Source organism: Oncorhynchus gorbuscha, linkage group LG04, assembly GCF_021184085.1.
Source record: "Oncorhynchus gorbuscha isolate QuinsamMale2020 ecotype Even-year linkage group LG04, OgorEven_v1.0, whole genome shotgun sequence".
In the NCBI taxonomy this organism is placed as follows: domain Eukaryota; kingdom Metazoa; phylum Chordata; class Actinopteri; order Salmoniformes; family Salmonidae; genus Oncorhynchus; species Oncorhynchus gorbuscha.
The window spans coordinates 58,932,643-59,180,547 of NC_060176.1; the positions used below are offsets into that span (position 1 = coordinate 58,932,643).

Consider the following 247,905-nt stretch of genomic DNA (forward strand, 5'->3'; position numbering starts at 1 on the left):
AGAATATATGGGTTAGATTGATTCATGTTGGCTACCTTGACTTTTTTTTTAAATTAAGGATATAATTAACTGTCCTGTAGTTAAGGTATTGCAGTTGACAATATGTTAGCACTGGTAATAACGGTCTATATCATGAAATGCACGAAGTTAATACATCTATGAACAGTTGTATTCTAAGGATGCACAGGCCGATCTCACGTTGGGTCTCCGACTATAGTGACTACAGTTGGCTAGATGGAGAGGCTCGGTCTGCGTCTTTCAATGTGTCTTCAGCTCCGTACATAAAAAAAAAACATTTATTGTAGTCCACATGGTGTCGCTGTTGCCTGTCAATCAGCATGATCTGGAGAAGTGGACAGGGTTTTAGATTGAGAAGAACAATTGAATATGCCCAACGCGAGAATCCTGAACCGTTTGGCAACATACATGGTAAATTTCCTTTTGAACATTAGTTTGTAAGAAAGGTGTTAGATATGGTAACAACCCGTTTCCTAAATATCTGCACTCTAGGCTAGAGCTTGGCTACTGCGTGAAGAAGAAACAAGACAAACCTGTAGCCTAGCCAGTTGTCAAGTTGTCATTTATAAATGTCAAAGTAATTCTCACATATTTTTCAAGGCTCTCGAGAGGTCAGATTGGAAGAGATACTTCTGCAGCCCAAAGTCGACATAAGACAGATAGAATACAAAACCACACGTAATTGTTGCGATTTGGGCGTTTTGCCCCATGTTAGATTCTTACCCAGGTAGCCTGGGCCTATAGGCTATCCAACTACAAAAATATATATTTCCTATAGCCTAAGCAGCAGTAGCAGAGTTATGTGTATCCAGATTGTTTGGAAATTTTAATAGCAGGACCATTTGTGAGTGCGCTAAAGTTTCTAAATGCTTTGCGTAAAGTGCACAATATGCTTTGCGTAAAATGCACATATATCTATGGGACGCCTGATCACTGCCGGTTGTGATACAGTCCGGGATTGAACAAGGGTCTGTAGTGACGCCTCTAGCAGTGAGATGCAGTGCCTTCGACCGCTGCCTCACTCCGGAGGCCAAATGTTCAACATTTTAAGTGCGTGCGTGGGGTGCTGAGCAGTCGGTCCGCCTTTACTCCACACTACACGCCCCCTAGACCAGCATTTTCCAATACAAGTTGTGATTTGTGTTCAATTCCCTCTTATTTTTATACAAAGGATGTTGACGATGTGCATTATGCCAGGAGGATGGATTTAAGAGGGCGGAGTGTCAGGTCTTTATAGCTTGGGTATATCTGCAGCGGGGCACATGGATACAAGCGGATACAAATGCAAATAAGTATTTCATACTGCATAGTCAGCGGCCACATGGAGTGCCGAAGTTTGATTAAAAAAACGGATATAAAACAACAACTAACTGACCGCTATGTTGTACTGTATCCGACATGGAATTAATCTTTGTTCCCGCTGTAAATAACATGTATTAGAGTTAACCGACGCGTGATTTGAAACATTTATTTTTCGACGGGTGACAGGACATCTGAAGAACTATATCAAAACACTTTCTTGTGCATTTCTATCACACCGTGAGTCTTCTGCAGCCAAAGTATCATTGATTCTCAGTGAAATTCTTGAGGTTCGACGATAAGAGCTATTAAGCATCGCCAAGAAACTTCACATCGGTCTGCAAACGATGCAGAGGAGACAGGGATTGACAACCTGGTGAAGACAGCGGATTTAAAATCCAGTCATATAATCCCTATGTAAAAATGGTATTTTTGTGACAACGGCTTCCATGGTTATTTTTCATGATCCCATGTAGCAGAAGAAAACCAATAGGCTACTAATACTATTTTTGTCGATAGGTAACGCTAAAGTCACCGTGCGTTATTCAGTTATCTGGAAAGCAATGTGCACGTAAACTGCAACTTTTAACAACTATTTCTACGACTTAATATTTACTACATATTGCCACGTTTTCATTTACATTCTATATTCCGAAATGGTCACCTTTTGCTGAAGGCTGTTCACATTGGATTATAGAAACGGGCATGACTTTTTGGAACTTAATAAACTATCCATTTGGATGGTCAGTGGACATTTGTAAAAATCCAGAGGTCAGTTTTGATGCAGCCAAGTCTATGATTTGAATCCCTTTTGACTTATCCATTATCACTAAATCTAAATGGATTTTTTTCAAGAGGCAAACAGAAACATGTTGCATCTCCATGCTCTACAATCAATCATGGTACTTTTAGGGGGTAAGTGTAACATTATTTTAAACCATGTGTTTTGTGACCAATGCACACATGCAACTCATCTTAGCTCTATGATTTTTATATTTGAAGAATTTAATATTTTATTCATTCTGGGATGCTTAAGCTTTACAATTGTGTTCTCTTATTATAAACATCATTTTATGGGGTGTTCATCTAGTGAATTGGGTCGTACCACCAATACTGTGCCTTTTGAGATGTGTAACTTGGTGGAAAAAAACCCCCATTAGATTTCACTTAATTTTAACATTCTATCATAAAGAGAACACGTTCAACTTAATAAAGAACATGCTTTCCAACCTCAAGAGGTTTAAAAAAAAAAAAAAAAAACGACAATAGTAAGTGCCTATTAAGTGCCAAATAAAATAACAGGGTTGACCTTAACAGGGTTGATCATTTCATCTTAAAGCAATTGTTAATTATTTTACAACATGTTAATATAAGGTTCCTCACCCTGAAAGTAGTCTGAGCCAGGATACATTTTAACCCATTGTTCGGTTTTATTTAAACAACCACTGCAAACTTTAGCTAAATATAGCCACCGCCAGCTAAACATCTATGGTAGTAATAGTGAACATTTGATTCAGCCATTTAAGAAAATAACATCAGTTGATTTGAGTTTATTATTTTGTGCGGTTACAGGGGACGTCATGCCCTGTCATTTCCATAGCTTTTTAGCGGCTAAAGTTAGCTAAAGATTGTAGTGGCTGTTTAAAGAAAACCGAACCATGGATTACTGGCCCACAGCCTACTGTCAGGGAAGGGAACCATCTAACATAATGTTGTAAAGTAGTGAACTACTCCTTTAAATCAGTCATAAATACCCTTCTGACAGGGGAACTGGAAGCTTGTTTATGTGCAACAGGGAGGGGCAATCAAATGCACGCTTTAAAAAAATATGAAATTGTTAAAACATTTCTAGCCTGTCTATGTGTGGGTAACAGGATTGATGTGTTATGCTTGACCAACTCAGTTTTCCACCCACAAAACAACAGAAAAAGGCCCAAAATAGTAGAACCAGCTCACCTGCTTTTACTCTATGATTGGATTATTAGCTTAGATGTTCAATGTTTCGTATGAGATAATTATTTAAAAAGGAATAGTTTCCCCATATTAAAATGAGTTCAGTTCAGAGTTGACCTTTAAAATGAGGGTACAGGTTTTTCTTTCTTTTTTCACTTTAAAATAAATCACTAATGACATTTAAATACATACTCTTCAGAAATGACTTTGACAAAGCAACATAATAACTAGGGCTTTCTAATGATGGTGAAAACAATGGTGATGATGGTGACATGTGGTGAAGTGTTTGGGATAAGTGGGTTAAAATCATTCTGGAAGTCAAGAGGGTGCATGTCAAAATTTGTGCATTTTTGCACTTTAGCAAGTCTTTATTCAGATTGATTGAATTCTACATGTGGTCTGTATTAAAGGGCATGTCAATACATTTAAAAGGCTTTTATTTCAATTATAAATTATCAAAGGAACACAAAAGGCACTCATTTCGTAGAAGGACCCATTTATAGATGACCAATGTTACCGCCTCACACGGATAGCTTCCTCATGGGAGTCTTTCAACATAATTCTTAAGGCTAAGTGCTTACAACAGAAACTCAAGAACCAACTGATTTTCTTTCAGCACCAACAGTTCTCTACACTCCATTCTCAAACTCAGCTACATGTGACAGACGTAGGGTTGGGCGGTATCTAGATGTTCATACCGTTATACCGTTTCTGTACCATACTGGGATGTACGGGATTACCGGAAGTGCAGACAAGGGGAGTTATAAAAAATGATAATAATATACAGTACCAGCCAAGTTTGGACACCTACTCATCCAAGGGTTTTTCCTTATTTTTCCTATTTTCTACATTGCCTTGATGACAGCTTTGCACACTCTTGGCATTCTCTCAAACAGCTTCATGAGGAAACTCTTGAAGGAGTTCCCACATTATGCTCAGCACTTGTTGTCTGCTTTTCCTCCACTCTGCGATCCAACTCATCTGAAACCATCTCAATTGGGTTGAGGTCAGATGATTGTGGAGGCCAGGTCATCTGATGCAGCACTCCATCACTCTTCTTCTTGGTCAAATAGCCCTTACACAGCCTGGAGGTGTGTTGGGTCATTGTCCTGTTGAAAAACACATGATTGTCCCACAAAGTGCAAACCAGATGGGATGGGATATCGCTGCAGAATGCTGTGGTAGCCATGCTGGTTAAGAGTGCCGTGAATTATAAATAAATCACGGACAATGTCACTAGCAAAGCACCCCCACACCATCACACCTCGCCCTCCATGCTTCACGGTGGGAACCACACATGCAGAAATAATACGTCTCACAATAACACAGCGGTTGGAACCAAAAATCGCAAATTTGGACTCATCAGACCAAAGGACAGATTTCTACCAGTCTAATGTATCTTCTTCTTATTGGTGTCCTTTAGTAGTGGTTTCTTTGCAGCAATTTGACCTTTTTTAATTATTTTTTTCACCTTTATTTAACCAGGTAAGCTAGTCGAGAACAAGTTCTCATTTGCAACTGCGACCTGGCCAAGATAAAATGTAGCAATTAGACACATACAACAACACAGAGTTACACATATACAGTGAGTGCAAATGAGGTAAGTTAAGGAAATAATTACAATATAGCAATAAAACACTGGAATGTTAGATCGGCAGAAGATGAATGTGCAGGTAGAGCTACTGGGGTGCAAAGGAGCAAAATAAATAAATAAATACCAGTATGGGGATGAGGTAGGTAGATAGATGGACTGTTTACAGATGGGCTATGTACAGGTGCAGTGATCTGTAAGCTGCTCTGACAGCTGGTGCTTAAAGCTAGTGAGGCAGATGTGAGTCTCCAGCTTCAGAGATTTTTGCAATCCGTTCTAGTCATGGGCAGCAGAGAACTGGAAGGAAAGACAACCAAAGAGGAATTGGCTTTGGGGGTGACCAGTGAGATCTACCTGCTGGAGCGCGTGCTATGAGTGGGTGCTGCTATGGTGACCAGTGAGCTGAGATAAGGTGGGGCTTTACCTAGCAGAGACTTGTAGATAACCTGTAGCCAGTGGATTTGGTGACGAGTATGAAGCGAGGGCCAACCAACGAGAGCGCACAGGTCGCAATGGTGGGTAGTGTATGGGGCTTTGGTGACAAAACGGATGGCACTGTGATAGAGTGCATCCAGTTTGTTGAGTAGAGTGTTGGAAGCTATTTTATAGATGACATCACCGAAGTCGTGGATCGGTAGGATGGTCAGTTTTACGAGGGTATGTTTGGCAGCATGAGTGAAGGATGCTTTGTTGCGATATAGGAAGCCGATTCTAGATTTAATTTTGGATTGGAGATGCTTAATGTGAGTCTGGAAGGAGAGTTTACAGTCTAACCAGACACCCAGGTATTTGTAGTTGTCCACATGTTCTAAGTCAGAGCCGTCCAGAGTAGTGATGCTGGACGGGCGAGCAGGTGCGGGCAGTGATCGATTGAATAGCATGCATTTAGTTTTACTTGCGTTTAAGAGCAGTTGGAGGCCACGGAAGGAGAGTTGTATGCCATTGAAGCTCGTCTGGAGGTTAGTTAGCACAGTGTCCAAGGAGGGGCCAGAACTATACAGAATGGTGTCGTCTGCGTAGCGGTGGATCAGACAATCACCAGCAGCAAGAGCAACATCATTGATGTATACAGAAAAGAGAGTCGGACCGAGACTTGAACCCTGTGGCACACCCATAGAGACTGTCAGAGGTCCGGACAACAGTCCCTCCGATTTGACACACTGAACTCTATCAGAGAAGTATTTGGTAAACCAGGCGATGCAATCATTTGAGAAACCAAGGCTGTCGAGTCTGCCAATAAGAATGTTGTGATTGACAGAGTCGAAAGCCTTGGCCAGGTCAATGAATACGTCTGCACAGTAATGTCTCTTATCGATGGCGGTTATGATGTCGTTTAGAACCTTGAGCGTGGCTGAGGTGCACCCATGACCAGCTCTGAAACCAGATTGCATAGCGGAGAAGGTATGGTGGGATTCGAAATGGTCAGTAATCTGTTTGTTTACTTGGCTTTCGAAGACCTTATGCAGGCCATGGAAGAACTGACTGATGTCGCGAGAGTGCTCGACTCCAAATAGATAAGCTTGGAGATGCATGCTATGGAGCAATCTAAATTAAACACAACCCACACACCACAGGATGTTGGTGGCACCTTAATTGGGGAGAATGGGCTCGTGGTAATGAATGGAGTGGAATCAGTGGAATGGTATAAATTACATTAAACCATGGTTTCCAGGTGTTTGATGGCATTCCATTTGCTGCGTTCCGGACATTATTATGAGCCATTCTCCCCTCAGCAGACTCCTCTGCTACACACAGAGGCCAGGCGAAAACAGACACACCATGCACAGCCGGGGCTGGGCAGACCAAACCAAGCACACCATGCACAGCCGGGGACGGGCAGACCAAACCAAGCACATCATGCACAGCCGGGGACGGGCATACCAAACCAAGCACACCATGCACAGCCGGGGACGGGCATACCAAACCAAGCACACCATGCACAGCCGGGGACGGGCATACCAAACCAAGCACACCATGCACAGCCGGGGCTGGGCAGACCAAACCAAGCACATCATGCACAGCCGTGGACGGGCATACCAAACCAAGCACATCATGCACAGCCGGGGACGGGCAGACCAAACCAAGCACACCATGCACAGCCGGGGACGGGCATACCAAACCAAGCACACCATGGGCAGACCAAACCAAGCACACCACAGCCGCACATCATGCACAGCCGGGCTGAGCAGACCAAACCAAGCACACCATGCACAGCCGGGGCTGGGCAGACCAAACCAAGCACACCATGCACAGCCGGGGACGGGCATACCAAACCAAGCACATCATGCACAGCCGGGGACGGGCAGACCAAACCAAGCACATCATGCACAGCCGGGGCTGAGCAGACCAAACCAAGCACACCATGCACAGCCGGGGCTGGGCAGACCAAACCAAGCACACCATACACAGCCGGTGCTGGGCAGACCAAACCAAGCACACCATGCAGAGCCGGTGCTGGGCAGACCAAACCAAGCACACCATGCACAGCCGGGGACGGGCAGACCAAACCAAGCACATCATGCACAGCCGGGGACGGGCAGACCAAACCAAGCACATCATGCACAGCCGGGGACGGGCATACCAAACCAAGCACACCATGCACAGCCGGGGACGGGCATACCAAATCAAGCACACCATGCACAGCCGGGGACGGGCATACCAAACCAAGCACACCATGCACAGCCGGGGCTGGGCAGACCAAACCAAGCACATCATGCACAGCCGTGGACGGGCATACCAAACCAAGCACATCATGCACAGCCATGGACGGGCAGACCAAACCAAGCACACCATGCACAGCCGGGGACGGGCATACCAAACCAAGCACACCATGCACAGCCGGGGCTGGGCAGACCAAACCAAGCACATCATGCACAGCCGGGGCTGGGCAGACCAAACCAAGCACATCATGCACAGCCGGGGCTGGGCAGACCAAACCAAGCACATCATGCACAGCTGGGGACGGGCAGACCAAACCAAGCACATCATGCACAGCCGGGGCTGGGCAGACCAAACCAAGCACATCATGCACAGCCGGGGCTGGGCAGACCAAACCAAGCACATCATGCACAGCCGGGGACGGGCAGACCAAACCAAGCACATCATGCACAGCTGGGGACGGGCAGACCAAACCAAGCACATCATGCACAGCCGGGGCTGGGCAGACCAAACCAAGCAAATCATGCACAGCCGGGGACGGGCAGACCAAACCAAGCACATCATGCACAGCCGGGGACGGGCAGACCAAACCAAGCACATCATGCACAGCTGGAGGAGGCTGTGTCTTTTACTTAAATTTTTCTGATCATTGCTAATAATTGGAGGCAGACACAGCTCTAACAGCATTCTGAATGTCAGTACATAATTAAATAGGCTAATTCACTTTCACCAAAATATATTTGCATTCACAAATCTAAATAGTGTTCATCAGGCTTCAATGAGTTGAGAACATTGTGTAGAGACATTTTGGGAGTCTGTGAATGCTTGTATGGTATATCTACATCCTAGTCTGGGTAACCAGATCAAGAAACATGCATGCTTTTAGATAAATAGCCTAGACCTTTTTCACTTCCCAATCTCTGGTGCTCTCGGATTTGGTGTACAAAAGGATACATAAGACATGGGAATGTATCATCATGGCAGAGCAGGGACGTTGCTGTTACTGTTTCAAGTGTTTGGTTACTTTTTCACTGACATTGTAACTGAAGGATTTGTAACCATAGCAGCACAGCACCACTCTAAGGCCTCTGTCTGTGGATCACTGCCAGTAGTGGGTGATGATTGTAGTAATGGCAAGAGGACTGTTGTTTTGTTTCTGAAGTATTTTGAGTGAGATTTTTGCTAGGGTTGTGAGGATTTGTATACAACTCAGAGGGCGAGAGAGAGAGACGGAATGGGTTCGAATTCAGGGTTGCCTTGGGTAGGTAGACATCATAGGGATTTTTATATTTGTTTTGTTTTTAGTACCATCCTTCAGCGCCACCCAACCCCTCCCATCTATCTCTGAACATCATCCAGTTTTGATTTCAATTTGCCATGTATTTTAAACTGTTGTGATGTTTCACAAATGTTCTGAACCTTTCGTTTCTCATAGATTCTACATATTGTGTCACAGATTATTCATTTTATATTCTAACAATGGCTAGGTAGTTGAGCATGAAAATGAAATTAACTGTCTGGTGCACTTAAAATTGTGATAGAGGCTTTCAAATTAGAGGCAGACAGATCGTAAAAGAAGCAGACAGTGATGCACTAAATTATTCAGCGATACATTAACATCTTCATACATTTTGCATCCAATTTGAATCACATTGTAATCATTTTCTCTGGCTAATCGTCTGTTATCCTTGGGTTCATTCATTCTCAGTGTTCTGTAGAGGCCCCATCACATTTGTGTTAGAGGGGGCCCTGGGGTGAGGAGGGGAGGAGAGAATGCAGGAGTAGATAGTGGTGTAGAGGGGAAGGTCGTGCTCCGTGCCAAATCAACCTCTTCTGCACGGAGCCCACAGAGCTCTGTGTTGCGCTGGACGCTGTGACTGCCAGGGCGCCCCTGACTCACTGATGCCACACGGCCATGACAGGACTGCCCAGGAGTCACAGGCCCCTGGCACACCAAGGACAGGGCAACTGCTGTGTAGGATCAAACAGCTAAGACAGGACGGGAGGGTAGCAGGATGAAATTTGTGTTTGAGAATGTTCTGGATGTAGAACAGCCACGTAGGCCACCATTTCGTTGGCCATGAAATGAACAGGACCAGTGCACCAACACGGTTTCTGACTGAGTGTGGCCTCAGTGGTTTTGGTGTTCTTTGTTTAAAATAAGTGTAGACAATATGAACATTTACTCAGTGGAGTTAATGAAGACGAACCAGTTCCTGTGTGAAAGGCAGATGTACTGATTGAGCTCCGAGTGGCCATTACCTCCACTCTGATTAGGAGCAGAGGATTATGGCACGTTGATTGGAGACACTGAAACACTCAGGCTTTCCATTTACACTCAGAACCTCACTCATAGTTACAGTTCTGTTCCTCAGGCCATTTACATGACTGATTAGAGTTGGACACAAACACAATCAATCAGTGAGTCTATTTCTTCTGTAGTTTCAACAGGTCACATAATGCAATTCTCAATAAAAGCTGGTGTACAGCACATAAAAAGCAGAGGATGTTTTAACATTGACCACACAGCCACCAGTGAACGGACAGAGAATGTATGGGGCAGATAGATGGTGTGAGTCATGGTTTCATATATCCCAGCCCAGTGAGTAAACCCCTCCACTGCACCACTCTGATCCAAATCAGAGGGAGATGGCAGAGGCTAGAGGGGGCCTGTTTTGGCAGGAGAGGAGAGCGATATGGTTTAAAGTCTTGTAAAATCGCCTACTAAAACAACCTTCAATGTAAAGGTTATCAGAGGGTCCGTGTTTGGTTTGACATCGAATCTTCAAGCACAAGAGTAGCAGATATATTAGTGTCCTGTCTATTATCTTTAATAATTTGTTATTCTTATCTCTTTTCTTCAGTTATTTTCTTAAAACTGCATTGTTGGTTAAGGGCTTGTAAGTAGGCACGTGACAAATAGAATGTGATTTGATTTGATCCAATAAAGCAGCCATGTCCATCCATTTCGCTGTTGTCTCCCTGTACAGGTCCTGCCCAAATACCCTTTCTGTCCATTACCACAGACTGACATTTTGATTCAAGTCCAACAATACATTTTTAAAAATGTGCATTCCATCACAGATAATGATACCATGTAGAAGGAGCTTTTGTATTTGCTGAACAAAGAATAATAACTGTGTATAAAATGTGATCCAAATATCTGGCATTATCGATATTCAACATGATAAGCAAATCTACAAATCTACTTGGAAGATCTCCAGCCTGAGAATGAGAAATGCACTAGGCTAACCTTTTTGTTTCCAAATGCTCTCTGACTCACTCATCCCCAGCTCTCAGTAACAGCCTCACTCTGAATCACAGAGAGGTGTCAAGACTCCACACTTAACATAATCCTGACAGTCTATACACCTCACCACAAAGAAGTAAATGGCCCTTGAGAATATACACCTGTCATTGCCTCTTCTAATGCATTTAGCTCTGATTCCTCCAATAGATGCTGACAGTTACTCACAGAGACTTCACTCTGATGGTCTGTAAACCTTCGTCCATCCACCTGTGCATAATTGTTTCATTCCGAAAAAGAGATGCAAAACAAATGTGCATGCCAAAGATGGATCTATCCAGCAGAGATGCATTTTTGGGGAGAACAATTCAGATATTTATATAGCTTGCCTTGAAAATTCAGCAGGGTTGATGGGTAGACACCATACGATTTATACCAAGATGTAAATCATCTTTCAGTGTCACAGATTGTGCATTTTTATATTCTAACAATGGATAGGTAGTTGATCATGAAAATGAAATGAACTGGATGGTTCACTTAAAATTGGGATAGAGGCAGTCAAATTACAGACCGACAGATTGTAAAAGAAGCCGACAGTGTATGCAATGAAGCGTACAGGTTAACTTAAATGCCTCCAAGCGCAACATGTTGCGTTAATATCTAATATCATGTTGTGCTGGTTTAGTATTTTCTCCAAGGCTGTCCGCAACTGTAATAACATCTCTAGTAATGCAGTAATGAAAACATAATACCTTTGCTGCGTCAGTCATTTTGAATACCTCATAATTAGACACGTTTCAAATTTAGCTGAATGTTTTTTTTCTTCTGTATGTTGGACCTAGACACCAACAGTCAGATCTGTTCTATGTACAGTAGGAAACCAGCCAAGCAAAACTTCAACTTGAGTACAGAACATCTTCTTTATAAAGAAACTGGGCAGTAAGTAGCCAGTGATAATGTGATTATCCCAATTCTGAGTGTATGCCTTCTACAGTCAGTAATGAGTTGGGTGGTCCCACCCCACACAGTAATGAGAGCCCAGTTGTGAATGTTGCATGGTAAACCATAGCTTTGAACCCAGACAGATTGACAAGCCGGAGGTCCTCTGTTTTGACCTCACAAGGCTGGAGAAGGGAGAAAGCACAAACACTGAATCAACAGGTTGTATTTGGCGCACGTGATTTGATTGTAATTCCTCATTCTATGGGTGAATCATATGAGAGTGGATATCACACTCATAGTATACTCAACAAAATTATCAACACAGCATGCAAGAATTTCAAAGATTTTTCTGAGTTACAGTTCATATAAGGAAATAAGTCAATTGAAATAAATTTGTTAGGCCCTAATCTATGGATTTCACATGACTGGGCAGGGGCGCAGCCATGGGTGGGCCTGGGAGGGCACCCCAGACCCCCCGGGCCTACGCACTGGAGAGCCAGGCCAACCCACAAAGGGCTTTATTACAGACAAAACTACTCCCCCGCACCCCCCTCTGACAACCCCGCAAGTGAAGAAGCCGGATGTGGCGGGTCCTGGGCTAGCATGGTTTGCGGTTGTGAGGCCAGTTGGATGTACTGACAAATTCTCTAAAATGACATTGGAGGCTGGCTTATGGTAGAGAAATGAACAGTCCATATCCTGGCAACAGATCTGGTGGACATCCTGCAGTCAGCATACCAATTGCATGTTCCCTCAAATCTTGAGACATCTGTGGCATTGTGTTGTGTGACAAAACTGCACATTTTAGAGTGGTCTTTTATTGTCCGCAGCACAAGGTGCACCTGTGTAATGATCATGCTGTTTAATCAGCTTCTTGATATATCACACCTGTCAGGTGAATGGATTATCTTAACAAAGGATCAAATGCTCACTAACAGGGATGCTTTTTGTGCGTATGGAACATTTCTGGGGGCTTTTATTTCAGCTCATGAAATATGGGACCAGCACTTTACGTTGCGTTTATATTTTTGTTCAATGTATACAGTGCATTCGGAAAGTATTCAGACCCTTCCCCCTTTACACATTTTGTTACGTTTCAGACTTATTCTAAAATTGATTACATTAGTCTTTTCCTCATCAATCTACACACAACACCTCATAATGACAAAGTGAAAATAGGTTTTTACCTTATTAACATAAGTATTCAGACCCTTTGCTATGAGACTTGAAATTGAGCTCAGATGCTTCCTGTTTCAATTGATCATCCAAAGAGATGTTTCTACAACTTGATTCTAGTCCACCTGGGGTAAATTCAATTGATTGGATATGATTTGGAAAGGAACAAACCTGTCTATATAAGGTCCCACAGTTGACAATGCATGTCAGAGCAAAAACCAAGCCATGAGGTTGAAGGAACTGTCCGTAGAGCTCCGAGACAGGATTGTGTCAAGGCACAGATGTGGAGAAGGTTACCAAGAAGGTCTCCAAGAACACAGTGGCCTTCATTGTTCTTAAATGGAAGATGTTTGGAACCACCAAGACTTTTCCTAGAGCTGGCCGTTCGGCCAAACTGAGCAATCGGGGGAGAAGGGCCTTGGTCAGAGAAGTGACCAAGAACCCTGATGGCCACTCTGACAGAGCTCCAGAGTTTGTCTGTTAAGCTGGGTCAACCATATCTACAGAACACTACCAATAATGCCTTTATTTTAGAGTGGCCAGACATAAGCCACTCCACAGTGAAAGGCCATGACAGCCTGCTTGGAGTCTGTCAAAAGGCACCTAAAGGACTCTCAGACCATGAAAACAAGATTCTCTGGTCTGATGAAACCAAGATTGAATTCTTTGGCCTGAATGCCAAGTGTCATGTCTGGAGGAAACCTGGCACCATCCCTACAGAGAAGCAGGGTGGTAGCAGCACCATGTTGTGGGGATGTTTTTCAGCAGCAGGGACTGGGAGACTAGTCAGGATTGAGGGAAAGATGAACAGAGCAAAGTACAGAGAGATCCTTGATGAAAACCTGCTCCACAGCGCTTAGGACCTCAGACTGGGGCGAAGGTTCACCTTCCAACAGGACAGCAACCCTAACCATACAGCCAAGACAACACAGGAGTGGCTTTGGGACAAGTCTCTGAATGTCCTTGAGTGGCCCAGCCAGATTCTGGACTTGAACACGATTGAACATCTCTGGAGAGACCTGATAATAGCTGTGTAGCGACGCTCCCCATCTAACCTGACAGAGCTTGAGAGGATCTGCAGAGAAGAATGGGGGAAACTCCTCAAATATAGCTGTGCCAAGCTTGTAGCGTCATACCCGATAAGACTCTAAGCTGTAATCGCTGCTAAAGGTGCTTCAACAAAGTACTGAGTAAAGGGTCTGAATACTTACAGTACCAGTCAAAAGTTAGGACACACATTCAAAGGTTTTTCTTTATTTTTACTATTTTCTACGTTTTTGAATAATAGTGAAGACATCAACACTTTGAAATAACACATAGAATCATGTAGTAACCATAAAAGTGTTAAACAAATCAAAATATATTTTAGATTGGAGATTCTTCAAAGTAGCCACCCTTTGCCTTGATGACAGCTTTGCACACTCTTGGCATTTGGCCAGAGCAAGGAGTCTGGGTAGCCAGGCAAGGTTATTCAGTCACAGTAGCTGAAGGAGGAGACCGCATGGTTTGTGTGCCTATGATGCCAAATGTAGACTATCCATGCTTGATCCCGAATTGCATCTGGATGAGAGGTAGGGATGGAAGATGGGTATTTCTCCTAGTCAGCAGTCCCATTGGGGCACCTTTCAGTAGTTTTCAATTAAAAGAGGGGTGAGGTTGAGAAAAACATATTACAGTTTGAACTTTGGGGAGATATGAGAAAATTAATTTCATTAAATTAAATAAAAGAATGGGTATGTTTAGCCCCTATAAATGACTGTTTTATGAGGTAGCAATTTGCCTATTCTGAATGTACTATCTTACAGTAGGATTCAATATATTGAGTCAGTGCTTTTCCCCCCATTCCATTTATGTTTTCTGTCTGTGCGCTGTAATTAATGTGCATAACCTCCACCAACAAATGTGCACACACACAAATTGTCTGCCTGCCAGCCTGCCTGTGCCTCCCTCTCTCCCTCACAGATCTATGAGCTGAGCCGGAAAGCTGTTTTTCTTCATTAATAGTGGAAATGCAATCTATGAAACATTTTCGTCAAATCAGTAAAAATGTATAGTTTCCAACTACAGTAATAACTTGCTTAAACATATACAATAAATACAGACCCATAGTTGACAAGCAAGGAGCTGAACATTTTCAGACAAAATATGATATAAAACCTACTCAGTCCTCTCCCTAAACGTCAACCAAATGAATGAGCTTATCGTGGACTACAGCAGGCTAAGAGGGAGCATGTCCCCATCCTCATAGACGGGACCACAGTGGATAGGGTCAAAAGCTTAAAGTTCCTTGGCGTGGACATCACTGAGGACCTAAAATGGTCTCGCCACACCCATACCGTGGTGAAAAAGGCGCAACAGCACCTCCACAACCTCAGGCGGATGAAGAAATTAAGAATGGCCCCTTAGACCTTCACGGATGGGCTGGCGAATAAACCGAACGTCTAGCAATTAAAATGATGCGAGTTTGAATCTCATCACGGATAACTTTTCAACTTCTTAAAAGTTTCTAGATTGTTTGCAACTACTTATCATGTTAGTTAACCCTAACCTTAATCATTTACCCAACTCCTAACCTAAACCTTAACCCTAACCCCTAGCCTTGCTAACATTAGCCAGCTAGCTGTTTACATTTACTTTGTTGACCACCATTGGAGTAAAACAAGTTTATATTTTGGGTTATGATGGTGTACAACAGTTGAACTAAGTTCGAGGCATTATAAGTTAAATTCTTCAAGAGTCAATGGGTACATTCAATTCTTCAAGAGTCAATGGGTACATTCATAGCAACTGCTGATTGCCCCTTTAAAACTACAAGGGAACATCCTGGTATTGCAGTGATTGGCAATGTCCTATTTTAAGCTCTATCTCAAGTGTTTGTGACTCAAAGAGGCTATAGGTCCTCATTATGAGCAATAGTATTGGAGCATCTCACATCATTGATGATAGTATTCACTGCTTTTTTACTTCTTGTTTTTAACTTTAGCTTTACCATGAAAAGCTCCATGGTTGTGGAATGGGAGAGATAACGGCATTGTCCCGGTAGCATTCCTCAAGACTAGATTGCTTGACTGTCCAGCTTGGCAGTCAGGCAAGAGGGCTTTGAAAATAAAATGTGCTCAGCATTGCCCTTCGCACAAATATTTATTTTTACTTAAGAGACATTGTCTGAAGCAAGACAGCACATTGCTTTTCCTTGTGATCTAGTCTGAAATAGAATACTCCCTCTCCCCTTGTTGTGTCCTTAATGGCTTTCTTCTCCTGGAAAAAAATAGAGCTACTTGGTTCCCACTGACAGCTTTTGGGTTTAACCACAGATTTAGAGCCAGTCCATCTGGAGCCGCAGCAAAGGTTATTTTAAAAAGGAAAGAGCCACAGTGAGGTGAATGCACACTTCCTCTTTAGATAGGTTATTCTACCGCATTTTCAATAATGGGTTACGAAAATAAATCATTTAAGGCTATTTGTATGTTTTGTAATGGCTTTCGCATTCAAGACCTACTGTATCTGTGGATTTTTTCTTCAAAGGATTGCAATATTTCCATAGATACATAACTAAGATAGTAAGGTTCTGTTTTCAGTAAAGGCCAAATTAGCAGAAACTATGAAAAGACGGATTAAGCCAGGAGTAAGGTCTAGTAGAAAAAGTGATTTTCTGGTCTGGTTCCCTTCATAGAAATGCAGTGTTGTCATGTTGTAGAATGTATTGTCCGGTAATATGAGTGACCCTGGGAAAGGTTTACCAATATATTTAGGAGGGTAGAAGGTCCTGTGTGAATGTAAAATAATACTGAGCTACCATGCTGCACTGGCTTTTAATGCACCAGCTCACTATTTTAAAAGCTTGTGTTCCTTCACCTGCCTTCCTTCATCAGCTACAGTACAGCCACAGTACCCGGTTAGTAAGAAACTCAAGTCATATGAAACAAATTATGAAAGGAATATCTGGTCAGCTTTGTAGTTCTAGACGGATGTTTGACTGTAGTTGTACTTTGGTGTGAGATACTAGCTTCTCTTCCCTGGCAGCCTAGGATGATCTGATCTCAGTGAGGTGTCTGAACTGTGGTGGTGTATTAAAGAACATCCTGAGGCTGAATCCAACTGACACGTCCTCCATCCTCTAACGTGAGCTGCCCTCCATTTCTCACAGCCATTAAAGAAGCCTGTAGCTCAGTCAGTCATTGGTTTTAAATCCGCACACTTCCTTCCACCACCATGCACAACAAATGGTTGCTACTGCTACACTGAGGTGTTGTGTTGTTATAGTCACATGTAGAGACCTGCACTGTAGAAATATGCTGTTGAATATTTCACATGTTTTATATCTATTTGACAGGTTTTAGAATTTTGAGGGGAAATGACTAACGAGAGGGTTTGAAAAGGTGTGTGTGGCAGTGTGCAGATTACTTTCTTGCCTGCCGTCACACAGCCACCTATTTGATATGCCATTTTTAGACTCTGGGTATGTGTCTGCTGTAGTACAAAGAGGAGAGGGTTACATGCCAAGCTAGATGCTTAGCCTCTGACTGGAGAAGTAGCTATTGTCCTCAGGTCTCTTAGGCAAGTGATTGTTCCACAGATCCTCTTACTCCTCTCTATGCACAATTATCATTAAGAGTAGTTTTGATTACTTGTCATCAATGACATTGTGTGAAGTCAGTGGTAATAGTTTTTCAATATTCTGTAGATGTCCTGATTTGTGATACGAGGACAGGAGGTCAACTGGTACTGTAGGTGTTATACTGTCCCAATGAAGAGAGAGTGAAGTGGTTTGTCATAGCCACTTGTAGCTGTTAAGGACCAGAGCAATAGACTCGACTCTGGTAAGGACTATCCTTGACTATCCCCCCCAGCTGTTATCTGTTTGGTTTCCTACATGTTAGGAGGCAGAGGTAATATTGAAAAGGCAGCTACATTCTCTCCACAGCTCCACCAATCTCTCTTCCATTACCTCAGTCCACACGGTGCGTATTGTTCTTACTCTACTCTTCGCCATCATTGTTTTCGTCTCACGTGCTGAGTGCTCTTTGACTATTGGAAGTAGTCCTTGCCCAATTGTGTCGTAGCACTGCTCATGCTACAAGATGCACAACCAACATTTCTGACAAGGCAGATAATTATCGGGAAATCTGTCACGGGTCTGGAGAACGGAACATCAGTGCGTCCTTTACCCGCTCAAACTACGCGAGTCCTGACCTAACTGATCCTAGCCCAAGTTTATATGATTTCACCCTAATCATGAAAATTAGTCTGGGAAAGCAAAAATGTGGTGAATTCATGGAAAAATGGGTTAGTGTATGCCCGGCATAATGTAACAGCCCGATGACGATAGTCACTACAATTCCTTATAGTACAGCAATGTATCTGATCTTTTTTGTCTTCATATTTTGTAAATCATCTGCAATGAATATCGCTGAGCTTCAAGTTGTGGTCTGAGAGCAATCCTTTTGGGTGATATGAAAGTGTAATCAGCATTTTATTGACCTGTGCATAGTCAGATGTGGCGAGAATGAAGATTTCAGTGTGTGTTTCCTGTAGTGAGACCGGCGGAGAAGTGAACTATATATTTTTTTACAATTAAAATGTTTGGCATTTTCTCATCCTCGTAATGTTTACTGGAACATTTTTATTTGGTTCTATACTTTTTTACACCCGTTGTGCCCTGCACCGGACAGTGTGTTGTCTGAGCAGTGTGTTGTCTGAGCAGTGTGTTGTCTGAGCAGTGTGTTGTCTGAGCAGTGTGTTGTCTGAGCAGTGTGTTGTCTGAGCAGTGTGTTGTCTGAGCAGCAGCGTATAGATCTTTGGTGGGTTTGTGTCCACTTATTCCCCTGGTCTGCTCTCATTATTAAATGTCCCTCAGTGCACACAAAGAGGCCGACTCACTCTGCCCTCCGAGAGGCCCTGTGTTTGCCCTGATTTACGATATCACTTTGCAATAAAGGGCAGTGTGAGGGCAAGAGATTCATTAGGCGGTCAGTTTATGTTTTCGAAAAGTCCGGAGTGGCCCTGGGAATACTGATTGGCACACAAATCTGTGCTTGTCTCATCCTCCTGTCCAGGCCAAAAGCTCTCTGGCCTGGCCTTGTATCCTCCCCTACAACCATGTGCGCTGCCTGCTCTGGCACAATGGAGCCCTTCTTCTCTGCATCCAGGAGACCAGTAATGTCTACAGCCCAGCCCAGGTCACTCACTGAATGATAACCTCTGTGATAACAGTGTTCCAGACACATCAGGCCTCATCCCAGCACCTGAACGTTCCTTTTTAGAAACTAATGGTGCCCCTGCTGTCTCTCACAGCGAGGCACATTGGGACGAGAATGTGGTGGCCGGGGTTCTTCTCTTCTCTGTCCCACAGCTTTACCAAACACATCCAGGGAGTACAGCTACTGCTGCTGCTGTTTACTTTTCCCTGGTCATTACTCTGTCATCTCCAAGATGATGCTTTCTCTCATAAACTCAAAAATAGCTATTCTCTTAGGGAAGCCACAGGCCCATTACTCTTTATTAGCTCTTACCGTGTAGAATGTGGCCATCTATTTAAGGTCAGGCAGCAAACAGCTACAGCAGGTTCACCACTATAGTCGAAGAGGAAACTGTTCTACACACAGCAATTTGCACATGAGTAGTTATTATAGATGTAATTTTGCTCATCTCAGGGATAGAGAGGGAGGGGTAATAGCACCTAGGGAAAATGTCAGTTTAAAGTGATCGTCGTAGTGCTCCAAAAGTGCTCTTATTGACTCTGTCTAAATTATCCTCTTTCTGTGGGAAGAGTACAAAATAATTTTGTTCTGCCCGATTCCATCAAACAAAAATCCCCAAATTCTGTTTTCTCTGTTTTGTTTTTCCAGGATTCTGTTGAATTTTCTTTTTTAAATCAGGTTTTCGGCCTCAAAATTGTTTGTTTTTTTAAATAGAAAAACAACCAAATTGGATGTTCTAAGTCCACAACAATGCTTAAACCACCTCAGGAGACCACCTTTGAGGTCTTGAAAAATATATAAAATTGAGATTTTCTGGTTGGTTGCACTTTAATTCAAGTGTGCACCAGCCAGAGCCCATTGTTTGGATGATTTTCTGTAGTGTGCATGTGACTGCAGAGTTTGGTAAACAAATAGCCAATGGATTGATGCAAATAATCGTGATATCATTCTGGCACGTAGGCATAGGCTACTTTATTGTTAACATTTAAATGAGAAGGTTTTTGGGAAAGCCTTTCCATCGCTATGGTTATCATTAGCATCATCGCTAATGGCTACATAAAGTGTAGTTGTACGTGTGCACCTCAGACACACACAGACAGGGGCATTGCTATGCTGTTTCAGGAAGTTGCAGGAAACTACAAATCACTGAAGCATTTTGTTCATGTCTTATGATTAACTAGGGCAAATGAAATAATAAAGTTCATTATATTTAGTGGATTTACTACTAAGTTCAATACATTTTTGAATATCGTTGAATTTCTTTTTTAGTGTCTGTCTTCTGTAATTCCGTCCAAACTTTCCATAGCATAGATTTTATACGGCCCTAGGAAAGTAAACAAGCGAAAATAATATCATATTGTATCGTGTATAGATTCGTCCCCTAGTGCCTTTGCCACTTTCTTACATTTCTTGGTGGCTCAACAACATAGATCATTCTCAAATGATGCTTGAAATAAAAATTATATTTATTATTGTTGACACTAGGGCACATATTTAATAGCCCTTATTAATGACATATTATGATACATACGCTGTTGGTAATACATAGGGATGAGAGAGCTTTAAGTCATTCTTCATATTTAATAAATGTCCCATTCAGATTAAAGTCAGGGCTGTGGACTGTGGGAGGCAAAGGTGTAAGAGAGATGTACACACCCAGGAAGAGGAAAAGAAGAGAGGAGGAGGAACTGTCAAAGTCAACTATTATAGCCTTATCCCAGGAAACATGACCCCATTAGCCCCATGTGGGTATTCAGTGAGCAAGGTGGACACAGGTTAGCCCACTCCGAACCCACACCAGCCCAGCACGGGCTAGTCCACAGCAATCCCACACCAGCACCACATGGGTTAACCTACACCAGTCCTACATGATCTAGCCCACACATGGATGTGGGAAGTAACAACTAACATTTTAACAAGGCACACTTGTTAATTTAAATGCATTCCAGGTGAATACCTCATGAAGCTGGTTGAGAGAATGCCAAGAATGTGCATCAAGGCAAAGGGTGGCTACTTTGAAGAATCAAATATATAATATATGATTCCATATGTGTTCATTCATAGTTTTGATGACTTCACTATTATTCTACAATGTAGAAAATAGTACAAATAAAGAAAAACCTGGTGTGTCCAAGCTTTTGACTGATACTGTATATAAATATTTTTTTCTTCCAAAAAAAAAAGTGCACTGGACCTTTAATGAATCCACCAGATCAGAAGCAGTAGGGATGACCAGAGATATTCTCTTGATATGTACGTGAATTGGACCATTTCCTGTCCTGCTAAAAACTTATCCAGAGCGACTCACAAACATTGAAGATGTAAGGCATAATTTTGGGTGTCAGGGAAAAGGTATGGAATAAAAAATGTTCTTTAGGAATGAAGTGAAGAAAAAGACAAAAAAGACCACAAAAAACTACTTAAGTAGTACTTTAAAGTATTTTTTACTTAAGTACTTTACACCACTGAGTGAAACCAATGGTCCTTTATTGATGTCACTTGTTAAATGCCCTTCAATCAGTGTAGATGAAGGGGAGGAGACCGGTGAAAGACAGATTTTTAAGCCTTGAGACAATTGAGACATGGTTTGTGTATATGTACCATTCAGAGTATGAATGAGCAAGACAAAAGATTTAAATGTCTTTAAACTGGGTATGGTGCCAGGTGCACTGTTTTGAGTGTGTCAAGAACTGCAACACTGCTGGGTTTTTTCACACTTAACTGTTTCCCGTGTGTTTCAAGAATGATCCACTACCCAAAGAACATCCAGCCAACTTGACACAACTGTGGCCAATATCCCTGTGTAATCATTTCGATCCTTTCGACAATCAAATCAAATTGTATTTGTCATATTTGCTGAATACAACAGTAAGAAAAATACCTAGAGAAAAATAAGAGTTAATTAAAGAGCAGCAGTAAAATAACAATAGCAAGGCTATAAACAGGGGTTACCAGTACAATGTGTGGTTAGTCAAGGTAATTGAGGTAATATATACATGTAGGTAGAGTTATTAAATTGACTTATGCATAGATAATAACCAGAGAGTGGTTTCTCAAATGACTGCCTCGCATGGTTCACTGACTACTTTTCAGACAGAGTTCAATGTGTCAAATCGGAGGCCCTGTTGTCCTGACCTCTGGCAGTCTCTATGGAGGTTCAATTCTCGGACTGACTCTTTTCTCTGTGTACATCAATGATGATGCTCTTGCTGCTGGTGATTCTCTGAATCATCTCTACGCAGACGACACCATTCTGTATATTTCTGGCCCTTCTTTGGACACTGTGTTAACTAACCTCCAGACGAGCTTCAATGTCATACAACTCTCCTTCCGTGGCCTCCAACTGCTCTTAAATGCAAGTAAAACTAAATGCATGCTCTTCAACTGATCGCTGCCTGCACCTGCACGCCTGTCCAGAATCACTACTCTGGACAATTCTGACTTAGAATATGTGGACAACTACAAATACCTAGGTGTCTGGTTAGACTGTAAACTCTCCTTCGATTCACATTAAGCATCTCCAATCCAAAATGTATCTATCTATAAAATCTATAATCTGCTTCCTATTTTGCAACAAAGCCTCCTTCACTCATGCTGCCAAACATACCCTCGTAAAACTGACTATCCTGCCGATCCTTGACTTCGGTGATGTTATTTACAAAATCGCCTCCAGCACTCTACTCAGCAAATTGGATGCAGTCCATCACAGTGCCATAAGTTTTGTCACCAACGCCCCATATACTACCCACACTGCGACCTGTATGTACTCGTTGGCTAGCCTTCGCTTCCTATTCGTCGCCAAACCCACTGGCTCCAGGTCATCTATTGCTAGGTAAAGCCCTGTCTTATCTCCGCTCACTGGTCACCATAGCAGCACCCACCCGTAGCACACGCTCCAGTAGATATATTTCACTGGTCACCCCCAAAGCCAATTCCTCCTTTGGCCGCCTATCCTTCCAGTTCTCTGCTGCAAAATGACTGGAATGAATTGCAAAAATCACTGAAGCTGTAGACCATATCTCCCTCACTAACTTTAAGCACCAGCTGTCAGAGCAGCTCACAGATTACTGTACCTGTACATAGCCCATCTGTAAATAGCCCGTCCAACTACCTCATCCCCATACTGTTTTTTTTCTCCTTTGCACCCCAGTATCTCTACTTGCACATTCATCTTCTGCACATCTATCACTCTAGTGTTTAATTGCTAAATTGTAATTATTTCACCAATATGGCCTATTTATTGCCCTACCTCCCTTATCTTACCTCATTTGCACACACTGTATATAGACATTTATTTCTCTATTGTGTTATTGACTATGTTTGTTAATTCCATGTGTAACTCTGCATTATTGTTTGTGTCGCACTGCTTTGCTTTATCTTGGTCAGGTCGCAGTTGTAAATGAGAACTTGTTCTCAACTAGCCTACCTGGTTAAATAAAGTTGGGGGAAAAAAACAGTAGCAGCAGCAGCGTAATAAAGGGGGGCAATGCAAATAGTCTGGGTAGCCATTTGATTATAATATCAATAGTCTTATGGCTTGGGGGTAGAAGCTGTTTAGAAGCCTCTTGGACGTAGACTTGGCGCTCTGGTACCGCTTGCCATGCAGTAGCAGAGAGAACAGTCTATGACTAGGGTGGCTGGAGTCTTTGACCATTTTTTAGGGCCTTCCTCTGACACCGCCTGGCATAGAGGTCCTGGATGGCAGGATGCTTGGCCCCCAGTGATGTACTGCGCCATGCGCACTACCCTACCCCACGTTGGGTTTGGCCGGAGTAGGCCGTCATTGTAAATAAGAATTTGTTCTTACCTGACTTGCCAAGTTAAATAAAAACGAAAAACTCTGTAGTGCCTTGCGGTCGGAGGCAGAGCAGTTGCCATACCAGGCAGTGATGCAACCAGTCAGGCAGGATGTTCTCGATGGTGCAGCTTTAGAACCTTTTGAGGATCTGAAGACCCATGCCAAATCTTTTCAGTCTCCTGAGGGGGAAAAGGTTTTGTTGTGCCCTCTTCACGACTGTCTTGGAGTGCTTGGACCATGTTAGTTTGTTGGTGATGTGTACACCAAGGAACTTGAAGCTCTCAACCTGATCAACTACAGCCCCGTCGATGAGAATGGGGGTGTCCTCGGCCCTCCTTTTCCTGTAGTCCACAATCGTCTCCTTTGTCTTGATCACGTTGAGGAAGAGTTTGTTGTCTTGGCACCACGCGGTCAGGTCTCTGACCTCCTCCCTATATGCTGTCTTGTCGTTGTTGGTGATCAGGTCTACCACTGTCATCAGCAAACTTAGTGTTGGTGTTGGAGTCGTGCCTGGCCGTGGAGTCATGAGTGAACAGGGAGTACAGGAGGGCAGTGTGGAGTGCAATAGAGATTGCATCATCTGTGGATCTGTTGGGGCGGTATGCAAATTGGAGTGGGTCTAGTGTTTCTGGGATCATGGTGTTGATGTGAGCCATGACCAGCCTTTCAAAGCACTTCATGGCTACAGATGTCAGTGCTACAGGTCGGTAGTCATTTAGGCAGGCTACCTTAGTGTTCTTGGGCACAGGGACTATGGTGGTCTGCTTGAAACATGTTGGTATTACAGACTCAGACAGGGAGAGGTTGAAAATGTCAGTGAAGACACTTGCCAGTTGGTCAGCGCATGCTCGGAGTCCACGTCTTGGTAATCCGTCTGGCTCTGCGGCCTTGTGAAAGTTGACCTGTTTAAAGGTCTTACTCACATAGGCTGAGGTGAACATGATCACACAGTCCTCTGGAACTGCTGATATTCTCATGCGTGTTTCAGTGTTACTTGCCTCGAAGCGAGCATGGAAGTAATTTAGCTTGTCTGTTAGGCTCGTGTCACTGGGCAGCTATCGGCTGTGCTTCCCTTTGTAGTCTGTAATAGTTTCCAAGCCCTGCCACCTCCCACGAGCGTCGGAGCCGGTGTCGTACTGTTCAATCTTAGTCCTGTATTGACGCTTTGCCTGTTTGATGGTTTGCCGGAGGGCATAGCGGGATTTCTTATAAGCTTCCGAGTTATTGTCCCGCTCCTTGAAAGCGGCAGCTCTACCCTTTAGCTCAGTGCAAATGTTGCCTGTAATCCATGGCTTCTGGTTGGGGTATGTAACTACAGTCACTGTGGGGATGACGTCATTGATGCACTTATAGATGAAGCGTGACTGATGTGGTGTACTCCTCAATGCCATCCCGGAACTTATTCCAGTCTGTCCTGGAAAACAGTTTTGTAGCTTAACATCCATTTCATCTGACCACTTTTTTATTGACTGAGTTACTGGTGCTTCCTGCTTTAGTTTTTGCTTGTAAGCAGGAATCAGGAGGACAGAATTATGGTCAGATTTGCCAAGTGAAGGGCGAGGGAGAGCTTTGTACCCATCTCTCTGTGTGGAGTAAAGGGGGTCACTACAAAGATACAGGCATCATTCCTAACTCAATTGCCAGAGAGGAAGGGAGGAAAAAAATCAATTTTAAAGGCATTGAGAGAACTTGATACTTTGTATCAGAAAGACAACAAAGGTTGGTTCTGTAGCTCAGTTGGTAGAGCATGGCGCTTGTAACGCCAGGGTAGTGGGTTCAATCCCCGGGACCACCCATACGTAGAATGTATGCACACATGACTGTAAGTCGCTTTGGATAAAAGCGTCTGCTAAATGGCATATATTATATTATTATTATATATTAAAGGTGTTAGTATCATACATACAGTAACTCATTAAACCAAAACAATGCCTGTGCTATCGACAGTTATATCGGTCCACTAATACAGGACTATTAAACACACATGCTTCATTTGTAAATTATGTTTGAGTGTTGGAATGTGTCCCTCTGGGATTCGATCTTGCAACGGTTACTAGTTGCACTAGGCTTATGTATATTTAAACCCAAATACATTTAGACTTTTACTCAAGTACTATTTTACTGGGTGACTTTTACTTGAGTCATGTTCTATTAAGGTATCTTTACTTTTACTCAAGTATGACAATTGGATACTTTTTCCACCACTGCTTTCAACTTTATTCACCCGGTCAGTCTATTTCATGGAAAGAGCAGGTGTTCCTAATGTTCTGTACACTCAATGTACATGATTTATTTCCATTCCAAGCACTGGCATGCTGACTCTTGGTTACTATGGATTTGGGTTCAAAGTTTTCCCATCCCTCTTTATTTCCTTTTTCACTCTTGATGTTTTCTGTTTTTTTGAGGTTGAGCCAATTCCAGAGACTGATTCCATCAGAGATTTGCATACAAATACCCAGCGCCTGGGAAATGGGATCTCACAGTTGTCTATGGGTGTAAGCATATTGTAGACTACAATATGCTGCAGTTACTCTACCACATAGTCACATAATGAACTACTCAAAGGTTGGTGGCTTCAAGCTGCTTTTATTAAGATACAAATGAAAACAAAACATTTGTGTAAAAGGTTTAAGAATTCTTTTCTGATGTAAAAACACATTCAGTGCTTTGTGTATTTGTTGTAAACATACAATTCCAACCTCCTTTATTACATAGATTAATTGATGTATCTCCAGCATGTTATTTTACAATGAGCATAGAATGGCTTTGTCTTTCTACAAAGCTGCCTCACAAAGATTGTGTAGCTATCTGCTTTTGAATACACATGTCAAATTCATAACTATTTTTTATTGGTAGATTTCATGTGGTCACACATGGCTTCCATTTGTTGCTGGTGCTTTGAATGGAATTCAATAATCTGACTTTTTACGTTCCAGGGAGTCTGAGTTTATAACATCCCTTTTTTCTTCCTTTAAACTTTCGTCCTCTCAGTTTAGAAATCTTACTGCTAAATTCGGTCACAAACAAATTAAAATTATGTTGATTAATAAGGTTAATTAACTTCTTCTTTATTTTGTATCAAATGTTCACAAATGGCTAGAATGGTCCTCAGACATTTAAACAAGGCATCATTTAACAATGACGCAGCATCCCCTTGGTCCATTCAGTATAATTTTGTAAATTACGGATCATTCAACCAAGTTTAATCAAAATCGGGCCAGTGGTTTCTGAGAAATCGTGTGTGACTGACATACATACAGTTGATAACTATAGCGCCCCCCTTGGGCCATTTTGTAAATGCCAGATCTCTATGGCAAGGCATATCATTCACCTAAGTTTAGTCAAAATTGGGTCAGTGGGGTCTGAGATATTGTGTGGGTCAGTTACTCATGTCCCTGAGCATGTGAGTCAAAAAGATCAATAGTTGTACAGTACCAGTCAAAAGTTTGGACACACTTACTCATTCAAAGGTTTTTCTTTATTTTTAATATATTCTACATTGTATAATAATAGTGAAGACATCAAAACTATGAAATAACGCATATGGAATCATGTAGTAACCAAAAAAAGTGTTAAACAAATCAGAATATATTTTATATTTGAGATTCTTCAAAGTAGCTACCCTTTGCCTTGATGACAGCTGTGCATACTCTTGGCATTCTCTCAAACAGCTTCACCTGGATTGCGTTTCCAACAATCTTGAAGGAGTTCACACATACATTACCTTTCAGAAGTTTGGGGTCACTTAGAAATGTCATTGTTTTCCATGAAAACATACATGAACTGAGTCGCAAAATTAATAGGAAAAATAGTCAAGATGTTGACAAGGTTATAAATAATGATTTTACATTTACATTTAAGTCATTTAGCAGACGCTCTTATCCAGAGCGACTTACAAATTGGTGCATTCACCTTATGACATCCAGTGGAACAGTCACTTTACAATAGTGCATCTAAATCTTAAAGGGGGGGGGTGAGAGGGATTACTTATCCTATCCTAGGTATTCCTTAAAGAGGTGGGGTTTCAGGTGTCTCCGGAAGGTGGTGATTGACTCCGCTGTCCTGGCGTCGTGAGGGAGTTTGTTCCACCATTGGGGGGCCAGAGCAGCGAACAGTTTTGACTGGGCTGAGCGGGAACTGTACTTCCTCAGTGGTAGGGAGGCGAGCAGGCCAGAGGTGGATGAACGCAGTGCCCTTGTTTGGGTGTAGGGCCTGATCAGAGCCTGGAGGTACTGAGGTGCCATTCCCCTCACAGCTCCGTAGGCAAGCACCATGGTCTTGTAGCGGATGCGAGCTTCAACTGGAAGCCAGTGGAGAGAGAGGAGGAGCGGGGTGACGTGAGAGAACTTGGGAAGGTTGAACACCAGACGGGCTGTGGCATTCTGGATGAGTTGTAGGGGTTTAATGGCACAGGCAGGGAGCTCAGCCAACAGCGAGTTGCAGTAATCCAGACGGGAGATGACAAGTGCCTGGATTAGGACCTGCGCCGCTTCCTGTGTGAGGCAGGGTCGTACTCTGCGGATGTTGTAGAGCATGAACCTACAGGAACGGGCCACCGCCTTGATGTTAGTTGAGAACGACAGGGTGTTGTCCAGGATCACGCCAAGATTCTTAGCGCTCTGGGAGGAGGACACAATGGAGTTGTCAACCGTGATGGCGAGATCATGGAACGGGCAGTCCTTCCCCGGGAGGAAGAGCAGCTCCGTCTTGCCGAGGTTCAGCTTGAGGTGGTGATCCGTCATCCACACTGATATGTCTGCCAGACATGCAGAGATGCGATTCGCCACCTGGTCATCAGAAGGGGGAAAGGAGAAGATTAATTGTGTGTCGTCTGCATAGCAATGATAGGAGAGACCATGTGAGGTTATGACAGAGCCAAGTGACTTGGTGTATAGCGAGAATAGGAGAGGGCCTAGAACAGAGCCCTGGGGGACACCAGTGGTGAGAGCGCGTGGTGAGGAGACAGATTCTCGCCACGCCACCTGGTAGGAGCGACCTGTCAGGTAGGACGCAATCCAAGCGTGGGCCGCGCCGGAGATGCCCAACTCGGAGAGGGTGGAGAGGAGGATCTGATGGTTCACAGTATCGAAGGCAGCCGATAGGTCTAGAAGGATGAGAGCAGAGGAGAGAGAGTTAGCTTTAGCAGTGCGGAGCGCCTCCGTGATACAGAGGAGAGCAGTCTCAGTTGAATGACTAGTCTTGAAACCTGACTGATTTGGATCAAGAAGGTCATTCAGAGAGAGATAGCGGGAGAGCTGGCCAAGGACGGCACATTCAAGAGTTTTGGAGAGAAAAGAAAGAAGGGATACTGGTCTGTAGTTGTTGACATCGGAGGGATCGAGTGTAGGTTTTTTCAGAAGGGGTGCAACTCTCGCTCTCTTGAAGACGGAAGGGACGTAGCCAGCGGTCAGGGATGAGTTGATGAGCGAGGTGAGGTAAGGGAGAAGGTCTCCGGAAATGGTCTGGAGAAGAGAGGAGGGGATAGGGTCAAGCGGGCAGGTTGTTGGGCGGCCGGCCGTCACAAGACGCGAGATTTCATCTGGAGAGAGAGGGGAGAAAGAGGTCAGAGCACAGGGTAGGGCAGTGTGAGCAGAACCAGTGGTGTCGTTTGACTTAGCAAACGAGGATCGGATGTCGTCGACCTTCTTTTCAAAATGGTTGACGAAGTCATCTGCAGAGAGGGAGGAGGGGGGTGGGATTCAGGAGGGAGGAGAAGGTGGCAAAGAGCTTCCTAGGGTTAGAGGCAGATGCTTGGAATTTAGAGTGGTAGAAAGTGGCTTTAGCGGCAGAGACAGAGGAGGAAAATGTAGAGAGGAGGGAGTGAAAGGATGCCAGGTCCGCAGGGAGGCGAGTTTTCCTCCATTTCCGCTCGGCTGCCCGGAGCCCTGTTCTGTGAGCTCGCAATGAGTCGTCGAGCCACGGAGCAGGAGGGGAGGACCGAGCCGGCCTGGAGGATAGGGGACATAGAGAGTCAACGGATGCAGAGAGGGAGGAGAGGAGGGTTGAGGAGGCAGAATCAGGAGATAGGTTGGAGAAGGTTTGAGCAGAGGGAAGAGATGATAGGATGGAAGAGGAGAGAGTAGCGGGGGAGAGAGGTTGGGACGGCGCGATACCATCCGAGTAGGGGCAGTGTGGGAGGTGTTGGATGAGAGCGAGAGGGAAAAGGATACAAGGTAGTGGTCGGAGACTTGGAGGGGAGTTGCAATGAGGTTAGTGGAAGAACAGCATCTAGTAAAGATGAGGTCGAGCATATTGCCTGCCTTGTGAGTAGGGGGGGAAGGTGAGAGGGTGAGGTCAAAAGAGGAGAGGAGTGGAAAGAAGGAGGCAGAGAGGAATGAGTCAAAGGTAGACGTGGGGAGGTTAAAGTCGCCCAGAACTGTGAGAGGTGAGCCGTCCTCAGGAAAGGAGCTTATCAAGGTATCAAGCTCATTGATGAACTCTCCGAGGGAACCTGGAGGGCGATAAATGATAAGGATGTTAAGCTTGAAAGGGCTGGTAACTGTGACAGCATGGAATTCAAAGGAGGCGATAGACAGATGGGAAAGGGGAGAAAGAGAGAATGACCACTTGGGAGAGATGAGGATCCCGGTGCCACCACCCCGCTGACCAGAAGCTCTCGGGGTGTGCGAGAACACGTGGGCGGACGAAGAGAGAGCAGTAGGAGTAGCAGTGTTGTCTGTGGTGATCCATGTTTCCGTCAGTGCCAAGAAGTCGAGGGACTGGAGGGAGGCATAGGCTGAGATGAACTCTGCCTTGTTGGCCGCAGATCGGCAGTTCCAGAGGCTACCGGAGACCTGGAACACCACGTGGGTCATGCGCGCTGGGACCACCAGATTAGGGTGGCCGCGGCCACGCGGTGTGGAGCGTTTGTATGGTCTGTGCAGAGAGGAGAGAACAGGGATAGACAGACACATAGTTGACAGGCTACAGAAGAGGCTACGCTAATGCAAAGGAGATTGGAACGACAAGTGGACTACACGTCTCGAATGTTCAGAAAGTTAAGCTTACGTAGCAAGAATCTTATTGACTAAAATGATTAAAATGATACAGTACTGCTGAAGTAGGCTAGCTGGCAGTGGCTGTGTTGTTGACTTTGTAGGCTAGCTGGCAGTGGCTGCGTTGTTGCCACTACACTAATCAAGTCGTTCCGTTGAGTGTAATAGTTTCGACAGTGCTGCTATTCGGGGGCTAGCTGGCTAGCTAGCAGTGTTGATTACGTTACGTTGCATTAAAAGAACGACAATAGCTGGCTAGCTAACCTAGAAAATCGCTCTAGACTACACAATTATCTTTGATACAAAGACGGCTATGTAGCTAGCTATGTAGCTAGCTACGATCAAACAAATCAAACCGTTTTATTGTAATGAAATGAAATGAAAATGTGATACTACCTGTGAATGCGACCGGGTTTTTAATTGAAATAATAATTGTGTCCTTCAAACTTTGCTTTCATCAAATAATCCTCAATTTGCAGCAATTACAGCCTTGCAGACCTTTGGCATTCTAGTTGTCAATTTGTTGAGGTAATCTGAAAATATTTCACCCCATGCTTCCTGAAGCACTTCCCACAAGTTGGATTGGCTTGATGGGCACTTCTTACATACCATACGATCAAGCTGCTCCCACAACAGCTCAATAGGGTTGAGATCCGGTGACTGTGCTGGACTCTCCATGATCCCTTTAACCCTGTACAGATCTCCCACTTTACCACCACCAAAGCACCCCCAGAACATCACATTGCCTCCACCATGCTTGACAGATGACATCAAGCACTCCTCCAGCATCTTTTAATTTTTTCTGCGTCTCTCCTCAAACTTAGATTCATCTGCCCATAACACTTTTTTCCAATCTTCCTCTGTCCAGTGTCTGTGTTATTTTGCCCATCTTAATCTTTTCTTTTCATTGGACAGTGTGAGATATGGCTTTTTCTTTGCAAATCTGCCTAGAAGGCCAGCATCCCGGAGTCGCCTCTTCACTGGTGATGTTGAGACTGGTGTTTTGCGGGTACTATTTAAAGAAGCTGCCAGTTGAAGACTTGTGAGGCGTCTGTTTCTCAAACTAGACACTCTAATGTACTTGTCCTCTTGCTCAGTTGTGCAACGGGGCCTCCCACTCCTCTTTCTATTCTGGTTAAAGACAGTTTGTGCTGTTCTGTGAAGGGAGTAGTACACAGCATTGTACGAGATCTTCAGTTTCATGGCAATTTCTCGCATGGAATAGCCTTCATTTCTCTGAAAAATAGACTGACGAGTTTCAGAGAAAAGGTCTTTGTTTCTGGCCATTATGAGCCTGTACTCAAACCCACAAATGCTGATGCTCCAGATACTCAACTAGTCTAAAGAAGGCCAGTTTTATTGCTTCTTTAATTAGCACAACAGTTTTCAGCTGTGCTAACATAATTACAAAAGGGTTTTCTAATGATCAATTTAACGTTTTTAAAATGACAAACTTGGATTAGCTAACACAATGTGCCATTGGAATACAGGAGGGATGGTTGCTGATAATGGGCCTCTGTATGCCTATGTAGATATTCCATTAAAAAAACAGCTGATTCAAGCTACAGTAGTCATTTACAACATTAACAATGTCTACACTGTATTTCTGATCAATTTGATGTAATTTTAATGGACAAAAAAATAGATTTTCTTTAAAAAAAACAAGGACATTTCTAAATGACCCCAATCTTTTTAAAGGTAATGTATGTTGAACACTTGTTGTCTGCTTTTCCTTCACTCTGAGGTCCAACTCATCCCAAACCATCTCAATTGGGTTGAGGTCGGGTTATTGTGGAGGCCAGATCTTCTAATGTAGCACTCCATCACTCTCCTTCTTGGTCAAATAGCCCTTGCACAGCCTGGAGGTGTGTTGGGTCATTGTCCTGTTGAAGAACAAATGATAGTCCCACTAAGCGCAAACCAGATGGGATGGCGTATCGCTGCAGAATGCTGTGGTAGCCATGCTGGTTAAGTGTGCCTTGAATTCTAAATAAATCACTGACAGTGGCACCAGCAAAGCACCTCCACACCATCTTCAATGCCTCATGTGGGAACCACACATGCAGAGATCATCCGTTACTCTGCATCTAACAAAGACACAGCGGTTGGATCCAAAAATCTCAAATTTGGACTCATTAGACCAAAGGACAGATTTCCACCAGTCTAATGTCCATTACTCATGTTTCTTCTCCAAAGTAGTCTCTTCTTCTTATTGGTTTCATTTAGTAGTGGTTTCTTTGCAGCAATTCAACCATGAAGGCCTGATTCATGCAGTCTCCTTTGAACAGTTGATGTTGAGATGTGTCTGTTACTTGAACTCTGTGAAGCATTTATTTGGGCAGCAATTTCTGAGGCTGGTAACTCTAAAGAACTTTATCCTCTGCAGCAGAGGTAACTCTGGATCTTCCTTTCCTGTGGCGGTCCTCATTCATCATTGTGCTTGATGGTTTTTGCAACGGCACTTGAAAAAACGTTCAAAGTTCTTGAAATGTTCCGTATTGATTGGACCTTCATGCCTTAAAGTAATGATGGACTGTCATTTCCCTTTGCTTATTTGAGCTGTTCTTGCCAAAACATGGACTTGCTTTTACCTATCTTCTGTATTCCACCCCTACCTTGTCACAACACAACTGATTGGCTCAAACGCATTAAGAAGGAAAGAAATTCCACAAATGAACTTTTAACAAGGCACACCTGTTTAATTTATATGCATTTCAGGTGACTACCTCATGAAGCTGGTCGAGAGAATGTCAATAGTGTGCAAAGCTGTCATTAAGGCAAAGTGTGGCTACTTTGAAGAATCTCAAATATAAAATAATATATTTTGATTTGTTACAAAAAACACAAAAAAAAGTAACACTTTTGTGGTTACTGCATGATTCCATATGTGTAATTTCATAGTTTTGTCTTCACTATTATTCTACAATGTAGAAAATAGTACATTTTTTAAACAATTATTGAATGAATTGGTGTGTCCAAACCTTTGACTGGTACTGTAAACATGTGCCGTTATATTGCCACCGTGTGGTCGATATGAATTTTCTTGCATATGTTGAGTCTTGACAGTGTTTGCAACATGTGTACCAAATGGTGTTACAATATGAATATCCTTGACAGATTTATATGCTTTTACGTGCCAGACCACACCCACATGAATGTTTATTGTCAATAGCGGCCATGCTGTTTTAGGTAGTAGTCTGTAAAATATTTTTGAGAGACCTTTGTCCATAGTTTCCAAATATCAAGTTTTGTGCAGATCGGTCATTCGGTGCTCGAAGAGTATAACAACAAATACATAATGGCGGACCTTGTGGGTCCCTGAGGCAAATGTGTTCCTTGTGAGGAGAGGAAACTATGTACTGAATTTCATGAATTTAGGCCAAAACGGGGTGAGGAGCGTGACCTTTTAAAGTTTGCATTTTCAATCTCTTGTTATAGTGCCACCACCTGGCCAATCGCCGATTACTATGGCAAGATGCATCATTCACCTAAGTGCTGCCTTAGATATCGCGTGTGACTAATGTATGAATGTACTAACAGACGGAGCCAGATCCACAGTCCCCTTCCCCGATTTCATTGTGGGGGACAACAAATTCAGTCAACTTCGCAATAATACATTAAGTCTATAAAGGTTTTCCTTTCTGCACACACTGCATAGCTCATCTCTGTGATAACGCTTAACATTGACAGGTAATTCTTCTCTTGAAAATATCTCAGTCTTTTGTTGACTCCATAGACACTAAAATGTTGCCCACGCAGTGTATGGTATTTGTCATTCACTGTCAATACAGCGTGACTAACGGTTAGAAAATGGTCAGTTGACAGCTGTTAAACAAGGGAATAAATCTGACTGACTTTAAAAACAGGCTGACTGACTAAGAAGACGAGTGATCCCATTCGTAGATGTGTATACGTGCACTTAACAGTGTTCTATGTGAAGCATTAGCCTATGTATGTGAGGCACCAAGGGACATTTCATTCCTTCTCAAGTGTGTTATGGCATCTGCAAAGCACAGACGATAAATATCATTATAGTAGAGACATGAGAGATAATGCTGAAGCCTTTGGAGTAAGTGCTTTTGTCTTATAAGGCTTGCTGGATTGAGACAGCAACCTGAGATGTGAATAGAAACATTGCCACCATGGGACCACAGAGGAGGAGACTTTGTTCCTGATTGGTCTATCTTGTATTGCTCTTGCTGGACTATCAAGCTTTTCATTTGTTAATGTCGTCGTACCATCTGCAACAATGTTTCTTGTGTACAAACAACACTTCTCGAGTATGTTCAGAAAATAACAAATTACACTGCGGTATAGTATTGTTCAATGGTCTCTGTCTTCTGTTATAACAGCTAAGTGATGTTTAAGTGGAGCTGTTATAGAGAGAGAGAGAGAGAGAGAGAGAGAGAGAGTCCCTAAAATAAAAAGTGCAAGCCCCTTAGCTAAACAGTGTTGTATTGCCCTTCAGATGCAGAGGTAGGTAGGCTGCATCCCTCGCGACCTCCAGGCTGCCTCCATGGGCCAGACAGGGCCGAGGTCAAGTAGGCGCCATGAATCACAAATCCCTGGCTGATTTGTAAATTGTCGGGATATTGATTTACAAGGCTGTGGCTAAGGAATGAAATCCTCTCCCAGCAAACGTTGAAGATGGAAGTGTGCTGTGCGGGTGGGGGGAGGGGTGTAGTAATCACAGCAGATTGCTCTTAAAAGGAAGGTCATAGCCCACTCTTTGGGTGATTAAAACCTTTTTACCAGTGTCGTGTTTTCTCCCTCATCACACAGGCCATCATGGAGTGGGACCTGTTAACAATGGCCCACCAGAAACAACTCATGATTACTCCACATTATATACATAAACTCCAATGATTACATTCATTCATACAGTATGTTCATGTACATCTTGCTTATTTAAAGGTGATATATTCAGAAATAGCTCCGCCATTTCCTGGTTGCTAAAATTCGAATAGTTTGCCTAATTTCAGTTTGTGACAAAACAAGCAGTGTATAGTGTAGAAAATCACTTTACCACCTAAAACATATTTTCAATAACCGAAAATATTGTTTTCAGCTGTTTGAAGCTGCTGTACAAAACTGAAGGTAAAAGATGCAAATAAACAAATTTAAGAACGGGATGCATAGAAATAGCGCACATTGAACAGATCTGCCGCTTGTTAGACTTGGTTCAATGAGAATGACAGATTTATAACTCACATTTCTATGTGAATTTGATCGGGTCACCCGAAAAAGTACAGAATTTCAGCTTTAACACATAGTGAATTGTAGGTACATACATACATCTACTTAAAATCATCTTTCATGAGAGTTGCAATGTGATAATTATACCTGAGCTTTTCATGAACATTATACATATTTAAATGTTTACTTGTTCTTGTTTTATCACAATCTGTGTTGATAATCTTGTCATCATACTGTTGGTGTCGTCTGTGTTGGTGCCTCTACTCTCCGTCGGCACCTCTCTGGCTTTGTGCAGTACTCTTTGTTCTCACACTAGAATATTGCATATTTCCCTTCCATCTGGAGCATGAGCTGAGCTCAGCTGAAAGATTGATTTACCAGAGGTTCAATATAATTGGATCTCACTCCGTTTTCAGAGCAGAATATTTTGAATGTTAGGTGCAGCCAACATGAAGGGAGCGGGGGAGGGGGCAGCAAAGCATGAAAAAGATACTAGTTCTAAGTAGAATATCATTGACCAAAACTTATGATGTGGTTATTCCAGATGTGCTTCCCAGAAATGTGACCATTTCGGTCTTTGTGAATTTCAAATCAATATGTATTATTATTATTGTTTTATTATAAAATGAGAAAATATATGGATGGTAATGTAATGTGCAATGGTCCTGACTCATGGAGTTAGTTTCCTTCATTTTAAGAATATCAAAACATTACAATAACCGTATACCATGAAATTACATCTACAACATAATTAAATGTATTGTAAAGTAGGCCTGACAGTAGCTTACATTAGTCAGTGTCATCTCTGCTGTCTGTGTGTAGTTCTATCAGGTCTGTCTGTTAAACTCCAGTCCAAATAGCCATTCTAGTTTTACCCGAGGGAAGCTTTAGAGGAAATTTACAGGATGTAGAACAAGCAAGCATTGTCTGAGCTTGTCCTGACTCAGCCCTTCTTTTCTGTCTTGTAGTAGCAGACTGTCGAGTCTTGGAGGGATTGCAGAGGTTTTCGTCCATCCCCACCTACTTGCCTGTCAACTACCAGGTGGTCAACGCAGAGTCTGCCTTCTTCCTGAAGGAGGCCAACCAGGAGTTTATGAGGAACTCCAGCCTGCTGTCGCGAACAGAGCCCTTCTTCATTTATCAGGCCCGCAGCATGCCCTCAGTAAACGCCAGCTATGGACCCCTCTCTGTGGAGCAGCCTGTCCCCCCGGAGCTCATCCAGCACCCTGGAGCCTTTGTGGCGTCCTCCATGTTCACCTTCAACTGGAAGGTTCAGACCTTCATCATTCAGGAAAGGATCTACCTGGCCAAGCCCAGGGTCCAAGTGCTGTTCTATGTGGCCGGCAGGGACTGGGACGACTACAGCGCCATCGACAAGCTGCCCTGCGTACGCATGTTTGCCTTCCATGAGACCCAGGAGGTGCGTGGCACCTGCCAGCTGAAGGGGGAACTGGGGCTGTGTGTAGCTGAGCTGGAGCCCCTGGCTGGCTGGTTCAGCCCCCCCAGCGTAGTGCCTGGGCGTCAAAGGACCATAGAGTTGGCCGAGGGAACCACCGTGGAGCTCTACTACATGTTACAGTCAACAGAGGAAGGGGAGTGCCACTTGGAGGAGGCCCGGAAAGGCAACTCCATCCGCTCGGATCAGGAGGGTCTGTTCGGCTCATCCACCTCCACCCCCATGAGGAGGATCGGCAGTGTGCGTCTGTACCAGATCCCTGCCACTCCTTTCCTGACTGAACACAGGCTGGATAGTAACTTCCTGGTCATGGTGCCAGCCATGCCCATGAGGCAGAGGGACACTGTCTCTGCCTTCATCACTGCCTCAGCCTTCTCTCCTGTGGAAATGTTCACTCTAAGGTAAGACAATACTGTACATGCTCTGATATGAAAAGTTAATCATTAGACCTGTGCATATCTTCATACAAAGTGTCTCTGCAATGCTGTATTAAAGAGTGAAGTCTTTGAGAAATGAACAACTCTTTGTAATACAAATCAAATTCAATTGTATTTGTCACGTGCGCTGAATACAACAGGTGTAGTAGACCTTACAGTGAAATGCTTACTTACAAGCTCTAACCAATAGTGCAAAAAAGGTGAACAATAGGTAGGTAAAGAAATAAAACAACAGTTGTAATTTAATACACCCTAGTTGTAATTCAATTAGCAAGGAGTATAGGGCAAGTGTTACGTTTGGTAGTTTGGCTGTTAGTTCTGATTTAATTATAAAGTTACCTCAGTGTTTTTGCGGTCTCCAAAATGAAAGTTACTTTACTCATTTTCGCCAAGCTTATATAACTCCGTGAAAACAGGGAGTGGAGCATCTCTATCTCAGATAAATTGTCAGATTCATTGAAGCTGTAAATTGTAATTAGAATGTGCAGATGAGATTAAGTGATTTAGATAATTAACACACAATGCAAATGAGGATGTCATTAATTAAAATGCATTGCCATTAGCGTAATGACTGAAAGCCTGATCTTAATCACACTGGTTGGGAACATTTATAAACCATAAGAGATGTCGTGACTTAGGGTCAAGCCAATTTGTCAACCTGTGTCAATGAAAACAAGTCAACTGGCTGATTGGATTGTTTTCTGAGTAGGTGAGTGGAAATGCTGAAACTAGTTTAAGTTAGTTACACAATACTTTTCTCATCCTGAACCATGGAAATAGAGGACAAGTTGTCATAAATGTTCAATATATTCCATTGTTCTCAGAGTCTAGATTTGATGTTGAATATCTCTCTCAGCGATCTCTGACTTTCACATGAAATCTAAATTATAATCTAAATGAAAACTAGAACATAACATTTAATCACCAGATATTTATTCTGGTGAGATGAGCTAATGGTAAGTTTGTAAATAATTCTTTTTTTTTATCCCATTAATAAAAAACTGGTCACACAGACTTAGCCTGTGGTGTTTATATTTGGCAGTAGTGTATTTTGTGATTACCAGTCTGTACTGGCCAGCTGAGAGATTCAGATATGGAGAGACCTTTGGTTTCAGGCCTCTGCATGTTACTAGTTGATAAGAGTGTCCTCGTGTGTACATGTGTCATGCCCAATCACCAGGACAAGAAAATACTTAGATCTCTTCATACACACCGTTATTATGGTTTCTGTTCTCAGTCCCTCAACTTCCACCACCACTGGCTGCATGGTGTCTTATTTGTACTATTTTCACAACCAGAATACGGGCATAGTAGCAAGTGGAGGCGCGAACAGGCTGGGTTTTGATTCAATAACAAGTTGAAGTTGTGTTGAGGCTTGACCACTCACTGGCCAATCAGAACGGCTAAATACAGTTGAAGTTGTGTTGAGGCTTGACCACTCACTGGCCAATCAGAACGGCTAAATACAGTTGAAGTCGGACATTTACATACACCTTAGCCAAATACATTTAAACTCTGTTTTTCCACAGTTCCTGACATTTAATCCAAGTTACAGTTCCCTGTTTTAGGTCAGTTAGGATCACCAGTTTATTTTAAGATTGTGAAATGTCAGAATAATAGTAGAGAGAATTATTTATTTCAGCTTTAATTTCTTTCGTCACATTCCCAGTGGGTCAGAAGTTTACATACACTCAATTAGTATTTGGTAGCACTGCCTTTAAATTGTTTAACTTGGTTCAAACGTTTCGGGTAGCCTTCCACAAGCTTCCCACAATATTTTGGGTGAATTTTGGCCCATTCCTCCTGACAGAGCTGGTGTAACTGAGTCAGGTTTGTAGGCCTCCTTGCTCACAGACTTTTTTTTAGTTCTACCCACAAATTTTCTATGGGATTGAGGTCAGGGCTTTGTGATACCACTCCAATACCTTGACTTTGTTGTCCTTAGGCCATTTTGCCACCATTTCGGGGTCATTGACCATTTGGAAACCGCATTTGCAACCAAGCTTTAACTTCCTGACTGATATCTTGAGATGTTGCTTCAATATATCCACATAATTTTCCTACCTCATGATGCCACCTATTTTGTGAAGTGCACCAGTCCCTCCTGCAGCAAAGCACCCCCACACGCAGCATCTGATGAAGGCACAAAACACGACAGGACAGGGTGATACACAATCACGGCAAAAACACGACAGGAGTCGGACTCTAATCAGGGAAAATCGGGAACAGGTGCGGGAATGATGCTGCCACCCCTGTGCTTGACGGTTGGGATGGTGTTCTTCGGCTTGCAAGCCTCCCCCTTTTTCCCCCGAACGATGGTCATTATGGCCAAACAGTTCTATTTTTGTTTCAACAGACCAGAGGACATTTCTCCAAAAAGTATGATCTTTCTCCTCATGTGCAGTTGCAAACCGTAGTCTGGATTTTTTATGGTGTTTTTGGAGCAGTGGCTTCTTCCTTGCTGAGCGGCCTTTCAGGTTATATCGATATAGGACTTGTTTTACTGTGGATATAGATAATTTTGTACCTGTTTCCTCCAGCATCTTTACAAGGTTCTTTGCTGTTGTTCTGGGATTGATTTGCACTTGACGCACCAAAGTACGTTCATCTCTAGGAGACAGAATGTGTCTCTTTCCTGAGCGGTATGACGGCTGCGTGATCCCATGGTGTTTATACTTGCGTAATATTGTTTGTACAGATGAACGTGGTACCTTCAGGTGTTTGGAAATTGCTCCCAAGGATGAACCAGACTTGTGGAGGTCTACAAACATTTTTTTTCTGATTTATTTTGATTTTCCCATGATGTCAAGCAAATAAGCACTGAGTTTGAATGTAGGCCTTGAAATACAAACACAGGTACACCTCCAATTGACTCAAATGATGTCAATTAGCCTATCAGAAGCTTCTGAAGCCATGACGTCATTTTCTGGAATTTTCCAAGCTGTTTAAAGGTACAGTCAACTTAGTGTATGTAAACTTCTGACCCACTGCATTTGTGATAGAGTGAATTATAAGTGAAATAATCTGTCTGTAAACAATGGTTGGAAAAAGTTATCGTGTCATGCACAAAGTAGACATGCTAACCGGAGTGGTTGACAAACAAGTTTTAATGACTCCAACTTAAATGTATGTAAACTTCTGACTTCAACTGCACGTGGTTGCTTTAAGTTGTGTATTTATGGTATTTTATGTATTGCGTTGTCATCAATGGCAATTTGAATGTTAGTCTGTTATAGACTAGTTTGTTAAATAGCCTACAAAATAAAATAACAAAATGTTTTTGAACAGTAATTGCATGGCTTCAATATGGAAGTATATTGTTAACATAGCATTCACACTGAAATAGCCCTACTGTAAAATGCATTATGTCTGAGCCATGGAAATGCCAAATGTTGTCAGTGATCAAGATTAAATTAACTATTGATAAGAACTAAAAAGACAGTGAATAATTCAAATCAGATTCTAATAAAATTAAACGACAACTTGTTTTAAATAGGCTCTGTCTAAATACAGTTACAAGCACCATTATTGCTCTCTGTGGGCGTATAACATTGGGCCTAAGACAACGTAGACTATGGAGAGTTTTACGCACTTCCAACATTTTCACAGGAGCTGGGAAATTATCCAATATAAAGAGAGAGAGGGAATGTTCACTCACAGTTTAATGACCCAAATATACATAGCTATAGCTTACCATCGCCTTTGAAATGGCCATTAGTGACTTTCCCATGTGAAAGGTAAACAAACAAAGAGGAAAATATAGTCTATAAGGTTATTCAGCACCATGGACAGCAATCGGAATTCCCGCGATTAACAGTTAGGTCCATAGCATTTTTACAAAATGATCAATGAAAAACCATAAGCAGCTTTTTTAAATATCTTGATGTTCCTAAACAGGCTTCTTTGACACTTTTCATGCAATGGCCATCACACATAATGAGTCCAAATGTTTCACAGGAGCTGGACAAAGATAATATACAATACAGTGCCTTGCGAAAGTATTCGACCCCCTTGAACTTTGCGACATTTTGCCACATTTCAGGCTTCAAACATAAAGATATAAAACTGTATTTTTTTGTGAAGAATCAACAACAAGTGGGACACAATCATGAAGTGGAACGACATTTATTGGATATTTCAAACTTTTTTAACAAATCAAAAACTGAAAAATAGGGCGTGCAAAATTATTCAGCCCCTTTACTTTCAGTGCAGCAAACTCTCTCCAGAAGTTCAGTGAAGATCTCTGAATGATCCAATGTTGACCTAAATGACTAATGATGATAAATACAATCCACCTGTGTGTAATCAAGTCTCCGTATAAATGCACCTGCACTCTGATAGTCTCAGAGGTCCGTTAAAAGCGCAGAGAGCATCATGAAGAACAAGGAACACACCAGGCAGGTCCGAGATACTGTTGTGAAGACGTTTAAAGCCGGATTTGGATACAAAAAGATTTCCCAAGCTTTAAACATCCCAAGGAGCACTGTGCAAGCGATAATATTGAAATGGAAGGAGTATCAGACCACTGCAAATCTACCAAGACCTGGCCGTCCCTCTAAACTTTCAGCTCATACAAGGAGAAGACTGATCAGAGATGCAGCCAAGAGGCCCATGATCACTCTGGATGAACTGCAGAGATCTACAGCTGAGGTGGGAGACTCTGTCCATAGGACAACAATCAGTCGTATATTGCACAAATCTGGCCTTTATGGAAGAGTGGCACGAAGAAAGCCATTTCTTAAAGATATCCATAAAAAGTGTCGTTTAAAGTTTGCCACAAGCCACCTGGGAGGCACATCAAACATGTGGAAGAAGGTGCTCTGGTCAAATGAAACCAAAATTGAACTTTTTGGCAACAATGCAAAATGTTATGTTTGGCATAAAAGCAACACAGCTCATCACCCTGACCACACCATCCCCACTGTCAAACATGGTGGTGGCAGCATCATGGTTTGGGCCTGCTTTTCTTCAGCAGGGACAGGGAAGATGGTTCAAATTGATGGGAAGATGGATGGATCCAGATACAGGACCATTCTGGAAGAAAACCTGATGGAGTCTGCAAAAGACCTGAGACTGGGATGGAGATTTGTCTTCCAACAAGACAATGATCCAAAACATAAAGCAAAATCTACAATGGAATGGTTCAATAATAAACATATCCAGGTGTTAGAATGGCCAAGGCAAAGTCCAGACCTGAATCCAATTGAGAATCTGTGGAAAGAACTGAAAACTGCTGTTCACAAATGCTCTCCATCCAACCTCACTGAGCTCGAGCTGTTTTGTAAGGAGGAATGGGAAAAAATGTAGGTCTCTCGATGTGCAAAACTGATAGAGACATACCCCAAGCGACTTACAGCTGTAATCGCAGCAAAAGGTGGCACTACAAAGTATTAACTAAAGGGGGCTGAATCATTTTGCACGCCCAATTTTTCAGTTTTTGATTTGTTAAAAAAGTTTGAAATATCCAATAAATGTTGTTCCACTTCATGACTGTGTCCCACTTGTTGTTGATTCTTCACAAAAAAATACAGTTTTATATCTTTATGTTTGAAGCCTGAAATGTGGCAAAAGGTCGCAAAGTTCAAGGGGGCCGAATACTTTCGCAAGGCACTGTAAATAAAAAAGGAATGTCTGTCGACTGTTTTGCTGCTTGTGATATTTTAATAAAACATTGTTGATGTACTGTGTGTGCACCTCCGCTGGCAAAATCAATGCCATAATCAAATGCGTTACTGCTAAGACCAGCTTTTAGTAGGTCTTAAATATCCCTAGTTGTGCACACGTTTTTAAGGACACACCTCAAATATTTCCTCCCCTCCAAACTCAGCGCAGGAGAGCTGAGACAGGTAAATTACCGAACCTGGTGTAAGTGGTGTAGTGAAGGGTATATGCAGTTATACACCATTTACCCACTTATTTTTCAGTGGGCATTGTGTATACTCACTTCTTAATCCCCACAATGCATATGAAAATAGTGTAGTGGAGGTATATGCCGTATCAATTAATAAGGCTGATGGAACAGATCAGAATGTTTAGCTTAAAATCTTCATAAATGATTATTTCTTCACATTTTAGGTGCAGCAACGTGCACACAGTGCTAGGTCTACACACGAATGACACCATTCTACAATGCGCACCGCACATGCGAGCGGTTTAATGGACAGCGATGGAAATATATGGCAGTGTGCCAGTTTTTACATTACGAAATTGCAAACTGACATGCGTTTGACACTTGTGCCTTCCTACCGCCAGCCAAAAATAGTGCCCGTAGTCTCTCTACATAGTAAACAGTAACCTACTATGAGCCACTTCATTCAGCAGTATACAGATCAAGCTCAATGTAATTACAGCCTGTCAGTGGTACTGTAAACAACTTTATCCTTATCCTCTGATTCCCACTCTCAATCTTCACCTCCCTCAACTCCATGTTTATTCAGAGACTCATGCTGTGACAGAAACCAGAGATGAGAACTCAAGTACAATCATAGCCAGCCAATGGGTTGTTTGATTGACACCTAATTTCTGGACCCTCTTGAATATTTTCGTCTTGTTACAACATGTCTAGTGTGATTGGAATAGAAGGAAGTTAGGATCTGGCCAAGATCCATGGGTGATTAAAAACTCAGAAGGAAAGATTCTATCTTTACTCTAATTTGTGTACTTTCAAGTTAATTCAGACTGACAACATAAACAAGCAGATTGAAAGAATCTAATATGGATTGTGAAGTGATTGTGCAGATTTTTTGAACTTCACCTTATTTAATAACAGGAGAGAAAAGTGATCAAACTTGACAATCTATCCTTTGGAAGAAACATATTTGTCCATACCTTTACCTTGGTTTCAGATGGAACAATCTCCTCCACCAGATCACAAAGGCCTGACTACTTGGAGCTGTTCAGAGTCCAAATGACCACTGAATGACAAATTACTCTCTATAGGCTGAGACATATACAGTCTCTCTTGCTTCCAGTCTCCCAAAGGAAGAATTCTTTTCACCATGGTATATTTTTGCATGATCGGAAATTGTCCCCGTATTTAATTACAAAAGTGTCCGTCATTTTGAATGCTACTCTCAATATGAGTATTGGTTGATTCAATACTGCTAACATGAGTCAGTGTTGAGATTTGCAATTACCAATGGCAATTACCGTAATGTATCTAAACAACTTGAACAAGTTTTGAAATCAGAGGAACATTGCTGTACACCATAACAAACATTCTGGACTGAATATGACTGAACTGGATTAGGCCTGATAATTGTTTATTCTTCATAGTTGATTCTCACTTGATATTTTCATGCTGTGTTAAATTGATGAGTGGGTAGTAACAGAATGTCTACACAACTGATTGCACTATCAAGTCCAATTATGCCATTTCATCTTGTTTATGTGTATTGGATTCCTGCAACTGGGCCAATTCATCTCCTTTCAAAAGAGAAAAATTAGAAAAAAAAGCATAGGAATAAGCCTAGCATCCACAAATTGAAGGACAATTAACATAATGCAAGTAATACATAACATGAAGTCATTAGCATAATATGTTTTCAGCAATCAGTGTAAGACTAGTATGGTTATAAGTCATTGATAATTTACTATCCCTCAGTATTAGATGGTTTATATGCAAATCAGATTTTCAACAATAGCTAGAATACAGACTTAAAATGATATTTTCCCCAGGACAAAAGCATACAGTACCATAAAGAAAGGCAAGTTCACTAAATAAAAGTGCCCTACTTACAAGCAATTCAATCACTCAGCATGCTAACCGCCGACCAGACTTTCTTTGTAGCCTATGTACTGTTGATCAACATCAATGGATTCTCCAGGTTGCTTGCATTTTGACGTAGATTGATGGGAGTCACACAATGACTTGCTATTAGAGGATGGTTACTATGTTCCTGTCTAATTATCTAAAGTAGCCTCCGCATCCAAACAAGTGCAGAGTTCATATCTAGAACAGGGAGATGTGCATTAGATCTAAGGTAGCTCAATAACACAATGCAGTGTTTCATGATGAAACTCACTAGGCTGAGACATTATAAAGTGAGGATCACGTCTTAGAAGTTCTTCTGAAACAACCTCTGTGTGATCAGAAAAGTGTCATTAGATGTCCTTAGCATGGCCTCTTTCATCAGGGACAGCAGTGACTTCAGGGTAGATTGAAAACAGAGCACTGATTCAATATTGGAATCAATATATTGGCATGGAATAACACCACTTGATTACATGTTTCTTTCAAGGTGGGTCTCAGGTTTTTATAGACTGAGACTGTGTTTGTGTATGTGTGCGTGTCTGTGCGCATTGTGCAGTGCATGGTTGTGTGTATGTGGGTGTTGTGCATTATGTTGATTTGTTTTGTGTGTGTCTGTGTTTACTTTTACCGCCAGATAAATACTGTTGCTTCTCCCCTCGTAATTTGTTTGAATAATTTGCCTTCCACCAAGAACAATTTACAAACATTTGTCTGAAAACAAATTTAAATACAACTTGGAGCTGTTGCCTGTGGGAGCAATAGGGAAGTGTGTGTGTAACGTTTGCGTCCAACTCACACTCTCAAACACTTAGATCCCCAGCTCACTCTCCAAATCCCAATCACCGGAATTCTAATCACCTGTTCACACACCTGCATGCCATCATCCCACACTATTTAGTTCAGTTCCTTGCACCCCATCACTGTGAGGTATTGCTTGTTTGTTGAGACACACTTTTTCAGAGCTCTGGTTTTTCCCGTCCTTCTCGCCTCCTGTGTATGATAGTTTTTGCCTGCTTCACTCACAACGCCTTTTGCATATTCCCTGCCAGTACTGTTGACATTTTTTTAACCTACCATGTATGACCTTTTGCCTGCCCCTGGACCCAGCTACCTACCTCCTCCTATGGTCCCCTTCATTAAACAGCTGCTGCGCTTTGCACTTGAAACCAGCTCTCTGTCTCCCTCGTGTTCATTTCAGAATACCTCCCCAAAAACGACAATTGGATTCAGTGGATTGCAGCTACGTCTAGCCCGACAGGAGGAACGGATTGATGAACTCTGCGACCTCCTTCGCTAGTCCATTCCTGCTTCAGCAATATCAGGTGCCACAGCCTCCTCTCGTTCATTCCCTACTAGATCCATGCCTAATCAATATGACGGCTCCCCAGTGAAATGTCAAGGATTTGTCATTCAGTGTAACCTGTACATAGGCAATCACCCTGGGCAGTCGCCCATTGCCTGCGATTCTTCCACGCCCTTCTCTCATCCACAACGGTCCAATAGCCCCAAACCCATGCAGCTCGGCCGCGCCCCTCTAACGCCGGCTGAGAGACAATGGAGGTTACGTGTGAACCTGTGCCTCTATTGTGGAGAGAGTAACCACCTACTCACTAGCTGTCCAATTCGCTCCCCACGAGGGGTTGACCATAACCCCTCCACTTCTGCCGAGGTAAGCACCTCTACGTTTTTGAATATTACCAAAAGGCAGTTTGGTATCCCGGCTCTTCTTTCTGCTAATGGGTTTACTCCGTTTGTGGAGGGACTATTGGACTCGGGGGGCTGCAGGGAATTTCATTGACGAATAATTGGCACAACAGTTAAAAGTCAAACTAATCCCTGTTAATTCTCCCTTTAGGATTAATGCGCTGGACAGACAACCTCTCGGAACTGGTCTTGTGATTCGCATGACCGACGGTATCACCCTTCAGATTGGCCTCCTTCACTCTGAGGTCATTCACGATCCTGCAATCTCCTGGCAACAAAGGAACTGCTGCCATGGTCTCCCGCCTGTTTTAAGAACTGCTTCAGTCTACCCTGTCGAGCCACCTCTATAGAAGTGTCATGATGTGGCCCTTTCTGGGTGTAGATCGTGGCTTCCCCTTCTCCCACTCTCTCCCACACCCTGGTTCTGTTATCTCCGGTCGTAAATTCCTGGCGGAGACACTCTTCCCCTTTTCATACAGAGAGAGGCCACAGAGTGAACAAAGGATTTCACGTGGCCAAACTCCTAAATCTCCAAAATGGGAAAATGAAACTATATGTCCACTTGTGAGAATGTGAGAAGGGTCCGTGGACACTCCTCAGTCTCAGTTGCTAATATATGCATATTATTATTAGTATTGGATAGAAAACACTCTAAAGTTTCCAAAACTGTCAAAATATTGTCTGTGAGTATATCAGAACTGATATTGCAGGTGAAACCCTGAGGAAAATCAAAACAGGAAGTGGCTTCTATTTTGAAAACTCCATGTTCCATAGCCTGCCTTTGCTGGATTTAAAGGGATATTAACCAGATTCCTTTTCCTATCGCTTCCTCAAGGTGTCAACAGTCTCCAGACATAGTTTCAGGCTTTTATTTTGAAAAATGAGCCAGAACGATAACATCGCGTCAAGTGGTCACATGAGTTTTGCTCGCGCAACAGAGTTTGGATAGGTATTGCTTTTCCCTTTCCTACTGTGAAAGACATTTGCGGTTGATATATTATTGATTATATATTTTAAAAACAACCTGAGGATTGAGGATTGTGGACATTATGGAAACTATTTTGAATTTTCGACTGCGTTGTCGTGACCGCTCTTTCCTGTGGATTTCTGAACATAACGTGCCAAACAAACGGAGGTATTTTGGATATAAAAATAATCTTTATGGAACAAAATGAACATTTGTTGTGTAACTGGGAGTCTCGTGAGTGAAAACATCCGAAGATCATCAAAGGTACACGATTAATTTGATTGCTTTTCTGATTTTCGTAACAAGGTGACCTGATGCTAAGTGTACTTAATGTTTTGTTGTGCGATCGATAAACTTACACAAACGCTTGGATTGCTTTCGCTGTAAAGCATATTTTCAAAATCTGACACGACAGGTGGATTAACAAAAGGCTAAGCTGTGATTTCATGAATATACATATTTTTTGTAATATTTGAATGTAGTGCTATGCTATTCAGCGGTTGTTGATGACACTTATCCCGTTAGTGGGATTGCAGCCATAACAGTTAAGGGACAGTTGTGTTGAGTGTGTTTCATTTGGTGACCTCACGAAGGACAGGAAATAGACAACCATATTTCTGAATATGCACATTTCTCAATTATGGTGTTTGCATCTAATTGTTGTATAAAATGAATGAGTAGAGATTAAACTATTTGTGAAATTATGTGATGTTAACTTTTAATTTTGAGAGAATTGTATTCCCTGTAAAGTTGAACAAGTCAGCGGCCACACCCCTGTGAGCACAGACATGATCTGGCATCATGAAACCACCTTCTTCTATTGTTACGAATACAACCCTATCCTGAGGAAATCCTCTTCAGACAACACATGCTGAGGTGGCAAAGGTTTGAGTACAAAGACTAAGTGAACCCACAGCTGGCGCTGTGATTGCGAATATTGAGTACCAAAACTATACCACGTGGAGCATAGGCTACACTGCTGGAAATGGTTAAACTCAGACTATCGATCCCTAAAGAATAAGAGCAAATCATAGATACCAATTACTAGTCTGCAGCTAGAAATTGTTAACCTGGAATGTGAATACCGACAACCGAGAAACATCTACTCTAAGAACAATATCAATTACAACAGACACTATCAGGAACCGCCGATCGAGAAACCACCATGAGTAACCAGAGACTCTGATGAACTGACTCTCCAACACAGAAGACAACGACATATGGGTGTAAATATATTATTTGCAATCATTCCCAAAGGAGCGAGTGTTCATGTGCAAAGGATTAGCATTTCAATGCTGCAGACATTTTTTGGTATCCTTCCCCAGATGTGTGACTTGACACGATCCTGTATCGGAGCTCTACGGACAATTCCTTCAACCTCATGGCTTGGTTTTTGCTCTGACATGCACTGTCAACTGTGGGACCTTATATAGATGGGTGTGTGCCTTTCCAAATCATGTCTAATCAATTGAATTTACCGCAGGTGGATTCCAATCAAGTTTTAGAAACATCTCAAGAATGATCAATGGAAACAGGATGCACCTGAGCTCAATTTCAAGTCTGGGCTGAATAATTGTGGGGACAACATCACCAATGCAATTCCTAATGAAACCAGTGGTTAGCTCATTGATGTTATTGGTGGAGTCTCAGAACATATTCCAATCAGCACTAGCAAGCACTAGCAAGCAAAACAAGCAAGGCTTGTTTATAGCCAAGGCTTGTTTATAGCCTTGCTTGTTATTCAGAATGTATACAACAGTCACAATAGCAGCTGAAAACTCTCTTGGGAAGTAAAAGGGTTGGCATTTGACCATCAGGTATTCCAAGATGGGTGAGCAATGGGCCGAGACTTCCACTGCGCTCGTGTCGGCACACCATTTGTTGTTGTTGAAGAGGCAAACACCTCCCCCAATCAATTTCCCTGATTGAGTACACTGCTGTACAGTCCTGTGTGTGTGCACGCAGGACCAGATGCACACTCTGAAAGCCAAAAGCATGAACTACTTAGGGAGAATAAATTTGCCTCATCTTTAAAAGGCAATGCATCAGTAAGCACATTATCATTATGTGTGCTGATGGACAGTGAACTAATGTATGCAGCGATGGCCTGAAAAAGAAATCAGCAGGTGCAGGATACTATGACTCAGAGAATGCTCAGAGGAGGGGAATGGAGGAAGGGACTCGCAGAGATGCCAGGTCTTTACTATAGCTTCAGGGCGAGTGTGTTTGAATGCTGGCAGGTGAGTGGGCTGGTGAGTGGGCTGGTGAGTGGGCTGTGGTAGTGCGTGGTGGACTGTGGCTGACTGTGAGTTAATTAGCTTTCTTAAGTTTTTCCTGGACAGATTTGACTTCTGATTATATAACAGCATGACCCATAATGCTTCAGTAACATTGCTCTACTGTTGAATTGGTTGTAGTCCCTCTCTTTCAATTCCTAACACAGAAAGGCATATACTCAGCTTTTGCTCTAAACCTCTATTCTACTCCAGGCCTTTAGATGGGGTTTCTTATTGGTCCCTTTTAATTTAAGACTCGAATCAGGCACAAAGTAACCTAGTCCTGCAGGCTCAAATCCTGCCCACTACATCCTGCACCCTGTGGTGATGGTGGTGCAGCTCACCTATCTTCCTCATCCATATCAGGGAATGCTGTCTCAATTCTCACCCCTCTTATGTATGACTGGTCGACAGCAGTGTACTGTATGAGTATCAGTATGGCCAACTAGGAAGTAGTGATGGGGGGGTAGATCAGAATTCTCTTCGATTATAATCTCAGTCGTGTACACCCCCCACCCCCCAAGCAGACACCTCGACGGCTCTGAAAGAACTTAATTGAACTCTATGTAAACTGGAAACCACATATCCTGAGTCTGCATTTATTTTAGCTGGGGATTTTAACATGGCAAATCTGAAAAGTCAAAGCTCCCTAAATTTTTTTCAGCATATTGAATGCACAACCCGGGCTGGGATAATTCTGGATCATTGTTACTCTAACTTCCACGCGCATACAAAGCCATCCCTCGACCTCCTTTTGGCAAATCTGACCACGACTCCCAGCCTATAGACAGAAACTAAAACGGTAAACGCACCTGCTCAGGTATGTTTAACGCTGGTCCGACCAATCTGATTCCACGCTTCAAGATTGCTTCGATCACGTGGACTGAGAAATGTTACGGATAGCGTCGAACAACAACGTTGATGTATATGCTGATTCGGTGAGTGAGTTTATTAGAAAGTGCATCGGTGATGTTGTACCAGCAGCGACTATTAAAACCTTCCCCAACCAGAATTGATGGCAGCATTCAAGCAAAACTGAAAGTGCAAACCACTACTTTTAATCAGGGCAAGGTGACCGAAAACATGACCGAATACAAACAGTGTAGCTATTCCCTCCGCAAGGCAATCAAACAAGCTAAGTGTCAGTATAGAGACAAAGTAGAGTCACAATTCAACGGCTCAGAGACAAGAGGTATGTGGCAGGGTCTACAGTCAATCACAGACTACAAAAAGAAAACCAGCCCAGTCGTGGACCATGATGTCTTGCTCCCAGACAAACTAAACAACTTCTTGCTCGCTTTGAGGACAATACAGTGCCACCACAACAACCAGCTACCTGCAGTCTCTTCTTCACCGCAGCCAACTTGAGTAAAACATTAAAACGTGTCAACCCTCGCAAGGCTGCCGGCCCAGACGGCATCCCTAGCTGCGTCCTCAGAGCATGCGCAGACCAGCTAGCTGGTGTGTTTAGGGACATATTCAATCAATCCCTATCCCAGTCTGCTGTTCCCACATGCTTCAAGAGGGCCACCATTGTTCCTGTTCCCAAGAAATCTAAGGTAACTGAGCTAAACGACTGTCATTTGGAGCAGTGGCTTCTTCCTTGCTGAGCGGCCATTCAGGTTATGTCGATATATGACTCGTTTTACTGTGGTTATAGATACTTTTGTACCTGTTTCCTCCAGCATCTTCACAAGGTCCTTTGCTGTTGTTCTGGGATTGCTTTGCACTTTTCGCACCAAAGTACGTTCATCTTTAGGAGACAGAACATGGTGTCACGTTCTGACCTTTATTTCCTGTGTTTTGTATTTAGTTAGTATGGTCAGGGCGTGAGTTGGGTGGGCAGTCTATGTTTGTTTTTCTAGGTTTTGGGAATTTCTATGTTTCGGCCTAGTATGGTTCTCAATCAGAGGCAGGTGTCATTGGTTGTCTCTGATTGAGAATCATACTTAGGTAGCCTGGGTTTCACTGTGTGTTTGTGGGTGATTGTTCCTATCTCTGTGATTGCACCAGATAGGACTGTTCTGAGTTTTCACATTTATTGTTTTTTGTAGTCAGTTGTTCATGTGTACCTTAACGTATTAAAAAGAACCATGGACACTTACCACGCCGCGTATTGGTCCTCTGATCCGTTTCGCCTCTCCTCTTCGGAAGAGGAGGAGGAAATTCATTACAGAATCACCCACCCAAATCGGACCAAGCGGCGTGGTAAAGGACAGAGACGACAGCAGCAGCAGCATCAACAACAGAGGCCAGCATCACAGGACTCCTGGACATGGGAGGAGATACTGAACGGAGAGGGACCCTGGGCACAGGCTGGGGAAAATCTCCGCCCCAAAGCAGAGCTGGAGGCAGCGAGAGCTGAGCGGCGGCAATATGAGGAGCCAGCACGGCAGTGCGACAGGTACGAGAGGCAGCCCCCAAATTTTTTTGGGGGGGGCACACGAGGTGTGGTACTAAGCCAGGCAGCAGACCTGAGCTCACGCCTCGTGCTTATTATAAGCAGCGCATTACTGAACAGGCACCGTGTTATGCGGTTAAGCGCACGGTGTCGCCAGTGCGTGTCCATAGCCCGGTGCGCTATAGGGCAGCCCCCCGAAAGTGCCTTGCGAGTGTGGGCATTGAGCCAGGGCGTATGGTGCCTGCTCAGCGGGTCTGGTCGCCGGTACGCAGTTTTGGTCCAGGTTATCCTGCGCCGGCTCTGCGTGCTGTGTCTCCGGTGCGCTGGGAGGGTGCAGTGTGTCCTCTGCCTGCGCTCCGCTCGTGCCGGGCAACTGTGGGAGAGTGGAGCCTAAGGGAGAGGTGCGTGTAGTAAGCACTAGATCTCCCGTGCTTACCCACAGCCCGGTTCAACCTGTGCCTGCACTCTGGAGGGTCCGGGCTAGAGTAGTTGTCCAGCCTGGGGAAGTGGTGCCAAGGTTGCGCACCAGAGCTCCAGTGCTCCCCCACAGCCCGGTCTTTCAGGCTCCTCCTAACACCACGCCTCCTGAAGGTCTCCCCAGCCTGGTGGTTCCTGTGGCAGCTCCACGCACCAGGCTGTCTCTCTGTCTCCTTCCTGCAGGTGCTCCCGCCTGTCCGGCGCCGCTGCCGGAGTGTCCCGCCTGTCCGGCGCCGCTGCCTCCTGTGGCAGCTCCACGCACCAGGCTGTCTCTCTGTCTCCTTCCTGCAGGTGGTCCCGCCTGTCCTGCGCCGCTGCCGGAGCGTCCCGCCTGCCCGGCGCCGCTGCCGGGGCGTTCTGCCTGTCCGGCGCCGCTGCCGGAGCGTCCCGCCTGTCCGCGCCGCTGCCTCCTGTGGCAGCTCCACGCACCAGGCTGTCTCTCTGTCTCCTCCCTGCAGGTGCTCCCGCCTGTCCGGCGCCGCTGCCGGAGCGTCCCGCCTGTCCGGCGCCGCTGCCGGAGCCTCCCGCCTGTCCGGCGCCGCTACCGGACAGGCGGGAGGCTCGGCAGCGGCGCCGGACAGGCGGGAGGCTCCGGTAGCGGCGCCGGACAGGCGGGACGCTGCCGGAGCCCCTCAGCCCAGAGGCGCCAGAGCCCCTCAGCCCAGAGGCGCCAGAGCCCCTGCCCCTCTGTCCCGAGCCCCTGCCCCTCTGTCCAGAGCTTCTGCCCCTCTGTCCCGAGCTGCCCCTCTGTCTAGTGGGGTCATTGAGAGGGGTTGCCATGGTGAGAAAGCCACGGAGGCGGACAATAAGGCGGACTAAGACAATGGTGAAGTGGGGTCCGCGTCCCGCGCCAGAACCGCCACCGCGGACAGACGCCCACCCAGACCCTCCCCTATAGGTCAAGGTTTTGCGGCCGGAGTCCGCACCTTTGGGAGGGTGGTACTGTCACGTTCTGACCTTTATTTCCTGTGTTTTGTATTTAGTTAGTATGGTCAGGGCGTGAGTTGGGTGGGCAGTCTATGTTTGTTTTTCTAGGTTTTCGGAATTTCTATGTTTCGGCCTAGTATGGTTCTCAATCAGAGGCAGGTGTCATTGGTTGTCTCTGATTGAGAATCATACTTAGGTAGCCTGGGTTTCACTGTGTGTTGGTGGGTGATTGTTCCTATCTCTGTGATTGCACCAGATAGGACTGTTTTGAGTTTTCACATTTATTGTTTTTTGTAGTCAGTTGTTCATGTGTACCTTAACGTATTAAAAAGAACCATGGACACTTACCACGCCGCGTATTGGTCCTCTGATCCGTTTCGCCTCTCCTCTTCGGAAGAGGAGGAGGAAATTCATTACACATGGTATAACGGCTGCGTGGTCCCATTGTGTTTATACTTGCGTACTATTGTTTGTACAGATGAACATGGTACCTTCAGGCATTTGGAAATTTCTCCCAAAGATGAACCAGACATGTTGAGGTCTACAAATAATTTTTCTGAGGTCTTGGCTGATTTCTTTTGATTTTTTCCATGATGTCAAGCAAAGAAGCACTGAGTTTGAAGGTAGGCCTTGAAATACATACATAAGTACACATCCAATTGACTCAAATGATGTCAATTAGCATATCAGAAGCTTCTAAAGCCATGACATCCTTTTCTGGAATTTTCCAAGCTGTTTAAAGGCACAGTCAACTTAATGTATGTAAACTTCTGACCCACTGAAATTGTGATACAGTGAATTATAAGTGAAATAATCTGTCTGTTAACAATTGTTGGAAAAATGACTTGTCATGCACAAAGTAGATGTCCTGACTGACTTGTCAAAACTGTAGTTTGTTAACAAGAAATTTGTGGAGTGGTTGAAAAACGAGTTTTAATGACTCCAACCCGAGTGTATGTAAACTTGCGACTTCAACTGTATATACATCAATATTATTTTTGAGGATATCATAACGATACTTTGACTCCAAGTATCAATTTGTGAAAAATGTAATACTGTAAAACTTCAATTAAATACTGAGTCTCATAGCCAACTGTCCCTTTTAATAGTCGGCAACAGCACCGATTTCCTCAAAGAAACGCCTCTTTCAAACAAACGGCATGTCTAAATATTTTTTTTTGAGGTGAACATTAATTGTTTACGAGGCTTAATGTTTGATTTTATACATTCAGAAATTCCATAATGACTTGAAAGAATGATGGCAATCATCTGTTTTTATCACCAGCAAGAAACTGCTATCCATTGGCTGCTAACAGCTGAGAACTGCTAGCTAACACCGGTTGAAAGTAAGATCTGCTGTAAATGCAAGGTCAAAGACAATAATATTTATTCTGTCAATGAAGCTCTAGGAATAGTCTTGGTGGTTCTAATGTTCCAATGTTTTGGTACCCTTCCCCAGATCTGTGCCTTGACACAATCCTGTCTCGGGGATTCTTCAAACTCATTGCTTGGTTCTTGCTGTGACATGCACTGTCAACTGTGGGACCTTATGTAGACAGGTGTGTGCCTTTCCAAATCATGTCCAATCAATTGAATTTACCACAGGTGGACTCCAATCAAGTTGTACATAGCTATGCCCTAGCAGAAAGGCGAGGGACTTCTACCGTGGCCTGGGCCTGACTTGCTGCACTGCTTTAAACTGGACCCAGATTTACTGTCTGCTCAGGGTTAATAGGGGAAGGTCTCTGTGTGTGCTTACTGCATAGGAGACCAGACTGTAACATGGCTGATTCTCTCTCTCTCTCTCTCTCTCTCTCTCTCTCTCTCTCTCTCTCTCTCTCTCTCTCTCTCTCTCTCTCTCTAACCTCTCTGTGGTGGAAATGATGTCTGTGTAATAGAAATGTCTTGCCATAATTGTATAAAGACTAATACAGAAATTGACGATTACTTACTCAACGCTTACTAGTCGACTATTTGTGCAGTGTCTAAATTAGGGCTCTCCAAGCCGGTTCCTGGAGAGCTACTGTCCTGTAGGTTTTCAATCCAACTCCAGTTGTAACTAAGCTGATTCAGCTCATCAACCAGCTAATTGTTAGAATCAGGTGCGCTAGGTTACGGTTTAAGTGTGAACCTACAGGACAGTAGCTCTCCAGGAACAGGGTTGGTCAAGATAATCAGACATTTTCTTCAGAAAAGAGGGTAGACAGATTGAGATTGGAGTACTGGGCTGCATAATGATGTGTAACATAAAAGTATGTTAAAGCTTGCTAAAGTTGATTTAAGTCATGTAGCCTTTGTACTGAAACAACTGAGCTGTTTATGTTTCTTCAAACAAAGCAGTTGTCAATACCTGTCCACAATGACTGACCGAGTCTGTCTTCTACAGTGAGACACATGCACTAAGGTCTCTCTCTCTCTCTCTCTCTCTCTCTCTCTCTCTCTCTCTCTCTCTCTCTCTCTCTCTCTCTCTCTCTCTCTCTCTCTCTCGTAAAATACTTGGGACAATAATTAGATGGTAATAAATGCTCGTGTGTACGATAATGGACAACATTAACCAATGCCTTTGTGGAAATATACTACCTGGCTTATTGTGTAAAAAGGCCAAGTGAGTGAGTTTCTATCCAACAGCTAATGTTAAACTATTCTGATCTGTCCCAGAGGCCTGACACTTACACCAGACCCATAATGGTGTAATCTCATTTGAGACATAATCATCTACTATAAACAGCTATGAAATCAGTCGCTATTTCAGTTGGAGTGCAAGATAGAGATGAAAGCCCAAGTGGATGCCACTTAATGTAATGGCCAGTATCATTGCCCTACGCATAGCCGACCACATTCTGATGAAGCTATTATTTTATATGAAATTGAGATGTAAGCACCCCAGAGATCAGATGGTTGAGATGAGATAAAATATCCAAATCTAAGGTGGATTGACATGAGTTTGAGTGATATGAAGGATTTGATGTGAGATCTGCCAATTGGCAGTTGTGTTTGTGAGTGGTTCCGCAACATTCAAAATTGATCACAAATTGCAGCTGGCATAAACGAAAAACTATTTTCTTACTACAATTCCAATGGCCAATAGAGCCATTACCAGAGGCATGGATCAGTTTGATTATCATTTGTCTGATTTTGCAGCTGCCCAATTGCTCAGTGCGCTGGATTTAATTTGTTCATCTGAGCTTGTGAGCACAATGATAAATGGGTTCAGTAGAGAGGGACAAAAACCCAGCCCATCTGAGCACGGAGCAGATAGTTTTACTGGTGGCAATTCTCCTCACGTATTTAATAAGGCAGCACGGAGGCGCCAATATGTGTCAAAACCTGACACCTTTTCTGCTGAGCTAGCCTATTGGAATTTAGCCCATTAATGTCTTACATTTTTATAAGCCGGCAGATTGGATCACATGTGCATCTGTGGCCCAGCCAGCAACCCACTGGGAAAAAACTGGTTGAATCAATGTTATTTCCACATCATTTCAACAAATAAATTCAATGTGATGATGTTGAATCAACTGATTAGATTTGCAAAGTGTCATCAATGTAAGGGAGTTTCGCATTTTTTTCACCCAACTATTAACCTAAATCTAATAACATGGCACATTTTTTTTGTTGATTTCATGTTTTATTCACCTTAGTTGACAACTCAACCAAATGTAAATCATAACTAGACGTGTAACTTGATAGAGATTCTGTTGACACACTCCTGCCAAAGTTCCACCTTCTGTCTGGAGAGAAATAATGTACCACACTGAGCTGAGCTGAGCAGGGCACTGTCCATCCAACCCCATTGGGCTGTCACCCACCCACCACACTGCATGCAGATCCAAAGGGATACTTATCATCTGCAAAAACCCTTGCACAATGCAATGTTGCTGGCCCTGTGCAGACTGTGCAGATGAAATCACTACTGGCATGGCCTGTGTTTTAATTATTCTTCTGATGTTGACTAAATATAACTCTTCTTCTCCTCATTGTGAATATGAATATACTAATCAAAAGCTGACAAGTGTGTGACACCTCCCAGGTATTAATGTTCTCTGTGGGAAGTTAATGGAGGTCAGACTCTTGATGCTGATGAAAACACTGATAAGAATAGAGTTCTAAGGAATGGATCTCTACACATGTTCTGATGTTCTATCTTAATACGTACATGCATTCAAGTGAATTGTTTATGTGCAGAACGACTGAATTATATCACGATCATGTAGTCGCTTTGGATAAAAGCGTCTGCTAAATGGCATATATTACTACATATTACTATGTATTCTATTCATTAGAGAGGACTAATTAATGGGTCAACTTATTAAATCATCATAGTGTTGTATTTCCTTGCTGGAGCCCCTTTTTACTCTTCTCTGATCAAAGCAGTGTTGTTATAATTAATTGCAATCTGTAATCCAGACTCATGTTATGTGGCCTTTGTTCAACTCTAATTTCATTATTTTGCTCATTGTATGGCTACAAATACGTCACAATGCTGCAGACACCTTGGGGAAACGGCAGAAAGTGTAGGCTCGTTCAGGGCGCATTCACAGCCATATAAGGAGACAATGGAAAACAACGCCTCAAAAATTTTGCTCACTTCCGGTTTCAAGTTTCATCTTGATTTCGCCTGTAGCATCAGTTCTGTGGCACTCACAGATAATATCTTTGCAGTTTTGGAAACGTCAGAGTGTTTTCTTTCCAAAGCTGTCAATTATATGCATAGTCGAGTATCTTTTCGTGACAAAATATCTTGTTTAAAACGGGAACGTTTTTTTCAGCCAAAAATGAAATACTGCCCCTAGAGTCTCAATGTCATGTTTGTCATTTATTATCATGTCTTGTCCCTGTGCTCCCCATTCTATTCGTTTCCCTCTACTGGTCTTATTAGGTTCTTTCCCTCTTTCTATCCCTCTCTCTCCCCCCTCCCTCTCTCACTCTCTCGCTCTCTCTTCTCTCTATCGTTCCGTTCCTGCTCCCAGCTGTTCCTATTCCCCTAATCATCATTTAGTCTTCCCACACCTGTTCCCGATCCTTTCCCCTGATTAGAGTCCCTATTTCTTCCTTTGTGTTCCGTTCCTGTCCTGTCGGTTCCTTGTTTAGAATTCACCGTGCTGTGATTGTGTATCGCCCTGTCGTGTCGTGTTTTTTGCCTTCATCAGATGCTGCGTGTGAGCAGGTGTCTCTGTCAACTACGGCCTGCGCCTACCCGAAGCGACCTGCAGTCTGTGGCCGCTTCTCCTGTTATTCCCCTCTACAGACTAGAGGATTTCTGTTATTCCCTGTTTGGACTTGAATAAACTCTGTTTCTGTTAAGTCGCTTTTGGGTCCTCTTTCACCTGCATGACAGAAGGAACCGACCAAGGAATGGACCCAGCGACTTCAGACGCTCGTTACACTGCCGTCGAGATCCAAGGAGCCATGCTCGGCAGACACGAGCAGGAATTGTCTGCTGCTCGCCATGCCGTGGAGAACCTGGCCGCTCAGGTTTCCGACCTCTCTGGACAGTTCCAGAGTCTACGTCTCGTGCCACCTGTTACTTCCTGGCCTGCCGAGCCTCCAGAGCCTAGGGTTAATAACCCACCTTGCTACTCCGGGCAGCCCACTGAGTGCCGCTCCTTTCTCACGCAGTGTGAGATTGTGTTCTCTCTCCAACCCAACACATACTCTAGAGAGAGAGCTCGGGTTGCTTACGTCATTTCACTCCTTACTGGCCGGGCTCGAGAATGGGGCACAGCTATCTGGGAGGCAAGGGCTGATTGCTCTAACAAGTTCCAGAACTTTAAAGAGGAGATGATTCGGGTTTTTGACCGTTCAGTTTTTGGTGGGGAGGCTTCTAGGGCCCTGGCTTCCTTATGCCAAGGTGAACGGTCCATAACGGATTATTCTATTGAGTTTCGCACTCTTGCTGCCTCTAGTGAGTGGAACGAGCCGGCGCTGCTCGCTCGTTTTCTGGAGGGACTCCACGCAGTGGTTAAGGATGAGATTCTCTCCCGGGAGGTTCCTTCAGATGTGGACTCTTTGATTGCTCTCGCCATCCGCATAGAACGACGGGTAGATCTTCGTCACCGGGCTCGTGGAAGAGAGCTCGCATCAACGGTGTTTCCCTGCTCCGCATCGCAACCATCTCCCTCCTCTGGCTTTGAGACTGAGCCCATGCAGCTGGGAGGGATTCGCATCTCGACTAAGGAGAGGGAACGGAGGATCACCGACCGCCTGTGCCTCTATTGCGGAGTTGCTGGACATTTTGTTAATTCATGTCCAGTAAAAGCCAGAGCTCATCTGTAAGCGGAGGGCTACAGGTGAGCGCAACTACTCAAGTCTCTCCATCAAAATCCTGTACTACTTTGTCGGTCCATCTACGCTGGACCGGTTCGGGTGCTACATGTAGTGCCTTGATAGACTCTGGGGCTGAGGGTTGTTTCATGGACGAAGCATGGGTTCGGAAACATGACATTCCTTTCAGAGAGTTAGAGAAGCCTACGCCCATGTTCGCCTTAGATGGTAGTCATCTTCCCAGTATCAGATTTGAGACACTACCTTTAACCCTCACAGTATCTGGTAACCACAGTGAGACTATTTCTTTTTGATTTTCCGTTCACCGTTTACACCTGTTGTTTTGGGTCATCCCTGGCTAGTATGTCATAATCCTTCTATTAATTGGTCTAGTAATTCTATCCTATCCTGGAACGTTTCTTGTCATGTGAAGTGTTTAATGTCTGCCATTCCTCCCGTTTCTTCTGTCCCTACTTCTCAGGAGGAACCTGGCGATTTGACAGGAGTGCCGGAGGAATATCATGATCTGCGCACGGTCTTCAGTCGGTCCCGAGCCAACTCCCTTCCTCCTCACCGGTCGTATGATTGTAGTATTGATCTCCTTCCGGGGACCACTCCTCCTCGAGGTAGACTATACTCTCTGTCGGCTCCCGAACGTAAGGCTCTCGAGGATTATTTGTCTGTGTCTCTTGACGCCGGTACCATAGTGCCTTCTTCCTCTCCGGCCGGGGCGGGGTTCTTTTTGTTAAGAAGAAGGACGGTACTCTGCGCCCTGCGTGGATTATCGAGGGCTGAATGACATAACGGTTAAGAATCGTTATCCGCTTCCCCTTATGTCATCAGCCTTCGAGATTCTGCAGGGAGCCAGGTGCTTTACTAAGTTGGACCTTCGTAACGCTTACCATCTCGTGCGCATCAGAGAGGGGGACGAGTGGAAAACGGCGTTTAACACTCCGTTAGGGCATTTTGAGTACCGGGTTCTGCCGTTCGGTCTCGCCAATGCGCCAGCTGTTTTTCAGGCATTAGTTAATGATGTTCTGAGAGACATGCTGAACATCTTTGTTTTTGTCTATCTTGACGATATCCTGATTTTTTCTCCGTCACTCGAGATTCATGTTCAGCACGTTCGACGTGTTCTACAGCGCCTTTTAGAGAATTGTCTCTACGTAAAGGCTGAGAAGTGCTCTTTTCATGTCTCCTCCGTTACTTTTCTCGGTTCCGTTATTTCCGCTGAAGGCATTCAGATGGATTCCGCTAAGGTCCAAGCTGTCAGTGATTGGCCCGTTCCAAGGTCACGTGTCGAGTTGCAGCGCTTTTTAGGTTTCGCTAATTTCTATCGGCGTTTCATTCGTAATTTCGGTCAAGTTGCTGCCCCTCTCACAGCTCTTACTTCTGTCAAGACGTGTTTTAAGTGGTCCGGTTCCGCCCAGGGAGCTTTTGATCTTCTAAAAGAACGTTTTACGTCCGCTCCTATCCTCGTTACTCCTGACGTCACTAGACAATTCATTGTCGAGGTTGACGCTTCAGAGGTAGGCGTGGGAGCCATTCTATCCCAGCGCTTCCAGTCTGACGATAAGGTTCATCCTTGCGCTTATTTTTCTCATCGCCTGTCGCCATCTGAGCGCAACTATGATGTGGGTAACCGTGAACTGCTCGCCATCCGCTTAGCCCTAGGCGAATGGCGACAGTGGTTGGAGGGGGCGACCGTTCCTTTTGTCGTTTGGACAGACCATAAGAACCTTGAGTACATCCGTTCTGCCAAACGACTTAATGCCCGTCAAGCTCGTTGGGCGTTGTTTTTCGCTCGTTTCGAGTTTGTGATTTCTTACCGTCCGGGTAGCAAGAACACCAAGCCTGATGCCTTATCCCGTCTGTTTAGTTCTTCTGTGGCTTCTACTGATCCCGAGGGATTCTTCCTTATGGGCGTGTTGTCGGGTTAACAGTCTGGGGAATTGAAAGACAGGTTAAGCAAGCACTCACGCACACTGCGTCGCCGCGTGCTTGTCCTAGTAACCTCCTTTTCGTTCCTGTTTCCACTCGTCTGGCTGTTCTTCAGTGGGCTCACTCTGCCAAGTTAGCTGGTCATCCCGGTGTTCGAGGCACTCTTGCGTCTATTCGCCAGCGCTTTTGGTGGCCGACTCAGGAGCGTGACACGCGCCGTTTCGTGGCTGCTTGTTCGGACTGCGCGCAGACTAAGTCGGGTAACTCTCCTCCTGCCGGTCGTCTCAGACCGCTCCCCATTCCTTCTCGACCATGGTCTCACATCGCCTTAGACTTCATTACCGGTCTGCCTTTGTCTGCGGGGAAGACTGTGATTCTTACGGTTGTCGATAGGTTCTCTAAGGCGGCACATTTCATTCCCTCGCTAAACTTCCTTCCGCTAAGGAGACGGCACAAATCATTATTGAGAATGTATTCAGAATTCATGGCCTCCCGTTAGACGCCGTTTCAGACAGAGGCCCGCAATTCACGTCACAGTTTTGGAGGGAGTTCTGTCGTTTGATTGGTGCGTCCGTCAGTCTCTCTTCCGGGTTTCATCCCCAGTCTAACGGTCAAGCAGAGAGGGCCAATCAGACGATTGGTCGCATACTACGCAGCCTTTCTTTCAGAAACCCTGCGTCTTGGGCAGAACAGCTTCCCTGGGCAGAATACGCCACAATTCGCTTCCTTCGTCTGCTACCGGGTTATCTCCGTTTCAGAGTAGTCTGGGTTACCAGCCTCCTCTGTTCTCATCCCAGCTTGCCGAGTCCAGCGTTCCCTCCGCTCAAGCGTTTGTCCAACGTTGTGAGCGCACCTGGAGGAGGGTGAGGTCTGCACTTTGCCGTTACAGGGCACAGACGGTGAGAGCCGCCAATAAACGCAGGATTAAGAGTCCAAGGTATTGTTGCGGCCAGAGAGTGTGGCTTTCCACTCGCAACCTTCCTCTTACGACAGCTTCTCGTAAGTTGACTCCGCGGTTCATTGGTCCGTTCCGTGTCTCCCAGGTCGTCAATCCTGTCGCTGTGCGACTGCTTCTTCCGCGACATCTTCGTCGCGTCCATCCTGTCTTCCATGTCTCCTGTGTTAAGCCCTTTCTTCGCACCCCCGTTCGTCTTCCCTCCCCCTCCCGTCCTTGTCGAGAGCGCACCTATTTACAAGGTACAGAAGATCATGGACATGCGTTCTCGGGGACGGGGTCACCAATACTTAGTGGATTGGGAGGGTTACGGTCCTGAGGAGAGGAGTTGGGTTCCGTCTCGGGACGTGCTGGACCGTTCACTCATCGATGATTTCCTCCATTGCCGCCAGGATTCCTCCTCGAGTGCGCCAGGAGGCGCTCGGTGAGTGGGGGGTACTGTCATGTTTGTCATTTATTATCATGTCTTGTCCCTGTGCTCCCCATTCTATTCGTTTCCCTCTACTGGTCTTATTAGGTTCTTTCCCTCTTTCTATCCCCTCTCTCCCCCTCCCTCTCTCACTCTCTCGCTCTCTCTTCTCTCTATCGTTCCGTTCCTGCTCCCAGCTGTTCCTATTCCCCTAATCATCATTTAGTCTTCCCACACCTGTTCCCGATCCTTTCCCCTGATTAGAGTCCCTATTTCTTCCTTTGTGTTCCGTTCCTGTCCTGTCGGTTCCTTGTTTAGAATTCACCGTGCTGTGATTGTGTATCGCCCTGTCCTGTCGTGTTTTTTGCCTTCATCAGATGCTGCGTGTGAGCAGGTGTCTCTGTCAACTACGGCCTGCGCCTACCCGAAGCGACCTGCAGTCTGTGGCCGCTTCTCCTGTTATTCCCCTCTACAGACTAGAGGATTTCTGTTATTCCCTGTTTGGACTTGAATAAACTCTGTTTCTGTTAAGTCGCTTTTGGGTCCTCTTTCACCTGCATGACACTCAAGAGGTTAATATGCAAATCAATTTCTGACATTTTTGACATGCGTTTTTCTGGATTTTTGTTATTCTATCTCTCACTGTTCAAATAAACGTACTATTAAAACTATAGACTGATAATTTCTTTGAGTGGGCAAATGTACAAAATCAGCAGGGGATCAAATACTTTTTTCCCTCACTGTATATCATTTTGCATATGGAGATAAAAGAAAATCAGAGTTTAGCTCCTTACAACAGCTGTATAAAAATCTGTCAATTAAGAAATAAACTGATCAAGGTTGCTCTCCCTTATATACTTTTATATTAACCATCTGTTAATTTTACGTGATATTTTCAAAAAGATCACCATGCAGTGTTGTAAATTGGGACACAGAAAGTAACAACATTTCCCATAATTGATGTTAGTACTAGATTGCCAGAATGTACAGTATATCTCCAGGCTCCACATACAGCGCCTAGTAAAAATCTGCACACCCCTTGAACAGTTTTGACATTTTGTGGTGGCAGCATCATGTTATGGGTATGCTTGTCACCGGCAGAGACTGGAAAGTTTGTCAGTATTAAAAGAAGTATGGAATGAGCAACGCCCAGGTTAGAGGAAACCCTGCCTCAGACTTCTGAATACCTAGCCTGAATACCTATCTACTGAGCTTGAACTACAGTATTTCTGCTGCACCTGAGCAAAAACAATGGATTTAATGTTGCTCTAAGTAAGAGTTGTGCAAAGTTCGTAGAATCTTATTCAAAATTGTTCACAGCTTTAATGGCTGCCAAAGGTACTTCCACCAGGTATGAACTACGTGTGAAGACAAACACAATTAATACTTTTAAAAAATGTATTGTTATTCATTTGGAAAATGTTCTATACTTTTTCTTACCACTTTGAAAATGTGAAGTAGGTTTTGAGATAAAAATTTTAAGGCAGCAAAATGTGTAAACTGTGTAACGGGTTGTGTATACTTTCACTAGGCACTCTACCTCAAGTAGGTTATCCTTGTAAATTTCCATTAAAGTGCATTTCATGAGTTCTCATTAATCAACCTCATTTGAAAAATGTGAGAATTCTTACTACGAAATTGATTTCCGTTTAATTTGAATGTCAAGTGCATTCTGTCACAACTTTGTATCATATCAGTGAATAGATTCAGAAATGCATATAGACATGAAATAATAGAGTTATATGCTATAATCCGAAGTCTGGGCTTTTAAAATAATTAGTCATGATGGTGTGCTATGTGATGTGTGAAAAGCCCAAGGACACAACCTCTTGTGGGAGCCCATATAATCACTGTCTGCTCGGTTTCTCTATTGATTCTAAAAGGGAGGGTTCTGTTACTTCAGCCACGGGCAGAGTGGGATTTTAACCCTTTTTATCTGAAGAATATCTTGTGATTTCAGTATCATTATCTGTTCACAGATACAACTGTGTTTAGCCTGATATGTAACTCTATCTTGCCTAAGCATGAGCATCTCCTCTGTGAGATGGGTGGTGTGGTGTACCTAACCCTGTGTATCCCTGGTATATTTACCTATAGCCTGAAGGTAGTGTGGTCAATCATGTACCCAACTGTGCTGGAGGTTATTTATTTCTAACCTTTTGCACATACAATATAAATTATCCATAATCTCTGGCATCTACTGATGACCTCCCCCCATAGTTGCTGTTGGAAACCCCTCCAAATACAGGATTGGCCCGCATCATCCCCCTAGACTGTGTTAGATCTATTTGGGATGTTTATCTGTCAGTCTGTCTGGCTGCATCCAGAGATCAGGCCAGATAGACTAACCGTGCCCTCTCCTCTCTGATCAGTGTAACACACTGAGCATCGCATGCCATCAGCACTGCCAGTTCCTTCTTGCTCCTCTCTAACCTACATCAAATAATATGGATTAGTGAATTAATGCCCTATAAGCATCTCCATTGCATTCACGGTAACTAATGCTATTTGGAAGAAAAATGGTGTGTCTAATTAAAATGTTGTGGTGGCATTCTAGCTCCCTAGAATAATAATCTGGTGACATGTTCATTTTTCACAAGCAGATGTTTTTTTTAACATCAATGTTTTTTTTCCATTGACACCACCTCACCTTACTCAGTCACTCATTGTTTTTTGGTTCTTTTTGGGTTCATACTGAGCATCAATCAGGGAGGCGGCAGGTGGCCGAGCAGTTAGAGCGTTGGGCCAGTAACCGAAAGGTCGTTGGTTTGAATAACCTACCTGACAAGGTGAAGAATCTGTTGATGCGCCCCAAACTACTATGGCTGACCCTTTACAACAGCACATTTCACTGCACCTATCAGGTGTGTGACATAAAAATCACAACCACGCAGCTCTTTAGTATCTCTAGCGGAGATGTCTCGCAGAATGGATGTGGTAGAATTTCAGTACATAAATGGTCCAATGACAGGTTGTTTCTTCGTCTCTTACCAACATGCTGTAGGTAACGTCACTGCACAACTCTGTGAAGTGAAGTTATCCATATTACATGTGAGGCTTTTAAATGCTGGTCATCCATATATTAATGTCTACCAGCTTTGAAAAAATTATTCTGAGGTCTATCGAAGCAGATCATGTTCTATTAGAATATAGGTGTAGGATTACTTATTTGCATATAAGAACTGGCCATGATAATAAGCTGCATGATGCCAGTTGTAGGATCTTAATCTGATAATTATTTTGTTGCTGAGAATTTTCAAACAAAGAACTTTCTTCTGAAACTCGTCAGTATATTCTTGTTCTGAGAAATGAAGGCTATTCCATGTGAGAAATTGGAAAGAAACTGAAGATATCGTACAACGCTGTGTACTACTCCCTTCACAGAACAGCGCAAACTGGCTCTAACCAGAATAGAAAGAGTGGGAGGCCCCGGTGCACAACTGAGCAAGAGGACAAGTACATTAGTGTCAGGTTTGAGAAACACATGCCTCACAAGTCCTCAACTGGCAGCTTCATTAAATAATACCCGCAAAACACCAGTCTCAACGTCAACAGTGGAGAGGCGACTCTGGGATGCTGGCCTTCAGAAGAAAGTTCTTTGTTTCTGGCCATTTTGAGCCTGTAATCGAACCCACAAATGCTGATGCTCCAGATACTCAAGTCGTCTAAAGAAGGTCAGTTGTATTGCTTCTTTAATCAGAACAACAGTTTTCAGCTGTGCTAACATAATTGCAAAATGATTTTCTAATGATCAATTAGCCTTTTAAGTTGATAAACTTGGATTAGCTAACCCAATGGTAGTGTGTCAAGGACCATATCACCTCCACCCTACCTGACACCCTAGACCCACTCCAATTTGCTTACCGCCCAAATAGGTCCACAGACGATGCAATCTCAACCACACTGCACACTGCCCTAACCCACCTGGACAAGAGGAATACCTATGTGAGAATGCTGTTCATCGACTACAGCTCGGCATTCAACACCATAGTACCCTCCAAGCTCGTCATCAAGCTCGAGACCCTGGGTCTCGACCCCGCCCTGTGCAACTGGGTACTGGACTTCCTGACGGGCCGCCCCCAGGTGGTGAGGGTAGGCAACAACATCTCCTCCCGCTGATCCTCAACACGGGGCCCCACAAGGGTGCGTTCTGAGCCCTCTCCTGTACTCCCTGTTCACCCACGACTGCGTGGCCACGCACGCCTCCAACTCAATCATCAAGTTTGCGGACGACACAACAGTGGTAGGCTTGATTACCAACAACGACGAGACGGCCTACAGGGAGGAGGTGAGGGCCCTCGGAGTGTGGTGTCAGGAAAATAACCTCACACTCAACGTCAACAAAACTAAGGAGATGATTGTGGACTTCAGGAAACAGCAGAGGGAACACCCCTATCCACATCGATGGAACAGTAGTGGAGAGGGTAGCTAGTTTTAAGTTCCTCGGCATACACATCACAGACAAACTGAATTGGTCCACTCACACTGACAGCGTCGTGAAGAAGGCGCAGCAGCGCCTATTCAACCTCAGGAGGCTGAAGAAATTCGGCTTGTCACCAAAAGCACTCACAAACTTCTACAGATGCACAATCGAGAGCATCCTGGCGGGCTGTATCACCGCCTGGTACGGCAACTGCTCCGCCCTCAACCGTAAGGCTCTTCAGAGGGTAGTGAGGACTGCACAACGCATCACCGGGGGCAAACTACCTGCCCTCCAGGACACCTACACCACCCGTTGTTACAGGAAGGCCATAAAGATCATCAAGGACATCAACCACCCGAACCACTGCCTGTTCACCCCGCTATCATCCAGAAGGCGAGGTCAGTACAGGTGCATCAAAGCTGGGACCGAGAGACTGAAAAACAGCTTCTATCTCAAGGCCATCAGACTGTTAAACAGCCACCACTAACACTGAGTGGCTGCTGCCAACACACTGTCATTGACACTGACCCAACTCCAGCCATTTTAATAATGGGAATTGATGGGAAATGATGTAAATATATCACTAGCCACTTTAAACAATGCTACCTTATATAATGTTACTTACCCTACATTATTCATCTCATATGCACATGTATATACTGTACTCTACATCATCGACTGCATCCTTATGTAACACATGTATCACTAGCCACTTTAACTATGCCACTTTGTTTACTTTGTCTACACACTCATCTCATATGTATATACTGTACTCGATACCATCTACTGTATGCTGCTCTGTACCATCACTCATTCATATATCCTTATGTACATGTTCCTTATCCCCTTACACTGTGTATAAGACAGTAGTTTTGGAATTGTTAGTTAGATTACTTGTTGGTTATCACTGCATTGTCGGAACTAGAAGCACAAGCATTTCGCTACACTCGCATTAACATCTGCTAACCATGTGTATGTGACAAATAAAATTTGATTTGATTTTGATTTGATTTGATTTTGAACGTGCCATTGGAACACAGGAGTGATGTTTGCTGATAATGGGCCTCAGCTACAATAGTCATTTTCAACATTAACAATGTCTACACTGTATTTCTGGTTAATTAAAGTATTAGTTATTAGGCTTTTCTTTGAAAAACAAGGACATTTCTAAGTGACCCCATGCTTTTGAATGGTAGTGTGTGTGTGTATATATATATATATATATATATATATATATGAATGGTTGTGTGTGTATATATATATATATATATATGTGTGTATATGTATATGTATATGTGTGTGTAGGATCTTTAAACCATTCATATGTAAATATATATATGAATCGTGTAAACATGTCTTTAATGTTTATTTGATTTAGCTGTTAGAGATTTGTCAATACATACTGTAGGTTATTAATGTTCTGTTGATTTATGAAGGTTCTCTCATGATTCACAGGTTACTGTAGGGTGTGAAATGTATTTAAATGTGTGACCTGCAAAGTCTGTGTGTATGTGTGTGTGTGTCACACCTTGGTCATTGTATTTTGTGTTTTTTGTTATATGTTTGGGTAGGCCAGGGTGTGACATGGGTTTATATGTTGTATTCGTATTGGGGTTTGTATTATTTGGGATTGCGGCTGATTAGGGGTGTGTCTAGTTAGGCTTGGCTGCCTGGGGCGATTCTCAATCAGAGTCAGGTGCTTGTCTTTAGCTCTGATTGAGAACCGTATTTAGACAGCCTGACTTTCGCGTTGTATTTTGTGGGTGTTTGTTCCTTTCTTAGTGTTGTAGTCACCAGATAGGCTGTAATAGGTTTCACGTTTCGTTTGTTGTTTTCATATACAGTTATTTCATGTACCGCGATTATTTTCATTAAAGTCATGAGTAACCTACACGCTGCATTTCGGTCTGACTCTCTTCATACAACAGACGAACGACGTTATAGAAACACCCACCACTCACAGACCGAGCAGCGTGTGAACTGGCAGGATCTGAAGGAGGACGTTATGGACAGCAGAAGCATGGAGTATACTACGTGGGAAGAAATCGACAGGTGGGCGGCCGACCCAGAGCGAGTGCAGGAGCCCGCCTGGGATTCCGTACAGCAATGCGAAGAGGGCTATAGACGTATGGAGTCGAAAAGGAAAGCACGGCTATACAGAGCGAAAACCGAAAGTAACGGGGAAAGCGCAGAGAGAGAGTGGCTGAGTCAGGAGTCAGACCTGAGCCTACTCTCCCTGTTAATCGTGAAGAGCAGTTGCAGTGGGAGAGACTGCACCATTTGGAGATTTGGACATGGGAGGAGGAATTAGACGGTAAAGGACCCTGGGCGCAGCCGGGAGAATATCGCCGTCCCAAGGAGGAAATAGAAGCAGCTAAAGCGGAGAGGCGCAGGTATGAGGAGGCAGCACAGCGACGCGGTTGGAAACCGGAAAGTCACCCCAAAAAATGTATTTGGGGGGGGGCTTAGGGAGAGTATGGCTGAGGCTGGAGATAGACCTGAGCCAACTCTCCTTGTTCATCGTGAGGAGCCAAGGAGGAGACCAGAACCAGAGCCAGTGTTAGAGGTGAGCGAAGCAGAGACTGTGAAGGAGTTAATGGGGAAAGTGGAGTGGAGAGTAATGAGGGAGTTGCTAGCTTGGTGCTATAGATATAATATTCGTCCGACGGATCGTGTCGGGGATTTGATAGCACCTGAGTTAGCGCTCTATACTCAACCTGAGGTGTGTGTTAGTCAGCTGGTGAAGTTGGTGCCAGCCTCACGCATCAGGCCTCCTGTGCACATCCCTAGCCTTGCACGTCCTGTGCCTACACTGCTCTCAATATCTCCAGTACGCCTTCACGGTCTAGCCCATCCTGTGTCACCTCCACACACCAGTCCTCCGGTAGCAGCTCTCCGCACCAGGCTTCCTGTGCGTGTCCTCGATCCAGTACCACCAGTTCCAGCACCACGCACCAGGCCTCCAGTGCGCCTCGCCTGTTCAGCGCAACCAGCGCTTTTCTCCTCTCCTGTGCTGTTGGAGTCTCCCGCCTGTTTAGCGCAGCCAGAGCTTTTCTCCTCTCCTGCGCTGCCGGAGTCTCCCGCCTGTTTAGCACAGCCAGAGCCTTTCTCCTCTCCTGCGCTGCCGGAGTCTCCAGTCTGCCCAGCGCGGCCAGTGCTCCCAGTCTGCCCAGCTCCGCCAGTGCTCCCAGTCTGCCCAGCTCCGCCAGTGCTCCCAGTCTGCCCAGCTCCGCCAGTGCTCCCAGTCTGCCCAGCGCGGCCAGTGCTCCCAGTCTGCCCAGCGCGGCCAGTGCTCCCAGTCTGCTCAGCGCGGCCAGTGCTCCCAGTCTGCCCAGCGCGGCCAGTGCTCCCAGTCTGCCCTGCTCCGCCAGTGCTCCCAGTCTGCCCAGCGCCGCCAGTTGGCCCAGCGTCGCCAGTCTGCCAGGATCTGCCAGAAGTGCCAGTCTGCCAAGATCCGCCAGATTGGTCAGACAACCTGAATCATCCAGTTCCACCAGCCAGCCAGGATTTACCGGAGCCTACTACCTGCCTGAGCTTCCTCTCAGTACTGGGCTGCCTCTCAGTACCGGGCTTCCCCTCAGTACCGGGCTGCTTCGGTCCCGGGCTGCCCCTCTGTCCCGGGCTGCCCCTCTGTCCCGAGCTGCCCCTCTGTCCCGAGCTTCCCCTCAGTCCCGGGCTGCCCCTCTGTCCTGAGATGCCCCTCTGTCCCGAGCTGCCCCGCTGTCCCGGGCTGCCCCTCTGTGTCGAGCTGCCCCTCTGTCCTGAGATGCCCCTCTGTCCTGAGCTGCCCCTCGGTCCCGAGCTGCCCCTCGGTCCCGAGCTGCCCCTCAGTTATGTGGGGATCAGGGTGAGGACTATTAGGCCATGGTCGGCGGAGAAGGTGGATTATCCCAGGACGCGAAGGGGAGGAACTAGGACATTTATGGAGTGGGGTCCACGTCCCGAGCCAGAACCGCCACCATGGACAGATGCCCACCCGGACCCTCCCTATGCTCTTGAGGTGCGTCCCGGAGTCCGCACCTTAGGGGAGGGGTTCTGTCACGCCTTGGTCATTGTATTTTGTGTTTTTGTTGTATGTTTGGGTAGGCCAGGGTGTGAAATGGGTTTATATGTTGTATTCGTATTGGGGTTTGTATTATTTGGGATTGCGGCTGATTAGGGGTGTGTCTAGTTAGGCTTGGCTGCCTGGGGCGATTCTCAATCAGAGTCAGGTGCTTGTCGTTAGCTCTGATTGAGAACCGTATTTAGACAGCCTGACTTTCGCGTTGTATTTTGTGGGTGTTTGTTCCTTTCTTAGTGTTGTAGTCATCAGATAGGCTGTAATAGGTTTCACGTTTCGTTTGTTGTTTTCATATACAGTTATTTCATGTACCGCGATTATTTTCATTAAAGTCATGAGTAACCTACACGCTGCATTTCGGTCTGACTCTCTTCATACAACAGACGAACGACGTTATAGTGTGTGTGTGTGTGTGTGTGTGTGTGTGTGTGTGTGTGTGTGTGTGTGTGTGTGTGTGTGTGTGTGTGTGTGTGTGTGTGTGTGTGTGTGTGTGTGTGTGTGTGTGTGTGTGTGTCAGAACCAAGATGATTTGGAGTAGTCCAACATAAAACTACCACACTAGGTATTCCTGTCATGCAGGTGAAAGAGGACCCAAAAGCGACTTAACAGAAACAGAGTTTATTTAAATCCAAACAGGGAATAACAAAAATCCTCTAGTCTGTAGAGGGGAATAACTAGAGAAGCGGCCACAGACTGCAGGTCGCTTCGGGTAGGCGCAGGCCGTAGTTGATAGAGCCACCTGCTCACACGCAGCATCTGATGAAGGCAAAAAACACGACAGGACAGGGCGATACACAATCACAGCAAAAACACGACAGGACAGGGCGAAACGCAATCACAGCATGATGAATACAATACAAGGAACCGACGGGACAGGAACGGATCACAAAGGAATAAATAGGGACTCTAATCAGGGGAAAGGATCGGGAACAGGTGTGGGAAGACTAAATGATGATTAGGGGAATAGGAACAGCTGGGAGCAGGAACGGAACGATAGAGAGAAGAGAGAGCGAGAGAGTGAGAGAGGGAGGGGAGAGAGAGGGATAGAAGGAGGGAAAGAACCAAATAAGACCAGCAGAGGGAAACGAATAGCATGGGGAGCACAGGGACAAGACATGATAATAAATGACAAACATGACAGTACCCCCCACTCACCGAGCGCCTCCTGGCGCACTCGAGGAGGAATCCTGGCGGCAACGGAGGAAATCATCGATGAGTGAACGGTCCAGCACGTCCCGAGACGGAACCCAACTCCTCTCCTCAGGACCGTAACCCTCCCAATCCACTAGGTATTGGTGACCCCGTCCCCGAGAACGCATGTCCATGATCTTATGTACCTTGTAAATAGGTGCGCTCTCGACAAGGACGGGAGGGGGGAGGGAAGTCGAACGGGGGTGCGAAGAAAGGGCTTAACACAGGAGACATGGAAGACAGGATGGACGCGACGAAGATGTCGCGGAAGAAGCAGTCGCACAGCGACAGGATTGACGACCTGGGAGACACGGAACGGACCAATGAACCGCGGAGTCAACTTACGAGAAGCTGTCGTAAGAGGAAGGTTGCGAGTGGAAAGCCACACTCTCTGGCCGCAACAATACCTTGGACTCTTAATCCTGCGTTTATTGGCGGCTCTCACCGTCTGTGCCCTGTAACGGCAAAGTGCAGACCTCACCCTCCTCCAGGTGCGCTCACAACGTTGGACAAACGCTTGAGCGGAGGGAACGCTGGACTCGGCAAGCTGGGATGAGAACAGAGGAGGCTGGTAACCCAGACTACTCTGAAACGGAGATAACCCGGTAGCAGACGAAGGAAGCGAATTGTGAGCGTATTCTGCCCAGGGGAGCTGTTCTGCCCAAGACGCAGGGTTTCTGAAAGAAAGGCTGCGTAGTATGCGACCAATCGTCTGATTGGCCCTCTCTGCTTGACCGTTAGACTGGGGATGAAACCCGGAAGAGAGACTGACGGACGCACCAATCAAACGACAGAACTCCTCCAAAACTGTGACGTGAATTGCGGGCCTCTGTCTGAAACGGCGTCTAACGGAGGCCATGAATTCTGAATACATTCTCAATAATGATTTGTGCCGTCTCCTTAGCGGAAGGAAGTTTAGCGAGGGAATGAAATGTGCCGCCTTAGAGAACCTATCGACAACCGTCAGAATCACAGTCTTCCCCGCAGACAAAGGCAGACCGGTAATGAAGTCTAAGGCAATGTGAGACCATGGTCGAGAAGGAATGGGAGCGGTCTGAGACGACCGGCAGGAGGAGAGTTACCCGACTTAGTCTGCGCGCAGTCCGAACAAGCAGCCACGAAACGGCGCGTGTCACGCTCCTGAGTCGGCCACCAAAAGCGCTGGCGAATAGACGCAAGAGTGCCTCGAACACCGGGATGACCAGCTAACTTGGCAGAGTGAGCCCACTGAAGAACAGCCAGACGAGTGGAAACAGGAACGAAAAGGAGGTTACTAGGACAAGCGCGCGGCGACGCAGTGTGCGTGAGTGCTTGCTTAACCTGTCTTTCAATTCCCCAGACTGTTAACCCGACAACACGCCCATAAGGAAGAATCCCCTCGGGATCAGTAGAAGCCACAGAAGAACTAAACAGACGGGATAAGGCATCAGGCTTGGTGTTCTTGCTACCCGGACGGTAAGAAATCACAAACTCGAAACGAGCGAAAAACAACGCCCAACGAGCTTGACGGGCATTAAGTCGTTTGGCAGAACGGATGTACTCAAGGTTCTTATGGTCTGTCCAAACGACAAAAGGAACGGTCGCCCTCCAACCACTGTCGCCATTCGCCTAGGGCTAAGCGGATGGCGAGCAGTTCACGGTTACCCACATCATAGTTGCGCTCAGATGGCGACAGGCGATGAGAAAAATAAGCGCAAGGATGAACCTTATCGTCAGACTGGAAGCGCTGGGATAGAATGGCTCCCACGCCTACCTCTGAAGCGTCAACCTCGACAATGAATTGTCTAGTGACGTCAGGAGTAACGAGGATAGGAGCGGACGTAAAACGTTCTTTTAGAAGATCAAAAGCTCCCTGGGCGGAACCGGACCACTTAAAACACGTCTTGACAGAAGTAAGAGCTGTGAGAGGGGCAGCAACTTGACCGAAATTACGAATGAAACGCCGATAGAAATTAGCGAAACCTAAAAAGCGCTGCAACTCGACACGTGACCTTGGAACGGGCCAATCACTGACAGCTTGGACCTTAGCGGAATCCATCTGAATGCCTTCAGCGGAAATAACGGAACCGAGAAAAGTAACGGAGGAGACATGAAAAGAGCACTTCTCAGCCTTTACGTAGAGACAATTCTCTAAAAGGCGCTGTAGAACACGTCGAACGTGCTGAACATGAATCTCGAGTGACGGAGAAAAAATCAGGATATCGTCAAGATAGACAAAAACAAAATGTTCAGCATGTCTCTCAGAACATCATTAACTAATGCCTGAAAAACAGCTGGCGCATTGGCGAGACCGAACGGCAGAACCCGGTACTCAAAATGCCCTAACGGAGTGTTAAACGCCGTTTTCCACCGTCCCCCTCTCTGATGCGCACGAGATGGTAAGCGTTACGAAGGTCCAACTTAGTAAAGCACCTGGCTCCCTGCAGAATCTCGAAGGCTGATGACATAAGGGGAAGCGGATAACGATTCTTAACCGTTATGTCATTCAGCCCTCGATAATCCACGCAGGGGCGCAGAGTACCGTCCTTCTTCTTAACAAAAAAGAACCCCGCCCGGCCGGAGAAGAAGAAGGCACTATGGTACCGGCGCCAAGAGACACAGACAAATAATCCTCGAGAGCCTTACGTTCGGGAGCCGACAGAGAGTATAGTCTACCTCGAGGAGGAGTGGTCCCCGGAAGGAGATCAATACTACAATCATACGACCGGTGAGGAGGAAGGGAGTTGGCTCGGGACCGACTGAAGACCGTGCGCAGATCATGATATTCCTCCGGCACTCCTGTCAAATCGCCAGGTTCCTCCTGAGAAGTAGGGACAGAAGAAACGGGAGGGATGGCAGACATTAAACACTTCACATGACAAGAAACGTTCCAGGATAGGATAGAATTACTAGACCAATTAATAGAAGGATTATGACATACTAGCCAGGGATGACCCAAAACAACAGGTGTAAACGGTGAACGGAAAATCAAAAAAGAAATAGTCTCACTGTGGTTACCAGATACTGTGAGGGTTAAAGGTAGTGTCTCAAATCTGATACTGGGAAGATGACTACCATCTAAGGCGAACATGGGCGTAGGCTTATCTAACTCTCTGAAAGGAATGTCATGTTTCCGAACCCATGCTTCGTCCATGAAACAACCCTCAGCCCCAGAGTCTATCAAGGCACTACATGTAGCACCCGAACCGGTCCAGCGTAGGTGGACCGACAAAGTAGTACAGGACCTTGATGGAGAGACTTGAGTAGTTGCGCTCACCTGTAGCCCTCCGCTTACAGATGAGCTCTGGCTTTTACTGGACATGAATTAACAAAATGTCCAGCAACTCCGCAATAGAGGCACAGGCGGTTGGTGATCCTCCGTTCCCTCTCCTTATTCGAGATGCGAATCCCTCCCAGCTGCATGGGCTCAGTCTCAAAGCCAGAGGAGGGAGATGGTTGCGATGCGGAGCAGGGAAACACCGTTGATGCGAGCTCTCTTCCACGAGCCCGGTGACGAAGATCTACCCGTCGTTCTATGCGGATGGCGAGAGCAATCAAAGAGTCCACATCTGAAGGAACCTCCCGGGAGAGAATCTCATCCTTAACCACTGCGTGGAGTCCCTCCAGAAAACGAGCGAGCAGCGCCGGCTCGTTCCACTCACTAGAGGCAGCAAGAGTGCGAAACTCAATGGAATAATCCGTTATGGACCGTTCACCTTGGCATAAGGAAGCCAGGGCCCTAGAAGCCTCCCCACCAAAAACTGAACGGTCAAAAACCCGAATCATCTCCTCTTTAAAGTTCTGGAATTTGTTAGAGCAATCAGCCCTTGCCTCCCAGATAGCTGTGCCCCATTCTCGAGCCCGGCCAGTAAGGAGTGAAATGACGTAAGCAACCCGAGCTCTCTCTCTAGAGTATGTGTTGGGTTGGAGAGAGAACACAATCTCACACTGCGTGAGAAAGGAGCGGCACTCAGTGGGCTGCCCGGAGTAGCAAGGTGGGTTATTAACCCTAGGTTCTGGAGGCTCGGCAGGCCAGGAAGTAACAGGTGGCACGAGACGTAGACTCTGGAACTGTCCAGAGAGGTCGGAAACCTGAGCGGCCAGGTTCTCCACGGCATGGCGAGCAGCGGACAATTCCTGCTCGTGTCTGCCGAGCATGGCTCCTTGGATCTCGACGGCAGTGTAACGAGCGTCTGAAGTCGCTGGGTCCATTCCTTGGTCGGTTCCTTCTGTCATGCAGGTGAAAGAGGACCCAAAAGCGACTTAACAGAAACAGAGTTTATTTAAATCCAAACAGGGAATAACAAAAATCCTCTAGTCTGTAGAGGGGAATAACTAGAGAAGCGGCCACAGACTGCAGGTCGCTTCGGGTAGGCGCAGGCCGTAGTTGATAGAGCCACCTGCTCACACGCAGCATCTGATGAAGGCAAAAAAACACGACAGGACAGGGCGATACACAATCACAGCAAAAACACGACAGGACAGGGCGAAACGCAATCACAGCATGATGAATACAATACAAGGAACCGACGGGACAGGAACGGATCACAAAGGAATAAATAGGGACTCTAATCAGGGGAAAGGATCGGGAACAGGTGTGGGAAGACTAAATGATGATTAGGGAATAGGAACAGCTGGGAGCAGGAACGGAACGATAGAGAGAAGAGAGAGCGAGAGAGTGAGAGAGGGAGGGGGAGAGAGAGGGATAGAAGGAGGGAAAGAACCAAATAAGACCAGCAGAGGGAAACGAATAGCATGGGGAGCACAGGGACAAGACATGATAATAAATGACAAACATGACAATTCCTCTTCTGTTCCCATGCCGGAGACCACGGTTTGATTACAACCTGTTACAATGGTGCCAACATTTTGTGGCTGATCTTTCAGCAGGGGCAGGGGAGTGGGTGAATGTGCCAAATACCTGACTGGGCCGAACACCACTTGGGATGGCTAGGTTTTGTTGTGTGCATGTGTGTGTACTGAGAAACATGTAAGTTGGTTCCAGAAGAAAGACACTCAATTTCTTTAGTTTGGGGGTTTTCATCACGGTGAGTGTTTCTTGGTGTAACATCATCCCCAGGCTATTGCACACAGCACATACAAGCCTGGGATATCAACCATTCAAATTTGGCCTTAGTGGGAGTGACCATGGAATTCTATAGGAGTGACCTTACTGAGTAAAGTATTTGTCATCGTCACTACTTAACACAGTCAAAAAGTAAGAATTATAGCTAAACCCTGCCCATTTCCACAATTTAGTTTCTTAATATTTGATTTTAAACCTAACCCTAACTAATGATGGCCAAGTTTGATGTGTTGGGCCATCAGACCTTCCCCACGGAAGTGGGCAGAATTGTCTGGGAATGAGATTAGTTGTAATGTGACTAACATTACATCAATTTAGAGCATATGCCATCCTTAAGCACAAGTCACCCTTTATAAAGCACATGCTTATATCATATTCAACATAGTGGGATATGTCATATTTGACATGGGTGATTATGTCACACAGTTATGCCACATTTATTAATTATTTATAAAGCATGACAAAGTTATAGATGCTTTGCAACACATTTATGTAGTGCTTATGAAGGCATTACGACGGCTTTATGAAGTCTTTATAAGCTGAATGTAATTTAAAGCTGGACCGAATAGGGTCAATAATGTCAGCATACAACAAGAAAAGAGAATGCATTTTTCTGTCCTCGATTTCTGTTATTCTGAAAGATGTGTTCAGCTAGTCTCAGCCTCAACTCCTACCACAGTACCATGGGATTTAACCAGAGAAGAAATGCTATACAACACTGTGGCATTTTACATGCGCTTCCAAAATGTGTTGGGTTATTTAACAGGGTGGCATTTCCAAAGGTCATGGCCTTTCTTTGTTCATATGGTGCTTTCGATGTCAATGTTTCAGTGTTCAACATCAGTTTTTTGAGTGCATTTGTCAGCGGCCTGATCCCTGTTAGGTCTGCAGAGATGGCTTATCAGCAGGAGGGATTGATTCTCAGCCAGCTCCCTGTGATCTTTTCCACCTGTCACTCTCCCCTTCATCTCCCAGGCCTAATCGATGGGCTGCACCCAGATACTAAACTCTGCTGAATTACAATTGCACCTGCCAGCCAGTTTGGGGAGGGAGGGAGTCTCGACAATGATTTACAAGGCCCCTGTGGTCTATAGGTCTAGCTAAACACACAACGTAATGACTAAAAGTTGACCCATACACTTTACCCTTGAGTCAGGAATAAGGAACTTCTCTGCAGTTCAACTTCTTCTAGTCCGCTGAATTGTTTCTTCTTTTTAATGTTTCATTCCTTCAGATGAAAATCCTGTCACTTTTCAACTAGTATCAAAGTCCAGACAGTGAGAACACGACATACTTTCCCCAGGCAGGCAATTAATCATTATATGAAAGAAAAGGAGGAGCAGAAAGAAGTGGTTTTTCAGAGTCCTCCTGGATTGGGAGAGATGAGCCTCGTGGCCTTTTCTTTCCCCTTAAAGGAATCTTGGGGCCCTTCATGGAGGAGTGAAGTTAAGGATTCATCACTGACAAGGAAATAAAAGTGTGTGTGATCAGGGTGGCTGGGTCAGCAGCACTGGGCTTAATGGAAGACTAATGGGCAAGGGGTGCAGGCCTGACGGGCTCTGAGGAGCCCTGTTCACACTCCCTACACCTGCCATCTATCACACTTCCAGCTGATACTGGGAGATAGCTGTACCACGCAAAGGGTTGGGGGACTTGGGACCAAACAGCCAGCCAGCTGCATGGAGACACAGACAGTGCGACATATCATTAGGAACAGCCTGTGTTGTAACCATCCTTTCTGCATCACATATTGAGGTGAAGAGTGTGTTGTCAGTTTGGGATTTGTGCTCAGTCTTAAGGCTCGTACACATCGTACACCGAATGTGGATCTAGCGTTCATCTGCCGATCGTTCAGCGGCCAGTGTTTTAGAGACTACCCACTGTAGACGTCTGACTGCTGACATTTTTCACAGATTATACAGTTGTCAAATCGGTGTGCACTCAGTCCTCAAATTACGTTCAGAGGTGCTAAGTACTCTCGGGCCAGCTAATTTATTGGTGTGTCTGAGCCCGTACAAGCAGGGCCTTCCAGCTAATCACAGTGTCATCATGTGGTGTATGATGTTATATGTTCTGGTATGAAATTCGTAGGATATTTAAGTTGAAAACAATTGATAGCATCTGTATGAGAGGAAGATGATTGAATCTCCATCTTTGTCAATTGAGATGTGTTGGTAATTAAAATGGTGATGTATTCAGCCCAAGTAGGAAATGTCTTGTATAAGCTGTTACACGCTCAGTGGTCAGTCTGGATGTTTCTGTTAAACAGTGAGGGTTCAGATGTTTTCCTACAGTGCGGGAGTTTAGGGAGGAATGTGAAAATGATTGTAAAGAAAACAGAAAACAGGTTATGGATCTATTTGATCACCTGCCTTCTATGAGTCTTTGCCATGACAAAACTTCAAAACTGAGTAAATGCTGCTCAGATTGAATAATAAGGAGTACAAAAGCCATTCTTCAGCGCAAGGTTGCTATTTACTGTGCCATTGTATAGAATAGACGGAAAAACATCAACAACATCCTTGCCAAAAAACTAAATATTTTAAGAGCTAAATGCAACTACAAACAAGAGAGAGGTAGGCAGGCTTATAATGCACAAAGACAAGAGGGCGGGGGGGGGGGGTGAGTGGGTTGTCAACACAGGCTTTGATTCAAGCAGATGTAGTTGTTGATGTATGTCCCAGATGGCTGTTGGTAGGTGTAAGGAGGTGTAAGGAGGACTTGATTAGAGCTGGATTACCATCCTCCCCAGCCTATATAAACCTGGGACATAAACGAATCAAAGTTGGCCATAGTGGGAGTAACCATAGAATTATATGGGAGTAACCTTACTGAGTAAAGTATTTGTCAGCATTTAATTTTAGCGAATCACAACACTTGAGAAGGTGTTGTGGGAGATGATTGGTTGGTCGATTTAAGCCGATTAAGCCAATGCCTATGTGCTGGGAGTTTCTCCCGGTCTTTCTGTATTGGCTAACAAAGGCCAAGCTTGACGCGTTGGTTCACCAGACTCTTCACTCGAAGTGTCTGGTAACGAGATTAGAGCTGGGTAGAAGAAGGGTGAAGTAAGAGATGCAGATGCACAGAGTATTGTATTGATTACTACTACCACTTACAGTAGCACTCCTGTATCCATCTTTAGTAGCTGTCTACGTGAACTAGTTCTCCTCTATCTGTAAATATCTGTATAGCTCCTGTTCTTACCTGTAGAAAATCATACCTATTACCTCCCGTGTCAATGTACCGGCTTTATCTCACCTCCATGTACAGATGTGGGATCTTAATTTGAGCCAGTTTGATACAGCAGGAAAATAATCCAGCAGCAACGGGAAATGTGAATTATGTGGATTATAATTATTGGAAATGTTTGTAGGGGTTGATACATTTTTTGTTAGTGCAAATCAGATCTGAAACTTTAGAAGCCTTTAAAACTCAAATACCCTACAAGATTGCATTTCCTGCCTGCTATGCAGGAACATTCTCAGCAACAAAAGAGTGATCAAATTAAGATCCTACATCTGTATCTACAATTGTTTACTGAGGCTCCTCTGCTTGTTGTCAGTTGCAACCCTGTGTAGCTCTTAAAAATGCAAATTGCATACAGGGTAGCTTTCGAGCTAGCTTTTGTGTGCAGTCTGCAATTTACTTTAATGTCACTCTCTCCTTGTCACTGAACAGTGGACTTGAGTGTCAGCAGTATATCCTTCCCACTGAGTCCTGGTGGAATTACATAGTATCTTTCAGAAAACGCTGCAGCATCTCCCTGTTCAGCATGGTGACAAATAGTGTTAAAAGCAGCCTGATGTTCTGTATACTGTCTAATGTATGCGGCCGTGACAGTATTTGTGTGCCTTTTATGTCTTTTAATTAGGGATCCTGAAAGGAGCAGCGGTCTAGAGCACTGCATCTCAGTGCCAGAGGCGTCACTACAGACCCTGTTTCGGTTCCAGGTTGTATCACAACCGGCCATGATTGGGAGTCCCATTGGGCGGCGCACAATTGGCCCAGCGTTGTCCGGGTTAGGGTTTGGCCGGGGTAGGCCGTCATTGTAAATAAGAATTAGTTGTTAACTGACTAGCCCAGTAAAGTTAAATAAATAACAATGATGGCAGTCCAGAGAACCTTAAGCGTTCCTCCTGTAGATATACAGTAGCTAAAGATGTTGAGTAAAAAGCTTTTACTGCATTGAACTTTCAAAAAATTCAAACAGACTTCACACTATGTCTCTGATAAATTCAGGGACAGCTACGTACATTCATTTACGATGTACTTTTTCAGTTCTTCTGGCTTGTGAATGATACCCCCTAAATTAATTAATTGTGTGCAATACTGCGCAAACATTTTAGGCAGGTGTGAAAAAATGCTGTAAAGTAAGAAGGCTTTCAAAAATAGACATGTTAATAGTTTATATTTATCAATTAACAAAAGGTAAAGTGAGTGAACAGAAGAAAAACCCTACATCAAATCAATATTTGGTGTGACCACGCTTTGCCTTCAAAATAGCATCAATTCTTGTTGGTACACTTGCACACCGTTTTTGAAGGAACTCGGCAGGTAGGTTGGCCCAAACATCTTGGAGAACTAACCACAGTTCTTCTGTGGATTTAGGCAGCCTCAGGTGCTTCTCTCTCTTCATGTAATCCCAGACAGACTCGATGTTGTTGAGATCAGGGCTCTGTGGGGGCCATACCATCACTTCCAGGACTCTTTGTTCTTCTTTACACTGAAGATAGTTCTAAATGACTTTCACTGTATGTTTGGGGTGATTGTCATGCTGCAGAATACATTTGGGGCCAATCAGATGCCTCCCTGATGGTATTGCATGATGGAAAAGTATCTGGCTGTACTTCTCAGCATTGAGGAGATCATTAATTCTGAAGAAATCCCCAAATCCATTTGCAGAAATGCAGCTCCAAACTTGCACGGAACCTCCACCATGCTACACTGTTGCCTGCAGACACTCATTCGTGTACAGCTCTCCAGCCTTTCGGTGAACAAACTGCCTTCTGCTACAGCCAAATATTAAAACATTTGACTCATCAGTCCAGAGCACCTGCTGCCATTTTTCTGCGCCCCATTTCCTGTGTTTTTGTGCATAGTTGAGTCACTTGGCCTTGTTTCCACATTGGAGGTATGGCTTTTTGGCCGCAAGTCTTCCACGAAGGCCACTTCTGACCAGATTTCTCAGGACAGTAGATGAGTGTACCAGGGTCCCACTGTTTTCTGCCAATTCTGAGCTGATGGCACTGCTGGACACCTTCCGATTGCGAAGGGAAGTAAACATGATGTGTTTTCATCTGCTGCAGTAAGTTTCCTTGGCTGGCCACTGTGTCTACGGTCCTCAATGTTGCCAGTTTTTTTGTGCTTCTTCAAAAGAGCTTGGACGGCACATCTGGAAACCCCTGTCTGCCTTGAAATCTCTGCCTGGGAGAGACCTTGCTGATGCAGTATAACTACCTTGTGTCTTGTTGCTGTTCTCAGTCTTGCCATGGTGTATGACTTTTGACTGTAAACTGTCTTCAGCAACCTCACCTTGTTAGCTGAGTTTGGCTGTTCCTCACCCAGTTGTATTCCTCCTGCACAGGTGTTTCTGTTTCAGTTGATGATTGTGTTTCAACCTACATATTGAATTGATGATCATTAGCACCTGTTTGGTATACGTGTTTAATCATACACCTGACTCTATGCCCACAAAATCCCTGACTTTGTGCAAGTGTACCTACAATAATGTATGCTGTTTTGAAGGCAAAGTGTGGTCACACCAAATATGGATATGAGTTTGATTTTTCTTCTGTTCACTCACTTTGCATTTAGTTAATTTTTATTTATTTTATTTCACCTTTATTTAACCAGGGAGGCTAGTTGAGAACAAGTTCTCATTTGCAACTGCGACCTGGCCAAAATAAAGCATAGCAGTGTGAACAGACAACACAGAGTTACACATGGAGTAAACAATTAACAAGTCAATAACACAGTAGAAAAAAAATAGATAAATATAATCTATTAACATTTTTGAAGCATTCTTAGTTTACAGCATTTACAGTGTTACTTTAAAGCATTCTTACTTTACAGCACCTGCCTAAAACTTTTTCACAGTACTGTATATTACAGAGATTTCCAACCAGTTTTAACCTGCCAGGCAGAGCCACAATCTAATTGCAGTGCCTTTTTATAGAACTTTATTCTCAGGGTGGCAGGGAGCCTAGCGGGTGGGAGCATTGGGCAAGTAACTGAAAGGTTGCTGGATTGAATTCCCAAGCTGACAAGGTAAAAAATCTGTCGTTCTGCCTCTGATCAAGGCAGTTAACCCACTGTTCCCTGGGTGCCGATGATACGGAGGTAGATTAGGGCAGCCTCCCGCACCTCTCTGTTTCAGAGGGGTTGGGTTAAATGCAGAAGATACATTTCAGTGAAATGCATTCAGTTGTACAACTGACTAGGTATCCCCTTTTATTAGTTTATTCTAAACCTATGGCATATGGTGACAATACCATATGGTACTGTAGTACCTGTAGTACTGTACCCTGATATAGTGTAATGCTGACCCCAGAGAGAGGTCTGCAGTGTGATCTGTGCTCCTTCCCTGATATAGTGTAATGCTGACCCCAGAGACAGGTCTGCAGTGTGATCTGTGCTCCTTCCCTGATATAGTGTAATGCTGACCCCAGAGAGAGAGAGAGATCTGCAGTGCTCTCTGAGCTCCAGCAGGTCTGCTGCTGTTTATGCACTGGGCTGTTGCCATCTCCTGAGAAGCTTCAGTCACCGCACACTCACCCAAATGCTGGGCCTGGCACAGCAGGGGACTGCTGCTGATTCCAGCAGCTGGATTCTCCATACTCCCTTTCTCCCAGACCCCCTCTCTCCCAGCCCCCCTCCCTCCCTCCCAGCCACCCTTTCTCCCTGCCTCCCAGCCCACCTCCCCTGCCTCCCGCCACCCTCCCTCCCAGCCACCTTCTCTCCCTGCCTCCCCCTGCCTCCCAGCTGAGAAGAAGACTCTGTAGGGAACATCACAGCCCGTTTGTAAACATGCAGCATTAATTGTCACAGTCTCATTAACTCTGAGACTGAGAGTAAACAGAGCGTTGGCTGAGATGAAAGTAGTGCTGAGTTGGAAGAGCATGGCGCTTGCAATGCCAGGGTTGTGGGTTTGATTCCCATGGGTGACCAGTATGAAAATGTATGCACTCACTACTGTAAGTCATTCTGTATAAGAGCATCTGCTAAATGACTAAAATGTAATGAAATGAAGCTTACTGAAAATAATGTGTGTTTGGCACAGGGAAGAATGCTAATGTTTGTGTGTGTATGTGAGACTAGTTTCCATCAGGATTATACAGCACTTCCCTCTCCCCCGTCATGACATTGAGTCATCACAGCTTCAGGGAAGTGCCCTTGTTGCCATAAATCACACTCTTTATTAACATGCTCCTGTTTATGGAGGAACTAGCCATGAAATAAAGATCATTTAACGAGCCTCTTTAATCCCTGTTTAACATGGCATCTACTTACTTCTACCAAATCCTGTCTGGCTGTCATCTTGGGCACTAACTGAACATTTTATATTCATATTTTTTAGTATAAACCGACCATGCTGGTTGAAATGGATGTGAGGAATATGAGAGTGCAATATGCAGTGGGGGTCTGTTATAAAGACACTAAACACACATAGTACTTTTGTAGCACATATTCTTTTCCAATGTGATGCCAGTCTGGTAGCATTGATCAAAACAAATCAAATCAGTTTTTATTTGTCATGTGCGCTGAATACAGATGTAGACTGGTGTGGACCTTGCAATGAAATGCTTATTTACAAGCCCTTAACCAACAATGTACTTTTAAGAAAAACAAGTGTTAGTAAATTTTTTGATATAAGTAATCAAAAAATAGAATATAAAACAAATAATTAAAGAGCAGCAGTAAACTAACGGTAGTAGGCTATATAGCAGTAGTAGGCTATATACAGGAGGTACCGGTCGGTACAGAGTAAATGGTTAGTCGAGGTAATTGAGGTAATATGTACATGTAGGTAGAGTTAAAGTGACTATGCATAGATAATAACCAGAGAATAGCAGGAGTGTAAAAGAGGGGGGGGGGGGGGGTAGCGATTTGTCTGGGTAGCGATTTGATCATCTGTTCAGGAGTCTTATGGCTTGGGGGTAGAAGCTGTTAAGAAGTCTTTTGGACCTAGACTTGGCGCTCCGGTACCGCTTGCCATGTGGTAGCAGAGGGCCAATGACTGTGACTAGGGTGGCTGGAGTCTTTGACCATTGTTAGGGCCTTCCTCTGACACTGCCTGGTATAGAGGTCCTGGATGGCAGAAAGCTTGGTCACAGTGATGTACTAGGATGCTCTCAATGGTACAGCTGTATAACGTTTTGAGGATCTGAGGACCCATGCCAAATCTTTTCAGTATCCTGAGGGTGAATAGGCTTTGTCGTGCCCTCTTCATGACTATCTTGGTGTGTTTGGACCATGATAGTTTGTTGGTGATGTGAACACCAAGGAACTTGAAGCTCTAAATCTGCTCCACTACAGCCCCATCAATGAGAATGGGGGTGTGCTCGGTCCTCCTTTTCCTGTAGTCCACAATCATCTCCTTTGTCTTGATCACGTTGGTCTGCTTGAAACATGTTGGTATTACAGACTCAGTCAGGGACAGGTTGAAAATGTCAGTGAAGACACAGTTTGTCAGCGCATGCTCGGAGTACACATCCTGGTAATCCATCTGGCCCTACGGCCTTGTGAATGTTGACCTGTTTAAAGGTCTGTTTAAAAGCGTGATCACACAGTCATCCGGAACAGCTAATGTTCTCATGCATGCTTCAGTGTTGCTTGCCTCAAAGCGAGCATAGATGTAATGTAGCTTATCTGGTAGGCTCATGTCACTGGGCAGCTCGTGGCTGTGCTTCCCTTTGTAGTCTGTAATAGTTTGCAAACCCTGCCACATCCAAAGAGCGTCGGAGCCAGTGTAGTACGATTCGATCTTCGTCCTGTATTGACACTTTGCCTGTTTGAGGGTTCGTCTGAGGGCATAGTGGGATTTCTTATTCGTGTCCGGGTTAGAGTCCTGCTCCTTAAAAGTGACAGCTCTAATCTTTAGCTCAGTGCGGATCTTGCCTGTAATCCATGGCTTCTGGTTGGGGTATGTACGTACAGTCACTGTGGGGACAACGTCATCGATGCACTTATTGATGAAGCCAGTCTACACGTGGTGTACTCCTCAATGCCATCGGAATAATCCCTGAACATATTCCAGTCTGTGGTAGCAAACCTGTAGCTCAGCATCTGCATCATCTGACCACTTTTTTCTTGACCATGTCACTGGTGCTTCCTGCTTTAGTTTTTGCTTGTACGTGGAAATCAGGATCAGATTTGACAAATGGAAGGCAAGAGAGAGCTTTTTATGCGTCTTTGTGTGTGGTGTAAAGGTAGTCTACATTTTATTTCCTCTGGTTGCACATTTCACATGCTTCTGGAAATGAGGTAAAACGGATTTAAGTTTCTCTGCATTAAAGTTCCCTGCCACTAGGAGCGCCACCTCTGGATGAACGTGTTCCTGTTTGCTTATGGCCTTATACAGCTCATTGAGTGAGGTCTTAGTACCAGGAAATAGACAGCTACAGAAAATATAGATGAAAACTCTCTTGCTTAACAGTGTGGTCTACAGATTATGATGAGATACTCTACCTCAGGTGAGAAAAACCTTGAGACTTCCTTAATATTAGATTTGACAAATATACACAGACCGCCACCCCTTGTCTTTACCAGAGGCAGCTGTTCTATCTTGCCGATGCAGCGTCAACCCCGCCAGCTGTATTTTATCCATGTCATCATTCAGCCACGACTCAGTGAAACATAAGATATTACCGTTTTTAAATGTCCCTTTGGTAGGATATTTGTGATCATAGCTCGATTATTTTGTTATCCAATGATAGTACGTTAGCTAATAGGATTAATGGTAGAGGCAGATTACCCACTCACCATCGGATTCTTACAAGGCACCCCAACCTATGTCCCCGATATCTCCATCTCTTTCTCATGCGAATGACAGAGATGTTGGTCTTGTCAGGTGTCTGAAGTAAATCCTTCGCGTCAGACTCGTTAAAAAAAATCTCTGTCCAGTACGAGTTGAGAAATCTGTCCTTATATCCAGAAGCTCTTTTCGGTCATAAGAGATGGTGTCAGAAACATTACCTACAAAATAAGTTACAAATAACATGAAAAAGCACACACAATAGCACAATTGGTTAAGATCCCATAAAATGGGAGCCATCTCCTCCGGCGCCATTCAGTCCATGTAACTACTGTTGATGCTTAATATCGTCATGCATTATACATTCAGCCTCCACCTGCCGGTCGCCACTCCTTATCTCTGTCTTCTGCCATCATATCTGTGTCATGTAGACCTTGCGTTTATGGTTGGCTCATTTTATCAATCAGATAATGTAGAGGTGTTGAATTATTCATAAAGCATTAACCTCTCTGTGGTGGAAATGATGTCTGTGTAATAGAAATGTCTTGCCATAATTGTATAAAGACTAATACAGAAATTGACGATTACTTACTCAACGCTCACTAGTCGACTATTTGTGCAGTGTCTAAATTAGGGCTCTCCAACCCGGTTCCTGGAGAGCTACTGTCCTGTAGGTTTTCAATCCAACTCCAGTTGTAACTAAGCTGATTCAGCTCATCAACCAGCTAATTGTTAGAATCAGGTGCGCTAGGTTACGGTTTAAGTGTGAACCTACAGGACAGTAGCTCTCCAGGAACAGGGTTGGTCAAGATAATCAGACATTTTCTTCAGAAAAGAGGGTAGACAGATTGAGATTGGAGTACTGGGCTGCATACTGATGTGTAACATAAAAGTATGTTAAAGCTTGCTAAAGTTGATTTAAGTCATGTAGCCTTTGTACTGAAACAACTGAGCTGTTTATGTTTCTTCAAACAAAGCAGTTGTCAATACCTGTCCACAATGACTGACCGAGTCTGTCTTCTACAGTGAGACACATGCACTAAGGTCTCTCTCTCTCTCTCTCTCTCTCTCTCTCTCTCTCTCTCTCTCTCTCTCTCTCTCTCTCTCTCTCTCTCTCTCTCTCTCTCTCTCTCGTAAAATACTTGGGACAATAATTACATAATTAGATGGTAATAAATGCTCGCGTGTACAATAATGGACAACATTAACCAATGCCTTTGTGGAAATATACTACCTGGCTTATTGTGTAAAAAGGCCAAGCGAGTGAATTTCTATCCAACAGCTAATGTTATTCTGATCTGTCCCAGAGGCCTGACACTTACACCAGACCCATAATGGTCTCTCTCTCTCTCTTTCTCTGTCCACATATTGAGTTCACCTCTCCTTTCACTGAAGTCCTTAGCTCATCAAACACCTATTGTTTCAGAGCAGTGATGTTTTGGGGGGCACGGTGGGGGAGAGGGGACAGGGGAAGAGGGGGATTGAAGGACACTTCCACTATGGGGAAATAAAAAGGCCCTTTGTGTGCACCTTAAGAGCTGAGCTGGTGGCACAGCCTGGGCTGTGTTCGGCCAGGTCTGTCTGTCAACAGGGCTGAGGATGAGGCCTGGGCTGTGTTCGGCCAGGTCTGTCTGTCAACAGGGCTGAGGATGAGGCCTGGGCTGTGTTCGGCCAGGTCTGTCTGTCAACGGGGCTGAGGATGAGGCCTGGGCTGTGTTCGGCCAGGTCTGTCTGTCAACGGGGCTGAGGATGAGGCCTGGGCTGTGTTCGGCCAGGTCTGTCTGTCAACAGGGCTGAGGATGAGGCCTGGGCACACAAACAGGACAAGGACACAAAAAGGCTATCCTGTCCTTCCCAGCCATCCTCACGTGCTCACCTCACTCCCATGTCAATGCCATATGCCTGTCATATGCTCTGTCACCTGTTACTCACTGGGCTTAATGTGTTGTAGAGTTCACATCCTAGGACAGGGGGACCAGTGATGTCCTAGGAATGATTTTCTCTGTGGAAGACCATTCTAGTATGAGTCAGAGGAAGGGAAGTGAGCCTGTGTCTATGCTGCAACCCTATGATCAGTGTTCGGTCAGTAGAGAGAGAAAGTGTGATTGTAAAATGATGGGATGAGGTCTCTCCCGTCTCCTTTTCTGTTCTCTTCCCCTCACCTCCATCTTTTTCTTCCTGTTCTGAGGCCACCGTAATGAAATGGGGTGGGTATTGGAGGCAAGTGTCTTTATCCAGGATTAAACACCAGCATCCAATACCAATTCATTAATTACATGAATTAGGATGCACTTTGTTATGGGGCCCGTCCTCTCTCTGCCCTGGCTCACCTTTCCCCATCCTCTGAAGAGTAGATGCCTCTGATTGACTCCAACATACTCTCCTCTCCTGTTTTGGGCTCTTAGTGGTACTCAGTCGTTTGACATGATTTGAATAGTTCTGGCATCACATTAGTGAACCCAGTTCCCTCTAATCCCATCTGGCCTGTGGTTAGAGACAGATAGACAGGGTGCCAGCAGAGCCACTCAGCTGAGAGAATGGGGAAGTAGGCTCTAATAGAAGCATCCCTAATTCAATTTCAATGAATGTGTGGCTTTAATGGATTTTACCTGGTGGGCCTGAAATTGGAAAGATTTCAGGGCACATTAACCTGTTTAAAGTAATTGGAAAAAGTGTCTGATTTTCATTTTGTGGGGAAGGAAATAGTTGGTGACATGCAGGAGATTATGATCTATTTCTTAGGCCACGTGAGTAGAGTTTTGATTCGGCGTAGCTAAAGTGTTCCTTCCCTTCCGCCTATGGGGTTGGTCTTTTATCTCCCCCATGACATTTGATGTACTCTTCCACAGATACGCTGCACAGTGCACACCCACCGTCACCAAGCCCTCTCCTCTCTCCTTCATTGTGTTTTTAGGGATGTTGAACTTCGTGCTTTGTCATCTCTTTGTGTTTCTCCTGGGTGAGGTCTTTTTTTAGTGCTCTGCTCTCTGCCAGTTGGGGATGGCCTCCTTTCATTCCTGCTTTTTTAAAGGTCAGCGTGTCTGGGATAAAGATGTGTCGATCACAGGATAACCCTGGCTGGACGGGTCATTTACATCAAAGCTGCTGTGAGATGGGTGTTGGGTTCTGGTGCACCCAGGGGCCTCTCTCTTTCTTTCTCGCTCTGAGGACTTCTCCTCAATGCTATTAGCCCCACTGAATTACGGTGGAGATATGGCCTTGAGTCTACTTCACCCTGTCTCTCTCTTCATCTCAGCCAAATGGTATGTATCTCTGCACACTATTTAGTATTCCATTTGTGATGCAGAGGAAATTAGTGAGCATCATAGGAACATTTTGAATTTTTTGTACAGTCACCTGACAGAATTTCCAGAGGAGCACGGTAGTTGATCCACCCACGCTAGACTTTGTTCCTCTCTTCCAATCTTTTATTCAGTCTCTTCGGCAAGTAGCCTAGCGTTTAGTGTTGGGACAGTAACCGAAAGGTTGCTTGTTTGAATGCCTGAGCTGGCAAGGTAGAAAAATCTGCTGTTCTGCCCTTTAGCAAGGCTGCTCCCTGGGTGCTGATGATGTGAATGTTGATTAAGGCAGCCCCCTGCAGCTCTCTGATTCAGAGGGGTTGCGTTAAATGTAGAAGACACATTTCAGTTGAATGAATTCAGTTGTCCAATTGACGAGGTATTCCCCTTCCCTTCTCTTCCTCCTCCTTCTCTCTGTTAGTTTCCAAACATGGTTTGCATTGATTTATTCTCATCCACCAATTAAAAGTAATTTTGTGAGCATTAGAGTAAGCCATGCTGGGAACCTTGTACCACAGCAGTCTGTTCATTAACTCACTGAGAGTTTATGCGTACAGTGTGTGTGTGTGTCCGTGCCTACGTTTTTGTCTGTGAGTGTGTTTATCTGAGATTCCCATCACGTGCAGGGCATTCATTCTCTGTTCTCAGGCTAAATCCTCATGTTGTTGGAACTGTGTCAGTAGCCTTTGCTGCCACACAATGCTTATATTTTTTTACAAACTCCTTGCCCCCATGGCTGTAGAGGGGTCATTGACCCTGGGAGTGTTGAGAGGAGGAGAGGAAGCCACTGGTGTAAACAACACTGGGCTGTGATGGCTGTGAAAAAGGCCTGGACGCTTCACAAAATACCAAGTGTCACTGCATGCCCAGCTCTTCCTCCCCACGTAGCCTACTGCCTGCTGTCTTAGTAGGCTTCCCACCAGATGTTGGAACATTGCTGTGGGGACATGCTTCCATTCAGCCACAAGAACATTAGTGAGGTCGGGCACTGATGTTGGGCGATTAGGCCTGGCTCGCAGTCGGCGTTCCAATTCATCCAAAAGGTGTTTGATTGGGTTGAGGTCAGGGCACTGTGCAGCCCAGTCAAGTTCTTCCACACCGATCTCGACAAACCATTTCTGTATGGACTTCGCTTTGTGTACTGGGGCATTGTCATGCTGAAACAGGAAAGGGCCTTCGGCAAACTTTACAGTTGTCACTATGCATTTGGGCAGGTATCGTTCTCCTGGCATCCACCACAACGATTCATTTGTCAGACTGCCTGATGGTGATGCGTGATTCATCATTCCAGAGAACCCGTTTCCACTGCTCCAGAGTCCAGCGAGCTTTACACCACTCCAGCCAACGCTTGGCATTGCCCATAGTGATGTTAGGCTTGTGTGCAGCTGCTTGGTCATGGCAACCGACGACAGACTATTTTTACCGGCTACGCGCTTCAGCACTAAGGGCTCCCGTTCTGTAAACTTGTGTGATCTACCACTTTGCGGCTGAGCCGTTGTTTCTCTTAGACGGTTCCACTTCACAATAACAGCACTTGACCGGGATAGCTCTAGCAGGGCAGAAATTTGACAAACTGACTTGTTGGAAAGGTGGCATACTATGATGGGGCCACATTGAAAGTCACTGAGCTCTTCAGTAAGGCCATTCTACTGCCAATGTTTGTCTATGGAGATTGCATGGTGGTGTGCTTTATTTTATACACCTGTCAGCAACTATTGTTGCTGGAATAGCCAATATGCACAAATTTGAAGCGATGTCCACATACATTTTGTATATGTAGAGTATACTGTAGGTATGAAAGTGGATATGGATGGACCTCACTCCATCCTTCATTGTCCATCACAGGGTTTGTGGAATGAGTCGACTCTCCTCTTCCCTCAACAGCTGATCATCTTGTGGAACATCATTATCTCCAGGGAGCACATCTGGAGCTTTCAATAGGCCTTCCATTTACAACCAATTTCCTCCACGTACAGAACTATTTATTCCACCTATTTTCAAAAGTAAGAACGGATGAAAAATTGAGTGAGGAAAGAAAAGGGGGGGAAAACAAGTGTGAGGGTAAATCAGTCTCCTGCCTCAGGCGACATCCCGGCATTATCGCGCCGTCACAGCTTAGTGGAGGCCTGGTTGTGTGTGTGTGTGTGTGTGTTGAGACTGAGAGGTGGTGTTGTGCTGTAAATGATAGGCATGTTTACCCGTACGCACACGTTTGCCTGCAGATTAGCCTGTGCCTGCTGTAGGAATCAGTGGAAACACACTCCTCTCCTGCAGGATGGGAGCCTCTATTTTCTTGAGCTGAGCTCCTCTGCCTGCTCTCTCTCTCTTTTTCTGTTTATTTTGATTTTTTTAATCAGTTCATCTCGAACAGGGTGACACTTTTAGGTGGGAAGATACTGCCATATACAGGATAGATGAGCAGTTGAACTAATACTCTATGTAAATTAGTAACTGTACAAAATACGGTCTAACTGCCATCCAAGTCAAAGATTTCCTCTTGGAATAGTTGAGGCAAGGAGTTAGAGTCTAAGTTCTTGGTTAAGGTAATCTTACGGAGATACAGGAAAGCAAGGGTGCCTCTGAGTTGAATTGAATGGAACACCTCTGATTGGATGGAGCAAAAGTGGAAATGTTTTGCAAGTGTCTTAGTTATGTATGAGTATTATTAACTTACCATTCATATTTATCTCTCTGCTTCTCTCTTTGTTGTGTGTTCCCCATCTTCATCTCTGTTTTGTCTACCCCCCCTTTCTCTGTCTCTCTCTGTCCCCGACTGTCATCAATGTACAATTAGGAGACATATTTGTGAGGAAACCACAGATCCACACAACATGATAGCAGGCATATGAAGTCTCAATATGGGTTTGTAATGCTTCCTTTTTGCACATAGCTCAGCATGTTGACACAACGGGTGGTGTAATTGTCACACATATATGCATACGAATCCATTTTCCTCTCTCCTGTATGGGCACTCAGGACAGCGATGGCACACCATACAATCTCTGCTGTGTGATTCTGAAATGCAAAGCCAATGAAACATGTTCCCTCTGTGAGGTGGAATGTTCGAGCACTGAGGGGATGTTGTAGACACTTGCGGTTCATGGTATAAAGGTACAGGAGGGCTACATGGGCCAGGGAGCCACAAGTTCACTGCTATGCACCATAGTCACATTGGTCGCAGCCCGTTCTTTTTTACTGAGCCACTTCAGGTCATCTGCCATCCCAGTCTGCCATGCCCCTGTCAGTATGGCTACAATTATAAAATACATGAGGTTATGTAATAGATGCAAATATGGCCATGGGCGCAGGTGGGGAATTCTAAATGCCTTCTTATCATTCATGTTGACATTGTGATGGTTAAAATGGATGCTAGATGAATAATTCATGAGGGATTAAAAGTGGGGGCTGATATGGCTGATAAAACGACTGTCCTGGGAGATAATGTGTTTACACTGATTTCCTAAGGTGTGCTGTTGTGTGTGCTGTTGACAGCCTCTCTGAGGCTCGGCTGTTTACAGTGAGACTTCATATTTATTCATATTTATAGAAGTATAAAATGTGTGACAAAATGTTGGATTTATTGTAATCCTATGAACATTTTATTATGACTAAAAACTGCTTACCAATAACATATACTGCAGTTTCCAGATGGTAGTTAGTGTTGTCTCTGATAGTGGTCCTATAGCAGCTGTTTCCCTTCCCTGTTGAATGCCAGAGATGAGCGGCACGACAGATCGATTTAACTAGCAGCAGAGTGCACAGTCACGCTTTGACTGCAAATGTAACAGGGTTGGTTATGTTTCCACTTGGTACTGCAGAAATATGTATTCCTATTGGTTGGTTGAGTTTTACATATTATACAATTGGTTATGCTTGCAGAAAGGGGACGCGAAGTCACTTTTTCCCAGTCTATTGACATGCAGGCGGTAGGTCACTTTCAGAAATAGCGGAATGTATTTGCGTATATTTACAGTGTGTACGAGTTAACTATGTACATTTCCTGATATATACTGTAGATATACAGTTGAAGTCGGAAGTTTACATACACTTAAGTTGGAGTCATTAAAACTCGTTTTTCAACCACTCCACAGATTTTGGGCAAGTCGGATAGGACATCTACCTTGTGTATGACACATGTAATCTTTCCAACAATTGTTTACAGACAGATGATTTCACTCCTAGAGATTAACATACTTTGATGCGAAAAGTGCAAATCAATCCCAGAACAACAGCAAAGGACCTTGTGAAGATTCTGGAGGAAACAAGTAAAACTAGTCCTATTTCGACATAACCTGAAAGGCCATTCAGCAAGGAAGAAGCCACTGCTCCAAAATCGCCATAAAAAAGCCAGACTATGGTTTGCAACTGCACATTGGGACAAAGATTGTACTTTTTGGAGAAATGTCCTCTGATATGATTAAATAAAAAAAGAACTTTTTGGCCATAATGACCATCATTATGTTTGGAGGAAAAAGGTGGAGGCTTGCAAGCCGAAGAACACCATCTCAACAGTGAAGCACGGAGTTGGCAGCATCATGTTGTGTTGGTGCTTTGCTGCAGGAGGGACTGGTGCACTTCACAAAATAGATGGCATCTTGAGAAAGGACAATTATGTGGATATATTGAAGCAACATCTCAAGACATCAGTCAGTAAGTTAAAGCTTGGTCGCAAATGGTTCTTCCAAATGGACAATGACCCCAAGCATACTTCCAAAGTTGTGGCAAAATGGCTTAAGGACAACAAAGTCAAGGTTTTGGAGTGGCCATCACAAAGCCATGACCTCAATCCTATAGAAAATGTGTTGGCCAAACTGAAAAAGCTTGTGCGAGCAAGGAGCCCTAAAAACCTGGCTCAGTTACACTAGCGCTGTCTGGAGGAATGGGCCAAAATTCACCCAACTTATTGTGAGAAGCTTGTGGAAGGCTAATTTTTACCAGGATTAAATGTCAGGAATTGTGAAAAACTGAGTTTAAATGTAGTTGGCTAAGGTGTATGTAAACTTCTGACTTTAACTGTATGTGTGTATGGTACATATTAGATATTGGGGGTACTTTTGCATGTTATTTCTGTAAGACCAAGTTAGAGAGCATGCTACAATTGTAATGGTCGCATTAGCTCCCTGCTAATTCACAGTTATTTCCATGCTAACAGACAAAGGACGAATCTACAGCCATCAATATACTGTCATGTATTGTCATATATTGTCATGTCCTGTCCCTGTGCTTTCTCTTCTATTCGTTTCCCCCTGCTGGTCTTATTAGGTTTCTTTCCCTCTCTCTTTCCCTCTCTCTCTCTATCATTCCGTTCCTGCTCGCAGCTGTTCCTCATTCTCCTAACGACCTCGTTTACTCTTTCACACCTGTCCCCTATTTTGCCCTCTGATTAAGTCTCTATTTCTCTCTTCGTTTCTGCTTCTGTCCTTGTCGGATCCTTGTTTGCTGTGCTGTGTTCTTGTTCCGTCCTGTCGTGTTTTTGCCTTCATCAGATGCTGCGTGTGAGCAGGTGTCTCTGTCAGCTACGGCCTGCGCCTAAACCCGAAGTCCTCACTCACCGACCTGCAGTCTGTGGCCGCTTATCCTGTTTTTCCCCTCTACAGACTAGAGGATTTCTGTTATTCCCCGTTTGGACATTTCCTGTTAAGGATTCAGGATTTGTTATTTTCTGTTTGGACTTGAATAAACTCTGTTTCTGTTAAGTCGCTTTTGGGTCCTCACTCACCTGCATAACATATACTTTGATAAAAGCGTCTGCTAAATGGCATATATTATTATTATTATTATTATTATATACTGTTGTCTCGCACATCTAATGTGCTTCCTTACTTATGTCTGTTATCAGAATAAACACCAATCAACTGGGACTGCTGGCTGGGTATTCCTTTCTTTAAAAAGACAGAGCAAAGGAGTTACGATCAAATTTGTTACAGTGGTGCCGAGATCAGGCTTTTTGTCTTTTCTGGACATCTGTTACACAAACGCACACACACTGTGAACTCTTTAGCCATCGGATGGGAGAGGGCAGACGATACTGTATCTGTCACACTACAGTGGCCCACAGTGAACTGAACAAGAGAACTGACTAGACATGCACGCCCATGTAATAGACATGTACATCCTCCTGTTCTCATCCTCATGTTCTTGTCCTCCTGTTCTCGTCCTCCTGTTCTCGTCCTCCTGTTCGCGTCCTCATAGATCTATCCTCTGCCTTCGACAGCGGGAACTATCAGATCCTCCTTTCCACCCTCTCAGGGCTGGGCTTCTCAGTTTCTGCACAATGCTGGATTGCATCCTACCTGGCAGGTTGCTCCTACCAGTTGACGTGGAGAGGATCTTTGTCTGCACCATGAGCTCTCACTACTGGTGTCCCGCAAGGCTCGGTTCTAGGCCCTCTCCTCTTTTCTCTATACACCGAGTCGCTCTGCTCTGTCATATCCTCACATGGTTTTATCCAATCATTGCTATGCAATTGACACTCAATCACTTTTCTTCTTCTCCCCTTTTGACACCCAGGTGGCGACACATCTCTGCATGCCTGGCAGACATCTCAGCTTGGATGTCGGCCCACCACCTCAAGCTCCACCTTGGCCTGCCTTCTCCAAGACTTCTCCATCACGGTTGACAACTCCACAGTGTCCCTCCCAGAGTGCTAAGAATCTTGGTGTGACCCTGGACAACACCCTGTCGTTCTCTCGCTACTGCAGGTTCATGCTGGGCAACATCCGTAGAGTACGACTGTTCCGCACAGAGGAAGAGGTGCAGGTCCTAATTCAGGCACTTGTCATCTCCCGTCTACTGCTGGGATTCCCTGCTTGTGCCATCAACCTCCTGCAACTTATCCAGAATGCCGTAGCCCACCTGGTGTTCAACCGTCCCAAGTTATCTCATGTCACCCCACTCCTCCGCACACTCCATTGGCTTCCAATCAAATCTTGCATCCACTACAAGACAATGGTAATGACCGTGGGAACTGCCTTAAGACTAGGATCAAACCCTACACCCAAACCTGAGCGCTCCGTTCTGCCACCTCTGGTCTATCACCTCTGACTCTTGGCCCTCCCACCCCTACTGGACTCAGCTCCCACCCAGCCCAGTCAAAGCCCACTCACCCCATGGTGGAACGAGCTCCCCCTAACGTCAGGACAGTGGAGTCCTTGCCCATCTTACGAAAATGTCTGAAACCCATCCTTTTCAAAGAGTATCTTAAATAAATCCCATGGCGCCCCCCCTAAAACCCTACTACCAATGACTTTGCTGATAACTACATTATTGAGGAAAAATGTACTTGGTACGACTGTGATATGTGGTTGTTTCACCTAGCTATCTTACGATGAATGCACTAATTGCAAGTCACTCTCGATAAGAATGTCTGCTAAATTAGTTAAAATGTCAAATGTAAACACTCATTAATGTAAAGTATGTGTGCTGAATGAGACATCTGTATTCCAGAAACCTGCAAGCTCTACGTACCAAATATATTATTTACCAACATCTCAGTTGGTCTCAGACAACCCTTTAACAACCTCCATGTAATGCTGAACAAAGCATCTGTCTTGGTGGGTCTCATAGTGCGTGATGTTTGTTCTGTTTACTGTCCAAAGAGAAGAATTGAGTGAACATCTGTTTTTTTCAGTGTTGCACATTTCTACAGTATAATGAGCTGTTTTTTTCAGTCTGGGCCAAGACAGTGTTGTTTTGTATTCCAGGTAAGAGTGTGTGAATGACCAGATGTTGTTGTGTAGTTCAGGGTAAGTGTGTGTGTTAATGGCTGGATGTTGTTGTGTATTCCAGGGCAGGTGGCGGCGGCAGGGTAGCCTAGTGGTTAGAGCGTTGGACTAGTAACCGAAAGGTTACACAATCGAATCCCCGAGCTGACAAGGTACAAATCTGTCGTTCTGCCCCTGAACAAGGCAGTTAACCCACTGTTCCTAGGCTGTCATTGAAAATAGGAATTTGTTCTTACTGACTTGCCTCGTTAAATAAATAAAGAGTGTGTTATGTGTACATGCGTGTTAATGGCCTGATGTTTTGGTGGTCTGGGTACATCCCAACAGTCTTTTTGATAGTGTCAGCTGCTTCTGAGGCGTTTCAGCTCAGCTTCCATTAGCCACGAGCCACAAACCATCGCAAACCACCATCCCCCCCTGTTGTCCCCCAGCAGTCCCCCTGATGACAAACTCACTTTGTCCCCTCCCTGCTGAGCTGTCTCATTCACCCACACTGTGTTGGAGGGGGTGGACCAGTGTAACAGTGAAACATGGCCTCCTGCATGCAGCGCCTAGCCTGGTGATGGAGGATGCAGATGGGCCTCAGCAGAGTAATGGAGGGAAACGATGAGCAACAGAGTGCCATCCCTCTCCAACGGCCTGTGCTGCATCATGGAGCCAGGCAGAGCGGAGCGAGGGAGAGGGGAGCGAGGGAGAGGGGAGCGAGAGGCCCAGGAGCATGCAGGGGACTGCCGGGTGGAGACCACTGTAGCGCAGCTTCCAACTTATTTGATTTCCTCTGAAGATGTTTGTTTCCTTCACTGCTCCACTGAGGGACAGTGCTTAATTCCTAGTTATCTCATCATTATTTATTGAGGGAACCCTCCAAGGAGACAGAGTGTGGCTTCTGCAGTCGATCAGGGTCTGAATGAGGAGGTAGAGTGTTAGGCAAAGGTGTAACCTGGTGGTGGGGGGCCAGATGTTATTCTGAAATGGTGTTAGAATTGAGAGTGGACTATAGTAACTTTCTGATGGCCTCAGGATTAGCAGTGTCCACTTTGTTATGTTCAGCTCCATTTTGATTTGCTATGCTGACAGATTTGTGAAGTAGCATATTGTGACTCTCATGCAGTATTTGAGAGTATTGTTAATGAAGTATTGGCAGTTGAAAACATTTAAAAACGCATGACATTTCCTCTTCAGTTGATGTGGGTATTATATTTTCTTTATTAATTTGTTACTGTGCATTATTTGGTATTCGGGACATTCAATTTGGCACATAGCTCAATACGTTCAAAGAAAATATATTCCCTGACGGGTTGGACCCAACAAGTATTGATATAGAATAAGCCCCCACCTTTAATTTCTGTGAAAATGTCTGCTCACAGCTTTCCTTTGTTCAGAGTAACACCTAATTTCTGCATTTGTGACCGATGTGAAATGGCTAGCTAGTTAGCGGTGGTGCGCGCTAATAGTGTTTCAGTCGGTAACGTCACTCGCTCTGAGACCTAGAAGTAGTTGTTCCCCTTGCTCTGCAAGGGCCGTGGCTTTTGTGGCGTGATGGGTAACGATGCTTCGTGATTGACTGTGGTTGATGTGTGCAGAGGGTCCCTGGTTCGAGCCCAGCTAGGGGCAAGGAGAGGGACGGAAGCTATACTGTTACACATTCATATTCTGTAAGTCTCAGACTGTCCAATGACTTCACTAGCTATTTGGGTGTTGATTCCCAATAGTACAGAGAGTGCTACTACATCCATTAGTGTTGCTTTGTGAGAGGGAGATGTACAAGGAGAGATAGAAAACGACGGATAAAAATGACTATTCACTTTTCAGTCTGTATGCTGTTAGTGAATTGGCTGAGCTTCTTTAAATTTTGCCACGTTTTCCAATTTTCTTGATTTCATGTTTCATAAGAACATCGCAGATAGATATTTCCTTTAGATTAGTTGTGCCAGCACTCCATTTCAGCACCATGACAATCCCACACTCACCCTCGCACTGCCACAGTACACCACTCATTGGCAATAAGACCAAGGTGTCACACCTAATGAGTCTCTCAGGAGTTGCTTTCATATTCATAGTCTATTTGTATGTTATGAGTATTCACTCCCTCCCCAGCTGTCAAAGACATGAAAAGCACATTTGCCATAATTCTGTTCTAAATGCTATATGTCAGTTTAAAAGTTTAGAAAAGTTGAAAAGCTCCAGTATTTGAAGTGGTGTACCCACATGGGGAGTGTTACATGACCAACATTAGAGGAACTCTGATGGGCCTACAGAGCTGCGGGAGGTTCCTCAACTGGATGCAAGGCCATATTGAACATTAAGTCAATAAAGGGACTTTTACTTCAGTCAATGTACTCAATGTACTACACACTACACTCCCAGCTTCGACATGGTTGGGGAGGTTAATGCCCTGTATTCCTAAGTGCTGGATTCAGTCGAGTACAGAACATTCTCAAATCCAATGTCTGGATGGGAAGCTACTGAGAGACATCATGTTTATTCAAGTGAGGAGAAACAAGAACCATGTCCGCTTTGCTCTCTGCCTCCTCCTGGAAAATAAAGAGAATGAGTGAGTGAGTGAGTGAGGCCTTAGAACATACCTCTACTGTATTTAATATCTGTGTGTGTGAGAAGCGAGAGCCATCTTAGATGAGTGTGTTTACCTGGAACATTAGCTTAAATACTTTATACCCGCATTCTGGGTATGGCATTCAGTGTGTTTGCTTCATTTGAAGCCCTGAAATTTAATCTGAAGCGCCCTTCTCTTTTTCGTATGATCCTGTCACATTAGGTCTATCTGTCTGGCTTTACTATTTTTCATCCAAAGGGAGCTTGCTCAAACACACATCCAAGACAAAGAACAAGCTGGTCAAGAGAGCTCAAATCTCTAGAAAGTAACACGCAGCCATGTATTCTGAGTGACCATTAGCCCTGGACTGTATCCCTAATCTTGTAGAGAGTGGAACCACACCATCTGTGCTGCTGTCTTATTATTGTTCCTGGAATACGCTAATAAGGTTTCACATCAAAGTATTTATTTTGACTGGCCAGTGAGGGTTTTGTCATTGCATATATGTCTAGTGATAGAAAACGTTTCTTATTGCTGTTGTGGCAGAGGGCAGCTGGCATGGATTTGAGCTATACAGAGTCTCAGGACACAGTGAGACGTCAGAACTCAAAATATATGTTTGTTTTACTCCAAAGTTTGTAAACAAAGTAAATATTAACCCTATATAGTCCCAAAACATGGTTAAAACTATAATCTTTACATTTTGGATGGTCATTCCTTCCGTCCATAGCTCTGTCTGTGTGGTGTTGAGAAGGTGTTTGGTGTTGGAAGATGTGTGGTGTTGGGCAGGTGTTTGGTGTTGGAAAGGTGTTTGGTGTTGGGAAGGTGTTTAGTGTTGTGAGGGTGTGTGGTATTGGGAAGGTGTTTAGTGTTGGGAGGGTGTGTGGTATTGGGAAGGTGTTTGGTGTTGGGAGGGTGTGTGGTATTGGGAAGGTGTTTGGTGTTGGGAGGGTGTAGCAGGACACAAATGGTTATTCCTGAGTGCACCATACTGGCCTCAGCCTGATTAATAATGTAAAGAAAGGCAATCTTTTCCGTTTCTTTCCATCATTTCCCCTCAGAAACCCGACTGCTCTACAGTATGTGCAGTGAATGGACTAATAACATTTCATTTGTAGATTTTCCCTGTGAACATTATCCCTTTTTGCAGTATTTTCTGCCAAGGACATAGGCCTACTTTAATTTGTTGCAGACACTGAACACATTTCATTATATCCTTTGTAGATTCAGAAAATGTTTGTTATTATAATCATTACTGGAGGATAATAGACATTGTATCTAGTATACACATGGAAACAACTTGCATAGTCCCTGTGCCAGGGACAAAGACTTTTGTTAATCTACTTCAATAATACATTTTGAAGCAAAACACATCATGGTTTTACTGTAAACAATGTTATTTCTACCATTATATGTACACACAGTGATACAGTTTTTTATTGAACTGAAGAACAGCAGTTACACCACAAAACAGAGATAAAAATGTACGCCTGTCCACAATTTTCCTCTTCTAGAAGGATACATCTGTTAGTCACATAATTGGCTGGAACGTGACAGAGTTTGAGTAATTATTTCATAGGAAGAAAATAACAGACAGCTGAGACACATATGAAGAAAAAGGGATTTGTTGAAACCATCTGATCCTTTAATGTGTATTTCTATGGCGAAGACGACATGGTCTGTTGGGCCTCATCTGTTTGGAGCAGGTTCAGCTGGATGCATACAATGATTCAGTGAATTAAAGATCTGTTTGATTTAACCACATGTTTAACCAACCCATGCTGCACTGTGTTCTCTCTCATCCTGATTTTCTGTGTGTTTTTTCCTCTTCCCCAGGGTCAAGTTGAAAGAAGGCATGGTGTTTCTGGGTGCCCGGCCCAGCAACCCCACCCTGTGGATGGTGAGCCAGGATGTGAGGAGCGAGGGGCACAGGGTGGTCACCCTCCATTGCCGCAGGAAAGAGTCCAGCTATGGACAAAGGTCAGTCAGGAGCACCTGGATCTCCCCACGGTGTCCTATTGGACATCACTGGTATACTGTACACACAACCATCTACAACCTGCACTCACCCATCTACAACCTTCCCCTATAGGACCGAAGTCTGCCTTATAACTCTTGACTCTAAATATCACAGTGTTGGCTTGAGTAAACCCAGCTAACACATAATGTTCTGAGAACCATATGTTTCTTAGTTCTTGGTGAGAGCATGGTTGTCCAAAACCTTCTGGGAATGGTGCAGGATAGTTGCTTGACTTTTAAATATATTCAGCACATTTAAGGAACTTGACAAAATACTTTTCTTGGTATTTCATTACTTTAACAGAATGATTCATAATAGTTTAAACATGGTTACATGAGCGTTCTCCAACTGCTTTGACATTGGGAATGTTCTCAAATAGTTCAGAGAATGTTAAGAAACCGCATTCTTCTGTGGGAATTTCAGTACTTCAGCATAACGTTTCTTACAGGTTTCTCATGGTTCTACTTAAAGTCACGTTCACAAATTGTTCCAAGAAAACCACAAGAAAACTTTAACAACGTTGAGAGCAGTTCTAAGATTGTTATTTAAAAACATATATTCCTTTCTCAGAATGTTCAGAAAACGTTTCATAAAAAACACAAGAAAACTTTAGTAATGTTCAGAGAACATTCTAAGAATGTTGATTAAATACATATACTTTCCGTTCTCAGTGTCAACAAAACTCTCTATCCTCTATCTTGTTAAGTGTGTTCAGGTGTTGGCCTCTCCCACTAATTGGCAACACCTGATCTTAATGAGTGCTTGTTTCCTTTGAGATGGGGTCTTTTTGAGTAGACTAAAATGAACAGCATTGCATGCGTATAAAAACAAGGCATACTAGCTCCATCCTGATGCCCGATTGGGTAGAGAACAGAAGATTATAGGTTCTAATCTTACTGATGTCATGTCAGAATACAATGTACATTTGTTTGCATGGTTAATGCTTAAGGAAATGAATTTCTGTGGGTCCTATCTGCCCTTTGAATTCCAAAATGTTAACCCAAAATAAGGTATCAGTGTTAGTAAAATTTGTATTGAAACATTCAGTGAAAGTTAAGGAAGTTATTCAAAAACCTCAAAATAACCTATCCTTTCCGTTCTCAGAGTGTTAATTAAACCTCCCAGGAAAGCGTTCAAGGAACCAAAGTAAAACATTCTCAGAACCTCCCTGCAACCTAAAAATAAACATTTCCAAAACAATTTTCACTTCTGTTCTCAGAACGTTTTAAAGACAATCAGTTTTACCGGTCAGGAAACTTATGGCTTCATTCACAGAACCAATGGGAGAACCATGGGAAACCAACAATGTACGTTCCCACAACTTCCAAGCAACCAAATGTGGTGATGCCTATGCCCGTTTTTTATTATATATTTTTATTTAACCTTAATCTAACTAGGCAAGTCAATTAAGAACAAATTCTTATTTACAATGACGGGCTGGCAAGAGTTAAACGGCCTCCTGTGGGGACGGGGGCTGAGATTAAAAATAAAAACAAACAATGTAAGACCAAACAGACAACACAGACAGAAGATACTTGCGACAGCACAAATACAACAGCAAACAAACAGTGGATGTGTGTGTGTGCAGGCATGTGTGTGGTGTGTGTAAAGTAAAACAACATGCTTCCTTACAAAAGGCAACGCAAACTAGAATCAACTACATGTCTCAACAACCTGTTCATCTATTTGTCCTTTGAACTCATATCGTAGAAATTCGAATGAATAATGAGGAGAGACAAGGTCAATCACCAATCAGGATATTAACTTTATTAAAAATCTATCGATAAGGGAGCAAGCAGGTCAATAAAACACACACATACAAGGTGAATCGATTGAGTGCTCCAATAATAAACACGTTTTAAAAAAATAGAAACCCAAGAACTGCTTAGTCATGGTTGGTTCCACCCCACCCCAGCAGATCAAGGCATCATAAGCTTCCTTGTTTTGTTCTTGTGGCCAGGTGTAACAGGTCATAGCGCACAAACAAGTGATAACTGCAGTTCCGTTTACTCCTTTCTCTACCAAGCTAGCCTCTGTTCTCTTCCACCCCCATAGCGGTGCCCTTGGAAGATAGTAAAATAACAGGATGGGCTGAATAACTGTGGTCACTTCTCAGAGACTCTTTGTCTTATGTCGTGTGACCAGGTTGCTCAGAAACAAAGAGAAATTGAAACTATACAGGTCTATCTGTTCCTCAAGCTTATCTCCATCCCATGTCCCTGACCACATGGCTAGACCAGCTGCAGGGAGTGAGTGGTGTAGAGATTAACCATCCTTTCTCAGAAGCACAGCATTGGCACTAAAGAAATGTCTCTACTATTGTTAAGCATATTCATTGTTAACTATTAACTATTATTAAACAAATCAGGTAAATACGTGATTATTTCTCTCATACTCCTCCAGGGACACCAGGTCGGGGAGTTTTAGGTCGGCTTGTAGGGAATTCCAATTTTCAGGACTGTTAGCATAAAACAAGATTGAGAGCAGAGTTTGTGTGTGTTTTTTATTTCGAGCTAGAAGAGAGGATACATAAAACGGCAGCTTTCCTAAAATGGCCTTGTAAATAAGAATGTAACCGTGTTTGAGCCTGCATTTTGCTAGTGATGTCCACCTGACCGCACCATGTCCAATATAGTATGCTCTCTTTTGATTAGCATACTTATTCCCCCAAACTGAAATAGCCTTAAAGTTGTTTGGTAATTTCCTATCTGTATTATGTACTTAAATGTATCTAGTAAAAAGGAAACAGATTCCCAGGATGTGAAAAAGGTTACTGCTATGTTAATTAAGCTGGAATGCGGTGTAACGTCTGTCGTCGGAATGAGACCAAAGTGCAGCGTGGCGACTGTTCATGAAATGTATCTACAAGAAACACTCAAACAAAAATAACAAATTCAGAAACGATAGTGAACATTTCCGTCAGGCACAGACACTAAACAGAAAATAAGATCCCACCAAAACCCAAACGGAAAATCACAACTTATATATGATTCCCAATCAGAGACAACGATAGACAAAACAACAAAGAAATAGAAAACAGATTTTCCCACCCGAGTCACACCCTGACCGAACCAAACATAGAGAATAAATAAACATCTCTATGATCAAGGCGTGACATGCGGGGCCCTTTGTGTGTTCTAATGGTTTTCTTCTATGGATCAGAAAGTTGGGTTAATAAATCTAACTTTTTAGTGACAGGTGTAAGTATACGGATTAGCGAATGATTGGGAGGTTGGAAAGCTCTGATTATTAAGTTCATCAGCATCATTCTACTCTACTTATTTTTAAAGAAAAGAGAAGACTTTAGAGTTTGACCCTGTCACCTTCAATTCAAAGTATGCCCTGTGGTTGTTTGAATTGAGCCTTTTAAACTAATTCTAATTATTTTTTGTCCAGTATTCTTGCTTAAATTCTTGTTAAACAATTCCTCCCACAAAAAGTATTAGGGCAGTAACCATCCATTGATTACTTTAGTTAGTTCAATGCAGATCTGTGTGTTCAAAAGAAGTAAAAGAGTGATTGCTATTCCAACCTCAGAGTCTGGAGACGTTGAATGTTTAGGTCTGTTGTATAATTCATCTTGATATCATAAACCAGGGAGGTTCCCCTACATGGTCCTTAGCAGTACTACAACACTGATTATCAAGCATCATGTACAACATAAAAGAAAACATCCAGGCAAACAAGTCTGGCACAGTCAACCTGGCACTCAGGTCTTCTACTTCTCTTGCCTCATCTCCCTGATATAATGCTCAGTGTACTCTCAGCGCTCTGTCTCAGCAGCACCAGGTTGTGCCGAGTCTCTCTCACATGAGTGTGTAGTGAAGTCAGTTTCATTGATTGAAGTGAGGGAGTCAGAGACAAGAGCGAGCATGTTCTGTCTAATCCCTGACTGTCCTGTTGGGCCATGTTGGATGGACCACTTCTCCCTAATCCCCCAGCTGTCCCAAGTCACTCCATAGGCACAAGAAGCCCAGCCGTGGCTATAATATACAATTATCCTTTATTTTTGCATTGCCTCTCCACCCCTTTCCCACTCCCAGTCTTTTCATTGGAGCCCTTTGGAGGGATTAGATACAGCCATCTCATCTGTTGAGCTGTCTTTCAATTTATCAGCCTCACACTGACTGCAATATTTCTCTATCCCGTTCTCTCTTTTCAAACTAGCACAATGAGTGGATGTGAGTACTGTCGGTCAATCTGCTGTAGCTGCAGCTTTTTTTTTACCAGGGGGATAATTTTATTATCCACTTTATTGCCTGTTTTTTCACTAGTACCTTTAACCTTGTGTATATGATGTATTTTATAACCAGTACATGGGCAGTGCAGCAGGCATATTGTTCCTGCTATGTATTAAAGGGAATACTATAGGTGACTTGGACGAGTCACACAATCTGGAGTGGTGGCAATTCCATTGAATTGGCTTAAAATCTGCACCAGATAGCCTATCCACACCCAGCTCTACTGTATAGGCCTACTGTAGCTGTTGTAGTGTACTATAGTCGTACAGTGCCTTCAGAAAGAATTTACACTCCTTGACTTTTTCCACATTTTGTTGTATTACTGCTTGAATTTAACATCTATTACATTTCAATTTTTCTGAAATGCTGAAATGTCTTGAATTAATAAGTATTCAACCCCTTTGTTATGGCATGCCTAAATAAGTTCAGGAGTAAACATTTGCTTATCAAGTCACATAATAAAGTTGCATGGACTCACTCTCTATGCAATAATGGTGTTTAACAAGATTTTTTGAATGACTACCTCATCTCTGTACCCCACACATACATTTATCTGTAAGGTCCCTCAGTCCAAACAGTGAATTTCAACCACAGATTCAACCACAAAGAACAGCGCGGTTTTCCATTACCTTGCACAGAAGGGCACCTATTTGTAGATGTGTACGAATAAAAAAGAAGATATTGAATATCCCTTTGAGCATGGTGAAGTTATTAATTACACTTTGGATGGGGTATCAATACACCCAGTCACTACAAAGATACCGACGTCCTTCCTAACTCAGTTGCAGAGAGGAAGGAAACCACTCAGGGATTTCTTGAGGCCAGTGGTGACTTTAAAACAGTTGCTGAGTTTAAGGGCTGTGATAGGAGAATGGAGGATGGATCAACAACATTGTAGTTACTCTACAATATTAAGCTAATTGAGAGAGGGAAAAGAAGGGAGCCTGTACAGAATAAAAAATATTCCCCCTTTTCAAAAAGGCACTATAGTAATACTGCAAAAAGTGGGGCAAAGCAATTAACTTTTGTCCTGAATACAAAGTCTTATGTTTGGGGCAAATCCAATATAACGCATTACTGAGTACCACTCTCCATATTTTCAAGAATAGTGTTGACAGCATCATATTATGGGTATGCTTGTTAATCATTAAGGACTGGGGTGTTTTGCAGGATAAAAAAATAAATGGAATGGAATGGAGCTAAGCACAGGCAAAACCCTAGAGGAAAACTGGGTTCAGTCTGCTTTCCACCAGACACTGGGAGATGAATTCACATTTCAACAGGACAATAACCTAAAACACAAGGCCAAATTTACACTGGGGTTGCTTACCAAGAAGACGGTGAATATTCCTGAATGGCAAGATCTGAATGGTTTGTCTAGCAATGATCAACCAATTTGACAAAGAATAATGGGGAAATGTTGCACAATCCATGTGTGGAAAGCTCTTAGAGACTTACCCAGAAAGACTCACAGCTGTAATCACTGCCAAAGGTGCTACTACAAAGTATCAACTCATGGGTGTGAATACTTATGTACATGAAATATTTCTGTATTTCATTTTCAATAAATGTGCAAAAATGTCAAAAAACATGTTTTCACTTTGTCATTTTGGGATATTGTTTAATGCATTTTGAATTCAGGCTGTAACACAACAACATGTGGAATAAGTCAATAGTTATGAATACTTTCTGAAGGCACTGTGCTGTCTGTCATACTAGCTTGCTTTCTATTTCCACAAGGCCACCACAGCTGTAAAATGCCCACTTCACACATCTCATTCAATGGAATATTTTCAAAACCAGAATGACTATAGTGATACATTGTTCATTGTTATTGGATTGCACTCCAGAACTCCAAGTCTGCCAGAAAAAAGTGACATTAATATTTGTTCTAATAGACAGAATCTGACTTTATTCGCCAGGACACAACTGCTTACTCAACACAATAAAGTGCCAACTTCTACCCGCCTTGCATGTTATGAGAAAACACACGCTTTGAAATAGTGTGCTTTTTCAGTTACAGATTTATTTTCTCCCTAATACAGTACTACTGTACAGGAGGATCAGAATAAGCTCCTATAGAAACGCACAGATATCAGCTAAAAGAGCACTCTGGGAGATTGGAAATTCACTTGCAGTGGCACTAAAGAAAAGCAGCACATTTAAAACAACAGCAGCCCTGCTTCCTCAGCATGTCATAATAACCCAGTCTAAGTGGGCCCTTATCTCCTCAGTAAAAGTGCCTTACTCTGGCCCAAGTTAATGAAGACTGTCTCAGTCCAGATGGATATCCCCTCGGTGGCCATTGGGAGAGACGTCATGTAGAGCAGAAGCGAGCTCTTTAGAGAACTAGTTCAGTCATTGTAGCCAATTCCCAGGCCTCAGTGAAGAGATACTGTCACACAGACTGAGATTGAAACACACTGTAAGTGTCAATTCATCCCAAAGGCATTCGATGGGGTTGAGGTCAGGGCTCTGTGCAGGCCAGTCAAGTTCTCCCACACCGATCTCGACAAACCATTTCTGTATGGACCTCGCTTTGTGCATGGGAGATTGTCATGCTCAAACAGGAAAGGGCCTTCGCCAAACTGTTGCCACAAAGTTGGAATCATCTAGAATCTTTGGGCTAGGCGTGCTGCTAGCAACCCACCTCGACAACATCCGGTGAAATTGCAGAGCGCGAAATTCTAAATACAAAATTCGTAATATTAAACATCCATGAAAATACAAGTGTCTTACATCGTTTAAAAGCTTAACTTCTTGTTAATCCAGCTGCTTTGTCAGATTTCAAAAGGCTTTACGGCAAAAGCACACCATGCAATTATCTGAGGACAGTGCCCCGCATACAAAAGCATTAAACATTTTCGAAACAAGCAGAGGCGTCACTCACGAAAATCAGAAATAGCGATAAAATAAATCACCTACCTTTGAAGATCTTCCTCTGTTTGCAATCCCAAGGGCCCCAGCTATATAACAAATGGTTGTTTTGTTCGATAAAGTCCTTCTTTATATCCCAAAAAGTCAGTTTGATTCAGTAATCCACCGGTTTCCCTTGTTCAAAATGCATACAAATGAATCCCAAAAGTTACCAATAAACTTCATCCAAACAAGTCAAACAACGTTTCTAATCAATCGTCAGGTACCCTAATATGTAAATAAACGCTAAAATTTAAGACGGATATCGTGGAAGGATCGGAATTGGTTGGTAACATTTGTAAGATGTTTAATATTCATAAAATGTGTGTAAGTTACTTCTCATAAGAATGTATTTTGTTGTACTATAGTGGTGGCCATTGGGAGTTATCTGTTCTATGTCAGGACTAAGTTGCATGGGCCACAGAGAGGGGAGAGGTCAAGGGGTCATCATGTGTAAACATATCTTTTCGGTGTGGCAGTGACTCCCTACTTTTCTCATGGGGGGGAAAGGAGGGTGGAATCATTCTATGGTCCCTCTTTGTTGACCTGTAGGGTCACTCTCCTCTCCGTGAGTTTGTCCAGGAGTTTGTGTTTTGAGTGGGTTGTATCTAAATGACAATTTGATATATGCCTGTTGATATGGAGGATTTGGTTTATGGTTCTGGGGTTTGGGAAAGGAGACAAAGCTGAACGATGAATTATGTCTATGCTGTCTGACTATGTGTGTCTTTGCTATTAAAGGAACTCAGTTGCATTGTAAAGGGGCTCTCAGAGAATCCACTGGGAGACACTGAATTTACCTGAGAGTCACAGGATTGTGATAAGAGCTCATATAATTAAAGATGGACTTTTATAACTAACTCTGACATGTGTGTGTGGTATGCTCCCATGATTAGGTAAATAGAGGAAATTTCCACGACACAGAGAATAGTATGTTCATTACCGGAGATAAATAACGAAGTGAGCACCCTCATCCACGCGCGCCACAATACTACAGTCAAAATGGGAGGCACTTAGAAAAACAAAAAATTCTAGCTCATTTTTCAAAAAACAAGCCTGAAACTCTTACTAAAGACTTAACATCTACTGGAAGCCCCAGGAACTGAAATCTGGGAGGTATTCTATTGATTTCTCATAGACAGCCATTACAATGAGTGGTGAGCTCAAAAATAAAAATGGATGGATGGATTCTCCTCGGGTTTTCGCCTGCCATATCAGTTCTGTTATACTCCCAGACATTATTTTAACAGTTTTGGAAACTTTAGAGTGTTTTCTATCCAATGCTACCATATGCATACTATTATATGCATATCCTAGCTTCTGGGCCTGAGTAACAGGCCGTTTACTTTGGGCACCTCAGTAATCCAAACCTCCGAATACTGCCCCCTTAGCCCTAAGATGTCATTGTATGCCCGAAAAATGAAAAACAGCCCCAGACCATTATTCCCCCTCTAGCAAACTTTAGAGTTGGCACTATGTATTTGGGCAGGTAGCGTTCTCCTGGCATCCGTCAAACCCAGATTTGTCTGTTGGACTGCCAGATGATGAACCATGATTCATCACTCCAGAGAACGCATTTCCACAGCTCCAGAGTCCAATGGCGGCGAGCTTTACACCACCCCAGACGATGCTTGGCATTGCGCATGGTGATGTTAGGCTTGAGTGCGGCTGCTTGGTCATGGAAACCCATTTCATGAAGTTCCCGATGAACAGTTATTGTGCTGACATGGCTTGCAGAGGCAGTTTGGAACTCGGTAGTGAGTGTTGCAACCGAGGAAAGATCATTTTTACTCGGTACCACTTTGCGGCTGAGCCGCTGTTGCTCCTAGACATTTCCACTTTACACTGACAGCACTTACAGTTGACCAGGGCAGCTCTAGCAGGGCAGAAATATGACAAACTGATTTGTTGGAAAGGTTGCATCCTATGACGGTGCCACGTTGAAAGTCACTGAGCTCCTCATTAAGGCCATTGTCATGTCTGGACTATCATTAAATGTGAAGACTTATTTATATCAAATCAGTTCTCCAGGTTTAATTATTACATGATTAAACTAATCATGTAAACATGAATTAACTAGGAAGTCGGGGCACCACGGAAAATGTTGAGATGTACAGAGTTATCATTTTCCGAATATAACTATTTAGATACTTTAATATCTGATCAATTAGTTTCATATTCATGAATTATTAATATTATTATCATTAGCCCATCAGTTCTCATTACTGAACGTCGCAAACCCTTGGATATCTGCACAAACCCTAGTTTCCGTAATGAATCAGCAATATACAAATTGGCTTAATTGTTTATTTACTAACTAAATAGTCACAGAAAAACATATCAATCGAACAGTAGATATTGGTTACTAACAATGATAGAAAAGTCCCTAGTGGGCAAAGCCTATATGACGGCTTGGTAGACAAAGGAAAGGTGTGGGGATTGAGAAAGAGAGGGAAAGACAAAATGGATTCATTACACACAGTGGATAATTATAACCATTGAAATGCTAATCCTTTGCACATGAATGGCCGCTCACTCAAGAATAATTGCAATCTATATATTTACGCCCGTATGTCGTTGTTGTCTTCTCGGTTGGATTCCGATCCGTCTGCTGGAGAGTTAGTTCATCACAGAGTCTCTGGTTAACTTCCCCAGAAGTCACAATGTACTTTGTGGTTGTAGGTGGTTAGAATGGATACTTCAGAGCACCATTTGGAAATGTTCTCATAGAATCGTTCTCACGTCGTGACCATTCTACTGTAAATGTTTGTCTATGGAGATTGCATGGCTGTGTGCTCTATTTTATACACCTGTCAGCAACAGGTGTGTCTGAAATAGCCAAATCCACGAATTTGAAGGGGTGTCCACATACTTTTGTATATATAGCGTATATTCCATCTCCATCTCCCCTTAAGCCAATATATCCTGTGTGTCTTCGACAACTCGACTCTGTATCCCAGCAGAAAGGTCCCTACAATACCACTTTAACAACAGTAGGGAATGAGTAGCATACAGTGGGCCTTAATGTAGCAGAAATCAAGGCAAAGGAAATGGGTCTATTAGATTAGTCCTGTAGTGGGCTGTTAACATGACTGTCCTAATGATAGCACCCTTAACAATGAAGCTTCCCCATGGCTTTCATTCACATAGAGGAGGCCCATTGGCATTTCCACCAATGCATAATTGTGTCGGCGCTGCTCAATTTATATATTCTCCTCTCACAATTGGAATGATGTGTGATCAATTCTGTTATTCTCTGCTGCAGCCCAGTCCCATCAGAACTCTTCACTGCTGGGTTTTTAAGATGTACAAATAATGGGAAAGGGACATTCAAATGGGTTGCTATGCAATGAATCAGCCCTCTTTGAGAAAGAGGGGAGATGAGATGGTGTCTTTGATGTCTTGAATAAGACATCCTTAGAAAGGCTCAGAGCCAAACCCAGATGCAGACACGGGAGGCAGATGGTTTGAGTGTTTGATATTTATTAGTAGTAGGCAAGAGAATGGTCACGGACAGGCAAAATGTCAAACCAGATCAGAGTCCAGGAGGTACAGAGTGGCAGGCAGGCTCGAGGTCAGGGCAGGCAGACTGGTCAGGCAGGCAGGTACAGAGTCCAGAAAACAGGCAAGGGTCAAAACCGGGAGGACTAGCAAAAGAGAGAATAGTAAAAGCAGGCAGGCACACAGGGGAAAGGCACACAGGGGAAAACCACACTGGTTGACTTGAAACAGACAAGACGAACTGGCACAGAGAGACAGGGAACACAGGGACAAATACACTGGGGAAAATAAGCAACACCTGGAAGGGGTGGAGACAATCACAAGGACAGGTGAAACAGATTAGGGCGTGACAATCCTGGTGATTACACTAATCGCTGTAGATTACACCTGAGTAGCACAGTGCTCTTTCTGCTTCTATTACGTGGCCAAGCCAAAGAAACAATCTGGAGATTGAACAAAATGTCCTAGTTTTAGTTGTATAAAGTACTTAAGGAAAAATACTTAAGTAGTATCTGTACTTTACTATTTCTTTTTTTGACAACTTTTACTTCACTACATTCCTAAAGAAAATGATGCACTTTTTACTCCATATATTTTCCCTGACTCCCAAAAGTACTCGTTACATTTTGAAAAGAAAATTGCCCAATTGACGCACTTATCAAGAGAACATCCCTGGTCATCACTACTGCCTCTGATCTGGCGGATTCACAAAATGTGTAAATTATGCCTGTGTTGGAGTGTGCACCTGGCTATCCATAAATAAAAAATATAAAAGAAAATTGTACCGTCTGGTTTGCTTAATAGTAAGTCATTTTGAATTATTTATACTTTTGACACTCAAGTATATTTTTGCAATTCCATTTACTTTGGATACTTTGTCCCCTTACGTATTTTTAAAGCCAAGTAATGTTAGAATCAAATCAAATCAAAGTTTATTTGTCACGTGCGCCGAATACAACCGGTGTAGACCTTACAGTGAAATGCTTACTTACAGGCTCTAACCAATAGTGCAAAAAAGGCATTAGGTTAACAATAGGTCAGTAAAGAAATAAAACGAGTAAAAAGACAGGCTATATACAGTAGCGAGGCTATAAAAGTAGTGAGGCTACATACAGACACGAGTTAGTTAGGCTGATTGAGGTAGTATGTACATGTAGATATGGTTAAAGTGACTATGCATATATGATGAACAGAGAATAGCAGTAGTGTAAAAGAGGGGTTGGTGGGTGGTTGTTGGCGGGACACAATGCAGATAGCCCGGTTAGCCAATGTGCGGGAGCACTGGTTGGTCGGCCCAATAGAGGTAGTATGTACATGGATTTATAGTTAAAGTGACTATGCATATATGATAAACAGAGAGAAGAGGCAGCACAAAGAGTGGTTGGGGGGGGGAGCACACAATCAAAATAGTCTGGGTAGCCATTTGACTACCTGTTCAGGAATCTTATGGCTTGGGGGTAAAGACTGTTGAGAAGCCTTTTTGTCCTAGACTGTCCTAGTCAGGATGCTCTTGATGTTGCAACTGTAGAACCTTTTGAGGATCTCAAGACCCATGCCAAATCGTTTTAGTTTCCTGAGGGGAATAGGCTTTGTCGTGCCCACTTCACAACTGTCTTGGTATGTTTGGACCAGTCTAGTTTGTTGTTGATGTGGACACCAAGGAACTTGAAGCTCTCAACCTGCTCCACTACAGCCCGTCGATGAGAATGGGGACGTGCTCGGTCCTCCTTTTCCTGTAGTCCACAATCATCTCCTTAGTCTTGGTTACGTTGAGGGATAGGTTGTTATTCTGGCACCACTCGGCCAGGTCTCTGACCTCCTCCCTATAAGCTGTCTCATCGTTGTCGGTAATCAGGCCTACCACTGTGTGTCGTCTACAACCTTAATAATGGTGTTGGAGTCGTGCCTGGCCATGCAGTCGTGAGTGAACAAGGAGTACAGAAGGGGACTGAGCACGCACCCCTGTGGGGCTCCAGTGTTGAGGATCAGTGTGGCAGGTGTCTTCACTTAGAGGTGTTAGGGAGGTGTTTAGTCCCAGGATCCTTAGCTTAGTGATGAGCTTTGAGGGTACTGGGGTGTCGAACACTGAGCTGTAGTCAATGAATAGCATTCTCACATAAGTGTAGTATTTTCCTGGATCACTTTTACTTAATTTGTCATTTTGTGTTAAAGTATTTTTACTTTTACTGAAGTATGACAATTGAGTACTTTTCCCACCACTCACAAGTGTCACAATGTGCAGGTGGGGCGACATAAATCAGTAGGTAATAACTTCCATTAGAAAAGCAAACCAATGAGGATGTGGGTCACCCATCATGGTTACACAAGTCCATATCAATGAGATTCTGATTTGTGCTCCCAGGCTCATTACTGACTTAATAGCTCTGTGTGGGACACTGTACATTGCTATTGGAATGAATGTGCCTAAAACAATATGTGGTAAATATGGGCCAGGCTGCTTTGTGAGCCAGAAGACTGATAGACAGATTGAAGTTTGCATGTGGTCTCCCTGGCCCACCGTGGGTTCATGTGTTTCAGATTTGTAAGGGTTTATGAGTTTATGTGAGTGAATATCCTGCTCTTAGAGGTTAATCCCAAAGGATTTGAATGTGGCTACGGCACATTAGTATACAGTGTTGTCTCTAACAACACACAGTAATATCCAAACTCCTCCCTGCCTGCCTCCCTCGCTGCCTGCCTCAGTACTGCAGCATAGACCTAGATTCAGCTCTCCGCTGAGGGGGAGCTTTGGTTTTGTTGTAAAAATGCTGCTGTTCCAAACAAAAGGACATAAATAAGCACAGCGTGGTCTTCATAAACCTGCGTGGATTTATTACTCATGCATTCCACCCATAAACAGATTTGTGACTACATACCCCTTCAGGCAGTATCTCATGTTGTCTAAAAAGCCAAACACAATTTTCTTTAAATTAGACCCGTGGTGAGAAGCAATCTTGCTGTTTTGGAATGAGTCTGCTAAAACGAGAACTCTGCTGTGTTAGCTACAGGTAGCACTAAGCTTGGAAGACAAAGTGGTCTTGTGCATAATTTTACAACGGGAGGTTCTAATCCTGAATGCTGATTGGTTAGAAGCGCATTCCAGCCAGTGTCTATCCCACAAGTTAACACCGGCTAAATCTATGACGTTAAAATGCCTGTTTACTCTGTTTCATCTGACCGCTCAAAACCACTGTCTCGTCAGCCCAGCCAGGCAATTTATAAACTTGATCTCCACTATAAAAAAAACTTTCCCCCCTTCTGATGACCAGGTGGCGAATCGCATCTCTGCATGTCTGGCAGACATATCAGTGTGGATGACGGATCACCACCTCAAGCTGAACTTCGGCAAGACGGAGCTGCTCTTCCTCCCGGGGAAGGACTGCCCGTTCCATGATCTCGCCATCACGGTTGACAACTCCATTGTGTCCTCCTCCCAGAGCGCTAAGAACCTTGGCGTGATCCTGGACAACACCCTGTCGTTCTCAACTAACATCAAGGCGGTGGCCCGTTCCTGTAGGTTCATGCTCTACAACATCCGCAGAGTACGACCCTGCCTCACACAGGAAGCGGCGCAGGTCCTAATCCAGGCACTTGTCATCTCCCGTCTGGATTACTGCAACTCGCTGTTGGCTGGGCTCCCTGCCTGTGCCATTAAACCCCTACAACTCATCCAGAACGCCGCAGCCCGTCTAGTGTTCAACCTTCCCAAGTTCTCTCACGTCACCTGATATTCGATAATATATCAACCGAGTGTGTAGGTTTTTCAATAACACCAGGTGGAACAATTGACGAATACGCTGATTCGGTGTGCGAGTTCATTAGAACGTGCGTCGAAGATGTCGTTCCCATAGCAACGATAAAAACATTCCCTAACCAGAAACCGTGGATTGATGGCAGCATTCGCGTGAAACTGAAAGCGCGAACCACTGCTTTTAATCAGGGCAAGGTGTCTGGCAACATGACTGAATACAAACAGTGCAGCTATTCCCTCCGTAAGGCTATTAAACAAGCGTCAGTACAGAGACAAAGTGGAATCTCAATTCAATGGCTCAGACACAAGAGGCATGTGGCAGGGTCTACAGTCAATCACGGACTACAAGATGAAATCCAGCCCAGTCACGGACCAGGATGTCTTGCTCCCAGGCAGACTAAATAACTTTTTTGCCCGCTTTGAGGACAATACAGTGCCACTGACACGGCCTGCAACGGAAACATGCGGTCTCTCCTTCACTGCAGCCGAGGTGAGTAAGACATTTAAACGTGTTAACCCTCGCAAGGCTGCAGGCCCAGACGGCATCCCCAGCCGCGCCCTCAGAGCATGCGCAGACCAGCTGGCCGGTGTGTTTACGGACATATTCAATCAATCCCTATACCAGTCTGCTGTTCCCACATGCTTCAAGAGGGCCACCATTGTTCCTGTTCCCAAGAAAGCTAAGGTAACTGAGCTAAACGACTACCGCCCCGTAGCACTCACTTCCGTCATCATGAAGTGCTTTGAGAGACTAGTCAAGGACCATATCACCTCCACCCTACCTGACACCCTAGACCCACTCCAATTTGCTTACCGCCCAAATAGGTCCACAGACGATGCAATCTCAACCACACTGCACACTGCCCTAACCCACCTGGACAAGAGGAATACCTATGTGAGAATGCTGTTCATCGACTACAGCTCGGCATTCAACACCATAGTACCCTCCAAGCTCGTCATCAAGCTCGAGACCCTGGGTCTCGACCCCGCCCTGTGCAACTGGGTACTGGACTTCCTGACGGGCCGCCCCCAGGTGGTGAGGGTAGGCAACAACATCTCCTCCCCGCTGATCCTCAACACGGGGCCCCACAAGGGTGCGTTCTGAGCCCTCTCCTGTACTCCCTGTTCACCCACGACTGCGTGGCCACGCACGCCTCCAACTCAATCATCAAGTTTGCGGACGACACAACAGTGGTAGGCTTGATTACCAACAACGACGAGACGGCCTACAGGGAGGAGGTGAGGGCCCTCGGAGTGTGGTGTCAGGAAAATAACCTCACACTCAACGTCAACAAAACTAAGGAGATGATTGTGGACTTCAGGAAACAGCAGAGGGAACACCCCCTATCCACATCGATGGAACAGTAGTGGAGAGGGTAGCTAGTTTTAAGTTCCTCGGCATACACATCACAGACAAACTGAATTGGTCCACTCACACTGACAGCGTCGTGAAGAAGGCGCAGCAGCGCCTATTCAACCTCAGGAGGCTGAAGAAATTCGGCTTGTCACCAAAAGCACTCACAAACTTCTACAGATGCACAATCGAGAGCATCCTGGCGGGCTGTATTACCGCCTGGTACGGCAACTGCTCCGCCCTCAACCGTAAGGCTCTCCAGAGGGTAGTGAGGACTGCACAACGCATCACCGGGGGCAAACTACCTGCCCTCCAGGACACCTACACCACCCGTTGTTACAGGAAGGCCATAAAGATCATCAAGGACATCAACCACCCGAACCACTGCCTGTTCACCCCGCTATCATCCAGAAGGCGAGGTCAGTACAGGTGCATCAAAGCTGGGACCGAGAGACTGAAAAGCAGCTTCTATCTCAAGGCCATCAGACTGTTAAACAGCCACCACTAACACTGAGTGGCTGCTGCCAACACACTGTCATTGACACTGACCCAACTCCAGCCATTTTATAATGGGAATTGATGGGAAATGATGTAAATATATCACTAGCCACTTTAAACAATGCTACCTTATATAATGTTACTTACCCTACATTATTAATCTCATATGCATATGTATATACTGTACTCTACATCATCGACTGCATCCTTATGTAACACATGTATCACTAGCCACTTTAACTATGCCACTTTGTTTACTTTGTCTACACACTCATCTCATATGTATATACTGTACTCGATACCATCTACTGTATGCTGCTCTGTACCATCACTCATTCATATATCCTTATGTACATGTTCCTTATCCCCTTACACTGTGTATAAGACAGTAGTTTTGGAATTGTTAGTTAGATTACTTGTTGGTTATCACTGCATTGTCGGAACTAGAAGCACAAGCATTTCGCTACACTCGCATTAACATCTGCTAACCATGTGTATGTGACAAATCAATTTGTTTTGGCCTCTTTACTCTGTAGCACAAAACTCACTCTGAGATCCCCCTCCGATCCACTTACGCAATGTGATCTTTCACGCTCATTTTTCAAATTATGAGCCTGAAACTATGTCTAAAGACTGACACCATAGAAAAGGAATCTGGTTGATATCCCTTTAAATGGAGGATAGGCATGCATAGGAACAGAAGGGTTTCAAAATAAGAGGCACTTGCTGATTGGATTTTCCTCAGGTTTTCGCCTGCAATAACAGTTCTGTTATACTCACAGACAATATTTTTACAGTTTTGGAAACTTTAGAGTGTTTTCTATCCTAATCTGACAATTATATGCATATTCTAGTTTCTGGGGCTGAGAAATAGGCAGTTTCAAATGGGTACGTTTTTTTAGCCAAAAACAAAAATACTGCCCCCTACACGCAAAAGGTTAAACAAATCAATATTCACAAGGCCGCTGTCACGCCTTGGTCATTGTATTTTGTGTTTTCGTTATATGTTTGGTCAGGCCAGGGTGTGACATGGGTTTATATGTTGTGGTTCGTATTGGGGTTTGTAGTTTTGGGATCGCGGCTGATTTGGGGTGTTGTATGGGCTTGGCTGCCTGAGGCGGTTCTCAATCAGAGTCAGGTGATTCTCGTTGTCTCTGATTGGGAACCGTATTTAGGTAGCCTGGTTTCGCTTTGTATTTTGTGGGTGATTGTTCCTGTCTCTGTGTAGTTTCACCAGATAGGCTGTAATTAGGTTTCACGTTCCGTTTGTTGTTTTGTATTTTGTATAGTATTTTCATGTGTCACTTTTTCTATTAAAGTCACGAGTACCCACTACGCTGCATTTCGGTCCGACTCTCTTTTGACAAACGAAGAACGCCGTTACAGCCGCGGGTCAGACGGATTACCAGGACGTGTATTGTACTGGCATGCACTGATCAACTGGGGCGGCAGGGTAGCCTAGTGTTTAGAGTGTTGGACTAGTAACTGAAAGGTTGCAAGTTCGAATCCCCGAGCTGACAAGGTACCAATCTGTCGTTCTGCCCCTGAACAGGCAGTTAACCCACTGTTCCTAGGCCGTCATTGAAAATAAGAATTTGTTCTTAACTGACTTGCCTAGTAAAATAAAGATTTAAAAAATTTCAACTGGCAAGTGTCTTCACTGACATTTTCAACCTCTCCCTGACTAAGTCTGTAATATCTCCATGTTTTAAGCAGACCAGCATAGTCCCTGTGCCAAAGAAGCAAAGGAAACCTGCCTAAATGACTACTGCCCTGTAGCACTCACATTGATAGCCATGAAGTGCTTTGAAAGGCTGGTCATGGCTCACATCAACACCATCATCCTGGAAACCCTAGACCCACTCCAATTCGCATACTGCCCCAACAGATCCCCAGATGAAGCAATTTTAATCGCACTCCACACAGCCCTTTCCCACCTGTACAAAAGGAGCACCTATGTGAGAATGCTGTTCATTGACTACAGCTCAGCATTCAACACCATAATGCCCACAAAGCTCATCACTCAGCTAAGGACCCTGGGACTAAACATCTCCCTCTACAACTGGATCCTGGTCCCTGCCCTTAAGGGACACAATGTCGGATTGGGTAACGCCCTTCTCTGACTGTTCCTCATACAGAGACGTAATAACCCCTAGAGTCCGGGGCTAACGATTCCTTAAGAGAGTCATAGTTACTCCCGTCATTTACCCACGCTTCATTGAATTTCTTCACTTTGACATTCAGAGCATTGGGCAGATATCACATCGTTTCAACACCCACTTCGGGCCTTCGCGGTGCTTTGTTTTAATTAAACAGTCGGATTCCCCTGGTCCGCATCAATTCTAAGTCAGCTGCTAGGCGCCGGCCAAGGCAACCCGCCGGAGACCCCGCGTAAACGGGGCCAACGAGCGCCGTAGCTGGGGAGATCCACCGAGAAGATCCCGACACGCGTCAAGTCTCCGCTGCCAACCGCCGGACCCAACCCCTCACCGGTCCGCCTTCGGCCGGCCGGCGGACACCACCCTGATGAACCCCCACAAGCAGCCCCTTGCAAGACCACGAATGAGAGCCCCCGAGATGGACCGCACGACGAACTTCCAACGGTGGTGAGAGGAGGGCGGCGGAGCAACTGCTCCCCCAGCCGCGGCTCGAGTACAGCCCTGCTTCTCAACCCAGCCCAACCGACCCAGCCCTTAGAGCCAATCCTTATCCCGAAGTTACGGATTAACATGCCAGAGGCTGTTCCCCTTGGAGACATGCTGCGGATATGGGTACGGCCCCAGGTAGTAAGGATAAGCAACAACATATTTTTTATTTTTATTTTTTATTTCACCTTTATTTAACCAGGTAGGCCAATTGAGAACACGTTCTCATTTACAACTGCAACCTGGCCAAGATAAAGCATATCTGCCACACTGATCCTCAACACGGGGGTTACTCAAAAGGTGCATGATTAGTCCTGTCCTGTACCCCCTGTTCACCCACTACTGCATGGCCACGCATGACTCCAATACCATCATTAAATTTGCTGACAACACAACAGTGGTAGGCCTGATTACTGACAACAATGAGACAACCTATAGGGAGGAGGTCAGAGACCTGGCCGTGTGGTGCCAGGACAACAACCTCTCCCTCAATGTGAGCAAAACAAAGGAGCTGATCATGGACAACAGGAAAAGGAGGGCCGAACACGCTCCCATTCACATCGACGGGGCTATAGTGGAGCGGGTCGAGAGATGGTCCAAACACACCAAGACAGTCGTGAAGAGGTGACGACAACACCTTTTCCCCCACAGGAGACTGAAAAGATTTTGCATGGGTTAAAACTGCACCATCAAGTGCATCCTGCCTGTAGTGTGGCAACTGCTCGGCATCCGACCATAAGGCGCTACATAGGGCAGTGCGTATGGCCAAGCTTCCTGCCATCAAGGACTTATATACTAGGTGTGGTCAGATGAAGGCCCAAAAATTGTCAAAGACTTTGTTTTTACACTGCTGCTACTCACTGTTTATTATCTATGCATAGTCACTTTACCCCTACCTACATGTACAAATTGCCTCGACTAGCAAATTGACTCGGTACCAGTACTCCCTGTATATAGTTTCATTATTGTTTTTTTATTGTGTTACTTTTTCATTACATTTTTGACTTTAGTTTATTTAACAAATATATTCTTAACTCTATTTCTTGTACTGCATTGTTGGTTAGGGGCTGGTAAGTAAGCATTTCATCGTAAACTTGTATTCTGCGCACGTGACAAATAAAATTTGATTTCATTTGATGGAAAATAACAGAAGTCAGTCAATTAAATTAACCCCAAATATTACTAGCTTATCTTTCCTTATTTGTGTCAAGGTGAAGATTAAATTGTGATGCAGTGCAGCAATATCACCACTTCTGCTTCAAGACTTCCACATAATTTTGTGCTATTGTAGCGGCCTTTATATGTACCACAAGAGAACCAAGAAATCAAGAGTGACACCACGGCTGTCTTTGAGTCTTTTATGTCGATCTGCAGTAGTATTGTGAAAAGACAGAACAGGAACACATCAGTCTCCAATGCACCATCTGACAAGTTGTTCTATACAGGAGCATGAAGTAAGGTAAAACACATATCCTGTCTCACATCCCCAATACATTGCTAGGTGCTTTCAGTGTTGACAGTATTAAAATACAACAACTCATGTACAAAAACACTGTAATACAAACAAGCTACAACATGAAATCGCTTTTATCCTATTCAGACCATAGAGGGCTAAAACTGCATCTCCCGTAATGCAACGCTAGCATCAGTCGGCAGCTCAGCTAACCGTTTGCATCACAGAAACAGTGTTGCCAACTTAGCGACTTTGTCGAGCATTCAGACCCCTCTAGCGACATATTTTTTTTAAAGTGACTAGCAACAAATCTAGCGACTTTTTCTGATGTTATTGGAGACTTTTTTAAGGACTGACGTGAAAGCACGTATCGTTCTTACTCTTCTCAATGAGCAGCGGGTGCTGCCGTGGGCCCCACCCCCGTCCCACCCCATCCCAAAGCACTCACAGGCGGCACAGTCCGCGTGCAGCAGTCCCTCCCAGCTGCAGTTAGAGCAGGAGATGTTCACCCCTCCGCGTTCAGACTGCAAATGAATCGGGCATGCGGGAGGCCGCCGCTGGCTGATCCCACCCTGGCTTACATTCAGGGCGGGATGTAAATGTAAAAAACTAAACTTAAAAAATAAAATAAAAAATTATAACTAAGGAACTCTGCCAGTGTCTCTTTTGTGTCACTTTTGCCGGTCCCAAGCCCGGTAAAAGGAGGAGGGTTGGAGTTGTGACAAAAAAACAAGAATCGACAGAAGAAAGTTAATTTGTAGTTCTAAACATATTTAGGGTGTTTTTTACTCACTTTTTTGCCTCTCTCACAACGTTATTCCTCTCTCCTACAGGGTCCATCACAATTACATGCACATGGCCAATTATGCAATTATCATTTAGCAACTTTTAGGACAGCCAATAGATTCTTGGTGTTGGAAACACTGCACAGAAAGTTATGCTAGCTAGCAACAGCAATACTTTTTAGTACTCTGTAAACTATATTAATAACAACAATAAAACTCTGAAAGTTACATGTGGTCCTTCTGTAGCTCAGTTGGTAGAGCATGGCGCTTGTAACGCCAGGGTAGTGGGTTTGATCCCCGGGACCACCCATACGTAGAATGTATGCACACATGACTGTAAGTCGCTTTGGATAAAAGCGTCTGCTAAATGGCATATATTATTATTATTATTATTATTATATTATGAATAGTCTCACACTCCCTTATAACAATATCTACAGCATTAACCTTGGGATGTTTTATTTATTTCACGTTATGGACTTATACAAAGGAGTAATCTGCAACAATACCTTACCAATACCGACAATACCTTTCTCTCAGTGTTTTCTCGGACTGAGGAGAATGGGAGCTACGGGTAGCACCAGGGTGTTAGTAGGTGCCGTAAGCACCCAGATTAAATAAAATACATTTAATGAAATAAAACCCGAAGATGTTAACATCATTCAGCTACTGTAACTGCCTACTTAACATCAACAGGCAGCACTAGTAGCGCAACAATTAAAAATAGACATCAAAAGTAATGTTCCTGTCGATCATAGCGATCTGACTCCCCCCTTCTGTCTGAACTTGGAATATTCCTGTTCGTGGGCTTGGGCCACTGACCCTTAACTTGGTTGTTCTGTTCTGCGTGGTGTACTATTCTAATCATTTGAAGTTTGATGTAATAACGTTTTTAACTCTTCTACACTATGAAAACTCCTTAAAGTTGTATAAGTAATAGTGATGGTCAATCCACTATCCCCTGTATTTATCGATGTTACAAAATAACCTTGGCTTCCAGTTGGTACCAATTAATTCCTCTCACCCTCTCTTTTGAGGTGATTGGCTTTTATAATGCATGGCACAGCATATTCCAAGAGTATATGACTTTAAGATTGCTTGTCTGGCACCAGGGCTGTCTCATTTCTGTAACCTGTGAAGGAGAGATATTCAAATGACCCTATTAAATCAAGGCCTCAGTTCTGCAGAATGGTGGAGGAGTAGAATTAACATTACATTTTACACATAGGATAGACATATTATGGGCTGAGAAAATACAAGATATGAGATTGTGAAGAAGAAAGGAAAGAGATGTTTTTTATCCTGCTGAGTGTTGGGCCACTGGAACCCTCATCACATTGAACACAGAGTGAGAGCTGCTCTTCTTACTCTTCTCAGTAAACAAGCTTACAGAATCAATCAGCCAGAGGGCAGCGGGAGAAGGAGAAAGGAGTCCAGGCTCTTTGTGAGAGCGTCTTGTCCATAGTGTGTGCTGAGAGCAGCAGGGCCATGGACTCCCCATGTCTGTGTCCTCCTCTGTCTCATCCCATTCCTGCACCAAGCCAAGGTTAACAGGTAGAACTGGCATCCACTTGATGAAATGCAATAAAAACTCAAATGCTAAATGCTCATTCTCTGTGCTGCTGCCTGACTCCCCTTTAGCAGGCATTTACCAGTACTGACATGTAATCAGACGCCCTCCACTCTGAGGGGTATCAGTACACCTACCCCAGGCCCCGGGCTCCATCATTAGCAGGGCCCTTCACTGCCGGCCCCCCAGCCACATTCCCCACCACTAGATGAGATGCCACACTCTGTTCATGTCACCTGCCCCAACAGGAGACGCCAGCGATACACAGAGAGAGACAGGTCTCCTGTAGCAGGGTATTTGTCTAAAGGAACACTGTGTGTTGTTCTAGGAGCACTACAGTACTTCTGTGACCTGAGGTGTTATTGGACAATCAAATAACGTATTGTTTCACTGGGGTCATCAATGGGAAATGAATATCTTTTAAAGCAACTCACAAGAATACAAGTGCTTGATAATAAAAATATACACATGCTTCTGTTCTATAGAATAGGTAATTGAAGTCTGGGACAATATGAGTTTATGTACAGTATATATTTAAGACATGTTTGGTTTATTACTATAGTGCAGCAAAAATGTATTAAGGGAGAAACATTCTGTACATTACCTTGGAAATAATGGATGATGTTGTGGGACGAGGCGGAGCCTCATTCATTTGTATAAGCAAATTCATACTTTCTTATCTTTTGAGATTGCCTACTCATCAACACTGGCTGTTAGTTACGAAGAGATTGTATTGCATATCAAACCCTCGGCTAGAAGCTATTTAAATAGTTTGTTGCTAACAAACCTGCGAATATGACAACCAAATGAACAAGTATCAGTTCTGAAACCAGCTGGTCAAACTAGAAACATGGGAGGATTTGACAGAATAGCGCCACTTGTGTCATGACTGCAACGGCCAGAGAAATGAATGTTTAGCACTCAACATGTCAGGCCATCAGATGCTCCAAAGAAATGTGCCAGCAAAAACAAACCAATGCTCGCTAGCTAACTATGTTTTTCCTCGTTACAGTGTATCCCATTTCGGCTTGTGTAGTTGTTGGTTTAGCTTTCTGTAAATTTGTAGGGCGTATGAACTACATGTGTTGGCACTTACTGGGTCATGATTGCAAGGTGTCCTGATATATTTTCCAACTGTCCTGTTATCTGGTTTTAATGTCCATTCTAGAATGCACTTCTAGACAATCAGAAACGAGTAATCAACAACGCTGTGGTATAATATAATTTAATAAATGAAAATATCAACGAAAAAAGTATTTCTACCAGTAAATGTGTGCTTTCATATTGTTTGTGGTATAAGCAGAATAAACGCCTTCATTTTGTACATTACCTTGGAAAGATTAACTCCGCTGTGTCATCCATTATTTCCAAATTAAAGTACAGAACATCAGTATTTATTCCTTACTTAAAATGTGCCTCAATCCCATTATATGATCTGTTTTACCTGTTTGCCCTGCTATCCAAGACTTATCCTTTCTCTCATAGTTCTGGCTTGTAACCAATGTTGAAGCAGTGTGTGAATATGTAAATATTTGCCATTAAGTTCACTTTCTCTAATTAGTCATCATATTTTATGACTGAGTGCTTCCAATTATGGATCAATGTCTCATTTCTGTAGATGGACCCCTGAGTGAGTGGAGGCAGTTTAGCGGTTATGATTCATAATTTCTACACTGCTGAGAAGAGTGCTCAGCTCACACCAGACTGATTACCTGATCGATGGAAAGCTGCACAGGCTATTGGAAAACTGCATGTTTGCAAATTAGGTTGTTTTTTTTGTGTGTATTAGTAGTTTTGTGTGTGTGTGTGTGTGTGTGTGTGTGTGTGTGTGTGTGTGTGTGTGTGTGTGTGTGTGTGTGTGTGTGTGTGTGTGTGTGTGTGTGTGTGACATTCATGTGTTTAATTGCTCTGGCTATAATGTAGCACTGAGCTCATTAACTGGTGTACCACAAAGGGGGCTAAATTCTGCTAAATACTTAAACACACTTCTGACACACTGTCGGAGAGAGATGCAGCTGTGATGTGGGTCATTGATGTTTAAGGATGTTGGTCTTACTAATGGCTGGGGTCTATAGCCTACGTTACTTATGTTAACATACTGTAGGTCATCTACATACTGTAGGTCATCGTAGTTGTCATAGTTATCACCTGTAACATGTTGATGACCTGTAACATTTATCGCTCCATTGTCTTTTCATTGTCTTGAGAAACTAGAACAGTCACAAGGTTGGCAACATTCCCACCCCCCAACCTCCCAAGAATTCAGCAACAAACAAAAAATAATTTAGGAAATCTATTCAAGTATTCCCACAAATAAAAAAGAGACTTACTGTATGTGATCGTGTCTAATCCAGGTATAAAATGATTGTTATTTTAAAATATAATCTATGTTTGGGCTTTGTTGTGGTCAGTTTGCAGTGTACAAATTATAATAATTATGTTCTGGTCCTCCGACCATACGCTCTGACAAAAATTGTCCTGTGACTGATTCTAGTTGCCTACCCCTCGACTAGAACATGGAGTAGATGGTATTCTTATTGAATCTGTCCATCCCCAAACCATGTTCACGCTCTCTGTCTGTGTTAACATCTCAGGGGGTCACACTGCAATCGATCGAGGATCTGTGTGTGTGTGTGTGTGTGTGTGTGTGTGTGTGTGTGTGTGTGTGTGTGTGTGTGTGTGTGTGTGTGTGTGTGTGTGTGTGTGTGTGTGTGTGTGTGTGTGTGTGTGTGTGTGTGTGTGTGTGTGTGTGTGTGTTCCTGTCTGAGATGGGGGATAAGAAATAAGGCTCTGCGGGTGGGCCTGGGCAGGGGGCGGTGCCTCTGTCCACTGAGCCCTGACTGATTGCAGTGAGCCTGTGGGGTGTGAGGCAGCAGAGCCAGCATGGGACTGGAGTCTGTCCTCTCTCAGCCCCAGCAGTACGACAGCCCCTCACTGCCACTGTCATAACAACACAAATGGTGTATTTAGGTGTATGTGTGTGCCTGCACATGTGTTTGTGTGTTAAAAAGTAGATCTATATTGTACAGATCTGTCTGAATAGGCTCAATTTAGTCCTTGATACCACTAAGACTAAACTTAAATAACATGGATGCATTTTCCTTGTTTACCACTGACCTAATTGAGGAGCACATCCTTGTTGAACTGAAACGGAGTCCCGCCGTATCCTCTTCCCCTCTCAGACTCAGAGAGCCTGAATTAACAGTGTTGTTAACCTTTTTCTTTTGCATTTTGCCACAGCTAAAGAGCGATTTTGATAGAGTACCATTGATTGGACACTCTAGGCACCCTTAGTCAATGAACCCTGTGTGTGCCCTGGGTTCAGTTGCTGTGCCAACAATGGTGGACTTCCAAAGTCCAGTCTCATTAGGCTGTAGAGAAGGACAGGCTCTCCCAGTCTCTCAGCTGCAGGTGGTCATCACGTCATGTCACTTACTAAAGACCCTCAAAGAGCCAGGAAGAGGATATCAGCTTATCTGCTGCCCCCTTGTGTGTGGATGAGTGCTGTACCCACTGCCCACCCACTGCCCAAGTGGTCATCTGTGGTCAACTCAAGCTCCAGTTTGTTGCAGAATGTGAAAGGGTGGGGTTGAGATTTCCTGATCCTCTCTCTTTGGGTGAAAGAGATTTGGGGGTATGAAGTGAGAGAGTTGGAATGGTGGAATGGAATATTTTGGAGAGGAGCAACAATACTGTTGAAACAGTAGCCTAAAATAAGTATACTAATAACAGGAAACCATAACTCTAAGCTGAGGCAGTTGATGATTTCCGTAGTCATTCTGGGGTATGGAGCTAACGATGTTCTTCTGTAGAAAGGCATTCATTTCTGATTGGACACCTGGTGGCACAGGGCATTTGCTTCACCTCTTCATGATGACTTATGGAGTCTGTGTGCTGCTGCTATGTATTGAATAATATTCAATACCTCTTCTCTGTCTGCTGCATTTCTCAGTTCAACTTTAAACTGCATGTCTGCTTTGTACAAAGTGTTAAAGTAGCGTACTTGCAAAATATTTTCTCCAGCACTTAGAATAATGAGTTGTTGGTATTCGTGCTTCCTCAATAGAGCACTGAATTGTACAGTTTATATAGCAACCTATGGCAACATAACTACTCATTTAATGCATGATCCTGTAAGACTCATGATCTGCTTGTGAGACTCATGAGAGACTCATGATCCTGTGAGTAAATACTTAGCAGGACCCTGTTAAGTAAAGAGAGTATATCTGCTTGTGTCCCTGTTCCTATGTAAGTGCATGACAACCTTCATGGGTATCATTCTTAAAGAACATTACTATAGAGGGCTACTCTCCTTTTGGTGTGTGTGTGTACGTGTGTGTGTGTGTGTGTGTGTGTGTGTGTGTGTGTGTGTGTGTGTGTGTGTGTGTGTGTGTGTGTGTGTGTGTGTGTGTGTGTGTGTGTGTGTGTGTGTGTGTGTGTGTGTGTGTGTGTGTGTGTGTGTGTGTGTGTGTGTGTGTGTGTGTGTGTGTGTGTGTTAGAGAGAGATTGGGCGAGACAGGGAGTATGAGAGGAGTGTGTGAGAGCTGGGGTTTGTTAGCTGATGAATGCTGCAGAATGCTGTTAGGCTAATAGGAAATGTGATCCCCTCTCTGGGTTTGATACACTCTAGCGAGAAGCCTTTGGTTTATGCCCACGGTTCATTATAATGGTATAATTAATACCACTCAGCCTTTTCTCTGGTGACACAATATAAAAGGTTGAAGAAATAAATGATTCATTTAAAAGAATCTGATGCATATTAAAACACTTATTTAATTCAGTAACAGTAAGTTATTCAAAATCTAATTGCCAAATCTTTTTTACATGTTTTCAAGAGAATACGATGAATGGAAATTAGAATGTTCACCTTCTTCCCTTGTTCATAGAAAATACCAACCTAAAATCTAATATAGCGCTGTGGAACACCTGTTCTTTTGGTAATATTTAATTTAAATAAAGTTGAAGGAGTAATAATGAGACAGTGTAAATCTATATATGCACATTGATAGAACATAAGTTGTACTGTTAATTAAGAGATAAGTATATTTAGACATGCTTCAGTTGGTTTTGGTCGTTCTAGTTCCACATTTAATATAGCAGACAGGTAATGTAGGAAAGCTGGATCTCTGTGTAAGGAAATCATATTCAGAGACAGGTGGCATATGTGTGGTCATCAAATTGTTATTTGTATCCACGTTTGTATGCTATGTGTAGCACTGTCGATAGTGTACATGTTCACTGAATAGTGTCTGGTGGGCTTCCCCTTCACAATCTCAGAAACAAAGTTCATCTCAGCTAGCAGCTTTGTATCAGTCCAATTACCAAGGCAACCTACATGCCACTGCTTCATCTTCCAACTTTGATTTTAGGAAATATGACTGGAAAACAAATTTAGATTCAACCTCTCTTCCTCTGTCTCTCTCACTCACTTTCTTACACACACGTGCGCACACGAGCCATGTTGCAATAGCAATTCTCATTCCTTCCCACTGCATAATCACATGGACAATTTGCCTTCTTTTCTTAGCTGGGTCTGTTGTAATGCTCTCGCTGGCAGTTGCACTTGTGAATGAAAAAGCTGGTTGACTGTCATGCCATTAGAGAATAGCACCAGCTTTATAGAGTGAATGTCAGGTCCTGCTGCTCATGGACTGCAGTTAAGAAGCACTTAGTGGGGAAGTGTGACACTGACCGCAGAGAGCCTCCCAGACCGGCTGCTCAACTTATCTCTATTCAGACAGACAGACAGACCTCACGGACAGACGGATACACTCTGAAAAGAAACCATGCTATCTAAACGTAAAATGGTTCTTTGTGTGTCCCCTTAGAAGAAACCCTTTGAATAACTTTTGGGTTCCATGTAGAACACTTTCCACAGAGGGTTCTACATGGGAACCCTTTTTTGGAACCCTTTTTTATAAGAATGTAGATGGCAGTCTGGCAACCTTCACTACTCAACAGTACACACTTCTCTGCTTTCACCATGGAACCTATTGTAAAACCCCACACATGGCCGGACTACCACATTTGGGGCCCTGGGGCACCAACCTCCAGGAGACTGATTTTTTTTGGGGGAAACAGTTAACTATGCTATTCTACAAATCTTGCCATGAGGCTAAGAAAATGTTGCAGTTTTAAAGCAGGAATCCACAGGTTGGGTGTGCCTCCATGCCACCCCACCTCTTGTGGTGTTTTTTCACTTACAACAAAAACAAGGGGGTTGAAACCTGAGTGCCTTGAGCTGGCCTTCTGGACAAGATGTGTCTTTGAGCGAAATCCCACCTACTCAAATGACCCTTGCTGTGCCATGGCCACGGAGCTGGAGAGGAAGTCACTTGCAAAAAACAAACACAGAGCAGACGAAGCCAACATGCTAGCTACCATGTTTGCAGATAAACTGTTTCGGTAGAAGGGACAACGTTTTCATAAAATGTTGACAGAAACAAGCATCATTCTTGGTTCTTGGATCTGAATCAACACAACCCCCAAAAAGAAAAAGAAATGAGAAAAAGACTCATGACCAATCCAAAAACATTGGAATTGATTTTGAAAAGTGAAAGACTGATGCCGAAATGGCCACTATTTGCATGGACTGGTAGGTAAGTGTAGCTGCTAGCCTTAGTGTGTGCACTGTTCAAGTTAGCTGACACGGCTACTTAGCTAGCTTGCTAACATCTTCTGTATTCTGACTGTTTTGAAATGTTACTCAAAGGAATTTAGCTACATCATGAAGCTACACTGCAAAAAAAACGTTAGCTAGCTAAAGCTAGATATGCAGATTGTTGACATGATAGTGTATTTGGTTTGTAGATGATAATAGATGTGGTAAACAGGTCAATTGAACGCAGACTGTGGAGGACAGATGAAGGACTCTGTATTGGAGCACATTCAACAAATCTGATCTAACAATGTGGCTATTTGTCAAATCTGTCATGTAAAAGGCCCACAATGTGGTTTTCATAGAGAAGTATCTACACAATTAACCTCTACGGGATCGGTGTCCCTATACCGGGATGGTTGCGCTAACGTGGGCTAATGTGATTAGCATGATGTTGTAAGTAACATAAAACTTTCCAGGACATAGACATGTCTTGTATGGGCATAAAGCGTACATTCTTGTTAATCTAACTGCACTGCGAAGCATCAATCCAGGACTAAGATCGAATTGTACTACACCTGCTCTGACGCTCATCGGATATGGCAGGGCTTGCAAACCATTACAGACTACAAAGGGAAGCACAGCCGAGAGCTGCCGAGTAACAAGAGCCTACCAGACGAGCTAAATTAATTCTATGCTCGCTTTGAGGCAAATAACACTGAAACATGCATGAGAGCACCAGCTGTTCCGGAAAACTGTATGATCACGCTCTCCGCAGCCGATGTGAGTAAGACCTTTAAACAGGTCAACATTCACAAGGCCGCAGGGCTAGACGGATTCCCAGGATGTGTACTCCGAGCATGCGCTGACCAACTGGCAAGTATCTTCACTAACATTTTCAACCTCTCCCTGTCCGAGTCTGTAATACCATCAAGTTTTAAGCAGACCACCATAGTGCCTGTGCTCAAGAACACTAAGGTAACCTGAATAAATGACTACTGACCCATATCACTCACATCTGTCGCCATCTCAATTGCACTCCACACTGCCCTTTCCCACCTGGTCAAAAGGAATACTTATGTGAGAATTCTAGTCATTGACTACAGCTCAGCGTTCAACACCATAGTGCCCTCAAAGCTCATCAATAATCTAAGGACCGTGGAACTAAACACCTCCCTCTGCAACTGGAATCTTAACGGGCCGCCCCCAGGTGGTAGGGGTAGGTAACAACACATCTGCCACGCTGATCCTCAGTGGTGCGTGCTCAGTCCCCTCCTATACTCCCTGTTCACTCATGACTGCACGGCCAGTCATGACTCCAACACCATCATTCAATTTGCTGATGACACAACAGTGGTAGGCATGATCACCGACAACGACGAGACAGCCTATAGGGAGGAGGTAGAGACCAGGCCGTGTGGTGCCAGGACAACAACCTCGCCCTCAATGTGATCAAGACAAAGGAGATGTTTGTGGACTACAGAAAGAGGACTGAGCACACCCCCATTCTCATCAACGGGGCTGCAGTGGAGATGTTTGAGAGCTTCAAGTTTCTTGGTATCCACATCACCAACAAACTAACATGGGGTCCAAGCACACGACTAAACCAATTCCCCCTCAGGAGACTGAAGAGATTTGGCATGGGTCCTTAGATCTTCAAAAGGTTCTACAGCTACACCATCTGTACCAGTACCCCCTGGTTGCATCACTGCCTGGTATGGCAACTGCTCAGCCTCCGACCGCAATGCACTACAGAGGGTAGTGCAAATGGCCCAGTACATCACTGTGGCCAAGCTTCCTGCCATCCAGGACCTCTTTACCAGGCGGTGTCAGAGGAAGGCCCCAAAAGTTGTCAAAGACTCCAGCCACCCTAGTCATAGACTGTTCTCTCTACTACCACACGGCAAGCGGTACTGGAGCACCAAGTCTAGGTCCAAGTGGCTTCTAAACAGCTTCTACCCCCAAGCCATAAGTCTCCTGAACATCTCATCAAATGGCTACCTAGACTATTACATTCCCCCCCCCCCTCTTTACACCGCTGCTACTCTCTGTTGTTGTCATCTATGCATAGTCACTTCAATAACTCTACCTACATGTACATACTACCTCAACTAACCAGTGCCCCTGCACATTGACTCTGTACCGGTATCCCCTGTAAATAGTTGGTTGGGGGCTCATAAGTAAGCATTTCACTGTAAGGTTGTATTCTGCACATTTGATGAATACAATTTGATTAGTCTAATTTACCGTAGCTTTTACAGTGAAAAAATACCATGCTATTGTTTGAGTGAGTGCACGTCAACAAAACACTTTTATCACGGCAACTGGTTTGATACATTCACCAATGAAGGTAAATAATGTTTTTACATTGTTATCTTGCTCTTATTTTTCATCCTGAGGGTTCCAGAGATAAAATGTAGCATAGTTTTGTTTGATAAAATAAATTGTTATATTCTAATGTAGAAACTGGGTTCTATGATGTAAACCCCTGCTGTCTCTGAAAAAAGGGTCAGATTCTTAAGAGGCTAGATATGGGCCTTCAAGTAAATAAGATGGTTACATTAGCATGACACATTACACAGGTTACAGCACAACACCACATCCTATGTTTTTTTTTTTACCTTGATTTAACTAGGCAAGTTAAGAACAAATTCTTATTTTCAATGACAGCCTAGGAACAGTGGGTTAACTGCCTGTTCAGGGGAAGAACGACAGATTTGTACATTGTCAGCTTGGGGATTTGAATTTGCAAACTTTCGGTTACTTATCCAACGCTCTAACCACTAGGCTACCTAGTGCAAAATACAGTGGAGTGTATTTTGCATTGTACCATATACTATTGAAGTAAAAAGTTGTTACATGTTTTCCCAATGTCACACTATGGACATTTTGGATGGAGAAAACAAAGTCAGCCATTGATGATGATGAACATTCTAACCTTTCAGCTACACGGCATGCATCACCCTAAGTATTATGTCAATGTGACATTCTACCACCTCCACCAGAAACCAACCGAATCAACTTTATTTCGCATTATTTCAATTCACAAGATCGAATGGCTTGAGGTCATAATCGAAGTAAGCACACGACGATTAGAAAACCTGATTTTCGGAGCCATCTTTCAAATTTTTAGGACATGTAAACAACATAATCTGTGTTCCAGCTGTGTATTTGATCTGCGCATGTGCCAGCACTGGGTAGCGCAAGCCTCCCTCTTATGAGCAAGTGAAGTGAGTTCGGAAAAACTGAAAGTATGCATCTTATAAAAACACTATATATACAAAAATATGTAGACACCCCTTCAAATGAGTGGATTCTGCTATTTCAGCCACACCCGTTGCTGATAGATGTATAAAATTGAGCACACAGCCATGCATTCTCCATAGTCTAACACTGGCAGTAGAATGACCTCACCGAAGAGCTTGACTTTCAACATGTCGGCATCACAGGATGCCACCTTTCAAACAAGTCAGTTCATCAAATTTCTGCCCAGCTCAACTGTAAGTGCTGTTATTGTGGAATGGAAATGTCTAGGAGCTACAACCGCTCAGCCGCAAAGGGACCACCGAGTGCTGAAGCGTGTAGCGTGTAAAAATTGTCTGTCCTCGGTTGCAGCACTCAGTACTGAGTTCCAAACTTCATCTGGAAGCAACTACAGCACAAGAACTGTTCGTCGGGAGCTTCATGAAATGGGTTTCAATGGCCGAGCACCCGCACACAAGCCTAAGATCACCGTGTGCTGGCTGGAGTGGTGTAGTGGAGTGGTGTAAAGCTCACTGGCTTTAGACTCTGGAGCTGTGGAAATGTGTTCTCTGTGGAGTGATGAATCATGCTTCACCATCGAGTCCGATGGACAAATCTGGGTTTGTCGGGTGCAAGGAGAATGCTACCTGCCCCAATGCATAGTACCAACTGTAAAGTTTGGTGGAAGAGAAATAATGGTCTGGGGCTGTTTTTCATGGCCCCTTAGTTCCAGTCAAGGGAAATATTAACGCTACAGCATACAATGCCATTTTAGACGATTCTGTGCTTCTAACTTTGTGGCAACAGTTTGGAGAAGGCCCTTTCCTGTTTCAGCATGACAATGCCCCTTGCACAAAGCGAAGCCCAAACAGAAATGGCCTGTCGAGATCGGTGTGGAATAACTTGACTGACCTGCACAGAGCCCTGACCTCAACCCCATTGAACACCTTTGAGATGAATTGTAAGTCGCTCTGGATAAGAGCGTCTGCTAAATGACTTAAATGTAATGTAAATGTAATTGGAACACCGACTGCGACCCAGGCCTAAATGCCCAGCATCAGTGCCCAACCTCACTAATTCTCTTGTGACTGAATGGAAGCACTCATCCCGCAGCAATGCCTTCCCAGAAGAATGGAGGCTATTATAGCAGAAAAGGGGGGACCAACTCCATATTAATGCCCAAGATTTATGAATAAGATGTTCGACTTGCAGGTGTCCACATACTTTTGGTCATGTAGTGGAGTTCTTTCATACAAACTGTATATTTCCGAACTCAGAATCAAACATTATTCGCAAAAATAACATGGTCACTGTGGTACAACGTTTCTTTTGATTGCCTAATCAGTAGCCTGATTTCAGATGTGTCCATGTAAACAGGCTTATTAGGGAAATCATTCTTCTTGCAAAGCAGGTAAACATTTTTAACTATTATATTAACCTGACTATCCACAATAATCACATTATTATGTGCATGTAACAGTGCAATAGTGTAATAGTCACATTTTGGGGGTGAAAACAGACCCTTTTACCTAGTAATTTATTTATTGTGAATTTAAATAAAAATGTGGATATTTACATAATAGAGATTCATGGTCAGTTTTTTTTATCATGCAGCAAGTCTCCCACGGTTATGTTACTCTGGCAATGTTGATGCTGATGGAAGAAAAAAAAGTGTCAACGGCCATAGAATCGATTTTCATAGAATCAATACTATCTCAATGTAATTTTATATTAATTTCTCAAATGTCATCAGTAAAAGGGAAAATACCAAGCCCTATGCTTAGATGTTCCTGAAGAAACTCTTGCTTGGTTGATAGTGGGACTAGCTACAGATTGTTACCCCAGATAAAATCATCTCAATCAGTGAGAGCAGACTTGAAATAGACAAGGCCGGCGGCGTGCACATTGTTAGATTACTTTATGGCACATTTATTTTTGATTTTTTTTAAATAATGGAGCATTTTCTAAATTCAAATTGACCCCCTGCAGCTGGACACAGACATTTTATGACATGAATTGAGGACGAAGACAGTATCGCTAAATTTGGTCGAACATTCTCTGTGCTACACCCAACAGTACCTATCCTGTAACTATCAGTAATGGATAATAAACATATTTGCTCAAATCACATTATCTGGTGTAACAATCTGTAGATATTAGTGGGACATCAGGGACAAGTCCAAGTCTGTGGGGGTTGTTGGCACTATGTGGGAAAACATGAAATAAATTGTTACTTCAGTAGGACAGTACTGTATAATGCAGTCATATTCCCGTATAGACCCCACTGTATCCTGTGCATATGCCAAATAAACGTTGATTTTGATTTGATAACATAATATTGATGTAATATGAGTACATTACAGTGTGAAAGTACACACCATTAATGAATTCAACCACATTTTCTCCTATGCTTTCCAGGGTTGTGAATCGCAATCAGTGCTCTGTTGACTACACCTAAATGGGGGGTGGGGGTGGAAAGACATTACTACCAAACAAGTCAATACTGCCCTTTACATACATAGGATGTGGTGTTGTGCCGTAACCAGTGTAACATGTGTCGTGCTAATGTAACCATCCTATTACTTAATGGCCCATAGCTAGTCTACCAATATGTCATGCAGATGAGCCATTGTTAATTTGACTGACCACATTGGATATTCATTCAGTCCTTCAGGTTGGGTTGTTCACAGTAGGATTCAAAGCTATGCAATGTAGGCAATGTGCTCAACAGGCAAACGGCCTCATAACTACAACTATATAGCTAACAATTTTGGTCGATTACAAACCAAATTATTATTGAATCACAAAGCATCGGCAGACTCAACTGCCTTGGTTTCTCAAATGATTGCCTCGCCTGGTTCACCAACTACTTCTCTGATGGAGTTCAGTGTGTCAAATCGGAGGGCCTGTTGTCCGTCTCTCTTACTGCTGGTGATTCTCTGATCCACCTCTACGCAGACGACACCATTCTGTATACCTCTGGCCCTTCTTTGGACACTGTGCTAACTAACCTACAGACGAGCTTCAATGCCATACAACTCTCCTTCTGTGGCCTCCAACTGCTCTTAAATGCAAGTAAAACTAAATGCATGCTCTTCAACCAATCGCTGCCCACACCTGCCCGCACCACTTTTTCTACTGTATTATTGATTGTATGTTTGTTTATTCTATGTGTAACTCTGTATTGTTGTATGTGTCGAACTGCTTTGATTTATCTTGGCCAGGTCGCAGTTGTAAATGATACATTGTTCTCAACTAGCCTACCTGGTTAAATAAAGGTGATATATATATATATATATATATATATATATATATATATATATATATATTTTTTTTTTTAAATAAGAAACAATTCAAGAGTATTTCTTACCTCTCTTTTGGTATTATGTTTTACCACAACCACAACTTCTACAACCTCAGGTTCCCTCGAAATGAGAATGTGTCCACCAGTATCTCCCTGAGAAATACATGTTTGTGTGATGTTAGCATAGATTCAATGGAATTTGACCAATATGAACATTAAGGACACTTTCTCTTTCCATGACATAGACTGACCAGGTGAATCCAGGTGAAAGCTATGATCCCTTATTGGTCACTTGTTAAATCCACTTCATTCAGAGGAGATGAAGTTGAGGAGCCGGGTTATTATTAACGAAGGATTTTTAAGCCTTGAGACATGGATTGTGTATGTGTATGTGTGCCATTCAGAGGGTGAAGGGGTAAGACAAACGCTTTAACTGCCTTTGAACGGGGTATGGTAGAAGAAAGAAAAACTAAACCACTTCTTCAACCTTTAAAAATTAATTCCAATCTTTATCAGGTTTCTGGATTGGTCTTTTTCTCACTTCTTTTTCTTTTTGGGGGTTGAGTTGATTCAGATCCAAGAATGATGCTTGTTTCTGTCGACATTTTCTGAAAATGTTGTCCCTTCTACCAAAACAGTTTATCTGCAAACAAACTAGCTAGCGGGTTGGCTTTGTCTGCTTTGTGTTTGTTCCTGTCACGATCATCGTAGTGAGGATACCAAAGCGCAGCGTGATGTGAATACATCTTTTTAATGAAAGACGAAAAAACAGGAAGTACACTAAACAAACTAACTAACAAACTAACAAACTAACAAAATAACAAAACGAATGTGACCGCTATCAAAACTGAGTGCAAACATGCAACATCACATAGACAATAACCCACAAAATACCCAAAGAGGATGGCTGCCTAAATATGGTTCCCAAGACAACGATAAACAGCTGCCTCTAATTGAGAACCAATCTAGGCAACCATAGACATACATAGACACCTAGATGGTAAACAACCCCATAAACCTACAAAACCCCTAGACAGTAAAAAAAACATACATCACCCATGTCACACCCTGACCTAACCAAAATATATAAAGAAAACAAAGAATACTTAGGTCAGGGCGTGACAGTTTCTTGCAAATTACTTCCTCTCCAGTGCCGGGGCCATGGCTTAGCAAGAGTTGTTCGAGTAGGCGGGATATCGTTCAAAGACACACCTTGCCCAGATGGCCAGCCCAAGTCGGCTCAGGGCTCAACCCACGTTGTTGAAAGTGAAAAAGCAACACAAGAGGTGGGGCAGCATGGGGCTACAACGACCTGCGGATTCCTGCTTTAAAGGGAAAAATTTAGAGAAAAAGATTGCTGTTTTATAGCTCAGCTCATGCTATTGTTCACATTTTGCCTGAGAAAAGATTTTGCCGTTTTAAAACAAATATCCTGCAATTCTACACATTTTGCTATCACATGATATCTGGGGGGCCCCATACCTCCAACCCTGACACCACACCACTTTTGCACAACATTCTGTACAGGCTACGACTTCACGCTGAATGCAAAGGTCCTCTGCTGTGATAACATGATATTATGTGTGCATTTGGCTTGATTGCATTTTTACCAGGCAAGTCAGTTAAGAACAAATTCCTATTTACAGTGATGGCCTACTGGGGAACAGTGGGTTAACTGCCTTGTTCAGAGGCAGAACAACAGATTTGTACCTTGTCCACTCGGGGATTCAATCCAGCGATGTTTTGGTTACTGGACCAACACTCTGACCACTAGCCTATCTGCCGCCCCTTTACCCTTGTCAGCTTCATCTCTCCAGTGGCCACTTGAATAACCCATGCATCTCACTGCATAACCATGAACATTCCAGAGCAAACGCCCAGCAACATCTCCCTGACATGTATCACTATTATTCTCATTCTTGTCTTCCTTTTATTTGACAGTGTCTGAGTGGGAGTTTACGTATTTTCTCCTCCTGTCGCTTTCTCTCGTTCTTTTCTGGACAGGCTGAATTGAAAAGCTCTGTTGGGTATGGGTCTCAGAGGGGACTCGGCTTGTTCCCCTGTCTCTCTATCGTTCTCTCTCTTCCTCATTGTCTTTCTGTCATTCTCTCTCACTCTCATTCTTCCACTGAATAGTTAGACGACTAGAAAGCCTCTAGAATAAATAGTAGTCTAATAGATATTTGTTTCTTTTTTTCTCCTCAAACTTTATTTCAAGATAATTTGTCCCATCACCTTCTCTGCCTATTATCAAAAGTGAATACACTTGAAAGGCCACGTCAAATACCCAGCCTCTTAATTTACTGATAATGCCCTTATGCACCTCCTGAATTTATTCATGGTTGTAACATAGCTATCCATTATTTTTCTGTTTCATAATATTGTTTTTCTTTTCAACATATGTTTTACTCTCCTACCTCTTGACTTGGCAATGCACAGTATTTCCCTGTCAGTAATCAAGCATTGAGGGATTTAGTGAGGATGTAGGTTAGGAGATTGTTGGGGGGTGGCTCCTAGATTGGGTTTCATGCTCTGACTGTTGGGGTACCATCTCACGATGCAGCCCTAACAACAGATTCTCACCTCTGGGGTGGGTGCGTGACGAGAGCGGCCTTGGCTAAAACACTTCTGACGGGCTCCCCCACGGCTGTGAAATGAAATTCCCCCACAGCTTAGTGAAATTTTATCTGGGCTTCACCGGCTATTACCACCGCAGTTCCTTCTCGTCCTATTTCCTACACCCACCCTTCTCACCTTCCTGGTCCCTGGTAGTTGTAGTTTGACTAAAAGGGCTTTGTAAGTTAAACTGATTCTATCCTTCCGATGTATTATCATTGTCAAGGCTAACCAAATTGGAGCCACATTTGAAAAGAGTTGGCCAAAGTAGAAAAACAAAGCTGGCTGCTTTCTGTATTCATGCAGGATGTTTGAGGAAATATACACAGTAGCTATGATTGGCTTGTCGAGGTCTATGTTTATACAGTCTCTCCTAGTCCATAAGCTTATAAGGATATATGTTTGACCAATTTTTGTTACATTTTCCCCTTTTCCGCAAATTTGCACTGTATATTGTAATTTAATATTTTCTATTATTGCAGCTGAGAACAGTGTGTGCATGTTTTACAGACTGTTTAGAGCACAGCACAAGTCTTCTTCCTAGCACACACAGGCGTATACTGGACTGGTGCTTTTCACATGTGACTTCCATGGATTTAATTTGCTGAGATAAGGAAATAGAAAATTACAGTTGTGCTAGCACTTCACTTCTGCTGGAGTTGTTTGCATATTTATGACTGCCGGTAGCTTTGCTCAGAGACAAGCCAGATGACTCTGAAGCACAGAATCAGTCAGCAAGCAGGTGAATGACAGTAGTGAGTAATTGGCAGTTAGCGTATTGCATAATTTATGTGAAATAAAATTACCTTTTTAGCCACAGGTTATACAATACATCCGGGAATTCATAAAAACGTGGTCTACACAATTTCTGAGCACTTTTTATAGTCTCTGTATTAGTCATATAATATAATTCCCATAACGCCTGTATCCTATCTTCAAATATTTTGGATTTATAAAAATGTAGTAAAGCAAGGTGATGTTTGTGAACTATTGATTCCTGATCGAATATGACAGGTTATCTTGCATGTGTGAGGAGCCCTCCTCTCAGAATAAATACGTTACTCTGTGTGTGTGTGTGTGTGTGTGTGTGTGTGTGTGTGTGTGTGTGTGTGTGTGTGTGTGTGTGTGTGTGTGTGTGTGTGTGTGTGTGTGTGTGTGTGTGTGTGTGTGTGTGTGTGTGTGTGTGTGTGTGTGTGTGTGTGTGTGTGTGTGTGTGTGTGTTTGATGCAGAGGGCTGATATATCACTGTTCCACCCGGATGAGCATGGGAACAGCAGACATTTCAGGGTAGTGTTTTCTAGCACCACTGGAGCCCTAAATTTGATTATTTTTTGAATTCACAAGTGCTGTGGAGTTTGCAAGAGGCCCCCTTCAAAGCCTTCCTGTAGTGTGGTGTAGTATAGTGTGGTGCTTCTATTCTACTGACTGTGTGCAGGATATGTCCATCACCACATCTCACACTGGCCTCTGACACCTCATTTCCCCATCTCTTACAGACTGTGTGGTGCTATGTGTGGTTGCATCCTGGCTTCTCAATGTCCAATTAGCTATGTAGTTTTACACATTCATGAAAAATTCCACCCTCCACACACACACACACACACACACACACACACACACACACACACACACACACACACACACACACACACACACACACACACACACACACACACACACACACACACACACACACACACACACACACACACACACACACACACACACACACACACACACACACACACACACACACACACACACACACACACACACACACACACATACCTATGATGGTTGCGTAGCAGTGTAAGCCCCAGCGGTGTAAGGGAGAAAACACAGAAGCACCTATCACATCTCTCAGAGATTAAATGACAGTGTCACAGTGAAACATTGGCTCTGATAATAGGACAATAGAGCCAGTTTCAATTATGGTCTTTCTCTAGAGAGGACTGCAAGAAATGAATTACCTCAGGAAGGACAGTTTTATTTGTTCAATCAGTTTATTCTTGGTGACATTTACATCTTTATTTCTTTCGACTCCTTGGGGCCTAAACACTCAATAGCGAGCCTCCTCTTACCAAGATAGGCCTTTGTTAGCTATGTGTGACTGAAATCGCTCAGGTATCTCAAATGTGAGTTTCAGACCATATCAGAAGTACCAGAACAATACACCATGAACCACATACTGTTGTTTGTAAAGGACTTGTTTTTAGCATGAAATGAGTACCTGTATCATTGTGAATAGCAGAATGTTGTTTTAATATATGTGATGGCTGGGTCTTATCAACATGTTTATTTCACCCCTGCTAGTAATGCTTTGTTGTAGTGATTGAGAGAATGAGAGGTTTGAGATGGCCTGTCCTGTGTGTAGCCTGTCTCCTCTCCTCTCCATGCCAGAGTGAGGACTCTCAGTTTTGTCAGCTCTCTCTCCAGCTTCCCATCTCATCTCAGCCAGCCTGCCAGCTGCTCTTTCCTCAGTCCTCCACAGCCCTTATCTAGCTCTTCCCAAATGTGTCTCTGTGGTGCTGTTGGCTTGCCGGCCTGTCTGTGTGACCTGGCTCAGACATGGCCCCGCCTCAGTAGAACAACACAGCCAGTTTACAAGTGATTATCAGCCCAGCCGTATGGAACACAGCCAAAGGCCTTTGGTGTAAATTAAGTAGAGTCCATGCTGGAAGTCTGAGAGACTGTCTGTCCCAGGGTCTGGAGGGAGGGAGCTGGTCCCCCTGTGATGCTTGTGATTAACGCCAACAGAGATGGCCACCTTGCTTCGAGTCTTTAGGAAACTATACAGTATTTCGTTTTTTTTTTAATGTATTATGTCTTAAGATTTCCTGGGGTAACAATGTAAGTCTTATTACATACAGCCGGGAAGAACTATTGGATATAAGAGCGACGTCAACTTACCAACATTATGACCAGGAATAGGACTTTCCCAAAGTGGATTCTCTGTTTGGACCACCACCCAGGACAATGGATCTAATCCCAGAAGCTGACCCAAAACAACGGCGGCGCAGAAGGGTCAGACGGAGTGGCCTCCTGGTCAGACGTAGACGTGCACATCGCCCACTTCTCCCAAGTATACTACTCACCAATGTCCAGTCTCTTGACAACAAGGTAGACAAAATTCGAGCAAGGGTTGCCCTCCAGAAAGACATCAGAGATTGTAACATTCTCTATTTCATGGAAACATGGCTCTCTCGGGATATGTTTTCGGAATCGGTTCAGCCACCGGGCCTCTCTATGCATCGCGCCGACAGAGATAAACACCTTTCTGGGAAGAGGAAGGGCGGGGGTGTATGCGTCATGATTAACGACTCATGGTGTAATTATAACAACATACAGGAACTCAAGTCATTCTGCTCACCCAACCTAGAATTCCTTACAATCAACTGAGGGCCATATAACCTCCCAAGAGAATTCTTGTCAGTTATCGTCACAGCTGTGTACATTCCCCCTCAAGCAGACACCACGACGGCCCTCAAGAACTTCACTGGACTCTATGTAAACTGGAAACCATATATCCTGAGGCTGCATTTATTGTTGCTGGGGATTTTAAGAAAGCACATTTGAGAACAAGGCTAAATTCTATCAGCATATTGATTGCAGTACTAGCGGGGGTAATACACTCGATCACTGCTATTTTAACTTCCGCAATGCATACAATGCCCTACCCCGCCCTCCTTTCAGCAAATCAGACCACAACGCCATCTTGCTCCTACCGTCTTATAGGCAGAAACTCAAACAGGATGTACCAGTGACTAGAAACATTCAACGCTGGTCTGACCAATCGGAATCCAATATTTTTTTGATCACGCAGACTGGGATATGTTCTGGTCAGCCTCAGAGAACAACATCAATCTATACGCTGACTTGGTGAGTGAGTTTATAAGAAAGTGCATTGGAGATGTTGAACCCACTGTGATTATTAAAACCTACCCTAACCAGAAACCGTGGATAGATGGCAGCATTCGCGCAAAACTGAAATCGCAAACCACCGCATTTAATTCTTGGAAAGAGGTTTGGGAATATGGCTGAATATAAACAGTGCAGTTATTATCTCCGCAAGGCAATCAAACAAACAGAATGCCGGTACAGGGACAGAGTGGAGTTGCAATTCAAAGGCTCAGACACGTATGTGGCAGGGTCTACAGGAAATCATGGACTGCAAAAAGAAAACCGGCCTAGTCACGGACACCGACGTCACGCTTCCAGACAAAGTAAACACCTTCTTTGCCCGCTTTGAGGATAACACAGTGCCACCGTCGCAGCCCGCTAACAAGGACTGCGCCCCCTCCCATCTCCTTCTCTGTGGCCTACGTGAGTAAAACATTTAAACATGTTAACCCTCGCAAGGCTGCTGGCCCAGACGGCATCCCTAGCCGCGTCCTCAGAGCATGCACAGACCAGCTGGCTGGTGTATTTACGGACATATTTAATTACTCCCTATCCCAGTCTGCTGTCCCCACATGCTTCAAGATGGCCACCATTGTTCCTGTACCCAAGAAGGCTAAGATAACTGAACTAAATGTGATAACTAAACTACTTTGTGCAATTGGGTTCTGGACTTTCTGACGGGCCGCCCCCAGGTGGTGAAGGTAGGAAACAACACCTCCACTTTGCTGAACCTCAACACTGGGGCCCCACAAGGATGCGTGCTCAGCCCCCTCCTGTACTCCCTGTTCACCCCCGACTGCGTTGCCATGCACGTCTCCAACTCAATCATCAAGTTTGCAGATGACACAACAGTAGTGGGCTTGATTACCAACAATGACGAGACAGCCTACAGTGAGGAGGTGAGGGCATTTGGTGTGTGGTGTCCGGAAAACAACTTCTCACTCAATGTCAACAAAACAAAGGAGATGATCGTGGATTTCAGGAAACAGCAGAGGGAGCACCCACTATCCACATCGAAGGGTCAGCAGTGGAGAAGGTGGAAAGTTAAGTTCCACATCACAGACAAACTGAAATGGTCCACCCACACAGACAGTGTGGTGAAGAAGGCGCAACAGAGCCTCTTCAACCTCAGGAGGCTGAAGAAATTTGGCTTGTCACCCAAAACCCTGACAAACTTTTACAGGTGCACAATCGAGAGCATCCTGTTGGGCTGAATCACCGCCTGGTACGGCAACTGCTCCGCCCACAACCGTAAGGCTCTCCAGAGGGTGGTGCGGTCTGCACAACGCATCAGCGGGGTCAAACTACCTGCCCTCCATGACACCTACAGCACCCGATGTCACAGGAAGGCGAAAAAGATCATCAAGGACAACAACCACCCGAGCCACTGCCTGTTCACACGGCTACCATCCAGAAGGCGAGGTCGGTACAAGTGCATCAAAGCTGGGACCGAGAGACTGAAAAACAGCTTCTATCTCATGGCCATCAGACTGCTAAACAGACGACATTGAGACCTAATCACTGGCCACTTTAATAAACAGATCACTAGTCATTTTAAACAAACTCACTTTAAATAATGGCACTTTAATAATGTTTACATATCTTACATTACTCATATCGTACGTATATACTGCATTTTATAACATCTATTACACCTTGCCTATGCCGCTCGGCCATCGCTTATCCATATATTTATATGTACATAATCTCAGTCACCTCTTTTGATTTGTGTGTATTAGGTAGTTGTTGGGGAATTGTTAGATTACTTGTTAGATATTACTGCACTGTCGGAACTAGAAGCACAAGCATTTCACTACACTCACATTAAAATCTGCTGACCATGTGTATGTGACCAATTAAATTTGATTTGATTTTGATAACAGACAGATGTTTTGAGGAATAATCCTAGATGGATCTCTCTTCGTGTATCTTTAATTCATTAGGACATTGGACCAGTATCTCTCACAAATGTTTACTACTTTGTATTATTTATTTGTTCATATTTTTATAAAGTGTACTGTACTGTTGAGGAATTCTTGCAAGTAGACTTTTTCACTGGACACATTACACCCTGTATCCTGTGCACGTGACAAATCAACTTTGATTTGATTTGACATGGGTCAAGTGCAACAGTAGCAACACATCAGCAGAGCCTGGACTGTAACAATGGAACTGTACATGCAGTGTTACAACAAGCCATCTATTGATAAATAGAAAATAAATAGAAGATAAAAGTATTTTCATCCTTCCTCTCCTGCCCCGACCATCCATGAGAACTAGTGGTTTATTGGCCAAATGAAGTAAGGTACAGTATCTCCTTTACCAGTAATTGTTTTTTTTTAGCAAATCTCTGTTTTAAATGGCATGTAAATGGCATGTCATAGAAGTGTCCAGACACTTTTTTTGTTGCTATTTCACTTGGTTTTGAGAAACTTACCCCACCAGCAATATATGTGTGTGCTCTCTCATTTCTCATATCACCACAATTGGAACGAGAAAGAATGTGCATGCTGGCACATGGAAAAACATCGCTCGACTCCAACAAAGTGGAATTCGACATTGTGGATAAAGTTCGGAATTACACATTTTCATGTGTACAACATCTAAAGACCTGCATCACTATACTGAGAGCTTTCTAAAAGGACGTATTTGGGTGTTTTTGGAGCTTTTGTTAATGTTATTCCGTAGCCCCCATACTGCAGAACAAGCAATGAGGAAGTCTATTGCTGGTGGGGTAAGTTTCTCAAAACCAAGTGAAATTGCAAAAAAAGTGTCTGGACACTTCTGTAACATTTTCATCTGAAAAGAGATTTGGTAAAAAAAGTGAACTTGTCCTTTAAGTGTACTTTATTTAATTAAATGCATCCCATTCTGACAGCTTACATGGTCTGTCGATTATTAGCACATAACACACGCATGCACACACACACACGGACACTTTCACGCTGTATTTGAACTATATAGCGACGTTCCTATTCAGTGACTCACAGTGAGTGTTACTATGGTGTAAACTAATGTGTTTTCAGGCTTATCTACCCTCACCTGCATGGTAGACCTCCCCCACCAGTCTGTCCAATGTTAATATCCACTGACAAGCTGCTCACCAGGACTCATTTCACAGTAGCTGTTGCCATTTGTTTCCACTGCTCGTATGAACAAGGTGCTGTCATCAAAGTCAAAGGGCCAAAATAATATGTGCATGTAGCTATATGAATTTCTCTTTTCCTCAATATTTCCTCTTTCTTCACAATCTCTTCTCCTCCCATATCCTCCCCTCTCCTATCTTATCTATTTTTCTACGGGCTTCATTACTCAAAAATGTTTCTCTCTGCTCTTTTTATTGTAGTCTGATTTTTTTGATTGACAAAATTGCTAAATTGCCGAATGTCTGTGTGTTAATGATAAGCTCAGAGAACAAAGAAAACTGTCATCTGGCATCATATCTTCCTGATATCTCAGAGGCTGGCGTGCTACTGTATAGTCAAAGGAAAATGAAACCTCGTAAAGTCCTTAATTTTCACAGCCACCTTTGATATGCCATAGGGAGGGCAATATTTGACATCTCTATATCAAAAACCTGAAATCATCTTCTGTTCCTGTGCAGAATAATTTGCGGAGAGAATTATTTATTTTTTATTTTTTCAATGTTTAAGTTCACCTTTTTGGAACCCCTTTTCTCTAAAAGTGTAGCTTGCCATATCCTGCTGCTCCTCAGTCACTTTTATTAGTTTGACTTTACTTCAGTGGTCACCAACCGGTCGATTGCATTGACCCACTTTTTTTCTTGCACTGGCTCTATGTACACTGTTATTGATATTCCATTCACCCAGCTCAATATAACATTGACAGGTTTAGGCTACTACATGATACTCAAATTTCCCTGCACCCATCATGAGGTTGCCTTAACATAGCCTATGATTGAAAGTTTTCAACACAGGTGCACAGGTAGAGAGAATTCTGAGTGATCAAGGTGACAGACAGTGACACATTCAATACTGCCTTGAAAACTCTTGCCTGCATCTAGCTGATCTAAGGTGAAAACAAATGTGAGTTTCTATTGGACAAATTAAGGTATGTTTATCCCTGTTTCCTTCCGTTTGCATCTGTTTTAAGAAATGTTTTTCAACAGCATCGGCGGAATGAATACACCTCTGATCTGTAACGGCGTTCCTCTGTTGAAAGAAGAGAGTCGGACCGAAATGCAGCGTGTAGGTTACTCATGACTTTAATGAAAGAATCGCGGTACATGAAATAACTGATACTAACTACAAAACAACAGAACGGAACGTGAAACTAATTACAGCCTATCTGGTGACTACAACACAGAGACAGGAACAAACACCCACAAAATACAAAGCGAACTCAGGCTACCTAAATACGGTTCCCAATCAGAGACAACGATAAGCACCTGACTCTAATTGAGAATCGCCTCAGGCAGCCAAGCCTAACAACACCCCTAATCAGCCGCGATCCCAAATAATACAAACCCCAATACGAATACAACATATAAACCCATGTCACACCCTGGCCTACCCAAACATATAACAAAAACACAAAATACAATGACCAAGGTGTGACATGATCACATGCAAACAGTTCACTTCCATAGCGGCCACATAAAAACAGCATGATCATTTTGCTCATTGTATATATAATTCCTTCTTGCAACTATCTACACATTCTCCTCCTCCCTTCGCTTGTGGACTTCAGTGCACAACACATCAGCTGTCTGTGATCAGGAGAAAATACTCTTCCAAGCCAAACCTACATATCATGACTGCTAACCGCTAAACACAGCCTACATCGTTGTCACATCATAGTCAACTAGAACTACTACAACTAGCGTTAGTAAACCCGCTGCAATCATGCAGTACAGTGTACAGTCAGAAAGCAGTTTAGCTGTTACACCAACGGACCACGGTGTTAAGAAATAAATTAAACCAAAAGGTTATCTTGATTTAGAAGAGTTCCAGTGTTGGTTCTATAGCCAGCTAGCTAACATAGCATCCCTCTGTTTGAACCAGGTGTTTAAGTAGGCTAAACTAGCTAGCTGCATTTGCTTGCTAAGTGAAAGTTTTAAAAAAAAATCAACCAAATATAGATACTTAAATATCTCTCTCTCTCTCTTCTTAATTTTGGTAGAAATTGTATTTGTTGAAAACTATTGTCCTTCTCTCTCTTTGAGTTAACTAGTCTCCATATTTTATGATCTGCAGTGCTAGCTAGCTGTAGCGTATGCTTTCAGTACTAGATTAATTCTATGATCCTTTGATTGGGTGGACAACATGTCAGTGCATGTTGCAAAAACTCTGATAGGTTGGAGGACGTCCTCCGGAGGTTCTCATAATTACTGTGTAAGTCATTGGAAGGGGGTGAGAATCATGAGCCTCCTAAGTTTTGTATTGAATTCAATGTATGCAAAAGAGGACAGAAGCAAGCCATTCTCTGGCTACACCATGGTGTTACCCTACAAAATGTTGCTGAAGCTACTGTAGACCTTCGTTGCAAAACAGTGTGTTTTAATCTGAAAAGGATAACTTTTTTTAATGGTTCACTATTTATATTTTTATGGAATTCACTGAGGAGGATGGTCCTCCCCTTCCTCCTCTGAGGAGCCTCAACTGACTCACACATAGACACACTTTCATACTCTTCACATATGTGACCGGCCAGCTCGATTCGGTCTTAAGTAGCAACATTTAAATTGTGTTTTTTACATTGGATTAAAGTACAGACTCAGAGCTAGAAAATTGGATATCATACACTACAGTTAAGGAACAATGAGAAAGTAATTCTGCTTTGAAAGCTGATAAACTTGTAACCCCACTTTTGAGAAAATGGCCCTTGAGTGTTTTGGTACACCTACTTGGACAGCTTTTCTTTGTCTACACCCATTCAGCATTGTTCACACTTTCTTAAGCCTTAGCCCCATCCATCTCTTTAAGGATTCACATGTGAAGCCATGTACTAAACAACCAAAGATGTCAAGACTAAAGGCTGGTTTATATTACATCTATTGACAGTTGATGGAGTGACATCATGAACATTCTATTGTCATCTGACATCAAACTTGTCATTGTGAAGTATACACACAAAAACTACAGGCTGCATGACATTAGCAGCCTGGTTGTCCAAAATTGCATAACTGGAGAATTTTAAGACCAATAAACCCGCCCCTTTAAAAATAAATGTAGTATATGTCAATCTAGCACCCCAGGCAACTAAAAGCAACTTTATAAACAGCTGGTTAGATGGCTAGCCAGTTCAAATAATGACCATATCATATAGCTGACAACGTCTTCACTAGCTCATTTGTATTCATTATTACAGGAAAATAAACTCAAAACAAGATAATTATTTACAAGTTAATGGCGAGCCAATCACAGAAAATAGCTTACGGTTTTGAGTATGATGAAATAATAACAGGGAATTCTACCAGAGCATTTTAGAACTTAGACACTGTCTCGTGGGCCTAACGTTATATCCTAATTTGACTTTGGTGCAGGTCATGTTGTTCTTCACATTTCCATCTCTGGTAAACACATACTATATCAAATCAAATCAAAGTTTATTTGTTACATGCACAGGATACAGATGGTGTAAATGGTACAGTGAAATGGTTACTGCATAGTGGAGTATTTTGTTTAGACATGTAGCTAGCTAGCCAAACAAGGAACCATAATCCCAACTCATAACATTACTACCCGGCATGAAATTGCAAGTAGCTAACCAACCAGGTTCATTGTTAGCTGGCTCTGAGATACGAATAATAATTATTCACAGATCATACACGTAATGCTAGCTAGCTAACATTATGTTTTAACTTGCAAAGATAACAACTTTCGGACAAAATTAGAAATGTATAATATGTGAAAATTTAGCTTGCTAGACTCTTTTACCCATATACGTGGAAGAACGCTTCTCCCTCCCTGTCACGGATGCCATGGTTGCCCTTAGTTTGAAGTTGTAATCCGGAGACAGGTGTTTTATACAACAGCCTTCTGTGTGTTCTCTTTTTGACTCCCTCTACATATTTGCAATCAAAGACATTTTCCCAATATAGCTATAAATAGCTATAAATATCCTAATAACACCAGGAATTCCACTGATTTCAAAACTTGGTACTCCAGAAAGTGCAGAGCAACACTTTCAGATCTACTATGTGATATCTTTAAAGAAAAAGCAGCGTTAGAAAGGATTACCTACACATACTTACCAGCTCATGTCATAGACAGAAAGAAGTGTGCTACATGGCAGACCATTCCAAACTCATCTCTCGGCATGTCCAGCTCACACAATATCTCAGACAATCATGGCTAGCGGGAAGGTTCCTGTCTTTTCCTAAATCAACTAGGCTCCAGTGATGGAAAAAGTACCCAATTGTCATAATTGAGTAAAAGTAAAGATACCTTAATTAAAATGACTAAAGTAAAAGTGAGTCACCCATTAAAATACTACTTGAGTAAAAGTCTAAAAGTAGTTGCTTTTAAATGTACTTAATCTTGAAACTACCCCTCCCGGATCCGTGGAGATTATAACAGAACATGGCCAAGATGTTCAAATGTTCATAAATGACCAGCATGGTCATATAATAATAAGGCAGAACAGTTGAAACTGGAGCAGCAGCACGGTCAGGTGGACTGGGGACAGCAAGGAGTCATCATGTCAGGTAGTCCTGGGGCATGGTCCTAGGGCTCAGATCCTCCAAGAGAGAGAAAGAAAGAGAGGATTAGAGAGAGCATATGTGGGGTGGCCAGTCCTCTTCTGGCTGCGCCGGGTGGAGATTATAACAGAACATGGCCAAGATGTTCAAATGTTCATAAATGACCAGCATGGTCAAATAATTACAAGGTAGAACAGTTGAAACTGGAGCAGCAGCACGGCTAGGTGGACTGGGGACAGCAAGGAGTCATCATGTCAGGTAGTCCTGGGGCATGGTCCTAGGGCTCAGGTCCTCCGAGAGAGAGAAAGAAAGAGAGAAGGAGAGAATTAGAGAACGCACACTTAGATTCACACAGGACACCAAATAGGACAGGAGAAGTACTCCAGATATAACAAACTGACCCTAGCCCCCCGACACATAAACTACTGCAGCATAAATACTGGAGGCTGAGACAGGAGGGGTCAGGAGACACTGTGGCCTCATCCGAGGACACCCCCGGACAGGGCCAAACAGGAAGGATATAACCCCACCCACTTTTCCAAAGCACAGCCCCCACACCACGAGAGGGATATCTTCAACCACCAACTTACCATCCTGAGACAAGGCTGAGTATAGCCCACAAAGATCTCAGCCATGGCACAACCCAAGGGGGGGCGCCAACCCAGACAGGATGACCACATCATTGAATCAACCCACTCAGGTGACGCACCCCTTCCAGGGACGGCATGAGAGAGCCCCAGTAAGCCAGTGACTCAGCCCCTGTAATAGGGTTAGAGGCAGAGAATCCCAGTGGAAAGAGGGGAACCAGCCAGGCAGAGACAGCAAGGGTGGTTTGTTGCTCCAGAGCCTTTCCGTTCACCTTCCCACTCCTGGGCCAGACTACACTCAATCATATGACCCACTGAAGAGATGAGTCTTCAGTAAAGACTTAAAGGTTGAGACCGGGTTTGCATCTCTGACATGGGTAGGCAGACCGTTCCATAAAAATGGAGCTCTATAGGAGAAAGCCCTGCCTCCAGCTGTTTGCTTAGAAATTCTAGGGACAATTAGGAGGCCTGCGTCTTGTGACCGTAGCGTACGTGTAGGTATGTACGGCAGGACCAAATCAGAAAGATAGGTCGGAGCAAGCCCATGTAATGCTTTGTAGGTTAGCAGTAAAACCTTGAAATCAGCCCTTGCTTTGACAGGAAGCCAGTGTAGAGAGGCTAGTACTGGAGTAATATGATCAAATTGTTTGGTTCTAGTCAGGATTATAGCAGCCGTATTTAGCACCAACTGAAGTTTATTTGGTGCTTTATCCGGGTAGCCGGAAAGTAGAGCATTGCAGTAGTCTAACCTAGAAGTGACAAAAGCATGGATTAATTTTTCTGCATCATTTTTGGACAGAAGGTTTCTGATTTTTGCAATGTTACGTAGATGGAAAAAAGCTGTCCTTGAAATGGTCTTGATATGTTCTTCAAAAGAGAGATCAGGGTCCAGAGTAACGCCGAGGTCCTTCAGTTTTATTTGAGACGACTGTACAACCATTAAGATTAATTGTCAGATTCAACAGAAGATCTCTTCGTTTCTTGGGACCTAGAGCAAGCATGTCTGTTTTGTCCGAGTTTAAAAGTAGAACGTTTGCAGCCATCCACTTCCTTATGTCTGAAACACATGCTTCTAGCAAGGGCAATTTTGGGGCTTCACCATGTTTCATTGAAATGTACAGCTGTGTGTCATCCGCATAGCAGTGAAAGTTAACATTATGTTTTCGAATAACATCCCCTAGAGGTAAAATATATAGTGAAAACAATAGTGGTCCTAAAACGGAACCTTGAGGAACACCGAAATTTACAGTTGATTTGTCAGAGGACAAACCATTCACAGAGACAAACTGATATCTTTCCGACAGATAAGATCTAAACCAGGCCAGAACTTGTCCGTGTAGACCAATTCGGGTTTCCAATCTCTCCAAAATAATATGGTGATCGATGGTATCAAAAGCAGCACTACGGTCTAGGAGCACGAGGACAGATGCAGAGCCTCGGTCCGATGCCATTAAAATGTCATTTACCACCTTCACAAGTGCCGTCTTAGTGCTATGATGGGGTCTAAAACCAGACTGAAGCATTTCGTATACATTGTTTGTCTTCAGGAAGGCAGTAAGTTGCTGCGCAACAGCCTTTTCTAAACATTTTGAGAAGAATGGAAGATTCGATATAGGCCAATAGTTTTTTATATTTTCTGGGTCAAGGTATGGCTTTTTCAAGAGAGGCTTTATTACTGCCACTTTTAGTGAGTTTGGTACACATCCGGTGGATAGAGAGCCGTTATTATTATGTTCAACATAGGAGGGCCAAGCACAGGAAGCAGCTCTTTCAGTAGTTTAGTTGGAATAGGGTCCAGTATGCAGCTTGAAGGTTTAGAGGCCATGATTATTTTCATCATTGTGTCAAGAGATATAGTACTAAAACACTTGAGCGTCTCTCTTGATCCTAGGTCGTGGGAGAGTTGTGCAGACTCAGGACAACTGAGCTTTGAAGGAATACGCAGATTTAAAGAGGAGTCCGTAATTTGCTTTCTAATAATCATAATCTTTTCCTCAAAGAAGTTCATGAATTTATCACTGCTAAAGTGAAAGTCATCCTCTCTTGGGGAATGCTGCTTTTTAGTTAGCTTTGCGACAGTATCAAAAAGGAATTTCGGATTGTTCTTATTTTCCTCAATTAAGTTCGAAAAATAGGATGATCGAGCAGCAGTAAGGGCTCTTCGGTACTGCACGGTACTGTCTTTCCAAGCTAGACGGAAAACTTCCAGTTTGGTGTGGCGCCATTTCCGTTCCAATTTTCTGGAAGCTTGCTTCAGAGCTCGGGTATTTTCTGTGTACCAGGGAGCTAGTTTCTTATGAGAAATGTTTTTAGTTTTTAGGGGTGCAACTGCATCTAGGGTATTGCGCAAGATTAAATTGAGTTCCTCAGTTTGGTGGTTAACCAATTTTCGTCCTCTGGTGTCCTTGGGTAGACAGAGGGAATCTGGAAGGACATCAAGGAATCTTTGTGTTGTCTGTGAATTTATAGCACAACTTTTGATGTTCCTTGGTTGGGGTCTGAGCAGATTATTTGTTGCAATTGCAAACGTAATAAAATAGTGGTCCGATAGTTCAGGATTATGAGGAAAAACATTAAGATCCACAATATTTATTCCATGGGACAAAACTAGGTCCAGCGTATGACTGTGGCAGTGAGTGGGTCCAGAGACATTTTGGACAAAACCCACTGAGTCGATGATGGCTCCGAAAGCCTTTTGGAGTGGGTCTGTGGACTTTTCCATGTGAATATTAGTCACCAAAGATTAGAATAGTATCTGCTATGACTACAAGGTCCGATAGGAATTCAGGGAACTCAGTGAGGAACGCTGTATATGGCCCAGGAGGCCTGTAAACAGTAGCTATAAAAAGTGATTGAGTAGGCTGCATAGATTTCATGACTTAAAGCTCAAAAGACGATTTTTTTTTTTGTAAATTGAAATTTGCTATCGTAAATGTTAGCAACACCTCCGCCTTTGAAGGGATGCACGGGAGATATGGTCACTAGTGTAGCCAGGAGGTGAGGCCTCATTTAACACAGTAAATTCATCAGGCTTAAGCCATGTTTCAGTCAGGCACATCAAGATTATGATCAGTGATTAGTTCATTGACTATAATTGTCTTTGAAGTAATGGATCTAACATTAAGAAGCCCTATTTTGAGATGTGAGGTATCATGATCTCTTTCAATAATGACAGGAATGGAGGTGGTCTTTATCCTAGTGAGATTGCTAAGGCGAACACCACCATGTTTAGTTTTGCCCAACCTCGGTCGAGGCACAGACACGGTCTCAATGGTGATAGCTGAGCTGACTACACTGACTGTGCTAGTGGCAGACTCCACTATGCTGGCAGGCAGGCTAACAGCCTGCTGCCTGGCCTGCACCCTATTTCATTGTGGAGCTAGAGGAGTTAGAGCCCTGTCTATGTTGGTAGATAAGATGAGAGCACCCCTCCAGCTAGGATGGAGTCTGTTACTCCTCAGCAGGTCAGGCTTGGTCCTGTTTGTGGGTGAGTCCCAGAAAGAGGGCCAATTATCTACAAATTCTAACTTTTGGAAGGGGCAGAAAACAGTTTTCAACCAGCGATTGAGTTGTGAGACTCTGCTGTAGAGCTCATCACTCCCCCTAAATGGGAGGGGGCCAGAGACAATTACTCGATGCCGACACATCTTTCTAGCTGATTTACACGCAGAAGCTATGTTGCGCTTGGTGATCTCTGACTGTTTCATCCTAACATCGTTGGTGTCGACGTGGATAACAATATCTCTATACTCTCTACACTCACCAGTTTTAGCTTTAGCCAGCACCATCTTCAGATTAGCCTTAACGTCGGTAGCCCTGCCCCCTGGTAAACAGTGTATGATCGCTGGATGATTTGTTTTAAGTCTAATACTGCGGGTAATGGAGTCGCCAATGACTAGAGTTTTCAATTTGTCAGAGCTAATGGTGAGAAGCTTCGGCATCTCAGACCCCGTAACGAGAGGAGTAGAGACCAGAGAAGACTCGGGCCTCTGACTCCGACTCGCTGCTTAATGGGGAAAACCGGTTGAAAGTTTCTGCCGGCTGAATGAGCGACACCGGTTGAGCGTTCCTACAGCATTTCCTTCCAGAAACCGTGAGAAAGTTGTCCGGCTGCGGGGACTGTGCCAGGGGATTTATACTACTATCTGTACTTACTGGTGGCATAGACGCTGTTTCATCCTTTCCTACACTGAAATTACCCTTGCCTAACGATTGCGTCTGAAGCTGGGCTTGTAGCACAGCTATCCTCGCCGTAAGGCGAGTACAGCGACTGCAATTAGAAGGCATCATGTTAATGTTACTACTTAGCTTCGGCTGTTGGAGGTCCTGACGAATCGTGTCCAGATAAATCACAAGTGAAATATAGTGAAACACAGCTTAGCCTTTTGTTAATCACTCTGTCATCTCAGATCTTGAAATGATGCTTTACAGCCAAAGCAAGAAAAGTATTTGTGTAAGTTTATCAATAGCCTAGCATAGCATTATGTCCAGCTAGCAGCATGCAGCTTGGTCACGAAAATCAGAAAAGCAATCAAATTGATGAGCTTCGGATGTTTTCACTCACAAGACTCCCAGTTAGACAGCAAATGTTCATTTAGTTCCATAAAGATTATTTTTATAGCCAAAACTCTGAGAGCCACCAGCTGACCACTGTTGTCGTTCACGCTCATTTAAAAAAAAATGTACCTTTATTTAACTAGGCAAGTCAGTTAAGAACAAATTCTTATTTTCAATGACGGCCTAGGAACAGTGGGTTAACTGCCTGTTCAGGGGCAGAACAACAGATTTGTACCTGGTCAGCTGGGGGGTTTGAACTTGCAACCTTCCCGTTACTAGTGCAACGCTCTAACCACTAGGCTACCCTGCCGCCCCAAAAATAAATAAAGCCTAAAAAAAATTAAGCCTGAAACTATGTCTTGTGACTGTAGAAACATTAGGGAAGCCATAGAAAAAGGAATCTGGTTGATATCCCTTTCAATGCTCAATAGGGGGGCATAGGAACGCAGAGGTTTCAAAATAAGAGTCACTTCCTGATTGGATATTTCGCAGGCTTTCGCCTGCAATATCAGTTCTGTTATACTCACAGACAATATTTTTACAGTTTTGGAAACTTTAGAGTGTTTTCTATCCTAAGCTGTCAATTATATGCATATTCTAGCATCTTGTCCTGAGAAATAGCCCATTTTGTTGTGCAGGTGAATGAGGACCCAAAAGCGACTTGGCGAAAACAGAGTTTTTAATCCAGTAAGATACTTAACAAAACAAAAGGCATAATACTACTCGTAAAGACGAGAACAGACTGGAGACTTGATCAAGAACTGCAGGTTGCCTCGGGAAGGCACTTGAACCTAGCAGACTCAGACACCTGCTCACCACGCAGCATCTGAGGGAAACACGACACGACAGGGCAAAACATAGACACAGCACGGTGAATATAGACAAGGATCCGACAGGGCGGGTACGGAAAACAAGGAGAGAAATAGGGACTCTAATCAGGGAAAAGGATCGGGAACAGGTGTGGGAAGACTAAATGATTGATTAGGGGAATAGGAACAGCTGGGAGCAGGAACGGAACGATAGAGAGAAGAGAGAGCGAGAGAGTGAGAGAGGGAGGGGGAGAGAGAGGGATAGAAAGAGGGAAAGAACCTAATAAGACCAGCAGAGGGAAACGAATAGAAGGGGAAGCACAGGGACAAGACATGATAATTAATGACAAAACATGACAGTACCCCCCACTCACCGAGCGCCTCCTGGCGCACTCGAGGAGGAACCCTGGCGGCAACGGAGGAAATCATCAATAAGCGAACGGTCCAGCACGTCCCGAGACGGAACCCAACTCCTCTCCTCAGGACCGTAACCCTCCCAATCCACTAAGTATTGGTGACCCCGTCCCCGAGAACGCATGTCCATGATCTTACGTACCTTGTAAATAGGTGCGCTCTCGACAAGGACGGGAGGGGGAGGGAAGACGAACGGGGTGCGAAGAAAGGGCTTGACACAGGAGACATGGAAGACAGGATGGACGCGACGAAGATGTCGCGGAAGAAGCAGTCGCACAGCGACAGGATTGACGACCTGGGAGACACGGAACGGACCAATGAACCGCGGAGTCAACTTACGAGAAGCTGTCGTAAGAGGAAGGTTGCGAGTGGAAAGCCACACTCTCTGGCCGCAACAATACCTTGGACTCTTAATCCTGCGTTTATTGGCGGCTCTCACAGTCTGTGCCCTGTAACGGCAAAGTGCAGACCTCACCCTCCTCCAGGTGCGCTCACAACGTTGGACAAACGCTTGAGCGGAGGGAACGCTGGACTCGGCAAGCTGGGATGAGAACAGAGGAGGCTGGTAACCCAGACTACTCTGAAACGGAGATAACCCGGTAGCAGACGAAGGAAGCGAGTTGTGAGCGTATTCTGCCCAGGGGAGCTGTTCTGCCCAAGACGCAGGGTTTCTGAAAGAAAGGCTGCGTAGTATGCGACCAATCGTCTGATTGGCCCTCTCTGCTTGACCGTTAGACTGGGGATGAAACCCGGAAGAGAGACTGACGGACGCACCAATCAAACGACAGAACTCCCTCCAAAACTGTGACGTGAATTGCGGACCTCTGTCTGAAACGGCGTCTAACGGGAGGCCATGAATTCTGAACACATTCTCGATGATGATTTGTGCCGTCTCCTTAGCGGAAGGAAGTTTAGCGAGGGGAATGAAATGTGCCGCCTTAGAGAACCTATCGACAACCGTAAGAATCACAGTCTTCCCCGCAGACAAAGGCAGACCGGTAATGAAGTCTAGGCGATGTGAGACCATGGTCGAGAAGGAATGGGAGCGGTCTGAGACGACCGGCAGGAGGAGAGTTACCCGACTTAGTCTGCGCGCAGTCCGAACAAGCAGCCACGAAACGGCGCGTGTCACGCTCCTGAGTCGGCCACCAAAAGCGCTGGCGAATAGACGCAAGAGTGCCTCGAACACCGGGATGACCAGCTAACTTGGCAGAGTGAGCCCACTGAAGAACAGCCAGACGAGTGGAAACAGGAACGAAAAGGAGGTTACTAGGACAAGCGCGCGGCGACGCAGTGTGCGTGAGTGCTTGCTTAACCTGTCTTTCAATTCCCCAGACTGTTAACCCGACAACACGCCCATAAGGAAGAATCCCCTCGGGATCAGTAGAAGCCACAGAAGAACTAAACAGACGGGATAAGGCATCAGGCTTGGTGTTTTTGCTACCCGGACGGTAAGAAATCACAAACTCGAAACGAGCAAAAACAACGCCCAACGAGCTTGACGGGCATTAAGTCGTTTGGCAGAACGGATGTACTCAAGGTTCTTATGGTCTGTCCAAACGACAAAAGGAACGGTCGCCCCCTCCAACCACTGTCGCCATTCGCCTAGGGCTAAGCGGATGGCGAGCAGTTCACGGTTACCCACATCATAGTTGCGCTCAGATGGCGACAGGCGATGAGAAAAATAAGCGCAAGGATGAACCTTATCGTCAGACTGGAAGCGCTGGGAAAGAATGGCTCCCACGCCTACCTCTGAAGCGTCAACCTCGACAATGAATTGTCTAGTGACGTCAGGAGTAACGAGGATAGGAGCGGACGTAAAACGTTCTTTTAGAAGATCAAAAGCTCCCTGGGCGGAACCGGACCACTTAAAACACGTCTTGACAGAAGTAAGAGCTGTGAGAGGGGCAGCAACTTGACCGAAATTACGAATGAAACGCCGATAGAAATTAGCGAAACCTAAAAAGCGCTGCAACTCGACACGTGACCTTGGAACGGGCCAATCACTGACAGCTTGGACCTTAGCGGAATCCATCTGAATGCCTTCAGCGGAAATAACGGAACCGAGAAAAGTAACGGAGGAGACATGAAAAGAGCACTTCTCAGCCTTTACGTAGAGACAATTCTCTAAAAGGCGCTGTAGAACACGTCGAACGTGCTGAACATGAATCTCGAGTGACGGTGAAAAAATCAGGATATCGTCAAGATAGACAAAAACAAAGATGTTCAGCATGTCTCTCAGAACATCATTAACTAATGCCTGAAAAACAGCTGGCGCATTGGCGAGACCAAACGGCAGAACCCGGTACTCAAAATGCCCTAACGGAGTGTTAAACGCCGTTTTCCACTCGTCCCCCTCTCTGATGCGCACGAGATGGTAAGCGTTACGAAGGTCCAACTTAGTAAAGCACCTGGCTCCCTGCAGAATCTCGAAGGCTGATGACATAAGGGGAAGCGGATAACGATTCTTAACCGTTATGTCATTCAGCCCTCGATAATCCACGCAGGGGCGCAGAGTACCGTCCTTCTTCTTAACAAAAAAGAACCCCGCCCCGGCCGGAGAGGAAGAAGGCACTATGGTACCGGCGTCAAGAGACACAGATAAATAATCCTCGAGAGCCTTACGTTCGGGAGCCGACAGAGAGTATAGTCTACCCCGAGGAGGAGTGGTCCCCGGAAGGAGATCAATACTACAATCATACGACCGGTGAGGAGGAAGGGAGTTGGCTCGGGACCGACTGAAGACCGTGCGCAGATCATGATATTCCTCCGGCACTCCTGTCAAATCGCCAGGTTCCTCCTGAGAAGTGGGGACAGAAGAAATGGGAGGAATGGCAGACATTAAACACTTCACATGACAAGATACATTCCAGGATAGGATAGAATTACAAGACCAATTAATAGAAGGATTATATAATAATATAATAATATATGCCATTTAGCAGACGCTTTTATCCAAAGCGACTTACAGTCATGTGTGCATACATTTTAGGTATGGGTGGTCCCGGGGATCGAACCCACTACCCTGGCGTTACAAGCGCCATGCTCTACCAACTGAGCTACAAAGGACCACTAGCCAGGGATGACCCAAAACAACAGGTGTAAAAGGTGAACGAAAAATCAAAAAAGAAATAGTCTCACTGTGGTTACCAGATACTGTGAGAGTTAAAGGTAGTGTCTCAAATCTGATACTGGGAAGATGACTACCATCTAAGGCAAACATGGGCGTAGGCTTGTCTAACTGTCTGAAAGGAATGTTATGTTTCCGAACCCATGCTTCGTCCATGAAACAACCCTCAGCCCCAGAGTCAATCAAGGCACTGCATGTAGCACCCGAACCGGTCCAGCGTAGATGGACCGACATAGTAGTACAGGATCTAGATGAAGAGACCTGAGTAGTAGCGCTCACCAGTAGCCCTCCGCTTACTGATGAGCTCTGGCCTTTTACTGGACATGAATTGACAAAATGTCCATCAAATCCGCAATAGAGGCACAGGCGGTTGGTGATCCTCCGTTCCCTCTCCTTGGTCGAGATGCGAATACCTCCCAGCTGCATGGGCTCAGTCTCTGAGCCAGAGGAGGGAGATGGTTGCGATGCGGAGCAGGGAAACACCGTTGACGCGAGCTCTCTTCCACGAGCTTGGTGACGAAGATCTACCCGTCGTTCTATGCGGATGGCGAGAGCAATCAAAGAGTCCACACTGGAAGGAACCTCCCGAGAGAGAATCTCATCTTTGACCACTGTGTGGAGTCCCTCCAGAAAACGAGCGAGCAGCGCCGGCTCGTTCCAGTCACTAGAGGCAGCAAGAGTACGAAACTCTATAGAGTAATCCGTTATGGATCGATCACCTTGGCATAGGGAAGCCAGGGCCCTAGAAGCCTCCCCACCAAAAACTGAACGGTCAAAAACCCGAATCATCTCCTCTTTAAAGTTCTGGTAATTGTTAGAACAATCAGCCCTTGCCTCCCAGATAGCTGTGCCCCACTCTCGGGCCCGGCCAGTAAGGAGTGAAATGACGTAAGCAACCCGAGCTCTCTCGCTAGAGTATGTGTTGGGTTGGAGAGAGAACACAATATCACACTGGGTGAGAAAGGAGCGGCACTCCGTGGGCTGCCCGGAGTAGCAAGGTGGGTTATTAACCCTAGGTTCCGGAGGCTCGGCAGGCCAGGAAGTAACAGGTGGCACGAGACGAAGACTCTGGAACTGTCCAGAGAGGTCGGAAACCTGAGCGGCCAGGTTCTCCACGGCATGGCGAGCAGCAGACAATTCCTGCTCGTGTCTGCCGAGCATGGCTCCTTGGATCTTGACGGCAGTGTTACGAGCCTCTGTAGTCGCTGGGTCCATTCCTTGGTCGGATCCTTCTGTTGTGCAGGTGAATGAGGACCCAAAAGCGACTTGGCGAAAACAGAGTTTTTAATCCAGTAAGATACTTAACAAAACAAAAGGCATAATACTACTCGTAAAGACGAGAACAGACTGGAGACTTGATCAAGAACTGCAGGTTGCCTCGGGAAGGCACTTGAACCTAGCAGACTCAGACACCTGCTCACCACGCAGCATCTGAGGGAAACACGACACGACAGGGCAAAACATAGACACAGCACGGTGAATATAGACAAGGATCCGACAGGGCAGGTACGGAAAACAAGGAGAGAAATAGGGACTCTAATCAGGGAAAAGGATCGGGAACAGGTGTGGGAAGACTAAATGATTGATTAGGGGAATAGGAACAGCTGGGAGCAGGAACGGAACGATAGAGAGAAGAGAGAGCGAGAGAGTGAGAGAGGGAGGGGGAGAGAGAGGGATAGAAAGAGGGAAAGAACCTAATAAGACCAGCAGAGGGAAACGAATAGAAGGGGAAGCACAGGGACAAGACATGATAATTAATGACAAAACATGACACATTTACTTTGGGAATGTTATTTTTCCAAAAATGAAAATACTGCCCCCTAGTCTCAAGAGGTTGTTAAGTATCAAAAGTAAATGTAAATCGCTAAAATATACTTTATCAAAAATAAAAGCATAAATCATTTTGCATTCCTTATATTAAGCAAACTAGACGGCACAATTACATTAAAAAAACATTTTTTACTGATAGCCAGGGGCACATTTCAACATTCAGACTTCATTGACATCAGAAGTGTTTGTGTTTAGTGAGTCTGCCAGATCAGAGACAGTAGGGATGACCGAGGATGTTCTCTTGATAAGTGTGTGAATTAGATAATTTCCTGTCCTGCTAATAATTCAAAATGTAACTAGTACTTTTGGGTGTCAGGGAAAATGTAAGGGGTCAAAAGTAAGTTAATATCTTTAGGAATGTAGTGGAGTAAAAGTAAAAGTTGCAAAAAATAAATACTAAAGTACAGATACCACAAAAAAACTATTTATGTAGTTCTTGAAAGTATTTTTACTTAAGTACTTTACACCACCGCTAGGCTCATAATTTAACAATTGTATCCATATTTACAGATAGCATAGAAGTTTGTTATTAAGTCACATGAACTTTCACATGTTCTAGAAGGCATTTCTGCCAAAAAACATTTTGATTAAAAAAAATTCAAATGTCTCTCCTGTGAAGTAGTGACATATGCTTAGTTTCCTGAAACGAGTTACGTATGCTGCTGCTACTCAGTTTATTATCTATCCTGATTTCCTAGTAACTTTTATCCAGGGCCAGCTCCAGAATGAATCAGTTGGATGGATTTTGTTAATGGGTCTGGGGAAGCATACAATTTATCCTACCATTTCTATCTATCTGCGTGCCAGTTATGAATATTTTTATATGCGCATTTTCGTGGAAAAGTTTAATTTCAATAGTAATGTTTTCGTTTCTCAAAATGACTGTCATGTGGTTAATCATAAAAATTTGAATAAAAATAATACAAATGTAAAAGTTCAAATTCAACTAATGCAAGAACACCAGCCTTTGCCATATGGACTCATTGATACACCATGATCCATTGGCAGCTATAGAAATTAGCGCATGGAACTCAAACACAGCCTATTGGCCAATGCAGCAGTAGACCTATAACTTCAATTGTCAACTAAATAAAATGCATAGACCTAAAGCTGACAAATAAAATAAGAAAATAAGCTTATTTTTTAAAAATAGCTGTGGATTGTTTCAAATGACAAGTGCATAGACCTATGCCTATGCCTATGCCTATTTGGGAAGCCAGAAATTTTGGCAGCGCGTGTGCCAATAGGCCTAATAGCTGATTATTGAGTTCCGGCTGTCATTGAAAAGCATCTCAAATGTGTGAAGATAATGTGTCTTGAGTATCATATAAAATGTTGAGACAAGAAGAAGGGGAGGGGTGTGTGGCGAAGATATGGGCATCTCTCTCCAGAATGCTTGCACTCAGCTCTCCAGAATGTGCCTCACTGTCTCCCGCCAATTCTTGCACATTCATTGTTTCATTTGTGTGAATCTAATTGCCCTGAGATTGTTTATTTTGATCACATACAGAGACAGAGGGGTGCTGTGCTGTTTCGATCTCTCGGATGCTTTATCTGAGATTGATGCGTCTCTGTTGGCGTGAGTCTCGGTCAAATAAATTAGAAATATATTTCAATATTTTATTTGGACAGGCAAGGAGGTACAGTAGGGCGGGCCACCCTTAACCCAGGTCCTGCTTTTACCCCTACCTACTGTATATGTACTATACATATTACCTCATTTACCTCAACTACCTCATACCCCTACACATTCACTCGGTACCGGTACACCTTGTAAATAACCTTGTTATTGTTATTTTACATTGATACTATTTCATTTTTTACATTTTTTTTTTAGACTTTTAGACTGCATTTTTGGGAAAGGGCTTGTGAGCATTTCAAAGTAAAGTCAACACCTGTTGTTTTCGACGTATGTGACAAATAACTTTTGATTTGATTTGAAATTGGCATCTGTTTTGTCTGTGGAGGAAGCAGTTATGTAAGGCAGTTTTCTGTCATGCCATTGCCATCACGGTTGACAACTCCATTGTGTCCTCCTCCCAGAGCGCTAAGAACCTTGGCGTGATCCTGGACAACACCCTGTCGTTCTCAACTAACATCAAGGCGGTGGCCCGTTCCTGTAGGTTCATGCTCTACAACATCCGCAGAGTACGACCCTGCCTCACACAGGAAGCGGCGCAGGTCCTAATCCAGGCACTTGTCATCTCCCGTCTGGATTACTGCAACTCGCTGTTGGCTGGGCTCCCTGCCTGTGCCATTAAACCCCTTCAACTCATCCAGAACGCCGCAGCCCGTCTAGTGTTCAACCTTCCCAAGTTCTCTCACGTCACCCCGCTCCTCCGCTCTCTCCACTGGCTTCCAGTTGAAGCTCGCATCCGCTACAAGACCATGGTGCTTGCCTACGGAGCTGTGAGGGGAACGGCACCTCAGTACCTCCAGGCTCTGATCAGGCCCTACACCCAAATAAGGGCACTGCGTTCATCCACCTCTGGCCTGCTCGCCTCCCTACCACTGAGGAAGTACAGTTCCCGCTCAGCCCAGTCAAAACTGTTCGCTGCTCTGGCTCCCCAATGGTGGAACAAACTCCCTCACGACGCCAGGACAGCGGAGTCAATCACCACCTTCCGGAGACACCTGAAACCCCACCTCTTTAAGGAATACCTAGGATAGGATAAAGTAATCCTTCTCACCCCCCCCCCCTTAAAATATGTAGATGCACTATTGTAAAGTGGCTGTTCCACTGGATGTCATAAGGTGAATGCACCAATTTGTAAGTCGCTCTGGATAAGAGCGTCTGCTAAATGACTTAAATGTAATGTAAATGTAATTGCTCTGACAGCACAGCACAGTTCATCTCTCTCCACACTGATTGCTACTCTGTTATGGAATGTGGCACAACTTATTTGGTTGTCATTTTAAATATTTCTACACACTTCTGCTTCATGGAGAAATTGGGTTGTTGTGCGCTCGGACGCAAAAAAATCACTCATTCACTATGAGTGAAAAAAAATATGTGAATGGGGAGTGAGTGTGAGCCTTACAAAACCCCAGGTTTCAGCAAATAAAACGCCTGATCTATTATTAATTGTTTTCCTGATTTCTTTATTGGTGTATGCCTTTGACCCCTTTTTCTCCCCAATTTCGTGATATCCAATTGGTAGTTACAGTCTTGTCCCATTTCCGCAACTCCCGTACAGACTCGGGGGAGGCGAAGGTCGAGAGCCATACGTTCTCCGAAACACGACCCAGCCAAGCCGCACTACTTCTTGACACACTGCTCGCTTAAACCGGAAGCCAGCCGCACCAATGTGTTGGAGGAAACACCGTACAACTGGCGACCAAAGTCAGCGTGCATGCGCCTGGCCCACTACAGGAGTTGCTACAGTACGATGGGACAAGGACATCCCGGTCATCCCTAACTCTCCCCTAACCCGGACAACGCTGGGCCAATTGTGTGCCGCCTCATTGGTCTCCCGGTCGCGGCCAGCTGCGACACAGCCTGGGATCGAACCTGGGTGTGTACTAACGCCTCTAGCATTGGGATGCAGTGCTTTAGTCACTCGGGAGGCGTTTTCCTGTTTTCTGAGTCACATTCATAATTGAGAGCATTATATATTTGCTCAGATGTCTTTTCTCGAAGTACAATTGTACAACAAGCTTGTTGCTTGTTGTTCTTTGTTCATCACAACAATAAAAAAGGGAAATTTATGCTGGAAAGGGTGCCATGTGCCATATGCACTGTAGACAAACTGGCGTCGTTGTCCAAGCAGCATAAAGAGAGCTTTAGAGAGAGTGCATATTTATCTCTTTCAATCTCTCTTTCTTTCTGGCAAGCCTCAAATGAAGGAGATGTTGTTTAGTGCCAGTGCGCTTCGGAGACACTGTGTGAAATGTATTGGCCCTGAGCCCTGCCATTTGACACACAAGACATGGCTAACAGATCTGGTGCCATTTCCATTCTCCTCCTGCTCCTGTGTAAAGCTGACCTTTGCTTCCTCCTGACTATATTTAAACTCTGAGCACCGGAGACTGTCACTGGGAAATTATATTATGAATGCTCTCCATTTGTCTGCCCTGCCATATATTCTCCTTGCATACAATTATATATATTCATATTGTACTGTTGCAAACAAGGGCAGTGGTAAACACCCAAGCCTTCATGTCCAGAGCAGGCACCTGTATTATTCTGTACGTAAATCTGAGAAGCTGCATTTAGTATGATATGTTACATTTCGTATGGTATGTATTAATTTGTGGAAGTCCATCACCCATGTTTTATTATATGTTTTGAATTACAATTTGTATTGTATGTTATGAATTTGCAAAACGTACAAGGTAGAAATTTACCAAACGTATGATGTTATAAATTCTAGCTAGGTGGCTAACAGTAGCTAGCTTACTAACGTTAGCTAGGCTAGGGGTTAGTTAAGTTTATGTTTAAAGTTAGGAGTTAGGTTAAAGAGTTAATGTTAGGGTTAGGGGAAGGGTTAGCTAAAATAGTTCAAGTTATGGTTAGGGTTAGCTAACATGCTAAGTAGTTGCATAATAGCTAAAAAGCAGTAAGTAGTTGAAAAGTTGCTAATTAGCTAAAATGCTAAAGTTGTCTGTGATGAGATTCAAACTCTCAACATTTGGGTTGCTAGACGTTCATGTTAAACACCCATCCACCCTGACCAACCATCCTACTTTTGTTTTTTCCTTAAGTAACCATCTGTCTTACGTAACCATATCAAACATAACATATGTTAATTTTATGCTTATTATGTTATGTATAATCTATGAGACCAGGCTGGAGCAGGGTAACAGTTATGTGGAGCTTCCCTCTGAGCTACAGACTCATATATATTACTGTACAGAGCAACTGTGTAACTGTATGGGCAGTACACAGCATGTCAATACAGAGTTGTGATAAATAGCTAACAGTGCATATCATACCAAGGACCAGAGAGTTGACATTTTGTAGAAGCACAGTCTATAAAATGTCATGGTTTACAGACATTGATTTAGTCATTAGACGCCACTATTTTTAGTCATAGAAATGTGTGTTGATAGAGCTTATGGAAACACCATTACTTTCTCATAAAATATTGATCCTCTCCCATCTCTCTCTTTGTCTGTGCTGCAGGTCAGATGTGGGTTTCCAGAGGGTCCTACAGGTGGATCTGGAGGTGGACAGCTTCCTGGGTCCACTGGGCAGCCGCTGGATCACGTGGCAGGTTGAGTACCCGGGCAGCCATGCCACCATACAGGAGGCAGAGACAGAGATCCGGCTTGCCCAGAAAGACCTGGGGGGCATTGTGCCCCTGGCTATGGTGAGTGGTGTCACTCAGTCAGTCAAAGTCACTACAACACATAGAGCAGATGGGCTGTGCCAGAGTTCTGAAATTCATTCAAAGTTCTATGGGTTACACAGTGTGTATCCTGCTGTTCAGAACAGTGACACCACTTCCCTTAACAGCATCTTATATTTACTTTTATACCGTAATGTGATTAAAATATATCGAAAAAAATATTATCGCAACATGCAACAATTTCAAAGATTTTTCTGAGTTATAGTTCATATAAGGACATCAGTCGATTGAAATAAATTCATTAGACCCTATCTAAATCTATGGATTTCACATAACTGGGCAGGGGTGCCAGCCATGGGTGGGCCTTGGAGGGCATAGGCTCACCTACTGGGGAGCCAGGCACAGCCAATCAGAATGGGTTTTTCCCCACCACTGGGCTTTATTACAGAGAGAAATACTCCTCAGCAGAAATACTCCCCATGGTTAAGCGTGTTCTGTGGTTGGACATACTGCCAAATTCCCTAAAACTACCTTGAACATTCCGTTCTTTGGCAACAGCTCTGGTGGAAATTGCTGCAGTCAACAAGCCAATTGCACACTCCCCAAAAACTTGAGACATCTGTGGTATTCTGTTGTGACATTGTGTTGCCTTTTATAGTACCCAGCACAAGGTGCAACTGTGTAATGATCATGACATTTAATCAGCTAAATGACATGCCACACCTGTCAGGTGGATGGATCATCTTGGCAAAGGAGAAAGGCTCACCAACAGGGATGTAAACAAATTTGTGTACAACACTTTTCAGAAATAAGGTGTTTGTGTCTATGTAACATTTCTGGGATCTTTATTTTCAGCTCATGAAACATAGGATCAACACTTTACATGTTGCGTTTATATTGTATTCAGTTTAGTTAAATACAAATGTAAGAAGAACAAAGACACATAATTTTTTAAAGATAAACAAAATATAGAATGCCATAGGATTACAATCATACTGTACACTATGATTTTGGCGTAATAAATTTACTGTGCATTTATCGTACATTACAAAATCAATATTAGATCTGATATAACTACACTGATTTGCAGACCTGTAGCTCCAGTGTTTTGCCTGTGGAGTGTGTGTTTTGGCATGGAGGAGTGGGTACATGTGGCCCTCAGCAGGCCCTGTGTCTGGGGCCCAGAGGCTCTCTGTGGCCTGAGGCAAGGCCTGGAGGTGTTTCTCTCTCTTAGGTTGCTATACAGATGAGCCTCTGCTGGGCAGATTCATCAAAGCTACTCTATTTAACTTCACAGAACATCTCACCCCACTTAGATGCCAGAGAGATCAATTACACCCACTTACAAGCATGACATGTTGCTTGCCAGTGTTGAGTTATGGGATTGTGATGCATCTGTAAGGGCTTCATTTTGTGGTATGCTAAATGAATGTTGTGAGTGCACTGTCGGGACCTTCTTAAGGATCTGCCCCTCTTTTTTTTTTTTTTTTTGCCTAAAATGACATACCCAAATCTAACTGCCTGTAGCTCAGGCCCTGAAGCAAGGATATGCATATTCTTGGTACCATTTGAAAGGAAACACTTTGAAGTTTGTGAAGGAATGTAGGTGAATATAACACAATAGATCTAGTAAAAGACAATATAAAGAAAAAACCAACCATTCTTTTGTATTTTTTTGTACCATAATCTTTGAAATGCAAGAGAAAGGCCATAATGTATTATTCCAGCCACAGTGCAATTCAGCAGTGTATGTGCAACATTTTAGACTAATCCAATGGATCATTGTATTTCTGTTCAAAATGTTGTATCAAGACTGCCCAATTTGTGCCTAATTTGTTTATTAATAACTTTTCATATTCAAGATTGTGCACTCTCCTCAAACAATAGCATGGTATTCTTTCACACAATAATAGCTATTGTAAATTCGACAGTGCAGTTAGATTAACAAGAATTTAAGCTTTCTAACCAATATCAGATATGTCTATGTCCTGAAAATGTTTCTTGTTACTTACAACCTCATGCTAATCGCATTAGCCTGCGTTAGCTTAACCGTTATTTATAATATATATATATATATAATGTATAAATGGTTCCATATTAGAAGTTTCTATAGCTACATTATAGGTGGCCGTGGGTGTAAGGCAGCCCCCATTTTTAAAAATGTATTAGGATCCCGTAAACTGTTGCTGAAGCAGCAGCTTCTCTTCCTGGTGTCAACAGACTCATGTCCCGGATAATTGATGCTATGTTTGCAGAGGTACAGTATATTATCCATATTTCCCTTTTCATATTCCTTTTCTTCTGATGTGCCAACAAAATGATAATTGCACCCACACTTTGCATTGACACAAATTGTATAGAGAATGTATCTTTCTCATATCAGTATTTCATACCATCTCTGTGAGGGAGCTTTATGTGGGTACCAGAATGAGCATGATACCCACTTACGGCTCAGTCTTTTCTATTTGCAGATATATTAGCTCATATTTTAGTATAGAGTATTTGCAAACTTATTAATGAGGGAATACTATTTGAGATGTTTTTGTAGCTGTCAGAAGTGCAGACTGACTTGGGATCTTTGTGAAGTACTGTACACTCCAAGCCTGGGGCGTTGCCAGAATTTTGGAGCCCCGTGAAATTAACAACTACCGGGCCCCTAACATAGAAATCAGAATGTTTCAGATTAAAATAACGTACTGAACAGTATGTGTTATTAAATGTACTAACTATAAGTTTCTGCTGCTCTATGCTACAATTGTACAGATTCTAGTTTCCACCTTCATCCTTTGCCTATATTAATATTACTGAAAAACATTTAGGTTCCTAATGTTAACAAAAGCTGTCTGTGTCTTGAGATTTTTATGATGCTTTATTATAAATAACTACACAATTGGTGACATTTTTTAATATATGGTATTGTAGTCAGTTTTAATGAAGAAATTACTAATGATCCATGATTCAGATTAAAGAATGTATTACAAATTCTTATAAACAAGGCTAACCCTCTTCGGCCCTATGCATAATTCCTAAATAAATGCCTAAATAGCATACCCCAAATACAAAATACACCCTAAACTATGTGGGGTGCAGGCATAAATGTGGTACCTACAGAGAACAAGCATCTGTGAAATTACAACTGTAGTGTCAAGACATTATGTGGGCATTCCTGAGTAAGTTCAACAGGGGATACACCATAGCAGAAAATACTCTGAAACAGTATTTTGCCCATCCCTGGGCAGGCTTGTGTAGAACAGGTTAAGGCATTTGTCCTTGTGCTTGTTCCCTGTAAAGAGGTTACACTGCTCGAATAGCCCAGCGTCAAGCCTTCTTGTGAGCAAACTAATTTGTAGTGCCTTTAAAGTTTAATTTTCTAGCTAACTGGTTTTCAATTGAAAGGATGGCATGGCTGTTCAACCTGTCTTGGCACATTGTAGATCTTAGATAGTTCTTTATACGTTTCGGCTTACTGAAGGCACGTTCACCCACAGCAAATGTTGCAGACATTCGCAATTCAATGCTCACCTCTCCAAAAATGCTCTGTAGTTGAATCTTGTGGATGTCCTTTAGGAGCTCTACAGGAGAAAGACCATCTGAAGAAGTGGCAGCATATATCGTCTTTAATGTCACACTTCATTTTCAAATCCATCTGTGAGATCTTTGGAGTAATTCTTTCTCAATTTGTGGCAAGATACACACATTTGCTTTTCAGTCATTTTCCTAAATGTAAGTATTGATGAAAACTCCTTGCATATAGCTGCAATCGCATGTCCAAATGACTGATTATACCATCCAGAGCCACATAAAACACTGTTTTGCAAAATCCAGTGTCTGACTTCTGTTCATTTGCTATGTCATCTTCAGTCTCATCAGGGAAACATTTTCTTTATTTCTGGCGACTCCTCTGTTCACTGTGAAGCTGAGTAGTTACACCCATTTCATTTGCCACCATGGAGGCTTCTGCCAGCAGAGCGTCCCACTGATTACAAAGAGCCTGTATTTCTTCCTGTAGTGCCTTATTAATGTGAGCTGATTCAGTGTCCAGATAAATAATTCCTGACTGAAGAATTAGGCTTCTATTCTCAATACAGTGCAAAACGTTTACCCAGAAAGTGAGCAGGAAGATTGCCTTGAAAGACATGAAGTAGCTTTTCAGACCTTTTGCCTCAGATTTGGCTTTGGTTGTCAGGCTGCAGGTAGCAAGAATCATGTCTAGAGCCTTGATGATAGACACCGGTCGGACCGCAGCAATACGCAATACGCGTGTCTGAAAAGCGGTTAAGACAGCAGCCAGTCTTTTCCTTGAGAATGGCCCATCGCTCTGGGCTGGAACTGAACAGATTGTAAAGACAATTCCCACAGCCAGAAAGGTTGATACTTCTGGGCACGACTGAGCTGCATGTACACCCACAAGATTAAGAGTGTGGGAGGCACAAGGTGAGTATGTGGCCAGTGGATTATTTTGCAGTATGTGAGCTTGAACTTCCTTCACTTTCCATGACATATTTGCACCATTATCATAGCCTTGACCACGGCAATCTGCTATGTCAATACCAGGCCCTTCCAATGCACTCAAAATCATTTCAGAAATGTCACTGACTGACTTTCTAGAAAAGTCTTTAAATTCAAGAAAACATTTAATTATTTCCCAGTCACCTGTTCCCTGAACTTTATCTTTGTGTACATATCTCACCAATAATACATTTTGCTCAGTATGGGAAATGTCTGGCTTTTCATCACATATACCCGAGTAATAGATTGCATCTTCTCTTTCGTAAAGTACTGCTTTCAAAACCCTTTGACCACATATTCCTATGAAGTCGTTTTTGCTCTCAGAGCTGAGGTAATGAGTCAGTCGTGCTCCTTTCTTTTTGTCTCTGACTTTCTGTAAGTGCACACGTAATAGCGGGTCATATTTTGACAACAGCTCAAGTAAGTCTAGGTAATCTCCATTATGCACATCAACAAGATCATCAGATTATTATTAGATGCTAAGTACAGTGTCACATCCAAAATCCTTTCTAGAAGTGCTCTGTTTTTATACATTTCTGCCTGGATTTGTTTCTGCAGCTGACTGTCTATACCTGTAGCTGTAGTTACGGTATATATATATGCCATTTAGCAGACGCTTTTATCCAAAGCGACTTACAGTCATGTGTGCATACATTCTACGTATGGGTGGTCCCGGGGATCGAACCCACTACCCTGGCGTTACAAGCGCCATGCTCTACCAACTGAGCTACAGAAGGACCACGGTATGCTGCAGATTTGTCCATTTCCAGTAACAGTTCTTGTGAGACACACCATCCTCATGCTCTGGAAGTTTGTCATACATTCTCCACCATTTCACGGATGATATCTTATAGCCATCCTTACCATTCAAAGAACTGGGTGATGGTTTACTTTGCTCATGATAAAAAAGAACACAAGGAATGCAATGTAATGCCTTTACACTCTTAGTATAAATAAGCCAGTCTGCACCTTGTCTCTTCCGTTTGCTGACTTACTGTAAATAGTTGGGTAATGGCTTGCCTTCTGAGTCTGGGGGCATGATTATATACAGTTCTGTCTCCTCACCACACCTGTTGGCTAGTCTGCAAACAATAGCTTCTCTTTCATGGTCTTGTACTTTCTCTGGCCACAGTGCTGGATCATCTAAAAGCTAATTTTCCTCACTTTGAATCTGTCCAATCTCTTCCTTTCCCTTATTACTTGCTTGTTCAATCTCTTCTGTCACTCCTTCACTGGCACTACTGCTACTCTTTAACTCCTCTTCCTCCTTCCTGCTCTCCTCTGCATCAGAGTCTGTCTGACAGCTTTCGGCTGAAATTTTGCCTGCCTGGGGCTCTCTAGGCACTAGGAAGTGAGTAAACAAAGGGAATTGTAGGTTTAATGTTCGCTCCTACAAAGGTTACCATGCTAAAAATCTACCACTGAAAGAAAAAAACGTTTTAATAGAATACATATCAAATAGAATACGTATTTAAGTGTGTCTAAGTCATCATGTGCCTATCTTTACAATTTAAAAATGGTCTAGTTATTCTGCTGCTGCTACAAAACAACTGCCTCACCTCCAAGGTCCGCTGTTTCAACTTCCTGTAGTAGACAGACTTTGGGACCTTTGTCTACAGCAGTAGTAGTAGCATCTACAGTGTGGATAGGTAACGTGAACTAACTCACTTTTGTACATCGCACTGGTCTGTACAATTGACCTTTTTTTGCGCCCAAAAAAACGTAATACTTCCAGATCAACTGTAATATCAATACCATTGTAAAGCACAATTTCTCCCATTTCCAACTAAATCTGTAACGAGACCTTCATGATGCCCATCTCTGCAAGATTCTGTCGGGTCTTTTTAAAAATGGCGGGTGGGGAAGCGAAACCTATTGTGTGATAGTTAGAAGGAGAGATGTGTGGGGAAACGGCTTTTTTCACTCGATCTGTCCATCTTATCACCTTATAGCCTCTAAAATGTAAATAAAACACTATAAAGAGTTTATATAATGTGTCATTACATACTTATTTGAAAGTTTGTGTCAAATTTGAATCGGGTATTTAGGGCGGTGCGAAAGGGATCTTCAGAAGTAAACAGCGGCTTTTGAGGGTCATGGTAGCTTGCAGTGATGACCGAAAAAATGACTGGATATCCCCCCCTTACCCCCCCTTACCTTTTTAAACGGTGAGAGAAGTGCTACACCTGGTGGGGAGAAGCTGTAAGACAGAATTAGTTGCTTTATGCGTGCTGTACGTTACATCGTGACGTGTCATGGCGTCGGAGGGGTCAGTTTTTTCAACTTTTCTCCAATACTATAGAGCCATTACTATGCCAATCACCATTTTGTTGTCAACGCAGTCGCTACAGTCACATTAGCTTTCCTTGCAGCCTCGTTTGAATGTCGTGGTTGCGCACATTTGTACGGAATGGGGTTAGTGTACGTTAGGCTACATGTTAGGTTTTAATTTTAGTTTGGCTAGCTAGCAAATATTGGGGAATACAGTTATGATAATATATAAATAAAAGCTAATTAGCTAGCCATAGCTGGTAGTGGTAGCTCATCATCGTGTTAATAATTACTGCTCTGACCGAGCAAGCTATCAAGCTAGCTATATTGGCTAGCTAGGCTACTAGGTTCGCAGGCCATCTGCATTGACTTACCACTCAAATCCTTCTCCTCATTTTGTTTTCTGGGAAAAAACGTGATGAGTAATTTTTTTACTGAATTTTGCAGCATCTATCTTTGTTTCCTTTGTTTCCTTTTCTGAAAACCCGATTTCGTTTCGATATCTCTCATGCTTAGGCTACATGCAGGAGCAACTGTCAGATCTCCTTGCGTAGAATAATGGACCAAACCATGTGCATTATGGGGAGGGGGGGTACAAACTGGATGGTTGGGTAAAGATTCCTGATCTGATTATGGTTATACGTTTTAATTTTCATCACAGATTGTTTTGGTCTAACATTTTTTTAAATGATAAACAAATAATTCTCTAAACATTTAGGGGCCTACCAGGCTAGGGTTCATGAATCATTCATATTTACACCCCCCCCCTTAACAACGCCCTATTACCCATCATTCTAATAGTATCTCATAATATGATGAAATCATTATGCATTTTGAGTGCAATAAGGATTTATGGTTCAAGGCCGATTATAAAGGTTTTTATAAAGCGGCAAAGATCTATCATAATTAATCTGCTATTAGAATCACCTGCTAAACTTGGCAGAATCAATTATGGACATAATCATCATTGCGAGAGGCTCATATGAGAAGATGAAGGGTGTATTCAAATACATTAGAGCAGGTTACATACGTGTACAGTGTATGGATATGCTATGCAAACTCTGATGCTTAGTCATCCTTTCCTGATTCTGTATTCTATTCAGGAAGCCTTCCATTAAGCCAGTTTTGACCTTGGAAATAGATGCCTGTTCGAGTGATTCTATTTTTATGGTTATGACTATATGTAATGGAGTGACTCAACATTTCAATGCATGCCTATCTCAGGACTGCACCTGGTCAATGCTCGGTGGACATTTCCATTGCTGCTATTGACATTGTGAGCTGTTGTTGTCCAGCCTTACTCCAGTCCTATATCAACTCTTCATTCATTCAGTCTTTTTTCAATCATTCAATCTGTCTGTTTCTCTATTCCTTTCTTCCCTCCATTTGTTGTAGTGTCCAATCTTACCTACCTTTGTAGTTTCCTGGCTAGAAAAGTGCAGACTCATGTCAGACCATTCTCATGTTCAGTATACAAGCGGATTTTCTCTCACTGCACTCTTTTAGAAATTGTCTCATAAAAAATCCACACAAAATAGACTCATATTATGTACACAACTCACACACACACAACCTCAGACGTATTTTTTACCAGCACGTCACATGTGCAACCAGAAAAAAAAACTGTAGACCAAATTTACTCCACAAACACAGATGAATACAAAGCTCTCCCCCGCCCTCCATTTGGCAAATGTGACCGTAATTCTATCCTCCTGATTCCATCTTACAAGCAAAAACTAAAGTAGGAAGTACCAGTGACTCGCTCAATGCGGAAGTGGTCAGATGACTCGGATGCTACGCTACAGGACTGTTTTACTAGCGCAGACTGGAATATATTCCGAGATTCATTCAATTGAGGAGTATACCATTGAGGAGTATACCACCTCAGTTTATCGGCTTCATCAATAAGTGCATCGACGGCGTCGTCCCCACAGTGACCATATGTACGTACATATCCCAACCAGAAGCCATGGATTACAGGCAACATCCGCATTGAGCTAAAGGCTGGAGCTGACGCTTTCAAGGTTTGGGACACTAATCCGGACGCTTATAAGAAATCCCGCTATGCCCTCAGACTAACCATCAAACAAAAAAAGTGTTAATACAGGATTAAGTTTGAATCCTACTACACCGGCTCTGAAGCTTGTCGGATGTGGAGGGGCTTGAAAACTATTACAGACTACAAAGGGAAACCCAGATGCAAGCTTCCCAGTGACGTGAGCCTACCAGACAAGCACCAGCAACACTGAGGCAAGCAACACTGAAGCATGCAAGAGAGCACCAGCAGTTCTGGATGACTATGTGATAACGCTCTCAGTAGCCAATGTGAGCAAGACCTTTAAACAGGTCATCATTCCCAAAGCTGCGGGGCAAGACGGATTACCAGGACGTGTACTCAAAGCACGCGAGGACTAACTGGCAAGTGTTTTCACAGATATTTTCAACCTTTCCCTGACCAAGTCTGTAATAACTGTAATGGTGTTCTTCGTTTGTAGAAAGAGAGTCGGACCAAAATGCAGCGTGGTGGTTACTCATGTCTTTAATGAATGAAAAAACGGAACGATACATGAAATAACTAATAAATACAAAAACAACAAACGGAACGTGAAACCTATTACAGCCTATCTGGTGAACACTACACAGAGACAGGAACAATCACCCACGAAATACACAGATAAACCCCGGCTACCTAAATACGGTTCCCAATCAGAGACAACGAGAATCACCTGACTCTGATTGAGAACCGCCTCAGGCAGCCAAGCCTATACAACACCCCTACTCAGCCGCAATCCCAAATACTACAAACCCCAATACGAAAATACAATAAACCCATGTCACACCCTGGCCTGAACAAATAATTAAAGAAAACACAAAATACTAAGACCAAGGCGTGACAATAACTACATGTTTCAAGCAGACCAAGGAAGCGAAATTAACCTGCCTACATGATTACCGACATGTAGCACTCACGTCGGTAGCCATGAAATGCTTTGAAAGGCTGGTCATGGCTCACATCTAGGATACACTAGACCCACTCCAAATCGCATACCGCCCCAACAGATCCACAGATGAAACAATCTCAATTGCACTCCACACTGCCCTTTCCCACCTGGACAAAAGGAACACCTACGTGAGAATACTATTCATTGACTACAGCTCAGCGTTCAACACCATAGTGTCCACAAAGCTCATCACTTAGCTAAGGACCCTGGGACTAAACACCTCCCTCCGCAACTGGATCCTGGAATTCCTGACGGGCCACCCCCAGGTGGGAAGGGTAGGTAACAACACATCCGCCACACTGATCCTCAACACAGGGGCCCCTCAGGCGTGCATGCTCAGTCCCCTCCTGTACTCCTTGTTCCATCATGACTGCATGGCCAGGCATGACTCCAATACCATCATTAAATTTGCTGATGACACAACAGTGGTAGGCCTGATCACCGACAATGACGAGACAGCCTATAGGGAGGAGGTTAGATACCTGGCCGTCTGGAGCCAGGACAACAACCTCTCTCTCAATGTGATCAAGACAAAGGAGCTGATTGTGGACTACAGGACAAGCCTGGCCGAACAGGCCCCCATACAGGGCTGTAGTGGAGCGGGTCGAGCGTTTAAAGTTCCTTGGTGTCCACATCACCAACAAACTATCATGGTCCAAACACTGCTGAACAATTAATCAATTGGCCAGCAAACTATTTACATTGACACCCCCCTCCAATTGTTTTGTACACTGCTGCTACTCGCTGTTTATTATCTATGCATAGTCACTTCACCCCTAACTAAATGTACAAATTACCTCAACTAACCTGTACCCACGAAAATTGACTCGGTACCAGTACCCCCTGTATCCTCGTTGTTACTTTTTTATTATTTTTTACTTTAGTTTATTTCGTATATATTTCCTTTACTCTTCTTGAACTGCACCTTTGGTTAAGGGCTTGTAAGTAAGCATTTCACGGTAAGGTCTGTTGTATTCGGCGCATGTGACAAATAAAGTTTGATTTGATTTGAGTCACAGAGCACAATCAGTGTCTTCAGAGACTATTCAGGCACTAAAAGTATTTTCCACATTTTGTTGTGTTACAGCCTGAATTTCAAATGGATTACTTTTTTTTGTATCACTGATCTACACACAATGGTCCAAAATGTCAAATACAATCGAGTAGTGAATTTCAAGCACAGATTCAACCATAAAGACCAGGGAGGTTTTCCAATGCCCTCGTAAAGAAGGGCACCAACTGCAGTGGCGATTTTAGCATGTCAATCTTGGTGGCGCAACAAAAACAAAAAACTAGTGGGATGCATGACAGCTAAGCCACTACACTACACAACACAACACTAAACTATACATGAATTGCACAATAACAGTGACAAACGGTACCCACGAACTATTAGGTGTCACGTGTGCTCCCTCTCCGGCCTCTAGGTCACCAGGCTGCTCGTTATGGAGCACACCTGTCATCATCGTTACGTGCACCTGCGAGTCATCAGACTCACCTGGACTTCATCACTTCCCTGATTACCTTCCCTATATACAGTATGTCATTCTCTTTGGTTCCTTCCTCAGGCATCATTGTTTCTGTTTCAGTTTCATGTCTGTGCGTTCTTCATGTTTTGTTTTATGTTTCGTTCATTTACTAAATCATTCATTCCCCGAACTTGCTTCCTGACTCCCAGAACACACATTACATTAGGGCCTACATAAAGCTGTCCCAACAGCAGTTCCAACATCTTACCTCTGCTACACCTGGCTATCTGGAGCCTTGTCTGGCAGCGAAACAGTTATTTCAGCCTCATTTACTGCCTTTAAAAAAAACATAGCTGATATGGCTAACTTGCTTAAACAAAGGTGGTTTATAATGACAAGTGAGATGTACAAACTATGGCATAAGGGGACAATGAGCATATGAGAGTCAATCGATTAAAACATTAATGAGCGTGCTAGGACGGACATAATATAACAATTTGTTTAGCAGTTTTTGTTTAGTACAGGTTTCAGAACATGGGTACAGATTTCAGAACATGGGCCGTTCTTACAGTGTTCTCCCTGTACACTAAGTCAGAACCATAGGATAAATAAAGGGAGTATATAAGCAGACAATGAAAGCTCTTACGATATTATATGATTACATTTCTCTAAAACATGTTATAGGCTACATGTGCACCACCAAGGCTACATAGGCTACTAACATCTTACTACACAACATACACTTAGTATTACTTTCTCAGCTACAGTATGCACACCTCCCTGGCATATTATATAATTTATGCAGCAGCATACAATATACAGTGCCTTGCGAAAGTATTCGGCCCTCTTGAACTTTGCGAACTTTTGCCACATTTTTTGCACGTCCAATTTTTCAGTTTTTGATTTGTTAAAAAAGTTTGAAATATCCAATAAATGTCGTTCCACTTCATGATTGTGTCCCACTTGTTGTTGATTCTTCACAAAAAAATACAGTTTTATATCTTTATGTTTGAAGCCTGAAATGTGGCAAACGGTCGCAAAGTTCAAGGGGGCCGAATACTTCCGCAAGGCACTGTATTTCTGTATTTTTCAATACATTTGCAAACATTTCTAAAAACAGGTCTTCACTTTGTTACTGTGGGGTATTATGTGGAGATGGGTGAGAAAAAAAACATATTTAATCCATTTTGAATTCAGTCTGTAACACAACAAAATGTGCAAAAAGTCAAGGGAAGGTGTATGAATACTTTCTGAAGGCACTGTATGTTCACTCACTCACACACTCACTCACACACACACAGAGAGACTTGAGTATGTGTCGGAAAATGTGTTTGTGTATTATGCATGCTTCAATGCAAGAGAAGGCACACCAGCGAGGAAGGCTGAATTAGATTACTTGGAATCACTCTGGCATGAAAAGCCTCTCTGCTCCTCTCCTCCCCTCCCCTCCTATCCTCTCTTCCTCTCCTCACCCTCTCATCCTCCCCTCCTCAACCTGCTGATGGAATAGAGGAAGTAAGGTAATATAAAAGCAGTTGTTGATTCTGCTCCACTTCCCCCTGCCAGAGGGAAAACATGAACAGAAACTGTGTTTCTGCGTTACATTCTGTCTCTTTGGTAGGACAGGACAGGAGACTGCACAAAGGCCTGAATGAGTGACACAACACTGATGTCTTCCAACTGTTGATCCTTTTTGTTTGGGGTGTAGAGGGTTCAGAGAAGAGAGCAGGCAGCTCTCTATAGAGAGGAGTGGTATAGTAGCCTAGCAGAGAGTGGTATAGTAGCCTAGCGGTAACCTAGAAGGTTCAGGGAGGAGAGCAGGCAGCTCTCTATAGGCCAGGGAGAAGAGAAGATCATTATTATTACTGATGGGTGACAGAGAACCAGATGGTGGTAGCTTAGTGGTTAGAGCGTTGGGCCAGTAACCAAAAACTCACTAGTTCGAATTCTGGAGCCGACCAGGTGAAAGATCTGTCAATGTGCTCTTGAGCAAGGCACATAATCCTAATTGCTCTGGATAAGACCGTCTGCTTCATAACTAAAATGTAAATGTACCAGAACCCACTGGATTCTCCAATTACATTGAATGAACTACTGGACCAGATATAAAAATCCTCCAACCCATAAAGCATTGATGGTATCCTAAATGAAATGATAAACTATACAGACCACAAATTCAAATTAGCTATACTTTAACATCACCCTCAGCTCTGGCATCTTCCCCGATATTTGGAACCAGTAGCTGATGACCCATCCACAAAAGTAGGGACAAATTGGACCGAGTGTACAAAACATTAGGAACACCTGCTCTTTCCATGTCATAGACTAACCAGGTGAATCCAGGTGAAAGCTATGATCCTTATTGATGTCACTTGTTAAATCTACTTCAATCAGAGTAGATTAAAAGTAGGAGACAGTTTAAAGAAGTATTTAGAGAGCCTTGAGACAATTGAGTCATATATTATGTAAAACCAGCAACAACAAAAAACGTCCCTTTTTCAGGACCCTGTCTTTCAAAGATAACTAGTAAAAATCGAAATAACTTCACAGATCTTCATTGTAAAGGGTTTAAACACTGTTTCCCATGCTTGTTCAATGAACCATAAATAAATAATGAACATGCACCTGTGGAACGGTCGTTAAGACACTAACAGCTTACTGAAGGTAGGCAATTTAGGTCACAGTTATGAAAACTTAGGACACTAAAGAGGCCTTTCTACTGACTCTGGAAAACACCAAAAGCAAGATGCCCAGGATCCCTGCTCATATCTGCGTGAATGTGCCTTAGGCATGCTGCAAGGAGGCATGAGGACTGCAGATGTGGCCAGGGCAATAAATTGCAATGTCCGTACTGTGGGACAGGTACAGGATGGCAACAACAACTGCCCCGAGTTACACCAGGAATGCACAATCCCTCCATCAGTGCTCAGACTGTCTGCATTAGGCTGAGAGAGGCTGGACTGAGGGCTTGTAGGCCTGTTGTAAGGCAGGTCCTCACCAGACATCATCACCTGCAACAACGTCACCTATGGGCACAAACCCACCGTCACTGAACCAGACAGGACTGGCAAAAAGTGTTCTTCTCTCACGTAGTTTTGTCTCACCAGTGGTGATGGTCGGATTCGCATTTATCGTCGAAGGAATGAGCGTTACACCGAGGCTTGTACTCTGGAGCCAGATCGATTTGGAGGTGGAGGGTCTGTCATGGTCTAGGGCTGTGTGTCACAGCATCATCGGACTGAGCTTGTTGTCAATCTCAACGCTGTGCGTTACAGGGAAGACATCCTCCTCCCTGATGTGGTACCTTTCCTGCAGACTCATCCTGACATGACCCTCCACCATGACAATGCCACCAACCATACTGCTCGTTCTGTGCATGATTTCCTGCCAGATAGGAATGTCAGTGTTCTGCCATGGCCAGCGAAGAGCCCGGATCTCAATCCCATTGAGCACGCCTGGGACCTGTTGGATCGGAGGGTGAGGGCTAGGGCCATTCCCCCCCAGAAATGTCAGAGAACTTGCAGGTGCCTTGGTGGAAGAGTGGGCTATCATCTCATAGCAAGAAGTGGCAAATCTGGTGCAGTCCATGAGGAGGAGATGCTCTGCAGTACATAATGCAGCTAGTGGCCACACCAGATACTGACTGTTACTATTGATTTTGACTCGCCCTTTGTTCCGGGACACATTATTCAATTTCTGTTAGTCAGATGTCTGTGGAACTTGTTCAGTTTATGTCTCACGTGTTGAATCTTGTTATGGTCATACAAATATTTACACATGTTAAGTTTGCTGAAAATAAACGTTTTGTTTTTTTGCTGAGTTTATGTATGCTGCTCAAAGTGTGAATTTGCAAGACAAAAGATTTAAGTGCCTCCGAACAGGGTATGACTGTGTCAAGACCTGCAACGCTTTGGGGTTTTTCACGCTCAACCGTTTCCGGTGTGTATCAAGAATGTTCCACCACCCAAAGGACATCCAGCCAGCTTGACACAACTGTATGAAGCATTGGCGTCAACATGGGCCAGCATCCCTGTGGAAAGGTTTTGACACCTTGTAGAGTCCAATCCCTGACTAGTTGAGGTTGTTCTGAGGGCAAAAGGGGGTGCAACTAAATATGACGGAGATGTTCCTAATGTTTGTATACTCAGTCTATATACTGTATCAACAAATTGGTGAGGGCACTAGACCAGTCTGCAGCACCCGGCATCACCCTACTAGAATCTGAAGTGAAATGTCTACTGTTTTCTGATGATCTGGTGCTTCTGTGCCCAACCAAGGAGGGCCTACAGCAACACCTAGATCTTTTGAACAGATTCTGTCAGACCTGGGCACTGACATTGAATCTGAGTAAGACAAAAATATTGGTGTTCCAAAAAGGTCCAGGAACCACGAATACAAATTCCATCTTGACACCGTTGCCCTAGAGCACACAAAAAAACTATAGCTACCTCAGCCTAAACATCAGCACCACAGGTAACTTCCACAAAGTTGTGAATGATCTGAGTGACAAGGCCAAAAAACCATTCTATGCCATAAAAAGAAACATAAAATTCTCAATTAGGATCTGGCAAAAAATACTTGTATCAGTTATAATACCCATTGCCCACTATGGTTGTGAGGTCAGGGGTCTGCTCACCAACCAAGAATTTACAAAATTGGACAAACACCAAATTGAGACTCTGTATACAGAATTCTGCAAAAACATATTCCGTGTATAACCTAAAACACCAAATAATGAGGACGATATCCGCTAATTATCAAAATCCATAAAAGAGCTGTTAAATTCTACTACCACCTAAAAGGAAGCGATTCCCAAACCTTCCATAACAAAGCCATCGCCTACAGAGAAGAGTCCACTCAGCATGCTGGTCCTGGGGCTCTGTACACAAACAGACCCCACAGAGCCCCAAGACAGCAACACAATTAGACCCAACTAAATCATGAGAAAACTAAAAGAGAATTACTTGACACATTGGATAGAACTAACCAAAAAATGAAACAAACTGCAATGCTATTTGGCCGTAAACAGAGAGAGTACACAGTGGCATAATACCTGGCCACCGTGACTGACCCAAAATTAAGGAAATCTTTGACTTCGTACATACTCTGAGCATAGCCTTGCTTTTGAGAGAGGGTGCCCGTAGGCAGACCTAGCTCTCGACGGAAGACAGGCTATGTGCCCACTTCCCACAAAACTAGGTGGAAACTGAGCTGCACGTTCTACCGTCCTGCCAAATGTACAGTGCATTCGGAAAGTATTCAGACCGCTTGACTTTTTCTACATTTTGTTACGTTACAGCCTTATTCTAAAATTGATTTAAAAACGTTTTTTCTCTCTACACACAATACCCCATAATGACAAAGCAAAAACAGGTTTTTAGACATTTTTGCAAATTTATAAAAAATCATAAAACTTAAATATCACAGTATTCAGACCCTTTACTCAGTACTTTGTTGAAGCACCTTTGGCAGCAATAACAGCATCGAGTCTTCTTCGGTATGACGCTACAAGCTTGGCACACCTGTATTTGGGGAGTTTCTCCCTTATCTATTAGGTAAAATATCACAGTGTGCCATCCCAGCAGCAATATTTGTGACCTGTTACCACAAGAAAAGGGCAACCAGAGAAGCACAAACACCACTGTAAATGCAAACTATATTCATCTGTCCATTTATTTTCCCTTCGTACTTCAAATATTTGCACAATGTTACACGACTATACTGTACACAGCCAGTAATATAACATTTGAAATGTCTCTACTCTTTTGAAACTTTTGTGAGTTTTACTGTTCCATTTTGTTTATTATCTATTCCACTTGCTTTGGCAATGTAAACATGTTTCCATACAAATAAAGCCCTTTGAATTGAATTGAGAGAGAAAGAGAGAGGGTGCTGCTCTAATCTCTTTAATCTAGTTGAGTGGGGGAGACTTCAGAGAGAATGCTGAAGGCATCTGTTGATTTGCGCATTGCTTTGGTTTAGAAAAGGCTTTCATCTGTAATTAGGACTAATTAGGCTAATAGGCTAGATTGTCTTTTGCCATAACAGAGAAGCTAATTTAGACCAGAAATAATCCCTTAAACAAAAATGGGGAATCCATAAGTGACCATGCTGCAAAGGTTATTATGTAATAAAGCTAATGACTATGAATAATGGCAAGCATATTCAGGGTTGGATCACATTTATGGCTTATTGTCACAGTTTCTCCTAAACTAATTTATGGCATGACCTAAATTACTGTGCCTTTGCTCTAATTGATTATAACAAAAAAAAAGAAATGTTATTACATTTCCAGAGCCAAGTGATAGCGGTCTACTGTAGGTGACACCTCTGAGAGAGAGAAGAATGTTTTGAAATATTAACACTCTTTCTTTTGTCTTTGAAGCATCCTCCTCCTGAGCGTTATAGCAGGGACACCTACACGCTGCCAGCTCACAATGCTGTTCAATGGTTTGTCACCCATTTCAAACCATGAAGCAGGATTTCTGGAAGTGCCCAAAAATGTCAAAGGGAATTCAGATATATGGTAAATAGAAATCAAAACTGGATGGTCTATAGAGACAGATGGAAGGGGTTGAGGGTAGCTGAAGGATGGGACTGGATGGTCTATAGAGACAGATGGAAGGGGTTGAGGGTAGCTGAAGGATGGGACTGGATGGTCTATAGAGACAGATGGAAGGGGTTGAGGGTAGCTGAAGGATGGGACTGGATGGTCTATAGAGACAGATGGAAGGGGTTGAGGGTAGCTGAAGGATGGGACTGGATGGTCTATAGAGACAGATGGAAGGGGTTGAGGGTAGCTGAAGGATGGGACTGGATGGTCTATAGAGACAGATGGAAGGGCTTGAGGATAGCTGAAGGCTGGGACTGGATGGTCTATAGAGACAGATGGAAGGGGTTGAGGGTAGCTGAAGGATGGGACTGGATGGTCTATAGAGACAGATGGAAGGGGTTGAGGGTAGCTGAAGGATGGGACTGGATGGTCTATAGAGACAGATGGAAGGGCTTGAGGGTAGCTGAAGGATGGGACTGGATGGTCTATAGAGACAGATGGAAGGGGTTGAGGGTAGCTGAAGGATGGGACTGGATGGTCTATAGCAGGGGTGTCAAAGTCAAATGGACGGAGGGCCAAATAAAAAATTTAGCTACAAGCCGAGGGCCGGACTGTTCGAATGTTCATTGAAAAATTTTTAAATGACGCATATAGTCTAGTGAACCTAATTGAACCTACTGAAAACCTAACAAATATATTCCAATATGATCAGATAAATAAAGCAATATTTTCTTATGGCTCTGTCAGTAATCTTTAATTTTCAACAGACACAAAAGACAAATTTCCTTTATATAAAAATCCCCATAACATGAACATTAAATGAAAGAAACCGGTATTCAAGGCACCATCAGTAGCCTATATTTTCTATTTTAGCAAAAGTGGGCTAAATTTACTTCAAAGAAAAAAACAATAATAGCAATTTTCTATCATCCACTCAACTGAAATATTTTTAAAATATAATTGGATTGAAATACAATAAAATAAAGTGCAAAAATCTATTAATCAAAAACAACACTTTGTTTAAGGAGAAGTAACATGCAGTGAAAACAAATATTAAACTTTAACTTTTAAACTTGAACTGAGTAAAAACTCTAAATATGTGATTGCACAGTAATGTTCACTTGTTTGAGGTTGAGGGTGATACTTGGTGGTGTCCCATCTTTTCCACAAGTTCATCAATGTTCGGGGTAAGGCTCTGAGCTGAGGAAATCCTCAGAATTGAGTGGAGGTGTTCAGCAGTAAGTCGACTTCTGTGTGATGTTTTGTTCAAGTTCATCAAAGAAAACAGTTGTTCACACAGGTATGTGCTGCCAAACATAGACAACGTTTGAGCAGCCTGGATGCGCAGCTGGGGCATTGTGTCGGGGAGGAAACGGGCGAACTCCGCAGCACCCACTGCCGCATATTTTGCCCTCAGTGCATCATTGCATTGGAGGTCAATCAACTCCATTTGGAGGTTTGGTGGTGAGCTTTCCACGTCAACAGCAAATGGGTTACCGAGCAGTTCCAACCTGCTTTTTTGTGCTTCAAAGTCAGCAAATCGGCGTCGAAAGTCAGCGGCAAGCATACCTATTTTATCAGCCAACTGTGCGCTCGGGAACGCACTGGTAGAGAGCTTCTCTTTCATGGTCTGGCAGCTGGGAAAGTGGCTCAAATTTTCTTTCCGCATCTGCGTCTCCCACAGAGTCAGTTTGGTTTTAAATGCCTTCACTGTACTGTACATATCAGAGATGACACGATCCCGACCCTGCAGCTGCAAGTTCATTGCATTCAGATGACTCGTAATGTCACACAGAAAAGCCATTTCACACAGAAACATTTCGTCTCGGAGTTGTGTTGTGTCTTTCCCTTTGCTGTCCAAGAACAGACAAATCTCCTCACGAAGCTCGAAACATCTTTGAAGCACCTTTCCCTGGCTTAGCCATCGCACCTCTGTGTGATAAGGCAAATCACCATGCTCCGTTTCTAACTCCGTCAGAAATGCCTTGAACTGGCGGTGATTCAAACCTTTGGCTCTGATAAAGTTAACTGTGCGCGTGATGATGCTCATTACATGCTCCATTTTCAAGGCTTTACCGCACAACGCTTCCTGGTGTATGATACAATGATAAGCTGTCAGCTCACCTGTCGCGTTTTCCTCTTGCATCTTTTCCCGTATCTTTGCCACCAGTCCGCTCCTGTGTCCACACATCGCAGGTGCTCCGTCGGTTGTCAAACCCACGAGTTTTTCCCAAGGCAGCTTCATCTCATTTACACATCTTGACACCTCTTCATACAAATCATGCCCCGTAGTTGTGCCATGCATAGGACGTAAAGCCAAAAACTCCTCTGTCACGCTTAGGCTGGAGTCCACTCCGCGGATGAAAATTGACAACTGGGCAATGTCAGAAATGTCGGTGCTCTCATCCACAGCCAAGGAATATGCAATGAAATCTTTTTCCTTTTTCACAAGCTGCTCTTTTAGATTGATGGACAACTGGTCTACTCTCTCGGCAATGGTGTTTCTGCTCAGACTCACATTTAAAAAGAGTTGCCTTTTTTTCTGGGCAAACTTCGTCACAAACTTTAATCATGCAGTTTTTGATGAAATCCCCCTCCGTAAATGGCCGGGCTGATTTAGCGATCTCTTCTGCCAAAATAAAACTGGCCTTGACAGCAGCCTGGCCTTGTGATTTGGCTTTTTTGAACAGAGCCTGTCGAGATTTGAGGCCTCGTTTTAATTCCTCTGCCTTTTGTAGCCTTTGTTCCATGTCCATATTCTTGTTTTTGTCCGCGTGTTTCGTTTCATAATGTCGTCTCAGATTATACTCTTTCAGTACCGCCACACTTTCTCCACACAGAAGACACACAGGTTTTCCAGCTACCTCCGTGAACAAATACTCCGACTCCCACCTTGTTTGAAACCCCCGGTTCTCAGTGTCCACCTTCCGTTTTGCCATTTTTGATGGGTATCTGAAAGTTAATTTTACTGTGATGCTGACAACTGCTGTGCCAATAAATATTGAAATGAAGCAGCCTACTGCTCGGTGCGTCACCGTTGCATTGTGGGAAATGTAGTATTGGTGCGTGTAAAAGATCTGCGGGCTGCCGGCTTGCTGCGGTCTGCGGGCCGGTTCTAATAATAAATCAAGATCATCCCAGGGGCCGTAAAAAACCTTCTCGCGGGCCGGATGTGGCCCGCGGGCCTTGACTCTGACATATGTGGTCTATAGAGACAGATGGAAGGGCTTGAGGGTAGCTGAAGGATGGGACTGGATGGTCTATAGAAACAGATGGAAGGGGTTGAGGGTAGCTGAAGGATGGGACTGGATGGTCTATAGAGACAGATGGAAGGGGTTGAGGGTAGCTGAAGGATGGGACTGGATGGTCTATAGAGACAGATGGAAGGGGTTGAGGGTAGCTGAAGGATGGGACTGGATGGTCTATAGAGACAGATGGAAGTGGTTGAGGGTAGCTGAAGGATGGGACTGGATGGTCTATAGAGACAGATGGAAGGGGTTGAGGGTAGCTGAAGGATGGGACTGGATGGTCTATAGAGACAGATGGAAGTGGTTGAGGGTAGCTGAAGGATGGGACTGGATGGTCTATAGAGACAGATGGAAGGGGTTGAGGTTAGCTGAAGGATGGGACTGGATGGTCTATAGAGACAGATGGAAGTGGTTGAGGGTAGCTGAAGGATGGGACTGGATGGTCTATAGAGACAGATGGAAGGGGTTGAGGGTAGCTGAAGGATGGGACTGGATGGTCTATAGAGACAGATGGAAGGGCTTGAGGGTAGCTGAAGGATGGGACTGGATGGTCTATAGAGACAGATGGAAGGGGTTGAGGGTAGCTGAAGGATGGGACTGGATGGTCTATAGAGACAGATGGAAGGGGTTGAGGGTAGCTGAAGGATGGGACTGGATGGTCTATAGAGACAGATGGAAGGGTTGAGGGTAGCTGAAGGATGGGACTGGATGGTCTATAGAGACAGATGGAAGGGGTTGAGGGTAGCTGAAGGATGGGACTGGATGGTCTATAGAGACAGATGGAAGTGGTTGAGGGTAGCTGAAGGATGGGACTGGATGGTCTATAGAGACAGATGGAAGGGGTTGAGGGTAGCTGAAGGATGGGACTGGATGGTCTATAGAGACAGATGGAAGGGCTTGAGGGTAGCTGAAGGATGGGACTGGATGGTCTATAGAGACAGATGGAAGGGCTTGAGGGTAGCTGAAGGATGGGACTAAAAACAAACAAAAGATAACTCATGTAAAATATACTGTGTCTGTAAAATGTATATAGTATGTATAAGCTGGAAGTAGAAGCCTATGTGTCGTTGTCCATTAGTTTAGGGGATGGGTGGGATGGATGGGATGGGGATGGGTGGGATGGATGGGATGGGGATGGGTGGGATGGAGTGGATGGGGATGGGTGGGATGGGTGGGATGGATGGATGGGATGGGGATGGGTGGGATGGATGGGATGGGGATGGGTGGGATGGATGGGGTGGGTATGGTGGGATGGGGATGGATGCGATGGATGGGATGGGGATGGGTGGGATGGATGGGGATGGGTGGGATGGATGGGGTGGGTATGGTGGGATGGGGATGGGTGGGATGGATGGGGATGGGTGGGTGTCATGCAGGTGAAAGAGGACCCAAAAGCGACTTGGCGAAAACAGAGTCTTTAATCCAGTAAAGTAAATACAATCAAAAAAAACACAACTTTCACTCGAAATGACGAGGACAAACTGGAGACTCGATCTTGAACAGCAGGTGAACAGCAGGTTGCCTCGGGAAGGCACTTGAACCAGACAGACTCAGACACCTGCTCACCACGCAGCATCTGAGGAAAACACGACACGACAGGGCGATACACAAACACAGCACGGTGAATTCTAAACAAGGAACCGACAGGGCAGAAACGGGAAACAAGGAGAGAAATAGGGACTCTAATCAGGGAAAAGGATCGGGAACAGGTGTGGGAAGGCTAAATGATGATTAGGGGAATAGGAACAGCTGGGAGCAGGAACGGAACGATAGAGAGAAGAGAGAGCGAGAGAGTGAGAGAGGGAGGGGGAGAGAGAGGGATAGAAAGAGGGAAAGAACCTAATAAGACCAGCAGAGGGAAACGAATAGAATGGGGAGCACAGGGACAAGACATGATAATAAATGACAAAACATGACAGTACCCCCACTCACCGAGCGCCTCCTGGCGCACTCGAGGAGGAATCCTGGCGGCAACGGAGGAAATCATCAATGAGTGAACGGTCCAGCACGTCCCGAGACGGAACCCAACTCCTCTCCTCAGGACCGTAACCTCCCAATCCACTAAGTATTGGTGACCCCGTCCCCGAGAACGCATGTCCATGATCTTATGTACCTTGTAAATAGGTGCGCTCGACAAGGACGGGAGGGGGGGAGGGAAGACGAACGGGGTGCGAAGAAAGGGCTTAACACAGGAGACATGGAAGACAGGATGGACGCGACGAAGATGTCGCGGAAGAAGCAGTCGCACAGCGACAGGATTGACGACCTGGGAGACACGGAACGGACCAATGAACCGCGGAGTCAACTTACGAGAAGCTGTCGTAAGAGGAAGGTTGCGAGTGGAAAGCCACACTCTCTGGCCGCAACAATACCTTGGACTCTTAATCCTGCGTTTATTGGCGGCTCTCACAGTCTGTGCCCTGTAACGGCAAAGTGCAGACCTCACCCTCCTCCAGGTGCGCTCACAACGTTGGACAAACGCTTGAGCGGAGGAACGCTGGACTCGGCAAGCTGGGATGAGAACAGAGGAGGCTGGTAACCCAGACTACTCTGAAACGGAGATAACCCGGTAGCAGACGAAGGAAGCGAATTGTGAGCGTATTCTGCCCAGGGGAGCTGTTCTGCCCAAGACGCAGGGTTTCTGAAAGAAAGGCTGCGTAGTATGCGACTCAATCGTCTGATTGGCCCTCTCTGCTTGACCGTTAGACTGGGGATGAAACCCGGAAGAGAGACTGACGGACGCACCAATCAAACGACAGAACTCCCTCCAAAACTGTGACGTGAATTGCGGGCCTCTGTCTGAAACGGCGTCTAACGGGAGGCCATGAATTCTGAATACATTCTCGATAATGATTTGTGCCGTCTCCTTAGCGGAAGGAAGTTTAGCGAGGGGAATGAAATGTGCCGCCTTAGAGAACCTATCGACAACCGTAAGAATCACAGTCTTCCCCGCAGACAAAGGCAGACCGGTAATGAAGTCTAGGGCGATGTGAGACCATGGTCGAGAAGGAATGGGGAGCGGTCTGAGACGACCGGCAGGAGGAGAGTTACCCGACTTAGTCTGCGCGCAGTCCGAACAAGCAGCCACGAAACGCGCGTGTCACGCTCCTGAGTCGGCCACCAAAAAGCGCTGGCGAATAGACGCAAGAGTGCCTCGAACACCGGGATGACCAGCTAACTTGGCAGAGTGAGCCCACTGAAGAACAGCCAGACGAGTGGAAACAGGAACGAAAAGGAGGTTACTAGGACAAGCGCGCGGCGGACGCAGTGTGCGTGAGTGCTTGCTTAACCTGTCTTTCAATTCCCCAGACTGTTAACCCGACAACACGCCCATAAGGAAGAATCCCCTCGGGATCAGTAGAAGCCACAGAAGAACTAAACAGACGGGATAAGGCATCAGGCTTGGTGTTCTTGCTACCCGGACGGTAAGAAATCACAAACTCGAAACGAGCGAAAAACAACGCCCAACGAGCTTGACGGGCATTAAGTCGTTTGGCAGAACGGATGTACTCAAGGTTCTTATGGTCTGTCCAAACGACAAAGGAACGGTCGCCCCCTCCAACCACTGTCGCCATTCGCCTAGGGCTAAGCGGATGGCGAGCAGTTCACGGTTACCCACATCATAGTTGCGCTCAGATGGCGACAGGCGATGAGAAAAATAAGCGCAAGGATGAACCTTATCGTCAGACTGGAAGCGCTGGGATAGAATGGCTCCCACGCCTACCTCTGAAGCGTCAACCTCGACAATGAATTGTCTAGTGACGTCAGGAGTAACGAGGATAGGAGCGGACGTAAAACGTTCTTTTAGAAGATCAAAAGCTCCCTGGGCGGAACCGGACCACTTAAAACACGTCTTGACAGAAGTAAGAGCTGTGAGAGGGGCAGCAACTTGACCGAAATTACGAATGAAACGCCGATAGAAATTAGCGAAACCTAAAAAGCGCTGCAACTCGACACGTGACCTTGGAACGGGCCAATCACTGACAGCTTGGACCTTAGCGGAATCCATCTGAATGCCTTCAGCGGAAATAACGGAACCGAGAAAAGTAACGGAGGAGACATGAAAAGAGCACTTCTCAGCCTTTACGTAGAGACAATTTTCTAAAAGGCGCTGTAGAACACGTCGAACGTGCTGAACATGAATCTCGAGTGACGGAGAAAAAATCAGGATATCGTCAAGATAGACAAAAACAAAGATGTTCAGCATGTCTCTCAGAACATCATTAACTAATGCCTGAAAAACAGCTGGCGCATTGGCGAGACCAAACGGCAGAACCCGGTACTCAAAATGCCCTAACGGAGTGTTAAACGCCGTTTTCCACTCGTCCCCCTCTCTGATGCGCACGAGATGGTAAGCGTTACGAAGGTCCAACTTAGTAAAGCACCTGGCTCCCTGCAGAATCTCGAAGGCTGATGACATAAGGGGAAGCGGATAACGATTCTTAACCGTTATGTCATTCAGCCCTCGATAATCCACGCAGGGCGCAGAGTACCGTCCTTCTTCTTAACAAAAAAGAACCCCGCCCCGGCCGGAGAGGAAGAAGGCACTATGGTACCGGCGTCAAGAGACACAGACAAATAATCCTCGAGAGCCTTACGTTCGGGAGCCGACAGAGAGTATAGTCTACCCCGAGGGGGAGTGGTCCCCGGAAGGAGATCAATACTACAATCATACGACCGGTGAGGAGGAAGGGAGTTGGCTCGGGACCGACTGAAGACCGTGCGCAGATCATGATATTCCTCCGGCACTCCTGTCAAATCGCCAGGTTCCTCCTGAGAAGTAGGGACAGAAGAAACGGGAGGGATGGCAGACATTAAACACTTCACATGACAAGAAACGTTCCAGGATAGGATAGAATTACTAGACCAATTAATAGAAGGATTATGACATACTAGCCAGGGATGACCCAAAACAACAGGTGTAAACGGTGAACGAAAAATCAAAAAGAAATAGTCTCACTGTGGTTACCAGATACTGTGAGGGTTAAAGGTAGTGTCTCAAATCTGATACTGGGAAGATGACTACCATCTAAGGCGAACATGGGCGTAGGCTTCTCTAACTCTCTGAAAGGAATGTCATGTTTCCGAACCCATGCTTCGTCCATGAAACAACCCTCAGCCCCAGAGTCTATCAAGGCACTACATGTAGCACCCGAACCGGTCCAGCGTAGATGGACCGACAAAGTAGTACAGGATTTTGATGGAGAGACTTGAGTAGTTGCGCTCACCTGTAGCCCTCCGCTTACAGATGAGCTCTGGCTTTTACTGGACATGAATTAACAAAATGTCCAGCAACTCCGCAATAGAGGCACAGGCGGTTGGTGATCCTCCGTTCCCTCTCCTTAGTCGAGATGCGAATCCCTCCCAGCTGCATGGGCTCAGTCTCTGAGCCAGAGGAGGGAGATGGTTGCGATGCGGAGCAGGGAAACACCGTTGATGCGAGCTCTCTTCCACGAGCCCGGTGACGAAGATCTACCCGTCGTTCTATGCGGATGGCGAGAGCAATCAAAGAGTCCACATCTGAAGGAACCTCCCGGGAGAGAATCTCATCCTTAACCACTGCGTGGAGTCCCTCCAGAAAACGAGCGAGCAGCGCCGGCTCGTTCCACTCACTAGAGGCAGCAAGAGTGCGAAACTCAATAGAATAATCCGTTATGGACCGTTCACCTTGGCATAAGGAAGCCAGGGCCCTAGAAGCCTCCCTACCAAAAACTGAACGGTCAAAAACCCGAATCATCTCCTCTTTAAAGTTCTGGAACTTGTTAGAGCAATCAGCCCTTGCCTCCCAGATAGCTGTGCCCCATTCTCGAGCCCGGCCAGTAAGGAGTGAAATGCGTAAGCAACCCGAGCTCTCTCTCTAGAGTATGTGTTGGGTTGGAGAGAGAACACAATCTCACACTGCGTGAGAAAGGAGCGGCACTCAGTGGGCTGCCCGGAGTAGCAAGGTGGGTTATTAACCCTAGGTTCTGGAGGCTCGGCAGGCCAGGAAGTAACAGGTGGCACGAGACGAAGACTCTGGAACTGTCCAGAGAGGTCGGAAACCTGAGCGGCCAGGTTCTCCACGGCATGGCGAGCAGCAGACAATTCCTGCTCGTGTCTGCCGAGCATGGCTCCTTGGATCTTGACGGCAGTGTAACGAGCGTCTGAAGTCGCTGGGTCCATTCCTTGGTCGGTTCCTTCTGTCATGCAGGTGAAAGAGGACCCAAAAGCGACTTGGCGAAACAGAGTCTTTAATCCAGTAAAGTAAATACAATCAAAAAAAACACAACTTTCACTCGAAATGACGAGGACAAACTGGAGACTCGATCTTGAACAGCAGGTGAACAGCAGGTTGCCTCGGGAAGGCACTTGAACCAGACAGACTCAGACACCTGCTCACCACGCAGCATCTGAGGAAAACACGACACGACAGGGCGATACACAAACACAGCACGGTGAATTCTAAACAAGGAACCGACAGGGCAGAAACGGGGGATGGATGGGGTGGGTATGGTGGGATGGAGATGGGTGGGTATGGTGGGATGGGATGGGTGGAATAACTTAAAAATATTTTTTGTCTCCCCCTTTTTCTGTGGCTCTCCTTTTCTCATTTGTGCTTTTTCCCTTCTTCCTTCTCTCCCTTCCTCCCTTTCTCTGTAAATTACTTCAGACAAACATACAGTGCATTCAGAAAGTATTCATATCCCATTTTGTTACGTTACAGCCTTATTCTAAAATGTATTAAATTATTGAATCTGCAATCCCATAATGACAAAGCAAAAACAGTTTTTTAGACATTTTTGCAAATTTGTAAAAAAATAAAATAAAGAACTGAAATAGGACATTTACCTAAGTATTCAGATCTTTTACTCAAGACTTTGTTGCAGAAGCACCTTTGGCAGCTATTACAGCCTCGCGTCTTCTTGGGTATGACATTACAAACTTGGCACACCTGTATTTGGGGAGTTCCTCCCATTGTTCTCTGGAAGGTTCTCCTATCTCCACAGAGCAATTTTGGAGCTCTGTCAGAGTGACCATCGGGTTCTTGGTCACCTCCCTGACCAAGGCCCTTCACCCCCGATTGCTCAGTTGGCCGGTCGGCCAGCTCTAGGAATAGTCTTGGTGGTTCCAAACTTCTTCAATTTAAGTATGATGGAGGCCACTGTGTTCTTGGAGACCTTCATTGCTGCAGAAATATTTTGGTACCCTTCCGCAGATCTGTGCCTTGACGCAATCCTGTCTCGGGGCTCTATGGACAATTTATTCGTCCTCGTGGCTTGGTTTTTGCGCTGACATGCACTGTCAACCGTGGGACCTTATATAGACAGGTGTGTGCCTTTCCAAATCATGTCCAATCAATTTAATTTACCACATGTGGACTCCAATCAAGTTGTAGAAACATCTAAAAAATGATCAGGATGCACCTGAGCTAAATTTCGAGTCTCATAGCAAAGGGTCTAAATAGTTGTAAATATATGTAGATAAAGTATTTCTGTTTTTTACTGTTAATACATTGGCTCAAATTTCTAAAAACCTGTTTTTGCTTTGTCATTATGGGTTATTGTGTGTAGATTTATGAGGTAAAAAAAATATTTCATCCATTTTAGAATAAGGCTGTAACAAAATGTGGAAAAGTCAATACTTTACGAATGAATTGTACATTGATATTAACAGTGTAGATTAATTGCTCTCTCCTGACATCTCCCCACTTACTCCCCATGGCTTCTCTTCTCTCCCCAATAGTGGGATGTAGCTGTTTGTTTTTTGGGTCACTTAAAGATGGATTTTAGACGAAGTAATTGGAGGCTAAGCTGATTCCTCAGCAGCACGGCAGGAGGCTGGTCTATTATCTTTTACCATCCTGAAGTAATATGCTCCTGTCCAGGCCAGCCTCATCATCATTACCCATGCTGCACTGCCCCAGTGATGGAGAGAGACTGAAAGGACAGGGCATATATCATATCACCACTCATATGTCGTCCTGTCTCAGCCTTCCTCGGCAGCAAACTGTGTTCACTCACACACAGCACGTTCAAACAGCATGGAGATGAGGAGAAATGAAAGGAGCAGTTTGTATTCATGTGCGCTCCGAATGGTATCGTTAAACAATAGATCATCACCCTGGTCTTCTCCGGCTACTTTGTCTCTCATATGATATAGTCATCAATCAACAATACTCAATTGAATGTTTCATTATTTATTTGTAATTTTCAACAACAACAAAAATTCCTTGCACCTTAGTACACAACTTCTCGGCCAGGCAAGTGAAATAGCAGTATAGGGATTTATCAAACCCTACCAGACACACAGGTAGGAGAGCACCCAGCCAGACATGTGCTCTGGTAACAGGATATGAGCACACAGACATCACAGTGAAGTTTATACACTGTTTTCAGATCAGGGTCTGGGTGCGGATACACAAATATACAACTGAATACTCCAAGTATTAAGGTACAGTTCCTTCAGAAAGTATTCATACCCCGTGACTTATTCCATGTTTTGTTGTGTTACAGCCTGAATTCAAAATTGATTCAATATTAATTTGTCTCATCCATCTACACACAATACCCATAATGACAAAGTGAAAACATGTTTTGAATGTTTTTTTTTATCCAAATGTATTGAAAATGAAATACAGAAATATCACATTCACATAACTATTCACATAACTATTCATACCCCTTTGCTATGACACTCCAAATTGACCTCAGGTGCATCCAATGTCCTTGATCATCCTTGAGATGTCACTACAACTTGGAGTCCACCTGTGGCCAATTCAATTGTTTGGGACATGGTTTAGAAATAAACATACCTGTCTATAATGTCCCACAGTTGACAATGCATATCAGAGCAGAAACTATACCAGGATGTGCAAGGAACTGTCTGTAGATCTCCGAGATAGAATTGTGATGAGACATATATCTGGGGAAGGGTATAAAACAATTTCTAGAGTGTTGAAAAACTATTCTGTGGTCTGATGAGACAAAAATGTACATTTTTGGCCTGAATGCAAAGCACTACAGTATATCTAGAGAAAACCAGGCACCAGGTACCATGATGCATGATGGTGGCATGCTTTTCAGCGGCAAGGACTAGGAGACGGGTAAGGATAGAGTGAATGAATGAATGAAGCCAAATACAGGCAAATCCTTGATGAGAACCTGCTTCAGAGTGCATATGACCTTAGACCAGGGCGAAAATTTATGTTCCAACAGGACAATATCCCCAAGCATGCAGCCAAAGCAATGCTGGAATGGCTTCAGACAAGAATGTGAAAGTCCTTAAGAGGCCCAGCCAAAACCCAGACTTGATTCACATTGAAAATCTTTGGAAAGACTTGAAGATTGTTGTTTCCTGCCGCTTGCTATCTAACTTAATACAGCTGGACAGAATCTGTAAGGATGACTGGGAGAAAACCCCCAAATCCGTATGTGCAAAGCTGATACAGACATACCCAAGCTGTAAACGCCGCCAAAGGTGCTTCTACAAAGTATTGACTCAGGTGTGTGAATACTTATATGAATGAGATATTTCTGTATTTCACTTTCGATAAATGTATATAAAAATAATAATATTTAAACAATTTTGAATTTAGGCTGTAACACAAAATATTTGGGAATAAATCAAGGGGTATGAATACTTTTTGATGGCACTGTATAAGTCCTCTGGTCTCAATCAATGTCTGAACAGCACACGACACGACACTACACTGCACTGCACTGAATTACACCACAGTAAACTACACTACACTAAATTAGACTGCTACACTACACAAAATTACACTATACTATACTAAATTACACTACACTTCTCTACACTAATCAATACTACACTAAACTCATCTATACTACACTAATCTACACTACACCAAATTACACTACACTACAGGGACCTGTATTTGCCCCCTAATTTCATGGCACTCAGGCACTGCTATAGCTGATTGCCTTGCCAGGGTAAAGCATTGCATTTCTTTGCATAGAATGACTCATAAAGTCTACAATGGAGGCTGATGTATGAATCCCGAATCCATTAGAAGCTGGTACAGTATAGCTGGGAGGTTGATGAAAGAGAGCACTAGCTTTGAGCCTACTGCGGTGTTCATGTGTCATAATACATAGAATGTTAATGAGTACAACATATAATGAATGGTCCTCTGATCCGGAACCACTCTCTCCTTGATCACAGAGGACTCGCTGTTTAAATACCTTTTTAAACTGCATTCTAAATGAGATGGATCAGTTCTATCTATCCATGTTCCGTCTCTACAAAGCCTTCTCTACAATAGGCTGGAATAGATAGGCAGAATGATTCTCACTTGTTGTTGATAAGGCTTCTAGCGGCAAGCCTAGTGTGGGCGGAACTAAGTTTGCAAGTTTGCCATTTTCAAAAGAGTAGAAGTGCTTATTTTAATGGTGTATTCTTTTGGTGTCAGATGTGAAATACAGAGTGTCTTGAAATGTCTACATAATTGAAAGGCACATTTCTTTGTTGTGATTGTGGCTTCTTTTAAAGTTGACTCTTTTATGGGTGTATACAGGAGTAGAAGCAAGCCCATGATTAGAATCTCCAAAGTTTTGCTCTCCAAACATCAGCCCAAAATGTAGATGTCCCACTGATGTTTTCTGAACAATGACGTTTCCTGCCCTGTGTCAAGCTGATAGATCACATTACGGTCGCCCTAAGGGACAAACCTGCTTTCAAAATAACAGCCTGCAAAGTTTGGTAATATGATGCAAAGTTATTTACAGGAAAACACTGGAAAGAGAGGATTGTCAAAAATAAGGATTTCTTGACATATCTCAATGGCAGTATTTTCACAAATGGTCTGTATTGGTCTTGTATCTGAATGCAAACGTGATCCTGTGAAGCTTGAGAGAAAACAGACCTGGTTTTATTTGGGGTTGGTAATGGACTCGGCAGTGGAGTTGACCTTTGAGCCTGCGGAGGGGGGTTTCTGTCCAGAGGGCAGCTAAGCCAAGCTAAGCTGGCTGTATGGATCTTGATCGGAGCCGGGTGAGGAAATCAGTCAGAGAGATCAGAAGGTCATTCCCACCAGACCTGAGCAAGAGCATAGGAAGAGCTCTCTATTGATCGGCTGAAAGTGATAGATAGGAGGCTGAAATGGAGCAGGCTGATACAGACAGAGTTGCATCCCTGGCTGCATCTCTAGAGCCTTGAAGCCCAGGCTCCACAGCGGGAAGTAGAGCATCAGCAGAGCATCAGTACAGCATCAGCAGAGCATCGCTATACCACCACCAGCACATCCAGATGCATTAGCCCCACTGCTGCTGCCCTCATTCTTCCCCAAACCATGCGTGTGCTTTGGGGCAGGAGGAGAGCCTCTTGTGTCCCTAGTGCATGACCTTGGTGTCTTCTCTCCTGGAGCGCTGCAACTCACTGTCATTTTTACTCATCAGGGATAAGGACTCCTCCCACCCACCTGACTCATTCATCTATACTCAACAAAAATATAAACGCAACATGTAAACATGTTGGTCCCGTGTTTAATGAGGTGAAATAAAAGATCCCAGAAATGTTCCATACGCACAAAAAGCGTATTTCATCTGTTAGTGAGCATTCTCCTTTGCCAAGATAATCCATCCACCTGACAGGTGTGTCATATCAAGAAGCTGATTAAACAGCACGCTCATTACATAGGTGCACCTTGTGCTGGGGACAATAAAAGGACACTCTAAAATGTGCAGTTTTGTCACACAACACAATGCCACAGATGTGTCAAGTTTTAAATGAGCGTGGAACTGGCATGCTGACGGCAGGAATGTCCACCAGAGCTTTTGCCAGAGAATTGAATGTTCATTTCTCTACCATAAGCTGCCTCCATTTTAGAGAATTTGGCAGAACGTCCAACCGGCCTCACAACCACGCCAGCCCAGGACCTCCACATCCGGCTTCTTCACCTGCGGGATCGTCTGAGACCAGCCACCCGGACAGCTGATGAAACTGAGGAGAATTTCTGTCTGTAGTAAAGCTCTTTTGTGGGGGAAAAGGGCTGAATGAATTCATTTCAATGGACGGATTTCCTTATATGAACTGTAACAGTAAAATCCTTTAAATTGTTGCATGTTGGGTTTATATTTTTGTTCAGTGTAGATGTACAATGTATCAGATATGGTATTCATGAACTCTGCAGGGGATTTGTCCTATAAAGTTCAAATATAGTGGTTCTACTTCCAGCCATGTTTTATTCACCAGCTTCCTAGCCCAGCATGAGAAGTAGCAATTCCTCGCCACTGTGCTCCAGAGGGTGGTTCACTTCCTGTCTGTTCACTATAATAGCCAAACCTCAATACCCCCTGAAAATGACCTTTCAAAAGAAAGGTCATTTGTACTTAGACAGAGTTCTTATATGTTTACAGTGCCTTGCAAAAGTATTCACCCCCCTTGGCAGTTTTCCTATTTTGTGGTATTACAACCTGTAATTTAAATGGATTTTTATTTGGATTTCATGTAATGGACATACACAAAATAGTCCAAATTGGCGAAGTGAAATTAAAAAAAATAAATGAAAGAAAATTTAAAAAACTGAAAAGTGGTACGTGCATATGTATTTACCTCCTTTGTTATGAAGACCCTAAATATGATATTGTGCAACCAGTTACCTTCAGAAGTCACATAATTAGTTAAATAAAGTCCACCTGTATGCAATCTGTGTCACATGATCTGTCACATGATCTCAGTATATATACACCTGTTCTGAAAGGCCCCAGAGTCTGCAACACCACTAAGCAAGGGGCACCACCAAGCAAGTGGCACTATGAAGACCTTGGAGCTCTCCAAACAGGCCAGGGACAAAGTTGTGGAGAAGTACAGATCAGGGTTGGGTTCTAAAAAAAAATCTGAAACTAAGAACATCCCACAGAGCACCATTAAATCCATTATTAAAAAATGGAAAGAATATGGCACCACAACAAACCTGCCAAGGCAAGGAGGGCATTCATTAGAGGCAACAAAGAGGCCAAAGATAACCCTGAAGGAGCTGCAAAGCTCAACAGCGGACACTGGAGTATCTGTCCATAGGACCACTTTAAGCCGTACACTCCACAGAGCTGGGCTTTACGGAAGAGTGGCCAGAAAAAAATGAACAAACATGTTTGGTGTTCGCCAAAAGGTATGTTGAAGACACCCCAAACATATGGAAGAAGGTACTCTGGTCGGATGTAACTAAAATGGCTTTTTGGCCATCAAGAAAAGGCTGTCTGGCGCAAACCCAACACCTCTCATCACCCTGAGAACAACATCCCCAGATGGTGGTGGCAGCATCATGCTGTGGGATGTTTTTCATCGGCAGGAACTGGGAAACTGGTCAGAATTGAATGAATGATGGATGGTACGAAATACAGGGAGATTCTTGAGGGAAACCTGTTTCAGTCTTGCAGGTTCACCTTCTAGCAGGACAATGACCCTAAGCATACTCCTAAAGCAACACTCAAGTGGTTTAAGGGGAAACATTTTAAATGTCTTGGAATGGCCTAGTCAAAGCCCAGACCTCAATCCAATTGAGAATCTGTGTATCTGTGTTTTCCATTGTAGAAATCAACCAGAAGTTGAAAGCGTTCTCAGACATTATAGACTTTCTTTAGACAGTGGAAAGAGCAAAAAAGAGCTTACGAGAGACAAAACATTGTCACAAAAACAACAAAAACAAACTAATACATTTTTTAGAAGCCATGATTCATGCTGTTGTTTTTAGAGCTTCAACTTGCTTTTGTAGTTTTGTGGTTTGTCCAACTTGTATTTTACACCACTCAACTCACATCGCAAGGTATTTTGTTTTTGATTGAAAACTTGTCCATGTAAATTATGGAATGGAGCACAATCCATAATGTACTGTAATTAATATTTTAAGGAAGGATTTGTCCAATCAGCAGAGTGTCATTGAGACACTTTGGTTGCTGAAGGACAGGTTCACCCATAAATCATGTGTACTCATAAATGATGTAGAACTATAGCAAATCAATGGGACTAAAGGGTCAATACTATCTATGAGCTGTCATATGGATTGCCATGCCCCCCCCGCAACACCCTCATACCATCCATGACAAATTCATAGATACCATCCATGACATACCATCCATGACATACCATCCATGACATACCATCCATGACATACCATCCATGACATACCATCCATGACATACCATCCATGACATACCATCCATGACATACCATCCATGACAAATTCATAGATACCATCCATGACATACCATCCATGACATACCATCCATGACATACCATCCATGACATACCATCCATGACATACCATCCATGACATACCATCCATGACATACCATCCATGACATACCATCCATGACATACCATCCATGACATACCATCCATGACATACCATCCATGACATACCATCCATGACATACCATCCATGACATACCATCCATGACATACCATCCATGACATACCATCCATGACATACCATCCATGACATACCATCCATGACAAATTCATAGATACCATCCATGACATACCATCCATGACATACCATCCATGACATACCATCCATGACATACCATCCATGACATACCATCCATGACATACCATCCATGACATACCATCCATGACAAATTCATAGATACCATCCATGACATACCATCCATGTACAGAGCAGCAATTCACCCAAAGTATTTTCCCTAGTAGGAGATGATATCTACGAATTTTGGAACCTTATAAATCAGTGAATACTACACTTTTCATAAAAAAATGTGTTTAAATTATAGTATTTATTTTTAGAGTGTGACATATGGTTGTGTCTGAATGTTATCTCTCCACTGTGGATATTCTCCTGAATCCTCTCTTCAAACCCACTCCTCCTTTCCTCAGGGCATTGCAGTTAGTTAATGAGTGAGTTTATTTAAAAAAAAAATGTATTTAACTAGGCAAGTCAGTTAAATTCTTATTTACAATGTCGGCCTACCCCAGCCAAACCCTAACGACTCTGTGACAATTGTGTGCCGCCCTATGGGCCTCCCAATCACAGCCGGTTGTGATACACCCTGGCATCGAACCAGGGTCTGTAGTGATACCTCTAGCACTGAGATGCAGTGCCTTAGACCGCTGCGCCACTCAGGAGCCCGAGTGACAAACAGTACTGCTGCACAGTAAGAAAAATGGAGGAAGTCCAATGATTCTCATCTAGATCTTGGGTTGATTTTGTTTGTGTGATGTGGATTATATTGCACAGCAGAAACGCCAACAGTTCAGAGGAGAATTGTTTGCTTCCTTTTGAATCTGGCCTTTTATAGCAACCATATGTACCACTCGTTATGAATTTAACTGGCAATCAGCTCATACAATTTTCCGTACTGAACAGACATGATGTTGTAAACTGCCAGGAATGGGCAGAACAGGTGAGGAATAATGAGAAGTTGTTGGAAAGAAGGATGCACATAACCCTGGTTATGATGAGTACTGTACTGTTGAAGAGTTGTGTGTCAAGTGTGAAGCACTGACATGGCCGTATAGTGATACCTCTCCAACTGAAATTATATTGTGCATCACTAGCATACACTACATTATCTTATTCACAGGGGGAGCCAGGAGCCTCTTCTTAGGCCAAATGCTCCCATTTAATATAGTTGCATACTACGGTCCTTCCAGGGGGATTGATCCAAACTTACACGCTGTCATATTGATGTAGAGCAATCAGTTTCCCACCCTACACAAACATCTATACCATGTCACATTGATGTAGAGGAATCAGTTTCCCACCCTACACAAACATCTATACCATGTCATATTGATGAAGAGGAATCCGGTTCCCACCCTACACAAACATCTATACCATGTCATATTGATGAAGAGGAATCAGTTTCCCACCCTACACAAACATCTATACCATGTCATATTGATGTAGAGGAATCAGTTTCCCACCCTACACAAACATCTATACCATGTCATATTGATGTAGAGGAATCAGTTTCCCACCCTACACAAACATCTATACCATGTCATATTGATGTAGAGGAATCAGTTTCCCACCCTACACAAACATCTATACCATGTCATATTGATGTAGAGGAATCAGTTTCCCACCCTACACAAACATCTATACCATGTCATATTGATGTAGAGGAATCAGTTTCCCACCCTACACAAACATCTATACCATGTCATATTGATGTAGAGGAATCAGTTTCCCACCCTACACAAACATCTATACCATGTCATATTGATGTAGAGGAATCAGTTTCCCACCCTACACAAACATCTATACCATGTCATATTCATACTTATAAAGCATACTTCTGCATCCTTTGCCTCAAGCTCTGCATTCTGACAGTTAGAATTAGAACAAAGCAAGCAACTTGACAGACATATAAAAATGATTCTGTTCTTCTCCGAAAATATATTAACCGTTTTTGTTCCTTGTTTTCCTTTTTAGAATAGCCATTGTCAACAGAGTTCTGTGTTTTCCAGGAAATGACCAACTCTCTCTATAATGCCCCTGAATTAAGTCAAGATAAATTAAATGTAATACCACCAGCCAAATGAGGCCTCCCTCGTGATAGCGGTGTTTAATTTCCTACACCAATAGGCCGTGGCCATGGGATTACCAGCATGCTCTCTCATTAGACCTCTGTTCCTAGGCTGGCACTCACTGAAAGATCTCCACTATCAAAGCAGCCATTGAATCCAGCAGCACTTCCCACCTTGTCTCCCCTGTACTGGCCTGTGGAAGAGAGACAAAGAGGGAGAGAGAGTTGGCTTGGTCTCAGATGGAGAGAAAGAGAGAGAAAGAGAGAGAAACAGAGAGACCCTCATTAAAAGGCAGAGTTCATTTTACAAACATCCCCAACGTTGTCATGCAGTGATATATCGTCATGTGTTCCCCTCTCCTCCACCATACTTACTTCCTCCCAATTTAAAGCCCTTTGGACTGAGAGAGAGGAAGAGACACTGGGAACTACACATAGAGGAGAGTACAGTGGGTGAAAGGATGTGTCTCTCTTAGCCTGCTTAATAGCATCCTGACACAGTTTGACACTCATTTTATGCCTGGATCATATTCATCATCATGTTATTCTGCTCGTATCATTTTCTCTGGTCACAAATCATGTGAAAAGTAGAAAACACTTATTTCAGAGAAGTGGGTTATCTAGTCACTCAAATGTATTGACTGTTGAAGGACTGTCACATTTGAAGTGCACATTCTGTCTTGTTCAACCATCACATGCAGTAACCAAAAAAAGTGTTAACCAAATCGAAATGTATTCTATATTTGAGATTCTTCAAAGTAGCCACCCTTTGCCTTGATGACAGCTTTGCACACTCTTGTCAATCTCTCAACCAGCTTCATGAGGTGGAATGGATTTCAATTAACAGGTGTGCCTTGTTAAAAGGAAAGTTTCTTTCCTTCTTAATGCATTTGAGCCAATCAATTGTGTTGTGACAAGGTAGGGGTGGTTTACAAAAGATAGTCCTATTTGGTCCATATTATGGCAAGAACAGCTCAAATTGTCACGCGGAATGACGAAGCAGGTACGGGGAGTAAAACATTTCATTATAACAGACAGAGGCGAGACAGGAACAGCGTCAGAAACCAATTCAAAACACAAAAACAATACAATGCAGCAGCGGGGAACAGAGCAGGGAACTGACAAATATAGGGGAGGAAATAACAGGTGATAAGTGAGTCCAGGTGAGTGCAATAACACTGAAGCGAGTGACGAGGGAGGACAGGTGTGAGTGATGATGGCAGGAGTGTGTGATGCAGGGTAATCTGGCGCCCTCAAGCGCCAGGGGAAGGGAAGAGCGGGAGCAGACGTGACACAAGTAAGCAAAGAGAAACAACAGTCCATCATTACTTTAAGACAGTCAATACGGAAAATGTCAAGAACTTTGAACGTTTCTTCAAGTGCAGTCACAAAACATCCAATCAAATCAAATTTGATTTGTCATATGCACCGAATACAACAAGTGTAGACCCTACAGTGAAATGCTTACTTACAAGCCCTTAACCAACAATGCAGTTTTAAGAAAAATACCTAAAAAAATAAAAAATAAAAGTAACAAATAATTAAAGAGCAGCAGTAAAATAACAAGAGTGAGGCTATATACAGGGGTACCGGTACAGAGTCAATATGTGGGGGCACCCGTTAGTCAAGGAAATTGAGGTAATATGTACATGTAGGTAGAGTTATTAAAATGACTATGCATAGATAATAACAGAGAGTAGCAGCAGTGTAAAAAGGGGGGGCAATGCAAATAGTCAGGGTAGTCATTTGATTAGATGTTCAGGAGTCTTATGGCTTGAGGGTAGAAGCTGTTTAGAAGCCTCTTGGACTTAGACTTGATGCTCCATACCACTTGCCATGCAGTAGCAGAAAGAACAATCTATGACTAGGGGGGCCGGAGTCTTTCACTATATTTAGGCCCTTACTCTGACACCGCCTGGCATAGAGGACCTGGCTAGCAGGAAGCTTGGCCCCAGTAAAAAAACATTTAGCAATATGATGAAACTGGATTTCTTGAGGACCGCAACAGGAAAGGAAGACCCAGAGTTACCTCTGCTGCAGAGGATACGTTCATTTGAGTTACCAGCCTCAAAAATTTCAGCCCAAATAAATGCTTCACAGAGTTACATTTACATTACATTTAAGTCATTTAGCAGACGCTCTTATCCAGAGCGACTTACAAATTGGTGCATTCACCTTATGACATCCAGTGGAACAGCCACTTTACAATAGTGCATCTAAATATTTTAAGGGGGGGGTGAGAAGGATTACTTTATCCTAACCTAAATATTCCTTAAAGAGGTGGGGTTTCAGGTGTCTCCGGAAGGTGGTGATTGACTCCGCTGTCCTGGCGTCGTGAGGGAGTTTGTTCCACCATTGGGGAGCCAGAGCAGCGAACAGTTTTGACTGGGCTGAGCGGGAACTGTACTTCCTCAGTGGTAGGGAGGCGAGCAGGCCAGAGGTGGATGAACGCAGTGCCCTTATTTGGGTGTAGGGCCTGATCAGAGCCTGGAGGTACTGAGGTGCCGTTCCCCTCACAGCTCCGTAGGCAAGCACCATGGTCTTGTAGCGGATGCGAGCTTCAACTGGAAGCCAGTGGAGAGAGCGGAGGAGCGGGGTGACGTGAGAGAACTTGGGAAGGTTGAACACTAGACGGGCTGCGACGTTCTGGATGAGTTGTAGGGGTTTAATGGCACCAACAACAGTTGCAGTAATCCAGACGGGAGATGACAAGTGCCTGGATTAGGACCTGCGCCTCTTCCTGTGTGAGGCAGGGTCGTACTCTGCGGATGTTGTAGAGCATGAACCTACAGGAACGGGCCACCGCCTTGATGTTAGTTGAGAACGACAGGGTGTTGTCCAGGATCACGCCAAGGTTCTTAGCGCTCTGGGAGGAGGACACAATGGAGTTGTCAACCGTGATGGCGAGATCATGGAACGGGCAGTCCTTCCCCGGGAGGAAGAGCAGCTCCGTCTTGCCGAAGTTCAGCTTGAGGTGGTGATCCGTCATCCACACTGATATGTCTGCCAGACATGCAGAGATGCGATTCGCCACCTGGTCATCAGAAGGGGGAAAGGAGAAGATTAATTGTGTGTCGTCTGCATAGCAATGATAGGAGAGACCATGTGAGGTTATGACAGAGCCAAGTGACTTGGTGTATAGCGAGAATAGGAGAGGGCCTAGAACAGAGCCCTGGGGGACACCAGTGGTGAGAGCGCGTGGTGAGGAGACAGATTCTCGCCACGCCACCTGGTAGGAGCGACCTGTCAGGTAGGACGCAATCCAAGCGTGGGCCGCGCCGGAGATGCCCAACTCGGAGAGGGTGGAGAGGAGGATCTGATGGTTCACAGTATCGAAGGCAGCCGATAGGTCTAGAAGGATGAGAGCAGAGGAGAGAGAGTTAGCTTTAGTGGTGCGGAGCGCCTCCGTGATACAGAGAAGAGCAGTCTCAGTTGAATGACTAGTCTTGAAACCTGACTGATTTGGATCAAGAAGGTCATTCTGAGAGAGATAGCGGGAGAGCTGACCAAGGACGGCACGTTCAAGAGTTTTAGAGAGAAAAGAAAGAAGGGATACTGGTCTGTAGTTGTTAACATCGGAGGGATCGAGTGTAGGTTTTTTCAGAAGGGGTGCAACTCTCGCTCTCTTGAAGACGGAAGGGACGTAGCCAGCGGTCAGGGATAAGTTGATGAGCGAGGTGAGGTAAGGGAGAAGGTCTCCGGAAATGGTCTGGAGAAGAGAGGAGGGGATAGGGTCGAGCGGGCAGGATGTTGGGCGGCCGGCCGTCACAAGACGCGAGATTTCATCTGGAGAGAGAGGGGAGAAAGAGGTCAGAGCACAGGATAGGGCAGTGTGAGCAGAACCAGCGGTGCCGTTTGACTTAGCAAACGAGGATCGGATGTCGTCGACCTTCTTTTCAAAATGGTTGACAAAGTCATCTGCAGAGAGGGAGGAGGGGGGGAGGGGGAGGAGGATTCTGGAGGGAGGAGAAGGTGGCAAAGAGCTTCCTAGGGTTAGAGGCAGATGCTTGGAATTTAGAGTGGTAGAAAGTGGCTTTAGCAGCAGAGACAGAGGAGGAAAATGTAGAGAGGAGGGAGTGAAAGGATGCCAGGTCCGCAGGGAGGCGAGTTTTCCTCCATTTCTGCTCGGCTGCCCGGAGCCCTGTTCTGTGAGCTCGCAATGAGTCGTCAAGCCACGGAGCGGGAGGGGAGGACCGAGCCGGCCTGGAAGATAGGGGACATTGAGAGTCAAAGGATGCAGAAAGGGAGGAGAGGAGGGTTGAGGAGGCAGAATCAGGAGATAGGTTAGAGAAGGTTTGAGCAGAGGGAAGAGATGATAGGATGGAAGAGGAGAGAGTAGCGGGGGAGAGAGAGCGAAGGTTGGGACGGCGCGATACCATCCGAGTAGGGGCAATGTGGGAAGTGTTGGATGAGAGCGAGAGGGAAAAGGATACAAGGTAGTGGTCGGAGACTTGGAGGGGAGTTGCAATGAGGTTAGTGGAAGAACAGCATCTAGTAAAGATGAGGTCGAGCGTATTGCCTGCCTTGTGAGTAGGGGGGGAAGGTGAGAGGGTGAGGTCAAAAGAGGAGAGGAGTGGAAAGAAGGAGGCAGAGAGGAATGAGTCAAAGGTAGACGTGGGGAGGTTAAAGTCGCCCAGAACTGTGAGAGGTGAGCCGTCCTCAGGAAAGGAGCTTATCAAGGCATCAAGCTCATTGATGAACTCTCCGAGGGGACCTGGAGGGCGATAAATGATAAGGATGTTAAGCTTGAAAGGGCTGGTAACTGTGACAGCATGAAATTCAAAGTTAACAGACACATCTCAACATCAACTGTCCAGAGGAGACTGCGTGAATCAGGCCTTCGTGGTTGAATTACTGCACAGGAACCACCACTAAAGGACACCAATAAGAAGAAGAGACATGCTTGGGCCAAGAAACACGATCAATGGACATTAGACTGGTGGAAATCTGTCCAAATTGGAGATTTTTGGTTCCAACCGCCATGTCTTTGTGAGACGCAAAGTAGGTGAACAGATGATCTCTGCATATGTGGTTCCCAATGTGAAGCATGGAGAAGGAGGTGTGATGGTGTGAGGGTGTTTTGGTGGTGACACTGTCAATGATTTAATTAGAATTCAAGGCACACTTAACCAGCATGGCTACCACAGCATTCTGCAGTGATAAGCCAAATCATCTGGTTTGCGATTAGTGGGACTATCATTTGTTTTTCAACAGGACAATGACCCAACACTCCTCCACTCTGTGTAAGGGCTATTTGACCAAGAAGGAGAGTGATGGAGTGCGGCATCAGATGACCTGGCCTCCACAATCACTTGACCTCAACCAAATTGAGATGGTTTGTGATGAGTTGGACCACAAAATGAAGGAAAAGCAGACAGGTTCTGAGCATATCTGGAAACTCCTTCAAGACTGTTGGATAAGCATTCCAGGTGAAGCTGGTTGTGTGTGCAAAGCTGTCATCAAGGGTGGCTACTTTGAAGAATTTAAAATCTAAAATATATTTTGATTTGTTAAACACTTTTTTGGTTACTACATGATTCCATGTGTTATTTCATCATTTTGATGTATTCACTATTATTCTACAATTTAGAAAATAGTAAAAAATGAATGAGTATGTGTGTCCAAACTTTTGACTGGTACTGTATATCCACAACAGACGTGTGTTTACATCTCTCCTCTCTCTTTCTCTCCTCTTTCTTCTCTTCTCTTCTCTTCTCTTCTCTTCCATGGCTCAACAGTGTGCTAGACCTGCTCTAGTGGGAGCACTGGCCAAGTTTCCTGGGTTAGAATGTGGATGTTTTAGGGCAAACAGAGGCAGATGTGGTGAGCGGATCACTAGCCTGTAGGCTGGGACAGCATTTGGAGCTTGGCTGGCTGCTTCTCATGCTGGCTGTGTCACTCTGGCTGACACCATAAATCTCACTTATTTTCAGATCCAAGCCAGACGCAGGCAAGAATTATGGTCCAGACAACATTGCCAGGCAGCGACTGCACCGTGCTGAATGCTAACAGAGAACCGCATGATAAACTGGGCAGCCACTTCTCCTACACGTTACAGGGCAAAGGCTGAAAAACACTCTCAATCTGTGTGGCTGAGACAGGGCTGATTGGCTATCAAATAGAGTTCAGAACTGGTAGCTATTTGCTCCTGGGTCGCAGAACAACACGTATCAAGGCCATGTGAGGTAGTCGCTCAAAATAAGTGGGTTGTAGGTATCTGGTTTCTCAGGTACAAGAGTGACAGAAATGTATCCCATACTTAAAGAGTCTAACTTTCCCAGTCAGGTGGTAGCATTACTAGTTAATAGAGTAATCATTCCTATACTACAGGAATCTGGCTCATATTTCCCTATGACCTCTGTCCCATACAGACTCAGCTTTACGTAACTCTCCTGTTGTGCCCCAATGCTCTCCGTTTTGCATTAAATTGCGCTGTCTGTGTGTGGCTGGCTGGCTGTGTGGGCCATTGAAGCATCTCTGTGACATTCCACTGTGGCTTATTACTGCCAGAACCTGCTCTCTCGCTTCTCCTGCTGGTTCCAGCCTGCTGGGTCACTTCCAGCCTCTGTAATGCTCTGTGTTTCATCGAGTCTCAACCATTTACCTCATCATCTATTATAAAAGACCCTCTGGAAATGGAGGAATCCCAGCAGGGACAGAATTAATTTACTGCAGCCGCTAATTCCGGGAATTTGAATCAAAGTCAGCAAAGTCCGAATCTATATGATTCTATATGCTATATAACAATGTTACAGTCTATAAGAAATATAATGAAAAGACATTTGAAGATAGTGCCACATTATTGATTTTGTGAGTCCTTGGTATTTTTTGTCTCAACCAATAATAATTTCACTCAAGCCTGAATGGACTGGTAATTGACGCTTACAAACGTCCATGCTCCTTTTAACAGAACTTAATCCCCCTTTTCTCTCTTTTTTTCAATGCCTCTTATTCACAAGCACACAAACACAAGTGAAAGTCTTAAGGAGCAGTGTACAAATCCATGTGTTTTCCCCTCATGCAGAGAAAGGGCAATGTTGACAGGAAGTCAAACACACAGCAGATAGAGCCTGTCACAAGGTGTCAGTATTAGTGATATGAAAGGATAGAGACGTCGTTTTAGAATTAGGTTAATATCCATACCTAAATTCTGCATAATGTCATGCCGTCGTCAAAGCATTTGAGAGCCAAGTCTTCAATACAGCTTTAACTGAGCAAAGTAAAGAGGACCGCTCAGTTTCTGCCCATTGTAAAGCCCTTTCAAAGCCAAACCATTGAAATGATTGTGAATCTCTTTATAGAGGTTTCACAGTAGCAATTAAACAAGACGACCTTGCTTGGTATGACCTTTTTCACTCTATAGGATTCAATTGTCATGTGGGTTCCTCAATAGAGCAAAGAGCAGACAGTCCTCAATGACTTAATGGCTGTGTACCTTGGCTCCAAGGCATTTCTAGTGGTGGTTCAGCTTATTTAGCCGTCTAATTGAAATTGAGATGTAGTGAATGGCTATAACAGACAATGTAATGTTTATGTCTGGCTAAGACAGTAAAGCTTTTCCCGGGCCTATCTTAATTGAACCAAGTATATCTTCTGACAGTGTGATGGCTGTGTAATGAAAGTTTAAGAGCTCTATTGGGAGTAATGAACCCCTGCCGATCCTCTTTCTCTACTAGGGTTCCCATTCACTAACAGTACTAAGGTCAGACACAGCTGCCCACTCACTGATAGTACTGAGTTTGCTTCTCTACCCAGAGCTGTGAACTCACGAACAGTAATGAGTCAAAAGCGGTGTTCGTTCTAGAGCTGTCCACCTAGTAGCAATGCTGATTCTGGGGCTGTCTACTCCACAACCGTCCACTCAGTAATGGTGCTGATTCTGGAGCTGTCTACTCCACAGCTGTCCACTCAGTAATGGTGCTGATTCTGGAGCTGTCTACTCCACAGCTGTCCACTCAGTAATGGTGCTCATTCTGGAGCTGTCTACTCCATAGCCGTCCACTCAGTTTATGATGCTGATTCTGGAGCTGTCCATTTTTTGAGATTTTCACTCTGTAATCGTGCTGATTCTAGAGTTGTCCACTCATTAATTGTGCTTATTTTGGAGCTGTCCACTCTAGAGCTGCCCACTCAGTAATGGTGCTGATTCTAGAGCTGTCCATTCAGTAATGGTGATGATTCTAGAGCTGTACACTCAGTAGTGGTGATGATTCTAAAACTGTCCATGGTGCTGTTGTAGAGCTGTCCACTCAGTAACAGTTCTGATTGTGCAGCTGTTTTTCTCCTTAGTGTATTCTGATATTACCCTGTGTTTGACTGTGATGGTCCCCTGTCTCTCTCTCAGGACACAGAGATCCTGAACACGGCCGTGTTGACAGGGAAGACAGTGGCTGTCCCGGTGAAAGTGGTGACCATCGGAGCAGACGGCATGGTCACTGACGTCTCAGAGGCAGTGGACTGTCGCTCCACAGATGAAGATGTGGTCAAGGTCAGTCAGGGGAAACTAATCCGAAATAAATTATTTGAGTCATAGACAACAAAAAATCTTTATTATCAAACTTATAATAAATGTTTTTCTAAGCCTCATTCTTGCATTCTCTTCTCACTAGCAGTGTAATTTTGAAGCATTGTCGCTCAAATTACCATAACATTTCAAGTCATTTATGTGCATATTGAGTTTGTACTGTATATGGTTAGAAAATATTGCTGTTCGAAAAAGTGGCAGCATGTTTGCATGAGCGTCATGCATTTTTTTGTTGTTTTGTTTTACATGTTGGTATTATTTGAGTGTGCAGATGTCTTAATTGAATTCCAGTGACCAGTGTTTGGTGACCAGTGTTTAGTGACCAGTGTTTAGTGAGTGAGATGGAGTTTCCAGTGAGATGGGTTTCAGCTAGCTCATGGAAGGTGGAGCATATTGAAGAATGGTCAAGTGCAATTGCATGGTCATTTATTGCTGTATTGACTGTAGTCTGAGCCTGACTCATTGCCAGTTGCAAGAAGTGACAAAACTCAAGTACGTTTAGAAAAATGTATTTTGTATTTCATTTTTCATTCATCCAAACTCTTTTCAGTCTTCAGACTTTGGATATGGACTTCATTCCACACATAACACTGCTTTGAAGCACTGTGTTTTTCTTGTGTTCACATACAGTGGGGCAAAAAAGTATTTAGTCAGCCACCAATTGTGCAAGTTCTCCCACTTAAAAAGATGAGAGAGGCCTGTAATTTTCATCATAGGTACACTTAAACTATGACAGACAAAATGAGAGAGAAAAAATCAAGAAAATCACGTTGTAGGATTTTTTATGAATTTATTTGCAAATTATGGTGGGAAAATAAGTATTTGGTCAATAACAAAAGTTTATCTCAATGCTTTGTTATATACCCTTTGTTGGCAATGACAGAGGTCAAACGTTTTCTGTAAGTCTTCACAAGGTTTTCACACACTGTTGCTGGTATTTTGGCCCATTCCTCCATGCAGATCTCCTCTAGAGCAGTGATGTTTTGGGGCTGTTGCTGAGCAACATGGACTTTCAACTCCCTACAAAGATTTTCTATGGGGTTGAGATCTGGAGACTGGCTAGGCCACTCCAGGACCTTGAAATGCTTCTTACGAAGAAACTCCTTCGTTGCCCGGGCAGTGTGTTTGGGATCATTGTCATGCTAAAAAACCCAGCCACGTTTCATCTTCAATGCCCTTGCTGATGGAAGGAGGTTTTCACTCAAAATCTCATGATACATGGTCCCATTCATTCTTTCCTTTAAACTGATCAGTCGTCCTGGTCCCTTTGCAGAAAAACAGCCCCAAAGCCTGATGTTTCCACCCCCATGCTTCACAGTAGGTATGGTGTTCTTTGGATGCAACTCAGCATTATTTGTCCTCCAAACACGACGAGTAGAGTTTTTACCAAAAAGTTATATTTTGGTTTCATCTGACCATATGAGATTCTCCCAATCTTCTTGTGGATCATCCAAATGCTCTCTAGCAAACTTCAGACAGGCCTGGACATGTACTGGCTTAAGCAGGGGGACACGTCTGGCACTGCAGGATTTGAGTCCCTGGCGGCGTAGTGTGTTACTGATGGTAGGCTTTGTTACTTTGGTCCCAGCTCTCTGCAAGTCATTCACTAGGTCCCCCGTGTGGTTCTGGGATTTTTGCACACCGTTATTGTGATAATTTTGATCCCACGGGGTGAGATCTTGCCAGCCTGGTGCAGGTCTACAATTTTGTTTCTGGTCTCCTTTGACAGCTCTTTGGTCTTGGCCATAGTGGAGTTTGGAATGTGACTGTTTGAGGTTGTGGACAAGTGCCTTTTATACTGATAACAAGTTCAAACAGTTGCCATTAATACAGGTAACGAGTGGAGGACAGAGGAGCCTCTTAAAGAAGAAGTTACAGGTCTGTGAGAGCCACAAATCTTGCTTGTTTGTAGGTGACCAAATACTTATTTTCCACCATAATTTGCAAATAATTTCATTAAAAATCCTACAATGTGATTTTCTGGATGTTTTTTTTTTCATTTTGTCTGTCATAGTTGAAGTGTACCTGTGATGAAAAGTACAGGCCTCATCTTTTTGCCCCACTGTAGTTTAATTATAATCTCAACTGCTATACGCAGGCTGTAAAGTGCCTTAGGATTCTATTCAGGTTAGCCACTGACATGTGACAAATAGGCACACATTATTTTCACTTGCACAGCAGTAAAGACACAACAATAGGGGTGCATATGGGTGTGCCTGATTATGCAACAACTAAGACACTGGGAATGATTTATTTGAACTAAATAGGATTGAATGAGAGCAAATATGCAATGATTGACAATATACATGGCATTTTATCCTTGCAAAGAATTGTACGTTCAAGCTTACAGTATGTTAAATCAATAAACAAATCCGGAACAGACAAGAAAACTCTCTATTTTTAGAGTGTCTGTTTTCAGATTTAAGCCCCAAGACAGGATACACAAACACAGAAAAAGAAAGCATTTAATAGGGAAACATCAATGACAGGTCGCTTGAGTTTTCTTTTCTTTTCCGTGACTCTCTCAAACCGAGGGCACACTACACAAAACACAACACCAAGCCCAGAACAGTACAGTGGGATTCAGGCAGTGCCTCCACATCAATGGCTCACTTCTGTTCTCTGAGAAATCCTCCTCCTGACTCACAGTGACTGGTTCATTATCAATGGAATGGCTAACTCTCCAAAACACCAACTGGAGTAGAGACAGAGCCTTCAATCTGTCCACAGTCTGTTTCTCATCCTAACTGGGTGAGCTGTCAACAGACAGGTCCATTGTGTGCCAAAGGCTCTGCCAGTTGATGTCGGTTTCCCTCTCTTTGAACATGTCATGAAGATGAATTCAGCCAGGGAGACGACAACCTGGGCCATCCTAATCACAGGCACATTTATTATTAAGACATCCAATAGAGCTTCCTATAAGCCCAGTATAGTGTTAACTGGCCATTGTAAAGAAAGAGGTAGCTACTCTGTTTACTCTGATGAGCTACAGGGAGGATGGAATTTTGGCCTTGTTTTTACACTCCACATCTAAAAGATGATTTTCTTCAATTGTGTTTTAGAGGAAACTTTTTCTGTCGACTACTCTACCACATTAGCATTGTGTTGTTGGCTATAGTTAGAAAACTGAAGACCCTCCACACCAGAGTGATTTTCTGAGGAAAGGAACAACCGCATATAAAGAGGTTGCTGATACAGGATGCCTGTGCTTTGAGTAGAAATACACGTGTTTAATGTATAAACCGGTTGGGTGAAGAAGAGCTAGATTGTGTCAGTTCATTTCTAGTCATGAGTGTAAACATAACTACTTCATGTCTTTTGGGCCTGGGGAATTGAAGGCAGTGTTAAGTAAACACAGGGTGCCACATCACCTGAATAATGAATCACTGTGCTCATTTCCTGCTGCTTTATTCACTCCGTAGCTTTATAATTACACTGAATCATTTTAAAAGGATGCCTCATCTGACATTCTCCCTTAACCCCAGCTACAGAATAACGCTACTTAAAAACAGATCTGTGTTGACAGGTACAGGCAAAAATTTGTCCATATTATCATTTGTTTGCATATTTGTATACATACTTTTTGGGGTGCATGGCTTTGACAGGCCTGCTAAAGGACTGATGAGATCCAATGTAGGCAAATGTGCCAGCCAGTAAAGAGAGTAGCGTATGTGAGCGGCCCACACTCTCCCCTGGTTCCAGATCAGTTCGGTGTCCCACTCTGTGCAGTATTTGTGGGTACACTGAGGTTATTAGTCCGACAGTAGTTGAGATACCCTCTCCAGGAGGTGTAAAGGCATTCTGCTCTGCAGAACGTGTGATGTTTGGGTTCTGTGTGTCCCCTCTCTCAGCCAGCCTCTGGCATCTCATTGAAGATACTGGTGAAGGAGAATGATTGCTCACATTCAATCACTGTAGCTCCTCTGCTAGACCTAGCGTCTACACAAACCGCCCATGTAGGTTTGGATTTTTTTTAAATGTTGACGAAACTGACGCAGGGAGCATGAAATCTTCCACCTCACCATGCACACGCTAGTCTAGGGTACATATTCTCACTTTTAATTACACGGTGAGAACTAAAGAGAGTAGGAGAGAGCAAAGGAGACAGAATTGTCATCACAAATACCATTCCCTTTATCAGGCTGCCTTGATTGGTCTGATTCTATTGCTGTAACTACCCTTTGTTCATCCTTTGGCTTTACTCTGACAGTCATGTATGTGGTATTTATGTGGTATTCTTTCCTATCGCCTCCTGCTTGAGATTGCTCAGATGAACCCATTGTTGTACTAGTTAACCCCGTTTAATCCATATCTCTGTCATCCATAAAGCTACAAACTATAGGTTGAGTCAGTGCAGAAGTACTATGACAGATGAGATCTGGGGTATCAATCCTCCTCTCCCAGCTCCACTGAGCGCTGCTGTCGCCACTAGAACCACTGCACTCTGGATAAATGATAGCTGTATAGACCAGTTCTCAGGAAAGCAACATCATCACTCATTCTTGTTTTCTCCACCTCTGATCTGTGTAGCGTGAAAGATACAAAATGTTTGGGACATTCTACATGTAACACAATAGCCTTGGTGTGAAAGTGAAACCAATAAAACTCTCAATCCCAGACCTGAAACATTATGTCCAATAACAGTCCTGGTCTGTAAGTGAAGGCATTGTTCATGAAGAGCACAAGTCCATTTAGATTGCCATTTCAGGTTCTTCACTCAATTAATTTTTATGAATTTAAGCACTTGTCTTTGAAGGGAGGGATCTGATGTACGTGGATTCCTGGTCTGTTTATTGCCATGTAGATGGGTTCCTCCAACCAGGGAGGGGGCACAGGAGGATTCACGGGTGCCCCTAGGTGCTGTGCTGATATGAGTGGCACGGCTGATGTGGACCGTGGGCTGCTTAATTGATTCTGTCAAGCCAACTCCTATATTCAACACCTAGCCCTGCCCACCGTCATGCTTCTCCAATCCCATCCCTCATATCTACCACTGATTGTATCTGTCTGGCAAGTCGTTCATTTCCTGGGCTAGATCCCGAGACAGCCTTAATGTCCTTCGTAAGTATTCTCCCGTTAGCTGCCTAATGTGTCTGATTCATGTGCCTCTGGATCCTCCTGGACGTTTATGATATCTTGAGGGATGAGTGTGACAGAGACTGTATAACTCACAGTGAAGTGGTCGCTTCCCTCCAGTCTTCTACAATACCAGCCTTCCCGTGTCAGCCTACTGAGGAGGAGGATGGTGAGTGTGTACGTAAAAGTATTGATTGTGAGTGAAGATGGCTGATAATGTGCCACTGGGGGCCAGTGTTAGTCCGTGTAATGTGTTAGGATGGCTGGACTTCATCTACCATGTTCTCCATAATTGTTTCTGCTCAGATTATTGTGAATTAGAGAAGCTGCAGCAGGCAGTTACTGTCAGGTGCCATAGTGTTGTATGTGAATCAATCCCAGCACTCAGACAAGCTGTTAGGACATGTTGCAGTCCTCCACACTCACCCCTGACAGATGTAGGTTTAATATAATATCGCAGACAGTGATTATCTTTGTGGCCAAAGCACTGCTGTAAATCATAAAGCGTTGCATTGTGTGTGTGTGTGTGTGTGTGTGTGGGTGGGTGAGTGGGGGGGCACATCAAATGGCACTTGAAGAAATGCTGCTTAGTGTCATTTTGTTTATCAGTGATGTTACAACCGTGATGTGCTGTGCAGACCTGTTGTAAAGTTTCAACTCTAGGGAAATGGCTTTGACATTGTCTGTCGAATGCACTTTATGAGAGAGAGAGAGATAGAGAGACAGAGACAGACAGACAGAGAGAGAGAGAGAGAGAGAGAGAGAGAGAGAGAGAGAGAGAGAGAGAGAGAGAGCGAGAGCGCAAGGGTGAAGAGAACAATAGAGCCTGATAAGAAGTGAGGACTCCTTTGACATCTTTATCAGTCCAAACAGACTCACACATCAAGCTCTGACAGAGCAGAATCCGCTCAGTCTGTTGTGAAGAAGCAGAGTTTTAATAACTTTATTAGAAACCAGTAGCAATACAGCAATGCTGCCAGTCTTTGCAATAAAACCATTACATCATCATCATCCTCTTCATTATTTGTGCCATTATAAGTTGTAGACATAGTGGTCCTAATATGTATTGCTTTAATACAGAATGACTATTCCCCAGACCAGGAAGAAACAATAAGACATAGTGTGGTGGGTTCACCTTACAAAGCTTCCTATTGCAGACATGCTGAGCGAAGATATCCAGTGGTAAGAAATCCATTTTAGAATTGAAGTCTAAAGCAGTACTTTGAAGGAAGCTCTGATAGTTGACTGTAGCCCTTGGGCTGCCCTACAGTGTAACCCAGACCTCCTTAGAAGGATTCATGTCAGGGAGAGCAAATAAGTAACAAAGGCTTGAAACCCAGAAAGGCTTGTGCTTTTGTTTGGTGAAAGTGAGGGAAGGACATGTGCAACAACAGGAGACATGGAGCATTGAGCAGGTGGGAGTCTGGGGTTCTAAAGCTGCCTCAGACGAGCAGTGATGCAGGGAGAGGAGAGTTCGGGAAGAGCTGGGTATCTGTCACACAATCCCTTTTCCTTGAAGACACACTGTACGTTCTGTGAATGATGATTGCTTATTCATCTCTTATATCTGGCAATAAAGAAGCAACTTGGAAATGGGAAAATATATTTTATGATTTCATCTCAATTCATCTCATTGTAGTAGTAAACTGCTAACGGGAGCTTTCTCAAAATACCTGCTTTCAAAATAGATCAATTCCCTACTCTGTATGCTTTTAGAAGTGTGTGAGTGTGTATGTTTGTGGCTGGGCAGGTGTGTGTGTGTGTGTGTGTGGGGGGGGGTGTTCCATGTTTGTGTGTTCGATGCGCTCCTGTAACTTCCGGCCACCCCTCTGAAGGCCCTTTGAGGTTTTTTGTGTATTTGTGGTGCTACATGGCTACATCATAGGGCTTTAAGAGAGAGAGGCTGGGTGTGGATCAAAGAGTAGTTGCTAGTGAAGGAGCGAGGTCAGGCAGCTAAAGCAATGAGGAGCTATGAAGCCCTGCTCCTTTCAATGGCATGCAATTGGCCCAGTGATTTCCACTAAAAGGCCATTTATGAAACAGATGATTTTGAGCTTGTCATGTTATCAGCGGAGACCTGCCTTCCTCTCTCTAGCTGCCATCTGTTGGTGCTGCATTTAGCCCCGGGGCATATCTAGGTCATCTAGGAGGCTGCATTGCAACCCTCTATCCACACATTCAAAGATGTGCCCCTGCCCTCTTCTCTCCTTTTGTAGTTGTTCATAAATAGAGGGGATGGCAATAAATAATGCTGAGGGACACAACACTTTATCTGGCCTATAGTGCATCTCATTCTGTAAGGGTCGAGATAAAATACATCCTACAGTACAGTACAGCACAGTTTGGAAAGTGTGTGTGTGTGTGCGTGCCAGCATTGTCCGTTGAGTTGGGTTTGGCTGGTCCTGATGGTGCTGCTTTGTCTGGGTATCTCCTTGTGATAATTACACATGCTTCTCTCCCCCTCCTCTCCTATTCCTATCCAGGTGTCAGATAGGTGTGACTATGTGTTTGTGAATGGGAAGGAGATGAAGGGCAAGGTGAGGATGATGGTGAACTTCACCTACAGCTACCTGAGTGCTCAGCTGGAGATGAACGTGTGGATCCCACGGCTGCCCCTCCAGATCGAGGTGTCTGACACAGAGCTCAGCCAGATCAAGGGGTGGAGGGTGCCCATCATGGCAAGCAGCCAAAGGTATGTGTCCCTCTTCCCCTTCCATAGAATCACAAGCTTGAGCTTGTGTCCTCAAAAGTTAGTACACCTCAGCAATTTATTTTAAAAAATACCAGAAAGGTGAGTTCCCAAGCTTTCTAAAGCTATGCAACATTACCAGTTATTGTTTATAGCCACACAGGGCAATGAGGGCTGTGTTGTGTTGGACACAACTACCATGGTTGCTTCTGGCTCACTGCAGGGCCTGGCATTATTAGAGCTGTCTGAAGGTCACCCCTCTCTCCCCCGAGGCCTCGTCTCCAATAGCACCTTACCCACCATTCTGCTGGCCTCACACTCTTTGACACCCATCAATGGAGGGAGCAGACATAGGTCAACATATTATAATTAGTACTGGACATGTTCACTGTTGGACCTGGTTTGAGTCCCCTCTCTCACCTGCCAGCCTGGACATGAAGGTGTCTGGCTCCTTTCTAATTAGCTGTTATCTTATTCAACATTTTCACTAACTGAGGTGAGAGGCATATAGTTTGGATTTGTGGGGGCTTGTTGTGCTATGTTGTTTTCCTATTGTGTGTTGGTATGCCCCTATCAGCAGGGACAGTCCATTTCTGTTGTACTTGTTGATGAGTGTGTTTGGTCTGGCATGGAAGCTGACAGACCGCTGGGAGTTTGTTTCCTCCCTCTCCTCCTCTCATCTCTGTTTATCAGGGAATAACAGGCGTAACCTTGCAAAATAGCGGGGTGACTGGTGACGAGAGCGGGCCCCGGGCACCCGTCCACAGTCCAAGGAACCCACAGAGCACGGGCCCATTCAGAGCCTCAATACCAAGAGAAGGGACCTGCCTTCGTCAGATAGGCTGCTAAGTGTGCCACAGAGACAAGACAGAGAGAGAGAGAGAGAGAGAGAGAGACCATTGGGATCCAGATTATGTGTGTCCAGGCCTGGGAGTGGGATGCTTGCCAGAATGCTCCACAGTCTTGCATTTGCGGGGTTTGCCTCCCCCTCCCAGCAGCCCCAATCAAAACATGGACAAGATAAGTGTTTACAGGCAGGCACATGAATGAATTCCCCTCGCTCAGGGATACAAGTGTGCTCTCTGTGAGGGATGTGCAACATGTCATGATGATTTTCTTCTCATGGCAATGTTTCCTTTGTTCCGGGACCGGGTAACGTTTGTGAAGGGTTCTTATGTTCTGTTTTAAGAACATCTGCATGTTTCTTATTATATAAGTGAATGTATGTTGTCCTCAAAGGCTGAACTTGCCAAAACAATGTCACTAACTGTCCTCTTTCGACATTACAATTTGGACACGGTCTCTCCCCCGGGGGGAGAGATGTGTTGGCCAGAGAACTGATCTCTCTTGCCTGTCTGACTGCCTGCTCCCCGCCTGCCCTGGTCTGTCTCTCCCATTCTGGTACAGGTGCACTCGCCACTCTCTCTCTCCCCATAGTTTTGCTCACCTACATCATATTCATACATCACTGACTTCTTATTGATCTGCTGTTGGACTATTTGATTAGTGACTCTTAGGACAATAAATGTACATGTTGCAGTTGTTCATGTTGCTGTTGTCTACCCTTGGCTTTTACAATGTCGGCGATACTTTTCTAACCCATTGCTCTATGAATGACAAAATATATGACTGTTTCTCCCTCGAGTTTTGTGAGAAACCCCACGCTTGCTCCGAAATGCACGTGAGAACTATGCACATTGTTAACATTGTTGAGAACTATGCAGGGAGGGGGCACAGGAGGATTCATTGTTGAGAACTATGCACACTGGTTAAGTACCAAGAGAACAGTCCTGACATGTGAGCGCGAGAGTCCGATTTCTCCCATATTGTTTGGGAGAAATCGGACTCTCGCGCTCACATGTCAGGACTGTTCTCTTGGTACTTAACCAGTCAGGACTATTCTCTTAATACTCTGTTTTACACATCTCCTGAAATATGTCACGTTAAAGATTCTGGTGACTATGGATTCTCGTTCAAGTGCTGTCTGTAAAATCCAAATGTTGTAACCCTCGACCAAGACTTACCATTATCTTGCTGCTTCTATGGTCTGGAAATGTGCAGTCTAACCCAGGTCCTGACATTCTTACCCCTGCCAAATTATGTAGTCAGAGTGGCCTGAAGTTTTTGCATATGAATGCAAGAAGTCTTCTGCCGAATATATATATTGTGAATATATTGATAAAAACTGCCGACCATGATGTATTTATGCTTTCTGAAACCTGGCTACAAAAATCTATTACAGGCAAAAATAGTGGCATAAATGGTACAATGTTTTTCGTACAGATCATAAATCTGAGGGTGGTGTTGCTGTATATGTAAAAGACAAGTTCTCGGTGGTCATTCTGACTTCTGTTACTAAACTTAAGCAATTTGAATATCTGTCTTTGAACCTAAACCTTGGCTGATTTTTTAAATATTGTTGTATCTTGTTGTTATGGACCTTTATCTACTACTGTTGGCTCTCTGGATTGTATTTTCGAATTGTTATCACAGCATGTCAACTCTGAGTTTGTCTGGATGGGTGATCTGAATCAGGACTGGTTGACATCTAGCTCTGATCAACTCTAAATTCTATGCAATACCTATAATCGCACTCAGATTGTCATTAGTATAACTAAGTTGAATATAAAATATCCTCTGAAATCCTCTTTGATTGATTTGATCTTAACCAATACTCCTCATCGTTTTAATGCTTCTGGTATTTTTGCAAATGACATAAGTGATCACTGTGCTATTGCCTGTGTGAGAGATGGTAAAATTCCTAAGAAATCTCCATGTCATTATGAAAAGAAACAGGAAGCGGTTTGATATTCAAGGTTTTATACATGATGTATCTAGCACTGAATGGAATAGAATGGAATTAATCCCTGATGTTGAACTACCCTTTTCCACAACACATTCCAGGATGTATGCAATATTCCCTTTAAATAAATGCAGGATTAAAGGCAAAGAGAATGAAAGCAATATGTAATTATTATCAATGACAAATTACATCCTTTAAACAAAAACACATTGTTCTTAGGGTAAAACGTTGAGCCTATTATACTTTCAAGTGGTAGCTGGTAGCTCATTTGTACTAAGGAACTTACTAGAATCATAAGGGAACAAAATGCTATGTGGGCTAAAGCAAGAGGGACTGCTTCGGCAGATTATTGGATGGCTTTTAAATGTCTTCGAAATATGGGTTTGGCTATGATCCATAAATTGAAAGCAGACCACTACCTGAAAACTACTTCAGATAATTTAAATAATCCATCCAAATTCTGGCAAGTAGTGAAGGGTTTGGAGTGCAAAAACGATACACAGCTTCCCAAACAATTGTTGGTCGACACACATATTGTAACTGAGAGAACTTCCGTTCTGAAAGCCTTGAATTAGCATTTTTTTTTATAGATGCAGGCAGTTTATGACACACATATTGTAACTGAGAGAACTTCCGTTCTGAAAGCCTTGAATTAGCATTTTTTTTTATAGATGCAGGCAGTTTATTTTAAAAGGCTAAAGGTATAATTGAGCCCCCTATGAATTTACCTGACACCCCTGTGCACTCCTTCACCATGTTCTCCTTTTCATCCTTCTCTGTTTCAGAAGTGTGTAAAGCCCTGAAAGAAATTGTTGAAAAGAAGTCACCTGGCCCTGATGACCCCCACTTCCTGCACCTAGCTGCAGACATCATTGCTCCCCCTTAACCAGAAGGGGACTAGGGTTCCAATTTTGGAACACCCCCCCCCCCCACGTTCAGCTGGAAGGTGGCGCATGGAACGCAAAAATATTCCTAAAAATATTTAACCTCCACACATTAACAAGTCCAGTGGTTCAAATGAAAGATAACACCTTGTTTATCTACCCAGCAAGTCAGATTTCTAAAATGTTTTACGGCGAAAACATAGCACATATTTATGTCAAACCACCACCGAAGACACAGCTAATTTGCATAGCCAAATTGAAAAAAATATGCAATCAACAAACGCAGGATTAAAAGAAAAATAATGCACTAACCTTTTGAAATCTTCATCAGATCACAGTAATATAACATGTTACACAGTACATTTATGTTTTTTTCAATAATATGCTATATATATCCATAAATCTCTGTTTACAATGATGCATCGTTCAAAAAATGCTACTCAAATGTCCTGAGAAATGACGATAGCTCCGGCAGATAACGTCAGCTAACAAGGAATACACATCATAAACTTTGACTAAATATGCATGTTCTACATATATATAGTTAGATACACTTCTTCTGAATGCAATCGCTGTGTTACATTTATTTTTAACGTTACAGGTTTCGTTCACTAGGCTATACTATGAGTCGGCACTCAAAAAGTAGCATTATGGCTCCTCTATCTTGGAGTCCACATAAACCCAAATTTACCACATAAATATTCCCTTACCTTTGCTGTTCTTCCATCAGAAGACCTGGAAGGAATTATACTTACCAAAAACAGCGTTTAGTTTTGCAGTCTGTGTCTTTCGGTTCTCAAACACGACAAATTTCGGTTGAAATGTAGCCAAAAGTCAAGTGGATGCGCACCAAAACGTCAAACTTACATATTATATGTCGACTAAACTTATCAAACTAAGTTCATAATCAAGCTTTAACATGTTATAAAGGTGTACAGCAATCGTGAGGACGAACAGAAACGCATGCATTGTATAATCGATCTTGGAAAAAAGACAGGACCGGAGCAGAGCGCGCATAAAAGTGACCTGTTTTTTCGCGTGACCGAAAGGTTTCGGCCCGCCAAAACTCTCGTGAGCGCACGATTCTCACAATGAGAAGCCCCATTGAAAGCTGAGATCGCGCTGAAGACAGAGAGACTGTTCCCAGACCTGTAAGTGCTTGGGAGGGTGGGGGCGATGACGTCAAAGTTGGGCCAACTTTTCTGATGACAAGAGAGAGTTTGGGAGAATGACTGCACTGAGAGTTCTGCTTTACATACAGACATAATTTAAACGGTTTTAGAAGCTTTAGAGTGTTTTCTATTCAATAATATTTTTATTTGCATATATTAGCAACTTTTGACAAAAAAAAATTATGTTTATTATGGGCACGCAATTACTCCAGCGGGGGCAGTAGACAGCCCTATCCCCAACAGGTTTTAACATGTAATTTTAACCTCACGCTTGATGTTAAGGAAATCTCCAAGTTATGGAAATCTGCTTTCGTACTGCCTCTCCTGAAAGGTGGAGATCCTTCGCTACTTGACAACTTCAACCCATATCAAAATTCTCTGTATTGTCAAAGGTACTGGAGTTAGTTATTAGGCAGCTAAAGACCTACTTCCAAGAAAACAACATCTAAATAGAATGCAATCAGGTTTCAGGTCTGGCAGCACTGTTTCAGCAACATTGAAGGTTTTAAATGACATTCACTGTGCTCTTGACAAGAAGTTACGTCGTGTGTCTGTCTTTATTGATTTGTCGAAAGCGTTTGACACCGTGGACCATACTGTGTTAGTGCAAAGGTTAAAATGTTGTGGAATTACTGGTCATGCTCTATATTGGTTTATAAATTACCTATCAAATCGCACACAAAGTGTATTGGCAGATGGTTGTAAATCTGAGTTCATAGAGGTGTGCTCAGGTGTTCCGCAAGGTTCTATTTTTGGCCCATTGTTGTTCATTGTGTATATCAACAACATTGGGGATCTTATTGAAACAGCGGATGTTCATTTTTATGCAGATGATACTGTTCTTTATTCAAGAGGTAGTAGTTTCTCTTTAGCTTTTGAAAATGCCCAAAGAGCATTTAACATCAAACAACAGAATCTGTATGATTTAAAACTCGATCTAAATTTGTGTAAAATAAAATGCATGGTATTTTCAAATGCCAGGCATGTTACTAATCATGTCATTGCTACAATGGCTGGGCATACTATAGCAAGTTATAACAAGTTAAAGTGTACACATATTTGGGTGTGTAGGTTGATGATAAGCTGAGCTTCGCTGTGCATGTAGAGAACTTGATAAGGAAGCTCAAGCTGAGAATAGGTTTTTATTACCGGCATAAGGCTTGTTTTTCTTTGGAGGCAGGAAGGAGCTCTTACGATGTACATTACTGCCGGTTCTAGATTTTAGTAATGTTATATATATGCAGGCCTCAACCACTACCCTGAGAGCACTTGATTCAGAGTATCATGCAGCCCTCGGGTTCATTACAAATCAAAAATGTCTAACACATCATTGTGATTTCTACAGCGCTGTGGCTGGTCATCATTGACCTTGCGTAGGCTTAAACACTGGTATAGACTGATTTATAAGGCCATATTGGGTAAAATGCCATTTTAATGCCAGTTCTTTTTTAATCAGGTCGGTAAATTATGGCCCCATTCTCATTGGCTTCTAACAGCATCAAAAATTATAACAGGTCATGGTAGAAAGAGTTTTAGTTACTCAGCTCCGTGGTCCTGGAATTCTCTCCTGAACATTTAAACATTTGATGATCTAGTTTGATCTAGTTGGTGGAGTTTAAACACTTGATCGATGTATATATCATAGAAGAGTGTAATTGTCTTTAGGACAGCTGTTTTTTAGTCAAGACTTTCGTGTTTTTTAACGTAATATGTCATTGTTGTTCTGTATGTGTGTTTATAGTTGTGTTAGTGTATGTAAGTTGTTTCGCATGAAACGTTGTTCCCCCTGCTGCTATTGGACCAGGTCTCTCTTGGAAAAGAGATGTATGAATAAAGGTTCAAATATATATAAATAAATAAGTGGCTGGTAATCTAGCAATTAAGAGCTCTTTCCCCAATCACATCCTCACTCGGCACCAAGCACATCCTCCTACTGCCCCAATTCCATCCTCACACGGCCCCAAACACATCCTCTCTCTTCCCCAATCACATCCTCACTTTGCACCAATCATATCCTCACTCTGCTCCAATCACATCCTCCCACTCTGCCCCAAACACATCCTCCCACTCTATCCCAATCAAATCCCCCCACTCTGTTCCAATCACATCCTCCCACTCTGCCCCAATCAAATTCCCCCACTCTGCCACAATCACATCCTCATACTGCCCCAATCACATCCTCACTCTCTGCCCATACTCTGACTAATCCTCTAGACTGGAGCTAGTCCCTATTCAGACCCGGGTCCTAGGAGCTGGAAGACCCTCACTGTAGAGAGTATGAGTGGATGAAATGACAGTAATCTGTCAATAAATAAGATAAGCTGAACCATAACCACAGTTAAGTTGGAAATGTCACGCTACAGTGTAAAAAAAAGGCAGACAGGCGTTTGCAGTTCTTTATTCACTTTTCTTTTCGTACTATTTCTTACTGAAGACTAATTCCTTGATTTGAGTGCTTGTGCATGTGAAATAACCCTCGTCCTGAAATCCCTCTTATCTTGTCAGTGGAATTTCTGTGCCTTAACTCTATTACTCAAGGCTGATCTCTAACACTCTCAGCTCGCGTCTTCATTGCCAGACCCTAAATAGAGACCATGCAAGAGGATAATCACAAGAATAACATTTCAAGTGAATAACTTCACTCTTTCCTCTCTCATCATAATATCAAACCTTGTGTGTGTGTGTGTGCATGTGTGTCCGTGCATGTGTGTGTGTGTGTGTGTTTATGGCCAGACATGATGTGATTAGGTGATGAGGCAGCAGGACAGGCGAAGCCCTGTGATTATTACACTGTTGACGACTCACATTCTTGCTGTGAGATGTTACCCCACTCTTCCACCAAGGCACCTGCAAGTTCCTGGGCATTTCTAGGGAGAATGGCACTAGCCCTCACCCTCTGATCCAACAGGTCCCAGACATGCTCAATGGGATTGAGATCCGGGCTCTTCGCTGGGCATGGCAGAACACTGACGTTCCTGTCTTGCAGGAAATCACGCACAGAACGAGCAGTATGGCTGGTGGCATTGTCATGGTGGAGGGTCATGTCAGGAAGAGCCTTCAGGAAGGGTACCACATCAGGGAGGAGGATGTCTTCCCTGTAATGCAGAGTTGAGATTGCCTGCAATGACAACAAGATCAGTCCGATGATGCTGTGACACACCGCCTCAGACGGACCCTCCACCTCCAAATCAATCCCGCTCCAGAGTACAGGCCTCGGTGTAATGCTCATTCCTTCGACGATAAACGTGGATCCGACCATCACCACTGGTGAGACAAAACCGTGACTCGTCAGTGAAGAGCACTTTTTGCCAGTCCTGTCTGTTCCAGCGATGGTGGGTTTGTGTCCACAGGCTACGTTGTTGCTGGTGATGTCTGGTGAGGTCAGCTGTCCGTCCTGTCTCCCTGTAGTGCTGTCTTGGGAGTCTCACAGTACAGACATTGCAATTTATTGCCCTGGCCACATCTGCAGTCTTCATGCCTCCTTGCAGCATGCCTAAGGCACGTTCACGCAGATGAGCAAGGACCCTGGGCATCTTTCTTTTGGTGTTTTTCAGAGTCAGTAGAAAGGTCTCTAGTGTCCTAAGTTTTCATAACTGTGACTTTAATTGCCTACCGTCTGTAATTAACAACCGTTCCACAGGTGCATGTTCATTAATTGCTTATGGTTCATTAAACACGGGAAACAGTGTTTAAACCCTTTACAATGAAAATATCTGAAATTATTTTGACTTTTCTTAATTATCTTTGAAAGACAGTGTCCTGAAAAAGAGACATTTCTTTTTTTGCTGAGTTTATTTATCTCACGGGAAGTGTGCTATGTATCTATGACATACAATCACTTGTTTAAAGCAACTTTACAGGTGAATTCCACAAAAGCAACATTGTAACCTTGTAAGCCTTATTTTCACATTGCAATACATATTCTCATTGAGACACAGTCCATTCTTTGAGAAGAAGACTGGTTGCTTATGGCAACTTGAACAGGATTTGCTGTCAGTGAGTGGGTGTTACATGTTCATGTTACACTTAGTATGTTCATTTTAGACATGTCCAGTGTTGGGGTTAGTTTAGGGTTTCATGTTAAAAGACTGCCTCTGTTTGTGATGGCAGGTCTGCGCGGGACAGTGATGATGAGGATGATGAAGACCGGAGAGTGAGGAGCTGCACGTTACAGTACCAGAATGCCATGGTTCGAGTTTTGACACACTTTGTGGCCGAATCCACCAACCCACGTGGTCAGCCTGCCTTCATGCTAGGCAGTGATTGGCAGGTGGACATCACTGGGCTGGTGTGGGACTTCCTGAAGGTGGAGAACCCCCAGATAGCTAAGCTTCAGGACAGACGTATACTGGTGGGACTGGACATGGGGATGACCACCATCCAGGTACGCTGTATATATGTGTGTTATAATCAGCAGTTTCCATTCAACGGCAGAGCAAAAATTAACAGAGCAAGTGAGTTAGGAACGAGGGAGGATGGAAAGAATTTGAAAATATAACCGTAAAACATCCCTCTGTTTTAATCATAGGGCTGGAAAATACCTTATAACAGTCATCTTAAGTCAGTTATAACGGGATGGGAGGAGATAATATCTATATTTTTGTTTCACCAACATTTTCCTTATCACTTTGTACAGTCAGCCAGGCAGGTTGTTATCAATGGTCCCATGTCCCCAGCTTTAGTCTGTGGTGACAGTAAATGGGGCCTCACTCTGGTGCAGAAAGAAAGGAGGTCATCTCTCACTAGCAGGGCCCCTTCATTTGTCAGCCTCCGCTGGCTAACTGGATAAACAGCAGTCCGTTAATGATGTCTGTGTGAGACTGATCAGCAGCCTGACAGTGTGGACTCATCCATCTGTCTGCAGGCAGACGTGCCCTCATCTCCACACTCATCCATACCCGTCCCCTGGCTCCTGCCTCCCGTTAGTCTGGGCACAGAGGAAAACACCCTCCAGCCCAACAGTGGAAAACAGCACGAGATGAGGCAAAACTGTGAAAAACGTTGTTTGTCTGTCACACCGACTACCTCACAGAGAGCTGGTAATGGGTTTCTGTGAAAGATCTCATTTATTTTCAAAATGACATTAATGAAATTAGATTTGCACTAATTAGATTACCAGGAAAATTCCATTAACAGCTGAAATTAGCACTTGATTGGTCCTTGCCTCCCTCCGTGTGAATGATGGTGGTTTTCTGTCCACACCAACATTTGACGAACGTTTTATGAACAAACACCTGGCAGTGAATACTGGAAGGGCTTGTTCAGGTCACCCAATTACTGACAAATAACTAAATATATATACTCATCATTGTAATTGGAAGCCAGCATAATGTTGGAAGGCATCAAGGTCAGAGCTGAGAATCACTGCAGGATTTACAGAGCATCCTAAAATAATGTAATAACAGGCTCCCTACCTAAACAAGGTAATGTGGTTGCGTGACAACACAGTGAAGGTGATGTTTGATGTCCACTCAGCTGTGAGCAAATGCGTATGAATGAGTGTGTGGCATTATACTCAGGGGTATACCAGCCTTTTATATACAGTGCATTCAGAAAGTGTTCAGACCCCTTGACTTTTTCCACATTTTATTATCTTACAGCCTTATTCTAAAAAAGAAAGAAAACTCATCTATCTCACACAATAATCTATAATGACAAAGCAAAAGCAGGTTTTTAGAAATGTTTGCAAATGTATAAAATACAAAAAACTGAAATATCACATTTACATAAGTATTCAGACCCTTTACTCAGTACTTTGTTGAAGCACTTTGGCAGCGATTACAGCCTTGAGTCTTGTTGGGTATGACGCTACAAGCTTGGCACACTTGTATTTGAGGAGTTTCTGCATTTCCTCTCAAGCTCTGTCTGGTTGGATGGAGAGCATTGCTGCACCGCTATCTTCAGGTCTCTCCAGAGATGTTCGATCAAGTCCTGGCTGGACCACTCAAGGACATTTAGAGACTTGTCCCGAAGCCACACCTGCATTGTTTTGGCTGTGTGCGTAGGGTCGTTGTCCTGTTAGATGGTGAACCTTCACCCCCAGTCTGTGGTCCTGAGTGCTCTGGAGCAGGTTTTCATCAAGGATCTCTCTGTACTTTGCTCCGTTTATCTTTCCCTCGATCCTGAGTAGTCTCCCAGTCCCTGCTGCTGAAAAACATCCCAAAAGCATGATGCTGCCACCAACATGCTTCACCGTAGGGATATGCCAGGTTTCCTCCAGACGTGATGCTTGGCATTCAGGCCGAAGAGTTCAATCTTGGTTTCATCAGACAAGAGAATTTGACCAGAGAATTTTTCCTTTAGGTGCCTTTTGGCAAACTCCAAGCGGGCTGTCATGAGCCTTTTCCTGAGGAGTGGTTTCCGTCTGGCCACTCTACCACAAATGCCTGATTGGTGGAGTGCTGCAGAGATGGTTGTCCTTCTGGAAGGTTCTCCCATCTCCACAGAGGAACTCTGGAGCTCTGACAGAGTGACCATCCTATTCTTGGTCACCTCCATGACAAAGGAGCTTCTCAGTTTGCTCAGTTTGGTCAAGTGGCCAGCTCTAGAAAGAGTCTTGGTGGTTCCAAACTTCTTCCATGTAATAATGATGAAGGCCACTGTGTTCTTGGGGACCTTCAATGCTGCAGACATTTTTTGGTACCCTTCCCCAGATCTGTGCCTCGACACAATCCTGTCTCTGAGCACTACGAACAAGTCCTTCAACCTCATGTCTTGGTTTTTGCTCTGACATGCACTGTCAACAGTGGGACCTTACATAGACAGGTGTGTGCCTTTCCAAATCATGTCCAATCAATTGAATTTACCACAGGTGGATTGTAGCTCAGTTGGTAGAGCATGGCGCTTGTAACGCCAGGGTAGTGGGTTCGATCCCCGGGACCACCCATACGTAGAATGTATGCACACATGACTGTAAGTCGCTTTGGATAAAAGCGTCTGCTAAATGGCATATATTATTATTATTATTATTATAAACAAGTTCTTGAAAGTTATCAAGGATGATCAATGGAAACAGGATGCACCAGAGCTCAATTTCATGTGTCATAGGAAAGGGTCTGAATACTTATGTAAATAAGGTATTTCTGTTTTTTATATTTAATACATTTGCAAAAAGATCTAAAAACCTGTTTTCGCTTTGTCATTATGGGTTATTGTGTGTAGATTTAAAAAAAAAATGTTTTAGAATAAGGCTGTAACGTGACAAAATGTGGAAAACGGGAAGGGATCTGAATACTTTCTGAATGAACTGTATCTAATGAAATGTGTTGAAAGACCAGCTCACCTCACATCAACCGTATATCAAAAGAGTTCAGGTTTGATGATGTTTGGGTAAATAATTTGTCCTCACAAGTAACATGTTTCTTTCAAAGAGAATACTTTTCATGTCCCGCCCATAATCTGGATCCCAATGGTCTCTCTCTCTCTTGTGTGTACTGGCCCAGGTGCTGTCCCCCCTGTCTGACTCCATTCTGGCAGAGAAGACTGTGACGGTGGTAGATGACAAAGTGACCATCACAGAGCTGGGGGTGCAGCTGGTCACCGGCCTGGCTCTGTCCCTGCAGCTCAGCCCAGGAAGCAACAGGGCCATCCTCGCCACGGCAACCACACAGGAAGTGCTGCACAGCCCCAAACAGGTCTGTTCAACATTCTGTATATCTTCAGAAACTACTGTCCTACTCGGTTAGTAGTCCCTTTGAGTCAGAGGGGGGAATTTACCACGGTGATGCAACAGTAACAATGTTAATTACTGTAGTTTATTTAATGTGAGCCATGACTGTTTTCATCCCATTTTACACAATAGGAGTCCTTTAATGTAAACATTTAGTAAGTACTGCAAACTGTGTGTGTGTGTGTGTGTGTGTGTGTGCGTGCATGGCTGGTTGTGTGTATTTATTTGTTCCACTGCATTCCTAACCCTCTTTAATTCCAACTCTTGAAAAGGCAGCGTAAGAGAATGTGTTTCCTTAGGCATCTAACAGAAAGGGAAGCTTAATCTCAGAGCGTGTAAAAGCAACACTGCTCTAGCTGTCCTATCGTCTTCCGCCTCCCTTTCTCCCTTGTTCTCCTTCTCTCGTGACCTCTTTGATCTGTCCATCAGCTCGCCCAACACACCCTCTATCTTTCTTTTCCTCTCATCCCTTTCTCTTTCTAGTGAGGGATAGAATGGAGGACAGGCTAGTTTTATCAGTCCAATCTCTGTAGGGAGGATGTCCGTGCGGAGATAAGCGGCCAGTAATTCCCTAGCGGATCTGTAATTAGAGAGCAATGGCGGACTACTGAAGGGATCTCCACCCCTGCTCCTGGGGATTTGTCCTGTGGCCAAGATGCTTGTATGTGTCAAATCCCCATTTGCATGAACTGTCTTTAATGTGACTGTTCTTTTCCCTATCTTTTATTCTGTGGGCCCTCGGCTCTCAGAGCACAGCAGCTGAGTTAGCGAAACAGTGGGTCTTAGTTAGCTATCCTCTACCCTCCCAATTCCTACTATTATAGTATATGAGTCTGTATGACTCCCAATGGTGTAGGCCTATATCTCTAAAAGTAGTACCACAAATGTTTAACCTTTATTTAACTAGGCTTGTCAGTTAAAAACAAATTCTTATTTTCAATGACAGCCTAGGAACAGTGGGTTAACTGCCTTGTTCAGGGGCAGAACAACAGATTTTTTACCTTATCTGCTCAGGGATTCGATCGTGCAACCTTTCAGTTTCTAGTCCAACACTCTAACCACTAGGCTACCTGCCTAACAATTACTCTACAAGGTGCTGTATACAATTAGCTTGCCTAATGAAATAACAGCGCAGGAAAAATGCAGAAATTGTAAGTGAATTTTAAATTGGTATTTTTGAAGCCTTCATTATTCTCTACTTATGTTGAGATCAGCTCAAAAGAATGTGATAATGTGACCTGTGTGAGGTCACTGTCAGTGTTACATTAGAAAAAGATTAGTTTTTATTTGCTCTTTTTTTTGCTCTTGTTCATTGTAAGTAGTCATGTTTGTGTTTGGTTCTGTGTGTGTTACCTACTCACTGTGTGTTTGTGTGTATGTGTGTGTTTGTCCAGGAGGCCCTGATCAGCGCGTGGCTACAGTTCAGTGACGGCTCCATGGCTCCTCTGGACATGTACAACCCAGACTACTTTGTCCTGACGGCCACGTCTCTGGATGAGGAGGTGGTGACAGTGCAGCAGGACCCCTCCTGGAAGTGGCCTGTGATCGTAACTGAGTCAGAGGGCCAGGGCCTGCTGGTCAGGGTGGAGATGACTGTCTGTGAGCTCTGCCAGAAGTTCAAACGCCGCAGCGTGCTGGCTGCAGGGAACTGCAACGTCAGGGTGAAGTTTGGCCAAAGCGACAGCGGCACCTCCAGGGGCAGTGACTACGGTCCGGAGGGCGAGGAGCTAGAGAACAGGGCCAGCGACCGCAGACAGCAGTCCCCCTCCCAGGACAGGACTGGTCTGGACGGCCACTACTACGGCAGCTCCATCTCTGACATGGACAACGGGGTCATGAGGAGGGTCACCACCACCACGAGTACCATCGTCCGGAGGCCCAATGGTGACAAGCTGTCAGATGATGGGAACCAGGTCCAGAACATGCCAGACTTCTCTGAATTCCCTGCTCATGTGGACCTCCCTCGCAGCCGCAACATGGACGATGATCTGATCCAGACGGCCCGGGGCCTCACTGACCTGGAGATTGGCATGTACGCCCTGCTGGGGGTCTTCTGCCTGGCCATCCTGGTCTTCCTCATCAACTGCATCTCCTACACCCTCAAGTACCGCCACAAGGAGCTGTCCATCGAGGGCCAGGAGAGCATGAACCACGCCCATGACTGGGTGTGGCTGGGGAACGAGGCGGAGCTGCTGGAGAGTCAAGTTAGTCTGTCCCCCCAGCAGGACGAGCTCACCTCCATGGTGGACTGCACCGCAGGGTTGGAAGAGGGTAGCCACCTGCTCAACGGGGCTTCTGTCCATAAGAACGTGCAGGGCCTGGTGCACCGGGCAGCAGACACGGAGGGCTGCACAGCCAAGGACAGCAAAGGAGACTCGCCGACCACAAAGAGGAAGCGTGTGAAGTTCACCACATTCACTACCATCCTGCCGGACAATGGTTGCCCCACTGTCAGCACACTGAGCATGGGCCACAGCCAGGACATTAAGTGGGTGTGTCAAGACGTAGAGCTAGGGGACTCCAAGGAGCCCTGGAACTACATGGAGAGGTTGAATGACAGTGCTTTAAAAGAGGTGGCGTAGTCTGTGTGCTCAGTGCACTTATAGCGAACTCACCCTTATGCCTTTCACAGTGAAGTTGGCCTGGACAGCACCTAATGCTAAACCCAGAGGAGGTTGAAATCTGGAAAATGTATTTAAGGGGACAAAATAGTAATGATACCACACAGAAATAATGGCAAATCATTAACTTGAAAGAAATTAGGATGTCTGTTTATTTTTTGATATTTGTTTCTCTCTTAATATCTTCCTACCTTTTTATCATTATTTCATTACGGTTATTTTGTAGGTAGACTTAAATCATGTTCCCAGACTAGCTCTGCATTATTGACAAAACTATGAAATGTTACGCAGATGATATGTAGATTTAAGAATGTAACATGAATAAATATTTAAGATGTATATAAAGTACTCATAGAAAGGTTTTGGAAGTTTTGTAGCATTTTGAATATTGATTTCCTATTCCATGTCGTTTTTTATTTATTCATTTCTTTATAAGTGGCTGGCCTCCCAGAATAGACCAGAGTTAGTCTTCAGAACATCCTGCATGTGGTTTGAAATAAAGGCACAAATGTTAGGTTCATCCTCATCTTTACCAGAAGACACAGAGAAACAGCTATGTATATACTGAACAGTCCTCCTACAAGCCATTGTATTGTTGCTCTGTATATTGTATTTTCATATCTATCATTTAAAGAATATTCAACAATGTAAAGTATGCGTGTCCACTTCTATCCACCAACCACATGGAAATACATCACACAAGCCCACACAAGCCCACACTAACTTCTCTTTGCTGCCCACTATCTTCAATGACTGGAGATTAGTGCTTTTCCAAGGTATGTCTTCATATAAGACACACAGTATAGTTAATATGGTGTAGGAGTTGTAATCGACTACAGTAATTACCAGTAATGGAATCATTTCACAAAGGCTACATTTTCTTGGTGAAGAAAACTATCTACCCATTAGGCAACTGTAAGTAATTTGCTGCTCTTCTATTCTCAGAATTTAGCCAAACATACTTAACTCAACTGTATATTAGACCAATCCATTAAGCTTGGTAGCACAACAGCTAGATTTGGATAAAGGATGAAGATGTCACCAATTATTCTACCAGCAACTATTAGAGTGATTCTCTACAATAACATGAAGCCTACCTCATGAATACTGATTGTACTACATGTCAATGTGACATTTCCTCTACAACCCCTCACATTTAAATGCCAATTATGGTCAAATGAACCCGTCTCTATGCCTGCAGAAACGCTCAGTGAGGACAAAGTGGAATAGCATTTCTTTTGAAATGAAAAATTTCCATCATCAACCCTAATAAAGAGGCCAAGCCTTCTACTGTAGACGGGAAAGAGGATGGGGAAAACATTTCCACTGGAGTTAATTCAAATATGAGTCATTTAGCTAACCAGCACAGCCATAATATCAATAATCAATGTAACGTTTGTTACAATATCTACTGCTAGGGAGTAGACACCAGACAGACGGACGGACGGACAGAGGCAGACAGTGAGCAAACACTCCTCTAAAGTAAACAGCTGAGCCAGCAAATTACAGCAATATCCTTTCCACTGCTGAGTTAAACTAGCGGTTGTCTACGAGGCCCGTTGAATAGTGCTCTCCTGAAAGCTCCTGTGCACTGATAGGGACCCTCCTCATTCCTTTATTCATTTAGTTCAAGTAGCTTGTCTACATGATTCCCTGCTGCTCCTGCGGTTCCTCTATTGATCTGAGGCTCTATGGTGAATGAAAACCTCCCTTCTATATCTATTTCTCTCTTCCTCCTTCTCTTTCCCTCTGTCTCCTCTGCTTCTTTGTTTGTGCTTCTGATGTGTCCTGATGAATGATTATTTATTATTCCTCTGCTCTTTTTCTTCCCCCGTGTGATTTGACCTGTGCTGTAGCTCTATCAGTGGAGTGGAGGGGGATTGATGTGGGGGCTGTGTGCAGTGCAGTGCGCTGGGACTGTGAACGCTGTGCACTGTGGACTGTGAAGGGCGCAGAAAGCCAGCTAGGCTTAGGAGGAATTTAACATGATTGATGAGGGCCCTCTGTAATTAACACACCACTATCACTCTGTTTCTTTGCCCAGTGGTAGCTTTGGCCTTTTTACGTAGAGACAAAGCAGCAGCACATGGTATTACAAGTCCCCTCGTTTTTCCCCTCCTGAGTCTCTGTGTTTGGAAATAGGTATACCTACATGAAATTAAAGATATAATACATGCTTGCTTGGTACAGGCAAACAGAAATAAACCTCCCATAGGACTCCACTTGGATAGACTTAATTGAATTGATCGTGAGATCAGCAGTACACTCACAGTAAATCATGATCTGTTCTTTTCTCCCCATGGTAGTGATGTACACTCTCTGTGCTTACTCTCTTGACATTCACTGATTGACTTATATATCTTTTTTTTCTTTCTTTTTTTGTAAAAAACATTCAGTGCGCTATACTAACACACACATCATTTGAGGTAGAGTTCTCAGACTGCGTGTGGAAATTCCTCTCCTTCCCTGCCTAAACAAAGTTGTGTCAGACTCTGGCATCATTACTGAGAAAAATAAGATAAGTGATGCTTTTAATCAGCATTTCATCTCTGCAGGTTTTTTATTTGAAAGAAATTGTGGTTTAATTAACTCTGTTCAATCAGTCGACTGCTCTTCCCTCTCCCACCCTCCAGTTGGATCATTGGAAGATCAGTCAATTTATAGCAAATCTTGATGAATTTTCTACTTGTGATGGCTAGATTCCTTCCTTAAGATGTTTTAAAAAATCCACTGGGGGTGATTTGCTTGATCATTTCTTGATTCAGATTGCTGCTCCCGATTGTGGAGTCAATAACCAGGTTTCCATCCAACCTTTTCATGTGAGTAAAGTGCATGTCGGATACAAAATGTCATGACAGGCCTGATGGAAACAGAATATTATTTTTTTTGAAAAGGGGGGATCTTTTTATGTTGGTAAAATGATAATAACCGTCATATCGAAGTAAACTTGGAGTCACGCGAGGTTGTGTGATCCTCCAACTACTGCTCGTCAGGAAAGCATGCAGTTTATTATGCTAGTTTAAGAAAAAATAAGTTATGAACTTCATAGGATGGTGAAAGTGCAAGGGGATGCATGATTCTTCTTTCTAATAAATATCAAGGGTCTTATTCTGTTGACATTATCATCGACGCTTGGCAAATAAAAACAATCTCATCATGTAGGCTATACATGCGCTCTAGCCAACTGCACAGATACCATACTGTATCTGCGCTCTGTGCGCTGTTGGCTAGAACGCACCTGTAAATAACAGTCGGCACACTCGCTATATATCACACACATTTCTGTGAGAAAACAAGAGTTGAAAAAGTGATGTTTTATTTAGTACATGGGAATTTAACCGCACAAGGTACATTATTTTTATGTGCACTACGTCATCACGCACAGCTTTTATCAACAATTACATTTGATGGAAACACACATCTGGTGGGAAAATGCAGATTTTAGAATATTCACATGAAAATATGTCCCCAAATGGACAGAAACCTAGCTATTGACATTTTTTTATCTGACGATTATCTCGGGTGCCATCCCCTCCTCCTTTGGAAGGAGGTCCATGTGCTCCCTCTCCACAAAGGTAGATCAATGCATTGCACTCTACATTTCGAAAGCCCTCCTGCATAAACTTCTGCCATACCTTACTTCATTGTTAACCTGTTGACATAGGAGATACAAGATCTGGTCTCAGGGTTGGCTAACTCTGGAGATCTCTTTCATTTTCACCACAGGAGTTTGCTCAGGGGAGTACAGCTCATAATAATGCGGAAACAGAGAAAACGGAATGGCAAACACCAGGAAACCATGTGTTTCATGTATTTAATACCATTCCACCATTCTGCTCCAGTCATTACCACGAGCCCGTTCTCCCCAATTAAGGTGCCACCAACCTCCTGTGATCTCCACGAGTTGGGTAGATCTGCTTTTAACGGCTGTTAGGGAATCATTTTACTGAAGAATGTGTCTGTTTATGATTGTGTTTTTCTTTTCATGTATTGTTGTGTATAATAACGTGTATTTTAATGTCTATCTGGATGTGCAGTTTAATGTGTATATTGTATTTTGATATGTATTGTTGTGCTAAACAGGGCTCATCTGAAAAAAAAGAGACCTTGGTCTGAGCATCGACTCCCTGTTAAAATAAAGGTTAAATAAAAGGAAAAGAGCAGCTGTCAAGTTCAGCTTGCCGTTCCAGTCTAACCATATTTTATTTTACAGATGGAGCCCTGGGGAACTGCAGACTGCATTGTTAAAAAACACAACCCTGGTGCCTGAGCCAAGTAGCTGTGCCTTGTGAACAAAGCCTCCCGCCTGACCTGTGCACCTCAGTGGGATGACAAACAACAACATTCCCCCCAACCCCCACCCCCCGGATCCACTACAGAAAATAGCAGTGATGACTCAAACACCCAACGGCAATGAAAGATTGGCTGGCAAAAAGCCTCCAGCTGTAAGATGAGGGGTGCACCCAACCATGACATATAGTGAGGCTGGTTGGAAAATGTACCACTCCAAGACCTGGTGGGACATTTTAAACCTGTTTGAAAACAAGTGAAGGTCACAAGGCCAGAGCGATATACAGCTGATGATAGCAGCAAGCTTTGTCAAGGCTGAGGAAGATGTTTATATTTTAACGGGACACTGGCTGTATGCCTACATAAACAACCCTGGCAGATAATGACAAATCCTAGCAATACATCCTGGTACATACAACATAACCAGAAAAACATATTTGCAGGTATCTGTTCACATGTCTGGCCAAACTAATGTGGCATACCTTAACGCTCCCCTGCCACACACCCCGGTGCTATGGAAACCAGCACTGACAGTGACAAAACATGCTGTGGTACTGAACAATAGATACGTGAATAATAACAACAACAGGTTAAAGAAGGATTTTTAAGCCTTGAGACATGGATTGTATGTGTGCCATTTAGAGGGTGAATGGGCAAGACAAAAGACTTAAGTGCCTTAGAACGGGGTATGGTAGTATCCAGCCAACTTGACATAACTGTGGGAAGCATTGGAATCAGCATGGGCCAGCATCCCTGTGGAACACTTGCGACACCTTGTAGAGTCCATATGCCCCAGTGAATTGAGGCTGTTCGCAGGGCAAAAGGGGTGCAACTCAATATTCGTTACACTCAGCGTATAAACCAAGTGATGTATATAAATCATTGGTATAAACACATTTAAATTACATTACATTTAAGTCATTTAGCAGACGCTCTTATCCAGAGCGACTTACAAATTGGTGCATTCACCTTATGACATCCAGTGGGACAGTCACTTAACAATAGTGCATCTAAAACTTAGGGGGGGGGGTGAGAGGGATTACTTATCCTATCCTAGGTATTCCTTAAAGAGGTGGGGTTTCAGGTGTCTCCGGAAGGTGGTGATTGACTCTGCTGTCCTGGCGTCGTGAGGGAGTTTGTTCCACCATTGGGGGGCCAGGGCAGCGAACAGTTTTGACTGGGCTGAGCGGGAGCTGTACTTCCTCAGTGGTAGGGAGGCGAGCAGGCCAGAGGTGGATGAACGCAGTGCCCTTGTTTGGGTGTAGGGCCTGATCAGAGCCTGGAGGTACTGAGGTGCCGTTCCCCTCACAGCTCCGTAGGCAAGCACCATGGTCTTGTAGCGGATGCGAGCTTCAACTGGAAGCCAGTGGAGAGAACGGAGGAGCGGGGTGACGTGAGAGAACTTGGGAAGGTTGAACACCAGACGGGCTGCGGCGTTCTGGATGAGTTGAAGGGGTTTAATGGCACAGGCAGGCAGCCCAGCCAACAGCGAGTTGCAGTAATCCAGACGGGAGATGACAAGTGCCTGGATTAGGACCTGCGCCGCTTCCTGTGTGAGGCAGGGTCGTACTCTGCGGATGTTGTAGAGCATGAACCTACAGGAACGGGCCACCGCCTTGATGTTGGTTGAGAACGACAGGGTGTTGTCCAGGATCACGCCAAGGTTCTTGGCGCTCTGGGAGGAAGACACAATGGAGTTGTCAACCGTGATGGCGAGATCATGGAACGGGCAGTCCTTCCCCGGGAGGAAGAGCAGCTCCGTCTTGCCGAGGTTCAGCTTGAGGTGGTGATCCGTCATCCACACTGATATGTCTGCCAGACATGCAGAGATGCGATTCGCCACCTGGTCATCAGAAGGGGGAAAGGAGAAGATTAATTGTGTGTCGTCTGCATAGCAATGATAAGAGAGACCATGTGAGGTTATGACAGAGCCAAGTGACTTGGTGTATAGCGAGAATAGGAGAGGGCCAAGAACAGAGCCCTGGGGACACCAGTGGTGAGAGCGCGTGGTGAGGAGACAGATTCTCGCCACGCCACCTGGTAGGAGCGACCTGTCAGGTAGGACGCAATCCAAGCGTGGGCCGCGCCGGAGATGCCCAACTCGGAGAGGGTGGAGAGGAGGATCTGATGGTTCACAGTATCGAAGGCAGCCGACAGATCTAGAAGGATGAGAGCAGAGGAGAGAGAGTTAGCTTTAGCAGTGCGGAGCGCCTCCGTGATACAGAGGAGAGCAGTCTCAGTTGAATGACTAGTCTTGAAACCTGACTGATTTGGATCAAGAAGGTCATTCAGAGAGAGATAGCGGGAGAGCTGGCCAAGGACGGCACGTTCAAGAGTTTTGGAGAGAAAAGAAAGAAGGGATACTGGTCTGTAATTGTTGACATCGGAGGGATCGAGTGTAGGTTTTTTCAGAAGGGGTGCACCTCTCGCTCTCTTGAAGACGGAAGGGACGTAGCCAGCGGTCAGGGATGAGTTGATGAGCGAGGTGAGGTAAGGGAGAAGGTCTCCGGAAATGGTCTGGAGAAGAGAGGGGATAGGGTCAAGCGGGCAGGTTGTTGGGCGGCCGGCCGTCACAAGACGCGAGATTTCATCTGGAGAGAGAGGGGAGAAAGAGGTCAGAGCACAGGGTAGGGCAGTGTGAGCAGAACCAGCGGTGTCGTTTGACTTAGCAAACGAGGATCGGATGTCGTCGACCTTCTTTTCAAAATGGTTGACGAAGTCATCTGCAGAGAGGGAGGAGGGGGGGGGGGGAGGGGGCGGAGGATTCAGGAGGGAGGAAAAGGTGGCAAAGAGCTTCCTAGGGTTAGAGGCAGATGCTTGGAATTTAGCGTGGTAGAAAGTGGCTTTAGCAGAGGAGGAAAATGTAGAGAGGAGGGAGTGAAAGGATGCCAGGTCCGCAGGGAGGCGAGTTTTCCTCCATTTCCGCTCGGCTGCCCGGAGCCCTGTTCTGTGAGCTCGCAATGAGTCATCGAGCCACGGAGCGGGAGAGGAGGACCGAGCCGGCCTGGAGGATAGGGGACATAGAGAGTCAAGGGATGCAGAGAGGGAGGAGAGGAGGGTTGAGGAGGCAGAATCAGGAGATAGGTGGGAGAAGGTTTGAGCGGAGGGAAGAGATGATAGGATGGAAGAGGAGAGAGTAGCGGGGGAGAGAGAGCGAAGGTTGGGACGGCGCGATACCATCCGAGTAGGGGCAGTGTGGGAGGTGTTGGATGAGAGCGAGAGGGAAAAGGATACAAGGCAGTGGTCGGAGACTTGGAGGGGAGTTGCAATGAGGTTAGTGGAGGAACAGCATCTAGTAAAGATGAGGTCGAGCGTATTGCCTGCCTTGTGAGTAGGGGGAAGGTGAGAGGGTGAGGTCAAAAGAGGAGAGGAGTGGAAAGAAGGAGGCAGAGAGGAAAGAGTCAAAGGTAGACGTGGGGAGGTTAAAGTCGCCCAGAACTGTGAGAGGTGAGCCGTCCTCAGGAAAGGAGCTTATCAAGGCATCAAGCTCATTGATGAACTCTCCGAGGGAACCTGGAGGGCGATAAATGATAAGGATGTTAAGCTTGAAAGGGCTAGTAACTGTGACAGCATGGAATTCAAAGGAGGCGATAGACAGATGGGTAAGGGGAGAAAGAGAGAATGACCACTTGG

At 44.0% G+C, this 247,905-nt stretch overlaps 1 protein-coding gene across 1 annotated transcript; it reads left to right on the top strand.

Moving 5' to 3' along the window:
- The first annotated feature begins 1,198 nt into the window (after positions 1–1,198).
- LOC124034367 (transmembrane protein 132C-like) lies at positions 1,199–240,628 on the top strand. The gene is made up of 9 exons (XM_046347473.1): positions 1,199–2,232; positions 37,042–37,930; positions 104,166–104,309; positions 170,840–171,026; positions 216,889–217,032; positions 224,628–224,836; positions 233,803–234,076; positions 237,135–237,326; positions 238,756–240,628. The coding sequence occupies exons 1-9, from the start codon at positions 2,157–2,159 to the stop codon at positions 239,941–239,943; spliced, it is 3,303 nt and encodes a 1,100-aa protein (XP_046203429.1). The 5' UTR covers positions 1,199–2,156; the 3' UTR covers positions 239,944–240,628.
- Positions 240,629–247,905: the final 7,277 nt, after the last annotated feature.

Bases quoted from the DNA above. Each gene is read 5' to 3' on its own strand.
- LOC124034367 (XM_046347473.1), top strand. From the start codon at position 2,157: ATGGATTTTTTTCAAGAGGCAAACAGAAACATGTTGCATCTCCATGCT. The intron at 2,233-37,041 runs GTAAGTGTAACA...TCTGTCTTGTAG, and splicing joins AATCATGGTACTTTTAGGGG to TAGCAGACTGTCGAGTCTTG. The intron at 37,931-104,165 runs GTAAGACAATAC...CCTCTTCCCCAG, and splicing joins GTGGAAATGTTCACTCTAAG to GGTCAAGTTGAAAGAAGGCA.